At 44.1% G+C, this 285,907-nt stretch overlaps 6 protein-coding genes, 1 long non-coding RNA gene, 3 other non-coding genes and 1 pseudogene across 15 annotated transcripts; 5 read left to right on the top strand and 6 right to left on the bottom strand.

Annotated features, from left to right (window-relative positions):
- Positions 1-5,073: 5,073 nt before the first annotated feature.
- On the bottom strand, positions 5,074-53,581 carry Ctnnbip1 (catenin beta interacting protein 1). 2 transcript variants are annotated; one of them, XM_047540437.1, is made up of 5 exons: positions 53,329-53,581; positions 26,930-27,014; positions 21,245-21,365; positions 20,474-20,564; positions 5,074-5,699 (listed from the first exon to the last, which is right to left on the bottom strand). In XM_047540437.1, the coding sequence occupies exons 3-5, from the start codon at positions 21,338-21,340 to the stop codon at positions 5,641-5,643; spliced, it is 246 nt and encodes an 81-aa protein (XP_047396393.1). In that variant the 5' UTR covers positions 21,341-21,365; positions 26,930-27,014; positions 53,329-53,581; the 3' UTR covers positions 5,074-5,640. The 2 variants fall into 2 exon arrangements, with proteins under 2 accessions (XP_047396393.1, XP_047396401.1); XM_047540445.1 differs by lacking the exons at positions 26,930-27,014; positions 53,329-53,581 and adding an exon at positions 23,686-23,830.
- Trnav-cac (transfer RNA valine (anticodon CAC)) lies at positions 38,494-38,567 on the bottom strand. Its single transcript has one exon. It is a non-coding gene; the product is annotated as a tRNA-Val (tRNA).
- Positions 48,246-48,364, top strand: LOC124968794 (uncharacterized; annotated as a pseudogene).
- A 14,226-nt stretch (positions 53,582-67,807) lies between the features above and the next one.
- Lzic (leucine zipper and CTNNBIP1 domain containing) lies at positions 67,808-86,986 on the bottom strand. The gene is made up of 8 exons (XM_047540387.1): positions 86,949-86,986; positions 86,290-86,429; positions 82,944-83,052; positions 74,077-74,212; positions 73,452-73,550; positions 71,841-71,936; positions 71,592-71,673; positions 67,808-71,008 (listed from the first exon to the last, which is right to left on the bottom strand). Exons 3-8 carry the CDS (start codon positions 83,042-83,044, stop codon positions 70,950-70,952), a joined length of 573 nt encoding a protein of 190 aa, XP_047396343.1. The 5' UTR covers positions 83,045-83,052; positions 86,290-86,429; positions 86,949-86,986; the 3' UTR covers positions 67,808-70,949.
- Nmnat1 (nicotinamide nucleotide adenylyltransferase 1) lies at positions 86,596-117,068 on the top strand. Its single transcript, XM_047540378.1, has 5 exons — positions 86,596-87,116; positions 110,488-110,658; positions 113,759-113,942; positions 116,071-116,213; positions 116,521-117,068. Exons 1-5 carry the CDS (start codon positions 87,068-87,070, stop codon positions 116,919-116,921), a joined length of 948 nt encoding a protein of 315 aa, XP_047396334.1. The 5' UTR covers positions 86,596-87,067; the 3' UTR covers positions 116,922-117,068.
- Positions 94,982-101,555, bottom strand: LOC124977110 (uncharacterized). The gene is made up of 6 exons (XM_047540400.1): positions 101,482-101,555; positions 98,729-98,791; positions 97,511-97,590; positions 96,572-96,702; positions 95,464-95,530; positions 94,982-95,263 (listed from the first exon to the last, which is right to left on the bottom strand). Exons 1-6 carry the CDS (start codon positions 101,553-101,555, stop codon positions 95,061-95,063), a joined length of 618 nt encoding a protein of 205 aa, XP_047396356.1. The 3' UTR covers positions 94,982-95,060.
- Positions 117,069-123,669: 6,601 nt separating the features above from the next.
- On the top strand, positions 123,670-131,535 carry Rbp7 (retinol binding protein 7). 2 transcript variants are annotated; one of them, XM_047540424.1, is made up of 4 exons: positions 123,670-123,813; positions 129,557-129,735; positions 129,964-130,065; positions 131,302-131,535. In XM_047540424.1, the coding sequence occupies exons 1-4, from the start codon at positions 123,762-123,764 to the stop codon at positions 131,350-131,352; spliced, it is 384 nt and encodes a 127-aa protein (XP_047396380.1). In that variant the 5' UTR covers positions 123,670-123,761; the 3' UTR covers positions 131,353-131,535. The 2 variants fall into 2 exon arrangements, with proteins under 2 accessions (XP_047396380.1, XP_047396371.1); XM_047540415.1 differs by lacking the exon at positions 123,670-123,813 and adding an exon at positions 124,138-124,274.
- Positions 131,536-161,168: 29,633 nt separating this feature from the next.
- Positions 161,169-280,595, top strand: Ube4b (ubiquitination factor E4B). Of its 4 annotated transcripts, XM_047558020.1 has the most exons (29): positions 161,169-161,881; positions 190,759-190,945; positions 209,787-209,922; positions 217,694-217,781; positions 218,771-218,915; positions 220,546-220,774; positions 221,186-221,596; positions 222,327-222,467; positions 229,334-229,475; positions 230,188-230,288; positions 232,259-232,373; positions 241,782-241,865; positions 244,649-244,705; positions 245,275-245,391; positions 245,482-245,580; positions 246,339-246,452; positions 247,821-248,019; positions 250,109-250,247; positions 253,499-253,598; positions 254,982-255,109; positions 256,002-256,100; positions 257,752-257,987; positions 264,057-264,183; positions 266,396-266,540; positions 269,452-269,586; positions 271,502-271,693; positions 278,753-278,927; positions 279,693-279,839; positions 280,127-280,595. In XM_047558020.1, exons 1-29 carry the CDS (start codon positions 161,858-161,860, stop codon positions 280,186-280,188), a joined length of 4,074 nt encoding a protein of 1,357 aa, XP_047413976.1. In that variant the 5' UTR covers positions 161,169-161,857; the 3' UTR covers positions 280,189-280,595. The 4 variants fall into 4 exon arrangements, with proteins under 4 accessions (XP_047413976.1, XP_047413994.1, XP_047413985.1 ...); XM_047558038.1 differs by lacking the exon at positions 190,759-190,945 and having other exon boundaries at positions 161,170-161,881; positions 280,127-280,594; XM_047558029.1 differs by lacking the exon at positions 222,327-222,467 and having other exon boundaries at positions 161,170-161,881; positions 280,127-280,594.
- On the bottom strand, positions 176,451-179,125 carry LOC124988523 (uncharacterized). Its single transcript, XR_007109438.1, has 3 exons — positions 178,851-179,125; positions 177,096-177,180; positions 176,451-176,597 (listed from the first exon to the last, which is right to left on the bottom strand). It is a non-coding gene; the product is annotated as an uncharacterized LOC124988523 (long non-coding RNA).
- On the top strand, positions 231,409-231,494 carry Trnat-cgu (transfer RNA threonine (anticodon CGU)). Its single transcript has one exon. It is a non-coding gene; the product is annotated as a tRNA-Thr (tRNA).
- On the bottom strand, positions 262,760-262,833 carry Trnaa-ggc (transfer RNA alanine (anticodon GGC)). The gene has a single exon. It is a non-coding gene; the product is annotated as a tRNA-Ala (tRNA).
- Positions 280,596-285,907: the final 5,312 nt, after the last annotated feature.

Genomic DNA, 285,907 nt, shown 5'->3' with positions numbered 1-285,907 from the left:
GCCCAGTTCCCTGCCGGCCTGTCTAGCCAGGACAACATCTATGTGGGGGACCCCCTCAGCTCCATAGGGCTGGGGGCAGCCGGGGGGGACACTGCCCCAGTCAACACCCTTCCCCCATGGGAAGCCAAAGCTGCTTAGCAGAGGCTCCGTGGGGGTGGGGAGCTTGGCCTGGACTTCTGAAGGGATCATCTCGGCCCTGCCATCCTCATCGAAAAACGCTTAATAAGCACCTAATTGGGCCTGGGGCTGGGTTCCTTCCACTGAGTGCTGCAGACAAGTCCTCAAGTCCTCGATGAGTGACTTATGAGCAGGAGGGTGGGGGCGGAGGGACTCCCACAGTGATGACTTCAGGATGGCCACATGTCCTGACCACCCACTGTGCATAGGGCGCTGCTAAGCCTGTCGTGTTAGCTCATTATTCCCCATCAACAGCCTTATGGGGTGATGCTCTTATTCCCCCCACCCCTTTTTCTGAATGAGTTACATCATCTGCCCCAAGTCACACAGCTGCCAAAATGACAGATCCACGTCTCCATCCTGCTGGTCAGCCTCCAGGGCTCTCACTCTAAGCCATAATGTCTCCCCGCCCCACAGCTATGTGGACACAAAGCTTCATTCTGTGGGAGCAAACAGTAAAAATCTAGAAGATTTAAAGTGGTAGAGGAACTTGCAGCAAATCCAGCTCGGCTTAGAGGCGGACTGCCAGGTCCACGTGGTGGGTGTGGAAGGTGAGGAACAGGAGCCAGGACCAACACTCAGATTGCCACTGAGGACCGCCCAAGACATATTCACCTTGTGCAGTGACTGAAGATGGCATATGCCAAGTGCTCACACTTATACACAGGTAGCATTAGCTGCATTATTTAAGACCGGGACATGGGAGACATCTGTTGTCTTAGTCTGTTTTTTGTTGCTGTAACAAAACCCCTGAGATTGGATAATTTATAAAGAACAGAAGTTTATTTGGCTCACAATTCTGGAGGCTGTGAAGTTCAAGAGCGTGGTGCTGGCATCTGGCGAGGGCCTTCTTGCTGCATTTTAACATGGTGGAAGGCGTCACATGGTGAGACGGACCAAGTGTGTTAGCTCGTGTCTGTTTTCTTCTTTTTATAAAGCCACCGATGCTATCATAGGTGCTCACCCACAAGACTTCATCTAAGGCTAATGACCTTCCAAAGGCCCCTCTCCAATTACCAAGGACAGGAATTTGAGGATTAAGTTTGTAACACATGAATTGGGGATCAAATCCCAGGGTGCTTTACCATTGAGCTATATCCCAGCCCTTTTTAACTTTTTATTTTGAAGGCAGGGTCTTGCAAACTTGGTGAGACTGGCCCTGAACTTTTGATCCTCCTGCTTCAGCCTCCAAGTCACTGCCTGTAGAGTGCATCACCACACCCAGCAGGAGGTGGGAAGTCTGAAGTCAGCTCCTGGGGCTGTGCAGAGTGGGGTGGGGCTCCTACAGGTGCGCCACACCCCTCCTTCCCCAGGACCCAGGAAGAGGTGCAGGCAGGGTGGGGCTTGACTTTGCGTTGGCTCTTGGACCTCCCTGCACAGCAGGACTGACGCTGCAGCCTTCCGGAAGCATGGGGAGGGAGGGAGTGAAGGCAGGACAATGGCTGACATTCAAAAGGCATTTATTTCACTGCCCTTGTCCCCTGAGGAGGCCTAACCGCCACCTCCCCCAGCCAAACACTCTCTTCCAGAAGATCAAGTTCTTCCAATGGACAGTGCAGGGTGGTGTGGTTACTTTCTAGATGTGGCCCAGGGCCTAGCTCATGGACAGGTGGGAGGGAGGGGAACCGCCCCTGCAGGAGAGGCAAAGGTGTGGTGCTGAGGCCCCCTGGGGCTCAGAGCTGCCCCAGCAGGAAGTTGGCTCCTGTCCCCACCAACAGAACCAGGTGCCACAGAGGGATCAGTTTCCCTGAGACAAAGGCTCCCCTTCAAAGGCAGCCAGGAGCAGCCAGCTGCCATTCACCTGCAGGGACAGAGAGAAGGCTCCATTCATTCTCAGCCACCCTCCCTCCCAGGCTGGGGAACATCAACAAAAGACAGGTGGCTCTGCCCTTCTGCCCAGGGCCAGACCTCCCCGAGGCTCGGCCTGGCCACCCCGTCGCCCAACCCTGTCCTGCTCAGCAGCAGCAGTCCAGTCCCTTAGGGTCCTTACCAGCCACCTGCACCTGTGCCCAGGAGGGCAGACACAGAGGGTGCCTGCTGTGTGGGCTGAAAGACCCAGTGCTGTCCCCAGTGCTTATCCATCGCCTGTCAAAGTGTCCCCAACTCCTCTTCCAGGGCCTACTTCCCATTAAAGACCCCCTGGATTAGACAGCTCCAGGCCAGACTCTGCAGGGGGCAGGCAGGGCGGGGGCGCCAGTCCCTCTTCTGAGCAGATTAACTGCCAGGCTGGCAGTGTGGCCGAGGACACTGGGGAGGGGTGGAGTCCACATGTAAATTACCTAGCGGGCCCTGAATATACACCTCTGTGCAATTTTGAGTCAACATAATAGCTACCTTTCTTTGTCTTTCTTACAAGGATTATAAACTCCTTTCTGAGCAAGGCTGCTACAGAGAAAGGCAGACCAGCTCAGTATGAGGATGAATGCAAGTAACCTGGAGGTGAAACGGGCTCGCCTGTGAGGTAGCAAGTGTCCAGTCTGAGGGGGGATTCGGGCCCAGGCTAGACAAGCCCTTCTCGGAGGGGAGTCAAGTCCACTGTGGGCTGGGGGCTGCCACACTGTCTAACACAAGCACAAAGTTGGCCTTGAACTCCTGAGCTCAAGTGATCCTCCGCCTCCTGCCTCAGCCTCAGCCTCCTGAGGCCCAACTCAACACCAAGATTTAAAAATTATTTATATATATATTTTTAGTTGTTGATGGACCTTTATTTTATTCATTTATTTATATGAGGTGCTGAGAATCGAACCCAGTGCCTCGCACATGCTAGGCAAGCGCTCCGCCACTGAGCCACAACCCCAGCCCAACCCCAAGATTTAATGACGTGATTTGTGCTACCCATGTCCGTATTCTGAAAACCCGGCAGCATCTAGGACCCAGAAGTTTTTTGAAAAGGAAATAGAAGTGAGTTCATGTAAACGGGGAAAAAAATCTAAAATGGGATTATGAAGGGTGGAAATGCAAATATCTAGAAAATGCTTTCCAAGCAAAAACTCCTGTAGCAGAAATGATTTCAGCTTCCAAACTTGAACACACAGCTGAGCATCAATACATTTCCTGCTCTGCAGGATGACGGAAGGGATGGCTATTCTTTGGACTTCTGTCACAGCCTTCCAAGGCCAGTGCCATCGTGCCAGGACTCTGGGTGTCTAGATCTGCAGGGTCCCCACACCTAGATGGAGTGCTCCGAGTCGGTTCAAAGCATGAATGGCGAGGTGCCTCCAAAGATCCCTGACTTGGGTCTTACCAGAATGATACCCAGAAGCTCCAAGGTCAAAAGAGGCTCACCCTTCTTGAGGCTTGAGCTGGGCAGGGCTAACCTGGAAATCCCTGCACACCCTGAGCTCCCATCCAGGCCAGACTCATCCAACTGGGTGCTGCTGTCATCCTTCCCTGTGCCTCCCTGGAGGGCCCCAGTAAGACCCAGCAGAGCAAGGACTCAGAGGGAGAAACGGCAGCTCCTCCGCCAATATCTTTGCTGTTATTTTTTTCCTCAAATATACTTTTAGTTGAAATATGAAGCCACAGCAACACTTGGTCTTTTCTTCTTCAGAAGATGAACCAGGTCAGGGTTGTCACTTATGAGTGAGGACTGAGTCAGGTGCAGTGATGCACACCTGTAATCCCAGCCACTTGGGAGGCTGAGACAGGATTCCAAGCTTGAGGCCAACTTCAGCAACTTAGTGAAGCCCTAAGCAACTTAGCAATTTAGGAAGACCCTGTCTCAAAAAAGGACTGGAGATGAAATGAATGAGCCTGCAACTGTGACAAGGACACTCTGGGGAAGAAAGCTCTGGCCCTGGTTGGGAGCTGAGAGAGGGGCAGCTGGCAACACCTGATTCCACATGCTAAAACCCAGGACAGGGTGGGGGACAGCCAGAGCTCCAGGCCACTGAGGAGCTGGGAGCATGAGAACATGCATGTGTGTACATGTGTGCCCGTGCTCTCGCTTGCTGCTCCTCCTGACGGCAGACACTCTCAGGCCCCTGCTAGGGTTGCTGCAGTTACAGCTGTATTCTCCTCTGTCCTCATCCAGTGGGGTTCAGTGGCCTGGGCGGGAGGACAGGGGTCTTAACAGCAACACTCAAGTCCTCCCAGAACAAGTCTGATGGTGTGAACCACTGCAGACACAGCTACCCAGGGACAGTCCCAGGACCTGTTGGGGTTAGCATCCTACACACTCCATGACACACAGGAGTCCCAAGCCCTGGGGAGGGGAAAGATGTCACGAGAGTGTCCTCTGAGGCTTTGGGAACAAACCTGGGGCTGTCATCTGGGTACTGGGTTCCCAGGCAGAGACCCCAGCCAGATGACCTCCAGCATCTTGTGGAGTTTCCCAGTTGAGAACAGCTCCTTTCTTTTCCTTTCCAGGAGGAGGCCCAAGATACAGCCTCAAGAAGCGGGGTATGGAGAGATGGCAGAAGGCTGAGTTGCTCAGCCCAATGCTCCTCTGCTTGGTAGCACGGCTGGTTGGAAGGCTGGACAGAATTTCTGCTTTTTTCTTCCCTGATAGTACTGGAGACTACCAGGGAACCCAGGGTCTCACCCATCCCAGGCAAGTGCTCTGCCTCTGAGGCTGACTGGATTGTCCCCACCTCATGCCAGCAAAGTTCACGAATCCTGCCTCACAGCCATCCCAGGTTCCGGGTTGCTGGCCCAGAACACCAAGTTCCTTGGGGCCGTTTTCCAGCTGTGGATCCTGCTTGGGGTCCTGGAGAACCCTGTGCTGGTGGAGGCAGGTGTGCTCGTTAAAGTAAAGGTAATTTCCAGGTGGACCCCAGCCTTCTATGGCAACGGGAGTCATGGGCAAGCCAATCAAATGCCAATCAAATTCAAACACAAACCCAAAATGTGAGGGCAGCAGCAAGCTGTTTGTGTAATAAATATTGCAAAGCGCACTTGGTTTCTTTCTTTCTTTCTTTTTTTTTTTTCAAGTCAAATATAACCAACGTCCCAAACCCTGTTTTCTGCATTCAGAATAGAGAAGCTGTTGATACCAGCAGAACACCTGCAGCCAATCAAAGAAAAGACCAATTCCCACTGCCAGCCAATCATAATCCTTTTCCAGTTTAAGCAGCCAATTGGGCCTCTTCACATTCCTAAAAAATGACCTAAATAAAGCACCAGAGCTCGGAGAGCTTCCTGGGAAGCCAGATACCGAGGCGCAATTTTTTAAAAAAATAAGTCAGAAATAAAAATAAAAGGTTTCCATTGGTCAAGGTTTAAAAATAAAAAGGTTTCTTCCTGAAGCCAATCACGAGTCCATCCCTTTAAGCCGATCGTAAATGCATCACTGGTGTCTCCCTTGATGCCAGCCCTGCTGAGTGGCTGTGGCAATGCCTGTTGGGGGGATGAGGGGTAGGAGCAGGGGGAGGGAGGGAAGGTGGTCTGCTGCCACTCAGCCACGGAGGAGCCACACAGATCTCGGTCCTTGACAGCTTCCAGGGTGTTCCAAGGGGTTTGCAGCTACTGCCTCCGGTCCTCTGTCTCCGACCTGGAAAACGCCATCACCACATCCTCGGCACCTACAGACCAGGGGACAAGAACTGCTGATAGGCTTCTGGTGTTGGCTGCAACAGGACAAGGCAGAACGGCTGCAGGAACCCCCACCCCGTCCCCCTGCTCAGTACCGTGGTGCCTGCCGAGTACAGCGTGCTTCCCTCTGCTCTGTCCTGAGCCCAGCTGGCAGGGAGAGCCAGCAACCCACTGAAGGGATGCAGGAGCCAGCTCAGAGGCTCACTCAAGGCTTCACGGCTAAGGTGAGCCACGACAAGGATCCAGTCTCTCATCCCTTGCTCCAAGGTCACCAAAGTTGGGGGGCCCTTGGGAGTAAACCTCTTTATTCTCAAGACTCAGGTCTTGATCGCTTTGGAGGGTCTTGCCCATTGTGACCTGAATAGCCACCCTTCTTTGCCAGAGCTTATCCTTTGCCCAAACCCGACACCTGTTCAAAGGAGCTTGGCCAGCCTGGTTTTCAGCCTGCTGTCTGCCTGGTTGACAAGACAGATAATGCCCACAATCCTGGTTATTTTTCTTAATCCTGAATTTGAGATTCTGGTCCAGACACTCATGAAATCACTTCTTTTGTCTTGTTTTCCATAAGGCAGGCGCTGACAGGCAGCCAGAGGCAGGGAGGAGGGAAAGAGCTTGAAATGCCTACCTGCTCCCCTAGCCTGTCAAAAAAATAAAAGCTGCCTAGGAAGGAAGAAGGGGCTCTGACCACAGCAAGTGAGGTAACTGGTAGGTTCCACCCTGCCTCCCTGACCCAGGGCCCCCTGCTCTCTTCCTCTTTTATAAAGGGTGGTTCTGTTGTGCCTTGAACAATGACAGTCGGGTTGCCCAGAGCCTTTCTGAAGACATACTTTTTCGACTGTGCTACTGAAGGAATTCTCCCTGGAGGGGGCGGATTGGAAAGTCAGGGACAGGAAAGGCCACCCAAGGGTGAGTTGGTGTGGGCGGTACACAGCAAAGCCTCTGGCATAGGGACCGGAGTTGGCACTGCATTGGCCATGATGGTCCACTCCATGGGGGGGGTCCCTTCCTGTCGCCCCTGCCACAGGAGGGAGGAGGCAGCCAGCATTGGGGCAATGCTGCAGGAGGGCCTGATGCAAGAGTGTGACATCACAAAGACATGCCTTCATTTGCTCTAGGCGCCAAGGTGGCGCTAAGGGAAATAACCTGTCACCCGCCCACCTGCCTTCCTGGGGTGTGTCCTCAGCCAGCACAACCCCATTCCTGAAAATGAAAATAAGCTTCTAGAAAGAAGCTCAAGTCCTCAAGGACCTCTTCTGACGGGGCTCCTTTGCTTGAGAAGCCCTACAAATCCTTCCCCTCTTCTCGGGAACATTCTGTTCTCACCCAGTCCTTGGACCATGCTGCGTCACTGCGGGTAGAATCGTCCTAGCAACAGCGGACTCCGAGATTACGTCATACCTGCAGGGCCCAGAGCTGGTTACCTAACCAAGGCTTGCTTCTCAGTGCTGCCCCTTGTTGCTGAGCAGGAGGGGTTGCAGCAAGACAGTGACAGGGAGGTGTCAAAATGCCCTGGTGGCAACGAATGGCGGCAGCCCACTCGCATCCTGCCTTGCCTGCCCCGTGGGCTTTCTCACAGGGACCCTGGGTCTCTGCAGTGTGCTGTGGGCACAAAAATAGCACTGGCTGCCCCAGGAGGGAATGGTGTCAGCAAAGGGAATGGCCACCAGCTCCTTGGAGGAGCCCAGGCCCAGGGGCCAGGGTCTGGGCTCTGCAGTCTGTGGGGCGGGGGGGTGAACTTGCCCTGTGCCCCAAGAGTGGGAAGGAAGTAGCCTTCTCAAGATCACACGGGGACGCTGAACTATTTAAAAAGACACCTGAAGCAGAAGGGTTCGAGAGTCCCGCCTCCCACACTGCCAGCTGGTGCCCCTCCCTGGCTGGGAATCCAAGGCTCATCGTAGAGCCTCCCATGTGCTGCTGGGGCTGGGTGGAGGAGGGACAAGGAGATGCTGCCCAGCCATGCCTCTCCCAGTGCACTTGCTGTTTTCCAGGCCTCAGCACAAGGACCTGCCTTCCTTTTGGAGCTGAGGAGGGGCAGGCTCTTCTCCGACCTCTCCCCATGACTGGCTGGCCAGGCGCTTGTTATGAACTTGAGGGCCTCTGGTGGAGGATGCTGATTCTCCTCTCCTCTCCTCTCCTCTATGAAATTTAGGCCAATTACAGACAAACTAGTTATTGAGACTCAGCCCTTGGAGTTTCTGAGCCAGGAGGGATCTCAGAGGTTAGTCTCCTGGGTCTCTCCTCCTCAGAAGGTCAGCAAGTGGCAGTCCCCTTGGGCACTCTAATCACTATCCTGGAAGCACCACTGGCCAAGTGTGCCTCCGAGACAACAGCCTATTTTATTACTGGGGATTGGACCTAGGGCTCTCTCCTCCTGAGCCACATCACCAGCCCTTTTTATTTTGAGACAGGGTTTTGCTAGGTTGCTAAGGCTGGCCTTGAACATGCAATCTTTCTGCCACAGTCTCCCAAGTTGCTTGGATTATAGGATGTGCCACCAGGCCTGGCTCTGAAAGTTTTACTTCTTGTCTTTATTCTCCTAAAGATCTCTAGGGTGTAGTTCTGGGATAGTCTTCCCAGAATTTGTATCTTTTACTTTTTATTTTTTGGTGCTGGGAATTGAACCCAGGGTCCCTTTATCACTGAGATACATTACCAGTTCTTTTTTTATTTGAGACAGAGTCTCACTAAATTGTTGAGTCTGGCTTCAAACTTGCCATCACCCTGTCTCAGCCTCCCAAGTTGCTGGGACTATAGGTTACACACCCCACCCATCTTAGGCAAGAAAAAGAAAAGGCATCCAGAACAGAAAAGAATAAGTAAAAACATCTGTATGTATAGAAAATCTGAAGATATCTACTTAAAAAAAAAAGAGTTAGAACTAATAAACAGGTTGCAGGACACAAGATCAAAACACAATCAATGGTAGTAGGGCATGCTGGCCACACCTATAATCCCAGAAACTTGGGAGGCTGAGGTAGGAGGATCACAAGTTCAATGTCAGCCTCAGTAACTTAGGGAGGTCCTAAAAAACTTAGTGAAACCCTGTCTCAAAATAAAAAATGAAAAGGGCCAGGGAGGTGGCTCAGTGGGAGAACACACCTGGGTTCAATCCCCAGTACCAAAAGAGAAAAGAAAGAAAAAGAAAATTCAACATGGAACCCAGACAGCCAACCCTGTGGCTCATCACCTGAGTGCCTGAGGCACTGGCAGAGCACAGCTCTGTGAACCAGGGCAGGGCATCCAGAGGGCCCTCCTATCCCACGCCCAATGCCAGCTCTGCTCCAGTAATGGAACCAGCCAAGTGACTGGGGAGAGAAAAATGACAAATATGCAGAAGCTTAGAAAAGGGAAGCGCCCGCGTGGGGCAGGGACCAGACAATGGGGTCACTGGCCTGTGTGAGCGAGGGTGAGTTTGCCTCAGCAGCCCGGGGCCGGCACTCACATCCAGTCAGAGCAGCGCACCGTGGCAGGAGTTGGTCATCTGAGAAAGGGCCCCACGCGGGCTGAGAACCACCACTCAGCTATCTCAGGTTCCTGGCTGAAGTTTTTCGAGGGTCTTCTCAGGACTATGCCAGGAAGCTCAATGTGCTTCCTGAACTGAGAACTGTCCCTATGGGCCAGGGAGGGTGAGAGCTGGGTCAGTGAGAGGGGATGGAAAAGCAGGAAAGGGGCCCCAGAGTCAGGCAATGCATGGCAGCCTGTCCTTTCCCAGGAGCATCCAGCAAGCTCGGTGTACATCAGCCCTGAATCTGCACCCTGGGAGACAGGCTGGCCCAGGCCACGTGGGAATGTGGCCCCATGTTCAGCCCCACCCCCAGTGCCCCCCAGGCCTGTCTGCAGCAGCTCTCCTGCACCATGTTGCCCTCCCAAGGAGGGTCTGTCCCCTGACCTAACATGCTTGCTGCCTTCATTCGTCACACACGTGGGTACAGGAAGGACCAGCTGACTTGCTGTTTTGATCCCCGGCTTGGGGATCACACAAAGCCCTGCTTGGAATTGAGCACTCAGGTTGGCCGGGGAGGAAAAAAGCAGCCGTGAGGGCAAACCCTCCCTCAAACACTGATGAAGTGCAAAAGGCCTCACTTAGCTCCCAGGGGCTGCAGGCCCTAAGACCCCAAAGGCCAGGCAGGGCACAGTCCTATAAAGATGTCACTAGAGAAAAGGGGGACTCACAGGAGTGGCATCACAGCCATGGTGATGCCCACATTACCAGATTCAGAGCCAGGCACTCCTTCAAGCCCAACTGCATGTTCCCAAGCACCCTGGGGACAGGGTGCCTCTGCCTTCCCTCCCAAAAAAACCCTGGAATTGCAGCACCCCTTAGTGGCCCAGGCCTGTCAGGATAATTCTACTGTCAGACACTCCTGCACTTCCTAAGGGCCTTGCATCTATCTGCCTGTCAGGGTACAACTTAGAGACCTGCGAAGCTCAGAAATAAACCCTGCCATCTCGGGGACTCCACATTCCTGCGGCTGCTGGAGGAAACCCCTTTGTAAGTCACCGTCAGCGAGAGAGCTAACCTCAGCTACGTGCATCCAAATGATCCAGGAACGCACCTGCCAAGTCCAGGGCCTGTCCTCGGTGCACACAGGCCACACCGTTGAGAGTTGAGAGGAGACCTCCACAGGCTCCCCGTGGCAGGGGCGATTCCCGCGCCGGGTGCGAGGCCCTTCTCCGACACGTGTTTCAGTTGCAGCGCCTCCCCCCCATGAGCTCATTATCTTGCTCGGATGCCAACTAGCATCTGCTGCCTTGCTACCCAGCACGGTAGCGGCTTGACTGCTGGCTCTGGGGAAAAGCTGCCTAGAACGTGCCCTCCAAAGAGAGGAGCTTCGGGGCAGGGGCATGAGGCAGGGCACCACCCTGGACTGCCTGGACTGCCTCTCCCCAGGTGAGCCAATACTCACGGGGCGGCAGTGGTGTTTCTAGCAGCCCAGGACTACAGGCCTAGCGTCCTACCCATCTTGGCTCTGGTGTCTCAGGTTCCCAAGGGATGGCTTTTACCCAAAGCAGCATGGTACTTCAGTTGCTATGGGAACAGTGGCCACTGATTCACCAAGGTCTCAACAGCCAGAGCAGTGCCAGGCTCAGTGGCGCCTGCTGGGCTCCAGGATGACAACCACCACAGCAGACGGAGCCACAGGAGATGGGGCTGCAGCAGACAGTGCTGCCACACGTGGGCAGAGATGCCCCGCTGGCTCCAGCAGAAGCCTTGGGCCTCCTGGGCTGGCTAACAAGGCTCAGGAGGCAGCTCGGGAGGCACCAACACCCAACGGCTGGGCCTGGCTTGGGTCTGACCCTGAACATCCAGCCTCAGTTCACTCACCTGCAAAATGTGCTGAGCAGCATCCGCCCCACTCACCTGACTGGCCCCAGAATAACATCCAGCCTAGAGCATCACAAATAACATTGGGGGTTCTGCTCTACGTGCTACCTGTTCTAACTCCAGATGCAGCCCCCAAGTCCCTCACCTGTTCCCACCCTCCGGTCCCACCAAGACTCACACTCACACCCTCTGTACTCCCAGGGGAGGTCCTCGTTTTTCTCGTTTGAATTTTGTTTCCCTAAAACATAAGCTCTCCTAGACCAGAGAAATTAACTATGCCCAAAGGGACAGAACATGGGAGGAGGGGTTGGCCCAATCCTCCAAGGGTCAGGGACAACCAGGTCATCACCTAAAATCCTGCTGTGTCCTCAAATTTTAGATTCTAGGAATCAGAATGACCTTGGGGGCTTGCTTTGTTTTGTTTTTGTCTTGTTTTGAGATGAGGTATCGTTAGTCTGCCAACTCCCAAGCTCAAGCGATCCTACTGCCTCAGCCTCCTGAGTAGCTGGAGGACTGAGGACTTCAGGACTGAGCCACCACACCTGGTTCATTTAAACTGCAGATTCCCAGGCTCCCTGGCAGGCACTCGGATTCACAGGGAGGGGCGCCTGGGAGTCTGCATTTTTAACACACAGTCGGTGACTGATGCACTGGTCTGTGGACCTCACTGAAAACCTAAAACTGCAGGCTGCCCTTGACCTCCACTCCACCCTGAGTGGCTGCCATTCTCAGTCAGCAGTTCTGTCCATCAGCCTTGGGTATGTGAAGTCTCTGAGGCTTCCAAGCTCACTTCTGAGCTTTGCGGGTCTCTAGGTTGCACCCTCACTAGACAGGTGTCTTCTCTGAGGCATCAGCCTTCATTACTTCTGCCCAGGCTCTGCCAAAGGACCTCTGGAAAAGGTCTCCACTAGCAAGTGACCCTGCTGCCCCTCTCCTTCCCTCAGAGTTCCCCTCTGTCCTCCTCATAGGCACCCTGGTGTAGCATCCTCCCCATGCTCAGGCTACTTTCCATGGGGTACCTTGTCTGACTCCTCTCCTATACCTAAGCCATGGCCCACCCCTCCTGGTCACTCCCAGGCACCTCCACTCAGAACTCACCCCCACTCGCCTGCTTCCTGTCACGTCAGCTGCTCAGCCCTAAATGTTCCATCTCTGGAAAGTGTCCACATCATGTGGATATCCCTGTACCCTACCTGCTAGCCCAGGAACTTTCCCTGGTCCACTCTGGACCATGATCCGACGGGCCATTCTTTCCCTGGAGGCGGGTGGTGACCCCCTGCAGGCTTTGGAATAAACCCATCCAGAGCCATCTGCCACTCACAGTCCCCCCAGCAACCACACACCAGACTCACAGGGGGATGTGGAAACAGTCTCACACTGCCCATGGCTGGACCAGGCTCCAGGGGCTCCCTGGGCCCACAATGCCCTTCCCTCAGGTCATTGGCAGGTATTTCCATGCATCCTCAAGAATCAGTGCAGACAGCACCTTCCTCTCACTCAGAACCGGTCACACTCTATCTGCACAGGAAGCTCTTCCACATTTGTTCACATGCCTGCATGACCTGCTAGACCAGCAGCAAGAGGGCAGGGCTGTCCTGAGACCACGCAGAGCTCACAGCACCAGGGACTAATGCACGCAGAACCGTCCAACTGCAGGACTGGGCAGCCCCTCGCTGCCTCCTCTGTGAAAGGGATGTGAGAGTCTGGGGGTGCAGGCCTGCCAAGCGTCCTTCTCAGTTCTAAACAACAGAACCCTCAGGCTGGGTGACAAAGGTCAGAGCAGCCCTTTGTAGCCAGAACCAGAATGTAGATGGAGCAGCTGGGCCTGAGCCTCCCACATTCCCCGCCCTTTCTTGAGACTTTTTCCCTGCTTTTCAGTGACAGGTCACACAGCAAGTCCTGGCTGATTTCTGTTTGATTCAATGTGCATGTGACTTCTGGCTCCGTTTTAGTATTAGGTTACAGGTGATTCTCAGGTGGGTCTTGATCAAAGTTAAGAGATGAGCTTCCCATCCCATAGGCTGGAATTCTCCCTGGGCCTGACTCTGATTTCAGTGCCAAGTCTGCCATCACCTGGGGCCTCTGGGAGGCCTTGAGGCCATGAATGGGCAGAGAGGAGACTCCAAAACTCCAGCAGAGGGCTGTGTGGTGCAGGGTCCAGGGCAAGGGAGAAGCCCAGCTGGCTGCCCCCAGGGAGGAGTCACCAGAGCCACCAGAGCCTCCTCAAGGCAGGGCTGGCCAACCTCTGAATCCAACTAACACCTGCTCTGGGTCAGAAGCCGAACCACAGCTAAATGTGACCATGAACACAGACCCTGGCCCCAAGGGACTCCTGACACAGCGTGACCACAGCCCCACAGAAGGAAAGCTGGGCTCAGGCTCCAGGAGCCAGAGGGGAGGCACCTGATGATCCTGGGGGTTGGGAAAGGTTTCATGAAGGACCAGAAAGAACGGAGGCTGGAAAGTGCAGAAGATCATAGCACCATCCCCACCCGCAGGGTGCCGCAAGGGTTCAACGGGTAGGACAGAGTTGGGCCACTGGGGAAGTGCTATGGAGGGGGCCACGTCCTTGGAGCACTGGTTCCTGCTTGTTTGCTGTGACCGTAGTTATTTTAACAAGGTTCCCAGTATAATCCTGAGACTGAAGGACTTATTTTAGGCTCTGTAGCAGCATTAACTTGAACCAGCAGCCCCAGCCTCCGCAGGGAAAAAGCCGGCAGGACTTCCCTGGAAGTCTCCTGGAGAAAGTAAGACCACAGAGATGCTGTAGCAGCCCAGGGGGCCCTGTACCAGCACACAGTCCCAGGGGCAAAGAAAGAGGCAGAGACACATCAGGTTATTTCCCTGGAAGGCCCCCTGGCAAAGAGAGGACAGAGAGCTTCCTTAACAAGGCCACCCATGTCTAGGACAGGTCCCTCACAGTGCTGGGACATCAGACAAGGGCTCATGTGAGGCACTGCATGAGGACAACAATTCTGCAGGCAGCTGGTTACAGCTTTTGCAATGCAGTACCAAACCCTGGCGCTGGCACTCGGGAAGTGCCTGCCTTCAGTGCAGGGCAGAGGCAGGAAGCGCCTGGAGCTCTCAGAGAACCACACATTCAAAAGTGCCTGCAGGAGAAGGGCTCAGAACAAAGGGCAGTAGAAAGCTCTCCCCAGTGTGTTCTGCCCCCTTCTGAAATACCCCACAACAGCCTACATCACACCCGTCCTGCTTGAGAAAGTACAGGGATGTCTGCTACTCCTGATCTACCTTAAAACACACGAGGGGGATTACCTGCAGCAGTGGTGATGCTTGCCATGCCAGACCCCATGCTTGGCCACCTCTGGGGCCTTGAGCTATGAAACCTCTCAGCTGGTTTTCTCACCCTGCAGGTGGAGCCCTGGCAGCACCTACAGCATAGGCTACGGTGAGAATTCTTTGGGATCATCTTCTGTGCTGTTTGGCAAGGAACCTGGCACATCAGAGGAGTTCGATGAATGTTTGCCATTGTTGTGATAAATGGCAGAAATGAGAACCAAAGATCAAACAGGAAGGGACTGGTCGATAAATTCTGGCACAGGCATATGTCTGTATATCATGCAACCCCAAAAATATTTTCTTGGAAATTGTTTAGGACAATAGTAAAATTATCATAAGTACAACATGGGACACTAAAATGAGTATTTAGTGGGGTGTGATGGTGCATGCCTGTAATCCCAGGGGCAGGAGGCTAAGGCAGGAGGATCGCCAGTTTTAGCAACTTAGTGAGGCCCTAAGCAACTTAGAGAGAACCTGTCCCAAAATTTTAAAGAGTTGGGGATGTGACTCAATGGTTAAGCACCCCTGTGTTCAATCCCAGTACCAAAAAAAAAGAAATGAAACTGTATAGTCCCAACTTTTGACATGCATATTTTTAAAAGGCTGCCAGCAAATTGAAGAAAAGAGGGATAGTGGTTACAGCTGAGCAGTAGGATTCAATCCTTTGAACTTTTCTGCTGTTGCTGCCTCTCCCCAGTTTTCTGCAATGACCAAGCATATTTGATAATCAGGAGAATCAATCAATATGCATTCTCATGGGAGAGCATCGTGATGAGAAAGAAAAGCTCAGCACCTCCTGCCTGCTTTGCAAAGCTGCAGCCCTTCCCCGCTGCCGCAGCTGGCCCTTCTCAGCAAGACAACCTTTGGAGAGAGGTATTGATTTCCTTTGATTCAAACCAGAGTCCTCTTGGCTGACAGGTCTGCTCATCCAACTTCAGAGACAGATGGCACTCACAGAATTTGCTATCTTTCTGGTAGACCTAGAACCAGAACCTGGTCCATCCTGTCTATGTTCAAGAACCAAGGGTCTACCAGGTGCAGTGGCAAACACCTGTAATCACTGCAGCTCAGAAGGCTGACACAGGAGACTGCAAGTACAAAGCCAGTCTCGGCAATTTAGTGAGACCCCAAGCAACTTAGCAAGACCCTGTCTCAAAATAAAGAATAAAAAGGGGATGAGATGTGGTTCAGTAATTAAGTGTCCCTGGGTTTGATCCCTAGTACCAAAATAAATAAATAAATAAAAAAGAAAAAGGAACCAAGGTTCTAATGTGGCCCACCCAGGCCCAGGCCCAAGTTCAAGGAGTTCAGTATCTAACCAATAGAGGGACCAGGAGACAGCATGGGAGTAGCACAGCCAAGGCTTGGGTGTGATAGGCTTGGGCCAGGCTGTGAGAGGTAGGTGTTTCGGACTGGGCTTCCGGATGCCAGGGAAAACACAGATGCAGAAAGGGGTGAGCACATAGGCCTGAGTCAGGGGTCAAAGCCATTCACTGTGGCCATTTATGGTATGAGTGAGGGTGTGGGTTCAGGGTAGACTGGGGTCTTGTTCATTATGCTAAAAGGACCAGAGTCTCTTAAGGTAGTAGGGAGTCACTAAAAGATTTTAAGTGAAAGAGAAACCTGCTGATGTCCCTCTGAGCCTCTAAAAGTCACTCTGGCCACATAGAGAGTGGCATGGGGGAAAGACAAGCCAATATGCCAGTGAGGAGCTCTTTGCAACAACTGAGATGAGAATGAAGACCAGGACAAGGGTCCAAACAAGAGGGAGAGGACAAAGTAGATTTAGGAGCAATAAAGCAGGAGAGTCCAAAGGACTTGGTACCAACAGTGTTGCTGAGGAAGAGTCCAGGCTGAGCTCTGGTCTCTGGGCATCTGGTGGGAAAACAGGTGGAAGATTCTAGGCGGGAGAGGTTGCGAGCTGGATCTGCTGAGCATGGGGAGACTGCACCAAGACGTCTGGGCGACAGCCACACAAGAAGCTCTAGGTCAGGAAAGGAGTCTGGTTGAGAGAATATGTCTGGAAGGTACTGACCTGAGCTCTCTGTTGAAGTCACAGGGACATATATGATCACCCAGGGTGGATGTGTGAGGTGGAGAAAAGAGAGGACAAAGGGCAGAACCTGGAGCACAGCACAGAGGGAGATGAGGAGAAGGGGCAGAGAGAGGAAGAAAGGGGGCCATGGAGGAAAGGGAGGGGAGGAGGCTGTCATCAGTTCTCTTAGCCCAGCAGAGGTCAGGGGGGCTTATGACCTGAGGTCCACCATTCAGTTCTGGGAGGCCACTAGGCCCTCTGCTAGAACCATCTGGTCAGGCCTTAGGTATAGGCCTACATCCCAGGGTCTCCACAGCCATACATCCCCAGCAAACATGGCTGGACGTGCAGGGTGGAGGATGCTCAGGTATCAGATCCCTCTAACCCTGGAAGGCAAGTGTGCATGGCCTAAAGGTTGTGTCTGGACCCGCAGGGACAATACTGTGTGCTGTCCTGTGGGTATCGAGAGGAAACCTAGGAGAGGCGCAGGGAGGCTGCAGTCTCAGGCCCAGGGTGGAGCAGTTGGCCATCTGCTGAGAGACAGCTCCACCTAGTGGGCAGCAGGCGCTCAAGCCAGGCCTCTCACCCCAACACTCCAAGCCTTTGGGGCTCTGCCCACTTGATCCCTAGTCATACCCAGTGTCCTAGGGATACCCGTTAAGGCTTTGGCCACCAGGGTAGGGCCTAAGCCTCTGAAAGGAGGATACCCTAGTATCAGCTGAGGCCGGTTCTGCCAGTGGAGAAAGTGGCAGGTTAAAATTTTAATAGATTGATTTGGTCCCATAGCATAGGCACAAATGCAGACTGCTGACTTAGACCCGCACAGTGTGAGAGACTAGACTGAGATTTAGTTGCTGTGTATTTGTGGTATCTTCAGGTACACACACACAAAATAACAGGCTGTGAAACCTCTCTGGCACGGCTACCCCTCCCTCTAGCCCAGCCATGTAATTCTCGGGGCTTCCTGCAGCAGCATGTGGTTCAGGCCCCCACAGTCAGGTCAGAGGGGACATTTCCAGGCGCGGGGGCAAGCTTCAGGATACCCCAGCAGCAGAGAACCATGTCATCCATCCTCTTCCCAGTGATTCTGATTTTTCCTTGGCTCTAGGTTTGGCTCCTGGAGTCCCCTGCTCCAGAAAGGGAAGTGTATTTGGATGTCACAAACCCACCAGGGCCCAGATTCCAGTGCCCGCATAATTGGTCACCCAATGCCTATGATCAATCCTGGCTGCTCAGCAGTTTTGGAGCCAAGTCAACAGTGGGGTGAGGGCAATCCAACCTTCTTATACAACTCAGCAGAACTCCTCTTATTCTCAACTCTTGGTTCAGTTACATGACACAGAGTCCTCTTAAAAATATTTTTTTAAAACATATTTTTAAGGCCTGGGGGTATGGCTTAGTGGTAAAGCATTTGTCTAGTAGGCATGAGATACTAAGTTTGCCCCAGACCAGAAAAAATTGCTGGGCATGGTGGCACATGCTGTAATCCCAGCAACTCAAGAGGCTGAGGCAGGAGGATTACAACTTTGAGGCCAGACTCAGCAATTCAGCAAGGTCTTCAAAAACTTAGCAAGACCCTGTCTCAAAATAAAAAATAAAAAGAACTGATGATATAGCTCAGTGGTTAAGCACCCTGGGTTCAATCTCCAATACCTAAAAAAAAAAAAAATTTTTTTTTTTAAATGTATTTTTAAGGCTGAGGGCTATGGTATAGTGGTAAAGTGCATGCCTAGCATGCATAAGGTCCTGGGTTTGATCCCCAGTACCAGAAAAAATAAAATAAAATTTCTGGTCATGGTAGCACATGCCTAGAAATTCAGACACCCAAGAGGCTGAGGTAGGAGGATTATAAGTTCTAGGTCAGTCTCAGCAACTACCTAGACCCTATCTCAAAGATTAAAAAAAAGACTGAGCTAGGTGTAGTGGCACCAGCAACTAAGAAGGCTGAAGCAGGATTTCAAGTGTGAGGCCAGCAAGACCCTCAACAACTTAGTGAAACAGTCTCAAAATAATAAATAAAAAAACTGAGCCTTCTGCGGTGGCACATTTTTGTAATTCAGCAACTAGGAAGGTTGAGACATGAGAATTGCAAGGTTAAGGCCAGCCTGGGTGACTCAGAGACCCAAACTTAGCGAGACCCTGTCTCCTGTCTCAAAATAAAAAATAAAAAGGGCTGGTGATGAGGCTCAGTGGTAAGACGCCCCTGGGTTCAATCCCTAGCACCACATATAAGTAAATAAAATAAAGTCCATTGACAACAACAACAACAACAAAATAATAATAATAATATATTATTTATATATATATTATATATATATATTATTTTATATATATATATAATATATATATATATATAAAGAATGTATGACCAATGGCAAAAAATTAGTTTTACAAAACTAAGCCAGATATTGTGGTGCACGCTTGTAATACCAGTTACTAGGGAGGCTGAGTGAGGACGATGGCAAGTTCCAGGTCAGCCTGGGGACTCCACAGTAGGGCCGTGGTAGCAGCACAAGGCCCCCACTTGATCTCCAGCACCACACACGGAAATAACAGCCCAGGGAGCTGAAGTGGCGGGGACTCTGTGGTGCTGTCATCTATACTGACATACAATCCTACGACTAACCTTGATTTTCTCTTAAGAGCATTCCTCTAGGGCTGGGGCGTGGGTCCTGGGTTCCATCCCCAACACCGCAAAAGAAAAAAAAAAAGCTTTCCACTAAAGACACCCTTAGCATGTCAGCTCAAGTTCTGGTTAACTCAGTGACCCCAGACCAAGTTGGGAGGAAGGTGAGCCCACTACAAAGCCTGAGGTTTTCAGGTAGATCTGGCTCAGAGGTTGGTAGAGGCCCCCCTGGAAATCTAAACCAGCCCTGGAGGAGGGAGGTCTTTCCCAAGAGACCCTGGGAGGGTGGAACACCTGGCACACAGCCTGGGCTGTGGCAGTAGTTAGAGCACAGCATGCCAGGACAGGCACACCCAGGAGGCTGTGCATGGTGAGCAGAGTCTAGGGAGTTGCTGGAGCCACTGGAGTGCTGAGCTGGGTGCACAGTTTGGGTCATGCCTTGCGTCAATGCTTCAGAACCAGCTCCTGTGCCAAGACAGAGCCCAAGACATCCAGGAGAACCCGGGCGGCAGCTCTGTATGCCAGATCAGCTGTATTCACAGTGTCAGCGCTCTGCTCCTGGGAGCCTGCTCTCGTCTGGACATGCCACAGGCTAGAATACTTCACGGCCAGTAATCCCACAAAGCAGGAACAGAATACCAGGAAAGGACTATGTGGAGATGCTGGTCAGAATACTGGGGTACAGGGCTGGGGCTGGGGCTCAGTGGTACAGCACTTGCCTAGCATGTGTGAGGCCCTGGGTTCAATCTCCAGTACTGCCAGAAAAAGAATACTGGACTACAGTGTCAGGATAAGCCTTCCAGAGAGGGAGTACCCCAATAAGTGGCCATGGGATGCAGAGCTACCCAGCAGCCTTGCTGGTCACACGAGAGAGGACAGACAATAAAGAACTGCTCTGGAATCAGCTGTGAATTTGCATCCTGGGCACCCCCAGTAACTGGCTACGTGACCAAGGGCAATGACATTGCTTCCAAGTCTAGTTTCCCTGCTTGTTAACTGGAAGTAATACAAATGGGAGCAACACAATAAACACTCAAATGATATTCATGATTCTGAGAACTGCCTGAGGTCAACCCAAAAAGACAGAATTCCTTTGGGCACATGGAGGCATCCAGGGCTTTTGGTCATCCCTTCTGGTTATAGCCAGGATCATGATCATACCAGTCACAGCATGGCCTATGCACAGGTCAGTAGGGACAATGTTGTGCTGGCAGGGGTTGGGCCCAGGGTGAAGAAAAGACGAGCAGACCCTCTGTAATCACAAGGGCTCCCGGGCTCTTCCATTCCCTGCCTCCTCCAGGCCTAGAGAGGGAGCTCACAATTTGCCCTATTGGGTGCTCAGCTCCCACCAGGGGAGGATGATGGGACTAGTCAGGAGGATTTGTCTCAAGTCCATGGGTCACCCATCTGGCTTCTCAAAGAGCCACTGCCCGATGCCCTGGGAGGGACCTGGCTGGCCCCCTGACCCCTGACTCACCCTGGTCGATAGAGTGCTGTGGCAGCTGGCTGAGCTGGCTGCTGACCACCCCCGCGTAGGTGCGCAGGAACTCCTCCTCGCTGGCTGTCAGCTGCAGGGTGAGAGCACAGCCGTGAGGGCAGCAGGCACCTGCTCCCTGAAAGGTCCCTCCCAGGTCGCGTGATCACAGTGGAGGCGCCTCCTTGGCTCCCTGGGCCTCTAATACTGAGATCTGACCTCTCCAGTCAGAAGCAGCACAACCCCCTCCCACCCTGAAAACCTTGGTCCCTGCGGCCCACATGCTGTGGTATTTGGACTGAATCTGACTGCAGTACCCAGTCTGACAGAGCCAATGGGAAGACACAGGCCTGCAGGGAGAGTTGATGGCCAATGGGCAATTCTGAATCCCTCCTTCTTTCCAAAAGATGCCCCTGCACTTGCATGTCTGCTGTCCCCTGAGTGCCCATCCTACCCAGCTGCCCTTTGTATACCCCTGGGACAGAAGCTGAGCTGGGATCATCAGGGAAGAGAAACAGAAAGTCAGGGCCTTGAGACCCTCGTCCACCCAGCTCAAACAGCACAGGAGTAGAAGGATGCCCCAGCTGCATGCCTGGAACCAAACATGCTGGGTTCTGCGCCTGGGAGGCCTGTACTAGCCACAGAGCTGGATTGTAGGCCCAACCGCCTCCTCCTCCCCAGACCGCAGCGACCCAGAAAGGGGCTCAGTCTCCCCGATTCAGGGTAGCAGCACCCTCCATTGGGGAGTTGGTGCTCACCAATACAGGCACTCACGTTTGATCCCATCTTCCTCAGCATGAGCAGCACTCGAACCTTCTGCTGAATGTACATCTCCTCCGGACTCTTTCCGGGTGCTCCTTCGCGGTTCATCCCCCTGGCCCAGCTCTTGGGACTCCTGTCGAGTTGGGTAGGCATTGAAGGTCAGGGTCAGGGTGAGGCATGCTGATACTGTCACCTTGGGGTCTGGTTCCGATGCACAGGGGAGGTGGGGAGTTGCACAGCTTCTCCCTCCCCACTGGCTCCAGGCAGTCCATGAGCAGTTTATTCCAGGACAGATATTGCAGGGGCACTGGCCAGTAGGCCACTACTTCCACCGCCAGGGAGAGAGCTGACAGCACTACCTTCCAGCTCCCACACCACCTGCAGCAAGATCCGTGCAACAGGTTGCAGGGGATGTGGTACAAGAAGCCAAAGAGTCCCAGGCTTTCAAAGCAAGCAATCTGCACAAGGAGCAAAGTGGCGTCAATGAAGGTGGCTGGTTGGGGCCTTTGGCTTGAGAAACCATGAAATCAGTGCCCAGCCCCCAAACACAGAGACAGCTCCCTCTGCGAAAGCCCCTGCTGAGTTCAAGAGGCCAGCTTCTGGGCTGGGCTCCATGGAGTCCCTAGATGGCGAGAGGCTGGCTCAGGGTTGTGGGACATAGGCACCCGGTGGGCCTGACTGCCACCACGCTCACACACCCACCCCACCTGTTGAAAGTGGTTCCTGCAGGCAGTTGTGAAGGCCAGCAGCTGTGTCCAGGTATTGCAGGAACCTGACCTGCAGCAACGCCCCAGAAGAGAAGCCCAGAGCTGCCTCCCTCCAGGAGGAGCTGAAGGAGAGGAAGTAAGAGCCGAGGGGCTTGGGTTACACACTTGTAACTCCTGGATGAGTCAGAAATAACGCTGCAGCTGGTGGGGGTGGAGTCTTGTCAGCCCTGCTGCCAAGGAGCTTCGTTAGGAGAATGGGGAAACTGGGCTGGCAGAACAAGGACACTCCTCACACTACCCACCCTCTGGGGCCCGAAAGCCCTGGACCAGCAGGCTCTCCCAGACAGGCAGCACTCTGTGCCATGCAGAGGGCACACTGAGGAATGCGCCAGAGCCTGGCAGTGAGGCCATGCAGGTACTTGTCAACTGCTCCCTCCCCCACTAGTTAGTGGGCCTTCGCCCTAAAAGCCCGCAGAATAGGCTAAAAACCTCGTCAGTTGGGGCTGATGTCATAGCTGAACTCTTGCTGCAGCACGGCTTCTTCCAGAACCTTCCTTTCCATCCCTGAAGCCTCAGAGTCCAGGCTTTCTTCCTCTGCTGCCTACTGCCTTCCATGCCTTTCTGGGCTCAGAAAGGGCCCAAGTAACAACTGGGAAGTGGGAAAAGGAATGGCCCACCTCAAGAACAGTCTTCCAGGGTGCGTGCCAGCCTGCACAGTGGGCGGGGAGCTCAGCTCTGAGGTATCCCTTCTGTCAAACCCATCCTCACTTCCTCTGCTTTACCAACCATGTGGCACTGCTGCCTCTTGGGGGTAAGCCCTACCCTGGGCCTCAAGCATGGACAGTGTGGCTTCCATCTCCCCGCTGACCTCTGCTTCTTTCTGGGGCCGCTTCGCAGCTCTGGCCTCCTCATGACCACCCCACTTCCTTTCTTGCCCTTTTACCTGCACAGCATCCGCAATGATCTTCTAAGAAGACTAGAACAGATGACATCACTCCCTACCTAAACCTGCCTAAGGATACTTGTCACAGGACTGGCATAGTCAGCCCTGGCCTGCTCCAGCCTGTCTCTCCCATCCTCCTGGGCCAGCCTTTGCAGGGGGTGTCCCTTTGGCCTGGAACTGGCTTCTGATCACCCTTCATCTCAGTTTAGAGACATCTTTTCAGGGAAGCATCTGACAGTAAATGCAAGCTGGCTCTGTGCCACTACCCCAGTCCCTCCTGGTTGTATAGCCCTGTCCATCCCGATTTCCTCAGAGAGCCCTGTTAGAGTTCCTGCTTACTGTCTCTCCTTTGCCCTGCTGGAAGGCCAGGGCTGTGTCTACTTCACTCAACTGTAGTCACCGTACATGCTCCTGGTTGGATGAATAAGGAGACAGACAGCCTGTGGTGACTAAGCTTCCCTCTCCTGACAATACACACATTGATTTGGGGCCAAATGTCATTGTATTAAAAGTACCTAGGGTGGTTGGACATGATGGTGCACACTTATAATCCCAGTGGCTGGGGAGGCTGGGGCAGGAGGATTGCAAGTTCAAAGCTAGCCTCAGCAACTTAGTGAGGCCTTAAGCAACTTAGCGAGACCCTGAATGAAAATAAAACATAAAAAGGGCTGGAGATGTGACTCAGGGGTTAAGCGCTTCAGGGTTCAATCCCCAGTACTGGGGGAAAAAAAAGTACCCAAACCAGTCTTCATAAACAAATGTAGCTTTTCCAAAGACACTTGTTTCCAAAGGACTCTGTGTACCTGAGCTAGTGTGTTCTCCAGAAGACATCCGAAACGCTCCATTCAAAGCCTTCGACCTGGGAGTCAGAACTCCTAGGAGTAAAAACCTTCCAATTCTGTCCTGTGCTCAAGGGCTAGTTACTCTCCTTTGTAAAAAGACAATGGGTGTAAGGGACCAGCCACTAGGTGTCGCCATACAAAAGCACACCAGAGATGCTGCGCATCCTGGACACTAGCAGAGTGCTGCCCGCCGCGGACTTCTTCCACAGCCAAGCAGGTCGCCACTGTTGAAGCTGCCTTATTCCAAATCCACTTTCACAAACCACACTCCAGCCGCTGAGTGAGGCAGTAGGATCACAAGTGCCAGGTCAGTATCAGTAACTTAGCAAGACCCTGTATCAAAATAAGAAAGAAAAGGGGCTGGGGTGTAGCTCAGTGGTAGAGCACCCCTGGGTTGGGTCCTTTGGTACCCCGGTACCAAAAAATAAAACAAAAGAGTAAGTAAAAAGGGCTGGGGTGTAGCTCAGTGGTAGAGCACCCTTTAGTTCAATCCCTAGTACTACCAAAAAAAAAAAAAAAAAGGAAAAAAGGAAAGAAAGAATTAAAAAGAAAGGAAAAGAAAACACACACATACAAACAAAAACAGTCCTGGGTCCCTAGAGAAGACCTAGCACTCAGGAAGGCCTAGCCAGGAATGCTGGTTTGTGCTGCCACCTCCTCAGGACCCAAGTCCAGGCGCTTGGCCGGAGCTCACTAGAGGAATCTGATCTGCATCACAAGATCATTTCACCTGGGCCCACACCACAGACTCTGCTCGTCCTGACAACCCTACTCCACACTGGTTCAGACTGGTATCATCCTGCCTTCCCTGTGGTGGCAGACTTGCTGTCCCTGGGGACATCTTACACTGCTTGCCCATCCATGGGTCAAGGGTGTCACGGGTCTGCCTGGCTCTGTGCAGCCAGGTTACTCCTAATTCAAATGCTTCTCTGGCAGAGGCTCTATTTAAAATTTTTCACCTTCTTTATTGGTGTCTGTTTAAATTTATGTATGTATGTATGTATGTATGTATGTATGTATGTATGTATGTTGGCAGTACTGGGGACTGAAGCCACGCAAGGCAAATGTTCTACTTCTGACCTACATCTCAGCATTCCCTCTTTAAAAAAATTTTATTTTGAGACAGGGTCTCACTAAGTTGCTGAGGCTGACCTTGAACTTGTGATCCTCCTGCCTCAGCCTCCCAAGTTGCTGGGTTTAGAGGTGTGCTCTAAGACCATGCCATGCCTAGCTTGAGACAGTTTCTTAAACTGACTCTTCTTGCTTGAGGAAAACTCCTGAGCTGTCATTTCTACAAATTCTGGTAATCTAGTGTTTTTTCAAGCTCTGCTTTGAACTGATTCTGCCCTGCCACCTGACAGGGTGGAACGCCCAGGGCTGGATCTGGGGCAGGACCCGCCCTTCGTGCTCCAGTCCAAATGCTCTAGAACCATCATGACTGGCTGCCACGATTCTGTCCTAATTTGCAGTAGGCATCAAGGTGAGAAAATTAATAATTCAAGAGAACATACCCTAATTAACTCAAACAGACATGGCAGACGCTGGAGAGCTCACCACAGCACACTGCAATGTGTTTGGGTTTGTTCCCTATCCAAGTAAGTATGATATTAAATTTTCATCACAATTCTGACAAGTATTAGATTAAGTTCACTTGAGAATCCTTTTTTTCCCCTGTAGGGATCAAGAATTGGTCTCCATTAAAATGTGCTCCATTAAAATAAGCTCGAACTGCACCTAATTTAGATATACATTTTATCTGGTCCTCAGACCTAAGAACCAAAAGTAATGTTTCTCAGTTATGGTCTCAGCTATCCCTATAAACATTAAGCTGCCTAAAATTGGGCAGGCACTTCCCTTCCAAATTCTAAGAAAATGTCTTAGGATTGTGCACTGTTAGCTGCACACGTCAGAGACGAACCAATAAAGGAAAACTGAAAGAAGCAACAGGCAGCTGTCAATTATGCAAACGAATGGGGAAAGGAGAGACCTGTGGGTACCCACTGTGGGTTGTAACTGCACTTTATGCCAGAAGTGGGTGCCACTCCATGAAGTTACACAAGCACACAGGTGCATACACTCGCCTTAGACCCAGAGGCCACACGTGCACACACATGCAACCATCAGGGTGGTTCAGAGCCACCTCTCTTTGGAAGGAAGTTTGTTGGCTGGTCAGGAAAGGACAGGAAGGAAGTGGCTCCCAACCATGGTACAGTATCCATACAAATAGACATCTGTGGGGCTCCTGGCCTGAGGGGCCACACAGAAATCTCTGGGAGACACCTGAGGACATGATGCCACACTCCTGACCTGCCTCTGCATGGACCTGTATTGGCTACCATGTGAACTTCAGCTTTTAAGCTCTTGATTTCACTTTAGAAGAAAGAGGAGGTAGAGCAGGAAGCACCCAGAGAACAAGACAAGAATGTTAGGTGCAGCAGCTGGAGGCTTGAGGCTGGGAGGCTGGATAAGTGTGGGGCTCTATCTGGGAAATGTAACCAATTCTGATAAAGAGACTGGAAAGCTAGTCTCCCTTTGACAGGCACAAGTGTCCCTGAATGCAAACAGAGCCACGTGCACTCATTTTTATTTACAAACCTGAAATTAATGCTGTTTGAACGCCCACAGTTATGTAAATTAGAATATTCATTTATTCCCAGGGGTCCTGCATCTGCTAGGAAAATTTCAAGTAAACTCCGCCTGAACCAGACCACAGGGTGGGTCCTTTAGGTGCACATGGCACCTCTGACCTCTGGGTTGCAGCATTTGTCTTTCATTTCATCCATTTTAAAACACATCGCGATAGATTTTTAAAAAGCTTACGCTTTAAAATGTACACGCATTTTCACAAGGTTTATAGAAAAATACAGTATCATCTGTGTGATTCAGAGTTTATAGAAAATATTAATTCAGAGTTTGCACAAGGCTTGGCCTGAGAGAAATCGTCAGCACCACACACCACACCATTCACCCTAAGAGCCCACATGTTGGGGGCTGGGGTCAGCTTAGCGGCAGAGCACAAGCCCAGCACCACAGCACCCAAAATGAAAACGCAGCCCCACAGTTGAAGAAGTGAGCATTGTGGGGACAACGGGGGCGGGAAAGATGAGTTATCCCGGTCAGCCCCTGCTCCTGGTCTCTGAGGCCACCCAGCGCCTCCCAGTACCACCCCAGGGTCACACTGCACAGGCTTCCCCTGGGTCCTTACCTGCCTCTGGAAATTCACTTCAGGCCAACAGGTGCTCAACTGTTAGGGGAAGGCTCTGGCTGGGGAGAAATAGGGAGGTGCCGCCCTGTGGAAAGAGAGCACGGGTCAGGGAGGAGCCAGGGCCAGCGCTGCAGTGGAAGCTAACACACGCCCCAGCGGAGGGAACAGATTGTTGGCGGGAGGCTCACGGCCACGGGCTCTGCCACAGTCCAGAAATACCTGTGTGTCAGGCAAGCCCAGGGAACCTGCTCTAGCACCTCGAGACAGGGTGCTGGGCGGCCGGGCAGGCCTGTCACTTCCGGCCAAAGCAGGTCAGCCAGCTCCACACCACACACCTCCTCCCTGGGTTAGTCACCAATGCTAGAGTCATCAGGGACCAGAATGAATCACTGTGACAGCTGATGGGCAAGTCCTGCACCTGTATAAGGCGACATCCCACCCACCAGGCAGTACTAGTGGCAAGGCACAGATCCCTGCGCTCCAACTACTGTGTGCTCAGCGCACAGCCACAGCCACCTACGCAAACCTCAGCTAGCAGGGTCACGTGTCACACGCACACACGGAGCACGGTCGAGGCTTATGTACAAGACTAGCCTGGCCATGCGTCTACCTGTCCCAACACACCTCTTACAGGATGGAGAGCACCGCCTTCTCATGCCGCCCACACACCTCATCCTTCAGGTCCGCCTCCCAGCTGACCTGGCACAAGTGTGGCCACCAAGGGCCAGGAACAGGGAGCCTCGGCCCCTGCTCCAAGGCACACAGGCCCAGTGAGCCTCCGTACCCCCAGCGCTCAACACTGCTGTGAGAGGTCTGAGGACCAAGGAGAGACCGAGCCGCGCCCTCCAGTCCTCAGTGGCTTCTGCTCAGGCACCTGGGGGGCCGGGGAAGACGTGGTTCCAGAGAAAGTGGTATTTCAAAAGCCTCCCCCTAAAGTCAGGGTCACTCAAAGCCTGAATCTGTTGTGTGTCCCTTCAATGAGTGGATGGCCCTGGATGAAGAGCCATGGCCCATATTGCCACCCCCATCAGACCAGCCCTATGGGAACAGGCCATTTATAGCAATTAATTACTCTTTTATTCCTCCAGATATCAAAGCACTGAAATACCAAGGAACCCTGGGGAACTTTCCACTCAAGTCCCCACACTCCTTCAAAGAGATGAAAAGAGCCTTCTCCTCTCCTGAGGGCTGTAACTGCTCAGCTACCACAGCAGTCCTGAATCCCTCCAGTCTGCAGGGCTCAGGCCCTTCCGAGGAGTATGGAACCCGGCATCCACAACTTTAAGGGAAGGGGCCAAAAGGACAGAACTGTGCGGGGTCCTCAGCCAGATGTTCTATTTGTCATTTATAATCATTTTATAATTGTTTCCAGTTTACAGAGAAGGAAACTGAGGCTTTTGAGGTGCCCGAGGCTCCAGAGCAGGTGAGACAGTAAGCATGCTCTAGGGGCTGGGTCCTGCTTCAGTCCTGCTGTTGCTGAGCAGCTGAGCAGCCAAGTCTGGCTACCTATCACCTGGGCACATCACCATCTGTAAAAGGAGATAGTGATCTGGACCAAGGTCTCCCTGGGAGACAGGTGACGAAGGCTGGCTGCGTGGGCATGAAGCTTGGGTAGTGGAATGGGGCTCCACACTTGGTTTACTGCTATATTGTTACTGCCTCAAAATTCTTATTTATTTTTGAGCAAGGAGCCCTACCCTGGGTCCCAAAATTATATAGCTGGGCTAGAATGAAAAAGGAGGCCATGGTACCCCCAAACAGCCAAAGGCCTCGCAACCTTAAGTAGATGCTGCCTGGGGACTCAAGGGGATTTAGCAAACCACTAGGTACACACAGTCCCATGCCAGGCTCAGGGAGTGAAGACATGAAAGCGGGGCTATGCCGTGGAGCCCGCCTGTCAGGTTGAATGGTTGAAAAAACTGTACCACATAGGCAGAGGAAACAGCACAAATGAGACTCAATAATGCTACTGAGGAGGCTGAGGCAGGATTGCAAGTTCAAGGCCGACCTAAGCAACTTAGGCCCTGGCTCAAAATAAAAAAATTAAAAGGGCTGGGGATGAAGCTCAGTGGCAAAGTGCCCCTGGTTCAATCCCCAGTACCACACACACACACAAAGACACAATAATGAATCAAAATGATGTCAGGGTAAGGCAAACACTCCCAGGGCACAAAGTGCACATCACAGACTGTGTGCCCAGCACAGCAAGTGGCAGAGCAGGGGGTGACCAGCTCTGTGAGAATATGGGGGAGGGACTAGCCACCAGGGCTCAAGGGAGAACTCGCTGGAGCTGTCTTGACGGATGAGCTGGAGTCCTGGTAGAGAGGAAAAGGATGACTTGAGGCACCAAGATGCAACGGGCAACTACTGAGTACCTACCGTATGCCTGGTATCGAGAAGACTCAGGTAGATCCATTTGGGAGAACGACACTAGTCAAGTGGTACCCAGGGCAATGCATCTCAGACTGTGACAAATGACATGGTGGGAAGTGCGAGGTGCTAAGAGCCTGAGCTGCTAGACTGCAGCCACCACTGTGGGGAGGACTCTGCACACGCGGCCCCCAGATCCATGGCCAAACAACAGGCTGGACGGCCAGGACTAAGAAGCCCATGCAGGCTCAGAAGCAGAGCGACGCCAGTGGACTTGTCATTTAGGGAAAGTCGGCCCTACAGTGAGCTGCAAAGGGTCCTGGGGCCTGGATCTCAAGGGGTCGAACAACCAGATTTAGGAAGGGGCAGACTTCCTGGGCAGTACTGGGATGGAGTGAGGGTTTGGGAGAAGAGCCATGTGAGTCAAGGGGAGCCTGGTGAGGGGGCTCCCCAGCAGGAGGGCACCTTCTATAAACATGTGAACAGTGAGGACAGAGTGGCCTGAGCTGTATCAGCAGGATGCGCAAGAGGCCAGGTGAGTACGGAGTACAGAGCGTCTCCAGTGACATCAAGCCCACATCAGGAAGTATCTGAGCAAAGTGGTCTGGGGCGCTCGGTGTGATGCCTGAATGTAAGTGAAGGAGAGCAAGGTGAAGGGACCCCCATGAGAGCTCTCCCAGAGGGGAGAGGGTAGGCTTGCAAGAGGGGACACTGAGGGCAGGGAGGACAGCTGTGTTCCACTGCATACCACCCCCTCCTCAGTGGGGTCCACTGCTCCCAGGCTGTGTCCCCAGCACAGTGCATGATTGCTAATGAGCTCCCGCCCCCAGCCTCAACAGCCAGTGCTACCGAGGTGGCCAGGGAGTGGTGCTTTGACCCTGACCTCCTCTGGCTGATGTCCCTCTCTCTCCCCAGGCTTCTAGTTCTCAGGCCTCCTCACTTCTCAGTGTCCTCCCAGAACTCAGCACCCACCCAGCACTGCCACTGCCTGCCTCCTCTGTCTGTATCCCTAGGGGCAGGGCAGGGGCACAGTTTACCTGTCCTTGTGACTGCCTGGCTACTCTCCCGCATGGAGGTCACTCACTGTGATTAGCCTGAGCCTGGTCTGTAACGGCTCGTGGCAGTTCAGGCTGAGTAGAGGTCACGCCTCAGTTTTGCCTCCTCCAGATAGGGTCAGCAGACAGTGAGGGAGGGGCTTCTCAAGGTCATAACCTCGAAGAAAAGAAGGGAAGAGGGAAGGCTGAAGATGCTGGTGGAAGGGGATCACATCAGAAAGGAAGAGAAGGGCAGGGGCAGAAGAAAGGAGGGCAGGAAGAGGTAGAGGCAGTGTCCAGACAGAAGGGGGAGGACCAGCAAGAGACCTGAGTGGACCCAACAGCAAAGTGCTCATAACTGGGCCTGGAGTCTGGAAAGATCTAACTCAATCTCTCTCTCTCTCTCTTTCTCTCTCTCACATACACACACACCCTATACTGGTGGGGGCCACCTAAGACAAGAATGTCCTCTTCTAAGAACTGCTCCAGGCAAATCTCTCAGTCCATAAATGGCAAGGCATTGATCAGCCTGCCCAGGATCCAAGGAGGGGCCACAGTCACAGACTTCCTCCAGGTCAATGGTGGCCCCTGGGCAAGGGGGCTTGAGGAGGAAGAAGGCAGCACCGCAGAGCCCACTAGGGGGAGGACGACAGGTCCTACTCACTGCTGCCCACCTGCCACCAGTCTGCAGTCCTCCCCTCCAGCCATCCATCAGAAACCAAAAGGAAGATGGGCTGCCTAGAGCTCCTCTCTACAAGCAAATCCAGAACCAGGTGTGTGAGCCATGATCCCATATACTTCCTTCCATCTATAGTTGACCAGAAGGTCCAACTACAGTGTCCTTCCAGTTGCGTCAATCAAAACTTCAAGTGGGCTGGGGCTGGTGGTTAAGTGCTGCTCTAGCATGCAGGGAGCCCTGGGGTTGGCTTCTAGTACCAAAAAAAAGAAAAACCACAAAACAGTGCATAAACCAACACACACACAGGGAGGAATCCTACAAAGCGAGGAGTGAGACGGCTTTGTGCTGGCCTAGTGCGGGGCTCCACAACCAACCACCAGCCAACGGGAAAGGGGCCCTGGGGTTGGCCATTTTCTGCATATGAGACACCACCCTGGCCCCGACACCAGCTGTGTAGGCTTTGGGAAAAGTGTTAATCCATGTCATCAATTTACTAAGTACCTACTACAGACTTACGGGAATACAGAAGTGGAAAAAACTAGTCAAAACTAGTTCTACATACAGCCTAGTGAGAGGGGAGAACAGACAATAAACAAAGAAAAATAAGCAATGAGCAAGTAATAGACATCTAGGCGGGTGACCCAGCTGAGTTGGTGGCAGCGGGCAAGGCAGGTGGAAGGCGGACAAGGAACTCTGTGGTAGGGAAATATGGAGTGGCCGGAGAGAAGCAGCCAAAGCAGGAGAGGGGACGGGGAGTGGATCATCAGGGCTATGGAGGCCTTTGTGAGAACCTGATTTTGGCTTGTGTGAACAAGGCAGCCGCTGGGAGCCTAGAATGGCCTGGTCTGACCTGGGCTGGGAAGGCCACAGGGACAGGAATCCAGGCCAAGCTACCAGTGTCCCAGGATGTGTCCTCAGCAGCAGCAGAGGGTGCATAGCACCTGGGCTGGGGCATATGGCGCAGGCAGCCACGCTGTGGAGGTAGGAGTGAGCGCACGAGGAGCAACTCCAGTTTACTGAAGGTTGCCAATCTGTCAACCAAGACCGGGAATACCCAAGTGGCCTGGGCGTGGTGGGAGGATGAGGAGCTAGGTTTAGTTCCCTTAGAACTTTCCCTCCTCCAAACCTTCCCTTCCTTATCTCTGTGTGTGGGTGACAACGGCACCTGCCTCAAGGTAGGTTGCGGAAAGTAGATGAAATAACATAAAAAAGTACTTGGCACAGTGCCTGGTACACAGCAAGTGCTCAATAAATACCAGTTACTACGACTAATGATAAGAAGGCAACAGGAGATAGAAACAGTTAAGAGTTCAGCCAGATGCAGTGGTGTACACCTGTAATCCCAGCAACTCTGGAGGCTTAAGCAGGAGGATCGTGAGTTCAAAGGCAGCCTCAGCAAATCAGGGAGACCCTAAGCAACTTAGCAAAACCTTGTCTCAAAATAGAGTAAAATATAAAAAAGGGCCAGAGATGTGGCTCAGTGGTAAGTGCCCCTGAGTGCTTGCCCAGCACGTTCAAGGCCCTGGGTTCCATCCCAGCACTGTTGGGGGGTATGGAGAGTTAAAAGGCTTAAATCCCCTCTTCCCTCCAAGTTCACCATCGGTCCCCATCTGGCTCAAAGAACTGAAAGCACACATGCTGCTCCAGTCACAGAGGGATAGCCACATCAGGGTTCTTCAAACTTCAGCCCCATGGACATTTTATTTTATTTGGTTAGTTATTTGGGGGTACTGGGGATTTAACCCAGGGGCAATTTACCACTGAGCCACATACCCAGGCCTTTTTATTTTTTATTTTGAGACAGGGCCTCTCTAAGTTGCTTTTGGCCTTGCTAAATTTTAAATTCCTGAGGCTGGCCTTGAGCTTGCAATCCCCTGTCTCCGCCTTCTGAGCTGCTAGGATTATAGGCATGCACCACCCTGGCCAGCTCCGTGGACACTTTAGACTGAACTGTTCCTTGTTGCAGAGCTGTCCTGAGCATTGTGGAAGGATTAGTAACACCCCTGGGCTCTGCCCACCAGATACCAGGGGCACCTTCATCCAGCTGCAACAATCAGAATCTCCTTCTGACATTGCCACATGTCTCCTGGGAGGCAAAATCACCACCACTAGAGAAGCCTGCTGTAACAAAGCAGCTCACGTGTAAGCTTACCATCCATCATACACTCTTCCAACCCCTCAAATAAAGGAACCATTAGTCTTCACCAGAAATGTCCCCATTAGGTCTCACAGAGGACCTGAGCACAGAGAAGTGACATGATACCTGTGATCACCCAGCTTGTCCAGACTGAGCAGGACATGAACCCAGGTCATGTGGGCAGGCTCTTAACAGTCAGCTCCATTGTTCTCCAGGTAAAAATACACTCAGGGTCAGGGAGAGGGAGGCGGGGCTGAGGGCTGACTTGAAGACCCAGGTGGCACCTGAGGTTCTCCAGCGACATAAAGAAGGGGGACACCAGAGAGAATTTCCACCCTTTCATTCTCAGTAATTAAACTACAACAACCTCCCAGACACACTTCTCAGGCCTCAAGAGCAATGGTCTTAATTAACAAGTTCCACACTGCTGCCTCCTCAGAGCAGAGAAGGGCGCAGGTTCTGGAACGCTGCTCCACGGGCAAGGCAAGAGCAAAACAGCTCTCCTGATGACAAACCCGCTGAGTCGGGGAGACTGCAGGGCACACTGTTCCTGCGGGTGAGTTCGGGATTAGTAATCTGTCCTGAGGCTGCCACCCAAATGCCAATGATCCAAAGCTCCTTCCCACTGCGGGAAGCCAGACGATGTCGCAGAACATGATAATCATTGTTGCTGCACATTTTCCAAGTGCCAGGCATGCAGTCATCCCGTTCAGCACACTGCCTTGTTGTAGCCCTTCCAAGCTGCAAGGTAGGAATTATTCCCACTTTAGATGAGACAACTGAGGTTCAGAGAGGGTAAGTAACTTGTCCAAGGCTGCAGGGCCGATGGGTGGCTAGGCCATGAAAACCCACCCTACAGGAGAAGACAGGCAGGCAAGAAGACAAGCACACCAGCCAGACTCCAACCTGCTTCCAACCACAGGTCAATCAGAAAGTAAGACAAGGCAGCATGACAACCACACACAGCAGCAGGTTCTCATGGGATCCAGAGTGGTGGAGGGAAGCCTGAGAGCACATTATTGGCCAGTAGGGGAAATGTAGTAGGAAGTATCTGAGATGAGATAACTGAATCAATGTTATAAGTGTGAACATTACTTGTGGTTACTTGAAAAATATACTGGTTCTTACAAGACACAGGAGATATTCAAGGATTAAATGTCTCCATGCTTGCAACTTACTTTCAAATGATCTAGAAAAAAAGGTGTGTGTGTAGAGACAGAGGCCTCCCATGGGAGCAAACAGAGCAAACGCTAAACTTGGCAAAGGGAGCAATGGGTATGTGGGTGTCCACTGCACTATTACAATTTCTCCTTAGCCTTGAATGCCAAGTTAATGTTGAGAAAACATCAAGAGGTCACTTGGAAGTGGAAACCACACTAGGTGGCAGAGGGCCTGCCTCTCCTAAGGTCCCTAGCTTGACAGAGCCCTCCCCACAGCCAGGCCTCCTCCTTGGGAGCAGCCATGTACCCACACAGTGGGGCTCTTCTCTCTGGCCACAGGTCTCCGTCTCTAGCATGGGAGCAATTCTGGAACTGCTGACGTCTACCCTCTGCACACTTCCTCCCTCAGAGCCACCCTCCTGTCTCCTTCCCACCAAAACTGCTCATTCTGTTCCAGGTGCAGCACCCTGAAGAAAGTCCCTGGGTGATGTTCTGGCAACATCTGAATCAAATCCATCTGACCTCAAAACAGTCCCACAGGAGCCACGTGTGGTGGCGTATGCCTATAATTCCAGTGACTCGAGAGGCTGAGGCAGGAGGATTGCAAGTCTGAGGCCAGACTCAGCAATTTGGCAAGCAACTTGACCCGGTTTCAAATAAAAGGTGGGGGCGGGGTAGGGACGGCTGGAGATGTGGCTCAGTGGTTAAGCACCCCTGGGTTCAATCCAGGGTACCAATAGGAACAGAGTGCAGCAGCCATGCCCAGCTGTCCTCACTGCCCCAGGGCCCCAGGGCTGAGCATCCTCCTTTCCAAGGGAGCTAAGCAAGCCCTGAAGGACATCAGCAGGTGCTCTACCTCCAGGACAGGCAGGAACCTGCCTAGAAACAGCTTCCCTAGAACAGGAAGTGAGAAGGGCTCTTTCGTTTGGCCCACTGCAGTGGGGGCAGGCGGCGAGTTCTGAACTCACCACCATGGTCCCACCAGAGCTAAGGCTTTTTTTTTTTTGGTACCTGGAATTGAACCCAGTGGGGCATTTTACCACTGAGTTACATCCCCAGCCCTTTTTATTTTTTCTTTTGAGTCAGGGTCTCACTAAGTTGCTGAGGCCTCTAATTTGCAATTTTGCTATTTCAGCTTAGAGGTTCTTGGGATTATGGATATGTGCTACCATGCCCAGCCAAATGAGCAGATTTTTTTTCCCTTCCCCCAAACTCAGGGCCTTAAGCATGCCAGGAAAGTACTTAACCACTGAGCTACACCCCCAGGCCTAAATGAGCAGATTTAAGGAACCAAAGGAAACCCTCCCAGCCATGGGATGTCCTAACCTCTGCCAAAGGATTTAAAGGTCTTAAATGTTTTTTTCTTTTCTTCTTAAAAAAAAAAAAAAAAAAAAAAGTTATATCCCCAGTCCATTTTATTTTTATTTTTGAGACAGTGCCTTACCAAATTGTTTAGGGCCTTGAACTTGTTATCCTCTTGCTTTAATCTGGATTTTTTTTTTTTTTTTTTTTGATACCAGGGATTAAACCCAAGGGTGTTTAACCACTGAGCCACATTCCTAGCCCTTTTTATTTTTTATTTTGAGACGGGGTCTCTCCAGGTTGCTTAGGGCCTTGTTAAATTGTTGAAGCTGGCTTTAAACCTGTGATCCTCCTGCCTCAGCCTCCTGAGTCGCTGGGATTACAGGAGTGTGTGCCACCATGACCAGTCCATGCCTGTTTTATTTCTGAATCTAGAACTGGATGACACTTCATTTCACAAAACAGAATAAGCATTCTGATGGGTTGAGCAGAGTTGAAGGAAGCAATAACAAGACCAAAAAGCAGATTGGTCATTTCATATTTACTCTCCTTATAAGGCAGGGACAGGAGAGAACAATGGAAAATCAACTGATTGGTTAATAGCAGATTGCTTTAGGTTGCCCTTTTTGTATGAAAAGATTAAGGCAGAGAGAACTTCATGATCATGCCATTGAAGCTGGCCTGTTGGGGATCTGGCTGTTATCTCTCTAATCCTGATTTATCAGAAAGTCAGATTAACAGTTTAGTTTCAGGGCTGGGATCATGGCTCAGTGGTAAGAATGCTTGCCTAGTATGTGTGAGGCACTGGGTTTGATTCTCAGCACTGCATATAAATAAATAAATAAAGGTTCATCAACAACAAATAAAAATTTTAAAAACAGTTTAGTTTCAGTTTGGTTTATCATCAAATTTAGCATGAGTGATTCCATTTGTTCTTCCATTTTTATTTTTAATTTTTTTGTGGTACTAGACTCAACCCAGTACCTCACACCTGATAAGCTAGTGCTCTATCACTAAACTATATCCCCAGACCTTTTTTATATTTTATTTTGTGACAGGGTCTTGCTAAATTGCCTAGGATGGCCTTCAATTTATAATCCCCCTGCCTCAGCCTCCAGAGTAGCTAGGATTATAGGTGTATGTCACTCATCCAGCACTGTTTTTTATTTTTTAGCCTTGTCTATTAGGGTTTGGTGCATAAGTCTAGTCCAAAGCAATGACCTTCTGCAATTCTTATTTTTACAAAACCCAGGACCTCACACATGCTAGGCAAACGCTCTATCTCAGAACTGCATCCCCAACCGTTTGTGTATTTATTCATTTGGGAACTGGGGGATTGAACTCAGAAGTGCTTTATCACTGAACCACATCACATCCCCAGTCCTTTTTCTTTTTTCCTTTGAGACAGGGCCTTGCTAAATTGCTTAGGTCCTCACTAAATTACTAAGTCTAGTCTCAAACTTGCAATCCTCCTGACTCAGCATTCCAAATTGCTGGTATTACAGGTGTGTGCCACCAATCCCAATTTATTTACTTATTTTTGATTCCAGAATGGACTCAAATTCCTAAGCTCACAGCCTCCTACCTCAGTCTCCTATGTACCTGGGACTACAGGTGTGTGCCACTGTGCCTGGCTCCTCCTATCATTTACACTTGACACCTCAGATAATCCTAAAATACTGAGGAAACGGAGGAGCCTGTAGGTATATACATAATGTTCATATAACTGGACATGTAAAATACCTGTTTAATTCCTGAAAACATTCATCCTAGTGGGCTGGAGATTAGCTTAGAGGTAGAGTGCTTACCTAGCTAGTTTGCTCAAGGTCCTGAGTTTGATTCCCAGTACTGCAAACAAACAAACAAATAAAACATTTATCTGTGTGATTCTGATCCAATAGGTAGGAAAAATTCCCCAGAACTCTTCTCTCTTCTTGTCCTGAATTGGGTGAAATCCACCTTTTTATACCTAGGGGAGCACCTGGCTGACAGCGCCTCGCAGGTCAGCACAGAACAATGCCAACAGGAAGCAACCGCCGAGCTGAGGAAGTTTCCTGGACTGCACAGAACACTCAGGATCCTAGGTTATGACCCTGGGCTCCACAGCTCTGACCAAGAACAGCAGAGATTTCATCTCACAGTAGGGAAACAGGACAGAAGGAAAGAAAGGCATAGCTGGGCTTCATTTAAAAAGAGATTCTCTTTTCTTTCCAGGGAACAGCTGGAGCCCTGAATCCTGGCCAAGTCAGAGTCTGAGACCTGAAGTCAGGAACCAGCACGCCTACAGAATCCGGCGACGGATCTTCCTCTAATTCAGTCTAACTCAGGACAGTCAGCCTCTGGCAGGCTCCAGGGGGTGGGTAATGCAGAATCCTGAGCCCTGGTCTATTTATAAGTCAATGTAAGGACTGAGTCCTCAGCTTGTTTCTGCACAGGTCTCCCAAACCAAACCAACCATCTCCAGGGTTGTGACCCTGGCAGGAAGCTTCCTGACCAAGGGCATCAAAAGACCATCCTGTGAGCTGGAAAAAGGACTCCCTTTGGTGGGGGCAGAGGGGGGGACTGGGGATTGAACCCAGGGGCACCTTACCCCTGAGTAACAGCTCCAGTCGTTTTTTTTGGGGGGGCGGGGGGTACCAGGGATTGCACTCAGGGGTACTCAACCACTAAGCCACCCACCCAGCCCTATTCTGTAGTTTATTTAGAGACAGGGTCTTACTGAGTTGCTTAGCGCCTCACTGTTGCTGAGGCTGGCTTTGAACTCACGATCTTCCTGTCTCTGCCTCCCGAACCGCTGGGATTATAGGTGTGTACCACTGTGCTGGGTCCGTCTTTTATTTTTCTTTCTTTCCCTTTTTTTTTTTTTTTTTTTTTTTTTTTTTTTGCGGTACTGGGGATTGAACCCAGGGCCTTGTGCATGTGAGGCAAGCACTCTACCAACTGAGCTATATCCCCAGCCCTTATTTTTCATTTTGAGACAGGGTCTTGCTAAGTTGCCCAGGCTGGCCTTGAATTTACAAATCTGCCTCACTGGGATTACAGGTGTGCACCATCTCACCCAGAAAACAAACCCATTGATTTTTAACATTTTGGGTTTTGTTTTTGGCAGTGCTGGGGATCGAACCCAGGTCCTAATGCAAGCTAGGTAAGTGCTCTACTACTGAATTACATCCCCTGCCCTCAAAAGGACCCCTTTTCTCTCTTGTGAGCTATACCATACTATACCATACCAGAAATACTCCCAGTGTGCTGTGGAGCTTAAGTCCCCAAGAGAAAAATCTCAGTTGTGCTTCTGGTCAACTTTAGGCTTGAAGAACCAATTCTAGACCCAATAATCCCAGGACAGGAGCCTGGCCAGGAGTTTGGGTCACCTCCATAGAAGGGGACCAGAATGGAAACCTCATCCCTGGAAGCTCCATCAACCCCGCTATTCACAGCTACATCAACTCTTGCAGGGCCACAATTTAAAATTCTAATTAACCTGGGAAATTTAAAAGTTACAGTTTTGGGGGTTCTTTTCTTTCAAAGAGGAAGTGCAGAGACCAACACAGGAGGAGACTGTGCCAATCTCTCCATTAGCTGCTCTCAGCCCCATTCACTCTGAGCCACAGACATGCTCAGTCACTCTCACTGTCACAGGTAGGTCTGGGCAGGGCCAGTCCAGCTCTCCCAGGACCCCAGGTCGTCCCAGAACACCCCAGGACAGGCTGGCCAGCTCAAGAATCCCCACCCTTTCCAGCTCTTTCCGTTTCCACCCTACCTCCACTGCTTCCTTCTCCTTAATTTTCCTCCCTTAATTGGTTCAACCAGTGAAGCGGCCTGAACAGTTTTGCGGCATCACCTGTGCTTCCCATCTTAAATCAACTGGGTAGCCTACCGGTTGAGAGCTCAGTCACTTAGTCATACCCCAGGCCCCTAAGTGTCCAGCTCTGGGGATGGCTGTCCTCAGACTCAGTTCGGAGCCCCAGAGGTGGCTTCCTGGGTGGAACTCAATGAAGCCAAACTGAAGAAAATAAGTTGTAAGGTGTAAAGCCAAGCCCCTTTCCAATAGGTTCTAACTATACAGGAATGTGCTAATCTGCATAAAAATGCACGTGTGTCTGTTTATGTTGCAAACATACCCAAGTGTGCTACACACGGCAAGGTTTGTCACCACGCACGGTATATGTGCCACACTGATGGTGTGCCTGTAACTGCCCCTGCTCCACTACACAGGCAGCTTTGTGGCTACTCCAAACAAAACATAATCCAAGGAAGGAGGAAGCCTCTCCCTAGGGGTTACTGGGGGCTCAGTTTCCTTCCTCCCCAAGTATTTAACAAGCTGATAATCAAAATACAAAATGTTTTAAACAAAGACACCTTCAGAATCTCCCATGTGTTTATTCCATTAACTTGCTGGGGAAATGGTATCAAGAGGAACATTTCTAGCCAGGCACAGTGGTGCATGCCTGTAATCCTAGTGACTGTGGAGGTTCAGGCAGGAGGATCACAAGTTCAAGGACAGCCTGGGCAATTCAGCAAAACCCTGTCTCAAAATAAAAAATAAAAAGGGCTGGGGATGCAGCAGAGGTAAAGCACCTCCTGTTCAATCCCCAGTACTGGGGGAAATTGAGGAAAAATCTTAATGGGTCACAAGCATCATTCAGTCTGAGGTCATGGAGAGTGTAGGCTACAGTGAGGTGCAGAAGATCAATAGCACTCATTCCAAAAGAGATGAGGAGAGAGCATTTGATACAGCAGGAACGTACCCACATCTCCCAGGAGGGTTTGCTCAAGGTCAGGACCACCATGGGAAAGTTCAGAAGAGTGGACTTAGGAATGGGCTTAGAGGCCATGGGGGTTGGCATCAGGGCTCCGAGAAACTGCTCCATTGCCAATGGGTACAGGCATAAGCATCCAGAACTGGACACACCCTGGTAATCTAGCTCAGGAGCCAAACCCTCATCACCCATTTGTAATGACATCCCTCATTTCCAAAGCCACCAAACCACAGAAGGAGCTGAAGCTCCTGGCAAGCTGGCCCAAGAAGAGCTCCCCTGCCAAAAAGACTCCTGGGTTGAGACCAGGATTCGCACAAGACTGTCACATTTCACAAAATGAAAGCCAGAAGCCTGTGTTCCCAGAAGGCAAGGAGGACCTGCCCTCTTGCAAAACTTAGCTGAGAGTAAAGAGCTTACACCAAGGTTCACTGAGAGACGTTTACTGCCCTTTGCATAACTCTGATGGTATTTCTGAGATGCAAGACTTTGTTTAGGTCCCAGAGAACAAAGCTTCCTGGCAAATTTACTTGGGACACACGATGCAATGTGAAGAAGAACAGACAAACAAAAAAACCTGGCATGAGCACACAGGTAACAGCACACTAGTCCTTGCCTTCTTCTAGAAAGGTCATTTAAATTACTTTTGTTATAAAAACTTCCCTAATCCAAAATAAGATAACACAACGAAAGATATTCCTAAGAGAAAGATGACTGCTGCAAAAGGTGGAAGAAACCGAAATCCAGGCCAATCGCCAGGAGAGCCAGGTGAAAGGCAAAGGGCCTGAGTCAAAGTAAGCTCCAGATGGAGCAAAGTTGTGTTTTCTGTTTTTCCTTTTCCTTGTCTTTTTATTTTTAAAATTTCCAAAGCCTTAAGAAAGCGAAAAGAAGCCAGACACACTAGTGCATGCATGTAATCCCAGCTACTCAGGAGGCCAAGGCAGGAGGCTCTCAAGTTTGAGGCCAGCCTTGGCAACATAGCAAGGCCCTAAGCAATACAGTGAGACCCTGTTTCAAAATAAAAAATAAAAGGGCTGGCGATGTGGCTCAGTGGTATAGCAACCCTGGGTTCAATCCCTAGTACCACCAAAAAAGAAAAGAAAGAAAAGCCCAGAGAATAGTACAATGTACACCCAAATACCTGGCCTCCAGAGTCATTGATAACATTTTGCTATATTTGTCTGATGCCTCTCTGGGGTGGGCGTAAGTGGGTGTATCTGTCTTTCATTCTCTCCCTCCCTCCCTCCCTCCCTTCCTTCTTTAATGGTGCTAGCGGTTCAACCCAAGCCTTGCACTTGCTAAGGAAATGCTCTTCCATTAAGTTACACTCCCAGTCCCTCTTTTTTCCAGAACCATTTGAAGGTAAGTCACAGATATCACAGATATCACGACACTTCGCTAAACAACCTCTTTCAGGATCTCCTAATGCCACTCTCCTAGATACCCACAATCCACAATGCCATTCATTCTCACCCCCAAGGAATTCATTTTTAAATTTTATTTATTTATTTATTTACTTATTTCAGTACTGGGAATTGAAGCCAGGGGCACCCTACTACTAACCTATATTCCCAGTTCTTTTTATTTTTATTTTGAGATAGGGTCTCTCTAAGTTGCTGAATCTGGTCTCAAACTTGGGATCCTCCTGCTTCAGCCTCTCAAATCACTGGGATTACAGACATATACCACCATGCCAAGCTACCCCAAGGTATTTAATAGTGACCTGGTACCATGGTTTCTACACATACCATATCCAAATTTTCCCAATCCTCCCTCTTCAATTTAGCCTTAACTTTTTTTTTTCTCTTCTCCTTTTCTTCCTTTCTTTTTTTTGGGAGCGTGCTAGAGATTGAATGCAGGGGTGCTTAACCACTGAGACATATCCTCAGCCCTTTTTATTTTTTATTGTGAGACAGGGTCTTGCTAAGTTGCTCAGGGCCTTGCTAAATTGCTGAGGCTGGCTTTGAACTTGCAATCCTCCTGCCTCAGCCTCCTGAGTCACTGGGATTACAGGCATGCACCACCGTGCCCAGTTCCTTTACTGGTTTTTAGTGGAGCACCCAATGAAGGATCTCGACTGCGCTGAGTTCCGATGCTCTTTAATCTCCCTGGTCTGGAATGGTTTGTCATCTTTTCTTTGTTTATCACCACATTAACATTTTTGAGAGTTCAGGACCACTGACTTTAGGATTACCCATAATCTAGATTTGTACAGTTGTTACTTAGAATTAATTTAAAACATGTTAGCAAGAAACTACTGTAGCTGACATTATCAGTGTTCCCCTGGAGGTGCATAAGGCCAGCTTGCCCCAATTTTGGATCCAATCTTGGTTTTGGATCAGTTTTAAACTTATAAAGTGTGAATATGTGTTAAGAAAATACAGGAAAAGTGGGAGAAAATTGTATGAATTTAAACCTATAAGTCATAAAAGATTTACAAAATCTAGTTACATTAAAATCAAAACTCTGGGGGCCAGGGACACAGCTCAGTGGCACAGAATTTGCCTAGCACGCATGAAGTCCTGAGTTCGAGTCCCAGCACTGCAAAAATATGTGCAGCTTAGTGGTACACAGACCATGGGATTCCAGCAGCAGGAAACATGTGGGTTGTATTCTTGGGCTATACACGGGCCCTGGGTTTGATCCCCAGCATGATAAAAAACAAACAAAACAAAAGACATGGAAGACCTTTAAGAGTGGTCACGGGGGGGGAGAGGAACTATGTGGCTATGAATTCAGGGCGGGAGGAAGTTTTAGTTTTTACCATGTAACCCTCTCAATTCTGCACTATTAACTACTCAAAAAGAATGAACATTTCTTTAAAGGAAGTGGAATGGGGTCAGAAGATCAGAATAAAAGAACAGTTCCTGTGTGGTTCCGGCGGGACAGGGCCATGTCTGATGTAGAGAATTGTCTCCACCTTCACCACTTATGGGCTTGAGATTGGTGATGAAGAGCACGTAACCTCCATCCAAAGCAGAGGAAGGCAGAGGGGTGCCCATGATCTCTCCGGCGGCAGCAGCACCCACCACCCCAGGAGGGAGAAGGAGACGGAGATTCAGCCGTTTCCAGCTGACTGGCTTCACTGTGCCAGGCACATGCTCCGGAAGGCTGCTCCAGGCAGGAGGCTGCCTGAGGGTCTAGAGGGACACCTTACAGAGGGTTTGTTAGAACCCCACCATGCCCTCCGAAGAGTCAGAGGCACCCTATCTTCCTGCAACCCCAGCAACTGGCCAGAGGAAGGCCATGCGCTGCAGGGCTGTGCAAAGCGCCAGTGGTACTGACAGGGGAACGGGAGCCTTTTCCTCAGGTTTCGGAAGGCCAGGAGGGAACACAAGATCAGGAACCAGCTCCCCAGGCCTAGCCAGAGTTGACCCTGACCTTGGCAGTTACCGCCTTTTGCTCCCTTCTTCATAAATAAAAGAGGATCACTAAGGGGTTCAGAACTACCACTCTACCGTCTTAAAGTTCCTAAATTATCCAATAGCACTCACAGCGTTAGGTATGTAAATCAGTCCCGCCATACACACACACAAAAGAAACGGGAAATTACAAATATAAAATCATGAAAACGTCCTCTACCTGAAGAAACCTAGAGGGCCCCAAACAGATCTCATTTTACAATCCTGTAGCAGAAGAATGTTCAGGGAGGGTGACTAGCCCATCTCCTTGGAAACTGGTCCATGATTTACCCGGTAAATTAGTCAGGACATGGGTGGGGCCCATGTAGTGAATGATGTTTGATCCACAGGGACCCTGATCTCTGCAGGAAGCCCACTGGCAGAATCCAGGGTTGCTGAATGACAGGCAGTAACTTCATTCGCCCTGGGCTTGTTATTCAGATCAGGGACACAGACCATGGGATTCCAGCAGCAGGAAACATGTGGGTTGGATTCTTGGGCTATACATGGGCCTGAAAAAAAAGCTTAATTGGAGCTGGTCTCAAAGCCTCCCACCCTGCTCTCCACGTGGGAGAGGAGATGGAAGTGGGTCACATTCGCCTCGCTGCAACGGCACCACTGCGGGCTCCAGCCACACTGAGTGACCTGGTCTCACTGTGCCTGCCATTTCCTCCTGATCAAGATGCTGCATGATTCTGCCCTGGCCGCCAGACTGGGGGTAGCTGACTGGCACAGGCATAGTGCCCACCAGCGATAACATCACCCAGGGATATGTCATGCCACCTTGGCACCTTCCTCTCCCTCTAAACATGGCTAGCTGCCTCTGCCAGCCCTTTGCCCTCTTCACACCAGTGCTGGCTGGGGGGAGAGAGGAACACTGCGTGCTTCACATGAGCTGTGGGACCTCCCTGACCTTGGTCTTCCAAGAGACCTGGAGGCCTGCCTCCAGGCAGGCATGGGGAACAAGAAGCCCACCTCTGCCTTGCTTTGCATATACTGATCCTAAAGAGGGGCTTGAGACAGAGGTCTACATGCATCCATCCCTCCAGGAACTCTGGGCACACCAGAGAGCCCCGCAGTCCACTTGCTGCCATAGGCCTGTTTTCTGAAGTTGGCAGGGAAAGAACTATCTGGAAGGAAGGACTTTCTGGAGGTCAGATGACTGGTACGTACAAAAGACACCAAGTTGGTGGCAGAATTCCAAAACCCAATACCCCAAGCAAAAACTCTGGGGAGAGACCTTCCATGTAATCCCACCTCAAGTAACAGAGGTTAGGGCTGTAAGCCGAAGCAGAGTTCTTACTAACCAGGGCTGCTCAGGTGTTCTTGTGGCTAACGATGCCCATACCAGGTGCGGCTGTGGTCACCTGTCATATAATCTATAAATCTTCCTCTGCTCTTCAGGGAAGCCAGTGTAGCCCACCACCTTAATGCTCACCTAGAGCAGGTAACCACTAGGGCTGAGGTATATATCTGAAAACTCTATCTGATTCTTTTCCTGAGAGGTCAACACACTCTCACCAGCATATTCTTTCTTTCTTTTTTTTTTTAACAAAGATTTTTTTTTTAATGTTTTAAGTTGTCTTTATTTTTTATTTATTTATTTATATGTGGTGCTGAGAATTGAACCCAGTGTCTCACACATGCCAGGCAAGTGCTCTACCACTGAGCCACAACCCCAGCCCCTCATTCTTTCTTCATTCACATGACCCTCCTAGATAATAAGCCTCTTAGTTCTAGACTACAAACCATGAATGGAGAACTATTTTTACCCACCTGCCACAGTATTCCCAGTACCTACAACAGTGCCCAGGCCACTACAGAATATAATAAAACCTCACTAAATTAATTAATATCTTTCTCTCTCTTTCTCTCTTTCTCTCTCTCTCTCTCTCTCTCTCTCTCTCTCGACAGTGCTATGGATGAAACCAAGGCCTTGTGCAAGCTAGGTAAGCACTCCATCACTGATATATACAACCAGCTCTGAATCAATGAGTCATTCTGGTGGGGTGGGCGTGCAAGGAGAACAAAAGGAAGACAACCACCTCTTCTTGGCATCTCCATTCCTGGCTTACATGATAGGGAACCAACCCACCAGACCCTATGCAGCCTGCTCCCATAGTGCTCAAAACCCTGTTGATGTGCAGTACAGACACCTGCTTGCACAGAACAACAGTACCATGAAAATGGAGACATATTCATGATGCTTGATCTTTCAGAAACTTCGGAAGGGAGAAAACAATGTTTGGGTCCAGCTATGCCCACCTCAGAAGGATGCCCGTCTCTCTGGGGACTGCGGTCTTTTCCTTTTTAACAAGCTTCATGGAGGACCAGGGCACAATAGGTCTCTAACAACTGAGTAGAGCAGCAGTTGGTGCCCAGTTCTTTTTCATAAAAGAAGTCCAAAAGCACTTTGGCTCAAACATCACAATGCCCCTGGGAACTATGAAGGTACGAGTATCATTATCCCCATTTACAGTCAGAGAAAGTGAGGCAAAGGGAGGTTAATTAGCTTGCCCAAGGTCAAACAAGACAGGGGAGGGGCCTAGGATTCAAACCCTTTGCAGCAGTCAGTGAGTTAACTCTGGCTACCCTAAGTATGTCACCTGCACTGGGCTTAAGGGAGATTTTTTTTTCTTCTCTCTCTGTAATTTCTTTTGAGAAACAATATATAACATGGTACTCAGAGCTTTGCTTGGAAGACATGCTGCCAAGATTGTTCCTGATGAGCTGAACCTCAAACAAGTTTCTTAACCTTTCTAGGCCACAGTTCCTGAATATGTAAATGGTAACAACTGCACATATCTCAGAAACTACAGTGAGATTAAATGAGACAATGTACTTAAAATGCGTTACCACTCATTTTCTCATTTTCTAAATGAGCTCTTATCGTTCTCATAATAAGAAAACCAGTTACATGAGGAAAAGACAGTACCCACTGTTTAGTTTTTATGAGATCACAGATGACATGTGACTAGCAGGCATTTCAACTCTGCCAATGAAATGCCCCAGGACCCTGAACATGACTTGTAACACAAAAGTTCTACTTAATTTCTAGTAACTCCTGCTGGCCTCTCTTGGCAGAGCAGTTATCATGGACAATAACTGACAGTGGCATGCCTGTGGGAGGATTCGAAAAGTTGCACCAGGCAAGAGGCCAACTTGGGTTCCTGGAGAACTGAGCCCCTGGGTCTGAAAGTCCCTTTCTGAATGTGCTGCTGAGTTTTCAATTCCACCAGCCCAGACCAAAGAGAGTCAGTGCTTTCTAGATACCACATGTTTTTAACTAGTGATCAACAGGAGGTATTCAGGTGACAGGGTAGACTGACCCTTTACAGGGGCCTGGTGGTACTTGGTGGGAGGTTAGAAGAGAAGGTGGCTAGGAAAGCTGCCAGTTCTATCTTGATATTCCAGAAACTGATATCTGTGAGCAAGCACACCCATGAGGCACATGTGAACAACTTCAACAAAACTCCAAGGATGTCAAAGAGTCACTGCAAGGGTAAGGGACTTAGGCTAGAGGTAGAGCTCAGTGGTAGAGCATTGCCCAGCATATGTGAGGGCTAGGTTCCATCCCCAGCACTGCAAAAAAAAAAAAAAAAAAAAAAAAAAAGATAAGGTGTAACACACAGAACAGAGAACACAGAACATTCCACTGGAGATGAAAAGGTGCTAAGGGCTGGCCACACATTCATTGTACTCAAAAAACTCTTTGCTGCCAGGTATGCTGGCCCACACCTGTAATCTCAGCTACTTGGGAAGCTGAGATAGGAGGATCACAAGTTCAAAGCCAGCCTGGGCAACTCAGACCCTTATCTTAAAGTAAAAAATAAAAAGGGCTGAGGATATAGCCCAATGATAGAGCGCCCCTTGGACCAATCTCCAGTACTAAAAAAGAAAGAAAAGAAATATTTGTGAATGACTTACTCAGGGAAAAAAGAACACTTGATGGAATGTGCAGTCCCTTGGTCAACCAAGCTGAGGGTTCATAGGTCATCTGAGTACCTGGGTTAGAGAAATGAGGACCTGGATGGGAAAATTCAACACTGCTAGCCCGCTGGCCCACAAAGGCCTTCCCAGGACAAGGTCATGCCACTCCAACTGTTCTTCCTCGTGTCCTGCTTTCTGCTAGTATGAATTCAAATATTCTCTTAGAGCCCCAGGAAAAGTTCCCATGCAGCAACTTCCCACTCTTCAGAATTCAAGAGTAAAATCCAACTCTAACACGGTCACAGACCTATGCCCTACTGACTCCTTGCTTACCATACTCCAGCCCACTGGGATTTTTTGCTCTTGTTCTCTCTGCCCACAAAGCTAGCTGTCCCTTGGGACCATCATCCAGCTCTCCATTTAAAAGTCACCCCTCAGAACTAGCTAAAGTTATGACCCTCACTCGGGAGGCTGAGGCAGGAAGATCACAAGTTTGAAGCCAGGCCTGGGAGATTTAGCAAGGCCCTCTCTCAAAAACTAATTTTAGTATTGTATGAAAGGAGAGAAGGTTAGCACTCTCCTCCACGAGGATGGAGAGGCCCTTGGGCCTGACAACATGCATTCGGTTATGGTGTTGCCACCTAGGCATCTAACTGTGGGTTTTCCAACAGATGATTGGTTAAAGAAGATATCGTATACTGACACAATGAAGTTTTTACTTGGCCATAAAGAATGAAATTATGGCATTTGCTGGGAAATGGATGGAACTGGAGAACGTCCTGCTAAGAGAAAGAAGCAGACTCAGAAAGTCAAGGGTCATATGCAGAAGGTAGAGCAAAATAAGAAAGAAAAAATAAAAAAAGAGGGGAGTGAATCTCATGAAAACAGAAGGGAGAGCAATGATGTAGAGGAAGGGGACAGAAGAGGAAGAGGAACGAGAAAAGGGAGGAACCATGGAATAAAATTGACCAAGTTATGCAATGCACAATCATGAATATACCACAGTGGATTTCACCTTTGTGTACATCTACAAAGCACCAATTTTAAAAAAAAAATCAATAAATAGAAGACCAGTAGAGTAAAGTAAGGAAAATAGGGGGAGGAGGGGAGGAACAGAAAGTACGAGGGATTGAAATGGAGCAAATTATATTCCACACACATATGATGTCAGAATGAACCCCACTATTATGCATAACTACACAGCACTAATAAAAACATTTTTTAAAAAAAATAATTTTTAGAAAGGGGGGCCACACACAGTGGTGCAGGTCTGCAATCCCAGCCCTGTATTCTTTTGTTCGCTTGTTATTCATTTATGACTCTCTTACAGCAAAAGACAAACTTCAGGGCTGGGTGGGTAGCAAAGTAGTAAAGGGCATGCTTAGCACGCAGGAGGCCCTGGTTCCACCCCCAATAACACACACACGAAAAGAAGATAAACTTCACTGAGCCACCAATCTTAGCTATTTTATTCCTGGCTATATCCCTAGCACCTACAATAGCACAGTCAGTGTTTAATATGCCAATCAATTTAAAGATAAAATCATATCTAATACTAGCTGGGAACATTGGCACACATCTATAATCCCTGCAATTTGGGAGGCTGAGGCAGGAGGATTGCAAGTTCAAGGCCACCTGGGCAATTCAGAGAGGTCCTGTCTCAAAAAATCTTAAAAAGGACCACTGCTCAGTGGTAGAGCACACCTGGGTTTAAGCCCCAGTACCACAGATAGAAAAAAAATACTTCAACAAAGCCCATACTAAGTGCTAGATGCTGCTCTGAGCATCAAAGAGGTATTACTTAATTTAATCCCCCCAACAACTCTATGAGGGAGGTGCTAGTATTTTATAGATGGGAAAATTCAGACCTGGAGAGGTTAAATTATTTGCTGAAGATCACACAGTTCAAGATGGATGAATCAAGATCCAAACCCAGATAGTCCCAGCACAAAGTTCGTGCTCTAATTAAGAGCTACACTTCATATTTGCTGAGTGTCGAATAACTACTTGGTCAGCACGCTTGGCAGCTGTTCCCTGCAGGCAGGGCTAGAGAGAGAGCAGCCCTTTCATGGAAGGGTTGCCCATACAGTGAGCATGGTGAAGGACAGGTTGCTGGGCTTCCACCATGTTGTAACCAGAGAGGACTCTGCAAGGAAGCACAATTTGATGAAATGACAAGGACAGAGTCAGAATTCTTGGGTACTAGTTTTAGGTGCTATGAGACACCCAGGCCAGTCAGCTGACATCTGATGAGTTTACACTTTGTATAGGGCACCAATCTAGACACTGTGAGGGATGCAAGATGAATCAAATGGAGATCCTGACCACAGAGAGCTTGAAGTCACATGTAAACACATGGAGCTGAAATAAGGGGAGAAAGAGACAGGCACCATAAGGAAATGTACAAATTGCCATGGGACTTCAAAGGATTACCTAGCCCCTGGGGGCCATCACTACCCAACCATAAGAGGAGGCCAGCTTACATAACCTCCAAGTCTCTCTCATTCTGACAGTATGATTCAGGAGCAGCATGGAGATCCAGTTTTTTTCTGGTTAAAAGCTCAAGTTCATGGCCACTCAGGTATTCTCCAACCTACTGTGAGAACAATCCAAGTTTCTTTCTTTTTTTTTCTTTTTTTTTTTTTTGCAATGCTGGGTATTGAACCCAATGCCTCGTGCATGGGTGCACATGCTCTACCACATTCTCAGACCCAGAACATTGTTTTAAAACTTATATCAGATTTTTTCCCATATATTTTTATTGGTTTATCACAGTTGTTACATCAGATCTTAATACCTTTGCTCAAAATATCCAATGACTTCTAACTGTACTTGGAATAAAATCCAAGTTCTTTACTACCAACTACAAAATCTTTTTTTCTTTTTTGTCCTGTAACCTACAGATTCTTTTTTGGTCCTAGGGACAGCACACAGGGGCACTCTACCACTGAACCACATCACCTACATCCTCAGCCTCTCCAATTTCTTTGTGCAACATCTTACAACAGAATCAGGGCCATAATACTCCCATTTGAATACAGTCCGATGAAGGAACAAGCCACAGTCCCCTCACCTGTTTTTGTTTTTATAGTACCACGGATTGAATCCAGGGGTGTTTAACTATTGAGACCATCTCTAGTTCTTTTTATTTGTTATTTTGAGACAGGGCCTTGCTAAGTTGCTAAGGGCCTCAATAAGTAGCTGAGGTTGGCCTCAAACTTGCAATCCTCCTGCCTCAGCCTTCTGAGTTGCTGGGATCACAGGCATGTACCACATTACCTGGCTTTAACTGGTTTTTAAACCCACAAGCCCTCTTGAATCAGAAGGGCAGCTGCTCTGTGAGCATGCTGTTATAGCATGGAGACTGCTGAGTTGAACTATGAGGCCCACCAGACTCTAAGCTCAAGGATAGTCATTTTACCTTATTTGTGTCCAATTCCTAGAATCTAACTGACTCATAAAACTTAATAAGTTTTGCTGAACTAAACTTGAACATGGCCAGGTCTAGCAATTCTCTGCCAGACATAGAACTTTCAACTAGTGTTCCCCTAACTTCTGCTTTCCAGTTCTCAGCCCTTCCCATGGAGACATACTGCCACCACCCCAATTCCTCAAGCCACCATCATCTCTTGCTGGCCAGCTGCAATAGTCAGTCAACTGATACTCCTGCCTCCACAGCTTCTCACAATCCTGAACAAAGTTTTTCTTTTTTAATTTATCAATTTTATTTATTTATTATTTATTTATTTATTTATTTAAAGTACTGGGATTGAATCCAGGGCCACACACATGCTAAGCAAGTACTCTACCACATTCTCAGACCCAGAACATTGTTTTAAAACTTATATCAGATTTTTTCCCATATATTTTTATTGGTTTATCACAGTTGTTACATCAGATCTTAATACCTTTGCTCAAAATATCCAATGACTTCTAACTGTACTTGGAATAAATCCAAGTTCTTTACTACCAACTACAAAATCTTTTTTTCTTTTTTGTCCTGTAACCTACAGATTCTTTTTTGGTCCTAGGGACAGCACACAGGGGCACTCTACCACTGAACCACATCACCATCCCTTTTCTTTTCTTTTCTTTTCTTCTTTTGAGAAGGTCTAAGTTGTCTAGGCAGGCTTTGAATCTGTGATCCTCCTACCTCAGCCTCTTTGGATGCAGGTGTTACAAGAAGGCTCAGAACTTAATGTTCTGGCCCCTACCCATCTTCATAGCATTTACCACTACTGAAATGATCTTGTCCAATTATTTGTTTACTCAATTACTATCTGTCCCTCCTTAGAATGTCATTTCCAAGACAGTAGGGGCTGTGTCTGTCTTCACAGTTGAAGCTCTGGTGGAACTATGCCTGGCACATAGTAAATGCTCACTACTGGATCAATGAATCTACATCCCACAGAAGCATCTTATATTTACAAAGGACCACTAACTTAACCAGAAGCTATGAATGACACAATGACAATTGACAGCTGGTTCCTTTATTTATGATTCAAAGTCCTGTTTTAAATCCAAGGAAGCATTGGCATCCCTGAACACTTTTAATGACACAGAGATCAGTTATCACTTAGAGATCAGTTATCACTTAGAGTCTAGAGCCAGGAACTAGAGCCCAGTGGTTGTAGCAGGGAGCTAAGAGCCAAGATACTAGGGTAAAGAACCTCAAGACAAACTCTAACTTGCCTCCAGGTCCCTTACCAACACAACTTGTGCCTAAGTTTACCTAGTGGTAGGCCAGGCACATTTCTTTAAGATCTGTGACAGGAGACAAATCATTACAGATACAGCATAGTTAGAAAGAGCCTCAGATAGAAGGTGCTGCAAGCCACACGTCCCATTATTCATAAAGCTCTTGATTTGTGGCCAGTAGGGAGCCCTCTGGGCCTTCCCATGAGCTAATCTGACAGCAGGTACTGTCCAGACAAGTTCACCACACAACAGAATGGGAGACTATAGGGCCTAAGGATGTTGGATGTCCAGAGCTCAGGGTCTTGGTTGCCAGGTTCATGAAAAAAGAAAAGCGACTGGAGTGGAGGTGATGAAAAGGTGAGAAGTGTAGTTTTGGGTTCCAAGTGGTTAATTTTGCAGATTCACTTATACAAGTCCTCCACGCAGGTGAGACATGTGCCTCCAATGTGCACCTTCCAGGGAACGATGGAATAGGGGAGACAACAGCTCAAACTAGAGAGGAAGGGCGGCCCGGTAGCCGGACCTTGGCAGCATTAGTTGGGGAAACATGGAGAGTGAGGATGCTGGGAGTGGGGACGCAGGTGAAGAAAGAGAAGGGGGCACCGAGACCAGGAGGGCGAACAGGCGATGACAACCACGCGGGCGCGGAGGGGTGAGCAACAGGGTGGGCGGCTCGGACACCTGTGGAGGCGACCCCCGTGAGAAGGTGAGGAAGGCAGGAGGATGGTCTGCGGCGGGAGGCAGCGGCGCCAGGAGGGGCGAGGAGGCCCAGGCTAGGGAGCCACACAGTCGGGGGCCCGCCGGTGGGTGGGTCCGAGCCGGGTCGGGGGCGCCCTCTGCGGCCCCTCCCCGGGAGACAAAGGGCCAGCGCCCCCAAGCCCTGGCGCGGCGCGGGCCCGGCGCTGCGGGCATGGACCGGCCTCGCGCTTACCTGAGCCGCCCGACCCGGCCGGCCGGCGAGGGCTGCAGGTCCGGGGCGCGGCGCGCGGCGGCCTGTTCCGGGGCGCGCTCAGCCGGAGCAGCCGCGGCGGCGGCAACAGCAGCAGCGGGAGCGGCCGCCTCAGCCTCCGCCTCCCGCTCCGTGAGTCACCGCGGCGGGGAGGGAGGGAGGGAGGCGCCAGGCCGCCGGGGGAGGGACCGGCGGAGGGGGCGGCATCTGGCTCCGCGCGGGCGGCGGAGGCGCGGCGACGGCAACGCCCCGCAAGGAGGCAGGCCGCGGAGGGCCGGACGCCAGGGCGGGGCCTGCCGGGGGCGGGGCCTAGATCGCGCATTGGTTCACTCAGCCCGAAGGGCGGGGATTCCCCCGTTGGGGCGGGGCCTGAGTGGCGTGCGGGGACACTCATTGGACTTCTCTGGATTGTGGGCGTGACCATACGCCTGGAGGCGGGGCCACGAGGTGGACAGGCGGAGCAGTACCGCGGGTAATGGCCGAGTCCGCGCTGAGAGCAAAGGGGCGGAGCGACAGGAGGTGGGCAGGGAAGGCTGGGCGGGGGCTTTCCGAGGAGGCGGAGGCAGCTTGAGGGAGGAGCCCAGGCAAGGATGGACCCGGCGCTGCGGCAAAGCCACTCTGCCTGTCTCTGACTGTTCCATGAGCACGGTATCCCATAAAAGTAATGGCCTCTCCTACGCACCGGTCTATGTTTAAAACCCAGAGCGGCCAGACGGGGGGGAATCCTGGGTGACACCAATTTAGCCAGAACCCCGGAAAAATCTGAAATGGACTCTCAGGACGCTTAGGGGCGTGGTCTTCCGGCATCGCTGAGCTGGCCACCTTGCTACCTTTGAAGCAGTTAGGCCCACTCTTGAATTTGGGGTCTGTCTAACTTGGAGTCTATGAGGCCGGGAGAGCCCAGGGATGATCTCCCTTTTCGGGGGTCGGTGCAGGTGTCCGTGATTAAAGTGACTCTTCAGAAAGTCTGGCTCTATCTGGAGAGAGTACAGTGAGTACAGAGAGTACAGCCCATTTTAGGCAAAATGCGAATTGGTTTTAATACCTGCCTTCCTTTTAAAGGGGCACGTATCTCATTTTCAACAATTTCACTTACCAGTTACATGGTGTAGCACAAACCCCATTTCAGAAGCCATCCTATCTTCCCCACCTCTTTTCTTTTCACTTCTTTTTGCACTTTCTTCCTCTTTCCCCTAACTTTCTTGGCCTTTTCTATGCGAGAATACATAAACTTTTATCTCCATTGTTTATGGCCTGAAATGTCTGTATTCCTCCTTAGATTTCACTACTGTATTTTAGTCACAAATAAGGAATATTTTATTTTTATCAAAAGTCATGAGATTACAAACCCTTTAAGGCCAGATATATGTCTTATTAGTGTCTACATCTCCATCAATGTCCAGAATACTAACATGCCCATAGCAAGGGCTCAAAAAATATTAATCAACACAGTATACAAGTGGGTCCATCAGGTAAAGACATAGATTTGTCCAACTTCGGTCACATGTCTCCCTGATTTTTTTTTTTTTTTCCGGGGTGGGATAGACTACTGTAATTGACTGCCTCATCAGCACCCTGGGGTGAGGAGGAGCAGTTCCCTCAGGGGGAGAAATGGTGCTGGACTGCAAGAACCAGCAGCTGTTCCCTATCTCCTAAGCCTTCCATGTCTCACTTTTAAGACTGTACTGATGGGTGGAACCTAAATTAATCCTGAAGTAATAGTGCTACCTAGAATGCAGAATTGTCCAGCTGGGAGCTGAGGGTAACTGAGGAACTCTCTGTGTTGGTGAACTTACTGCAGTTTTGAAATATAAAAACAATAAGAGTGAAACTTTCAGGAAAAAAAAAAAAAAAACACAACTTTTCCACACTATTATCTTTCATTTTATGCATTCCTTTACCATCTTTATCCTTAATTAGAAATAAGGGGGTGATTTCTCCTCCTTCCCATTGCATCAAAAACTTAAAGAGTGGGATCTCAAGAGTCTTAGGAGTAGGCTGGGCAGTGGATCGGTGATAGAGCACATGCTTAGCATGCTTGAAACCCTGGGTTCAATCCCCAGCACACACACACACAAAGTTGGAATCTTTATCCACCTACCACATGGAAATTGTTACTAGAGAGAAATCAAGTCTAAGACTTGGAGGAAGAGAGGAAAATGGAAAAGAGACCCCAACGAAACATGTATTCTTCAGTTTGAGGAGACCTGATGCCAGCTCTGATCATAGCATTTCACATTTTATAGGTCCTCAAACTGATCTTCTTCCAATGTCCCCTTTCATTAACTGGCACTACTGTCTACCCAGGGGCTTAAACCAGAAACTTAAAGAGCGTCCTTGATACTACTCTTTCCTTAATCCCTCATTTCCAGTTCATGCTGTTCCTACCCCTAAAACATAGCATACATACGTACTGGGAATTGAACTCAGGGGTGCTCTACAACTGAACTAAATCTCCAGCCTTTTTATTTTTACTATTTTGGGGGTATGAGGGATTGAACTCAGGGACACTCAACCACTGAGTCACATTCCCAACCCTATTTTGTATTTTTATTTAGAGACAGGGACTCACTGAGTTGCTTAGTGCCTCGCGTTTGCTGAGGCTGGCTTTGAACTCATGATCATCCTGCCTCAGCCTCCCAAGCTGCTGGGATGACAGGCATGCATCACCGCGCCTGGCCTTTTTTATTTTTTGAGACAGAGTCTCACTAAGTTGAGCATACAGCTGTACCTGGCCTACAGAGCTCATTCTTTCTCAATCTCTCTCTTTTTTTTTTTCTTTTGGGGGGTCTGCAGATTGAACCCAGGGTCTCCCACATGCTAGGCAAGTGCTCTCCCATGAGCTTCACTCCCAGTCCCCTCTTCCTCAGTTGAACACAACACTGGCTCTCATGTTGACTGCAGCAGTGATGCTCGAAGTGGCCTTCCATTCAGGGTTTCCCAACTGCCTCCAGTTCACTGCCCCTCAGCACCTAGAGGGATCATCTTAAAATATACCCATCTTGTCAGACCTGCACTACTCAATGGCTTCTCTTCATTTTCATCATGAAGTTCAAAACTTCTGTCGGGCATGGTGGTGCATGCCTGTATTCCCAGCACTCAGGAGACTTGAGGTCAGAGGATCACAAGTTCAAGGCCAGCAACAGCAATTTAGCAAGGTCCTGAATACCTTAGTGAGACTCTGTCTCAAAATAAATTTAAAAAGGTGGCGATGTAGCTTAGTGGTAAAACACCCCTGGGTCCAATCTCCAGTGCTCCTCCCTAAAAAAATAGCACTGCTACAAGGCCTTACCATCTGCTCCTGCCTGATCATGAACCACCTGTGCCAACTGAGCTCCAGCCATAGACAGGGCTTCTCCCTGTTCTTTGACCACAGGAGCTTCTATGTGCTTCAGGACCTCTGAGTGCATAGTACCCTTGGCTTCAGTGGCTCTTTCTCTCACTTGCCTGAATATTTGTTTTTTGGTCTTCTTTAAGGAAACTTTTCTTAATTTACGATAGCCCCAGTCCCACAGCATGGCCACAGACTCCAAGGGGGCAAGGGCTGTTTGACTGTGGTTCACTCTCCTCCAGCATAGTACCTGGCTTAACAAATCTTATTGCATGAATACATAACTTTCCCTCCTATTCCTGCCCCCAACTCCAGTGCTATCCACCCTCTCTTCCTTAGTTTTCTTTCATTAAATGTATGATTCTATATTTTCTCCTTTATCTTTGGGGAAGGCCTCCCTGTAGTCACAGAACATATATGTATCTTTAAATAGTTGCTTTTTGGAGCAAGAAAAAAAAATCTGTGTCTTCTATATCAAAGGGATAACTATAGCAATAAAATTTCAGGCCAGATGGAAGTAAGTGGAGCCACAGCAGGTCTCAGGGAAGGAGCCGTGTCAGAGCAATTATGGCAGCAGTGCTTCTCAATTGTGCTCCTGAGAGGGCCTTCCTGCTTATGAGTCGAGCAGCTACCAGCTGAGAATGGGTAAGAAAGGAAGAGAGTTTGTACTGAACCAAGAGAAGAATTTCTTTTTTTTTTTTTTTTTTTTTTTTTCTTTTTTGGTAAAGGAAGAGGGGGTCTGGGGTTGTGGCTCAGTGGTAATGTGCTTGCCTAGCACACGTGAGGCCCTGGGTTCAATCCTCAACACCACATAAAAATAAAATAACAGTATTGTGTCCACCTACAACTAAAAAAAATAATAATAAAGAAAGAAAAGAAGAGGGCTTGGGGTGTAGCTCACCCCAAGCTTGGCATGCACAAGACACTGGATTAGATCCCCAGCACTGCAAATAATAATCATAATCATAATAATGAAACTTAGTCTTTTTTTATTTTTTTTTTATTTTTGGTACTGGGGATTGAACCCAGGTGTGCTTTACCATTGAGCTACATCCCCAGACCTTTTTTATTTTGAGACAAGTTCTCCCTAAGTTGCCAAGGGTCTTGCTAAATTGCTGAGGCTGACTTTGAACCTGCGATCCTCCTGTCTCAGTCTCCCAAGCCACTGTCCCAGCTTTTTTTGTTTCTTAAAAACTAAATTTTAGCCAGGTGTGGTGGCATATGCCATATTCCTAGCAACTCTCAGTTGAGGCAAAACAATTATAGGTTCAAGATCAGTTTAGGCAATTTAGCAAATCTTGACTCAAAAATTAAGAAGAGCTTGGGATGTAGCTCTGTGGTAGAGTACTCCTGGGTCTAATCTCTAGTACCGAAATAAATAAATAAAACTAAATTTTAAACTTAATAATCTTCAGTAATAGAGAAAGTAAAAAAAAAAAAAAAAACAAAAAAAAACCCTTTGCTTTGGTCCTTGTGCTTGTCTCCTGTTTATATTTGGTGTGGCTCTCACTTCTCAGAGGACAGACAGTGAATTGGAGGCCCTGCAAAGCAGAGCATGCCACAGTCATGTGCCATCCCCCTGGGTTGTGCCTTGGTAAATACTTGTCATCCAACTTTCCTTTGGAGATAATACGGAATTTTTAAACACAGTGATGAAAGCATTTTGTAGATCAGTGAACATACATATTTTGTATCATGAGTGGGGTATGTGCAGCTGTGAACATCTGGCTGTCTGCCAGCCTTCCCCCAGAGTGTTGGTCTCTGAAGCATCTGATGGGTAGACCTTCCCAACATCACAAAACCCTGCTGTATGTGCTTGGGAACAGTAGAAAGAAACAGTGACTCCTTTCTGTGGCTGAGTTTTGATAGACCCGCATGTCTTCTAAATGTATATTGTCTGTGCAGCCTCAGACATTCCCATCACGCAGTAAATACAAAGCAACATGGGACCTTAATTTAGATCCAAATACTCAGCCTATTAGCCTGTAAGCATAGAAGTCAGTTTATCAGCTTTATTTCCTGTTGGTTACTGTCCAATTAAGGGCAAAAAGTGACCATGCCTAAAAGGAAACAGCTTCTATTCTCTGGGAGTAAGTGCTAAAACAGTTGCCACCCTTTCCTCCTAGCAGATCATGGCATTCTATACCTGTAGATGCTGCAAAGGTCTCAGTGTACACTTTCGGAGGCTGAAATGACCCTTCCTGACAATTCCTTCCCCGCCCTGTTGAGGTGCAGACTGCTCAACCATTTGCTATTTTGAATAAGCCAAAGAGCCCGCCAACAGTAGACTTTGTGCCTACTCTCCACCTTATAATTTTCAAACCTCCTCAAGATGATGAACCCTCCGGTTTCACATTTGTTTTTTTGCTAGGGATTTTCTGAAACTCTGCTATTCCTGAAACTGAGGTTTAACTTGGCCACAAGGTGACTGGCAGATTTTGCATTTGGTCCAACAGCGTTTTCTCAGTCTAAATGAACCTTGTGGCTTCATTTCTCCACACACCACCCCCCATCTCACTTTCTTCATTACTATTCTTCCAGGAAATTACTTCCCAGCAGCAGTACTTGCCTCCAGCTGGTGAACCAGAGGGGCTCTTTTTTGTAGTTAACAAATACTCAAGGCCAAGGGCAGCAAATCTACACTGGGTGCCAGCTAATGAAGAGCCTCACATGAAAGCTTATACAGTGGGGATGGGCATGGGGCAAATGTGCTAGGATCCAAGATTACTCACCCTTCTCCCACACACTGCAGAACAGATAGCAGTGATTATTAATTATTTAAGTAATGAACATAAGAGCCAACACAGATGGCTAAAAAAAGGAAGTTACACTTTAGGATCCTCCGCTGATATCATTTTAATTGACACAAGCTATGGAGCCAAGGGAAATAGACCGAGATGCTTACTAGCAAAGACTGTTTTTTTCAATTTTTCTACCCTTTTTTTAACCTAAAAAAAAAAAAAAAAAAAAAAAGACAACTTAGGTTGTATTTGTATACACTGCTGATGAAATGGAATTTTAAAATGAAATGGTTTCCACAGGTTTCCTTTTGTGATAGCATATCAAAGAAAGGGGACGAAACCTTCAGAGATGATTTTTTTTTAAAGAAGAGGTCTCACTCTTTTGCCCAGACTGGCTCTGAACTCCTGGGATCAAGGGATCCTCCTGCCTCAACTCCCTGAGCAGCTGGGATTGTAGGTGCACACAGCTGTACCAGCATCATATTTTCAATTCAAAGCTCAACCTCATGTCACTCCTAGTACATTTTATTTGTCCTCTGTGTATATCATGATACATAGAATAGTTTCTTCCTTTCAGGTAACATCTAGCACTATTTAAAAGTTAAGACCCCTTTTTAGGCATGGTGGCGCACACCTGTAATTCCAGCAGTTTAGGAGGTTGAGGCGGGGGGATAGCATGTTGAGGCCGGTCTCAGCAAGGCCCTAGGCAACTTAGTAAGGCCCTGTCTCAAAATAAAAAATAAAAAGGGCTAGGGATGTGGATCAGTGGTTAATCACCTCTGGGTTCAATCCCCAGTACCAAATTAAACTAAATAAAAGAACCCCAAAAGGCAGCCAGCCATGCACGGTGGCACACACCTATTGTAATCCCAGGAACTTTAGAGGTGAGGAGGATTGCAAATTCAAAGCCGGCCTCAACAACTTAGTGAGGTCCTAAGCAACTTAGTGAGACCATGTCTCATGTCTTTTTATTTAAAAAATAAAAAGGGTTGGGGATGTGGCTCAATGTTTAAACACTCCTGGGTTCAATCCCCGGTACCAAAACAAACAAAAACCAAACCAGAAGCCCAAGAGGCATGGTTTTGATTTTAGTTTCAAATTCTAGGGCTCCTGGCCCTGGTCTGAACTCATCAGTAGTTCTATCACAGTCCAACCTTTCCACACTGCCAGCCTTCCCACAGCTAATGACATTTCCTCTTATTACCATAGTTTTCATGTCTAATTTAATAAATTAAATTTAGGTATCTCTCATTATTACTGGACCCGGCCTGGCTCTGTGACTAAGGAGACTGTGTTTCCTCTGCAGGTGTTCTCTTGACCTTGTTCCAACATTCGTTCTATCTTACGTTCAGTTCTCGTGGGACCTATCACTTGCACTGATCCACATCTCTGCTAGCATCACACATATATGTCTCAAGCACATCCAGTTTCTTTAGTCTGTAACTTATTCAAGGATAAGCACCGAATGCTCCCCAGGTGCGTGGCACTATGCTAGGCAGGGGATAAGGCAGCAAATCAGACGTGTTGTCCATGCCCTCCCTTTCCTCCTAGTGGGCATGACAGACATCAGTGAGTTACACTGTCAAATAATTCTAATTGTAGTTCCGTGCTAAAGGTTGATATACCAGGCACTGTGAGTCCATACAACCAGGAATCTAACTTTGTATTAGGGTCGAGAGCTTCCTTGGGAAAGAAACATTTAACCTTACACTTGAGGTATAAGCTGGAGTTAACTAGGCAGAGTAGGGAGAAGGGCACAGTAGTCAGTGGGACCAGTCGGTCCATAAGCGAGGGAATAAGGGGAGATCACACAGCTGCATGTGAAGGCAAGAGGGCTGCTGTACAGTGATGGAGGAAGAGACTTCAGGAAAAAGCCGCCACAAAGCCTAGGCCCAGAGCCTTAAGGACTTTTTTTTTAGTTGTTGATGGAACCTTAAGGACTTTGTAGGTCATGCTACATTCTTGGTCTTTACCCCAAGAGTAAAGAGATCTGTCAAAGAACATGACATGATTGGCTTTGTATTTAAATAGATGACTATGAGGAAGAGGAATGGATTTCAGTGGCAGTGTGTTTAGCATGTCCAAGGCTCTGGCTTCTGTTCCTAGCACCACACACACACATACACAAATGGCTAAGATGAAAGCATGAAAAATGGATTACAGTAGAAATGAACAGTGTATTAGTCAGTTATTGCTAGAGTAATGTTGTATAACAAACAACCTCAAAACTTAGTGGTTGCTTTTTGCTTGAGAATAGAGAATTGCCTAGCTTCAGGCTGCAGGTTGTCCAACGACTCTGTTGTGTTGGACTGGATCAGCAAGGTTTAGCTGCACATTGGAACTAAGTTTGCTCCCAAAGTCTCCTCTCCTTGGACTGGAGGCTGCCCAGGTCTGTTCTTTGCATGACTAATGGCAGAAGAGCAAGAACACCAAGCCCAACTGTGGAAGCACACTGAAGGTCCCTCCAGGAGTCATGCATGCAAACACTCCATTGGCCAAATCAGTCAAAACCCTGGACAAGAAAGCAAACTCCACCCCAGGGACAGAGGTGTGAAGAAATAAATTCTGAATAATAGCCCAATATATCAAACTAGCTATGATCAAGTCATTTACCATTCTAATGGAAACAAAGTAAATGGTAGACTGTTGTTGGTTTCCTCATCCTAAGATACTTTGGTTTAGCCCTAAAACAATCTGCTTAAGTTTCCTAAAGCCTTTAATGTTTTGATACAACACTGGTATATTATCAGTTTAGAATTAAACTGATAACTTCAAAAACCGCTGAAGAGGACTCTAATGCTCTAACAGCTGTCCAGTGTTGATGATTCCAGTGGACTGTATCTCTGTGAAAAAACACAATTTTGCCTTTTTGTAATTCTATTTGAGCAAGTTGGAAGTTTAATTAGCTCTCCAACCAACCAAATTTCTGCATTCGAGTCTTAACCATATTTAAGTGTTACTGTGGCTTCAAAGAAGCTATTGATTCTGAAATAGTGGGTTTTGATTGAGTTGACTGTTTTAAAAAACTGTTTGGATTTTAATTGTGATGTAGAAGTTATAGTAACAAACATTTGGTTTTGTACAGACATTATTTCCACTCTGGTGGATAAGTTCAATAAAGGTCATATCCCAAAAAAAAAAAAAAAAAAAAAAAAAAAAAAAAAAAAAAAAACCGCTGAAGATCCCTAAGCTCAGGTTTTTCATGGAGCCTCTGGATGATGCAGTATGCATATGCTTTCTAGATGGCTAGAAGCACTTGCTGTAACAATAATATTACAAGTTTTCAGAAACAAATCTTTCCCCTTTTGCACCTCCATGTAAACATTCCATGAGTATCTTTCTGTCAGGCTGGCTCTGTCTCCCCTGGAGTGCTCACTCTTCTGCCAGTTATGCCAAGACTCCCAATTCTAGAAGGGGGCTCCAAAAGCAAAGGAAAGAAAGGCACAGCACGTGGTCACTGGTGATGGATGTCTCTGGTTCGCTGCTATACACTCTCATTAATTTTTAGATGTAGTTGAAGGATAAAAGAAAAATGTCTGCCTTTCCCAAAAGTCCTGGTTTCTTATTTGTATTCTTGGCCTTGGTTTTACCTGGGTCCATCCTTTGCTTCCATTCTTGCAGTTCAACATGTATTCACAGTGAGAGTCCTGGTCTTTAATAAGAAGCTAGTCTTGCCAGGGACATCAATATTTTTAGTGGGGTAAGGCTGAGGGGGTGAGTTCATGTACCTTAGGAGCCTCCCTGGGGAGTGAAAGTGAATTATTTTTAGTTGAATTGAAGTGGAGGCAATTCACTTAGAGAATCCAAAGGCTTTGGCAATATCTTAAATTGACTTTAATGAGTAGTTAGACTGAAATAGCTACAGGCTCCAGGGGGTAGAGCAAACCTATTGAGGGCCTCTCCTGGGAGATAAAAAGGGCTCACAGAGCTTGCACATGAAGTGGAGGGCCTCCTCCGCCCCCAGCACAGCGCTCAGCATGGGGCACTTCTGCTCATCTGACTAATTGGTGCCTAAATACAGACAGAATAGAAAGGGACACTCATTTCACTAATAAGCAGAAAAGCTTTCTTAGGAAAGAGGACAGGCTCACAGAGGAGACAGGGAGTCCACAAGCAAGCATACAGGTGGCACTTGGGACTTTTAAAAACAACTTTGAGCAAGCAATTTCCATTTAATTTCTTTTCAGAATAGGAGACACATACAAGCAGCAAACTAAAGGGGTTGCAGGGTCTGGTAAAGATAAAAGGACTAGTTTTAATTTGCTTTCCATTTCTGTTGCCAGTGACACCCTGCTGAGACAGCCTAGTGTTAACACAGGAGTTCCCACACACCCAGTAACATTCTTTCCTCAGGAAGTCTTGGGCTATTATAAGATCTCTTTAGCCTAATTTATATCATTAAAAGGAAATATAACAGAAAAGTAATTCACCTCACCTCCAGGAAAGAAAAAGGCAGGAGCAACAGAATTGTAGGCTTTTAACCACATTAGGTGTTCCTCATTACTTTTACAATCGTCATTTCCCATTACTTTAAGTATCTAGACTGTGAACACATGCGCTTCCCTAAGTCAAACCAAACACGTTGCTTTCTCTTTTATTCCTTCATTTATTTAGTACCTTTTTTTTTTTTCTTTTGGTGACTATACTGGGGATTGAACCTAGGCACTCTCAACCACTGAGCTCATCCCCAGTCCTTTATATTTTTATGTGTATTTTATACACATTTAAATATTTTTTAAATATTTTAACAATAGTATTATTGGGCTGGGGAGTTAGCTCAGCTGGTAGAGTGCTTGCCTCGCAAGCACAAGGCCCTGAGTTCGATCCCCAGCACCGCAAAAAAAAAAAAAAAAAAAAAAGGATTATTTTGCTCCCTCACAGTTTTAAAGCAATTTATACATTTAATAACCATTCTTCACAAAATATCTACATGAATGTAGATATTTGGATGTTGACAAGGTGGGACAAAAACTAGGTATAAAAGAATAGTGGAATCAGGAATCAGGATTAGAAATGGACTCTTCTAGAGCTGAGGGTGTAGTTCAGTGGTAGAGCACTTGCCTAATGTGTGGGGCCCTGGGTTCAACCCCCAGCACCCAAACATGCCTATAATCTCAGTGATTTAGGAAGCAGAGGCAGGATTACAAGGCTGAGGCCAGCCTGAGCAATTTAATAAGACCCTGTCTCAAAATAAAAAAGATTAGAGATATAGCTCAGTGGTAAAGGGCCCCTGAGTTCAATCCTCAGGATGTGAAAAGTAAAAACAAAAATAATTAAAAGATTATTTAGATCAAATTGTATGAATCAGGATTACGATCAAGCATAGTATTCTTTACAATATTTGCTTATTTTACAATATTTAGGTAAACATTTTAAATGTTTCTAAGGATCCAGCTAACTAAAAAATACTTTTTTTTAGGTCTATATTCAACCTAACTTTTATCACTGTAAAACAAAACTTTATGGTGACATACCTGTACGTCTATGGATGTATTAATGAAACAAGTCTCTTTTTTGTTTAATTTTTTAGTTGTAGATGGACACAATACCTTTATTTTCTTTATTTTTATATGGTGCTGAGGATTGAATCCAGTACCTCACACGTGCTAGGCAAGCACTCTACCACTGAGTCACAACCCCAGTCCGATCCAAGTCTTAATTAGTGATACTGAGTCTGACTAGAAAAAAAAAAGGACCATGTCCAACATCCATTTTGAAAAAATTAACAAAAAAGAGCCAGGTAACCTGTGTGTCTGGCATACATATACCAGCATTCAGTAAATTCCTGATGAAGATCCAATGACATTACAATCAGAGAAAACTTCCTTCAATCCTACACAGTCGCAGCTATTAACAGTTTGGTAAAGTGAGCTGGGGATGTAGCTCAATGGTAGAGCATTTGCTTATCTTGCTCAAGGCCCTGGGTTCAATCCCCAGTATGGCAAAAAAATAAAAGATTTTCTCGAAGTGTATTTTCTTCTCTTCAATATCAATACCAAGACACTACCAGGGAGAAGCACAATTTGAGTTTTCAGACCTCAAGGGCCTAGAGTATATATACAGTTTATCCACTGCTTTTCTGTATGTATACTGGGGATTCAACCCAGGGCCTCAAATGTGTTAGGTAAGCACTTTACCAATGAGTTACATCCCTTGCCTTTTGATTGTAACAATATCAACCTGGCACAATACACCTCCCACTCTGGCACAAATAACATGGTAGTAGGTCAGAAACACCTGGCTGGAACGGAGGTTGCCACTGGCCTGATCAGATTCCCTAAAGTGAGTCCTACATAGACACAGTCCACATTTTCTCTGAGAATGATATATCTATCTGTACTTCTTTATATGCAATCTTGCTCCTGGTATTTTTTGGCCCAAGAATCAAGCACTAAAGCTTCTGGAACAGTTTGAATAGAAATGCTCCAAGAATGAAAAGCTAAGGGACTGAGAGTTGGTCCTGTGGAATCCAAAAGTACAAATGCTCTTTTCCTGAGTAAATATGAACAGAATATTATATAAATAAGTTCTAAGCTATATAAAACAAACTTTGGGTATAATTTGCCAAGACTTAGAATAAACCTGATGTAAAATTTGAGATAACAAAATTATTATTTTGTTGTTGTTTTTGGTACTGGGGATTGAATCCAGGGGCAATTCACACTAAGCTATATCCCCAGCCCTTTTTATTTTTTGAGACAGACCCTCATCAAATTGCTTAGGGTGGCCTCCAACTTGCAATCCTCCTGCTTCAACCTCCCAAGTTGTTGAAGATGGCCTGTTACTTATGATCATCCTGCCTGAGCCTCCCCAGCTCCTGGGATAACAGGTCTGCACCACTAGACCCCAGCTTTTTTAAAAACATGAACTAGAAAAGCACCAAGCACTGAGATCATGGCCCAACTATAGTTATAGCAATTAATTACAATCTAATCCAGGCCAACTATTTACTTCAATCTATATTTGCTCTCCAGTTATCACTGAAGGTAACTGTCCCAGTATTTACTGATGATGCTTGGATTTTATTTACTCCTTCATTCATGGTGCTGGGAGTTTAACCCAGGGGCACTCTACCACTGAGTTACCTCACAACCCTTTTTATTTTTTGAGACAGGATCTTGCCATATTGCCCAGGCTTGCCTTGAACTTGTGATCCTGCTGCCTGTTTCCTTACACATTTTAGAGGAAATAGACAAGAAAATGTGTGCTCTTAAACCATGTGTTGAAATTATGATTGCAGCACAGCTTCATCACAGGTTTTTTTTATGAAAATGCTCCAAGGGCTGGGGAGATAGCTCAGTGGGTAGAGTGTTTGCCTTGCAAGCCCAAAGCCCTGGGTTCGATCCCCAACACTGCAAAAAAAAAAAAAAAAAAAAGAAAGAAAGAAAGAAAATGCTCCAAAAATTCATGGTTGTAGGGGCAGAAGATTCCTAGTTGACACATTATCTTAGAAGTCATGTAACCTTGGCCATGCGTGGTGGCACATACCTGTAATCCCTGTGACTCAGGAGGCTGAGGCAGGAGGATCATGAGTGCAAAGCCAGCCTCAGCAAAAACGAGGCGCTAAGGAACTCTGAGACTGACACTAAAAAAAAAAAATACAAAAGAGGGCTGGGATGTGTTCAGTGGTTGAGTGCCCCTGGGTTCAAAGCCTGGTAGCAACATAAAAAAGAGAGAGAAGAAGCAATGTAACCTTGTTTTCCAGCATTACATTCACCCACCACCCCCAATAAAAAAGGTAGTACTTCTTGCCGCCTTTTAGAGTATTTTTTCTTTTCTTTCTTTCTTTTTCTTCCCCCATGCTGTGGACTGAACCCAAGGCCTTGCACGTGCTAGGCAAGTGCCATAGCACGGAGCCACATCCCCAGCCCTACTCATTTTTAGTTGTAGTCAAACAACTGAGACTATAAGCAGTTTTTTTCTCACAGGCAAACAACTAAGCATTCGGACACTTCCAGCTGAGAGCTTCAAACCTCTACTTTGCTGAATCTCTTGTGGACAGTAAGGCCTTTCCACCATGAATTTTGAAAACGTTACAGACCTCTTGTGTTCAAGGCCCTGGCTGCAATGGTCTTTCCATTGCTGTGTGAGAAGGGAGAAAAACTTCAAAAAAGGTGATGGTTTAGAATGTCAAAAGGCCACATTCCAGGGGGTTATCTATAAGAGACATTTTTTACTTGCCTTTTGTGACTTGAGGAAAAATCTTTTTACTTCCAGGGTCAGACAGAATGGAAAATTACATTTTGAGACTTGTTCACTGGGGTCTGTGGGAATACGGACAGTTTTAATTTACATACTAATGTTGGAAAACATTTTGAAAAGAAAAGAAGAGCATTCTTTGGTTTTTAGGAATGAATAGAATAACATGGACAGAAAAGTAGTTGAAAGGTTCTAGGCAAAATAGTCTGGGTTTATTTGTTCTGTAATAATTTCAAATTATTCATCATTCACTGTAGTAAGACACCATTTCAGTGGTGGAGATATACAGTCTTTCCTTTTGTTAAAGACGACCTCTTCTTGGCTGAATATCTTTAACAGAAGATCTAATAATCCATTTGTTCCAATTCCAACTCTTTCCTGGGAGTAACTCCTTCTATCCCTCAGTTTCTTCCTGAAAAACCATCCACCTAGAATATCTATTTACCACTCAGAGGATAAAATAAAACACTCATTTTGTGGCTTGCTCATTGGAACTTATCTCTGCGTCAGCCATAGTACTTTGAGAAATACAGGAATTTTTGCCAAAATATTAGCCCAACCAAAGAATGTTGAAAGATATAGCTGTCTTAGTGATACTACAACTTCCAAAGGGATCTAAAAAGTAGCAAAAGGTGAATAGGAAACATAGTTTACAAGTCATTTAATAATTGCAAATGCAGTTTTCATCTTAATATTTAATATTCTGAATATCAAATTTGTGAAACAAAATCTATCATATGGTTCTTACGAAGAGCTTTTAAATGGTAGATTAACTCCAACACAAAACTTTTTTTCTTATTAAGAGAGGGGAATGCACAATAATCCTATGAGGTAGGTCTTATCCCATTGAACAGAAAAGAAAAGTGAGGCTCAAAAAATGAAGTACCCAACAGAAGGTTATGCACCCATGATTATCAGTGTGGGGGGTCTTGCTGGCATTGCAAACTTGGCTTCCTATAAAGGAAGATAACTTTAAATTGAATTCACTAATGTGATTAATGACAAGATATTTCAGATGTTGGTAATAAAGGCTTAAGGAGAACCAAGGTTAAGGACTCCAGATTCATGTAAGTTCCCTTCAAATGTAAAATATTCATTATTTTCCTAGTTTACTAGGGGCAGATGCAGGGAAGAATCTTGCTACCATTTAAAAACAAAAGAATATACAGCAATTCCATTCCTAGGTCTATACCCAAAGGAACTGAAAATAGGTGTTCAAACAAGTAATTGTACACAGATATTCACAGCAGCACTATTCACAACAGCCAAAAGGTGAAAACAACCCAACTCAAGTATGCATCAATACATGAAAAAAACAAAGTGTGGTATTCAGCCATAAAAAGAAACAAAATGCATGTTATGATGTGGATTAACCTTGAACATACACTAAGTGAAAGAAGCCAGACATACAAAAAGGTCACTTAATATATGAGTCTATTTACATGGAATCTACAGGCTGGATAAATCCGTGGAGCAGAGAGCAGGCTAACGGTTGCCGCAGGGCTGGGAGGAGAGGGGATGGGGAATATCTGCTTGCGAGGTTCAAGGACTCCTTTGAGGGTGATGAAATTGCTTCAGAAATAGAGAATGGAGGTGGCTGTGTGACCCTGTGAACTGCCAACTGCCGTTGAACTGGACACTATAAAATGGTGGAGTCAGGCGCAGCGGTGCACTCCTGTAACCCCAGCAACTCAGGAGGCTGAGGCAGGAGGAACACAAGTTCAAGCCAGCCTCAGTAACTTAGCGAGGCACTAAGCAATGAAGCAAGACTCTGTCGTCTCAAATAAAAAAATAAAAAGGGCTGGGGATGTGACTCCATGATTAAGTGCCCTTGGGATCAATCCCCAGTACCAAAAAAAAAAAGGTGAATTTTTTGTTATACAAATCTACCTCCATTTAAAAAGCACAGAAAAATGAAATGATAATCAAAAAGTTCTAGATGAATAGCCAGTAACTTGCTTTTTCTTAGTTTGTCACAATTTCGGTAAGTTTTTGATGGTCATAAACCAGTATATAAAAAAATAACCCATTAGCCAGGCACCGTGATACATGCCTGTAGTCCCAGCTACTCAGGAGGCTAAGGCAGGATCACTGAAGCACAGGAGTTCAAGACTATAGAGACCCAGTCTCAAAAACAATAAAAATCATTAAAAGTTCCAAATAAGGCATCAATGTAGCCGAGGTCCCCTAATTTGTTCAGTTGACAAAGCACCTAGTAGAGTTTATAGTATACAAGAAGTGTTTAAAATGCTTTTAATTTGTATAAAGTGCAAAGAAAGAGAATACTGAGAAACACATGAAAAAATATAAAATGGCCAAAGCTGATGAACATGCATAGGGACACAATTATGTGTTTGCTATTGCCCAGACTCAGACACCCAGGAGAGAAGCTTACTTTTCCTCATAACTTATTTTGTGTCTCTCCGAAGACTGGAGAGTTGATAGTAGTTTACTGTTACCACCCTCTGAGTCTGGCAAGAGGTTACACACAAGGAGGGTTCATAGCTGCCATTTCCTATTGCTTCCCTAGTGACACAGCACAGGAGGTTAAGTTACTTCAGGAGACTCTCAACAGGGCTCCCATTGTTCTGAGCTTGAAATTCAGGGATACAATGGGCCCCATTCATGCCGAGCTGACAGGCTAGAGATCTACATCCCTAGTGTCCAGCTAACTTTGGGTTGGGACCTAGAGTTTTCACAGATACTGACTTGCACAAATACAAGTCAATTATTTAAAAAAAAAAAACAGGACAGAATAAAGAAATAAAACTCATGGGTGATTAACTGGAGTCAGGACACTGAAATCTTATCCCAAGTCTCTACTGTGACTTTCAGCAAATCATTTGGCTCTTTCTGTCTCAATTTCCTAGTTTGTAAAATGAAAATTATTTCTAAGATCACTTAGACTCTGAATTCTATGAACACATGTGAAGTCTAGTGATGTTGCAATGCTCACTCTAAAGAGTGGAGATTAGTTATGAACAGAAAAGGATCATTAGTTCACATCTTCCCACTCACTATAAGCAATTAAAAATATGAAGCCTAAAAAAAACAGGAAGTCCATTTTCTATTCTGTCTCTCACACAGACAAACCATAATGAATGAATTCAGTGAGTCCCACCATCCCAACAAGTCCAGGGTTACTCAAGCAGGGAGCCCTATACAAAGTAGAATGAGGAAGAGCATAAACAGAAGCCATAGTATGTTTTCATGTCACCATTCTTAGGATATTAATGCATTTTGAGACTCTTTCCAATGACCCAAAATCCTCAGGAGAAAAAAACACCATTTACAGTAAGAATGTGATCAATATCAGAAGCTTCCACACTGTGTCATTTTTTTGCTTTTTCAACCTCAAAACTTGCTAGGGCAAGAACTTTGTCTCCAGAGCCTAAAGACAAAGACACATAATGAAAAGATTATTTCAAATGCATTTACAATTTCAGGTAAAGAGTAAAAAATCTATCACAGAGATACTGAAAGAAAAACTAGAATTAGCCTCCATTATCAATTCATTAGCCCCCATTATCAATGCATTAGCCCCTATATTGCCATTTCTATTTCCTTCTCTACATAAACAATCTGGCCATAAAGAGTGGATTGTTGGTTATAAACCCTCACTCCATCTTCTGATATGAAACAGAATATGTAACATTTTAGTACACTTTTATAGTTGCATCCAGCTCATGAGTATTTTAAAACATTCTGCTGCAAAGCTGTGAGTGATGGGGCACCTATAGTCCCAGTTCCCCAGGAGGCTGAGATGGGAGGATTGCTTGAGCCCAGGAATTTGAGACCAGCCTGGGCAACACAGCAAGACTTCATCTCCGAAAAACAGTAAAACAAAAAACAAATCTTATTGAAATATGAGAATAAGGGCCTGGAGGTGTAGCTCAGTGGTAGAGTGTATGCTTAGCATGCACAAAGATCTAGGTTCAATCCTGGGAAGGGAACGGAAACATGAGTGCACTCACCAAGGTCAGTGGAGACTTTCTCAAACTGACTGAGTATGGCCCCAGCATTTGCTGATAAGAAGGCCTCATCATCTGCGGTCAGCTAAACGAAAGGAAACAAAGACCCATGGAATAGGTGCAAATGTTACAAGCTGGTTCTAGGCACCACAGTTAAGAACGCCTTAGGTCCACCAATCGCAGGCCAAGAATCTCTGTAAGAAATACTTCACACTTCCCTTTATGCATAATAAATAAATTGAATACCAGTACCTTCTCTCCAAGTTTCCTGAGAGCTGTTAGTATCTCTACTTTTTGTTGAGTGTACAGGTCTCTTTCCAGCTTTCCTACCATCAGATCTCTATCCATCTATAATGGATGAATGCAAGGCAAATATAAGTGAAAAACAGTCTGTGCATAAAATCCAGTTTTTCAGACCTACTTCTTTAAAAAAAAAAAAAAAAAAAAAAAAAAAACTCTTTAGTTGATTAATACTACAAAGAACTATAAAACAATCCAAGGCAAACATGATGAGATGCCTTTATGAAGTTTAAATAAACTTTAGTAACAATCATACTACTCTCTTAGTTATCAAGCCCACTGAAGGTTAGTAGTAAGTCAATAGCTTCCTTTGGAGAAGAGCTACCCTTTAAGAATGTATTTATGTTACATACAACCCCTACCACCAAATACACTAATAGCATGTAATATATAAATATATATATATATATATACACACACACACACACACACACACACATACACACACTGCTACTTTTTTCTAAGTGCTTTTACTTTTTTAATTTTTAATTTAATTTTATTTTCACAGTGCTGAGGATAGACCTAAGGGCCTCCCTTATTCTAGGCAAGAGCTCTTCTATTGAACTACTCGCCCGACCCCCTTTTTTTTTTTTTTTTTTTTGACACAGGGTCTCACTAAATTGCCCAGACTTGAGATCCTCCTGCCTCAGCCTCCCAAGTAGCTGGGATTATAGGCATGCATCACCACACTGGCTGTTCCCAGTCCTATTTTCAAAGTACTTATTTAGATACCAAGTATTGAACTCAGGGTCTCACCATGCTAGGCAAGCACTGTATCACAGAGCTACACTCTCAACTCTTGTTTATTTTATTGAAACAGAATCTCTTATGTTGTCCAGGCTGTTCTCAAACTCCTGAGCTCAAGTGATCCTCCTGCCTCAGCCTCCTAAACAGCTGGGACTACAAGCATAGGGCATTGTGCCAGGGTTCTAAGTGCTTTTACATATATTACTTCATTAAATCCATAATAACCACAAGAGGTAGGAACTATCATTATCACTTTTTTACAGACAGAGAAAATGAGGCACAAGCAATTAAATAAATAACCTGGCAAAGGTCACATACCCTATTATGTGAGGCAGGATTTAAAATCTAGCCAATTTGACCCAAATCCATGCTTTATCACTACTTAGGAATTATCCATACTTTCAAATAATTTGTTAGCCCTTAATTATATTCAACTCCATAAACAGACATCTGGATATTATGAGGTTTTTAAAGATGCTTGAAAGTCTTAGATAGCACAGCACTGCACACGCATGGAAGCAATGCTGTTAATGAAATCTCAGTGGGATTTCAAGTTAGGGAACCAGAAGCAAATGGTAAAACATTAAAGGAGAGGTCCAGGGATAAGCAGTTGGAGACAATTTCAATTGCCATAAATTGTTGAAAAATCTGCACCATCAACCACAATTGCTCAAGGTACTAATTTTGTCAGAAAATTGAGGATTATGGCTCTAAAATCAACAGACCAATTTTTAAACTGTAGACTATCACAATGAGCAAACTCTCAGGCTAGGAAGAAAAGCAAACAGCGACAGGATCAATTTAAAGAAACTTTACCTCTGCTAATCTTGTCCGAAGCTGACCTGGTTGTTTCTTTGCAAACAATCTGATGACCTCTGGGGTTTTAAAGGCCTGGCTAATAGCTGCCTGAATAGCCTAAAAAAAACATAGGAAGGCAAAAACTAAGGAAAACATTCCAATGAATCAGAGTTGCAATTACTGATCGATTTTTTTTTTTTTTTTTTTTTTGATACCGGGGATTGAACCCAGGGACACTTAGCCACTGAGTCATATCCCTACTCTTTTTATTTTTTATTTGAGACAGGGTCTCTCTAACTTACTTAGGGCCTGAGTTGCTGAAGTTGGCCTTGAACTTAGGATCCTCCTGCCTCAGCCTCTCAAGCCACTTGGAATACAGGAGGGAGCCACCACACCCAGCTTGACTGACAGATTTTTATTAATAGGTCTTTGTTCATCAATCACTATTACGAAGTCAGTTTTCATTTGCTATTTCTATGCATGTCAGTGGAGCCAGATACATAGCCAATTGAAGATCTGACAGGATATGCTATTTTATGCATTAAGTAGAAACTCATGGAGGAGTTATACCCAAAAAAGTGTACATTTTCTATCTGAAATATATTTACCAGGAAACAAACAAACAAGAGTAAGTTATGCTTACCAACTGCATTCCACTCAGTTCATCTACCAGAGTCATATTTCCAGACATGATTTTCTTCAGTGAATCATTAAATTCACTTAGCTGCTCCAGAGTTTCCTTTTTGGTTTCCTCATATTCATCTGTATCAAGTTCTTCTCTGAAGTATAGTGAAAATAGTAATGTAGAAAACTAACAAATTTCCAAGTGAAAAAAGCAATCTTAGTACTTGTATACTAGAGAAAGGCTGAAGGGAAATACCAAAATGTTAATGATTACTGATATGAATGTGTCTAGATAGTTGTAGTATGAGTATTTTCTTACAATCTGATTACTTTGATAATGATTTTTTTCCTTTTTCTTTTTCTTTTTTTTTTCTTTTTTTTTTTTTCTTTCTTTTTTTTTATTATAAAATTGTAAACAAATGGGATACATGTTGTTTCTCTGTCTGTACATGGCGTAAAGGCATACCATTTGTGTAATCATAAATCTACATAGGGTAATGTTGTTTGATTCATTCTGCCATTTTTTCCCCTTCCCCCCTCCCCTCCCACCCTTCCCCTCCATCTATACAGTCCTTCCTTCCTCCATTCCTGCCCCCCTCCCTAAACCCAACTCCAACCCCAACACAAACCCTTCCCACCCCCCATTATGTGTCATCATCCACTTATTAGCGATATCATTCTTCCTTTGGTTTTTTGAGATTGGCTTATCTCACTTAGCATGATATTCTCCAGTTTCATCCATTTGCCTGCAAATGCCATAATTTTATCGTTCTTTATGGCTGAGTAATATTCCATTGTATATATATACCACATTTTCTTTATCCATTCATCAATTGAAGGACATCTAGGTTGGTTCCACAATCTGGCTATTGTGAACTGAGCAGCTATGAACATTGATGTGACTGTATCTCTGTAATATGCTGATTTTAAGTCCTTTGGGTATAGGCCAAGGAGTGGGATAGCTGGGTCAAATGGTGTTTCCATTCCAAGTTTTCTAAGGAATCTCCACACTGCTTTCCAGAGTGGCTGCACTAATTTGCAGCCCCACCAGCAATGTAAGAGTGTACCTTTCTCCCCACATCCTCGCCAACACCTGTTGTTGGTTGTATTCTTGATAATTGCCATTCTAATTGGGGTGAGATGGAATCTTAGGGTGGTTTTGATTTGCATTTCTCTTATTACTAGAGATGTTGAACATTTTTCCATATGTTTGTTGATTGCTTGTATATCTTCTTCTGTGAAGTGTCTATTCATTTCGTTAGCCCATTTGTCGATTGGATTATTTACATTCTTGGTGTAGAGTTTTTTGAGTTCTTTATAGATTCTGGAGATTAGCGCTCTATCTGAAGTATGATTGGCAAAGATTTTCTCCCACTCTGTAGGCTCTTTCTTTGCATTGCTGATAGTTTCCTTTGCTGAGAGAAAGCTTTTTAGTTTGAATCTATCCCAGTTATTAATTCTTGCTTTTATTTCTTGTGCTATGGGAGTCCTGTTGAGGAAGTCTGGTCCTAAGCCGACATGTTGAAGCTCTGGACCTACTTTTTCTTCTATAAGATGCAAGGTCTCTGGTCTGATTCCGAGATCCTTAATCCATTTTGAGTTTAGTTTCGTGCATGGTGAGAGATATGGGTTTAGTTTCATTCTGTTGCATATGGATTTCCAATTCTCCCAGCACCATTTGTTGAAGAGGCTATCTTTTCTCCATTGCATATTTTTGGCCCCTTTGTCTAGTATGAGAAAATTGTATTTATTTGGGTTTGTGTCCGTGTCCTCTATTCTGTACCATTGATCCACCTTTCTATTTTGGTACCAATACCATGCCGTTTTTGTTACTATTGCTTTGTAGTAGAGTTGAAGATCTGGTATTGCGATACCCCCTGCTTCACTCTTTCTGCCAAGGATTGCTTTAGCTATTCTGGATTTTTTATTCTTCCAGATGAATTTCATAATTGCTTGCTCTATTTCTGTAAGGTACATCATTGGGATTTTAATTGGAATTGCATTGAATCTGTATAGCACTTTTGGTAGTATGGCCATTTTGACAATATTAATTCTTCCTATCCAAGAACATGGGAGATCTTTCCATCTTCTAAGGTTTTCTTGAATTTCTTTCTTTAGTGTTCTGTAGTTCTCATTGTAGAGGTCTTTCACCTCTTTTGTGAGATTGATTCCCAAATACTTTATTTTTTTCGAAGCTATTGTGAATGGGGTAGTTTTCCTAATTTCTCTTTCTGAAGATTCATCGCTTATATATAAAAATGCCTTCGATTTATGTGCATTGATCTTATATCCCGCTACTTTACTGAATTCACTTATGAGATCTAAAAGTTTTCTGGTGGAATTTCCTGGTTCCTCTAAGTATACCATCATATCATCAGCAAATAGGGATAGTTTGAGTTCTTCTTTTCCTATTCGTATCCCTTTAATTTCTTTGGTCTGTCTAATTGCTCTGGCTAGAGTTTCAAGGACGATATTGAAAAGAAGTGGTGAAAGAGGGCATCCCTGCCTTGCTCCAGTTTTTAGAGGGAATGCTTTCAGTTTTTCACCCTTTAGAATGATATTAGCAATGGGTTTAGCGTAGATGGCCTTTACAATGTTAAGGAATGTTCCCACTATCCCTATTTTTTCTAGTGTTTTGAGCATGAAGGGGTGCTGTATTTTATCAAATGCTTTTTCTGCATCTATCGAAATAATCATGTGATTCTTGACTTTAAGTCTATTGATATGGTGAATGACATTTATTGATTTTCTGATGTTGAACCAACCTTGCATCCCTGGGATGAAACCCACTTGATCATGGTGCACTATCTTTTTAATATGTTTTTGTATGCGATTTGCTAAAATTTTGTTTAGAATTTTTGCGTCGATGTTCATTAAGGATATTGGTCTGAAATTTTCTTTCCTCGATGTGTCTCTGTCTGGTTTAGGAATCAGGGTAATATTGGCTTCATAGAATGAGTTTGGGAGAGTTCCCTCCTCTTCTATTTTCTGGAATACTTTGAGAAGTATTGGAATGAGTTCTTCTTTAAAAGTTTTGTAGAACTCGGCTGAGAACCCATCTGGTCCTGGACTTTTCTTTGTTGGTAGGCTTTTGATGACTTCTTCTATTTCATTACTTGAAATTGGTCTATTTAAATTGTGTATGTCCTCCTCGTTCAGTTTAGGCAATTCATATGTCTCTAGAAACCTGTTGATGTCTTCGAAATTTTCTATTTTGTTGGAGTATAGGTTTTCAAAATAGCTTCTAATTATGTTTTGTATTTCGGTCGTGTCTGTTGTGATATTTCCTTGTTCATTCCGAATTTTAGTGATTTGGGTTTTCTCTCGTCTTCTCTTTGTTAGTGTGGCTAAAGGTTTATCAATTTTGTTTATTTTTTCGAAGAACCAACTATTTATTTTGTCAATTTTTTGTATTGTTTCTTTCGTTTCAATTTCGTTGATTTCAGCTCTCAGTTTGACTATTTCCTGTCTTCTACTACTTTTGGTATTGGTCTGTTCTTCTTTTTCTAGGGCTTTGAGCTGTAGTGTTAGGTCATTTATTTTTTGAGTTTTACTTCTTTTATTAAATGCGCTCCATGAAATAAATCTTCCTCTAAGTACCGCTTTCATAGTGTCCCAGAGATTTTGATATGTTGTTTCTTTGTTCTCGTTTACCTCTAAGAATTTTTTAATTTCCTTCCTAATATCTTCTGTTATCCATTCATCATATAGTAGCATATTGTTTAATCTCCAGGTGTTGGAGTAGTTTCTGTTTTTTACTCTTTCATTAATTTGTAACTTCAATCCATTATGATCTGATAGAATACAAGGTAGTGTCTCTATCTTCTTGTATTTGCTGACATTAGCTTTGTGGCATAATATATGGTCTATTTTAGAGAAGGATCCATGTGCTGCTGAGAAGAAAGTGTATTCGCTCTTGGTTGGATGGTATATTCTATAAATGTCTGTTAAGTCTAAATTATTGATTGTGTTATTGAGATCTATGGTTTCTTTGTTCAATTTTTGTTTGGAAGATCTGTCCAGTGGTGAAAGAGGCGTGTTAAAATCACCTAGTATTATTGTGTTATGGTCTATTTGGTTTCTAAAATTGAGAAGGATTTGTTTAACATACATGGATGAGCCACTGTTTGGGGCATAGATGTTTATGATTGTTATATCTTGCTGATTTATGCTTCCCTTAAGCAGTATGAAATGTCCTTCTTTATCCCTTCTAACTAACATTGGCTTGAAGTCCACATTATCTGAAATGAGGATGGATACTCCAGCTTTTTTGCTGAGCCCATGTGCATGGTATGTTTTTCCCCATCCTTTCACCTTTAGTCTATGGGTATCTCTTTCTATGAGGTGAGTCTCTTGCAGGCAACATATTGTTGGATCTTTCTTTTTAATCCAATCTGCCAGTCTATGTCTTTTGATTGATGATTTCAGGCCATTAACATTCAGGGTTATTATTGAGATATGATTTGTATTCCCAGTCATTTGGTTCATATTTAAAATTTTTGACACATCTTGGTTCCTCCTTTATTTGACAGTTCCTTTAGGATAATTCCTCCCTTTGCTGATTTGCTTCTTTGTTTTTTATCTCTTCCTCATGAAATATTTTGCTGAGAATGTTCTGTAATGCTGGCTTTCTTTTTGTAAATTCTTTTAGCTTTTGTTTATCGTGGAATGATCTTATTTCATCGTCAAATTTGAAGGTAAGTTTTGCTGGGTATAAGATTCTTGGTTGGCATCCATTTTCTTTCAGAGCTTGAAAAATGTTGTTCCAGGCCCTTCTAGCTTTTAGGGTCTGGATTGAAAAATCTGCTGATATCCGTATTGGCTTCCCCCTGAATGTAATTTGGTTCTTTTCTCTCACAGCCTTTAAAATTCTGTCTTTATTTTTTATGTTAGGTATTTTCATATAATGTGCCTTGGTGTGGGTCTGTTGTAATTTTGTGTATTTGGAGTCCTATAAGCCTCTTGGACTTGATTTTCCATTTCATTCTTCAGATTTGGGAAATTTTCTGATATTATTTCTTCAAATAGATTGTTCATTCCTTTGGTTTGTTTCTCTAAACCTTCCTCAATCCCAATAATTCTCAAATTTGGCCTTTTCATGATATCCCATAGTTCTTGGAGATTCTGTTCATGATTTCTCACCATCTTCTCTGTTTGTTCAACTTTGTTTTCGAGGTTAAATATTTTGTCTTCAATATCTGAAGTTCTGTCTTCCAGCTGTTCTATCCTATTGGTTATGCTTTCTATGGAGTTCTTAATTTGGTTTATTGTTTCCTTCATTTCAAGGATTTCTGTTTGGTTTTTTTTCAATATCTCTAACTCTTTATTGAAATGATCTTTTGCTTCCTGAATTTGCTCTGTTAACTATCGACTGGTGCGATCATTCAATGCCTGCATTTGCTCTTTCATCTCATCGTTTGCTTCCCTAATCATTTTAATTATGTACATTCTGAACTCCCTTTCTGTCATTTCTTCTGCCATGCTGTCGTTGGATTTTATTGATGTAACATCTAGATTTGTTTGGGGCATTTTCTTCCCTTGTTTTCTCATATTGTTCAGGGATCAGTGGGTCATTAAGATATTGCAGATTTCCTCTATCAACTTATAATGTCCCTGAAGATTGCTAGTATATCCCCTCTTATCCTTCAGTAGCCTGAAGTCTTGGAGGAGGTTGATAATGCAGAGCTCCACGAAGAAGCTGCCTCTCTAGGTGTGGTAACCCTCAGGTGGCGTATATTCCCTGCTAGTGGGCGGAGGTGCCTCCACTTGTTGACCAATGGTCATCCAATGGGGAAGTAGACTGTGGGCTGAGGCAAGGCCTGTTTGTGCCTATGTCTCTGGCTTTACCGTCCCTGTGGGAAAACCTCCCCCGGCCGGGAAGAGTCACTCGGTGGGGACGTCTCGCTAGTCAGTTGCCCTCCTAGAGGTTCCCCTCAATCTACAACTACCTCCTGGGCTGGGCTGTCTTCTTCTGCAACGATCCCAGGGGCCCGGACCTACGTCCTGGGCCTGGGAGCCTCACCCTTCGCAGGCGAGTCTCCTTAGGCTGCCTCTCCCAGAGAATCTGCCCGCAGCCCTGGAAACTTCGCTCCGCCCCTAGGCGTGTCTCTGTGCGGCTCTTCCAGCAAGAAGCCACCTAGCTCCTGGGACCCTGCTCTGCACCAATCGCCTGGCTATGCAGCCCCTCCCCTGAGCCACCACCTGGAGCCCCGTACAATAGCTCGGAGACACAGAGACCCGCCACACACCTCCTCCTCCGGACAGCCGCCCGGTTTCCGACGCAGTCACTAGGAATCCAAACAACTCACTTCGGGTCTCCTCCTCCCGCCAACCACCCGTAGCCCTAGGCAGTCACTCCAAGTCCAAGTGACCCGCCCTGTTCCTCCTCCTCCTCCTTGGGGTAGCCCCCCGGGTGTTCAGGAACGGTGGCTCCGAGACCAGGTGACTCACCACGCTCCTCCTCCAGGCAGGCCACCGGTGTTCAGGAGCGGTTGCTTTTAGTCCAATCAGCTCACCACTCGCCTCCTCCTCTGGCAACCGCCTGTGGTTCTGATGCAGTCACTCCCAGGCTAAGCGTCCCACCGCTCTCCTCCTCCAGGCAGGCCACCAATGTTCTGGAGCAGCTGCTCCGAGTTCAAACAGCTCGTCACGCAGCTCCTCCTTTGGCAACCGCCCGCAGCTCTGATGCAGCCACTCCCAGGTCAAGCAACACGCCGTGCTCCTCCTCCTCCTCCGGGCAACCTCCCGGCACTCAGGAGCGCTCGCTCTGGGTTCAAACAGTTTACCACACAGCTCCTCTTCTGGCAACCGCCTGTGGTTCTGATGCAGTCACTACCAGACCAAGCGTCCCGCCGCGCTCCTCCTCTTCCTCCGGGCAGTCCCCCGGCGCTCAGGAGCGCCCACTCTGAGTTCAAACAGCTCACCACGCAGCTCCTCCTCTGGCAACCGCCCGTGGCTCTGATGCAGTCACTCCTAGACCCAAGCGACCCGCCGGGCCTCTCCTCCTCCTCCGGGGAATCCCCCGGTGTTCGGAAGCGGTCACTCTGGGTCCAAACAGCTCGCCACGCAGCTCCTCCCCAGGCAGCCACCCGGAGCCCCAGCGGCTGCTCGAGTCCAAGCGCTGTGCTGAGCCGCCTCCTCTACGATGATCCCAGTTGTCCGTGTTTACCGCTCCAGCGGGGGGAGGGGCGTCTCGCCGAGCAACTCCACTTCACAAATTCCCTGCGTTCCGGGGCTACCGCCCCATCCGGGACGCCTCCCCAACAGGAGAGACTCACCCGGCAGCTTTGAGTTGGTCCCAAGTCTCTCACTATCTCCTCTTTTGAATCTTGCGTCCTGGAGCAGCGTGAAATGCAGCCGCCCTCTAGTCCGCCATCTTGGCCCGCCCTCCTTTTTCTTTATGGTGTTGGGGATTGGACTCAGGGCCAAGAGCATGCATTCTACCACTGAGCTACACCCCCAACCCCTAAACATTTTTGATGTACCAAAATAGGACACACGTAACAAACCACATTCTATAAGCAGTCAATGGAATAACCTTGGGCAAGATAATGAACACAGTCAAGTCTTAGTTTATCTATAATGCTTTGGGTAATTATAGTACCTACCTAACAGGGTTGCTATGATGTTTTAAGTGAGATAAGGAAAGTGCTGGCATATATAGTAACAGGTACTTGATAGTTTTGTTTTGTGGTACTGGGAATTAAACCCAGGGATACTCTGCCACTGAGCTATATTCCCTGCCTCAGTCCACCCTCACTGCTTTTTAAAAATTTTCATGCAGGGTCTCACTAAGTTGCTGACACTGGCCTAAAACTTGTGAACCACCTACCTCAGCCTCTGGGGTTGCTGGGATTATAGGCGTGTGCCATGGCACCCACCAAATAGCTGTTGTTAGCATCATCATTAATGGTAATAAACATTTTTTGTAAAATAATAGCAATGCAGTACTGGTCATCTTAGTAAGAAGTTATTTTTATTCACCAAGCAAGTAATTTATTACTTTTTTTTTTGTAAAAACAGGTCAAGTACAGATTTATTTCATTTTTTTTTCAGTTGTCGATGGACTTTTATTTTATTTGTATGTGGTAATAAGAGTTGAACCTAGTGTTTCACACACACTAGGCAAGCACTACCACTTAGCCATGACCCTAGACCAAAGTATAGATTTACTGAAGGTGAAGGTGAAGGTGAGAGTAGAGTGGAGTGGGTCGAGTGAGAAAGAGCCTCGAGGTCCCAGTGTCTGGAAATCAGTGTCATATTGCTGAGCTGCAAGGACTTCTTTCTCCTATATATATGGCTTATTAAATATTTACTGCAAGTAATAACAGCTCCCACTTATCCACCTTCCACATACTGAGCACCTACCTGCTCTGGGCTGAGCATTGTGCCCCCCTTCATTTGTAATACTTGTAACAACTTTGTAAGGCTCTTAAGAACTTCCTGTTTTTTTTTTTTGTTTGCTTTTGGTACTGGGGACTGAATCCAGGGTCTTGAGAATGCTAAGCAACCACCCTACCACAGAGCTATGCCCCCAGCCCAGTCTTGGTCCTTTGAGCAGTTAAGGCTGAAACCACCCACCAGGAGTTCATACCAGGCAGGGCTGTTTTAAATATTAAAGACAAGGTAGGTGTTATTATTTCCACTTCAAGGAGGTTAAATATTTTGCCCAAGTTCATATGCACTTAGTAATTACTTGAAAGACACCCACATCCCAGGCTTTATGACTCCAAAGCCAGCACTAAGTTTACTGCTCCAACAGACAAAGCACTGTGAAAAACACTACAAGGGAAACCAAAATCACACATGGGCCTGCATCCATGGAGCTTGTGATCTAACTGCAGAAAAGTCATTTTGTAAGATAACAACATACAATTATACTATTACCTGCATTCCTCCAGATCTTGTAATTGCTGCATTAGTCTATCCAACTGTTCTTCTAAATTCTGCTTTAATTTGCTTGTCTCTGTCTTTCCTCTGGAAGCCATTTTATTCTCTATGTAGAAAAGTAAGTCCACATAACAGTATATTTGGTTACTTAAAGATTTCAATGTACTAGTGTCATTTGCTTATTTATTTACTTCTGGCACTTGGGATTGAACCCAGGGTTGCTTTACTCAACTATACCCTCAGCCCTTTTTACTTTCTAAGACACAGTCTTGCTAAGTTGCCTAGGCTAGCCTTGAACTGGTGATCCTCCTATCTCCACTTCAGTCACTGGGATTACAGTCATGCAGCAGAGTCAGTGCAATTTAAAATTAATTAATGATACCCAAGGGATGGGGATGCAGCCCAGTGAGAATGCTTGCCTTAGTATTTGTGATGCCCTGGGTTTGATCCCTAGCACTCCCACCACCTTTGAATCCTATTGAAATTGACAGATTACATTAAAATAAGAAATGAATATGGGGAAAAAACCCTACATTCTTGAAATTTTTGGTTTCCTGGCTTGTTTGTTTGATGCTGGAAACTGAACTTAGCACCTTGTACATGTTAAGCAAGAACTCTATCACTAAATTATACCTCTGGCCCTTGGCTTTTTACCTTTGGGGGAGTGGGAGGAACTTGAGTTTTTCTATCCAGGAACATATTGCTCCATTTAACTAGTTTTTCTTTCTTTTTTTCTTTCTTTTTTTTTTTTTTTTTTGCAGTGCTGGGGATTGAACCCAGGGCCTTGTGCTTACGAGGCAAGCACTCTACCAACTGAGCTTTCTCCCCAGCCCTAGTTTTTCTTTTTTTGAATATAGTTTTTTAAAACAGTATTGTTTTATTAACATAGGCCTTGAACATTGGCTATTCTCTTAGGTATTCTGTATTTTTTGGTAACATTGGAAAGTTTTTTTTTAATTTTAATTATTTTTGTTGTTGCTGGTGATTCAACCCAGGGTCTCATATAGGCTAAGCATGCATTCTACCACTGAGTTATACCTCCAACTCCATATGACTTCTGATTGTTGATGATGTAGAGGAAAGTTATCAGTTTTGGTGTGTTGATATTGTATCCCTTGACCCTAATAGCTACAGCATTTACCTTTTCCATTTACAAAAATAAACTTCATTTCTTTCATGAACACATTTTGTTTAACATTAAGTATAAGCACTCATCAGACACTTAAATCCTAGCCGGGTTCAGTGGCACACCCCTATAATCCCAGTGGCTCAGAAGGCCGAGGCAGGAGGACTGTGAGTTCAAAGCCAGCCTCAGCATAAGTAAGGTGCTAAGCATCTCAGTAAGACCTTGTCTCTAAATAAAACACAAAATATGGCTGGGGATGTGGCTCACTGGTTGAGTGCCCCCGAGTTAAATCCTTAGTATCAAAAAACCAAACAAACAAAAAAATTTACATGCTAAATGGGGATGGTGGCACAAGCCTGTAATACCAAGGAGGCTGAGGCAAGAGGATCACAAGTTCAAGGCCAGCCTCAGCAATTTAGTGAGACCCTCAGCAACTTAGTAAGACCCTGTTTCAAAATAAAAAGGTCTGCCAGCCACAGTGGCAGCAAGCCTGTAATCCTAGCAATTTGGGAGCCTGAGGTAGGAGGATTGCAAGTTAGAGACCAGCCTCAGTGACTTAGGGAGGCCCTAAGCAACTTAGGAGATCCTGTCTCAAAATAACAAATTAACGAAAAGGTTTGGGGATGTTGCTCAGTGGTTAAGCACCCCTGAGTTCAATCCCAGGTACCAAAAATAAACAAACAAACAAATAAATAAATAAGGCTACTGTAGCTCAGTGGTAAAGCATCCTGGGTTCAATCAACAATACCAAAACAAAACAAACAAAAAACTTAAATCCTAAATTAATTTATTAAAGCATTTAAAATTTTCCTACACATAAAGATATTACCACCAGATAATTTGGCATGTGAATGAATATCCAGTGGAGATGATCCTGACATTATAATCAAAATAGAATGTAATCAATGACAATCCCATTTATTTAGTGGTTCACGCTGGGGACTGGACCTAGGGCCTCATGAATGCTAAGCACATGTCCTACCACTCAACTACACTCCCTGTCACTTCACCCTTCTCTTTTGAATCTCCACCTTTTTCTAAGTCCAGCTCATCAATTTTTCAAGGTCACCTACTACTCCATAAGCCCTTCTGGATTTCCTTCCAGTCAATAGGCTGTGGTTTTTTTTTGTTTTTTTTTGTTTTTTTTTTTTTGCAGTGCTGAGGATTAAACTCAGGGCCTTGTGCTTGACAGGCAAGCACTCTACCCAGCCCTAAGCTGTGAATTATTTGAGCAGTGGGACTATATCTTTCCTTTTCAGTGCAATCCTGAATAAACAGTAAACAAATAATGAGAAATGATTGCTTCTTCCTCTGTATTCATTTTATTGTCTACTAGCACTTATTTTTGCTACAAAATATGATTTTTTTTTTTAGTCATAGTCAATACCTTTATCTCATTTATTTGATTTTTATGAGGTGCTGAGTATGCCACACACATACTAGGCAGGTGCTCTACCACTGAGCTACAATCCTAGTCCAAAATATGATTTTATTTTAGCACAATGTTTATTTGTCTAGCTTCCTCTTCTGACTGAATTCCAGAGAGGAGAAAATGAATCAGATTTCTCTCTTAGTTAATACAGCACTTAGTACAGAACAGACATTTGATGACTGGGTCAAGTATAAAAAGATTCAACTTTTATTTTTACTTATGTATTTACTTATTGTGGTGCTGGGGATTGAACCCAGGGCCTGGCAAACACACTACCACTGAGCTACCCTCCCCCCAAGCCCTCAGCATTTTATTCACTCATTCATTCATTCATTCATTCTGGGGACTGCATACAGTGGCCTTCACATCCCCAGTCTTTATTTTCTTGGCAATGGATTGAACCCAGGTGTGCTTTACCACTGAGTTATATTCCCAGATCTTTTTGTTTATTTATTTATTTATTTTGAGACAGTATCTTGCTAAGTTGTTGAGGGTCTCACTAATTTGCTGAAGCTGGCCTTGACTTTGAGATCCTCCTACCTCAGCCTCCCGAGTCGCTTACAGGCACGTGCCAGCGCACCCAGCTCTCAACTTATTTTAATAAGGCAAAGCTAATCTTAATTAACTTCAGGTAAAATAGGGGCACTTTAAAAACCTTAACTTGTCGCTACAGAGATTTAACCCAGAAAGGTTTAACTCGCTGGCACCATCTAGTATTGAATGAAGGTGGTGCACTTTTACTGAAACTACAGAAAGGGCTCTCAAATACTGTAATTCATGCTCACCTGGCTGTTAGTACTCGGAGCGCGTCACCGTTCTGACAGTCTCAAATTGCATAAACCTCCAATTCTTCAAGTTCCAAATGTCATCAACTTGAAGAAATCGAAACTGTTCATCAGGACAATAGGTTCAAAGTTCAAACCACCTGGGGGTGGAGTTGGTTTTAAAAAAAAAGGTACGCTCTTAACAAGTAGTTTTATTTGCCACACACGAACTTGGCCTAAAGCAGTCCAGACCGCTTCCACCTGGGCAGCCCGTCCCAGGTTTTCCCACGGCGGCCGAGGCTCCGGGACACGCCCCGAGGGAAACTGTCAAACCCAGAAGCACCGACAGGGAGAGGGCGCTGAGCACTCCTCCTCGCGGCCAGGCGACAGCAGCACGTGGCGCGCCCCGACCCTGACCCGGCCAGGCCGTCGCTCCGACCCCCGCCGCGACCCCGGCTCCCCGCGTGCACTTGAAGCTCGGGTGTGTAAGTCCCGCCCGCCGGGCTTAACCAGGCCCCGGCGGCCACTAAAGGCGGCCACGAACCCGCCGTCCCCGAAACTTTCCTCGACCCTCCCGGATCAGAAGTGGACAGTGTCCTCAGCAACCCCTCCCCCCAGGTCCCGGGTCTGCCTCCGCCCGCCCGGCGATCCCGGAGTTTGGAACGGGAGGCCCCGCCTACCTGAGGGCCCAGCCCGGCGGACCGCAAGGGAGTTGCACTTCCGCCAGACGCACGCACTTCCGGCCTCCTGGAACCAATGAGAGTGCGGCCGCGGTGTCCCCCTGTCTGGGGTCCGGGCGATGGTCGTCTCCGGGAGGACTGGGTCCGTTGTGTCCGTGAGCGGTGTGGGTAAGTCCCCCACTCCGAGCCCCTGAGGTCCGCGGGGGAGGCAGCCCAGCACCACTTCTTGCCCAGCCATGGGCACTGCGGGGCGTGGGTGCTTTAGGGTCCAGTGTAACGCTCCCCTCGGCAGCCTTGACTAGTAGCTGGTTCCGTGGAACCCAAACTTGGTGAATTTGCCTGTGACCTTCACCTTGGGGCGGAAACCTCCCTTTCTAGACGCGAGTGGAGGGCAGGCGCCCTGGGCGCGGCGGGGAGCGGAGTCGGGGCGGAGGACGAGGTCCTCCACGGGCGAGATTGCCCCCTGCCCAGTCCTCCTTTCTTCCAGTCTCAGAAAAACGGGGTCCACTTTCTTGAAAGCAATTTGAGACCCAAGCAACTGGCTGTTGGGCCGCACTTTAAAAATCACCCAGAAGTTGGTGTCCAGGGAATTCCCAGGCTCCGGACCCCTGGGGTCCTGGACGTACCTGGAGGAGAAGTTTCGGCACCGGTCAGCGAAGGCACGGAGATTTATCTAGGAAAGTGAGGAGTAGAAATTCAGGGAAGAACGCGGGCCATCTGGAGAGTGGGACTCACTTGGGGGTTCTTAAAGGAACCGTGGTGAGGAATGGGTTTGGGGAGGTATGTAAAGATGACCTCAGTCCGATGATCTCAAGATGGTTTATGGCACTCTGGTCATTCTCGGGATTCTCTGACTGATGTGGTCTTTCTGGTATCTTAATTGATAGATAAAGGTTGGAAAATCCCCTAAATTATAGATTTCTTAAAAAGTCCTTAATCTGAAAATTTCTCTTAATATACTTATTAGTAGGCTAATTAAGCAGAGCACAAGATTATTTTCACAAGCTGGTGAACTTACGGTAACCTTAAGATTTACAGATTTCCCCGAAATTTGGGAGCGACAGACCTGGGAGGGAGACTGGCTAGGAAAAGTATGCAGTATTTACGAATTAAAATTTTATGTCCACGTTCTTAATATGTCTCCTTACTACCTATTTTTTTTTCTTCTTCTTCTGTGGTACTTCCATCATCCCATAGTCCACAGGACATTGGAGCAGAACTGCCTCAGAGGTTTAGTCATTCAACTTGTATTTCAGCCTGTTAGGGCAAACTTCCAACTTTGATTACCATAGAACTCTGAGAAATGAGTTTTCTCTGTAGGTTTTGTCTGATCAGAGAGTTCCTTATTACAGTTGACTTTTCTTCAGTTACAATTGGGATATGAAACCACTTTTCTAGCCCATCTTTTAGCCTACCTTGCAAAACACTTCAGATTCAAAGGAAGCACCTGTTAGATTAAAGCAATTATCTTTAATTTTTGGTACGTGAATGTATGTGGAAGCATCAATCGTTTGGATAAAATTCAACTCTCAGTGACAAATAGTGCCAAACAAAACAAAACTGGAAAATATGCTTCCTTCTCTACATGTTTGAAAAATTTGCTGAATAAACCCCTTGCTCACAGTGTACTTCTCTTAATTTTCTTTACTTGTTTATTTATTGTTTATATCATGAAGTATTGGGGTTTGAGCTCAGGGACTCTTTACCACTGAGCTAAGTTCCCAGCCCTTTTTGTTAAGACAGGGTCTTGCCTTGAACTTTGTGATCCTCCTGCCTCAGCCTCCAGAGTGGCAGAGATCATAGAACTTCACCGCAGTGCGGGCTACTTCCCTTAATTTCAATGATGATGATATAGTATTCTATTCAGGTATTCATGCTAGTTTGAGTATGTGCAATCTTGGAAGGTATGCAGGAACGGTCTTACTATATAGAGGATGTATTTGCTCTTTCTCAGTGACTTAATCTGACTTAGTATTTCTGTGCTGACAGTGTTCTTGCATGCCTTTGGGTTCTTGTTTAGAGTTAATGAATAATGAAAGTGTATTCCTAGTGCATGAGTAAGATAAATTGGTTTGGGTTCCAGTTATGAAACAAAAGTAGAATTCAGTCTTTAGATGGGGCAGAGAAAAAAAATTGAAGAAGGAGAATGATATGTTAGGTAGGCAGTCACAGAAGACAGGATGGAGGAAAGTAACCTCAACTGGGAATCATAACTGGGAAACCAGATAAATGCTATGTGGCAGCTGAAGAGATTTAGGACGCTCATCTTGGACTTGGGATGGGAGCCCAGAGAACAAGTACGGAAAATGCTGGGGCAAATAATATTCTAGTGAGTAACTAGAAGCACCAGGAATCAAGACTCTCAGACACCTGGACCTCTTTTAAATGTTTACCAGCAGACAGTTTATGCTATTGTCAGTTTTGCATAATAGGTGAGAACTTGAATTTTTGGAATCAAGCATGTTTGTTACTCTAGCTATGAGATAGCCTGAGAAAGTTAATTGCCTGTCTAGGCTTTGGTTTCCTCATCTGTTTAAAAAAAAAAAAAAAAAAAAAAAAGGCAATGGTGTGGGATGATAATAGTATTACCTCATGGGTTGTCCTAAGAATTCTGTGAGTGCATACATAGCCTGTGACTTGGCACATAGGAAGAACCCAGGGAATGTTGCTATTCTTATTACTGTCATCATCATCATATTATAGTGAAATAAGGAAATTGGATTTATATATTCAAGGAATATATAAGTAGATGAGTAGATGTCTTCCCATTCAGTGAGAAGCACAGAAGATAAAATGAGGGTTCCAGAAACAGGACCCCTGGCGCTTTCTTCTCTGTCGTCGATTTCCCATCCCCAGCTCATCCTAAGGAACCACTGATGTGCCTTCTCTCATAGATTAAATTGTCCTAGCATCTCATACAACTAGAATCTTACAATGTGTACTTTTTGGTGTCTGGCACTTTTTTCACTGAAAATGCAAAATGTGTCCATGTTATTTGTATCAAGTAGAATGTTTTATAACCCTGTTGTATTCTGTTAAATAGATGGCATTTGCTTACTCATTCATCTCTGATTGACATTTGAGTTTTTTACTGGTTCCCAGTTTTTTGTTATTACGTATGATGACAGTTCCATGGGATTCTAGTCAGTTCTCACAAGAGATGTTATTAAAGAGTAAAACTGGCCTGTCCACACTCTGGCTTCCTGTCACTGTCCAATATCTCTCTCTCACATGAGCTCCTGCTATGATACCAACTGCCAAAAAGCCCTCACCAGAGGATGAATCTTGGGCTATCAACCTCCAAAACTGTGAGCTTAAATAAGCCTCTTGTCCTTATATATTACCCAGCCTCAGGTATTTTGTAATAGCTTCAGAAAACAGACCAATTCAATCTATCTCTATGAACAGTAGTCAGTGTTTTTTTTTTCTTTTCTTTCTTTCTTTTTTTTTTTTTTTTTTTTTTTTTTTTTTTGGTACCAGGTGAAAGGAAAGCAAGACGCAGGGTGAACAATTCAAGAGACCAGGCAAAGAGATTCACATGTAGGAAGTTTATTTGTCAGTTAGGGTCTGACAAAGGCCATCACTCAAAAGGTTAAAGAAGAAAGGGAAAAATCTAACTCTGGGATTGTTTTATAGGGCTATTTGCATGGGCTTGCGTGAGCTTTCCATGCGAAGCTTTGTGATGGGCTTTTCCTGGTAAAGCCACGTTGGGTGGGCTATTCCTAGGAATTGCCTGTGTGAAGCCTTGTGGTTTAGCTATTCCTAGTAACTGCTTGTGTAAGGCCTTGTGGTGGGCATTTGGAAGGACAAAGAAATATTTTAGTTAGGTTGGTTAAAAGTGGTGAGGGGGATGGGAGCTACTTGCTAACTTTTGTTTCCTCTGCAAACATCTCTCTTAGGGCAGAGAAGTGAAACTTATTTTATAAAATGACAGTAAGGATTTAATATGGTTGCAGAGATTTAATCTAATACCAGGGATTGAACCCAAGGGCACCTCACCACGGCGCTACATCTCCAACTCTTTGTCATTTGCTGAGTTGCTGAGGGTCTTGCTAAATTGCTGAGGCTGGCCTCAAACTTGTGATCCCCCTGCCTCAGCCTCTTAAGTTGCTAGGATTATGGGCATGTACCACCCTCCCTGGCTATAGTAGTTGTTGTTTTTATCCCTTTTATCCTGTGTTTCTTCTCATACTCTCTGACTAGGGGCATGCAACTGATCAGTCATTCAAGTAAGAAGTCTTATTCTTTTCCTCCTCCTTCCTTCCTCCCTTCCTTCAGTCAGTCAGTTGGACTGGTCATAAACTTTTGACACCGTCCTGTTTTTGCATTACATTGTCTCTCATCTGGACCATTAGATGTTCCAGAGTAGTGTTTTTAAAACTTGAGGATGTGTACAATCAGCAAGGGACATTTTTTATTTATTTATTTTTTGTACCAGGGTTTGAACCCAGGAACTCATAAGCACTGAGCCATATCCCCAACCCCTTTTTATTTTTTATTTTTTTATTTTTTTATTTTTCTAATAGGATTTTATTTGTAGCTTAACTTTTTAGGCAAATTATTGACCATAATAGTTGATTAGCTCATTGTTCCCCCCCTTTTTTAATTTTGATTCATTGTACACAAATGAGGTACAACTTTCATTTCTCTGGTTGTACATGAATTAGAGTCACACCATTTGTGTCATACATGTACATAGGGTAATGATGTTTGTCTCATTCTATTACCTTTCCTTCCCCTCACCACCTCCCCACCCCTCATTTTCCTCTATATAATCCATCCTTCCTCCATTCTTGCCTTCCCCCACCCCCATTATGTATCATCATCCACTTATCAGAGAAATCATTCAGCCTTCAGTTTTTTGGGATTGGCTTATTTCACTTAGCATGATATTTTCCAACTTCATCCACTTACCAGAAAAAAATTTTGGTCTTCTATATGGCTGAATAATATTCCATTGTGTATATATACCACAGTTTCTTTATTCATTCATCTATTAAAGGACATCTAGGTGGCCCAGCTTTTTTTTAATATTTCATTTAGATGGGGTCTTGCTGAGTTGCTCAGGGCTTCGCTAATTTGCTGAGGCCATTTTTGAACTTATGATCCTCCTGCCTCAACCTCCCAAGTGGCTAGAATTACAGGCAACTCAGTTGGGATCTTAAGTAAATAAGTAAATAAATACAAATGCAGATTTGGGTTTAGTAAGTGGAAGTAAGAGCCTGAGATTCAGCCTTTTTTCTTTTCTTTAGGTTTGTGTGTGTGTGTGTGTGTGTGTGTGTGTGTGTGTGTGAGTGTGTGAGTGGGCACGTGAGAGTTAGGCGAGCTCTCTACAACTGATCTACAGGGCTGGGGACATAGCTCAGTTGGTAGAGTGCTTGCTTCGTAAGCACAAGGCCCTGGGTTCAATCCCCAGCACCGCAAAAAAAAAAACCAACTACAACTGATCTATACCCCCAGCCAGGGCCTGTGCACACTAAGCAAGCAATCTGCTACCAAGCTACACTCACAGCCCCAAACAGATCTTCTCCCCTAAATCTATCGGGGCCACCTTTTTCTTCTCAATTAAGGCAATGCTATTATTTTAGTTGCTTCAGCTGAAAGTTTTCAGAGTCACACTTGTTGCTTCTTCACGGTTCACATTCCATCCATTAGCAAATCACATTGGCCGCATATTTTCTTTTGAGCACTGTTAGAGATAGAACCCAGGGGTGCTCTACCACTGAGCTCCATCCCCAGTCCTTTTAAGAAGGATCTCACCAAATTGCTGAGGCTGACCTCAAACTTGCAATCCTCCTTCCATGGCCTCCTGAGTCCCTGGGAATCATTGGCCACCATGCCCAGCAAAGAATACTATCTTTTTAAAAAAAATATTTTTTAGTTATAGATGGACACAATATCTTTATTTATTTTCTTTATTTATTTTTATGTGGTACTGAGGATTGAATCCAGTGCCTTGCACATGCAAGGCAAGCATTCTACCACTGAGCTACAGCCCCAGCCCCAAGAATACTATCTTGAAATAAGTTGATGTGCCTTTTTTTTTTTTTTTTTTTTTTGCGGTGCTGGGGATCAAACCCAGGGCCTTGTGCTTGCAAGGCAAGCACTCTACCAACTGAGCTATCTCCCCAGCCCATGACGTGCCATATTTTAATGTTTTGGTTAGTGAGGTCTAGAGAATGTAAAAGCTGTTTTGTTTTTCAGTTGTTTCTGTTGGTGATAATATAATTATTTCAAAGGAATTTCATTGTTAATGTGTATTATTCAGGTTTCTAGTTCCTAATATTTAGCACTAAGTCTGGGTTGTGGAATGTGCTTAGAAGCTGTAATGTAGCCAAGGGCTTATATAATCCCAGAGGCTCGGGAGGCTGACATAGGAGGTCTGAATCCAGCCTGGACAACTTAGTGAGACCTATCTCAAAACAAAAAATAAAAAGGGCTGGACATGTGGCTCAGTGGCAGAGCACACCTGTGTTCCATCCCCAATACCATGAGGTGGGGGGATAAAAACTGCAGGGTAGATAGAGAGTGTGCTTCTGTTGGGTAACCTCCCCCTCTGTCTGATACCTGGACAGAGAAACAGATGAACAACTGTCTTTTCTACCTGTCAAGATGCTGTGCCTCTCATAATGTGTTGGGAGATGTTTGTACTGAATTTCTCCTGCCAGTAAATGTTGTTTTTTTCCTCAAGAAGTAGAGCTAGACAGGTGCAGTGGCCCATGCCTGTAACCCCAGCGAGTTGGGAGACTGAGGCAGAAGGATCACAAGTTCGAGGCTAGCCTCAGCAACTTAGCAAGTCCCTGTTTCAAATTAAAACATGAAAAGGGCTGGACCCCCTTAAATGCTCCTGGGTTCTAACGTGAGAGCATTTATGTAACTAGTGTCTGCTCAGAATCTGAATATGCACAGAAGTAAGTAGACAAGACATGATGTGGGTCAATTAGCTATTTTCTCTAGAAAACAACTGCCCATCAATGCAAAAGATTGTTGTAATCCATAAAGAAGAGATATTATTTTTACTCCAAAATTTCTCAGTGCATTTTTTGGGGGCCTACTAGGGATTGAATCCAGGCATGTTTTACTACTGCTCTGTATCTCCAACACTTTTTAAATTTTGAGACAGGCTCTCACTAAATTGCTCAAACTGGCCTCAAACTGCAATCCTCCTGCCTCAGCCTCCCTAGTCACTGAGATTACAGGCATGTGCTACCACAGCTGGTTTATGCTGCATTTTTAAAGAAGCAACAAGTTAGTCTCATTCAAATATGCAATCTGAACCATTGTGTTCTTTCAAAACTGAACCTTTGCAGGCACAGTGGCGCATGCCTGTAATTCCAGCAGCTCGGGAAGCTGAGGCACGAGGATCCCAAGTTCAGAGCCAGCCTCAGCAAAAGTAAGGCACTAAGCAACTCAGTAACACCCTGTCTCTAAATAAAATACAAAGTAGGGCTGGGGATGTGGCTCAGTGATTGAGTGTCCCTGAGTTCAATCCCCAGTACTAATAAAAAAACTAAACCTTTATTGATTAAGATTTATATTTTCCTTTCTTCTCAGCATTTATAGTATTCATCCAGCAGATTATACTAACTTTATTGGACAAAATAATAATAATAATAATAATAATGTTTAAAAAATCAAAATAATGATTTTTTTTTTAAATTTTTGTCAATGGGCTTTATTTATTTATATGTGGTGCTGAGAATTGAAACCAGTGCCTTACACATGCTAGGCAAGTGTTTTACCACTAAGCCATGACTCCAGCTCCTAATTTTTTTTTTTTTTTTTTTTTAGTTGTAGATGGACACAATATCTTTATTTATTCATTTATTTTTATGTGATGCTGAGGATCAAACCCAGTGCCTCACACATGCGAGGCAAGCGCTCTACCATTGAACCAAAACCCCAACCCCCAAAATCATGATCTTGAGAAGCATTTAATAGGAGATTCTCCTCTAGGGTGAATTTGGTAGTGACGGCAATCCTGTGATTTCAGTAGAACTATTTATTCCTTTTTATACTTGTAAGTGCTCATTAATACTTAAAAACAATTTCCTTCCAAATGACCGGTCTTGGCGTGCCTCCTGCTGTTGACAGTGGTGTTCAGCTGACCACTCAAGAGGCAGCAGAGCAGCAGATGGTCGCCGGCTTGCTGACATGTGGTAGTGCTGGTGGGACAGGCTTGGCCTGCCTGGGACGGGTGTCTGAGTTTGGAGACCAGCAGGACTCAAAGGCCAACTTCAGACAGTTGCTTTTAGCATCTGGCCTTGAACAGGTCACCCTGGACAGCTGGATGAGCCCCATGCCTGAGAAAAGAACTGGAGGGTAGAGAACGGGCTCTAGTTAAGTAGTGAACTCGGGGGACAGGATGGTTCTTATATCGTTTCCTGAGTCCCCTTTTTCTCTTCGAGGCCTGCTGTGAGAGGAGCGGGCTTCCCTTGCATGGAATGCTCCTCCTCAGTTGAGGACTGGCGAGCATCCCACGGGCACGGGCTACGTGGGCCTGGGTTTTGCTTACCTGTAGACACCAGGCTGCCCACCGACAGCAGCACCGACCAGTAGTAAAGTTCAGGGGTTGACTTTTCCTGTATTTGAGAGAAAAGAGCACTGTGAGCAATGCTTTGTCTTTCCATCAGAATACTATTAAAAATAAGACCCAGGGGTGTAGCTCAGTGGCACGGCATTTGCCTACTGTGCACAAAGCCCTGGTTTGAGCCCCACCCTTGAAAAAAAAGAAGTCTGTCATGAGGATTTAAGCAAAGTTGCCAATTTAACAAGAGATGAGAGACTTGCTGTGTAATGCACCAAACTCAACCTAATAGCTCCACAATCTCTTACCTGCTTTTTAAAATCCTAGAACAGGGGGCTGGGGAGATAGCTCAGTCGGTAGAGTGCTTGCCTTGTAAGCACAAGGCCCTGGGTTCAATCCCCAGCACCCAAAAAAAAAAAAAAAAAAAATCCTAGAACAGGGGTGGAGCTCAGTGGTAGAACACATACATAGCATGAGTGAGGCCCTGGGTTCTTTCCCCACATACAAAAAAATGTAAAAAGATAAACTTCTAATAAAGTGGAATTCACTCACAAAAAGAAAAATGTCAGCCAGGTGCAGTGGCACATGCCTGTAATCCCAGCTAGTCAGGAAACTGAGGCAGGAGGATCCCAAATTGGAACCCAGCCTGGGTAATTTAGTAAGACCCTGTCTCAAAATAAAAAGGGATAGGGATGTAGCTCAGTGGTAGAGTGCCCTGGGTTTGATCCCCAGTGCTGCCAAAAAGAAAAAAAGAAGGAACATTCCTTAAAAGTCGCTTGTAGAATTTTTCCTTTCTTTTTTTTTTTTCTTCTTTTTCTGGTGGTGGTACTGGAGTGCTGGGGATGGAACCAGGGCCTCGTGCATGCTAAGCATGCCCTGTACCACCCAGCTACACCCTCAGCCTCTTGTACAGTGTTTTTAACTTCCCCAGAGAAATGTTTTAACTGTGACATGTGTTTAATTAGGAATTCCATTTCTACATATCTCTATTTTTAGTGTAAGTAGAAAATAAATATTGAAGACTAATGGTATATTGTTTATAGCCAAACTTTCAGATTAAAATGAGCCTTTAGAAAGTCAATATTCAAAAACATACACAGTCTGATGCCAAAATTGTTAACACCACGGTGCAGACTCCTTCACTGAAGGATCCTGCACCAAATACAAAAAACATCCTCTTCAGTGCCTGTGGGACTGGTTCCATCTGCAGAAGCAGCACAGTAAAACCTAAAAGGGAGGGAACAGCATTGGCTTAATAGGTTAATCACCTCAGGTTCATATTCTTTTTTTTTTTTTTTTTTTTTTTTTGGCAGGCTGGCAGTTTACCAGGTATTGAACTCGGGGGCACTCAACCACTGAGCCACATCCCCAGCCCTATTTTGTATTTTATCTAGAGACAGGGTCTCACTGAGTTGCTTAGTGCCTTGCTTTTTTCTGAGGCTGACTTTGAACTTGGGATCCTCCTGCCTCATCTTCCCGAGCTGCTGGGATTACAGGCGTGTGCCACTGAGTCTGCAGAACTCAGGGTCTTACACATCCTGGCAAGCACTCTACCACTGAAGTACTTCCCTAGCCATATTTGTTTGTTTGTTTGTTTGTTTTTGAGACAGGATCTCTCTAAGTTGCCCAGACTAGCCTCAAACTCACCATCCTCCTGTCTCAGCCTCCTAGTCACTGGGATTACAGGTATGCACCACCACTCCCAGCCCCAGGATCATCTCTTGCTTAATAACTACTTATTTAGTGAATAACTAAATCTGGTACTTTAGTACTATAACCATAAAGAATTTTACAACACAAAGCATTTGTACTTAATTAGGTTTCATATTCAAAATTCTTGCACAGCTGCAAGAGATAAAAGGGAACTGTTAAAAAATTCTGTTCACCTGAACTTTCAGTGTGATTTTTATTTCCCCTTGAGCTCCAGTCTGTGAGCTCCTAAAGAGCAGAAAGCCCTATCTTAGCCACTTGTGTGCCAGCAGCATCTAGCAAATAGGAGAGATTAGTGTGTGGGGGCAGCTGACTGCATACTTACCAAGTGTGAAGAAAGTAAAGATGATGTTACCCACCAGGTTGGTCAGGAGAGGTTGACTGCAGTATCGAGATGATCTGGGCCTAGAATTCAGTACTCTGGTGACACAGAGTTCATGACTCATGACAGGAAATCCTCTAAGTGCTACATAGAGGCACCGGCCCTTGATTTCTAATCTTAATTGTGGCACTAAGGTTCTTCTTGGCTCTGGGCAACTCACTTCTCTTTTTAGAACTTGGTTAATAGGGACAGTTACCAGAAGTTTAATCAGTGAACAAGTGTTTGCCACTTTTCTAATTCATTCTAATTTGATATTTTGGTAAAAAATATTTTGTGGAAATTCCAACCTTCTGGAGTAAAGAAATATGCCTTCCTGCACACAAATCCTCTGTAATGGGACTTGTTAGACTAATTACAACCAGTGCTGGAGCTTTCCCTCTTCCCATCACTCAGTTTTCAGATTTTTTTAGAATTTTCACATTTTTAGGACTGCAGTTTTTTATTTTAAATGTATCAACTTGGGGTTGGGGATATAGCTCAGTTGGTAGAGTGCTTGCCTTGCATGTATAAGGTCCTTGGTTTACTCCCACAACACTACAAAAAAAAAAAAAAAAAGTATCAAGTTGTATTTGCTTTTTGGCTCAGTGACTGGGGATTGAGCCTGGGGTACTTTACCACTGAGCTACATCTTCAGCACTTTTTATTTTCTTTTGAGACAGGGTCTCATTAAGATTCTCAGGTGGGCCTCGAACTTGCAATCCTCCTGCTTCAGACTCCCAAATTGCTGGGATTACACCTAGCTGATTTGGCTATTTCTGCCAAGATTGATTTCCAACATACAATCTGCAATAATGTATCAAATCATAATCTGGTTGTGTGTGCCCACGTTGTCCTCAGCCCTGCAGACACTAGCTGATGCCGAGGTTGGGACTGGTCTCTAGGGAATCCATAAATCAACACTGGTATCCTCTTTGTCTCCTATTTAATGGCTTCTTATACTAGAAGAAGTAAGGGTTGATTAACTAGACTGCCCAAATCCCAGCTATCCTTGTTGTATGGAGATTTTTGACTTTTCAAAAAGGTGAACGGTGACTGTATATATAATAGAGGCAGACACAATGGGACAGGCTGCAGGTAAACATGTTTCAGGAATCAGAGACAACACCCAAACCACCTCCACAGGTAAGACCTGCGCGCTGAGCTGCAGATAGAAGAACTTACCTTAGCAGAACGTAGAACTGGAGAACCAGAGAGGTGATGCCAAACAAGAACACTGTCACCTGGCTGCATGGTACAGTGGGTAACATTTTTACCTTGTGATAAAATGACTTCAAGAAAGCAAATTCAGGTTCTGTTTCATGATAACTGAACCACAGAGATGAAGTTTGAAACATAGCAAGGATGAATTGAGGTCCATTCCATTAGCATAAAATTATATCTAATAATACTTCAATAATAATAATAGCTACTATAACCCATAAATAATATTGTTAATACAAAAGAAAATTTGTAATAGAAAAAATTAATATTCATAATTGGGGGATAAATGTGTCAAATATTTTATGCATCATTCTTTAAAAAAATTTGTATTTGCTCTAGTGATACATGATAATAGAATGCATTTATGCATTTTGATAAATCATACATAAATGGAGTATAATTTCTCATTTTTTCTGATTGTACATGTTGTAGGATCACATTGGTCATATGTACATGAGGTAATAATGTCTGTTTCACTCTACTGTCCTTATCCCCATACCCCTTCCCCTCCCTTCACTCCCCTCTACCTAATCTAAAGTAACTCTGCTCTTCCCTAGCAACCTCCCCTATTGTGAATTAGCATCTGCATATTGGAGAAGATATTCGACCTTTGGTTTTTTAGGTTTGACTTATTTTACTTAGCATGATATTCTCCAACTCCATCCATTTATCAGCTAATGCCATAATTTCATTCTTATACCACAGTTTCTTTATCCATTCATCTGTGAAGTACACCTAGGTTGGTTCCACAGTTTAGCTATTGTAAGTTGAGCTGCTATAAACATTGATGTGGCTGTGTCATTATAGTTTGCTGTAGTATGTAGTATGCATCATCATTTAATATGCACAAAATTCTATGAGTTAAGAACTACTGGTTTCCATTCTTTTCTTATTAGTGCCCAGGCTGATCTCTAACTCCTGGACTCACAAGTTCCTTCCAGTTCAGCTTCCCAGATAGCTGGGACTGCAATGTGCTACTGTACCCAGCTTGAGTCCGCATTTTATAAATGAGGAAAACAAGATGGAAAGTTTTAAGTGAACTGTCCAGTTACAGACAGCAAGTAGTAGTGATGCAAATAGAATCTGAACCCAGTTCTGGGACTTAGCCACACCTCTGCCAGCTCTGCCTCTGGCCAGATGATTTGCATGTGTGTGACTGATGAACCTAATCAGCACCTGCCGCAGCCTCACAGCCAAGTGGAGATCACTGCCTCTGCTCAAAACATTTCTGAAATTCTTTTCAGTTTACATGTATGGTTTCTGTGGCATAAAAGTGAATCTTCCTCATTAAGAAGTAGTTCATCTCTTTCCTTCACCATTAACTATATTCCTTTTGTTGTTTACTAATTGTCTTTAACACTGAATAACTTCAGGGTGTTTGTAGAAAGCAAATCTACCTTTCAAGTGAAGGTACTCACTTGAATATACAGTTTACCCAGAATATACAGTTTACCCAGCTCCTCAGGAGACTGAGGCAGGAGGAGGCCAGCTTGGACAACATAGCGAGACCCTCTCTCAAAATAGTGACTGAGGTGTAGCTCAGTGGTAGAGCTCTTGCCTAGCATGTGCACAGCCCCGAGTTAAATCCCCAGTACTATGAAGAAAAGAAAAAAAGAATATAAAACTTCAAAATATACCTCCACTATTATGCATAGTTATAATGCACCAATGACCTTATAAAAAACAAAATATACTTCCAAAAGTATTTAGAGCAACCACAGCATTGTGTTTTTGTTTGTTTGTTTTGTTTAGGTACCAGGGATTGAACTCAGGGGTACTTACCACTGAGCTGCCACATCCCCAGCTCTTTTATATTTTATTTAGACAGTGTCTCGCTGAGTTTCTTAGTTGCTGAGCTGGGCTTTGAATTTGCTATCCTCCTGCCTTAGCCTCCTGAACCACTGGGATTATAGGTGTGAGCCACCACGCCTGGCTAACCACAGCATGGTTGAAATAAGAATATAGGTATATGCTCAATTTACCATTTTGAAAGAAATAACATTCTTTTCTGATTGTAAATTTTGAGAGGTGGTCAAGTCAATCACATTATTTAACAATTGGCCAGTACAGGTGTACTTATACTGGAATTATATCCGGAAATGTGATACAGGAAAGTCACAGGGTTGCCATTCTTTTTATTTTTATTTTTTTATCTTGGTACTGGGCATTAAACCTGGGGCACTTTAACACTCAACCACATCCCCGCACAAACATGCCTGGCACTATTTTCTTTGAAAGAACTGATATTTTAAAAACTGGCTTAATGTTTATAGAATATTGTAATGTTTACACCTCAATGTTTCTGAAACTTGAAAAGATCAGTAATTAAATTTTTTTGAAATTTTAAAAAATTTGTTCTAATTTATTGTACATGACACTAGAATGCATTTCTACATCTTGATAGATCACACATAAGTGGAGTATCAGTTCTCATTTTTCTGATTGTACATGTTGCAGGATCACACATGTGCCTGCTTCACTCTCCTGCCATTCCTACCCCGTCCTCCCCTCCCTCACTCCCCTCCACCTAATCTAAAGTAACCCTGTTCTTCACTGTCTGCCCCCTTGTGAATTAGCATCCGCATATCAGAGAAAATATTCGGCCTTTGGTTTTTTTTTGGGGGGGGATTAAAAGTAAATTTTAGTTAAACTTCAGGATTGCCTCAGAAGAAATGAGCTCGGCTTTGTCCCAGTGGGTGGGGAGGGACACTTACAGTCTGAGGCGATGCGACCTGGGCAGCCAGCAGTGCAAGTGGTAGGCCGTGTGGGCCAAACAAAAGTGAATCATGTGACGCTGGACCTGGGGCACCTGGAGCAAGGCGAGGACGAGGACGAGGACCTGTGCTGTGCCGGCTTCTAAGCTGCTTCTACACCCACTTGTCACCTGCCATTGCAGCACTGTCGCTGCTACAGCAGGAACTCACGCTGGCCTAACTCTTCTGTGACTCTGCAGGTCTAGAGTCCAGTCTGAGCTCAGGCTGGCTGGGTTCACAATGAACGTGACAGCTGCCTTCAACTGAAGGATCATCTTCCCTCCGCTCCTCCGCGTCCCCCAGGCATGATCTGAAACCTGAACTCTCCCTAAGGACAGGGAGGGGCTCCGGGCTCTGCTGCTCTCCGGTTCTGAAGCCAGTTTCAGGACCACAGGCAGCTGCCCTGAGGCCCCACATCCTGCGCTCAGCCTGACCATCTGCCCGCTCACTGTCCCCTGGGAAACAGGTCTGAAACCTGACAGGGGCAGACCCAAGACTATCACCAGGTATCAGCTGACGCCCGGGGGCCCCTGCACCGCTGTCCTGGAGAGCAGGCGCAGTGGCTTCCCCGTGGGGCCCAGGGTACTGTGGGAAGGATGCCTTCACTACCATCCTATGAAACAGCAGGTGGTTTGCATGGGAATTGGATAGGTAGGATGGAGTGTTGGGTACAGCCCCACGTGAACCCTGGTATAATCCTTTGGTATGGTAACTGAAGGGGAACTTTTAAATCCTTACTTATTAACTTTTTTTTTTCTATACTGGGAATTGAACCCAGAGGTGCTCTACCATTGAGCTACACCCTCAGCCCTTTTTAAATTGGGTCTCAAAATTGCAGAGGCTGGCCTGGAACTTGCAATACTCCTTTCTCAGCCTCCCAAGTCCCTGGGGATACAGTCGTGTACACCACTGCACCCGGCTTCACTCATTCCTTTTGCCAAGCCGAACATTTTTGACTGCTCTTTCCTTTATTTCCTATGAACAGCATCATCCCCGCAATCCCTATCACTGTGCCTTTTTTTTTTTTTTGAGATGGTGGGTCTCATCATGTGACTCAGGCTGGCCTTTGGGGACAGCCTTGGATCTGTTTCTTACTTTTTTTTTTTTTAATTAAAATATTTTTTATTTTTACAGACATTTTAATTAATTGTACACAAATGGGGTACAACTTTTCATTTCTATGGTGGGACACAATGTAGATTCACACCATTCTTGTAATCATATACAGGATAATGTCTGTTTCATTCTACTGTTTTTCCATCCCCACCCCCACCCCTTTTTCCTCTACACCATCCAAAGTTCCTTCATTCTTCTCTTCCCCCCATTACCCCCCCTCGTTATATATTGTCATGCACTTATCAGAGAAAACATTCAGCCTTTGGTTTTTTGGGCTTGGCCTATTTCACTTAGCATGATATTTTCCAACTACATCCACTTACCAGAAAATGCCATAATTTTATTCTTCTTTATGGCTGAGTAATATTCCATTGTGTTTATATACCACAGTTTCTTTATCCATTAATCAATTGAAGGGCATCTAGGTTGGTTCCACAATCTAGCTATTGTGAATTGAGCTGCTATGAACATTGATGTGGCTGCGTCACTGTAATATGCTGATTTTAAGTCCTTTGGGTATAATCTGAGGAGTGGGATAGCTGGGTCAAACGGTGGGTCCATTCCAAGCTTTCTGAGGAATCTCCATACTGCTTTCCAGAGTGACTGTACCAGTTTGCAACTCCACCAGCAATGTATGAGTGTGCCTTTTTCCCCACATCCACGCCAACACTTATTATTGCTTGTATTCTTGATAATAGCCATTCTAATTGGAGTTAGATGAAATCTTAGGGTGGTTTTAATTTGCATTTCTCTAACTACCAGGGATGATGAGCACTTTTTCATATATTTGTTGATCACCTGTATATCTTTGGAGATGAGTGCTCTGTCTGAAGTGTGTGTGGAAAAGATTTTCTCCCACTCTGTAGGCTCTCTTTTCACATTTTTCATTGTTTCCTGTGCTGAGAAAAAACTTTTTAGTTTGAATCTATCCCATTTATTGATTCTAGCTTTTATATCTTGTGCAATGGGGTCTTGTTAAGGAAGTCTGGTCCTAAGCCAACGTGATAGAGATTCAGGCCTACTTTTTGTTCTTTTTGGTGAAGAGTTTCAGGTCTAATTCCTAGATCCTTGATCCATTTTGAGTTGAGTTTTGTACAGGGTGAGAGATAGTGGTTTAATTTCATTTTACTGCATATGGATTTCCAGTTTTCCTAGCACCATTTGTTGAACAGGCAATCTTTTCTCCATTGTAAGTTTTTGGCACCTTTGTCAAGTATGAGGTTACTGTACTTATGTGGGTATGTCTCCATGTCTTCTATCCTCACCATTGATCTACCTGTCTATTTTGGTGCTAGTACTATGCCGTTTTTGTTACTATTGCTCTACAGTAGAGTTTAAGGTCTGGTATAGTGATACCTCCTGCATCACCCTTCCTGCCCAGGATTGCTTTGGCTATTCTGGGTCTTTTGTTTTTTCACATGAATTTCATGATTGCCTTTTCTGTTTCTATGAGATATGTCACAGGAATTTTAATTGGAATTGTGTTAAACCTGTATAGCACCTTTGAAAGTATGGCCATTTTGATAATATTAATTCTGCCTATCCAAGAACATGGAAGATCTTTCCATCTTCTAAGGTCTTCCTCAATTTCTTTCTTCAGTGTTTTGTAGTTTTCATTGTAGAGATCTTTAACCTCTTTGGTTAGATTGATTCCCAAGTTTTTTGTTTTGTTTTTTTTGTTTTGTTTTTGTTTTTGTTTTTGAGGCTATTTTGAATGGAGTTGTTTTCCTCATTTCCCTTTCAGATGTTTTATCACTTATGTATAAAAATGCTTTAGATTTATGTGTGTTGATTTTATAACCTGCTATTTTGCTGAATTCATTTATGAGGTCTAGAAGTTTTCTGGAGGAGGTTTTTTGGATCCTCTAAATATAGAATCATGTCATCAGCAAATAGTGACAGCTTGAGTTCCTCTTTTCCTATTCATATCCCTTTAATTTCTTTAGTCTGTCTAATTGCTCTGGCTAGTATTTCAAGTACGATGTTGAATAGAAGTGGTGAAATAGGGCATCCCTGTCTTGTACCAGTTTTTAAAGGGAATGCTTTCAGTTTTTCTCCATTAAGAATGATGTTGACCATGGGCTTAGCATAAATAGCCTTTTCAATGTTCAGGTATGTTCCTACTATCCCTGTTTTTTCTAGTGTTTTGAGCATGAAGGGGTGTTGTATTTTGTTGAACGCTTTTTCTGCGTCAATTGAAATAACCACATGATTCTTATCCTTAAGTCTATTGACATGATGGATTACATTTATTGATTTACAGATGTTGAACCAACCTTGCATTCCTGGGATGAACTCCACTTTATCATGGTATACTATTCTTAATATATGTTTGGATACGGTTTGCCAGTATTTTGTTAAGAATCTTTGCGTCTGGGGCTGGGGAGATAGCTCAGTAGAGTGCTTGCCTTGCGTGCACAAGGCCCTGGGTTCGATCCCCAGCACTGCAAAAAAAAAAAAAAAAAAAGAATCTTTGCGTCTACATTCATCAAGGAGATTGGCCTAAAATTTTCTTTCCTTGATGCATCTTTGCCTGGTTTGGGTATGAGGGTGATATTAGCTTCATAGAATGAGTTTGGTAAGATTCCCTCCTTTTCTATTTCCTGGAATACTTTGAGAAGTATTGGAATGAGTTCTTCTTTGACGGTCCTGTAGAACTTGACTGAGAATCCGTCTGGTCCTGGCTTTTCTTTGTTGGTAGGCTTTTGATGGCTTCTTCTATTTCATTGCTTGATATTGATCTGTTTAAATTGTGTATGTCCTCCTGGTTCAGTTTTGGAAGGAGCATATGTCTCTAGAAATTTGTCGATGTCTTTGGTATTTTCTATTTTGTTGGAATATAGATTTTCAAAGTAGCTTCTCATTATGTTATGTATTTCAGTGGTTTCTGTCATGATATTTCCTTTTACATCACGAATTTCAGTAATTTGAGTTTTCTTTCTCCTTCTCTTTGTTAGTGTGGCTAAGGGTTTGTCTACTTTGTTTACTTTTTCAAAGAACCAACTTTTTTTTTTTTTTTTTTTCTTTTTGCGGTGCAGGGGATCGAACCCAGAGCCTTGTGCTTGCAAGACAAGCACTCTACCAACTGAGCTATCTCCCCAGCCCCAAGAACCAACTTTTTGTTTTGTCAATTTTTTGAATTGTTTCTTTTGTTTCAATTTCATTGATTTCAGCTCTGATTTTAATTATTTCCTGTCTTCTACTACTTTTGGTGTTGTTCTCTTCTTTTTCTAGGGCTTTGAGTTATAATGTTAGGTCATTTAGTTGTTGACTTTTTATTCTTTTTTGAATGCACTCCATGCAATGAATTTTCCTCTTAGTACTGCTTTCATAGTGTCCCAGAGATTTTGATATGTTGTATCATCATTCTCATTTATCTCTAAGAATTTTTTTTTATCTCCTTCCTGATGTTTTCTGTAATGCTTCATTCAATAGCATATTATTTAGCATTTGGTGTTTTGTAAGCCTCTTGTATTTGAATTTCCATTTCATTCTTCAGGTTTGGGAAATTTTATGATATTATTTCATTGAATAGGTTGTTCATTCATTTGGTTTGTATCTCTGTGCCTTCCTCAATTCCGATAATTCGGAAATTTGGTCTTTTTATGATGTCGCACGGTTCTTGGAGATTCTGTTCATGATTTCTTACCATCTTCTCTGTTTGGGCAACTTTATTTTCAAGATTAAATATTTTCTCTTCATTGTCTGAGGTTCTGTCTTCCTAGTGGTCTAGTCTGTTGGTGATGCTTTCCATTGAGTTTTTAATTTGGTTTATTGTTTCCTTCATTTCAAGGATTTCCATTTCATTTTTTTTGAGAATCTCTATCTCTTTGTTGAAATGATCTTTTGCTTCCTGCAGCTGCTCTTTCAACTGCTTATTGGTGTGATCATTCATTGCCTGCCTTTGCTCTCTTATCTCATCCTTTACTTCACGAATCATTTTAATTATGCATAATCTGACGTCCTTTTCTGACATTTCTTCTACCATACTGTCACTGGATTCTATTACTATAGAATCTAGGTTTGTTTGGATCATTTTTGTCCCTTGTTTTTTCATGTTGTTCATGTATCTTCCCCTCTAGCAGTACAGATCTGGGGTATTGCAGTTTCCCTCCTATAAGCTTTTAGTGACCCTCTTGGTTTCCAAAACCTTTTCTGACAATGAGCTTCAAGTCTCCAGCAGGCATCTCAGGATGAGATTTGTCCCACCTAAAGATGGGAGATGTGGCTTCCAGGATTATCCAAGATGGCCGCTCTGGCTTCCAAATGTGTTGGCCAATGGGGAGCTGCAGCTTAGGGTGTGGGTGTGGTCAGCTGGAGGTTCTGGAGGTGGGGTGTGGTTGGTCAGGCAGGGGTTCTGGAGGTGGTGTATTGTGGGTCTGGTTGCAGGATCCTGGAGGCGGGGTGCAGTCTGTCTGGGGGTCCTGGTGGTAGGGAGCAGTCAGTTGATGTGAGGACCCCGGAGGCAGGGAATTATCAGTCTGGCTGAGGGATCCTGGAGACAGGGATCAGTCAGTCTGGCCAAGGGTCCTAAAACTCCTGGCTATTGTCTCAAAATGGCGGCAGCCACGTGTAACCAAACCTGCAGGTACTGTGAACTTCCAGGCAACAGCAGGTAGCTGGTGCTCCACTGGTGGTCTGCAGTCAGTGTACTGACTGCTGTCAGACGATTGGGAGGTGAACCTCAGGCAGTGGGTGATGGGTAGGTGAAAGGCAGGGAATGGACAGGCAAAAGGCAGGCAAATGGCAGATGGTAGGCACCAGACAATGAGCAATCTGCACTCAAAAAGGCATCGATATGCTGGCTGACTGCAGGTGATCGCAGTAGACAAATGGGGTAAATGGCAGGAGATTGATAAGCTGCAAAAACTGCCTCATCAAGAAATGGATATCCTCTGCTTGAATCCGAGTTATGGAGCAACAACACAGCCTCCCTCTAGTCTGCCATCTTGGATCTCTTGTTTCTTACATCTTCCCCCACAGACTTGACTTAAAGGAAGCTCTGCTTGCTTTGTGGCTGACCTTCATCTCTTGTTTTGCTCTTCCAATCAGTCCTGCCTCATTACCATCATCAGTATTATTTTTTCCTTACAAACTACAGCTGGCATCCATTTTAACAAGGAACAGGCAATCTGCTGAGCACCCAGCCATGTACTCTCCTGAGAAGTAACCCTCGGGCCGAGGTGGACGGAACTTAGTGGGAGAGCTTAGCAAGGCTCGAGGCCCTGGTTCCATCCCTGGCACCACAAAATAAATTAAAAACTTAACTCAAAATAACTGAGATTGGTTCTGTCACTATCTTCATTTTACAGTTGAGAAAACTGAGTTAGGTGATTGAGCCAAGGTCACATAAATAAGGGGGTCTATTTTTTTTAGTGTTGAGGATTGAACTCAAGGACTCTTTACCATCGAGCTACATTCCCAGCCTTTGTATGTTTTATTTCAAGACAGGGTCTCAGTAAGTCTCTTAGGGTCTTGCTAAGATGCTGATGCTGACCCAAACTTGGTGATCCTCCTGCCTCAGGCTCCCGAGTCTCCACCACCGCAGGCTGCTTCTGGGTTCTTGAGCTGAAAGGCCACCCTCTCCCTGTGTCTGCTGCCTGCAGCAGCCATTGTGGGACTTCTCAGCTTCTGTGATCCTCTAAGAAAATCTGATAAACCCCCTCTTATAATTATATACGTTCTCCTTGTTCTGTTTTCTGGAGAATCCTAATATAGGAAGTTGGGAGAGGGTAGCAAGGGGTTATGAGAACTAATCCTTATAGATCTTAAGAGAATGTCATTATAGTTTGAATAACTTAAGAAATAGCATCATAAGCTCACAGGATAGACTTAAGGTAGAATCTAGCTGGAGAAATGACTGAAAGATTAGAAGTAGTTGCCTTCAGACAGCTGGGGAGGGGTGAAATGGTGGTTGGTTTTCTTATGGGCCTTTCCATGTTATATCTAAACCTATATACCTGAACACGTTTAGTAAAATTTGTACTACAATTTTTTTTCAGTGCTGGGAATCAAACTCAGGGCCTCATACATGCTAGGCAAGAACTCCACTGCTAAGCTACATCCCCACCCCCTGGATTTTTAGTTTAGTTTAGTACTGGAGATCAAAGCCAGGGTCTTACCTGTGCTAGGAAACTGCTCCACCAGTAATGACACCTCATCCCCAAATTTTGAAATCAAATATTTAACTTAACTTCATTAAGGTTACAGAAAGATGACTAGAATGATAAAACAAAGAGAGATAAATTATAAAACTGTTACTCAGTGCAAAGTGATAATGTTATGATCATGTTGATCAAGAGGCAAACACTGCTTTGAAAGGCAGGTGTTATGGATTTGTGTTTGTTAGATGACAAGGTCATATCAGTTAACTATGGCCAAAATAACACAATCCCAAAACTTGTGAGTCAGGACAGCTCGTGGTTACTGATCTGAGCGGGCTTGGCCGATCTCACTGGGCTTGCTCCTGTCTGCTCAGGTTGACTGGGGTCCGGCTGGCCTAGCACGGGCAGCCACACACTGCATGATTGGTTGTCCATCTGCCGAGACGTCGGCACTCTTCCACAAGTTCTGTCATCCCCTACGGGCTCGCTTGAGCTTGTTTCCACGGCAGAGGTGGCAGTGGAGACAGCGGAAGGGTACAAACCTCTGCTATGATTTGGATGTAGTATTAAGCCCCCCAAAAGCTCATGTGCTGGAAACTTGGTCCCCAGGGTGGCAGTGTTGAGGTGGTGGATCCTTTAAGGGTGGGGCCTGGATGGCAGTGTTGAGGTGGTGGAGCCTTTAGAAGGTGGGACCTAGGGACTGGGGATATAGCTCAGTTGGTAGAGTGCTTGCCTTGCAAGCACAAGGCCCTGGGTTCAATCCCCAGAACTGCAAAAACAAAACAACAACAACAAAAAGAAGGTGGGGCCTGGGTGGCAGTGTTGAGGTGGTGGAACCTTTAAGGTGGGACCTAATGAAGGTAATTAGGTCAGGTGGTGCTTGAGGGGACTCCTCCAGAAGATGGATTGTGATCGAGTGGGGCCAACACTCGTGCTTAGTTCCTCCTGCAGGTGTGGGCTTCTTTCTGCTTCCCTGCCACATTCTGATACAACCTGGATCTCACCAGGAAGCCAGCACCATGTTCTTGGACCTCCAGACTTTTCTGTACAAAGTACCCTGCTTCCTCTTCCATCATTGTGACAGGAAAGGACTAAGATGGCCCAGGAGGCCTAGGTTCAGAGCTGTCCCCTGTCACTTACCACATTCTTTGGGGCAAAACACGTCACAGGGTCTGGGGCTGGGACTCAGTGGTAGAGCGGTGAGGCACTGGGTTTGATTCTCAGCACCACATATAAATAAACAAAAATAAACAAGGTCCATCAACAGCTAAAAAAATACTTTAAAAATGTCACAAAGAATAGAGAAAGAGATTCTATCCCTTTATGGTAGGAGTGGTAGGAGTTACACATTTACATTAAAAAGGAGGGGTGGAGAAATAATGCCATTTGTGCAATTCATCTAGCATAATCATTGAAGCCAATTTTTTTCCCATCTATTTGAAATGAGAACATAGACGCATATCAAAAGATCCATAACTAGACTTCTTTTCTTTCTTTCTTTCTTTTTTTTTTTTTGGTACTAAGGATTGAACTCAGGGGCATTCAACCACTGAGCCACATCTCCAGTCCTGTTTTGTATTTTAAAGACAGGGTCTCACTGAGTTGCTTATTGCTTAGTGCCTTGTTTTTGCTGAGGCTGGCTTTGAGTTCGTGATCCTCCTGTTTCAGCCTCCAGAGCCTCTGGGATTACAGGCGTACACCACCATGCCCAGCTCATAACTGGACTTATTTTCTTTTTCCTTTTTAGACAACAGGGAAGATGTCAGAGTTTTCCATGTAGAGCAACAACTTCAAGTTCTTACCATGGACAAATCAGAGAAGACTGAAGTAGTTCTTCTTGCTTGTGGTTCATTTAATCCAATCACCAACATGCACCTCAGATTATTTGAGCTGGCCAAGGATTACCTGAATGGAACAGGTAGGAACAGTAACCAAAAGCAATGTAAGTCTGGGCTCAGTGTCCCATGCCTATAATCTTAGCAGTTTGGGAGGCCAAAGCAGGAGGATCAAAAGTTCAAGGTCAGCCTCAGCAACTCAGCAAGGCCCTAAGCAAATTAGGGAGACCTTGTCTCAAAATAAAAATAAAAAGGGCTGGGGATGTGACTCATTGGTTAAGTGCCCGTGGGCTTAATCCCTAGTACAAAAAAAAAAAAAAAAAAAAAGAAAGAAAGAAAGAAAGAAAGAAAGAAAAGAAAGTGCAACACAAGACTAGAGAACCACTTGATTGGGTCTGTGTCAGCATAGCAATTAATCAACTGGGCACAAACATGCTCCCTACTTACTTGCACAGAGACTTGCTAAAAGAGAGGGTAAGGAGCTGAATGTGCTGGTGTGTGCATATAGTCCCAGCGCTAGTTCACAGCCAGCCTGAGCATCACAGCAAGATGCCTCAACAAACAAACACAAAAGCAGGTAAGGTATGTCCAGGGAAAGTCTGTGCAACTGGCTACTGTCCTATGGAATAACAAATTTAGTTTTATATGTTTAGAGCTCAATAGAAGCAACAATGATTTTCCAGTCCTCGGAATGTGAGTTCTTTCCAGGTATGATGGTACCGACCTGTGGTCCCAGCTATTTAGGAGGTTGAGGCAGGAAGATCACTTGAGCCTGAGAATTAGAGACCAGCCTGGGCCACAAACAGCAAAACCTCATCTCAAAACAAATAATAACAAAAAACAAACAACAACAACAACAACTAAAAAAAAAAAAAAAAAAACCCTTGAGTTATTTTGTTCTGAAAAAAAGTTGTGTTTTGTTTCTGAAAAAAAGGAAACAAAAACCTTGCTTTCATTGCTGTTTAATTCCATTCCATCCAGAGATTCATCTTATAGCAGGTTTACATGGATGCACATAAGTACTGTATATTTTCCTCAGTCATCTTTGCATAGAGTGAAACCAGAAGGTTTGAGGAAGATAAGGAGGTGAGGACTAGGGGAGAATTTGCTGCCCAGAGGTGAAACCCCACCCAACTGGACTCTTAGCTCTGTTTTGTTTTGTGGTGCCGGGGATAGAAGCCAGAGCCTCTCACACACTGAGCAGGTGCTCTGTCGCTGAGCCACACCCCCAGCCATCTGGCTGGGATGTGGTTTCATTCTGCTGCTTCTCTCTCCACTAGCCTCACATCCACATTATTCCAAATGCTTTTTCTAAAATAGAAATTTAATTCTATCATCCCCACATTGAAACTCTTACTTTAACTTACATAAAGCCTTCAGGATCAGGTGCAGCCTACTTATTATTCATAAAAACACATGAAAAAAGGGTAGTCATCAAGTATGAATATTATTTTACATGTATGATAATGCAGTATGAAGAAATAATTTGTGCTGGGCATGGTGGCGCATGCCTGTAATCCCAGCGGCTTGGGAGGGTGACGCAGGAAGATCACAAGTTCAAAGCCAGCCTCAGCAAATTAGTGAGGCCCTAAGAAACTTAGGGAGAACCTGTCTCAGAGTGAAAAACAAAAAGGGCTGGTAATACAGCTCAGTGGAAAGGGCCCCTGGGTTCAATCCCTGGTACAAGAAAAAAAAAAAGAGAGAGAGAAATCATTTGTTATGATTATTCACTTGTTTCCATACTTTATGGTCACCATGTATATGCTCTTTCTAAGAGACTAAATGTGTTATAAAAGAGCTTATATATAAAATTAAATGCTCAGCCCTCATTTCTCACTGGAGACAACCACTGTTAATAGTTTAAAATGCATCCTTCCAGCTGAATGTGGTGGTGCATGCCTGTAATCCCTGTGACTCAGGAGGCTGTGGCAGGAGGATCACTAATTGGAGGCCAGCCTCAACAACTTAGCAAGGCCCTAAGCAGTCTAGCAAGACCTTGTCTCAAAATAAAAAATAAAAAGGGCTAGGGGTGTAGCTTCATGGTAAAGTGCCCCTGGATTCAGTCCCCAGTACTAAAAATAAAATAAAATAAAATTCACCCTTCAGTCATTTTTCTGGAGTTTTACATGCAAATATTTGTATATACACATATATTTTATTTTGTTACATAAATCGTCATGCAATTTGCTGTTAGATACACATGGATGGATGGGTCCTCAACCTCAATAATAATTCCAGTAATCACAGAACCAAAATTAAAAATATCTATTTTGCCCCTCAGACTGAAAACAGTTTTTAAACTCAGTAACGCCCAGTATCAGAGATTGGGGAGAAGTGAGCTTTGCATATACTCTAGGAGGAAAATGCAAATTGATTAAAGCTTTCTGTGAGCTTTGCATATACTCTAGGAGGAAAATGCAAATTGATTAAAGCTTTCTGCAAGGCAATTTGGCAATATCAATCAAAATGTAAACTGTGCAGGGTTAACTTGGGAAAGATGAAAAAGTTCAGGAGTGTCAGTTTCCAGGGATGGTTACCTAACAGTGAGCACGTGCTTAACACTATAGAACTGTGCTTTTAAAATCTTTAAATGGTAAGTTTTGTGTATGTATATTTTACCACAGTTTCAATCAATTAATAAATCTGGATCACTGTTTAAAAAAAAAAAAAGAAAGGGAATCTGTGATCTTAAAAACAATATCTGGGTGCAGTGGTGCAAGCCCACCTGCCAGCTACAGGTAACTGAGGCAAGAGAATTGTAAATTCGAGGCCAGCCTCAGCAATTTAGTGAACCCCTGCCTCAAAATAAGGGGTTGAGGAGGTGACTCAGTTGTAGAACACTCCTGGGTTCAATCCCCGGTACTAAAACCAAAATCAAAAAGGGAGCTGGGGGGCTGTGGTTGTGGCTCAGCTGTAGAGCGCTTGCCTAGCATGTGTGAGGCACTGTGTTCGATCCTCAGCACTGCATATAAATAAATTAAATAAAATAAAGGTCCATCAACAACTAAAAATATATATAAATATAATTTCTTTAAAAAGGGTGGGGACTGGGGATGTAGCTCAGTGGTAGAGTGCTTGGTAAGGTTCTGGATTCAATCAACCCAGGTCCACCAAAAAAAAAAAATCACAATTTCTGTGCATGAAATTGCTTATTCCTAATTTCAAATCTAACTTTTTATCCAGGAAAATATAGAGTTATCAAAGGTATAATTTCTCCTGTTGGTGACGCATATAAGAAGAAAGGGCTCATCCCTGCCCACCACCGAATCATCATGGCAGAACTTGCCACCAAGAGTTCCAATTGGGTGGAAGTGGACACATGGGAAAGTCTTCAGAAGGAGTGGACTGAGACTGTTAAGGTGCTGAGGTAGCTAATGGTGAAATTATCATCATTTCTGTGCAAGTGGGTGGTGCTTTCTTTTTGCCCTGTTTCAATACTGCCTTGCGTCTGAATGTACAGATATTTTTTTAAATTTTAAATATTTTTTTTTAGTTGTAGGTGGACACAATACCATTATTTATTTTTATGTGGTGCTGTGAATTGAACCCACACATTGCCTCACACATGCCAGGCAAGTGCTCTGCCACTGAGCCACAACCCCAGCCCCTGAATGCACAGATTTGCAAAGCTGTCACCAGGGCTGGAAAGACATAGGCTGCACCATTCCTGTGGAAGGTCATCACAGGCTGTAGAGCACAGCACCAGAGGATGGGTGTTCCTTAGCCTCTGTGTCTGTCGCTGTGGTTTGAGATGTTCACATGTTTGGTACCCTGTAGCATCTGTCAGAAAATTGAGGCAGTCTGCCTGGCCTGTCTGAGCCCCAGGTCAGAAAGGCAGAGTTTCAGAAGGATATTCCTGTAATCTGTCTTCAGTATGAGAAAGAAACAGGTGACTTCCAGATGAGGAGCTATACATGATGCCTGCTCAGGGACATGGGAGTACCAAGATCGCTGTACTTTTGAAACTTCCACTTAAGGCTTCAGAAGCCAGAGTAAGTAACACCTAACTATTTCTTAGATTATCTCGAGGGCAAAGTAAAAAGACTTTCTGGAAAAACTTCTTCGAGTTCTGAGCCTTCTAGTTACTGACAGTATCAGGGAGGGTTCAGAGTAGGAAACAGGCCACTCCAGGTACTGGAGGGGATTTAGGTGCGCAGGCACGAGTGTTTCCAAGAGCTGGAGGAGCAGGTGCCACGGTGCATTTCAAGGTCCTGCCTTCTTGGCTGCTGTGAGAGATCAGGAAACCAATTCTGCTCCTGCTGCCACTGCTTCTACTGTTAAACTGCCTCAGGTTCCAGATGCTGGGGACTGTACAGTGGAGTGTGGAGTCAGCAGCCATGCACACACCACGAGAGGTCACTTGTCAGGCTGCTCAGCCCCAGAGTGATGACAGCCCCTGCCTCCCAGAGCTCTCTCGAGAGTCTCTTTATCAGAATCTCAGTCACAACAGAAGCTCCTCTGAGGACCTCTGGGAAGTGTGTGTAGGGCAGGACTGGGCCCTGAGCCAGCAGTTAGTGTCCAGCAAGGACTTATCAGGAGGACTCACCTTTCAGGCTTGGCCAGGAAAAGTCTCCCCTGCTCATTGTCAAAAAAAAAATTCTCCATCAGAGACCAGGCTCTGGACCCAGTCCTACCCATCGCTCTCTGGCTCCATGGTAACCTTATTACATATCAATTCAGCTATTCAGGAGGAAAGGGATTTAAGGGCACCACAACCCTCAGTGAGTCCCACAATGTGGTTCTGGCACTGGAGTTATGGTGCAGTGTGGTAAGGTGGCGGCACCCTGCTGCCCACCCAGAATACAGCTGCACACACATCCTGTTTGTGCGTCTTCCTATCAGGACGCGGGCCCTTCACCATCCAGGTCCTTATCCTTGCCATTGTGGTTCTAGATCAGTCTTCGGTGGTCAGGAGTGCAGGTCTGAACCAGACTGCCGGGTCCAGGTGCTGACTCTGCTATAAACAAGCCCAAAGACTGTGGGCAAACTAGTGGGCTCCCCTCTCAGTGGGGATGATAAGCAATTCTGAAAGGTGACAGTTATTCCACTGCTTTGTGACAACCAAAACATTCATCCAAATTGCTATCAAATGCCTCCTGTGTTCCAGGGGTTCTGCCACAGAAAGAATTGCATCGTGGCCTCCATCTTCCCATCCATTGTGGGGATAATAATATTTATGATTTGGGAGTTGAGAAGATTTCATGAGACAGTTCACACAAAGGATCTGTGTGGTGCATGGCACAAAAAATAGTTAACACTCACTCTTGCTGTAGTGGCACAGACACAGAAAATGGTGGTAGCCACCGTTTGTGTTTTCCTAGGGGTTTCCTTGTACGGTCATCTTAACTGGTGAGGCACTAGGGGTACCACTGGGGAAACACTCTGAATATCACCCCATTTAGCACCGGATCAGCGACCTAAGCCTCTCCAGAAGGACGGTATTCCAGGGGAGCAACGTGAGAAAGAGGAACATACTATTTTTTGTTATTTCATAGGCACCATCAAGAGAAGCTGGAGGCTGGCAGCTGTGATCACAAGCAGAACTCACCTGTGCCTGAAAGACCTGGACGGAAGAGGAAGTGGGTGGAACAAAGACAGGATTCCAGTCAGAAGAAATCCCTAGATCCCAAAGCAAAAGGTTCGGAAGTCTCTCAGACTGGAATAGTTGAGATTCCGGAGCTGAGCAGCCCCACTTGGGATTTCACTTTGTGTCCCATACTCGTCGGATGCCTGGAAGAGGCCCCTGTTGGCTTTATGAAGGAAGGAAAGTGAAAGGCACCTGAGCTTACTTTTCCTGCAGTGTGCTTTGGCTTTTGGGGTGTCCTGGGTCATTTTGGGGAATCCAAATCTTATAAAAACTAAACCCTTTTCCCTGAAAAACACATACACACAGTCATTTTAATGCAGAAGCAAACTCTGAAGCTCTGTGGTCTTCTTCCTCCCAGGTGTGCCACAGGTGAAGTTGCTGTGTGGGGCAGATTTTTTGGAGTCCTTCGGTGTGCCCAATTTGTGGAAGAGTGAGGACATCACCCGCATCGTGGCAGACTATGGACTCATATGTGTCACTCGGGATGGAAGTGATGCTCAGAGATTCATCTATGAGTCTGATGTGCTGTGGAGACACCAGAGCAACATTCACCTGGTGAACGAGTGGATCAACAACGACATCTCGTCCACAAAGATCCGGAGAGCCCTAAGAAGGGGCCAGAGCATTCGATACTTGGTACCAGACCTGGTCCAGGAGTACATCGAGAAGCATGATTTGTACAGCTCCGAGAGTGAGGACAGGAACGCTGGGGTTGTCCTGGCTCCTCTGCAGAGAAATGCTGCCCAAGCTAAGTCATAGAAAAGTGTGGACCACTCTTTTGGAGATTTGAAACAGACTGGTGTTAGTAACTCAGGAAAGGAATTGTTACCCTGTTTCATAAATTAAATTTTAAAAATATGATAAAAGTGAGTTGGAAATTAAAATTAGATTTGTTTTTTCTTTTTATCAGAGTGACTAAGATTAATTTTTTTTTTTTTTTTTTTTTTTTTTTTTTTTTTTTTTTTGGTGCTGGGGATCAAACCCAGGGCCTTGTGCTTGCAAGGGAAGCACTCTACCGACCGAGCTATCTCCCCAGCCCTGATTAATAAGATCTTTTTTAAAAAAATGTATAACCAGAAGAATGAGAAATTATACTCCACTAGATATGATGTATCAAAGTGCATTCTACTGTCATGTATAACTAATTAAAACAAATTTTTAAAAATTAAAAAAATATATGTAACATCATAAAAAAATGTACAAATCCCTTTATCAGAGATTAAAATTTCTTCAGGTTTTAGTGAATTACTAAAGAAACTAACTTCAAATACGAATCACACGAGAGAAATAGTGTGAAAAGCGAAAGGTCACTCAAAATTCTGATCTTAGCCGGGTGCTACTTAAGAGGCTGAGGCAGCAGGATAATTTGAGCCAAGTTCAAGACCAACCTGGGCAACATAGCCAGATCTCAAAACAAAACAAAATCAACCCCCCCAAATCCTAACTTTAGTTATGAAAGGAACTGACATTTTATGTATGCCTGTTGCTGGGCTGTCCACCAGGATGGACAAGGGAAAGAATTCCTCGTTGTATTTTAAATTTTGGGGGTTTTTGTTTTTGTATTTTCTGGTACTGGGAATTTAACCCAGGAGCTCTCTAATACTGAGCTACATTCCCAGTCCTTTTAATTAAATTAAATTGATTAATTATTTTAAAATATTTTTAGTCATAGATGGACTCAATATCTTCATTTTATTTATTTATTTTTATGTGGTGCTGAGGATTGAACCCAGTGCCTCACATATATAAGGCAAGCGCTCCACCACTGAGCCATAACCCCAGTCCCTTTATTTTATTTTTGAGACAGGGTTTCTCTAGGTTGCTGAAACTGGCCTTGAATTTGTGATCCTCCTTCCTCAGCTCTTGAGTCACTGAGACTATAGGCATGTGCCTCTACACCCGGCTCCAGAGAGAGCTTTTTATAGTTTGTGAAAATCATTGCACAATAGAAACAGGATCACAGTTAAATTCCCAATGAAAACAGAATAATTGACTTTTTTTTGTAATTTGTTTCTTACCTATACTACTCCAGATGAAGGTTTTTAATTCTTTAGAAGAAAAAAGAATACTTGGAATTGTGCAATTGTATAGTCAAGATACGAAGCTACAGATGGAAAAAGGAAAACGTTAACGAATGTTGACAAATGTACATTCTACCATGCCCAACTTCCTCTTACAGCCATCCCGCCAAAGCCTGGCACCGTGGGTTTCAGTGGGTGCCTGCTGAGTGAGTAAAGGGCCAGAATCTCAGATCATAGAGATGAGGGTCATTTCCTCCTGGCCCCCTTAACTTTTTGGAGCTTAAGGTTTGAAGCAGGCCTGAAAAATAATCATCTACAGGCAGATGAAGCCATCAAACTTGAACTTTGAGTTCTGGAAAAGCACACCTCATTCATCAAAAGCTTCTTCCCACTTCAAGTGCCCACCCTTCCGAGTGCTCATCCACGTTGACCTTAGGACCACTTGGGAAGGCAAGCAGGGGACATTCCCAGGACAACTATTGTCTAGGAAAGAATCTTACTGTTACACTATTTATGGAACAGCTACTTTGTACACAGATCCTGCCGCCAGACTTTTGTTGCAGTTCTAAGCAGCAGCAGAAAAAATAGTTAGTTTTGGGTGTCCTCCAGGACAGAACATTCTCTTTGGATAATGGAGATTAGAACAATTAATTTCACAGGGCAACAGGTAGTCTCCACTATTGGGACTTGCTTTAATCGAGAGAAAAATATACCATTGTTTATCCCCTATGAACATCTTTTCCATAATTTGCTTTTGTAAGGTGAATTTAGAGTTTAGGAAATGGGTAATGTTAGTGATTTATTTGTTTGATGTTGGTGGTTTTTATGGGTCAAATTCTGCTCCTTACATAATATAATTTGAGTGCAGCAAATAAAATTAGCAGTAAAAGTCCTTTACCGGCATCTTTGTTCAAAAAAACAGGGCACATGGGGAACATTTTTGTTGTTGACTTGTGTGTACAGCAAACCTCCTCAGTAGGAGTGGTTCTCTTTGGTGATGCAGGTGTAGGGATTGAGCCAGAGACTCCACCAGGTTTATCCCCTTATACCAAAGGATGCTTTCTTTCCTTGCCATCCTGACGATCTGACCAGAGTAAAGAGGAGCATCCCCTTCAGAGGGCTGCTGTCTCACCCCAACCTCCCGGATTCATTTCTTTAGGAACCCAGCAGTTGCTGTATTATGAAATGAGCTCCTTCAACATTTATTTCATGGTGCTGTGGAAGTTCATTCTTATGCTACTCAAGATTATTTCCACAGACCTCTATGTAAATCACCTACCATGATATCGACTCAACTGTGAGAAGGCACAAACGGTGCCCATCTCTGAAATCTGTACCTTGTTTGCCAGCCTTGCTGTTTGAACTTCATAATGCCAACACTTATTGAGTACTGTGTGTTGGGCATGTGCTACTGAGTGCCTTATATCATAAAGAAACTGAGCTTAAAAAAAAAAAAAAAAAGAGAAAAAGAATCTGAGCTAGAGGCTCACACCCGTAATCCCCATGACTCGGGAGGCTGAGGCAGGAGGATCACAAATTCAAAGCCAGCCTCAGCAAATTAGTGAAACCCTAAGCAACTTAGCAAGACCCTGTCCTGAAGTTAAAAAAAATAAAATAATAGAAAGGGCTGGAGATGTTTCTCAGTAGTTCAGCACTGCTGGGTTTAATCCCTAGTACCAAAAAATTAAAAAAATAGAACCACATCTTGGCCAAAAGTTCATGTTTTAAGTCACTAGCATCAAACAAAGGGAAAGAAAGGGCTCAGTTTTGGCCAAATAAGTTTCTTCCCTCTTTCCATGGGCTGGGGTTGTGGCTCAGTGGTAGAGCACTTGCCTAGCACATGTGAAGCACTAGGCTCCATCTCAGAACCACATAAAAATAAAGATATTGTGTCCATCTATAACTAAAAAGAAATTTTTTAAATTTCTTCCCTGTTTCCAGAGATAACTTTTGGTCCTGTCTAGAAGGAAGATCTTGGAAATGTAGAGGAAAAAAATTGCTCCCTATCCTATAGGCAAGTCCAATCTCTGACCACATCAACTGAAATTCAGTCGGCCCTACTGGATGACCCTTGCTCAGACTGGCCCAAAGCCATACCAACTAGCACAAAGGCTGCAATTATTATTAGTATTTCTATGGCTTTCATTTTTGAGTCAAGTTTTTAGAACAATAAGATTTTAAGGATAGGAAGTATGATTTTTCCATGTCCTGTTCCCATGCTCTGGAAAGCTGGTCAGAGTTCATGGTTTCATCTCCTTTAAATGGCCAGGTATATCTAAGCCTGTCAGATTCCACCAAGCGAATCAGAGTCTGCAGCTCATTCTGGGCAAGGTACTGGTACCCTGGCTTCCCAATAAAAATGGCATTTCTCCTTTGGAAAAGGTCAAAGTCACTCATTCAGTCAGTCTGAAACATTTATTAGGCTCTTGCCAGGCACTGTTGTGGGACTGGGGCTACTGTAGGAGCATAGTCTCCACCTTGCATGGAAAAGGCATCAAGTTTGTGGGTTATGATAGCTATGAAGGACGCCAGCAGGGCTGTGACGTGGAGCTGTGGATGTCAGCAGTATACTGAAGGTCATTCGGAGAAGAGGTCTCAGGTTTTATTTTGTTTTAAGGTGCCAGGGGTGGAACCCAGGGCCTCACACATGCCTGGCAAGTGCTCAGCCACTGAGCTACTTAGTGTCTCCAGCTTTTACAGGTTTTTGAAGAGATCCAAGTGCTTTTTAAAGTTCTAAACCAATGGAGAAATAAGATTTTTTTAAAAAAGCATCAAGTAAAGAACTTTATTACTAATAGTCTGGGTTAGAAGTTGTAGCTTGTGTGAGGGCCATCGTTGGTGTGGTGTCCAAGATGGCCGTAACAGTCTCTCCCATCCCAAATGCTCTCCTCACAACCTGACCTCCACCCTCCTCCCATGGAGGGATGAGTTGTCTGTTCCCTCTTTCTGTTTCCTCAGTCTGGGAATGCAGAGCCTCACGCGTTCTGGGGTTCTGGGCCAGCACTGTACCACTAGGCTATACCCCCAGCACAGCTCCCTCCCTTTGAATTCCAGGAAGGCCGGGACTCTGGTAGAAATGATGTGTGGCTTCTGAGACCAGCTCGCAGAAGGCAGTACAGTAGCTTCTTGGTTCTCCTGGACTCTTTTCTCCGGTGCTGTGAAGGAGCCCAAGCAGCCCTTAGAAAGGCCCACACAAAGCAGGACCTGGTCCTACCTCCCAGGCCCGAATGGGCTCCCTGCTAACACGCAGCCATCAGTTTGCTGGTCACGAGCCTAAGCCATTTTGGAAGAGCCTTCTCCAGCTCCCTCTCAAGTCAACTTACTCCAGCTAATGCCACATTGAATTAAGACGAACTGTCCCCAGGGAGTCTTGTCCAAATTGCACATTAGTAAATAAAGTAAATTAATGATTTTTTTGTTGTTGTTACAGGGATTGAGCCCAGAGCTTCATACATGCTAAGCCCAGGGACACTATCACTGAGCTACACCCCTGCCAATTTCTATTATTTTTAGGCAATTTTTTTTGGGGGGGTGGGGAGTGAAGGGGGCAATAACTTAAACACTAATTCCAGTCTGGACTTTGGAGTAGCCTACCTAAGGGAAAATTTGAATCTGTTAAACAAACACACTCCCAGGTTCACTTTGGGTTTAGAACTTTTGATAGATTAACTCTACCTAGTGGATTAAAGTGGTCCAGTGGTTACACAGCCCCTGGGACAAGCACTCATACCAGTTTGCAAGGGACTTAGGTAGTTTCAGCAGGAAAAGTTCCGTGTCCCAGGCACTCCTTTAGTTTCAGAGAAACCAGGACAGGTCATCAACCTAACTGCCCCTAAGCAAGCAGCTCATTCTACCTTCATGAGGAGGAAGCAGATTGTGGACAGAAGCTGCAGGTGTCTGGAGACAATTCTTCTGGTTGGAGAGTGTAATTGGAAAAGACCATTCCCCTAACAGTGACTCTGGAACTACAAGCCAAAGGAGCTAACTATGCACAAATCAAGCAAGACCATCCTGGAAGAAGGAAAGGGTTAGATTCCCACAAGAACAGCCACAACAAAACTGCAATGACCGGAGCTACCGAGTTTTGAGAGATACAAGGTAATGCCGTTGGAGAAATAGCCACAGGCTGATCAGGGAGGGCTTTGTGAACCCAACCCTGGGAGAGAGTACACATTTCCCTCTAAGGCCTAGGGATGTGGTTCAAAGGTAGGCCCCTGTATAGTGTATGCAGGGTCCTAGGTTCATCCCCAGCATGGCAGAAAAAATAAAAGAAAATGAGGACCACACTCCTGAAGAATGGAAGCAGGGAGTGAAAACGTCTGAATTGCATTTCTCTTTTTCTGGTACTAGGGATGGAACCCTGGAGCATGCTAAACAAGTGCTCTGCCACCAAGTTACGCACCCCTGCCCGAACTACTTTCCTTAAAAGTTCACCCTGGCTGCAGTATGGAGAATGGTTGGAAGGACTCCCAGAGGAAACAACAAATCAGACATTCTAGAACACCTCTGTAGTGGTCTAGGCAGCTCAGGTTGAGATGGCAGAACCAACAGGACTTGACAGATTCGATTTGGGTGCGTAGGGAGGGGAGAATTCCTGGTTCTTGGCTTGAGCAACCAGGTGACTAATGGCAGAGTTTATGGAGATGAGAGGAGTTGGAGACATTTTTGTTCTTAAAATTTCTGTCTTGTATGTATCAATTTCCAGATGTCTTTAAGATATTTATTCAAGGGGCTGGAGTTGTGGCTGAGTGGTAGAGCCCTGGGTTCGATACTCAGCACCAAATATAAATAAATAAATAAATAAAATAAAAAATGCATTGGCAGGTAAAAAAAAAAAAAAAAAAAAAAGATATTTATTCAAGTGGAAACAGTAGGAGGGGCCAGGTGGCCCATGAGCTCAGGAGTCCATCTACCTGGGTTTGAATCATTCTTTTCCACCAACTGTATGACCTTCAGCAAATTACTTAACTTCTCTCAGTTTTGTCTCTGTCAACTCGCGATAATAAAGCGACTATTGGAGAAGTAGAATTTTGTGACAAATACACAAAGTAAGCTGTCAATAGGGACTGGAGCTCACCGGGAAGGTCAGAAATGCACGTATAAGGGCTGGGGTTGGAGATCCGTGGTAGAGCACTTGCGTAGCACATGTAAGGAAGGCGCTATCAGCACCACAGAAAAGTAAATAAATTTTAAAAAATAAAGGTATTGTGTCCATCTACAACTAAAAAGTATTTTTTAAAAAAGAAATGTGCATATTGATCTTGGCACCAACATGTATGGTGGTGTCTGGGGCGAATGAGGTTAGCCCATATTGCCACCCCTTCTCCCTTCTCTGCTGCAGTGGCTAAATACGGGAGGCTGATTCCCCCAGGCTCCCTTGAGGTTAGAAGTGGCATGTGACAGTTTTGGCTCATAAGATGTAAACATGACTCTGCTGGGGAGGTTTCTGCCACAGGGACAATGGCCAGCGGTGCTTCGGGTCTTCCCACCTTAGTATGGCTGTCCTGGCTAGAAACCCAACAGCCAACTCCTGACAGTGAGGTGACAAGCAGGTATTAAGGGCCTCCCAATCACAAAGATGCTGCTTCCTTGTTATGGAGATGCGAGATCACCTCAGGCTGGACTGGTTGGTAAGAAAAATAAGTCCCTGTTTACTGAGATTACCATTTATGGAGCTGGTTTATAGATACATAGGTATTTGCAGTTGACACCGTATTTAGTGTCATGAGTTTGAAGACCATCCTTGGTCATTAACATGTAGGCAGAGAAGAAAAGGGCGGCGGGGAACACGGTCTGGTTTCGCCTGTGTTTAGAGGAAAGGGAGAGGAGGGAGCCCCCAAAAAACCGAGTTGCCAAGGGCGGTGGGCAGTGGCTAGCGCGCGGGCGAAGGAGGCGGGAAACCGCAGGGTGCAGCCCGGCGGTCCCGCCCCTCCCCCGCCCCGCCCCGGCCCCGCCCCTTTTAGAGGGTAAGATGGGCGCAGCCGGCCGCCTGCAGGTGTCGGCCGCGGACCCCCGACCATGCCAGCCGACCTGAGTGGCACCTGGAACCTGCTCAGCAGCGACAACTTCGAGGGCTACATGCTGGCCCTAGGTAGGACGGGAGGGACCCGCGCCACGAAGGGGACGCTGGAGGGGGCTCTGGCCACTGGTCTTGAGGTCAGGGCGAAGGTGGCCGGGCCTGTCCTGTCTGTCGCCCGATCTCCGTCCATCCCCGCGCCTTTCTGTCCATCCATCGCCTGTTCCCCTGTCCCCCTTTCCCCCCGTCCGGCTACCCGTCCTTTGGTCTTCCCGCCTGTCTCTCGAGGACCCTCGTCCGCCGGCCCCAGGGTCCCTCCGAGCCCCGTGTGTGTGTCTCCCCGCCCCGCGGACGCCTCTTGGAACACTCGGGGGCTGGACGAGGGTCCGGCGGGAAAGGCGAGGCCCTGGGCACGAAGCCCCCGCCCGGTCACCAGGCCCACAGCCGCGTTCAGCACGGGACTGGGGTCTGCGGGCCGCACGGAGGACGAGCGGTCGGCAGGTGCTAGGGGCCCGCAGGGTCCGAGGGCCGCGGGAAACTCGGACCGCTTCTGACGCCGCTCCCTTGCGGGCTCCAGCGGGAAAAGGACCCCGGAGCGCTTGGAGGCCACTTGCCGCCCGCCACGTGGTCAGTGGACGCAATTCCCGGCCCGAGGACGAGCCGCGGTGTCTGCAGGGCCGTTTCCGCGGTGGCAATTGCAGACTAGCACCAAGGGGACAACTGGTTTGCAGGTGCGGCAAGAGGGCTGAGCCGATGGTCCCCGGCCAGGGGTGTGAGAGGCCCGGCGGGGCGTCGATCGGTGTCCTCGCTTCCCGAAGGACCGTGTGCGTTTGTTTCCAAGCTGGTAGAGCGCCGCCCTTGGGCACTGATTGTCCTGTCCTTAGTGTCATTCTTCAGATTTGGCGGTTTCAGCACCTACTGTGTGCCTAGCGCTTTCACCTACATGACCCCGTTCCGTGTCATCTACCCCCCCTCACCCCGGACTGGGGTTGAACCCAGGGCCTCCAGCATGGTAAGCAAGCGCTCTTCCACCGAGTTACATCCCCAGCTATCTGTGGCACTTTTTTATTTTTTTAAGATTTTTTTTTGTGGGAGGAGTGTGCACTGGGGATTGAATTTAGTGGCACTTTTTATTTATTTTTATTTTTAGACAGGGTCTCGCTTCGTTGCTGAGGCTGGCTTTAAACTTGTGATCCTCCTGCCTCAGCCTTCTGAGTCACTGGGATTACAGATATGCGCCACCATATCTGCTGTCTGTGGCACTTTTAAGAATGACCCAGAGCTGTGGCGAGAGCCAGGCAGGGAGTATGTGGGTCTGGGGACTGCTCTGGCTCCACCTCCTGCTCAATTGACACCAGGCCTCAGTTCCCCCAACTGTAAATGAGAGGGAGCATCTAGCATAGTTTTTTCCTTAAAAAAAAAAAAAAAAAAAAAGCGGGGCACACTGACTCCGGTGGCTGAGGCAGGAGAATCTCCAGTTCAAAGCCAGCCTCAGCAAAAGCAAGGCACTAAGCAACTCAGTAAGACCCTGTCTCTAAATAAAATAAAAATAGGGCTGGGGATGTGGCTCAGTGGCCAAGTGCCCCTGAGTTCAATTTCTGGTAGCTTAGTGGTAGAGCACTTGCATAGCATGCTAGAGGCCCTGGGTTCAACCTCCAGTAGCCAGGGGGCTGGTAGGTGGGGTGTACTGGGAATTGAACCAGGAGGACTATCACTGAGCTACAGTCCCAACCTTTTTTTTTTTTTTTTTTTTTTTTTCCATTTTGAAACAGGGTCTCACTAAATTGCCAAAGCTCGTTTTGAACTTTCACTCCTTCTACTTCAGCCACTTGAGTATTTGGGATTAGAGGTATATGCTACCAAACCCAGCCAGATCTGATAGTCTAAGTATATCCAAAGTACAAACAAGAGTCTCTTAGCATTTTACACAATAGATGAAACCTATTGCCAATTCCCAACAACCTGGAGATGGAAATGATTAGGCAGACCTTGTTATTTGTTTGGCAAACACTCACCTCTGCCTTCCATGTACACAGAATGGATTCTACAGTTCATCTCTTTTCCCTGGGGTGAATAAGGGACTTGAGACCAGATGAGTCTGTGGTCTTTTTATGTAAAGACCATCAGGGGCTGCTTTTCAGGTGATTTAGGATAAAAATTAAAATTTTAAAAATAAGTTCATTATATTTTTTTAGATATTTTTAGTTGTTGATGGATCTTTTTATTTTGTTTATAGTTTTTTTTGTCAATGGATCTTTTATTTATTTATAGTTTTTTTTTTTGTTTTTTTTTTTTTTTTGTACTGTGTATTGAACTCAGTGGCACTCAACCACTGAGCCACATCCCCAGCCCTATTTTGTAATTTATTTAGAGACCGGGTCTCACAGAGTTGCTTAGCACCTCACTTTTGTTGAGGCTGGCTTTGAACTCATGATCCTCCTACCTCATCCTCCCAAGTAGCTGGGATTACAGGCACCTGACTATTTTACTTATTTATATGTGGTGCTGAGTATTGAACCCAGGGCCTCACACATGCCAGGCAAGCAATCTGCCACTGATCCACAACTCCAGCCCACAAATTAACATTTAAGAAGCACACTGCTCTTATTTATCGAGTTGTCAATGGGACAGCTGGTAGAATGGAAGTACCTAATGTCCTTACTTATGTATATTCTAATGCCAACATAAGCAGAAGTAGTCAAACTTTTCATGAGAACATCTGCTTCTGAAGATGGCAAACAAATGTACTTGTACTAACCCTCCCACTGAAGACAGCTGAATTAAGCTCGATCAGATATGGAACACACACTTCTTAGGGACCATAGGAGAGAGACCAAAATAATAATCACCAGGCTGAGGTCTGGGAGAGAATTAGACTCCAGCAGGTGAACCCAGCACTTAGTGTGGCTCTCACCTGCAGGGTGTTTGCAAGACTAAGCCAGAATTTGGGGAGCATCATGGGATCAGGGACAAAAGCTGGAGTCCTGAGTCAGCCAAGGGTAGAGTCCCTGTAATTGCCCCACTTTGGGCTGTGACTTGGGAAAGCTGCACCTGAGGAGTCAAAGAGGACCTGGAATAAATAGTTCTTGAACAGACTGGAGCTTGGCTTTGGTTATCTTGGTCATCCAGAAAAGTCTCAAGCTCTGAGTTAAGGTGCTTCCAGGTAGGGTTCTCAGATAGCTAATAAAATAAGAAAAACAAACAGGAAACTGCTCTTTAAAGGAGTTAAAAACTCTCCAAGACCTTAAATTGTTTCCACAAATAACTTCTCAAATACAGTGTTCATTAAACAAAGTTAATCAAATACATTGGGAGATAAGATCTAGGAGTAAGACCCAATAGAAAAAACAAACAGGTCAGGCACTGAGGCATGCACCTGTAATCCCAGCTACTTGAGAGGCTGGAGTAGGAGGATTACAAATTCAAGGCCAGTCTCAGCAACTTAGTGAGACCCTGTCTCAAAATAAAAAACAAAAAGGGACTGGGGATGTGGCTCAGTGGTATAGCATCCTGGGTTCTATTCCCAGTACCACAAAGATAAACAAATCAAAAATGTAATGGCATTTGCAGGGAAATGGATGAAATTGGAGAATATCATGCTAAGTGAGATAAGCCAATCTCAAAAAACCAAAGGACGAATGATATCGCTAATAAGTGGATGGTGACACATAATGGGGGGTGGGAGGGGTTAGTGTTAGGGTTAGAGTTAGGGTTAGGGAGGGGGGCAAGAATGGAGGAAGGAAGGACTGTATAGAGGGAAAAGAGGGGTGGGGGGGGAAATAACAGAATGAATCAAACAACATTACCCTATGTAAATTCATGATTACACAAATGGTATGCCTTTATGCCATGTACAAACAGAGAAACAACATGTATCCCATTTGTTTACAATAAAAAAAAAAATAAGACCCTCCCATCTCAAAAATTCAAAAATAATAGAATTGTTTTGCGTTTCACTTACATAGTAGTATTGAATGAAAGTCAGCAATAGATATTTTTAATTTGGCTTGATTGTATTAGTAATAGGATAAATATTTTAAGGGTTCACTCTCAATGCCTAAACATGATTGAAACAAATAAATCTGGATCATTTGCATCTCAAGCTAAAAGCTGGAGTTCTAGGGAAAAAAATATAAGCAAAAAACCCAAGAAAAACAAAAAGTATTTTTCAAGGACATTTATTTATACTCATCATGCACAGAAATGAATGAGGTTAATAAGTTGCCAAAGAAGCCTCGCTTAAAGGGCTGGGGAGATAGCTCAGTTGGTAGAGTGCTAGATAGAAACACATGGAAGTGGGATCCACCCTCAGATCAAACTACCTACAACAGGGCACTTGTCTCTGAAATGATTCTTGGGACTTTCTTTTACATTATAGGGTAATTCCCACGGGAGAGAACCATGTGACTTTGGCTCATGGCAATGTCCAAGATAGGACTAGGCATCTGAGTTGTGGTTGCCAGCCACTTAGATCATGTCAACTACTCTAAACAATCCATGGCTCCCATCTCACTGGGTCGAACTCTGGGTCAAAGTCTCACTAAGTTGCAGAGGTTGACCTTGAATTTGCATTCCTCCTGCCTCAGCCTCCTGAGTCACTGGTATTACAGGCATGTGACACTGTGCACTACATACATGAGTGCAGCAGGTTTGTATTTGTTTTGTTTCTTCATCTGTTTGGCGTGAAGATTGAACCTTGGCCCTTGCGCATGTGCTCTGCCACTGAATCCCTCCAACACCTTCCGTGCTGGGGCCTGAACCCAGAGTCTCAAATATGCTAGGCAAGGGACCAACCACGGAGTGATATCCCGACTCTAGTGCTGTCTTAATTTGAAGTATTAAATACACAGAGCAGGGGCTGGGGCTGGGGCTCAGTGGTAGAGCACTTGCCTGGCATGTGTGAGGCGCTGGGTTCGATCCCCAGCACCACATATACACAAATAAATAAATAAAGGTCCATTGACAACTAAAAAAATATTTAAAATAAATAAATACATGGAGCAGAGGACACAATTGTTGGGATTGAGGCTAGTTGGGGGCCTGAGCCCTATACCCTTGGTTTCCTTGTCCCCTTGAGAGCTCCTGGTGAGATTCACAGAACTGCTTCTGCCACATCCAACCTCAGATTACCTAAGACACAGCCTGACTAATGACCCTCCTGAAAGTCCTTCAAACTTTTCTCCTGAGTCTGTGGTCGCTTTCCCTATAGATCATTTTTGGCAGAAGAAGACATTGAAGTTGTAAAAGACACTCTAACAATTATAGGCAACAATTTGGGAGACTGCTACCAAATTCTTATTTTTTGCATCTCACGCAAATGTTCAGACTTTAAAAAAACAAACAAACATATTTTTCAGGTATTGACTTTGCCACTCGTAAGATAGCCAAATTGCTAAAGCCACAGAAAGTGATTGAACAAAATGGGGACTCCTTTACCATCCATACATTCAGTAGCCTAAGGAACTACCTTGTCAAATTCAGAGTCGGAGAAGAATTTGATGAAGATAACAAAGGACTGGATAACAGAAGATGCAAGGTAAGTAGCTGTGGGTGCAGCTCAGTTGTAGAGGGCCTGCTTAGCATGGCTGAGGCCCTGGGTTTGACCTCTAGCAGCCCTCCTCAAAAAAAAAAAAAAAACAAGGTCAAAGTTAAAGTAATAATATAGACTCTTGATTTTGCAAGGTTAATGTGGCGCACAGTCTACTTAGTAATATTTGAGGATCCTGCCAGAACAAACCAACATTTTCTTTCCTCTCTCACACAGAGCTTGGTTACCTGGGATAATGACAAACTCACTTGTGTGCAGAAGGGGGAGAAGAAGAACCGAGGTTGGACCCATTGGATCGAAGGAGACAAGCTTCACCTGGTATCTCCCATATTTTGCCCATAGTTTTAATGAAATGATGCAATATTAAAGGAAATGTTAAACAGGAAGCCTTGACTGGTAATCCTACTCTCCCAACTAAACTGTTTTTTTTTTTTTTTTTTTTTTTTTTTGGGGTGCTGGGGATACGAACCCAGGGCCTTGTGCTTGCAAGGCAAGCACTCTACCGACTGAGCTATCTCCCCAGCCCAACTAAACTGTTTTTGAATTTACAAATTACCTTCCTTCTCTACCAGAATATTCTGCCTTTTTATTTAATAGAAACCTTTTCCAGGTCTCTACATTGTTACATTGAATTAACCATATACTTATGGAACATATTTAGTGGTCATAACCAAGATCATTTTGTCCTTTTAAATCAAAAACACTCCAGAGAATATGAATTCAAAATGTTAAGCTTACTCAGTTTAATTCAAAATATTAAGCTTACTAAGTTTCACACTCCACATTGATCACTTTTGTTAACTTTACTGTTATTAACATTTATATAGACCTTCTAGGCAAGTTTCAAGGGACTCTCAAATAGCTTTATAAATGTTAATTAGGCTTTCTAAGGTCTCAAAAAGTTAATCTCCCTAACCAATAGGCAGGGAGATTTAGACAGATTAAAGTGATTTGTCCAAAGTCTCTCAACAAGTGGGGTAACAGTAGAACCCACACACCCTGTATTGTTGTCACAAATAACCAAACTGACAGCCACATGTGCTATTTAAAGACCACCTCCAGGTACCCCTGAAGAGGGGAAGGAAGCTCTGGCCCCTCACCCATGCATGTTTTATGCATCTCTTCCACCTGGCTGTTCCTGAGTTGCATCCTTTATCACAAACACATAATCACAAGTAAAGCACTCTTCTGAGTTCTGTGAGCCATTTTACCCAAGTATTGAACCAGAGGAGGGGATCATGGGAATCCCCAGCTCAGAGCTGGTCAGCTAGAAGCACAGGTGGCCCTGAACTCAGGTCTGAAGTGGGGGCAGTCCTGCCAGACTGAGCCCTTAACTTGTGGGGTCTGTGCTGACTGTGGGAGTTAGCATCAGAACTGAACTGGATTGTTGAACATGTAGGTGGTGTCCAAGAGTGAAGAAGTAGGGTTGGAAAGACGCCACACATTTGGTGTCAGGAGGAAAGAACCCTGCTTATTTGGTGTCAGAAGTGTTGAGAGTCAAAACAGACTGTATGCCAACTACTTCTCTTCTTCTTCCCTTCTTCCCTGTCTCAGGAAATGTTCTGTGAAGGTCAAGTGTGCAAACAGACTTTCCAGAGAGCCTGACTGTACTCAGCAGCAGAGCCCTCCTACAGCTGCAGCTCAATGCTGCAGTGACACTGCAGAGTGAATGGAGGTTCATCTGGCCTAGGAAGGGACCTTGTGGCTGCTGGAGAGACAGCACACAGCCTGTACACCAGAAGTGATTTGGATCATGGGAAAGCTGTTCGGCTTCAATAAACCTCTCAAAGTGACTCTGATATTGTTCTTTTAAAGTTGGCAAGGCCTATTATTTTAAGAAGTACTTGAAAGCTGTCTTGGTGCACAAGGCACCCGCCAGTGGTGCGCGCTGGATGTTACGGCTTCGATCTATGGGTTTAGGGGCACAAAATTCAGTTCACAACACTAAAGATATGGAGGAATGAGTCAGCCATAGAACCAAGTAAAGATTTAGGGTCACAATGGGCAGAACAGGGCAATAGGGTGCAAGTCCCTGAAGCCTAAGCTTCAAAATATTGTTTATTTCAGGTACTGGGTATTGAACCCTGGAGCGCTCTACCACTGAGCTAGATCCCCAGCCCTTTTTATTCAAGACAGGGTCTCCCCAAGTTGGTGGGGGACTGATCTCAAACTTCTGATCCTCCTGCTTCAGACTCCTAAGAGGCTGAGATCACAGGTGTGCACCACTGTGCCCAGCCTAAACCTTGCACCCTATCCCTGGAAATAACCAAATAGGAATTTTTTTCTTTTTGTACCAAGGACTGAACCCAGCTGTGCTTAACCACTGAACCACATCCCCAGCCCTTTTTATTTTTCATTTTGAGACAGGATCTCTTTAAGTTGCTTAAGCCCTCGCTAAATTGCTGAGACTGACCTTGGACTTGTGGTCTTCCTGCTTCAGCCTCCAAAGCCACTGGGATCACTGGGATTACAGGCATGCGCCTGACCAAACCGTTTCTTTATTTAAAAAAAAAAAAAAAAAAAAAAAAAAAAGGCCCGCATCCCAGCAGCCCACACCACAAAGGAGAGGCTTGTTATGATTTCAGCCTTCATCCTTCCCTGCACACAGCTCTTGCTTTCAGGCATTTTAAATTTATTTTTGTTCTTTAATTAAATTAAATTTCCTTTTTGTTTTTGCGATGTTGGAGGTCGAATTAGGCATTTTTTTTTAAAGGTTTATGAGTGCTGGAAATGAAGCAGAAAAACGTGGCTTTGTAACTGCAGCAGCCTCTCCCTCCACTCCAAGGTCAAGGCGGGCGCGCAGCTTCCGGGACGCCTGAGCTCGGGTTCTGCAGGGCGGAGGGAGCACTCGCGGCTGCGCGGGATCTGGGCGGGGGGCGGCGGGCGCCGCGTTCTGCGCAGCAGGGACCCCGGGGCTACTTCGGTCCCTAAGTTAGGGCTGGGCCAGCTGCGCGCCCTCGCGTCCTGGAGAGACGCAATGACTGGGGGCGGCGGGGAAAAGTATGAAATAAGACGCCGGCTCTGCCTGCCTGGGGACAGAGGAGGGCGTCTGGAAGGGACCCCGGGAGAAGTCCGTGCCCCAGACCCGGGGAGGGGCTGCCGAGCCAGCCGAGGCCAGGGGCCTCCCAGAGCCATCGCTGCTAGCAGAGGGTGACCAGGGACCCTGTGTGGGAACGAACCCCCGGGGCAGGAGGGAGCGTTCTTTTTTTTTTTTTTTTTTGTTTTTGTTTTTGTTTTTGTTTTTGCTTTTTGTACTGGGGATTGAACCCTGGGGTCCTCTGCCACTGGTTGCATCCCCAGCCCTTTTTACTTTCTATTTTGAGACAGGATCTTGCTAAGTTCCCCGGGCTGGCCTCTGACTTGCGATGCTCCTGCCTCAGCCTCCTGCATGCACCGCCACACCTGGCTATTTTTAGTTTTTGTACTTTTGAAATTGTGGTAAAAATACATATACTACGGTCCGGGGCTGCGGTTCTGTGGTGGAGCTCTTGCCTACACGCATGAGGACTTGGGATGGAGCCCCAGCACCACCGAACAAATCCTAAATTCACCACCTTAATCATCCTAAAGAAGACAGGCCTGTCCTGGCAAGTACAGTCACATGCTGCGCAGTCGCCATCATCTCAGAAGGGTTTCATCTTTCCAGACAGAAATTCTGACTCTATTAAACATGATTTCCGGGGTTCCTTTCCCCCAGGTCCCAGAATCACCATTCTACTGGTTGCTTCTATTAATGCGGCCACTCTAGGTGTCTCGGCTAAGTGAAATCACACAGTATTCGTCCTTTTGTGTCTGGCTTACTTCACTTAGCAGAAATCTCTAAAGTTCAGCCGTGTTGATCCTCATGCTTTAGCTTCCAGAGTCTCTGGGATTAAGGGTGTGTACCTCTGCACGCGGCGCGGCCCACCTTAGCTTTTTAAAATTAAGAGCAGTCAAGATGGTTGTCTCTTTCTACCCCTGTTGTGTGGAGTAATCAAGGGCATTTGGGGGAAGCTGAGCTAGGAATATGGTGCTCTGAGGATCTTTCTGACACCACAAGTGCAGCTTTTTCCACACTAACTACCGATTCTCCGATCTTCAGACACCAACTGTGCGTCCAGCAACTTAATTCAATTACTACAGTTTATCCTGAGTGAGCATCACATCCCTCAAGTTAAAGGACTCAGGGTAGAAGAAACAAAGATAGTCAAAAAAGAGACACGGGGAGGGAAAAGAGACTGTAGCTTTAAATCTAAAAGCTTCAAGGTTAGGACTTCCTCCTCAGACCTGTTTTTCCTCCAGGCCTGTGACTCCCACTTTTTGGAGAAATCTACAAACCTTAGAGTTATTGTTAATTCACTCATCTATGAAAATCGCCTTCTTTTGATTAAAATTGTGTACACTATTAATGTGCAAATCTGTCAAATAAAGGAGACAATATCAACCTGAAGATCCTGGGGAAGACCAAGTGACCATGAACATCCTGTGAGCCAGGATCACAGAGCCAAGTTCACCAGGCTCCTCATGCCAACGCCTCACAAAGTTTCCCTTATTATTGTTATTTATTTATTTTCGTGTGATGCTAGGGACCAACCCAAGGCTTCATGCATGTCAGGCAAGTACTCTACCATTAACCACATCCCCAATCCAAAAAGTTTCCTGTGGAAGGAGACCTCAGGGGCTGGAGTTGTGGCTCAGTGATAGAGCATTCACCTAGCACGTGTGAGGTACTGGGTTCAATCCTCAGCACCACATATAAATAAAATTTAAATAAAGGTATTTGTCCATCTACAACTAAAAAGATCTTTTTTTAAAAAAGCATGTCTTAGAAGTGGGCGAATAGCTCACCCTGTAGAGCGCTCACCAAGTGTGTGCACGGGACCAGATTTGAATCCCCAGCACCTCAGAAGAAAGCAAAGAGTGAAAAAAAAAAAAAAAAAAATCATGTCTCACTCTGGAGATAGCACACTTCTGCTCTGAGAATGTACATCTTCACCTGTCAGTATTATTATTATTATTATTATTGTTATTTTGTACTGGGAATTGAATCCAGTGCTTAACCACTGAGCCACATCCCCAGCCCCTTTTAAAATATTTTATTTAGTGATAGGGTCTCACTGAGTTGCTTAGGGCCTTGCTAAGTTGCTGAGGCTGGCTTTGAACTCACAATCCTCCGGCCTCAGCCTCTCTAGTTGCTGGGATTACAGGTGTGTGTCACTGTATCCACCTTCACCTGTGATTTTTCTATTAAAATTCTTCCTCTTTGCTAAAACCTGACATATCCTTAAATTCTTTTGTGCAATGTGTTAAGAGCCTTGAAGTTCCAAGTACAGGTCTTTTCTGCCTCTGGAGAGACCTCCTCAGTACCCCTTAAGGTGACAGTCCCTCAAGTCTACTCTCCCTTCAGATTCCAACTGCAAACTGGGTGTGTAGCTGTGATTCGCTTCATACTTTCAATATGGGCTTTGCTACTAAAACTGACCTGTTTTTTTCACCTCTCTGATCCTCTCCTCCCTGATCTTCTTCTCCCTGATCCCCTCTTTCCTAATCTCCCCTCTCTAATTTCAGGAAACAGATTCCTTTGGATCACCTCTTTAAAACCCCCCTGCTGGGCTGTGGCTGTGGCTCAGTAGTAGAGCGCTTTCCTAGCATGTGTGAGGCACTGGGTTTGATCCTCGGCCCCACATGAAAATAAATAAAATAAAGGTCTCATGTCCATCTACAACAGCAAAAAATTAAAAATAAAATAAAATAAAATAATAAAAATAAAACCCCCTGCCCCCATTGATGGGGAGAATCACAGCCTCTGGGACAGGAGTCCCCTGTGTTTCTCCTTTGCTAACAAAGCAATAAAAACTTTTTCCTTTTTCTCAAAACCTTGTCTTCATTATTGGATTGGCAACAGGGACAGGAACTTAGCTTTTGGTAAGAGGTTCCAGACTACCTACAGTTCTGTCCAGTCAACTATAAGTTCAGGGGTTCTCCCCCTTAGGTTCAGTATTTGGTAGAATAACTTGCAGAACTCGGGAAAACACTTTGCTTAAGTTTGATGGTTAATGACCAAAGATAGAGCTCAGGCACTGTCAAATGACATGCACAGAACAAGGTTTGGGTCGGGGCGCTGAGTTTCCCTGCCCTCTCCAGCTGGCATCGTCCCCCTACACTTAGATGTGCTCACTGATCTAGAAACTCTCTAAACCCCATGTTCAAGAATGTTTATAAAACGGGCTGGGGAGATAGCTCAGCTGGTAGAGTGCTTGCCTTGCAAGCACAAGACCCTGAGTTCCCCTGAGTTCCCCTGAGTTCCCCTGAGTAAGATCCCCAGTACCGCAAAAAAAAAAAAAAAAAAAAAAAAAAAGAATATTTATAAAGCTCAATCTCCAGCCCCCCTTTCCTCCAGAAGGTCAGGGTGAGGCTGAGTTTCCATCCTCTAATTGAATGTTGGTCTTTCTCATGAGCAGCTTCCATCCTGAATCATCTCAGTAACATTGACACTGGTATGTTCTAAAGGGGCTTAGTATGAATAATGAAAGACACTTCAATGGCTCAGGAAATTCCAAGAGCTCGGTGCCAAAATCAGGGACAAAAACCAATTACATTCATTTTTATTTATCGTATTTATTTGAGAAGGTGTTGAACCCCTGGGCTCAAGTGATGGTCCCACCTGAATCCCCTTGTCCTGGTGGCTAATCCTTTATGAATTGACCTTTGCAGAGATTTTTCCCTTCCTTTTGCTCAGCATTCTAGATTTAAAAAAAGAAAAAAGAAAAAAAAAAAAGTCACACTTAAATGATCAAGATGTTAACTGTCAAATAGTCTTTGTTTTGATTTACAAAACCCAGAACACTTGCTGACCTTTGGATTATATCAGAATACGTTAGATGATGCTTAGTTTGCAGAAAATTAATGTCTAAAGAGTTACACGAACCAGGGGCTGGGGTTGTGGCTCAGTGGCAGAGTGCTTGCCTAGCACATGCGAGGCACTGGGTTGGATCCTCTGCACCACAGAAAAATAAATATATTTTAAAAAGTTATTGTGTCCATCTACAACTAAAAAACAAAAAACAAAAACTTTCCTGTACCTGGGTTTCCCAAGATGACCCTCTCCCATCTTCTCAGGTCACTTAAGCTTGAATAAATCTGAATTCCTTCCTACCAACTCTCATCTCCTGTATATTGGTTTTGAGTGGTGAGCAGACAGGCTTGGGTTTGGTAACATCCTGAGTAGCCAGTGACAGGAATTGTGCTCCCAAGTCCAGCTTCTATTGTTAATTAATTAATTAATTTGCAGTGCTGGGGGTCAATCAGAGGGCCTTGCACATGCTAGGCAAGAGCTCTCCCACTGAACTATACCCCCAGCCCAAATAGATATATTTTTTGTTATACTTGTGGCAGTAACTGATGTCCAAATGGAGTCACTAATGTCAAACTGTAACACAATGGAGCCAGAAGGTCATGAAGAAGGAGCCTGCCAAATGCACACAGGGCGGTAAGAAGACCTATCACAAGGAATCCCTGCATGGAGGCCCATGATGAGAACCACCCAAGGAATTCCCTAAAAATGCAGTATTCTAGGAGTTTAGGATACAGCTCAGTGGTGCAGCCCTGGCCTAATACATGAGGCCCTGTGTTTGATTCCCACTATTTGAAAGACAGAAAAAAAAAAAAGTCTCCTGCAACAATGTTCTTTATTTCCAAACAACTTATGCTGGGCTGGGGCTGTGGCTCAGTGGTAGAGCACTTGCCTGGCATGTATGAGGCCCTGGGCTTGATCCTCAGCACTGCATATAAATAAGTGAATAAAATAAAAGTCCACTGAAAACTAAAAGCAAACAAACAAACAACAAAAAATAAACCCCAGCTTATGCAGACATCCCCCTTTTATCTTTAGAAGCTTCCCCATGCTTCAACCTCCTCAGATGCACCTATGGTTCACCAAGGAATGCCTGTCCCAGGTCACAATCCCTTGCTCTTCCTGAATAATTCTTTGGAGTATCTGGCTCTCTCTGTTACTATCTTAGGTTGACAAACTTTGCAACTTTACCTAATGTTTGGAAAGACATGTCAAAATTATTCAGTAGAATAATTGAGAAAACAATGAGCTGTGGTTGTGGCTCAGTGGTAGAGCGCTTGCCTCGCATGTGTGAGGCACTGGGTTTGATCCTCAGCACCACATATAAATAAATAAAATAAATAAATAAAGTTCACTGACAACTAAAAAATACTTTTAAAAAAGAATAATTGAGAAAATAAAATATGTGAAGAGTTGTTTTGTCATTTGAAAATGTAAGATGGTACTGGTGGTGCACACCTGTAACCCCAGCAACTCGGGAGGCTGAGGCAGGAAGATTGCAAGTTCAAGGCCAGTCTTGGCAACTTAGTAAGACCCTGTCTGAAAATAAAAAGGGCTTGGGATGTAACTCAGTGGTACAGTGCACCTGGGTTCAATTCCTGGTACCCGCCCCCCCCCCCCAAAAAAAAGTATAGGTAACATTTAGAAAAATTTCTATCAAAATTGTTTAGGTTAAATTCAATTCAGCACAGATTTGCAGAGGTTCACCATAAACTGTTACTGAATTCTGAGAATACAAAACAAAACTAGGGCCGGGCTTGGTAGTGCATATCTGTAATCCTAACAACTCAGGAGACTGAGACCAGAGGTTTGCAAGTTCAAAGCCAGCCTCAGCAATTTAGCAAAGTCCTAAGCAACTCAGTGAGACCCTGTCTTAAAATAAAACATTAAAAAAAAGAGAGGGGGTTGAAGATGTGGCACAGTGGTTGGGCACCAGTAGATTTAATCCCTGTTACCAACAAAAGAACAAAAAAAATTTAAAATAAATAATTTTTAAAATGGTGATTTAAAAATATATTATTCTACAAGCAACAATAGGTGTTGGAGAGGATGTGGGGAAAAAGGGACACTCATACATTGCTGGTGGGGCTGCAAATTAGTGCAGCCACTCTGGAAAACAGTATGGAGATTACTTAGAAAACTTGGAATGGACCCACCATTTGACCCAGCTATCCCACTCCTCGGCCTATACCCAAAGGACTTAAAATCAGTATACTACAGAGATACAGCCACATCAATGTTCATAGCTGCTCAATTCACAATAGCCCGACTGTGGAACCAACCTAGATGTCCTTCGATTGATGAATGGATAAAGAAACTGTGGTATATATATATATATACAATGGAATATTACTCAGCTAAAAAGAATAATAAAATTTTGGCATTTGCAGGCAAATGGATGAAATTGGAGAATATCATGCTAAGTGAGATAAGCCAATCTCAAAAATCTGAAAGACGAATGATCTCACTGATAAGTGGATGATGACACATAATGGGGGGTGAGAGGGGGGCAAGAATGGAGGAAGGAGGGACTGTATAGAGGGAAAAGAGGGGTGGGGGGGTGGGGGGGAAGGAAAAAATAACAAAATGAATCAAACATCATTACCCTATGTAAATGTATGATTACATAAATGGTATGCTGTTACTCCATGTACAAACAGAAACAACATGTATCCCATTTGTTTACAATAAAAATAAATTTAAAAATATATATATATATATATTATTCTGACATTGAGAAGTGAATTTTAACCAAGGAAACTTCTTTAGGTCAGATCAAAAACAATGATTTATAATGAATAGTTGTAGTGAATAAGTTTTTGAATTGTTTGATAATTCAAGTAACAAAAGGGAGTGAAGCAAAAGATTTAAATTTATGGTTAACTTACATAAAATACAGACATTGGTGGAATTAAAATAAGTAATAATATTTATAATATTATAAATCATATAATACCATGGTGACAGCAAATCCAAATCGGCTAATGCATGTCATTGATTCCGAGCATTACCATTCATCAGAGCCTTAGAAAACTTGAAGAAGTGCCCTGAAATCTTACAGGTCATCTCTGAAAATTTTTAGAATATTCATAAATTTTGAAAACAGTCCCTCAAATATACAGGTACTAACTTAAAGAAAACATTTTTCAATGACACTTGTTAAAGAATGATAAGGGGCTGAGGTTGTGGCTCAGTGGTAGAGCACTTCCCTTGCACTTGTGAGGCAGCGGGTTCGATTCTTAGCGCCACATATAAAAAAATGAATAAAACAAAGGTCCATCAACAACTTAAAAGAAAAAAAAAAAAAGAATGATAAGAAAGGCGTTTGAGGATTCTGGCAGGTAGAGGGCCCCCCTGTGGTAGGATTTTGCGGTGGAGGAGAGAGATGGGGCTCCCCTCCAAGCACAGCGTGGGCAAGCAAGCCAAGGAGCAGGTGGGCTCTGTGGATGGACAATCCTTTAGAGGGAACATCAGGGGTGAAGGGCTTCTGGATAAGCTGACCTCCCAGGATTCTTGCTGAAGACAGGCCAAGGTAATTAGGAACCCCCAGGAGAAGGGTGGTGGACGAGGAACCCCATCAGATATCAAGGGAGAGGTCTTGCTAAATAGACCTAATAGGATTCTCTGCCAAGACTGGTTTTTATAAGAAGGTGTCCAGATGTGCCTAGGAGAAATTTCAGAAGCATAAATTATATGGGAAGAAAAGAATCATTTCAGTCCAATAAATGGAACTGTGAAGCTGGGAGAGGCTTTCTTAATCTATCAATAATTAAAACTAAAGTTTAGTCAACCATGCAAGAGAAAAGATTAGCTCAGTGGAGCTGGGGTTAGCTCAGCAGTAGAGCACTTGCCTAGCCACAGTCCAGGACCTGGGTTCCATCCCTAGCACTACAAAAAAAATTTTTTTTCTAATATATTTTAGTTGTTGAGGGAACTTTCTTTTTATTTGTTTATATGGGGTGCTGAGAATCAAACCCAGTGCCTCACTCACACATGCTAGGTGAATGCTCTACCACTGAGCACAATCCCAGTCCCCCCAATTTTATTTTTTTAAATATTTTTAGTTGTAGATGAACACAGTAACTTTATTTTATTTATTTATTTTTATGTGGTGCTGAGGATGGAACCTAGTGCCTCACACGTACCAGGCAAGTTCTCTAACACTGAGCCACAGCCTGAGCCCCCCCAAAATTTTTAAAAATTCTTTTTTTGTTGTTCTAAATATTGACATTTGATGCTAATTTTGTGCATTCTTTTTCCTGAAGTGTACCTCCTCCTCCCCACCAAATTGTTTACGCTTCATGTACTTCAAAACCTATATCCATTCCTTAGCCAGGTACTATCTAAAATGCAACCTGGAGCTACTCATGGGAGACATGCCTGAAATCCCAGCAATTTAGGAGGCTGAGGCAGGAGGATTGCAAATTCAAGACCAACCTCTGCAACTTGGAGAGTCCAAAAGAAAAAATAAAAAAGGGCTGGGGATGCAGCTCAGAGGTAGAGCACTGCTGGGTTCAATGCCCAAACCATACACATAAATAAAAAATAAAATAAAATGCAACCTAGTCATACTATTTATTCAGTCACTTAGTTCTCAGAAAAAGCTCCCTTTGTTACTATGGGTGATGAAGCTTTTTCTGGTAAGTCAATTCGTGGATTTTCTATTTTTTATTTTTTGTTACATATGGCTCAACATGGTCTACTCTGAATGGATTTCAGGATTTTAACTGGGAATGAAGGGAAAAGACATAACTACATTAATGACTCCCACCTTAAAGGGGGTTCCTCTCCGCCGGAGAAGAATGCAGAGGGAGAACCATAAAGGAGCTTGGGCCCATGGCCGAGCCTCAAGAACAGGCCTGACCTGTAAGTCTATTCCTGGACTTCGTCATTAAATAAATCAATAAATTCCCTTTATGGCGGAAGCCAGCGTGAGTTGTGCTTTCCTTTCGTTCGCACAGAAGCTGTCCTAAATAATGAACGTCCTGTAGTCAGAGCAACCGTGGGGATTCCTGTACACTGTTGTAGATTTTGAAAGATAGGCCAGAATTGGTGACCTTTGCTCTGCACTCTTTGATTCTAGGTTCCATTATTTACCCAGATACTGATGATAAAAATACGAATGTGCTCCAATACAGGAACACGGTGAGCCAGGAAGAGGTGACAAATGAATGCAACCTGTCAGGCCAGGGCTTCCGCCTGCATCCTGCTTTGTTTCTTAGGCCAGGAGTACTTGCGTGTTGCTATATTATTCTTTATACCTCTTTGTTTGTCTAAAATATTTCATAAGTAAACAAAAACACGTGGAGCTGGTTGTGGTGATGCACACCTGGAATCCCAGTGGCCTGGGAGTCTGAGGCAGGAGGATCAAATATTCAAAGTCAGCCTCATCCACTTAGTGAGGCTGTAAGCAACCTAGTGAGATCCTGTCTTGAAATAAAAAATTAAAAGGCCTGGGGCGGGGCACAGTGACCTGTGTTCCCAGCAGTTTGGGAGGCTGAGGCAGGAGGATCTGGAGAGTTCAAAGTCTCTCAACAAAGGCAAGGTACTAAGCAACTCAGTGAGACTCTGTCTCTAAATAAAATACAAAAGAGGGCTGGGGATGTGGCTCAGTGGTTGCGTGCCCCTGAGTTCAATCCCTGGTTCCCCCACCAATAACAGCAAAAAAAAGGACTGGGGATGTGGCTCAGTGGTTAAATGGCCTTGAGTTCAATCCCTGGTACCAAAATAAATAAATAAATAAAAAACCACCCTGAGTCTAAGAAAACATGCTGTGCAGAAGGGAAGAGACTCAAAGCCCAGTGAAGGTTCCTTATCTGTGATATCTTCACAGATAAGGAACTGAAGTATTAAGGGACTTCTCTGAAGTTGGTTAGTGACAGAGCCAAGTCTGCAGCCACAGGCTCTAACCTCTGCACAGTCAGTGCTCCACGTCTGTGGGTTCCATAACCACGGTTTCCACACCAACCACGGATCAAAAATATTCAGAAAAAGAACAGCAGCTGGGGATGGAGCTCACTGGTAGGACGCGTGCCCAGCTTGGCAAGGCCGGGGTTCAGCCTCCAGCACCAAACATGCACACAAAAATCGCATCAGTACTGAATACATACGGGCTTTGTCCCCTTGTCATCATTCCCTAAACAACACAGTGGAACGACCACTCGCACAGCGTTTACATGGGGCTAAGTAGTGTAAGTGATCAGGAGGGGCAGGCGACCACACAGGAGCTTGAGCTGGTTCTGTGCAGATACTGCAGTTTTATATAAGGGACTTGAGCATCTGTGGATTCGGGTCCTCGGGGATCCTGGAACCAGTCTCTCACAATACAGAGGTGGCTCTACTGTGCATGTCCTGAACTGCTCTAGTGTCCTCACCAGGGTGGCGGGTGTCAGTGTTCTCCAACGCTGATCTTCAGAACTTTCCATGGCAGGCGCGAGACTGGGAATGAGACTATTCACCCCCAAAGGTGTGCCGCCAGCTAAGTTCCCACGGCGTTGGTGGCACAGTGTGGTTGGAAAGGTATGGTATGGTGAGAAAGAAGGAAAATGCTACTTCAACAACAGGGAAGTTGAAAAAATAGGTGGTGGTGGTGGTGACGATGATGATGATGGAGCACTCACACAATGCCAGCTATGGGCGAAATGCTGTTGTGTGTGCTTTATTTAATACATTAACTCAGTTTTCATAGCCAATGAAACAGCTGCTTTTTTTTTTTTTTTTTTTTTTTTTTTTGGTACTGAAGATTGAACTCAGGGGCACTTAACCACTGAGCCACATCCCAGCCCTTTTTTGTAATTTTTTTTTTTTTTTTTTTTTTTAATTTAGAGAAGGGTCTCACGGAGTTGCTTAGAGTCTCACTAAATTGTCAAGGCTGGCTTTGAACTCGCGATCCTCCTGCCTCAGCCTCCCGAGCTGCTGGAATTACAGGTGGTACCATGATGCCCAGAGCAGCTACTATCTTTTTATTTTTTTTTTCTCAAGAACTCCAAGATGTTTTTATTTCAAATTCCAATAGAATGAATATGTTTTATCTAAATATTTTTATCACACAACTGAAACACTGTTACTTTTTCAAAAACAGAGTTCAATACATCAATGTAGTTACAAATTCTAATATAAAGAGTACGAAATATGTTGTAAGTTGTATTCCAAAAAAAAAGAAAAAGAAAGAAATACAAATTCTATGGTCTTTTGCATTTTACTGTCTCCAAGGACAGTCAGGAAGTTGATGAAAAATGATCGGTTCCCTTGGCAGGTGGCCCAGGGTGAGTCCATCCACAGAGGCGAGTTGGGGCTCTGGAGTGGGTGAACCCCGGCAGGCAAGGACCTGGTCACTGCCAGAAGTCCTCACCTGTGATTTCTGTTTTCTTGCAGTTGATGGGCGAGTGGGGCTTGTTCCAGGTCAAAGGCAGGATGTGCAGTCCTCAGCCTGCCTGGAGGAGAGGACCCTGCACTTACAGCCAGAGGCTTCATCAACACCTGCCAGAAGGGAGCCCCAGGCCAGCTGAGAGGCTCCCCAGACAGAGGAGGGCTGCTCTTGGGCGCTTCCTCCTTCCTACCTGGACAGTGTCTGAAGGAACATTTGTTTTACTGCTTTTAGCTTTGGGGACTTATAATTGCAGAATATTTTATTCACTAAGCAAGAAGCAGCTACTATTCTTATCCCCATCTTATAGATCAGGCAGTTTAGACCCAAAGACACAAAGTAACCTGCCCAAGGTCAAAGAGTTATAAAAATTCAGGGGACAGACAGTCTTTGAAACCGGGCGATCTGGCTGCAGAGCTTGTACTTTTACTGTTTCCTGCTGGGGAACACAGTTGATCCATGCAACAAAATTATTTTATCATAGGTCCATCTTGCTGCTTCCCAAAATGTTGCACCTTTGTTCCTTATGTATGTTCCTCCACTTCTATTTTGGCCACTAGAACATCCAGAAACTATTTCCTTGAAGAACACTTTCCCTGTTGGGGGTGTAGTTCAGTGCCTCACACCCACAAGTTCAAATGCCAGCATTGCAAAATAAACGAGAGAGCAAGCGAGTAAGCTCTCGATTTTTCACCTACTCATTCCTTCAAATCACACTTGGTGTTTACTTCATGCTTGGCGTTGGAACCTTGCTTGCCTGGAACCCAGGTTCTGGACACACAGCTGTTTTATTACCAGCTCCAAGTTTGCTCCCAGAGCAGATGTGTTAGCACCTGACTGCAGAAGCAAGAAAAACTTGACAACAAACAAGGCGAAATGGATACTCCAAGTTATATTTTCATGACCTTCTAGGTCAGTGCACAACTGCAAGGTCAGAAGGGACAGACTCTGGCTTTGACCTGTCAGCCTGGTAGGTCAGGTTAATAACATGATGATATGAAATTTACAAGCTTAGTGTTTCTGTTTTCATGAAGAATCTTTGCAGACTTTGCCTGAATCTCTCAAGTTTTGGTTCTAAGGAGAGTGATCAAAACTCTCACCCAGTAGCGGTGGCCACACTGTTAACCCAGAAACTAGGAAGGCTGAGGCAGGAGGATCACAAGTTTGAGGCCAACCTCAACAATTTAGTGAGATCCTGTTTCAAAATAGAAAATAAAAAAGGACTAAAGGTGCAGTTCAGTGGTAAAGTGTGCCTGGGATCAAACAAAAACCTCCCCACAAACCCCATTCATTTTCCCTGAAATCTCCATGAGATGGTTGTCCTGCAGCATAACCAACTGGAAAGGTTCATCCTTAGCAAAAAAATTCCTTCTATTCTTTCTATTATACACACATACTGGATGCACTTTAAATAAAAAGAAAGGAAGAGGAAGGGGAGAGGCAGGAGGACGAAGAGAAACAGCATTTCAATTTTGCTTTTAATAAAGGTAGAGTTTCTTGGACTATGATGCTTGTATTTTATTTTCAATCTAACAACTCTATGGAGGTATAATTTATGTATCACAAATCCACACATTATAAGTGTAGAGTATAATAATTTTGTTTGTTTTTTGGTACCTGGGATTGAATCCATGGGTGCTTTGCCACTGAACCACATCCACGACCCTTTTTATTTTTTATTTTGAGACAGGGTCTCACTAAGTTGCTTAGGGCCTTGCTAAATTCCTGAGGCTGGAATGGAACTTGCAATCCTCCTGCCTCAGCCTTCTGAGCTGCTAGGATTACAGGTGTGCACCACCATGCCCAGCTCAGTTGAATAAGTTTTGGTAAATCTATTTGTTAATTTATTTAGAGACGGGGTCTCGCTATGTTGCCTAGATTAGTCTGGAATTCCTGGGCTCAAGTGATCATATCGCCCTTGTCCTCTGAACATGGGGATCACAGGACTGAACTACAGAGCCGGGCTCAGGTCCGATTTTATACATGTATACAATTACGCAACCACCCGCCAATCCATTTCAGAGCATGTCCATTGCCCCAGAAAGTTCAGAGTCAATGCTATAGTTATTTTAAAGCCTCTTCATTTGGAGCCTCAGATACTTTTCATATTCTCTTTGTTTCTGCCTAAGGCAAGAATCCCTATTTCCTGAGACCTTCTGTAGAATACTGTTTTCTCTCATCTTGCTGTGAAAGGTTTTTCAGTTCTCCATAGGTAAGAGATTTGCTGTTAGTATTTTGTGCACACTAGTTATTTAAATATAACTTCTGGGTGCAATATTTTGGGCTTCTTTTTTGGTGATACTGGAGACCGAACTCACTTGTATTGTACCATGGAGCTACAACCCCAGCCTTTTCTTAGACTTGTTTTTGTAATTTTGAAACAAGGTCTCACGAAGTTACCCAGATCGGCTTCGAACTTGTGGTCCTCTTGCCTTTCTTGAGTAACTGGAATTAGGAGCATGAGCCACCAACCCAAGCAAAAAGTGGAGTTTTCTCATCAGTAACAATCAACAAGCTCTTGGTTTAGGTTGCAAGTAGCAGGTGCGTTCCCAAGCCTATTCCTTCCTTGAAAATGTTTTCCATCAGTCATAAAATTATAGGGAAACCTTTTTTTTTTTTTTTTTTTTTCTGGGAGGAAATGCAGATCTCTCTCATCACTTGGGAAAGTGCTTATTTTGGCACGGTGATTGGCAGGGAGACTGCGATGCTGGCAGCCCGAAGACATGAGCACCAACCAGGGGGCTCAGTACCCTGAGGCCTGCACGCTTGTGCATGGGTGTGGTGGAGGGACAAGGTCACCTCGAAGAACCCACCTTGCCTCAGTCATGGGATTGCAGTGGGGCTGGCCACGCCCTTGTGCTGTGGGTGGGCCCTGATTGGTGTGGTTGGCATTTCCGACGTCTTTAACTGATTGGCTCAGGGGGAAGTAATGTGAACCCAATTGGTCCAATTATGAAACCGGGGGAAACCTGAATAAAACCTCTGGCTCCACCTGCTTTTCAATTATTTGCTTTTAGTTGGCTTTAAAAGTCACTTACTTTGGAGGTCATGCAGCTGAGCAATGTATTAATAATCTCCCACTAGCTTTGCTACAGACGGCCTCTCTGATGGATGGGTCAGGATGATGATGATTGCCTGTTACTTCCCAGGGACTGGAAGGGGATTTCCTCCCTCCCTTCCCTCCCTCCCTTCCTTCCTTCACTCTTTCCTCCTTTTTGTGGTATTGGGGGTTGAACCCAGGGACACTCTACTACTGAATTGCATCCCAGTTCTTTTTACTTTTTTTTTTTTTTTTTTTTTTTAATTTTGAGAGAGGGTCTCACTAAGTTGCCGAGGCTGGCCTCAAACTTGCAATCCTCCTCCCTCAGTCTTCCTAGTCATAGGCCTGCACCACCATGCCTGGCTTAAAGGCGGACTATTGCTCGGGCCTATGCAGGTGTCTGATGGGTGGCCTCTCACTGTCAAGAACACTGCTCTCAGACCCTGCCGATGCTTTCATTTATTTCCTGAATACAAGTCCTATGAAGAGATATGACGATGGATACACCTCGCAGACCACGGATTACCTCGCCTCCAGTCACCTTTCCCTACTCCTTAAATCACTGTCCTTTGTCCTATAAACATCTCTGGACCCTCTCCTGGGGAGGCAGATTGGACTTACTCCCCATGTCTGCACTTGGCTGCCTGACACTCTCTTGCAGGACTCCGCCTTTCAGAAATTGACATATCGTGCAGCTGGCAAAATGGACCTGGTTCGTGACGGTCAGGGGAAGTGTGCTTTCTTCTCCTTTTCTTTTTTTTCTGAAGGTAGGAAGAAGTTTCACTCTTCCTAGTCCCCTCTTCCCACCTCCTACCCCCTACTTTTCTTTCTTCCTTTTTTTGGTAGCAGGGACTGAACCCAGGGGGCGCTTTACCACAGAGCCACATCCTAGCCCTTTTGGTTTTTTATTTAGAGACACGGTCTCACTAAGTTGCTTAAGGCCTTGCTAATTTGCTGAGGCTGACCTTGAACTTGAGATCCTCCTGTCTCAGCCTCCTAAGCTGCTGGGACCACAGTCTATCACCACCCTGGCTCACCCCCTTCTTTTCTTCAAATCAGGTGGATCAATAAGGTCCTTCTGTAGCTAAGCTGGTGCTGTTACTTGCTTCCTAAAGAGTCCTTACAGACATGCTTTATGATAGCACTGCAAGATACTTGTTATCTAAATTGCAGAAAAAATCAGAGCTGAAGAAATGGCTCCTTTTGGAGAGTGCTCGCCTTTCATGCCTAAGGACCCCGGTTCAAATCCCCTGCCGGGAAAATGAGAGGAAAGAATAAATTGCAGAAAAAATCAAATAAATTGTAGAAAAACAAAGTGAAGACTGGAGATGCTCAGTCACTCACTTGCACTCTGACTCATTTTTTTTTTTTTTTTTTTGAGGTGCTGTGTATTGAACCCAGGGCCTTGTGCTTACGAGGCAAGCACTCTGCCAAGAGCTATACCCCCAGCCCCCAACACTCTGACTCTTGAGCTCACCATGGTGACTGCTGTGCTCTCTGTTCCCATTCTCCTGTCCTGTGTAAGTGTCCCCTCATCCTGCCCACTGAACGACAATGGATAGCATCACAGGATTAAGGAAACAACACATATTCCAAATACTAAATGCACAACATGAGCTCCATATTCAAACACACAAATGTAAATAAGCCAAGAAAAACACTGGAGCACCGCAGAGTGACTTATAGGTAAGAGTAATGTATTGTGCGTTTCAAAAAGTTAAAAGAGGATTTTGAAAGTTTTCACCATAAAGAAATGATCAATGTTTGAGGAGATAAATATATTTAACCTTATTTACACACTACCTAAGAGGGCCAGGCATGGTGGTGCACACCTGTAATCCCAGTGACTCTAGAGGCTGAGGCAAGAGGATTGAAAATTTGAGGGCAGCCTCAGCAAATTTTGAGACCCTGTCTCAAAAGAAACCATGAAAAGTGCTGAGGGTGTGGCTCAAGGAGAGTCCCCTGGGTTCAATCCCTAGTATTGCCACCCCCCAAAATAATCATTATATAATATATAAACATCAAACATTACATGGCACCCCATTAATATGTACAACTTTTTGTTTTCATGTATCAGTTTAAAAACACATGAAAAGGGAGAAGAAGGAGTAGAGGGAGGGGAAAATACAAATACATGAAGAAGAAAAACACTGGAAGTGGTTATGTGGTAAATCCATCAAATAAAGAGACTTCGTTATTGTCTTTATTTTTGGTGGTGTCCTCCCCAACACATGCTAAGTGCACACTCCACCACTGAGTTACACCTCAGCCCAAGACAATGTTATTTTCAAGAAGAAGACAAAGGAGAAACACATGCCTAATTATACCAGGGTATGAAAATGAAAATATGCGCAACAAGCCAGGTACAGTTGAGCACACCTGTGACCCTAACCGCTTAGAAGACTGAGGCAGGAGGGTCTCGAGTTCAAGAGCAGCCTGGCCAACTTGACAAGACCCTGTCTCAAAACAAAAAATGAAAAGGGGCTGAGGGTGTAATTCAGAGGTAGAGTACTCCTGGGTTCAATCCTCTGTATGGTCATAAAAAATATATATATTTTATATATGTAATATTTATTTATTATGTAAATATATATGCATAAAAGCATTATTTATCATTGCTAAAACCTAGAAAGATATGTTCAAGAGAACAATGAATAAAAGGTTATGGTATCTTCATACAATGGAATACCTACAGAGATGAACATGAGTCAACTATGCAAGCTAACTAGAGCAACATAGGTGAAACTTACAAGGTTGAACAACAAAAATAAGTTAGAGGGGCTGGGGAGATAGCTCAGTTGGTAGAGTGCTTGCCTTGCAAGTGGTTCAATCCCCAGCACCACAAAAAAAAAAAAATTGAAAAAAAAAATTGAAAAAAAATAAGTTAGAAGCAAAAAATACAATAGTATAATATCATTCCTACATAATTCAAAGATAGGCAAAAACTACACTACATTCTTTGGGGGTAAATATATAAATAATAAAATTATGAAGAAAAACAAGGAAATAATCACCATGAAAGTTAGGATAATCACCCCTCTAGATGCAAGGGACAGGCTGTGATCAGGACGAGAGTTGCGTCTGGCAATGCTGGATTCCTTGGCTAGTTGGGCAATGATACAGGCTTCACTTTGTCAGCATTTGTATGCACTTTTCTGTGTGAATATAATTGTACAGTGAAATTTTTTTTAAAGGACTAGGGTTGTAACTCAGTGGCAGCGTGCTTGCCTAACGTGATGCACTGGGTTTGATCCTCTGTACCACATAAATAAATAAAGGCACTGTGCCCATCTACAAGTAAAATTATTTTTTAAGATGAAAATAAAGGAGAGAAAAAGATATCCTTGAGCAAACAGGCAAGAGTTAAATATCTTTCTTCAATTCTTTGTTCTACTATTTAACTGTGGGTGCAATTTTTGAAAACTCTGGCACCACCTCATTAAAGTCCAGGTGCACAGAAATGTACTAGAACTTCATTTAGAAACCTGCTTGCTTCTCAGAATTATGCAAAGCAGACTGCTTTCTGGAACCTCATTTTAAACATATATCAGTACTGAGATAAAAAAAAGTTACTATAAATACCAAAGGAAACAAGTGTTCAAATAAAGTAGGTTTATTTATAAGTGTTTGTGTATCTCGTAATACAAAGATATGACATTGATGAAAACTTGTGGATTTTATGTGGTTGTATAAAAATGGAAACATACCTTCTGTTTTACAATTTATGTGGCTTGTTTACCTTCTTTATAATAGTTCCTTTACGTCTTCAGTCTTCAGGTGTTCTTACACACACACACATACCCACACACACACACACACACACACACACACACACGCTGCTGGGTGATGGGGGAGGTGGGAATATGTTCTACTTATCTTTCTCTCACATAAAAGTTATAACCTTATACAATACAATAAAATTATATATACACACTGTTTTATTTTCCTTTGATTTTTTTCCTTTGCTGTGCTGGGGATCGAACCCAGGGCCTCAGGCATGCAAAGCATGCACTCTACCCTGCATCATATATTTTTGGATGGTTTTCTAAATTGAATGCATAATTCATTCCCACCTCTCTTGGGTCTGCTGTAACACCAGTCATATCATATTTGGAGTTATTGGAAATTCTAACAGAAAGGAAGGAGGAGGAAAACAGCAGAGAGTATTTTTCAGTTGGTGATACTATGTATGCTGCCTTGAACTCAAACCCCTTGATCTGACGGGAAGGGTTTCATCTCATGTGAGCAGTTATCTTTCACCTTGTTCATCCCTTTCTTTCTCTTTTTTTTTTTTTTTTTTTTTTTGGTGGTATTGGGGATTGAACCCTGGACACTTTAACACTGTGTGAACCCAGGACACTTTAACACCGTGCTCCATCCCCATCCCTTTTAATGTTTTATTTTGAGACAGGATCTTGCTAAATTGCTGAGGTTGGCCTCCAATTTGTGATCCCCTCAGTTTCTCTAGTTGCTGGTATTACAGGCATGTCCCACCATGCTTGATGAATTTTTGTGTTTTAAAGTATGGGGGAAAATATGCATGTGTACACACACACACACACACACACACACAATTTAGTGACGCCGGGGATCAAACCCAGGGTTTTGAACATGCTATGCATGCGTTCTACCACTGAGCTACACTCCTACCACCCAAATGTGGGCAGTATTGATATCAGATGAGATCATTGAAGGAGGGTTATTGGGTAGATTTCCTTTAAAATACCTTCCTGCTTTTAGTCAGTTTGAAGCTTTGTCCTCCAAACCAAAAGTAATCATCTTTTCCTCTGGACTCTTTTGGTACTCTCTTTGAACTTTTATGACACTTCAGAGTTTCTACCACGTATTGTAGTTGAGTGTGTTTTGTGTCTCCTTGACAATGTCCCTTACACGCAGGGTCATACCGGACGTGTCTTGATTCACTAACTCATCTTCGCATCTCGCACAGGGCTCTGTCCATTATGGTGTTCGATAAGTGGTTGGCAAACACAAGAATAGCCGGGAGACCGAGTCAGCAGCACTGCTTCATTTCTTGGCTTTGGCAACCACATTTGCTGAGAGCAGCACACCACCTATAATTAGGTGTAGCTGTGCAATCCTAGGAAATAGTCACGCCCCAAGCACGAAGAATTCTGAATCTAAGCCCAAGTAAGGATCAGCATAGGTGCATTTCAAACAATGCCATTCAGAGGCTTTAACTCAACCATAGATACTACCTCTGGTTACAGCCAGATGCCATGTGTGGTTGTCACACATGCTTGTCATGCGAGGCCTCTGGCTATAACCAGGCTGGATGCCTCCTACTGCAGCAGCAATTTCTTTTGAGCACACTGCCTTGTTACATGCAATAAGGATAAAAACCGACAAAATTGCTAGCACCAAATCCACAGCAACGGCAAACCAGATCTAGTCCACAATAACCTTAAGAACATTTTTTTTTAAAAGAGGAAATACCCTTTATCCAATTTTTAAGATAAAAGATACAGCTTTTAGGAAGCAGAGCATTCAGATAATGTATAGAATCCAGCCAATAATGTATAGAATCCAACAGTAATGCTCTCATTAATTCTACTTTCCCCCTAAATCTTCAATTTTCACCTCTCTTTTATGAAATTTCAAACATACAAAATGTGCTATTGTTTCTCCCACACATTTATTCTTTTTTTTTTTTTTTTTTTTTTTTCGGTGCTGGGGATTGAACCCAGGGCCTTGTGCTTAGGAAGCAAGCACTCTACCAACTGAGCTATATCCCCAGCCCCCATACATTTATTTATGATGCTGAGGATTGAATCCAGGGCTTTGCACCTGCCAGGCAAGCACTCCATCACTGAACGCCATCCCCAGACATTTATTTATTTAATTTTAAGACAAGATCTTGCTAAATTGCCCAGCTTGGACTCAAACTTGGCAATCCTCCTGCCTCAGTCTTCTGAATCACTGTGATTAGAGGTGTGCACCACCACACCCAGCTATTTCTCCCAATCTCTCTTTTCTGGGGGTGGGTATTGGGGATTGAACCCAGGGGCACTTTATCACTAAGCAATATCTCCAGACCTTTTTTTTTTTTAGAATTTTAAAAAATGTTTTATTAGTGAATTAAAGTTATGCATATACATAGTGTGGTTCATTTAACATAACCATACATTCATGGAATGTAGTTTGCTCCATTTCAATACCCAGTACTTCCTTTTTCCCTCACTTTCTCCCTCCCCCATTCCCTTTCCTCTACTTTACTTATCTCCTTTCTATTTTCCCCCTCATTTTGCTATAGCTTCTGTATATGAGAGAAAACATCCAACCTTTGATTTTGTGAGTTTGTTTTATTTCACTCAGCATGATGTTATCCAGTTCCATCCATTTGCCAGAAAATTCCATAATTTCATTCTTTTTTTTTCTTCCCCCACCCCTCCCACCCCTCTTTTCCCTCTATACAGTTCCTCCTTCCTCCATTCTTGCCTCCCCTACCCCCATTATGTGTCATCATCCACTTATCAGCGAGATCATTCGTTCTTTGGTTTTTTGAGATTGGCTTATCTCACTTAGCATGATATTCTCCAATTTCATCCATTTGCCTGCAAATGCCATAATTTTATTATTCTTTTTTTTTTTTTTTTTTTTTTTTGCCATGCTGGGAATCGAACCCAGGGCTTTGTGCTTGCAAGGCAAGCACTCTACCGCCTGAGCTATCTCCCCAGCCCCAATTTTATTATTCTTTTTGGCTGAGTAATATTCCATTGTATATATATACCACAGTTTCTTTATCCATTCATCAATTGAAGGACATCTAGGTTGGTTCCACAGTCTGGCTATTGTAAATTGAGCAGCTATGAACATTGATGTGGCTGTATCTCTGTAGTATACTGATTTTAAGTCCTTTGGGTATAGGCCAAGGAGTGGGATAGCTAGGTCAAATGGTGGTTCCATTCCAAGTTTTCTAAGGAATCTCCACACTGCTTTCCAGAGTGGCTGCACTAATTTGCAGCCCCACCAGCAATGTATGAGTGTACCTTTTTCCCCACATCCTCTCCAACACCTATTGTTGCTTGTATTCTTGATAATCACCATTCTAATTGGGGTGAGATGGAATCTTAGGGTAGTTTTGATTTGCATTTCTCTTATTACTAAAGATGTTGAACATTTTTTCATATGTTTGTTGATTGCTTGTAGATCTGTGAAGTGTCTTCTTATCCTTAGCCCATTTGTTGATTGGATTATTTGTATTCTTCATGTAGAGTTTTTTTGAGTTCATATATTCTGGAAACTAGTCCTCTGTCTGAAGTATGAGCGGCAAAGATATTCTCCCACTCTGTAGGCTCTCTCTTCACATTGCTGATAGTTTCCTTTGCTGAGAGAAAGCTATTTAGTTTGAATCTATCCCAGTTGTTGATTCTTGCTTTTATTTTTTGTGCTATGGGAGTCCTGTTAAGGAAGTCTGATCCTAAGCCAACAAAGTGAAGATTTGGACCTACTTTTTCTTCTAACAGATGCAGGGTCTCTGGTCTGATTTCAAGGTCCTTGATCCATTGTGAGTTGATTTTTGTGCAGGGTGAGAGATAGGGGTTTAGTTTCATTCTGTTGCATATGGATTTCCAGTTTTCCCAGCACCATTTGTTGAAGAGGCTATCTTTTCTCCATTGCATTTTTTTGGCACCTTTGTCTAGTATGAGAAAATTGTATTTATTTGGGTTTGTGTCCGTGTCCTCTATTCTGTACCATTGATCTACCTGTCTATTTTGGTGCCAATACCATGCCATTTTTGTTACTATTGCTTTGTAGTATAGTTGAAGATCTGGTATTGCGATACCCCCTGCTTCATTCTTCCTGCTAAGGATTGCTTTAGCTATTCTGGGTTTCTTATTCTTCCAGATGAATTTCATGATTGCTTGCTCTATTTCTCTAAGGTACATCATTGGGATTTTAATTGGAATTGCATTGAATCTGTATAGCACTTTTGGTAGTATTGCCATTTTGACAATATTAATTCTGCCTATCCAAGAACATGGGAGATCTTTCCATCTTCTAAGGTCTTCCTCAATTTCTTTCTTCAATGTTTCGTAGTTTTCATTGTAGAGATCTTTTACCTCTTTGGTTAGATTGATTCCCAAGTATTTTATTTTTTTTTGAGGCTATTGCAAATGGAGTGGTTTTCCTCATTTCCCTTTCAGCTATTTTGTTGCTTGCGTGTAAAAATGCTTTAGATTTATGCGTGTTGATTTTATAACCTGCTATTTTGCTGAATTCGTTGATGAGGTCTAGAAGTTTCCTGGAGGAGTTTTTTGGATCCTCTAAATATAGAATCATGTCATCAGCAAATAGTGACAGCTTAAGTTCCTCTTTTCCTATTCGTATCCCTTTAATTTCTTTAGTCTGTCTAATTGCTCTGGCTAGAGTTTCAAGGACAATGTTGAATAGAAGTGGTGAAAGAGGATATCCCTGTGTTATTCTGGTTTTTAAAGGGAATGGTTTCAGTTTTTCTCCATGAATGATGATGTTAGCCATGGGCTTAGGATAAATAGCCTTTACAATGTTCAGGTATGTTCCTACTATCCCTTCCAGACCTTTTAATTTTTCCTTTTGAGACAGGGTCTTGCTAAATTGCTGAGGCTGGCCTCAAACTTGCAATCCTCCTGCCTCAGCCTCCTGAGTCACTGGGATTGCAGGTGTGTACCACCACACCTGGCTCTTTTTTGGGGGTGGATGGGTACAGGGGCACTTTACCACGGAGCTACATCTCCAGTCTTTTTTATTTTTTATTTTGAGACAGTCTCACTAAGCTGCTTAGGGTTCCGAGTCGCCGGAATTACAGGGGTGTGTGACAGTGCCTGGCTATTTCTCCCAATCTTAAAAATGAAAGACTTCAATTCCATTTCTTCCTCCACTATTGATCCCATTTCTCTGCCACATTTGCCACAACACTTCTTGACAGAGCTGCCGATATGTGCATTCTTCTTCAACGCATTCTTATCAGGTTCTGGCCTTTATCACCCCATCAGAACTGTTCCCAAGGTAACCAAAGGAGAACTTGGTGCTGAGTTCCGTGAACAATCTCAGGCTTCATCTGACATGACCTGGCGGCAGTACAGGAGGCAGCTGACCATCCCCCTTCCAGCACTTTGTTCACCTGACACATGCCACCATCTTGTTTTTCCTGAGCTCTACTGCCAGTCCTCCATCTCCTGCTGGTAGCTTCTCAGTTTCTAGCTTCTTGCACTGGAGGCCCCACGGATCAGTCCAGAGACCTGGCTGTGATCACTCCTTCGGCGATGTCATCTGTCTCATGACTGTAGACTTATCCACACACCAAAGATGCCTAATTGTTGTCTCTTTTCCAGACTTCACTTCTAAATTCTGGACCCAAACTTCCAACTGTCTGCTTGACATCTTTTTTTCAAGGTCTTATGGACATTTGAGACTTCTACGTCCAGAGTTGTCCTCCTTAGCTTTCTGCTGTCTGTTCTCCATACTGCAGAGTCCTCTCCTTCCCAGTGAATGGAGACTCCCTCTCCCTACTAATGGTGACTGTCTTTCTGAGTCTCTCTATTCCTCTTTTTATTCTCATACTTACTCTACCCTTAAATTTTGTGGTTCTTCCTTCAAATCATGTCCAGACTCCAACCATGTCTACCTCACTGTTGCCATTGCCCCCCACCCAAGGCTCACTCTCGATCGTTGTATTTCTCACCTGGAAACAGATCTCTGAGCTGCTTTTCTTCTACTTTTGCTTCCTGTTTTCATCCATCCTGGCTGATAATTTTTTTTTTGAGCAATAAAATTGGGCAATTTTTTTTTTTTTTTTTTTTTTTTTGGTACCAGGGATTGAACACAGGGGCGCTTAACCACTGAGCCACATCCCGAGCCACGCCCCATTTTTAAAAATGTATTTTTTTAGTTGGATACAATGGCTTCACTTTATTTTTATGTGGTGCCAAGGACTGAACCTAGGGCCTCACATGTACTAAGCAAGCACTCTACCACTGAGCTACAGCCCCAGCCCTTGGTGAAGATCTTGATTCTTGGTTGTTGCTAAGTGAGGCAAAGACATGGTTTCACATGTTCCAAAGGGGTAATATATTCATGTGGAGGAAATTAAGCAAAACAATGTACGAGCTGTGTATCACAAACAGCTCTGAGGCAGCTATTCATGAGGTTGTGGGAAAGCTTCCCCTAAGGAAAATCGTGAAATGATCACATAGGTTGAAACACAGCTGTAGAGGCAATAAAAAAAAAATGTATTAGAGGGATTCATCTCGTAAAAGAACCTTGAGAAGTAAATTATACTGCCAAAGAAATCTCATGTCTAATTTTTGTGACTCTACAAAATTATAGTTTTAGAAAGAGTAATTTAGAATTGAGGAAAAATAGAGGAAATATAATACACACATAAGTAGGAAAATCATCCATACATTTCTCAGCTTTAAAATTGAGACATCAATTGGGCGTGTTGTACACCTATAATCCTAGTGATTTGGAAGGATGGGGCAGGAGGATTGCAAGTTTAATGTCAGCCTCAGCAAGGTCCTAAGCAAGTTAGAAAAATCCCGTCTCAAAATAAAAAAATTTAAAAAGGGTTAATGAGGGCTGGGGAGATAGCTCAGTTGGTAGAGTTCTTGCCTTGCAAGCACAAGGCCCTGGGTTCGTTCCCCAGCATCACAAAAAAAAAAAAAAAAAAAAAAAAAAAAGGGTTAATGATAGGCTCAGTGGTTAAGCACCTCTGCGTTTAATCCCTGATCCCACTCGCCCAAATATTTTTTGAGACACCTTTTAAAACGCACTCTAGCTGGGCATGGTGGTGCTGGTGGTAATTCCAGCTACTTGGGAGGCTCAGGCAGGAGAATCCCAAGATCAAGGCCAGCCTGGGTAATTTAGCAGGATCCTGATTCCAAATAAATAAACTGTAAAGGGTTGGAGATGCAGTTCACTGGGAGAGCACTTGCCTAGAATGCATGAGGCCTAGGTTCAATCCCCAGTATTACAAGAAAAAAAATTCAACTCAGAAAATTCAAATGTCAGAAACCATAGATTACACCACCTATAAACCAGATAGGACATGGAATTAACAGTGAGCAGAATAATGTGGCAAAATAACAACAGTATAACTACTCAGCAAACAAATAAGCAATCAATGCTTTTTTCTTTCATTTTTTGAATATCCACTATCTAGTAGATATTGTATATTTGTAATACACAGAGTTATTTTTATCCTGGGGTAAGAATTCAGGGAAAGCAAGATTCCTAATAATTTCCTATTTGATTTGAGGCAGAACATCTACCTTTCTCCAACCACAAGTGGGAAGGATACATTATTATGATATTAGAATATTAAATGATTAAATTTGCCTTGTAAAAGTGAATCTATTGCACCAAAAGCACAAATGACAAAAAAAAAAAATCGATAAGATGGATGGCATCAAATTAAATTTTTTTTACCATCAAAGAAGTGAAAGAAATCCTCAGAATGGGAGAAAATGTATGCAAATCTTATATCTGATAAGGGATGGGTCTCTGGAATATAAAAAAGAGCTCTCACAACTCAAGAATAAGACAAATAAACCAATTAAAAAATGAACACAGGATTCAAATATATTCCCAAAGAAGGGAAACCCAAGAAAAGATGCTCAACATCCTTAACCCTTGGGGAAATAGAAACAAAACCATAATGAAAGCCGGGTGTGGTGACCACGCCTGTGATCCTAGGGGTTCTGGAGGCTGAGACAGGAAGATCAGGAGTTCAAAGCCAGCCTCAGCAAAAGTGAGACCCTGTCTCTAAATGAAATACAAAAATAGGGCTGGAGATGTGGCTAAGTGGTTGAGTGTCCCTGAGTTCAATCCCGGCATCCTACCCCAAGCAAAAGGCCACAATGAGGTATCATTTCAATCTTCTAATATGGCTGTACTTTTAAAAAGACAAAAATTGGTAAAGTGTGGATAAGGTGGAATGCTCACATTGCCGGGCAGGAACGTAAGAGGATACACTGGGTTGGAAAAGTCTGAAAGTTCCTCAGAAAGTTTACAATCCAGTAATTCCTCTTCTATGTGTATGCCCGAGAGAGACCAAGACACACAAACACTCGTATGGGTAATTTTATAGCGACAGCATGATTCAGAATAGCCCAAAGGTAGAAGTGACCTCAGAGTCCATTAACGAAGAAAATGTGTTTTAGCCATACACACAATGGGACATTGTCTGGCATTGAAGGACTGAAATACTGGTCAGCAACCAGAAACTGTACTGCCTGCAACTGACAGTTGAGGCAGGAGGATTGCAAACTTGAGGCCAACCTGTGTAATTTAGCAACTCTGTTTAAAAATAAAAGGGGCTGGGGATGTGGCTCAGTGGTAGAGCACCCCTGGGCTCAATCCATAGTAAGGAGGGAAAAAAAAAAAACAACAAAAAAACACTCACTACATGGTACTGGGAACTGAATCCAGGGCACTTAACCACTGAGCCATATCCCCTGCCCTTTTTTACATTTTATTTAGAGGCAGGGTCTTGCTGATTTGCTTAGGGCCTCAGTTGCTGAGCCGCTGGGTTTAAGGCCTTCCACTGCGCCTGCTCTGTTACCACATGGGTGAGCCTTAAAAACAGACCAGACACAAAAAATCACATAGTCTGATTTTCCTGATGTGAAACGTCCAGAATAGGAAACTCCACAGAAACAGAAGGGAGATTAGTGGTTGGAGATGAGGGGGAAATGAAGAGGGGCTGTTAATGTGTTAGGGGAAGGGTTTCTCTTGGGGTGATGAAATGTTCTGGAATTAGAGAGCAAGGACGGTTGAGCAACTCTGTGAATCCTAAAACGACCGTACTTATTTTTCTTTAATTTGAGACAGGTTCTTGCTAAATTGCTGAGGCTGGCCAGTACTTTGCTCCTCCTGCCTCTGCCTCTGTACACTTTAAAAGGGGGCATGAGATTATAGGGCAATAATGACGTTTTAAAAGAGAAGTGAATGCATTAAAGACTATATCAACAGGGGCTCAAGTTCGGCTACACAGATTCCTTTCCTGGAAAGCAGGTAACACGCAGAACCAGTGGTTATTTAACTTTACTCATAAGTTCCTTACAGATCTAATAGGTTCCTATTTTAAGCCTGTAACAAGTAAACTGTAACTCTTTTAATTCTGAAATGGAACCTTTGAGATTATGGTTTAGTGAACCTTCTAATACAATATATTCTTTGTGGCAAATCTGGGTTTCACGGTACTGTTACTTTGACGGCTCAATTTAGATTTGTATGTTACATACTATTTATGTCCTTAGGCGGGTGAGGCTGTTTAAAAAGAATTAATTATTCATGTGTTGGTACTGGGGTTGAGCCCCGGGCGTTTAAGCACTGAGCCACATCCCCCGCCCCCGCTTTTTTTTTTTTTTTTTTTTTTTTGAGACCGGATCTAAATTGCTTAGGGCCTCGCTAAATAGCTGAGGCTGGCCTCGAATCTGTGATCCCTCTGCCTCTGAGTGGCCACCGCGCCCTGAGGCTATTTTTTAAACGTCTTTCTTGCCGAGGTTGTTCACACTTCGCAGTTCTTCGGGTCTCTCATTTATTTCAAATTTAGCAAACCTTTAACACTTAAAAAAAAAGTGTCTCCAAAAGGCCGAAGCAAAACAACAGTAATGAAGTTCTTGCGACTTTTCCTCCGCTGTGCTTGCCTGGGGAGGGGGGAGTGCAGCCAGTGGCTCTGCAGCACCGGAGCTCTCCACGGGAAGGCGTCGTCTTCCGTTCTCCTTCTCCGCTGCGCGGCCCGCGCCAGCGTCCCGGCGGCGGTGGGTTTCCGCGCTCCACGTCACTAAGCCTCAGGCGCCTGGGAACAGCCCAGGAGCCGCGGGAACCCGCGCCGCGGGCGGGCGAGCGCCCCCTGCAGGCGCATCTCCGTGGCGCGCTCGCGGGCACCGGGCCTTTTCAGCCTACCTGCGTCGACCGCGCCCACCGCCCCTGCGCGGTCGCCACGGCAACGCCCCGCCCCGCCCCGGCCTGGCCCCGCCCGGCCCGCCCCCCTCCCGCCCGCAGCCTCTCTCGCCCCTTCCCCCGCCGGGTGCTGCTGCGGGGGAGGGGCGGGGAGAGGACGCAGGCGAGAGGAAATCGGCGGCGCGACGCCCGCGGCCTATTGGCTGCCGCGTCCTGGAGTCACAAGCCCCGCCTCCCTGGCGGGGTCACGTGATCCCTTTCAAAGATGGCCGCCCTGTTGTTTTGATGAATAATACTTGGTGGGGCGAGGGGGTAAGAGTAGGGGTGGAGGGGTAGGAGGATTTACACTTCCAGCGAGAGCACCGCCAGTCCCATCCTCCCCCTCCCCCCTGCCCAGGCTCCAGCGTGGAGGAGGGGCGTGTCTGGCCTGCTTTTAGAGAGGAGGGGCTTCCCTGTACAGTGCTGGGCTCTGCCAGGGCGGCTGTGGGGTCGCCTTACCTCGGGGCGTCCACCCTACAGGCGAGCAGTTCCCGCCAGGGGCAAAGGGATAGGAAGGAGGGCAGGAGCTGCTGGAGAAAACGCAGTGGCCGCGCCGCCACAGCAAGACACATCACGCTGGGGGCACGAGACGAGCCGGAGACCGCGCTGCCTGCTCTGGGTAACCTGGGAAGCAGAGGGTAGTGAGTAGCGACTTAAGATAACCCCATAACAGCAGCCCCGGCGGCCGGCGGAGGTTGCTCTGGGCACGAGCAGCTGTAGGAGTCTGGGGCGACCGAAGCGACCGAAGCCAAGGCAGACCAGTGCCTCGTGTTCTTATTTTTTTAACCTCTGACTATGCAATTCTGAAACCTCCCCCATTCGGGGGACCAGACAGCCTGCTAGACACCTTCTACCCTCCTTCCTCTCGCCCTGGTCTCGAGAACAGAAGGATCTCTCCCTAACGCCTTTCACCATTAAGAGGAAAGCGATGGAGGAGCTGAGCGCTGATGAGGTGAGGAGGTTGGGGGACACCTTGAGGGATTAGTTGGCAACTCTTTGGCGCTTTGGACTGGGATGATATTGCGCCAGCACTGCCGGGCTTTTGGGCTTGGGGAAAGAAAGGGAGATGACATGTTCCAAGAATAAAATTTCTCCTGGAGAGGGTCTCAGGTTTTATTCTCTTGTCTTTCTTCATTCGGAACTCCGCTTGCTTCTCGAGCGTTCTTTTTAGGGTCTGAAGAAGAGAGCATCTTGGGGTGTTCATTCTTATGGGTTTTCTAAAAAGAAGAACTAGATTTAAATCATGATAAATTGTGTGTGCCTTCAGGGATTTAAATAATAGTTTGGATGGCATCAGAGTGTTTGGTGGGTGTATGTATTTAAAAGCAATATTTGAAATTCCAAATATGTGTGGCCATGTCATTGTATGAGTTGAGTAAACATACCTTATGTTTGGAAGGTGGCTTACAGACAGATTCCATGCTATTTGGTAAAATATGTATCTTCTCAGTAGTTTAGAGGATTCCAGTTAAATTCTAGTAATTTTACGGACCACTAATGAGTTCTGGAAATTTTCTCGTTCATTGTACCTTTTCCTAGTTTTTTTCCTTTTCAAAGTTGTGTTTGGCTGTAGCAGAGACTGAACAAGAAGCAAATGACTTTATAAACTCTCCCGTTTTCATTTTGAAAGGAATCATACAGATTCCTTTCTTAATGTTGTAAGGATTGTTTAGAAAGAGTGTTGTAAAAATAGTGGCAGTTGGGGGTACAAGGAATTTCCTGTGATTCTACTGCCTTTTCACAAATTGGGAGCTTCCTTTTCCGTACTCCTGCTGGCTGGGCCCTCAGCCTACCTCCCCATTTCTTCCTCTGGTTCATATAAACTAACCAGCATTATTAAGAAAGTAGTCATCTATCAGGTAGGTTCTTTCTGTAAGACTCCCATCCTCCACTTTATTATTTTTATATTTTTTGCAGTGCTGGGGATTGAACCCAGGGCCTTGTGCTCGCAAGGCAAGCACTCTACCAACTGAGCTATATCCCCAGCCCACCCCATGCTCCACTTTTAGCTGCAGAGTAGTCAGTGTGTTTTTGTAGTCACTAAAATTCTCCAGAGATAAAGCATGCAAGAGGTGGGTTTTAAGAAGGGTCAGGTAGGGAAGGAAGCAAATAATTTCATTGATTGTAATACTTGGTTGTTTGGAAGTCAGGATTGTTCATTCTGTTCCTGAATTTGTTTTCCCCAATAAACATCAGGAAGGTAATCTTAAGATAGAAGAATATTGAGCAGTTTCTTTCACTCAGGAATTATGAAGAGACCTGCTTAGAGGCACGTTGTTTTATGTAGTTTTGAAAAATGTCACTCCCCCCTTTTTTTCTTTCATATTAATTCTGATGGGCAGTTTCTCTTCAGGCAGAGTCTGTTATTCAGTAGTCCTTTATTTCCCAAAATTACTTTTTTTGCTTTATGATCTCTAAATAACCCCTTGTTGAGAGACTTTTACATATTTGAGTTTTCACTAGGAATTTTCAAACCAGTAAAGCATACAGACCAATAAAGGATACTGTATAATCTGAAATGTGTCTCTTCACTTTACCCAGCCCTTGAGGAAGGTGTAACTTTTTTTGTGACCATATGAGGAACACATGTAACATTTGGAAGAAATAGAAGAAACTTTTCAAGGTCAATAGAATATTTAAATGAATGTGAAAAATTAAATTATCTTCTACAAATTAGTTGACCTGAACACAAAGGGACAGTTCAATAAATGGTCATTTTACTCTTAATAGAATCTAGAACAGAGAACTTTTTTGGAACTATTTCATTGAAGTTTTTATTTATTTATTTATTTTTTAATTCAGTTTCTTGAAGCTTTTGCATTTGCTTTGTTCTATTGGTGGAAACTTTGTTGTGTTGCAGATATGATAGGTGACAATTTGTTTAAAAAATAATATATTTATGTTATTGAAAGTTCAAGTGTAAAAAAAAAAGTTCAAGTGTACATTTCAGGATTTAAACAGGCATGACAGTGATTTCTCACTTTAAATGAGGAAATTAGGTAAGGCAGAGTTTCATATTGTAATAAAATGAAATTTTGTACACTCCATGTAAAATAAGGACTGGTAAAACCAGACTAGTCGCTTGAGAAGTTTTGACATGGGCCCTTTTTGGTCCCATTCTCAGATCACTTTGAATTTTTCTGCCTTTTTTTTTTTTTTTTGCCTCTCTTGCCTTATAGTAGAGTTCTTTAACTTCATTGCTACTTGTTATTTATGTATTTCCTTAGTGAGTTTATTGCGCCATAGAGCAGATCTATGACTAAGTTCATTCTCTTGGAACCTGCATTCCAAGGCATCATTATTTATATTAGATTCATTCTATATCCTCCTAGTTTTCATATATCAAGATGCTGCTGTGAGTTGGGCAGGTATTTGAAACTGCCTTTCAGCAGTGGTAAGGAGCTTGCATTAAAATTAAAATCATTTTTTCTTTCTTTCTTTCTTTTTTTTTTTGCTAAATGTTCTTTTATGATCTACTTCATCTGCAAGATGGCTGGCTGGGATTCAGGGTGTGGTCAAGGTTTTGGAAGAGTGGTAAATGTTCCCAAATGCAGAATATGTGACCTTGGACTTCTTGGCAGTGTTGTGTAAGTGGAAAAGGTTTGACATTTATTAGCAGCCACAGAAGCCTGCTCTGTGCCTGGCATACTACAGCCGTGTCTCACCTGATAGCACAGTTGCGAGGTCCTATTTTGCTTATTTTACAGGCGAGGAAACTGCGATTTAGGTTATTAAACTTACCCATAGTGACCCTAGTGGCTTAGAAGGGACAGGGTTAGATTTCAAGCCTAGGGCTCTTGGTTCTCCCTCTTACTACATTTTACTGCTTAACAGCTGGCCATAAATTCACCACAGCCTCTATATCAATATCCTGCTACCACTGACCCACTCTGTGTGGCACGGATAGCTCTTCTGTTAGGTAGTGTTTTGCATGAAGGCGTTACTGATTCAAGCAGATCTTTTTGGAATTGGCTCCCCTCCTCCGCCCCCTGCCTTAGATGCTTCACTCCACAAGCATTTAAGGAAATTATAGTTTAATTGGGCTGGAGGAGATAGGTAGGGATCTAAAAATTACAATATAATGCCAAGTGCTATTATGGGAGGTATGCATAAGACACTAAGAAGAGTAAGGGACCCCTTGGTGGGGCAGTGTCTTAGTGAAGACTTTGGAGGGAAAAGTGGTATGTATACTTATCCCCGAAAGGGTCCTGGGAACTGACTGTGGCCCTGGAGGTGGGGCAAGCAGCCAGGGAGTTTACAGGAGTGGCAGGCTCCCTAAGGCTGTAAGAAGCCTTTGCAGGATTTTAAGGGATGAGGAAAATGACTGCTAAGGGTGAAAGAGGATTGTGGGACAGTGGCTGCGGACTAGAGTGGAGTTAGGAGGCTCTTGTTGCTCCCCAGGAGAAAGAGGGTGGGGTCCCCTGAACTGAGGCACTGGTGGTGGGAATGGAGACTCCAGGAGTATGGAGGATCTGCGAATCCAGTTTCAGTGTTGAGAAGAGGAGAGAAAAGGAGAAGGGTGAATTGGGATTGGATAAGGAGTTCCAGACCTGGAGCAGATTAGGGAGGAAGCAGATGAGTTTTGTTTTGGATCATTAAAAAGAGGAGTGAGTCTCATTTTAGCCATTCTATTCTGAAGTCCCCACTCCTTAAATCTCTTCTGTCCTGTGACAGGCCTGAGGACCTAAACTCACTTTCCCCCAATATAGTAGACCAGGTTACCTGCATTTTACAGGTTTTACAACCAGGGTTTGTCTTCTTCGACAGTGTAGGAGCTGGGTGTAGCCTCCAGGGCCCCTTTCCTACTCCTTTTTTTTTTAATATTGGGGATTGAACCAGGGGCTCTTTACCACTGAGCTACATTCCCAACCCTTTTTATTTTTTTGTTTTGAGACAGGGCCTTGCTGAGTTGCTGAGGCTGGTCCCAAACCTGAATTCTGCTGCCTCTGTCTCCCAGATTGATGGGATTACAAGCATGGGCCATGGAACTGACTCCTTTGTTCATTTTAGGTGACAGGAAATGATAATACAGATGTTAGCTGACACATAGTGAGCTCTTGCCATGTACTAAGCACTTAATGTGCTTAGCAGAATGGGTGTTACTATCCCCATTTTACAGATAAGAAAGCCGAGGCTAATGAAATTAAGTGGCTTGCTGGAAGGCGCTGGTCTGCTAAGTGGTGGAACCTGGGTTGTAATCCAGAGTCTGGCTGTGAAGTTTCCAAGTTCCTCACTAAACCTTTTCCTAAACAGCAGTAACCTGAGCAGGGTGGATGGGAGGCGAAGCCCGGTGTGTGTTTACTCTCCAGTTAGGACTCAGTGGAGCACATGGCAGAGCCCTGAGGTCTGAAGCGGAGGGCGGATGGCAGAAAGGCTCCTGGACCCTGCAGAGCACATCTTCTCAGAGGCACTTTTATGCAGCTTAGCAGGGACACTGTCTGCAAGCAGTGCCCTCAAGGATACTTTCCTTTTTCGGGGTGGGGGAGTGGCTGGGAATTGAAACCCGGGGTACTTTACCACTGAGTCACATTCCCAGTCATTTAAAATCTGTTTGAGCCTGGGTCCCTGGGACCACAGGCCTGTGCCCCCAGCTTGACACCCTCACAGATGTTTGCAGGTTGCTCGCCGCTGTCTGTTGGACACGTGGGCACCACTGGTGGCGCTGCTTCCCATTGGGAGGAGGCAGACCATAAACACACAGCAGATGTCGTTGGTGATGAGCGCTGTGAGGGAATAAAGTTGCCCTGAAGGGATGGAGGAAGATGGGGTGTGTGGTGTGTGTAGTGACTGGTTTTTGCTGTTTTTGAAATGGGGTTTCATGTTGCCAGACTAGTCTTGATTCCTGAGCCCAAGCAACCTCCAGCCTCAGCCTCCCCAGCAGCTGGAATTCTGGGCACCCATCACTACACCCAGTTTAGGAGGTGGCTGCTGCTTCTTTTTTTTTTTTTTTACTTGGGATGGAATCTGGGGCCCTGCAAGGGCTAGACAAGTGCTGTGCTGCTGAGCTCCATGCTCAGGAAGTAGCTTTGGAAAAGAATTCAAGGGATGGTAGGGAACTGTCTGGAGGAAGAATGTTTCTAGGTACAGGGAAGAGCCGGTAGCAGAGGCCTTGAGGTGGACGCATTCTGAACCTGCTCCAAGACCAGGAGGAGGCCAGGAGTGCTTGGGGTCTGCTGTCAGGTGCACAGTGGCAGGAGATGAAGTCATCTGTGCGGTCAGCCAGAAGTCACTGAGTTCTCCCTGTTTCAGTCGATTCCAAGGTCTCTCTCCTGCCCTTTTCTTCACATTCAGTACCTTTGAAAGTGGGTTACTTCTTATGGCTGGTGTAATTACTGTAGGTCAGGTGAGTGTTGTGACATAGTTGACACATTTCCTGATCACGTACAAACGTGGTTAGACCTGTCCATATCGTCACCCCTTGGTTGAGTGTGTACCTGTTAAATTTAGTTTCCATTTTAAGTGTCTTAAAAAAATTACACTTTGATTTAACAACGAAAGCAAATGTTATTTTATATGTAGAGAGGGATGGCGATGGCTGTGGGCTGTCAATGAAGAACATGTTTGGTGGAGAACTGACCATGATTCCGCATTTCATTGTAAGGCAACACCAAGTGTGTCAGGGGCTCCAGAAAGGCAGGTCTGTAGTTTTGGGAAGCCGTGTCACACTGTGGACCTGAATACATACTGCGGAGAATTGCCCTTCACACCCAGCTGAAGGTCAGAGGCATTCCACAGTGCTCAGAAAGAAATTTCAAAGCAAAAGAGCCTGGTGTGACTGATTACGACTCTGTTCTGGTCTGTTTAGGCATTTTGTTGTGGATTTTTTTTCTTGATGGTATAAAAAATAAAGGCGCAGTGTATAATCTGTGACATTTTATATTTGAAATAGAGAATCTGACTGGGTGTGGAGATTCTTGCCTGTAATCCCAGCAGGTCAGGAGGCTGAGGCAGGAGGATTGCAAGTTGGAGGCCAGCCTTGGCAACTTGCAGAAACCCTGTCTCAAAATAAAAAAGGGTAGGAGAATTAGCTCAGTGGGATAGTACCTCTGGGTTCAGTCCCCAGTACCAGCACCCCAACCCCCTGCAAAAAAAGAAAGAAAAGAAATACAGTATACGCTTAGCATTGTTGTAGACCACAAGGATATATCAGTGAACAAAGCAGACAGAAATCTCTGTCCTTGCAAAGTTTGTATTCTGATATGTTTTAAAATAATTGTTTTGGCCACTATGAAGAGACTAGATAAGAGAGTGCACAGAGAAAGGGCTAGGAGGTCCTTGCAGAGGTCCTGGTGAAAGGCGATACGGGGGCACCAACCAGGGTTAGTGGTGGGTAAGGTGAGAGAGTCAGATGCTGGATAGACAGATGTTTTGTGGGTAGAGTCAGCAGGATTGGGTGATGCGAGGGACCGGCTGTGCGGAGTGAGGGAGTGGAGTCGAGGTGGCCGATGAGTCAGGTTGTATCCGGTTGATCCTTGAACAGAGACCTGAAATAGCTGCTTCAGCCAGACAGATGCTCATTTGCCCCTCAGTAGGAGTCTGGGTGGGAGGCTCGGCTGGAATGGCACTCTGCTCCCTAGGGACCAGCCGCCGCCTTCTCAAACCAGCTTCCCTAACGGGGCGTCCAGCTTTTGGTCCATGTGTGTCTGCGTTTAGCCAGAGGAGGCGGGAAGCTGCGGTCTGGCTCCACTCTGATGGTGCAGCCGGAAAGTTGCGTGGACTGCCTCTGCTCACCTCTCACTGGCCAGAACCTGTCACCTGGCCGCAGCCACTAGGAAGGCTGAGAAATAGAAGCTGTGTGTTCACCTGACGTTGGCAAGGGAAGCAGTGTGCCTTCCTTTCCAGACCCTTCCTCCCAAACCTACAATACTGCCCTTCCTGAGAAGGGCAGCCCATGTGCTCTGCAGAGTGCAGACGCTGAAGTACAGTCCAGGAACCTGTGGATTAAAATGGCAGCCGTCTCCACGTGCTGTGGTGCCATGGATAGGACAGTGGAAAGGAGCACTCCCATGTGGAAGAGGGGGACGCAGGGAGTGCCCACCGCCCTGGTCTGTGGCAGTGGTGTGGCTTCCTGACGGAGCCCAGCTCCAGCCTTGGGTCTGACCTCTTAGAGGCCCTCCCTCGCCTTGGCCCTCTGTGGCTCTGCCTCTACCCTCTGACTAGGGCGGGGTCTCTCTTTTCCTCTGGACTGGCTCTGGAGTGGGCGTTTTCCCCTTCCTGAGGCTGTGTGGCTTCTCCACAGTTCCGCCTGCTGAGGGAGTTGGCTTTTCTTCTCTGCTCAGCCCTGAAGGACCAGAAGCTGCCTAGGTTTACCAGACCTGGGTATCGATTAGGCAGCCCTGTGCTCCTTCTCATCTCTGCGTGCAGGTTGGCAAGCAGTCCCTTGAGTCTACCTCATGCTTGGGGGACTTCTTCCTTAATGTGCCGTGAAGCCAGTAAGCACCCAATTCCTGAGGCGTTCAGCCCGCACCCCTAGAATTACAGGCCATGTTGGCATGTGGGCTGTTTTTTAACATGTCTTAGACCTAATAAGGGTCACCAACCTTCCATCCTGCAGTATCTGTGCCCATGTTGACCTCCTGTGTTAGTTAGTTTTGTGTCTCAGTGACCAAAATACCTGAAAAGAGCAACTCAGAGGAGGCAAAATTTGTTTGGGGCTCACAGTTTCAGAAGTTCAGTGCATGGTCATTTGACTCTGTTGTGCCGAACCTGAGGTGAGGCAGAACATCATGGTGGAAGGACATGGGGGAGGAAAGCTGCTCAGCTCTTGGCAGCTCGGAAGGAGAGAGAGGGTCAGGGACAGATACAATTCAAGGCCATATCCCTAGTGACCTACTTCCTCCAATCACACTCTTCCTACCTGTAGTTATCAACCAATAATAGTCCATTCAGATTATTATTGTTATTCCTTTTTTTGGGTGCTGGGGATCGAACCCAGGGCCTTGTGCTTACAAGGCAAGCACTCTACTGACTGAGCTATCTCCCCAGCCCCCCATTCAGATTATTAATCCATCAAATGAATTAATCCACTCATGAGGTTATAGATCTCATAATGTAGTCTTTTCACCTCTGAACACTGCTACTTTACCAAACATAGCTTTCCAAGGGACATTTTTAGATCCAAACAAGAACAATGCCTAAGCCAGTGTCACATATTTATATTTTATTAAGGTTGGTAACTACCAGGTCCCAAATTCTATATATTAGAGAGTTTGATTTGGCTGCTGCAACAGAGATACAACACAGTCATGGCTTCAACAAGATAGAAGCTTATTTTCCTTTGAGTAAAAATCTGGGTAGGAGGTTGGGAGCTGATTTAGTGACTCCATAATCACTTGGAGCCAGACTTGTGCTGTGTTGTGCACTGGCCTTCGTAGTCTAGGATGGGTGCTCCAGCTCCTGTGCGGAAATGTGCATTTCAGTCCTCAGGAAGGGGCTAAAGCAGAAGGGCATGATTAGAAAATATCCTGTAGCAGTGCATGTGTCTCTTTGGTGAGAACTTAGTGACATGACCAAATCCAGGTGGGTGGCCTGCTACATTAGGATGCACGTAGCTGTCTCTGCCATAGTCTAACCATGAGTTTTAGTCTAAGAAGCTTGAAAAAGATTTGTCAAAGACTGAGATGGGAGTAATTAAAAGAAAATTTGGAGGGAGAAATTATCTATTTTGAAAATATTGTGATTATGTTGTCCATTATCCACATGGAAATGTTAACTAGGTTATTGTATGGAGATTTGTAGCCCTGGTGGGAGGTTGGGTTTGGGTATACAAATCCGGAAGTTGTCATTGTATTTAAAATCTCAAGCACGAACAGATTGTCTTGGGAGTGAGCATGAGCAGAAGAGCAGAGGACTTAGCTGTGACCCACTCCAGCTTTTCGGGGTCCAGAGGTAAAGAGGACCCAGAAAATGATACTGATAAGGAGCAGCCACTGGGAGAGGAAGAAAGAGGAGGGCACACAACAGCCTGGCATCTGAGGAGGAAAGTGTTGTGAAGGGGGAGCATTCAGCTCTTCGGAATGGCAGTACAGCAAGCTAGATGAGGACCGAGACCTGACCCTGCGATTTGGCAGTGTGAGTTTTGACGATGTGAATTGGTCTTGACAAAACCGATGGCGAGGTCAAGAGAGGACGGGAGGAGAGAGAGCTCAGGAGTGAGGCGTCAGCTCTGGTATATTCTGGGAGCCATCAGAAGATGGTGGAAGCCATGAGTTTAAGAAGAAAGAAGAAAATCCTTGGTGAGCTCATCCTTTTATTCATTTACTTTTTGGTACTGAAGATTGAACCCAGGGTGCTCTTACCCTTGAGTTCTAGTCACCGCCCCCCCCTTTTTTTTTTTTTGAGACAGGGTCTCACTAAGTCGCCCAGGCTGGCCTCGAATTTGCTGTTCTCCTGCCTCAGCCTCCTGAGTTGCTGGGAGCATATCCTTTAAAATTTTATGTTTCCCTATTACAACCACTAATTCCTTTGTTTACTTAGTAAGTATTTATTAAATGTTTACTGTGTTTCTCTCCCTTTTCCCAAGGTAGAAAATAGATGAAGAGACGGATTTATAGATTATTCTTGGTAGGGTTTGGGTCTCATACAAATTTTGAGTCATAACTTGAGGAACACTGGGTTTTAATACAGGTAATTTTTACCAGGAATTGAACCCAGTGGTGCTTAAGCACTGGGGCACATTCCCAGCCCTTTTTGTTTTTCATTTTGAGACAGCATCTCACTGAGTGACTGAGGCTTGCCTTGAACGTGGGATCCTTCTACCTCAGTCTCCTTAGTTGCTAGAATTTCGGGTGTGCACACTGTGATTTTTTTTTTTTTTTTTTTTGCGGTGCTGGGGTACAGTTGATTTTTAAGCTTTAACAAAACCTGAATGACAAATACATAAGTGGTAAAGAATCTAAGTATTATTATTTGATTTCAACAAATAGATGTTGGATGTTTCCTAGGTACTGAGAGGTAACATGTGGAGATACCATCTCAAATATGACTGAGTCCTGGTCCTTACCCTCAGTGAGATTGCCCCGAAGTTCTCTACTAAGCAGACCTTTCAGTAAAGGGAGTACTGTTGATGGAGCAGTTGGTCCAAAGGCAAATGTCGGGGAAGGGGCTGAGGGGATTTAAGTTAGCTCTTAAAGATGATCAGGGTTTTGGCATGTAGAAAAGCCTGCGGTGAGGACAGATATTTCATTCACTTCTTCCTCTGGGCAGACTCCAGGTTCATTCTTTTGAAACTTACTATAGGAATAGGAAAACCATCGAGGAGAAACTGAAGACGGTGTCAGATCCAATATTGGTGAGTGCTTGCTGCTCAAGGGTTCTGAGGTGTGACAAGTGTTTGACTCCAGATTATCCCATACAGCTAAGCAGCAGCAGCAGCTGGAGGAGGAGGAGGGACAGGAGAAATGTTCCATTAACATTGCATTTTCTGTCCTAACACCGATTACAGTGCATTAATTGCTGTTCACTTTGTATATCCCCTACTTGAACAGAGGGTCTTGGCTTTTCTTGTTCCCTGATTTTCACCTAACTCCTAGCACAGGGCTTGGCACAGAATGACCCAGGACATTATTTGTTGAATGCGCGATTGAATAGGACAGACAGTATGTCTTTGTGATTCCAAGTTCTTGTCTTGCAATCGTTTTGTTGCTAAGTTAAGTGACTTTAGTTATTTTCAGGTAGACACTTGATAAAAGAAACATGAGAATTGTAATTCAGAGTTAGAAATACGAGGTTTTATTTGGACCAGTCAGTTGGGTGACACTGGACAAAGTACCTAACTTTTCTGAGCCTCAGTTTCCTCATTTGTGAAATGGAGGTGTGAGTGCTGTCTTGGCATTGCTGCTCGGTTTACTGCACTACTGCATCAGATGCCTGTTGGAATGCCTGGCAGAGAGGACTCCTGGGGTATCTTAATTCTCTTTTCCCAAGTAAGGTTGAATTGTATGTAACTGTAGTGTTAGTTGGGGCCTCACAAACCCTTCACATGCAATAATGCCTGCAGCATGATCTGTGGTGTCTTTCCATCTAGAAGCAAATAAATTCAGGTTTACTGTGAAAGCATGGGTTCAGGTTCTCTCCAGGGACCCATGGAACTTCCTAAAATCTCTTCTCATCTTGTAGTCCTCTTATGTACTGATTCCACCGTTGTCCCTTGATGGGCTTCCTCCTCCCTTTCTCTAAAACCTTGAGTGATGGGTGGCCTGAAGGTACAAAAGGGGTGAAGGAAGAGTGAGGAGATTGGAAATATTTATTTATTTATTTATTTTTAACCTTGGGTGCCCAACCCAGGGCCTCACACATGCTAGGCAAGCACTACACCACTGGGTGCATCCCCATCCCTGAGTGAACTTGAGGCAACTCTCTTTACTCAAATCAGATGATTTATTTTCTTTTTGAAGATACTTTCTCTCTTCTGGCAAGGGAATGTCAATGTATACGCTGCTTACCAGCTGCTGTGTCTTCGCTATCCTGTCCAGTTTTTAGGGACAGTGTTGAGGTTAGGAAAAGGCTGGGTCTGGTATTGACATGTTCTCCCCCTTGACTTCGTTAGCTTTCTAACTAAATATCCCGAAGTGTGTTCCGTGCACATTGTCTCTTTGTGCCCTGTCAGGGCTTGGTATAGATTCTAGGTGTCTAATAGTGTCATGGTGATTTAATTAGATTTTGGACTAGATGGGGATACAGCTTTGTGGAGGTGCCACCTGAAGTCAAAAGTGTGCTCCATGCCTGATTTACTGCTGTGCTCTTGCCATCTGGAAATTCTTCATAAATGTGAACATGGGGTCCTGCCTTTTCATTTGGCACAGAGTCCTACAAGTTCTGTACCTGGTTCTGATTGTCACCGACTTGCACTGTGCAGTTGGATATATGCCTGGATGGATGACTTAGTTCATTTGGACAGTTGCAGCAAAATGCCATGAAGTTGGGGAGGCTGCTGCTACTTCTTCTTCTTTTTTTTTTCTGTGTGTCTGTACAGGGGATGGGGCCCAGGAGGGCTCTTCCATTGAGCTACATCCCCATTCCTTTTTATGTTTTATATTAAGGCAGTCTCTGTGTTGCCCAGGCTGGCCTCCAACTTTTTTTTTTTTTTTTTAAACAAGTTTTTTTTTTTTCTAGTTGTTTATTTAATTTATTTACATGTGGTGCTGAGAATCGAACCCAGTGCCTCACACATACTAGGCAAGTGCTCTACCACTGAGCTACAAACCTAGCCCCTGGCCTCCAACTTTTGATCCTCCTGCCTCAGCCTCCAGAGTCTCTGGGATCACAGACGTGTCCCACTATACCTGGCGGTCTTTTAGTTTTTTGTTAGTTTTTTAGCGTAAACTTTTTTTTAGTTGTCAATGGATTTTTCTTTATTTTATTTATTAATTTATATGCAGTGCTGAGGATCGAACCCAGGGCCTCGCACATGCCATGCAAGTGCTCTACCACTGAGCCACAACTCCAGCCCCATGCCTGACTTTTTTTAAAAAATAATTTTTGAGTAAACACATTTGGAGTCCAATGAGTAATCTGGAAAGTGAAGTAGAAAGTGATTGGAAAACAGGTGGCAGGGTAACGCACAGTCTGCCCTCGTCTCTTTCCACTCTGTCCTGTTGTCCTATAACATTCCCAGCTGCCTGGTGGGCTGTCTCCTCTACTTGTTATTGTGGGCCACCGACTCTGGGCTTGTTGAACTGTTGTGTTTGTATGTGTTCAAACCTGTGTTGGAGAAAGTGTGTGGAGCTGGACAGTGGGGTGTAGGGAGCTAGTTAGTGGACTCCAGGTGCTAGGGTATCAGGAGCTGAGCAGTAGGGTGCCAGGCACTGGGTGGTGAGGTGCCAGGAACTGCTTCTGTGGGCACAGGAGTGGGATGGTAACTGGCTGGGTGGGGGGAGCTGGGTGAGGGACGGAGCTGGTGGACGGGGTTCTGGCAGTGGAGATTCAGATGTCAGTGCTGCATCCTTCACCTTCCAGGGGGCAACCTGGAAGCTGGCACTGATCTGGCACCTGGAGAACCACTTCAGCTGGTATGCCTTGCTGAGCTGAGTCCTACGGGAGGAGGTTAGCCATAGGCAGACTCTGTGAGATGCTTGCCTTGAGTTTTTATCTCCTAAAACTCGGGGCGAAGACAGCGATCCACCCCCTGGTCTGTGTTGGAGGGACTAATTGATCACATGTGGCTACTACTAGTGAGGATTTGGTGCTTCAGTGAGCAGCACTTTGAGGGTCTGATTGGCCTCAGGAGGACCCAGGTAAAGATCTGGAGGCCTCCAGTGGAGCTGACTGCCCTTCTGTAGCAACACGGGTAAGGGTTCCAAGGATGTAGATGTCGCATGGCAGTGTGTCTATAGTCCTGTGAGTCTGAAGGGTGCTGTTGCCAGAGCTCTCTGCATTTCTCGAATGAAGAAAAGATTTTCCAGAGCCAGAGGGGAAATGGGTACTGATCATGGCCCCAGGGCACATCTTCCTAGAGAGTGTCTCTGAAGAGGCTGTCAGGAGCTGAACCTGCCCAGGGTTTTCCTGTTGTCTAGGACTTGGTCAAGAATGTGCAACCCATCAGTCTTGGGCAGTTCCTGGGAGATGAAGAGATGGTGCATGTCCATCTATGGAGACGTGGCAGCCCAGGGCAAGGCCAGAAGTAAAGACCAGCAGGCTGGACTCCCCTGCCAAGAAGCATCCCTTCCTGCCTGTCTTGTCCCCCCTCACCTCTCCCCTGCACAAGTGACACTGACCACTCTAGGTGTCTTGAGTTGTAGACGAGGGCTGGTGGGTTCCCCTTTCCTTCTAGCCTCTTTGCCTCCACTTCCTTCACACAGTCCAGTTGGAATGCAGCTCGGGGCAGGGTCCTTGGGACAGGCCCAGGAAAGGCACCTCTGACCCCAGAGAGTGAGAGGTGGGAACCTGGGGGCTTCACTGGTGGCTTGTCTGCCAAGGACCTGCTTGAGTATGGAGTGGAAGAGCCATGCCAAGGCCTGACACAGGAGAAGTGTGTCCCGGTGCCAGTTTAGTACCACTTGCTAGTCAGGTCTCCAGTGGAAGACAAGTGTCACCTGCACAGAGATTTATAAGACAGAGCGACAAATAATTTCTTTGCTTTCCACAAAGAAGTTGGCTCCAGAAGGTTAGGAATCAATCCTAAGTATTTAGGTGTTGCATTTTATTTTACAATAAGCAACTAATCCATTAGCCAATCAGTCAGACCGCCCCTTGGGGTTCTGGTGATTGATGAAATAGTCAAAAGTGGCCATCAGAAAATAAGCCATTTTGCACACCAATGTCAAATTAGCACCTTGACTTCTAAGGGGTTCGGGTCCATGCCCTTGGGCATTTTAGAATTCTCCAAGAGACTCTGGGCAAATCTTTTGTTTCTATCGTGTTTCCTGTTTTATATTGATATATTTTGGGGATTGAACCCAGGGTTGTCCTGTATGCTAGGTAACTGCTCTACCACAGAGCTATACCATACCCAGACCTTTTTAGAGTTAATTAATTTATTTTGTGGTATTGGGAGTGAACTCAGGGACACTTCACAACTGCGCTACATTCCCAGTTCATTTTATTTTTTATTTTGAGACAGGGTTTCTATTAATTGTTGAGGCTGGCCTTGAACTTGCATCCTCCTGCTTCAGCCTCTTGAGTTGCTGGGATTACAGGTATGAGCTGCTGTGCCTGGCTTTGAATCCTTCCTTTAGTAGCAAGATATAAAGGGAGAGATTAGAGGAGAGGAAAAGACATTTACATTTCTGTACATTACATTTCTGTAATTGTGTAGAACACATCTTGTTTTGTTTTTAATTGCCTAACACTCTTAATACTGATCTGGAAAAAATATTTAGTACACTTGTACTTAAAATAAATATTGGGCTCTAATGTCAGGGCCAGTCAACAGCAATGTGACTTAGAAATCAGACACGGTGACACGATTGCACACACTTGGACGTGATCCAGGGACATTTCACTGCCATAAAATAGGAAGGTAGAGTGATCAAGATGCATTTGGTGACTGACTGAATGAGTGCCCTGTTCTTGGGCATTCACGTTTTCTCCTGATGCTTGACCTCCAGTGGTCCAGCTCAGTCCTGGAGTGATCAGGATATGGATGTGAACTGGATTTTTATTTGAGCTGGGGTCCTGCCCTCTCCATATGTAGAGTTACTGACGTGTACATGCTGATGGCGGCTCACCCTGCTCTTCCTGTCCAGAGCTCTGCGTGTGGGTTTCTCTTGCAGGGCCACTCAACTCGCTGCAGCTTGGTGCCCATCAGGACTTCTGTTGAGAGCAAGTTTGTATGGAGGATCAAGTGAAGGATGTGCACCAACTCCCTGAGAGTGATTTTTAATCTTTTTTCAGTTAGGAACCTCCTTGAAAATCTTAAGAAAACTGAAGCCCTTGTGGTACCTGTCTCAGGTACTCTAAGATCTGTTGTTAGATCCAACACCACCTGTTGAGCTGATGCTGGCTCTCCTCATTGGTCCACTTCTCTGAACTGTATTCTGTCTTGGGATTCTGCTGGTATTCGTGGGCGATGGCAGTCTCCTGCAGTGCTGCTGGTCTCGTGTAATGTGTACTGATCTCACTACTGCCTTTACTTTTTCTGCTGTCATTTTCCTTTTGTCCTAATTTATTCAATTTTAACTTAAATGTGCATTAAATTTTTTTTTTTTGGTAAATCACTTTAAATCTATCCTAGAACAAGAACATAGTAAATAAAACAAATGGTAGGTGCCTGTAGTACGTATTTACTTGTGTTTTTTTTTTAAATAATATTTTTGTCATCAATGGACCTTTATTGTGTTTATTTATATGCAGTGCTGCGATTCGAACCCAGTGCCTCACATGTGCTAGTCAAGCACTCACCACTGAGCCACAAACCCAGCCCTTACTTGTGTATTTTTACAGGTGTGTCACAGTAGTCTAAATATAACCCATCTCGTTTTTTTTTTTTTTTTTTCTTTCTTTTGCGGTACTGGGGATCGAACTTGGGGCCTTGTGCTTGCAAGGCAAGCACTCTACCAGCTGAGCTATCTCCCCAGCCCAATTCATCTCTTTTTATTTGAAATGGGATCTTGCTCTGTTGCCCAGACTGGCCTCAAACTCCTGGACTCAAGCAATCCTCCTGCCTCAGCCTCCTGAGTAGCTGGGATTACAGGTGTGCACACTGTGCTCAGCTATTTTCTCTACTTAAAATCTCTTGCCAGACTCGATGGCACACACCTGTAATCCCAGCAACTCAGGAGGCTGAGGCAGGAGGATTTAGAGTTCACAGCCTGCCTCAGCAACTTAGCAAGGCCTTAAGCAACTCAGTGGGATCCTGTCTTTAAGTAAAGAATAAAAAATAGGGCTGGGGATGTGACTCAGTGGTTGAGTGCCCCCGAGTTCAATCCCCAGTACCCTCCCCTCCAAAAAAAAAAAAAACAAAAAAACAAAAACAAAACAAAACAAAAAAGAAAATCTCCTGTGTTCTTCATTGTAGGAAATTTTACCACTCACTCTTCCTCGCATCTCACTTTTAGTTCTGTTGATCACACACATAAAATGTCTCTGGAATAGTCCCTTCTACATCCCCATCACCGGGCTGGCTTTTGTCCTGCCTCAGTCCCTTCTCTGCATAAGAGCTGGAGTGATTTGTTTTTTAAAAAATCATTCTGAGTACTGGGGTGTGGCTCAGTGGTAGAGCACTTGTCTGGCATGTGTGACGACTTGGGTTCAGTCCTCAGCACTGCATATAAATGAATAAATAAAATAAAGGTTCATTGACAAGTCAAAAAATGTTTTTAAAAAAAATCAATCTGACCACGTAGCCCTGCTTAAATCCTTCAAAGTCTCTTCCTTGCCTTCTGAAGAAGTTCAGTGCCTCGGGCTGGTATTCCGAGCTCCCCCGGAACTTGTCGCAGCCTGTCTTTCATGCCTGGTGTCTCACCACATCCAGAACCACTCACCTTTCTCCGGGAAGCAGTGCAACTTCTCCATCCCTCCCCTCGCTGGCTGTTGCCTGCTCCGAAAAAGAAACTCCCATCAGGTCCTGGGTACCGTGTAAGTGCTTTGCTTGATTTTCAGAATTACTCGCAGGGATGATGCAGCCATGACACTAATAGGCAGCTAGCATAAGTGGATTTGAATTCCAAAAACTAAGAGTGAAAAAAAAAAAGCTGATCCTCTGCAGAAATCGCCAGTCAGTCTCTGGAACATTGCAGTATTCATGACACACGCACAGGACATCATAGGACAGTGCACTAAGCCCAAGCAAGAAACGGGATTTATTGTAGGAATCGGAGTCCTCTCTCGGACCCCAGGGACGGAAAGATAGCTGGGACTGAGAACACAAGTGCTGCCAGGCTTCCTTGGCGTCGGCATAACCACCAACGTACGCACTCTGTGACCTCACCGCTTGCTGTCCTCCTCCCACTCCTGAACCCTGGCCGAGTCTGCCAAGCTCACCATGGGCAGCCAGACGTCACCAGAGGGTAAACACGCGGCTGGGTCTCAGTGTTCTCTCTCTCTTATTCTGAAAATGATCTAATCTGCAGAAAGTTTGAATGAATTGCCTGGATTCATCAGCTCATTGTTTTTGCTGCATTGGCGCTCTCAGCATCTGCGCGTGTGTGTTGTGTGTGTAAGTGTACAGATGCACGCACACGCGTAAGGTTGGTGTGGGGACCCACCAGGCTGAGGTGGGCACGGGGCAGTGGCGCAGGAGAGCCTGGATGAGAAGAGAGGCAGCGAGCACACCCTGGCAGATGGCGCTGCTCCGGGCAGGTAGGGGCAGCAGCGTGTCCCAGGAGAAAGGCAGCGCTGCCAAGGTGTCTTCCAAAGGAGCAGACAGCTGCAGAGGCTCCTTTCCTTCCCGGGGAGAGACTTCTTCCCCGCTTGCTGCACAGGTGGTGGTTTGGTCAAGTGACTTGTCCAGTGAACTGTGAGCAGAAATGAATGAGTCACTTCTGGGCCAGCCAGAGTGTGCCTTGCCTGTTTCCCTATGCCTGGTGATTTCTTCCTGGCAGAAGCCCTGGTCGTGCTGGGTCTTGGAAGATGGGGAGCAGAGCTGCACCTGAATGTAGGTTTTGTAGACATGGTGCCATCAGGACTTTTGTGAAAGGAGATGAGGGAAAAAAGGAAATTCATTGTGTGTCATTGCCATCTGCACTTCTGTATCAATCGCAGTTATAATGTCCATAGTAAAGTAAATATACATTCTTTATTTGTGGTACTGGGAATTGAACCCCGGGCCTTGTGCAAGCTAGGCAAGCTCTTTACCACTGAGATATATTGCCAGCTCCATCTTTTAAAAGTAAAGGGAATCCCAGTGTGTGCCTGTAAAACATGCTTTTTAGATAGTTTTTAATAAATTGTAGCAAATGCACACAACATGAAAATATACCTCAGTTTTGCTGGTTGCAGTGGGTCAAGAGTCTGCAGAGACTCAAGAGGCTGAGGCAGGAGGATTGCAAGTTCAAATCCAGCCTCAGCAACTTAGCAGAGAGCTGGGGACGTGTCTCTGTGATAAATCGCTGCTGGGCTAAATCCCTAGTATGAGAGAGAGAGAGAGAGAGAGAGAGAGAGAATGTACCTCATTTTATTTTAGCAGCAGGAGGCACTAAGTGGAATAACATATTTTTCTTTTAAAGACACCATGTTGCTGAGCTCCCTAGGCAGGTGCTTGGGGATCCCCTCCCTGCCAAGCCGCGAGTGCTGCAGACTGAGCCTCGCCCCTTCCCGTGTTCTCTGCCCTCAGTTCCGGGGCTCTGTATCCTGCTGGCTCCTCATCACTTTCCTTCTCTTTCCAGTGGATCCGGAGGTCCTGGAGGGGCTTATGACGTGGCTGCTATTTTACCTTGGGTGTCTGCTGCAGACCTGGGCACAGTGGGCAGTTAGTAACTGTCCTGACAGATGCCTGGGTTCTCTTGTCCATACCGTGTCATTCTTTTCCTGTTTTATTTACTGGCATGTTGTATACTTTGAACTAGAAAATGGAGAGGTTCTTTACTTCACTATACACACTCCTTTCCTCAGAGAAGGTATTTCTAGCACTCCATGTGGTTAGAGGGTGAGCTCGTCATCTGGATTGAGGCTGCCTCCATCTGCAAGTCCCTGCCGCCGTGGAGGGGGATTTCTGCCGAAAGGATGGTGCTGTGTGCAGAGTGTGCGTGAGCAGTCACACGGTTGAGGTTCAGATCCACTCTTGGACTTTCTAGCTTTGCCACCTTGGGTAGGACACTTACTCTGACTTCACTTTCCTAACCTGTTAAGTGGGAAGATAACCATGCTGGTCACGGTTGTTAACTGAGCTCTCTGAGGAGCACACTGGCACCTGGGACAGTAGGTGTTGGTCTTACTATAAATAGCTCTTTTGTCTTCAAGGTTCCAGCAGCCTCCAGCAGTTATTGTCAGTGACAGCATAACCTAGAAGACTTTATTATCCAAGTACTGAATCGGCTTCTTTGTGGAGGGGAGGAGATGACTATTTAAAAAAATAAAATAAAACCGGGCTCAGCGGTACATGCCTCCACTCCAGCAACTCTGGAGACCGAGGCAGGAGGATAGCAAGTTTGAGGTCAGCCTAAGCAAATTAGTGAGCCTGTCTCAAAAAATTAAAAGGGCCAGGGAATGTGTCTCAGTGGAAGAAAACCAACACTAAAGTAGGTGGGCTCTTTAGAAGGAGACCGCCCTGAAGGGTATTGGCAAGTGTTTTTCTTGATGTTGGAATTTACTTTCTTTTAGTAGAAGTGTGAGGTACTCTCAGAATGACTACTTACTAAATTTAAACACTGTCTTATGGATTTTCCCCCACTCAGACTGCTAAAAATAGAGGACAAGTTTGATCCATTCTGTCTTAGCTTGGTCTGATACCACAAGGGCCCTTACTGTTTTTAGGTAATCAGGAATATACGGGTAAGAGGGCCACATCAGATAGGGACAGTTTAGGGGAAAACCCTATTTTAATGACATTTGTAAAATCGGAACTGAAAGAGACAGGATGAGAAACACTCTAGGAATGAGAGTGTTTCCCAGTTGGTGTTTTTGGGTTTGAATTGTGGTTTGGGACGTAAGTCAAGGAATTAGAAGTTCCTTTTTTGTGCTTTTGGTTTTTTCTCTGTGACATGGGAAAACAACATTCTTTTATAAAGGACTTTTGTTGAATTTGAAGGAGGTCATACCACTCCTTTATGTGTAGAGTGAAGACTAGAGCAAGCAAAGGAAGACTGCTTGATCATATTTTATGTTTTGAGACTCCTTTTAGCATGTATTTCATATGTTCTCTGTGTGATAAAACTGAGGTGACGGGCTTTTTTCCACTCCACCCCCGTGCTGGAGAGGGAACCCAGGGCCTTGCACACGCCGGGCCGACGCTTAACTGAGCTGCATCCCAGCTCCGTCCTCTGTCAGCACGCAGGTCAGCGAGGTAGTCTCTATGCCTGCAGTGGCGAAGCCGGGCTTCCTGTCCGTCTGTTCCCTGGGGATCCTCAGGTTGCTAAACAAGTGTCAGGCTGCCACCACTGTGGAGATGGGTCGTCCACCGAAGAGCATTCCTGTTTCTTCTCTTGCCAGTGGAGCTTTAAGAAGGGCTGGGGAGGACAGTTCTCCCAGCCTCTCCTACCTGTGCAAGTCCTCCGGACCACCTCTGTCTCTTGCCTCCGTAGTCCATAGTCTATATCACATGGTCTTGATTCTTCTTTCCTTTTCTTCCTCCCTTTGCTTTTCCTTCTCTCCCTCCCTCCCTCCCTCCCTTCTTTCCTTCTCTTTCTTTCAAACTGGGTTTGTGGAGTGGTGGGGAATCCCAGCACAGTGAAGATCTTTCCTGGAAAACTTTGAAGCCGGCATTGCAGTGAGTAGGGACGTATCGTCTGGTGCATCACTGAGTAGAGCTTCTGCATTTTACATCTCAGGCTGAACGTGGCATCCGCGCTTAAGGTGATTCATTATTATTTTTTTTTTTCAAGAATACTGAATGTGCTCTTTTTAAAAATTTGTTCTTTTTAAGTATACATGACAGTAGAGTGTATTTTGACATGGAGTATACCTTCCCATTCTTGTGGTTGTACATGATGTGGTGTTACACTGGTCATGGTTCATATATGAACGTAGAAAAGTTTTGTCCAAGTCATTCTACTGTCTTTCCTATTCCCATCCCTTTTTTCCCCTTCGTCCAATTCAGTGCACTTCTATCCCCTGCCCTTATTGTGTGTTAGCATCTAGATATCAGAGAGAACATTAGGCCTTTGCTTTTTTGGGGATTTGCTTGGCTTATTTCACTTAGCATGATAGTCTCCAGTTCCATGAATGTGCTCTTTTAAAGCTAGTGATGAACTGGGCATGGTGGTGCATCCTGCAGTCCCAGCTACTTGGGAGGCTAAGGCAGGAGGATCACTTGAGTCTTAAAGTTTGAAATTAGCCGGCAACATAGCAACATCCCATCTTATAAAAAGATAGCATTAACTGGAAAATTGTTGATTTTATGTGCAGTACATATTTTCTAGTATTTTTCATTTATTCTTTAATTCATTCAGCAGATATTGAAGAGAGCCAGGCACCATCCTAGGTACTGGGGATACATCAGAGGAAAAAACAATGAGAATCCCTGCTCTTAAGAAATGTAGTAGAACTAGGCATGGTAGAGAACACTTTTAATCCCAGCAACTCAAGAGGCTGAGGCAGAAGGATCTCAAGTTCAAGGCTAGCCTAAGCAATTTAGTGAGACCCTGTCTCAAAAAATCAAAAGGGCTGGGGATGTGGCTCGTGATTAAGCACTCCTTGGTTAATTCCTGGTACCAAAAAAATAAAAAAAATAAAAAACAAAGAAGAAAGAAATTTAGGGGCCTGGGGGCAAAGCACAGTGGTAGAGAAAACCTGCCTTGCATTGGAGGTAGGGGGGGGATATGGTCAGCTAGCACAGCAGAAGAAACAAGCCATGGCAAAGAGAAAAGAAACTTGGAGTATGAGTGCAGTGACTAAGCAGTATTCCAATAAGTTTATGTCGCAGAGGAAACAAGCCAAGGAGAAAAGTAAACTAGGGAAGGGACAAGGGTGGTGGCTTGCTCACAACTCTATGAGGTTTTCTCACTGCTTCGTCTTTGATCCCATTGTAAAGGTGTGGAGACTGAAGTTCAGAGGTTAAGTGATATCTCTTGAGCCTGCGTAGGCAGAGAGTAGTACAGGTTGGATTTGGATTTGAAATCAAGCACGAACCCCTAAGTCCAGCTGCCTTTAAGGTAAACTGAACTGTGAAGCAAATCCCAACATGGTTTCCCGTGAGAACTTAAATGGTTTCCTCATAGGCTTTCTGTATTGAAGTATACACCAAACAGTTTTTAAAAGTTAAAATACTATCTTTTTGATTTCAGTATTAGGTCATAAGTGCAGTGTTTACATATGATATTTTTATTTAATTCTCAGTAAATCTGAAAGATCATAGAATTCTCCAAGAATGGTATTTTCAGTGGGTTTCGAAGGATAAGTAGGATTAATTCTTTAAAGTTATATTCTATTTGAAACATACAAAAGCCTTTTTTTTTTTTTATTTTGGTGTTGGGAATTGAACCCAGGGTCTTGTGCAACAAAAGCCTATTTTTAATATAACTTACAAAGAACAGGATAAATATTCATGAAGTTATTACCTGCACCCAGTACATTTTCTCAGCCTGGATGTACCTGTGAAATTAGCATCTAGATTTTTTTTTTTTAAAGCCCCACGGGTCCTCTCTTGTGCCTTTCCAAGTCTTCTTCCTATGTACCCCACCTCTTCCCCCCAAGGATTACCATCATTCTAAGTAATGTTATGGTTTTATTGTTTTTGAACTTTATATACATAGAAGCAGTAATCTATACTTCTTTATATCTAACTTTTGCTCCAGGTTGCTTGTGAGAATCTTCCACATTGTTGTGTAGACCACCGCTTACTCCATTTGATTATTCTGTAGATTCCAGTGTAGCAGTGTACCACAATTAATTTATCTTCACCCATAATTATTGTTGTTATTATTGAAGTACTGGGGATCCAACCCAGGGGAGGCTTACCACTGAGCTATATATCCAGCCCTCTTTATTTATTATTTTGAGTCAATGTCTTGCTAAATTGCTGAGACTGACCTTGAACTTGGAATCATTGTGCCTCAGCCTCCTGGGTTGCTGGGTTTATAGCCAGCACCACCATGCCTGGCAGCTTCACCCATAGTTGTTTGTTTGTTTGTTTTTTAAATATATAAATGTTTAGTTGTCAATGGGTCTTTCATTTTATTTATTTATATGTGGTGCTGAGTATTGAACCCAGGGCCTCACACATGCCAGGCAAGTGCTCTACCACTGAGCCACAACTCCAGCCCCTTCACCCAGTGCCTCACACATGCTAGCAAAGTACCACTGAGCCCCAGCCCCAAGCCCGAAGTTTTATTTTTCAGTCAATACAAAATGATCTAGTTCACACTATTAACTGCCCAGAAACTGTTTAAATAACTAAATATTCTTTGTTAAAGAGTGTCACCCATAGTTCTTAAAGTACTTTTACTTACTGATTCAGCCCTCTGTGTCCACAGATCAGCGGTACAGCGAACCATGGATTAAATTATTGGGGTAGATCTCCTCTGTACTTCACACATATAGATTTTTTTCTTTGTCAATCCCTAAACAGGGTACTACAACAACTTTTTACATGGTCTTTACATTGTGTTAGATATTATAAGTAATCTGGAAATGATTTGAAGAATATGAGAGGATGTGTGTAGGTTTTATGCCAGTACTACATCACTTTATGTAAGGGACTTGAGTGTCCATGGATTTTGTTGTGTGGTGCTGCCCTGGGTTTGATCTGCAGCACCACACAACAAACTAGCAAAACCTCTTACTCCCTGCTTTCCTCACCTGCTCCCCCCAGTCCTGTTTATCTACTCCTTTTTTGTGGCAAAGGATCCTCAGATGTCTGTACTACCTGCTCCACTTTTTTCCTTCCCATTCTTAGACCCTCTCCATTCAAACCTCATCCACCTCATTCCATCAGAGTAGTTCTTGCCCAGGTTCTTGCCGATGCCGAGTTGCCTGACCCAGCGTCAGCTCTCAGTCTTCATGTTACCAGACCTATCAGCAGAATCAGTGACTCGCTCTTTTTTTGCAATGCTGGCCTCAGTTCTCCTGGAGGACTAGCCTAGAGGTCTCTTGACACCACGTCCTTGGTCTTATTGGTTTCCCATCCACCTCCAACTGGAGGCGTCCCCAGTGGGTGTCGTCCTCAGAATCTTCATCTCTACCCACACACACTCTCTGCTTATGTGGTCTCCTGGATCTCATGGTTTAAATGCCTTCTTGGGTTGGCAGGTCTCCAGGTGTCCCTCTGACCTGCACATCCTGCATCTACTTGGCCCTCCATCTGCGTGTTTAATAAAAGCATTTTGGTTCCCCCCCATTCTCATTGTCTTCTCCTCAGAAAGCGGATCTGCTTAGTTGCTTGGGCCCGAGACGTGGTGTTCACTTTTATCCCTCTCCTTCCCCATCTGTCCAGCAGCAGCAGCAGACGGAGAGCTTGAGCTCTCATGTGGCAGCAGACCCCAGATGGACCACTTACCAGCCCTCGTGCTCCCGCCCAGGCCCGCTGCGGTCCAGCTTCCTTTCCCCACTCTGCTCCCTAGGAGGTACTCTTGTCCACGGTCTTGGTTCTCTACAGTTGGTTCTGCCGAGAGGCCAGAATAGTAATTTAAAAATGTAAGTCAGGTAACAACATTTTTCTGATCGAACTCGGTGGGGGGGTCCCAGAGCCAGTGCTCTCACCCGCCTCCATGTGGTCTGACCCCTTCTCGCCTCTGGCCTCCTCCGTTGCTGCCCTCTTGCACATTCTGACACAGACCCCCCTCTTGCTAGCCCTGAGCCTGCCGAGCACACGTCCAGCACGCCTCCTGCTCAGCTGCACGGTGCTTCCTCCTCCTTCAGGGACTTTCAGGTGCCCCAGAAAGTTCTTCCATCCACTTTATGTGAGAGTGTGGCGCAGGCTCCTCTGTCCTTCTGTGCTTTACTTTTCCCAGTGGCCCTTGTGACCACCTAGCACCGTGTGTGTGTGTGTGTGTGTGTGTGTGTGTGTATGTGTGTACATTTCACTGTTATTGTCCTCTTGACCCCAGCTGAACAGGACCTCATTGTTATGGGTTTGATACTAGACTTTGTATGTTTTCACTCACAGACAGTGATATAGGACACCATCAGTCATAAATCAGATATATGTCAATTTCAGAGGTATTTCAGATATTGAAAAAATTATTTTGCCTTTGGCCAGAGAGAAAAGAAACAGATTGTGAGCACCTTCTGCCTGAGAAATAGGCAGTTTGTGTGTTAGAAGATAAGACCCTCATTTTGAATATACTTATCCATATCAGCCAATTAAGATGTAATCTCTGGAGTTTAAAATTACATTTCAGGCCACTTGTGGAGGCACACACCTATAACCGCAGTGACTCAGGAGACTGAGGCAGGAGAATTGCAAGTTCAAAGCCAGCCTCAGCAAAAGCAAGGTACTAAGCAACTCAGTGAGACGCTGTCTCTAAATAAAATACAGGATAAGGCTAGAGTGGCTCAGTGGTGGAGTGTCCCTGAGTTCAATCCTTTTTCAGAAAAGTGTTTCCTTAGAGTCTAGAGTGTTCCCAAGAGTCTTCTTAGACAACTTTGCGTTGGATACTAAGTGCAAAGCAGAAAGTTACATGTTTCAGATTTCACATAAAAAGGTACCTGCCTGTTGATGTTCAGACAAGCAGATAGGGTAAGATGTAATGCTTATGTTTCAGCCTCAATTCCATTCAAGTTTCCTCTAAGTGGCTTTGCTGTTTACATTGTAGTTTTTTTGAGCCTTCTCCTTGCTAACCTCTCCAGTTCCTTTGGTTGGTGCCTGCTAAGGAGGATGATTTTGCAATGGACAGCATTGTAACTGAGTCCAATCTCAAACTTTTTGCATTTTTAAAAATTGTGAAATGAAGATTAACATAAAATCTACTACGTTAACCACTTCTAAGTGTACATGTCAGCCACATTGAGGATGCTCACCCTGTTAACACAGTGGTCCCCACCATCCATCTCCTGGACTTTTCATCTTGTGCAACTGAAGCTTGTTCTCAGCAAACAGTAACTCTCTGTTCCTCCCTCACTTCCTTCCCTGGCAGCTAACATTCTACATTGTGATTTTGACTACTCCAGAAACTTTACAAACGGGGAATTAATCGGTCTTTTATTGACTGTCCTCAAGGATTTGTGTTATAGGACGTGTTAGTTTCCTTTCTTTTTAAGGCTAAATAACATATATCCTGGTAGGGCTGGGGATGTCAGTCAGTGGTAGAACACCTGCCAAGCATGTCTCAGACCCTGATTTCAATCCGGGTACCTAAAAACAATGAAAAAACCTAACTCTGTGTGTATATGCACTAACACACACACACACACACACACACACACACTCTCTCTCTCTCTCTCTCTCAATTCTGTATGACATTTACTTATTTGTTCAATTGTTGATGCAATACAGTGCAGAATTTTTTCTTTGAGTCTTTGCTCTCAGTTCTTTTGGGTATCTACTAAGATGGAATTGCTGAATCCCATGGTGATTTTAGTATTTATTTATTTATGGGGGTACTGGGGATTGGACTCAGGGGCACTCAACCACTGAGCCACATCCCCAGCCCTCATTCGTATTTTATTTAGAGACAGGGTCTCACTGAATTGCTTAGTGCGTCGCCATTGCTGAGGCTGGCTCCCCCCCACCCCCCCAGGTCACAGTGGATGTGGACAGATTTGTTGCAAAGCTTTTGCAGAGGCCCTGATGGGAGAGGATGGTGACTTGGGTAGGGTGAGACCGAGAGGCTGGGAGAAGTGGATTCATGAAAGAGTGACAGGACTTGGTGATAAATTGGCAGTGTTTGAGGAGATGAGGGGTAGGGGGAGGGCGCAGGTGGGTCTCTGGCTGGAGTAATGGGCTGGAAAAGGTGGATCCCTGCTCTCTATACCTGTTCTTTCATGAGAGATATACTTCTAGTATTTTTCAGTAATTTTTTTCATCCCAGTATCAGTTCTCCTTTGGTGATTTGTGATGACCTCTGCTTTCTCCCTGCTCTGTTCAGTTCAGGTCAGCAGTCATCAAGTACCTGTTAGGGACCAGGTGCTGTGCTGGACTCCGAGGAGGTGAAGATGAATGAAACAGGTGGTCTGGTGGGCTCCTTTATACGCAAATTAATGAGGATCCCAAATAGCTTTCGTGTGGGTGGGTCATGTCATGCCAGAAAGGAAAACTAAGAGGTTTAAGAAATATTTATTAATTCTTAAAAAATCATGTTAGCATAATGTTTTCAATGAAAATGCATTTTGTATAACAAATTTGTTGAGTGTTGTGACGTTTTTACTTTTGCAAGTCTTTAATGTCAGTCAATAGAAGACAGCTGGATTCTCATATAAACTTCAGTATTGAATCTGTTACAAAATCACATCTGGAAAACTCCACTGGACACTTGTTAAGAGAATGGGAGTGGTATTTTTATAAAAATAGTTTTGGCCTCAGAGACCTTCTGGAAGAGTTGGGGACCCGTGGAGACCCTAAACTGTTGGTGTAGATGAGATCACAGACTAGAGTCAGATTGCATGAGAACAAGTGCTAGCTCTGCCACTTGGTAGTCAGCAGTGTAGCCAGTGCACACAGGGTTTCTGTGCCTCAGTTTGCTCCTAGATAAAGTGGGCGCAATACAAGCACCTGTCTCAATAGGTTTTGAGAATTAAGTAGATAAAAATTCATAAGTGCTGAGAACCACACTAGAAGGTAGTGAGTGCCACAGAAGTGTTCATTAAATAAGACCTACTCTTTTCTTCCAGGGATTTATATAATCTAAGTATACACAGCAACCAACCAAACAACTTCAGGGGGTTCACACAAGTTCCTTGAGGTGTGTTTGCAGCAGAGGCACGGGGAGGGACTGCTGAATGTTCAGTGTTCTTGTCTGAAAATGATAGGAGGAGCAGATTTTCTGCAGTGTTAGATTGACTGCTGGGCTCCTAGCTCAGACGAGGCTCCTTCCCTGTGAGCGTTTGCCGTAGTGAACTTTCATTCTTCCGTATTCCTAGTGGAGGAGCTGTCAAGCCTGGCCGCTTTCCTTCTTTCTGATGCCTTCTTACACCGAGCTGCCTCTGGTCACTTTGTATCCTTATGCCCATAGCAGCAGGTAGTAAGTGAGCTGTTTGAGTGGTTAGGAATTAATGATTATGAAAATGCGATGAAAACATTTTCGTGATATGTGATTTTTGTGGTACATATTTGTAATCACTTGATAACTCTGGAGTATTGAGAGGCAGAAGTGGCAGATTATATTTTCATTGCAATCAAGTAAAAACAATGATCATTTACTCCTGAAACTTGTTAAAATTTGTCTTAGTGTAACATATCTTTCTCTCATTGAATTAAATTGACTGTTTTAAATCTTATTTTAAGTGATCAAGTGTTAGTATTTACTTAAAATGGCTTGCTGGGAGTGTAACTAAGTGGTAGAGAGCTTGCCTAGCATGCATGAGGCTGGGGGTTCAATCCCCATCATGGCAAAAAAAAAAAATTAGTAAATTAAAATAACAGGCTTTGGTGTGTAGAAGGGTAATTTGCTTATTGTAAATTTAGTCAGGGTGGTACAATAAACAGATGGTAAGGTGATTAAGGTGGTTTTCAAAAAGTGAGATGGTGGTTTTTAAGAAAGCTGGTTTGCTGAGTTGCTCTCTCAGATGAGTGCTTCGTTTCAAGGCCCACGTGGCTCTGCTGTGGTCCTTGATGTCGTCAGCAGCGGGGATGCAGTTATGCTCAGGTGCAGTGTTTCTGCTGTTGAGTCATGCAATGCCCTCTCTCCCCTCCTGTTGTAGATCCGACGGCGGCGCCTGGCACGACTTGCTGGTGGACAGACCTCCCAGCCGAGCACCCCGCTTACCTCTCCCCAGAGGGAGAACCCTCCAGGGCCCCCGATAGCAGCGTCAGCCCCAGGCCCCTCCCAGAGTCTTGGTCTCAATGTCCACAACATGACCCCAGCTACCTCCCCAATAGGTGCAGCAGGTAAGCCGCAGCTTCCTACCCGGGAAGCCTGTACTTCTGATCTAGCTTTCTGCTAAGCCAATGGTCAGGAGGTTTCCACCACAATGACAGCAAGCAGTAGTGGATAAAGATCTTTGCAGTGTGTTTTGTTACTACCTGCTCATTTTGGTGATGATCTGTCGAAATGGTGGATTTCCTTTGCCATACCTCTTATCTTCCTTTTATCAAACAGGCTCAGGTTTCTTCTCTGCCGGCAAGGTGATTTAAGACTGAATTGATTCTGCTGATTTTATGAATTTGTTGATGCTTTCCTTTTTCCCTCTCTCCTATCTTCCCTCCCTTCCTCTCTTCCCAGGGTCTTGGGTATGATAAGCACAGCCTCTACCACAGAGCTACACCCCCATCTATTAAGAGAAAATAATCCAAAAATGCAAAATTGACTTAATGGTCAAATGACAAATTTCCTTCATGCTGCATTGGCACAGAAATTTTTCTCTAAATTTTCAAGGGTATAAAGTTTCTCCTGGGACGGGAGGTAAAGCTCAGTGATAGAGCATTTACTTAGCATGTGCAGGTTCCTGGATTCCATTCTTAGTACTGCAAGCAAAACAAAACAAAAAACGTCACCTGATGTGATATTGGATAACTACCTCATTGACAAGTATTTATATTCAAGATTTATTTCTTTAAAATAAACAAGGTGATAGTTGATATCTGGGACTCTTGGAAAAATAATGATATTGACTTATACTGTGTATTTCAAAAATATTTTTTCCATGTGACCTTTTCTTTCTTTCTTTTTTTTTTTTTTTTTTTTTTTTTTTTTTTTTGTACTGGGGATTGAACCCAGGGGTGTTCTACCACGAGCCATATCCCAGCCCTTTTAATTTTTTTAGCTGGAGATAGGGTCTTGCTACGTTGCTGAGGGACTTGATAAATTACTGAGGATCTCTCATAAGTTGCTCAGACTGACTTTGAACTTGTGATCCTCCTGCCTCAGCCTGCTAAGTCACTGGGATTATAGGTGTGTATCACCAGGCTCAGCTCTGTGAACTTTTCTATCAAACAAAATGTGTCATTATAATAATTATTATGATTGCTGATTTATTATTAATTAAACTGTTAGAAAGTAGGTCCTAAGAGAATTGTATGGATCATTATATCTAATAATTTGATCTATGACTATTAGTTCCACGAATACTTCATGTACTCTGCCTTTGCCAGCCTTCCAGATAATCTGTCTTCTTGATCTAGGATTATTTGTCAATTAAAAGTGTTTCAGGGGGCTGGAGTTGTGGCTCAGTAGTAGTGTGCTTGCCTGGATGTGTGAGGCCTTCGTTCGATACTCAGCACCACATATAAATAAATAAAATAAAAGATCCATTGACAAATAAAAAATATATTTTAAAAAAGTATTTTGGTTGCTATAATTCATTAGATATCAGTGTATTTCCTCTCCATTTTTTCAGAAAAATTCTTATCCTTAATTCTATTAATTATAGAAGAGGGACATTCAGGGCTGAGTGCGTGGTGCACACCTATAATCCTAGTGACTTAGGAGGCTAAGGCAGGAGGATCTTGAGTTTAAAGCCGGTCTCAGAAACTTAGTGAGGTACTTAGCAACTCAGCGAGACCCTGTCTCTAAATAAAATATAGAAAAGGGCTGGTGGATGTGGCTCAGTGGTTAAGTACCCCTGGGTTCAATCCCTGGTACCAAAAAAAAAAAAAAAAAAAAGAGGGACATTCAGGCCAAAACATCAAAATTAGTAATGAATACCTTTGTCTAAAATGTTTCATCTTTATAACTTTGCAAAGCTGTGATGGTCTTTCAGTAGGGCTGAAGATTTCAGGGTTCCAGTGGTGACTTTATCTTTTCTTTGGAAAAAGTGCTAACAATTGTTCTATTTGTCTCACTATAATCAGGCCATTCCTGCTGTTCTACAATTTGTACAGGAGAGTGCCTTTCTCTTACTTTACCTTTCCTTTCTTTCTTTGGTGATACTGAGATTGAACCCAGGACCTCAAGCATGTTAGGCAATCTCTCTTCCACTGAGCTACATCCCAGTCCTTTATTAAAGATTCTATTTTGAGACGAAGCCTGACTAGGTTGCCTAGGCTGCCCTTGAACTTGTGATCCATCTTCCTTGGCCTCCCAAATAGCTGGGATTATAGGAGTGCGCCAGCACACCTGGCTCACTTTATCTTTCTTGCTTTGTTAAATCGCAGTTCTGATTAAGTTCATTCCTGTCCTGTCCTCTGTCTCGTGCATTGGAACAAGACAAATTCATGATCACAAACTCATAATACTGTCAGGCAGTTATAGCATATTTCCGAGTTCACTTCCCATTCTGCTCATGGATGTTATACCTTATCCTTCAATTGTAACACAGTATTCTGCATGCACACTCTCTCAGGCATCCTGTTTCATTGAGAAAGTGGATGCAGTCAGGAGAGAACCTGCATCACCATTTCATCCAGCTGCCTACATCTGTGTGTGCCTAGTTTTTCTTAGGATGAACTCACTGCCTCTGTGCCATCGAAGCTGGGTCCTGTATCATATCCCCTCTCACCTACTCAGTCCATGGTTCTAGTTGTTCCCTTCTCCATCCTGCCTCATCACTTCTTCCATCTTCAGGGGATTTTTGTAGTAGTCTGTGTGTATGCTGTTACTTCTCTTGTGGGCATTTTAGAAAGGAACTCTCTTATTCTCATTTTCCCTGCCAGCTTCCACCTCGTATCTTCATTCAGCTCTGCACCCAGAAAGTTTTGAAATGAGTCTCCAATCCTCTGAGTCTCCTCCTTCTGTCCTTGCAGCCTTTGCAGAATCAACCCCAGGTGGGGAGGCCTCTCGTGGTTTGCTCTGAGTCACTGTCTAGTCTGATCTTTCAGCCTCTTTTGACACAGCTATTACCATCTCTGCTTTGAAATGCTTTTTTCTTCTGGTTTTCAGAATTACCACACTTTCTCCTGGTATTCATCCTGTCTCTTATCTGCTCCTCTTAGTTTTTTGTATGGTTCTTTTTCATTTCCCTGAGTCTAAATGAGACGATGCCAGAGCTCAATATTTAAAATCTTGTTCTTTTTATCTGTGTTTTTCTTATTGATTTCAATTGGTTTCCTGGCTTTAATTACTACCTCTAATTTGATGATTCCTAAGTTTGTATCTCCAGCTCAGACGTGATTCTTGCATCTAACATTTATAATCCAATGACCTGTTTGACTTCTTGTATGTCTTGATAAGCACCTCCTAGTTGACACCTCCAAAATGAAGTTTCGATAGTTCCTCATATCTTCTTCCAGGATCCCCTATCAAGGGATAACTCATTTTTTTCCAGTTGCTAAAGCCAGAAACATCATCACTTCTGATTTTATCTTATATGCTAGATTAGAGATTGGCATGCCTTCTGTACAGGGCCAGACAGTCAATATTTTTTGTTTTGCAGACTACAAGGTAAGAGCTATTCATCTGTGTCCCCTTAGCACAAAAGCAGTCATAGCCAGGAAGTACATACACAAGCGTGACTGTGTTACAATAAAAAACTCACAGAGGCAGGCAGTGAGTGGACTTGGCCTGTGGGGTACAGCTTCTTTACCCCCTACTCCCAGCCTGTCCGCACACTAGAGCTAGACCAGATTCTCAGCCTCTGCTCTTGCCCCCTGCGCCTCCAAGGTCCGAGGCACCAGCATCTCTGGCCTGCTGCTGGCGCTGCCTCCTGTGTGCTTTCTCCAGGCCCATGCTGGCCTGCTGGCTGCACTCTCACTGCAGAGCCACCGGGGCCACCGTTGCACAGTGCAGTGTTGCGTAACAGCAGTGCTGTTTCTTACAGCAGGTTTATTATGTTGTCACAAACTAGCAAACACTTGACCATCCTCTCAGCGGTTGGCTCTCGGCAGTACATCTCAGTGCTGTGAAGTCCTGATTATGTTTCTCACGTTATCACCATCATTCATAATTACAAACAGGTAGCTATTATTAGCTACGCTTTGGCAGGATGGATAAACAAATTTTCATGATTTATTAAATAAACAAGTAAAAAAAAAGAAACCCAACACAAGGCAGGTTATGTCATCTGTCTTCAGAACCCTCCATTTGCTCCCTCCCTCAGACAAAAGTCAGAGCCCCCAACAGACAGTATTACTCTCTATATATGTATGATTACATGAATGGCGTGAATATACATTGTGTACAACAATAGAAATGAAAAGCTGCACCCCATTTGTGTACAATGAATCAAAATGTATCTGTAAAAATAAAAAATATTTTAATTAAAAAAAAAAAAAAAAAAAGTCAGAGCCCCCAACATGCCCCAGGGCTGTGTGTGACCAGCCCTGAGGTGTGACCCCTTTTCCATTGCTCCCCCATTTCCTCTGCTCAGGCATGCCGACTTTCTTCAGTCCTGGAACATTCCAGGCAGGACCCATCTGGGGCCTTTGCATTCACTGTTTCTTTGCTTAGAGTGCACATGCTCTAGAAACGCAGCACTTAAGGTGTTACTCAAGTGTCACTTCCTCAGTGAGATGTCCTTGGTCCTTGGCCACTGACTGCACTTGCCACCTCTGACATGGATCCTCTTCAACTCTCACTGCCAGCGGACATTGCAGGTGTGTGACTGTGTGTTCTGTTTCATCTGCGTCACCCATTGGAGAGTAAGCTCCATGGGGCAGGGACTTGTTCCCATTCTGTTCACTGTTGTGTCACCAGTGCCTGGCATGCAGTTTATTAAATCATAATGCATTGGGTTGAATTAAGAAATGACTCATAACAGAAAATAGCAAAACAGCATGGGCATGTATATCTTAAAGAAATTTTAAGAAAATCTGATAGCTGTCCATTAAAAACTGCAAGGTTATGTACCATGAGGAAGATGATTGCTTATGCTTGTTTTCTGTTGTTAGAAGTTAAAGGACCCATGACAAGATTTATCATCCACTGAATGTGAAGGAGAGGCTTGTGCTGTATAGGGTCAAGAAGTGCTTCTTCCCTCCTGCTTTTAGCTTGGGCGATCAGAAGAGATCTGGCTCAGGATTGTGAGTGTCTCAGTGTTAGAGCCCTTGCCTCGAATGAAGAGATCAGGTGCCATTAGGGTGGTAATATTGTAGATAAGTGATTGTTTTTTCTTTTTTCTTATTTTAGAAGTGCTTTCTAGCAGAAACATGGTAAGGAGTCCCTTATCCGAAAGCCTTAGTCAGGGTCCTTTCAGTTGCAAGTAACAAGGATTGGGCAGTTGTAGGGGGTCACACAAGGTGGTTCTCCCCTGTGCAGACCTAGCATCTTGGCGTGCTCTTGGCTTCTGTGTCATTTCCCAGGGCTGCCCTACAGGGACCACGAACCCGATGTCTTTCTTTCATGTTTTGGTACTGGGGGTAAAACTAAGAGGTGCTTAAACATTGAGCCATATCCCCAGCCCTTTTCATTTTTTAATTTTGAGACAGGGTCTTGCTAGGTTACTTAGGGCCTAAGTTTCTGAGAATCACCTCAAACTTGGAATCCTTACCCCCTGAGCTGTTGGGATTACAGACATGCACCACCACAACTGGCTTAATCCTGATGTTTTAATACAGCAGAAATTCATTTTCTCACAGTTCTGGAGGCCAGAAGTCTGAAGTCAGGGTGCTGGCAGGGTCATGATCCTTTCAAAGACTCTAAGAAAGAATCCTTGGCTCTTCTGGCTTCTGGTGACTGCTGGTATGCCTTAACTTATGGCCAGAAAACTCTTTATCTTGTATCGCCTTCACATTGCTGTCTTCCCTCTGTGTGAATCTGTCCAAAATTCCCTTTTCTTATAAAGATGCCATTCTGTGGATTAAGGATCACCCTCATCCAGTGTTATCTCGTTGACTTGCTTATACCTGCAAAGACCCAACTTCCAAATAGAAGTATTATTTATTTACTTTTCTTTTTGTGGTGCTGGGGCTGAAACCCATAGTCTCATGTATGCTAGGCAAGTACCTACTGCTGAGCTACATCTCCAGTTCTTTTAAAAAAAAATATTTTGAGACAGTCTCACTGAGTTGCCTAGGCTGACCTTGAACTTGGGATCCTTTTGCCTCAGCCTCCCTCTTACCTCTTGTGCCTGACAAGAACTGAGTTTTATTGAAGAAACATTTACTAACATTATGCTTATTCATTTTTTTTCCCTAAAATTAAAAAAAACAGTGCAAAGTATTTCAGACATACAGGATAACATAAATGTTGCCTGTGACCCCCAATGGAATCCCTGGTGCCCCCACCCCTCCCCTTAACAATAGAGCATTGGTGTTCCCTATCTTAATTCTTCATTCTCAGACATTGCTTAATTTTTTTGCTGAATTGTTATTTCAACTTAAAATAACAAGAGAGACTTTGTAAAGAAACAGTGAGTTTATTCAGGAATAAGAAGGGGATTATTACCCAGAATGTGCATACTTGGACAGTCCTATCTAGTGGTGCAAAGGAAGATGGGGTTTTTAAACATTAAATGAGGAAGGCTGTATAAGTTGTTTGGAAACAGTTGTTATTGGCAAGAATCAATAACAATGGTGGCATCAAGATTGAGTAGGCAGTTACTGGCCAGATGTTCTCATGGAAGTATTTTTTTGTGTACGGCTGCAGTGGCTTTTGTGCAAAGTAACCATGATAGTTGTTCCTAGAGGTGTGAGTGTCGGGAAGCTCCTCCTTCTACCTCCTGGCTTCATTTTGTTTTGGGTTTGACAAAAGTGGCTCCGTTTTGATTCTGACAACTTTCAGTTACATGACTTTGCTTTTGCATCTCTTAAATCTTTACGTATATGGGTCAGATTTTCCCTATAGATGATTGCTGCTTTAAAAAGCCATTCTTGGTTACTCCACTTTGACATTTAAGCTATAGGGCTTACAGCAAGTTGAGTTCAGCGCTAGTTCCTGGGAGTGTAGAGACAGTAAGACGCAGTGTCCTTCCTTGAAGAGCTTACAGTCCAGTGGGACAGAAGTGTTCTCTCAACTTCTGTTGACTATCCGTTGGGCTTGGCGTATAGTTCACGTGTGGAGTACATGCTTAGCAGGTGTGAGTCCCTGCATTCAATCCCCATGGATTAACTTATGTCCAGAAAACTCTTTATCTTGTATCACCTTCACATTGCTGTCTTCCCTCTGTGTGAATCTGTCCAAAATTCCCTTTTCTTATAAAGATGCCATTCTGTGGATTAAGGATCACCCTCATCCAGTGTTATCTCGTTGACTTGCTTATATCTGCAAAGACCCAACTTCCGAATAGAAGTATTATTTATTTACTTTTCTTTTTGTGGTGCTGGGCTTCACAAAAGAATCAAAAGTGGCTCCGTTTTAATTCTGACAACTTTCAGTTACATGACTTTGCTTTTGCATCTCTTAAAATAAATCAAATCAAATCAAATCTGGTTATTAAATTCCTGGGAGGGATTTTCTTAATTTCTTCCCCACCTTTAGGTTGTTTTGTGAATGCTTCCTTAGCCCTCTTGGATAATTTTATTTTATTTATTTAAAAAAATTTGTTTTTAGTTATAGATGGATACCATGCCTTCGTTTTATTTATTTATTTTTATGTGATGGTGAGGATCGAACCCAGTGCCTAACACATGCTATGCAAGCACTCTGCCACTGAGCTGCAACTTCAGCCCTGGATGATTTTATTTTAAAGTTTCGTTTTGGAATAATGCTACCTTCCCTCTGCTCCCTTTGATGTTTACCTGTCAGACATCTTGTATGTCCAGCTCAGGCCTTGCCCTGCCTGGCTGTTTTGCTTTTAAGAGGTAGGCATGCTTGCCCAGGACTCCCACGATGAGCACTTTATCAACTGGTTTCATCTTGTCAGGATTCTTAGGTCTCATGGAAAGTGTCCTTTGGTTGTCTCTAGAACTCAGCTGTTGTCATTCCATAGTTGCATTGGCAAAGTTGGCAAAATCTTTAATTGACATGTCACAAAATATTTTAAAATACATTTACGAACATACACAGGATTATAAAACAAACTAGTATATAGAAAGTTTTCAAATTATTTTTAAATATGATGATATAATTATTAATGTTCCTTTATTAATGTTCCAAATCATAAAGACTAGCAGCTGATCTATCTACTAAGTGCTGTTACCTCAAGTTCTGTTTTCCATCTGTGGACCCCAGTTAAGGTTTTCAGCTTTTAAATGGGAAATGAATAGCAGGGCCTGTTTGGGACTAGTAAAAAGCCAAATGAATTGGGCATGGTGGCACAGACCTGTGATCACAGATATTTGGGAGACTGAGGCAGGCAGAAGCAAGTTTGAGGCTGGGTTAGGCAACTTAGCAAGTCTGTCTCAAAATTTACAAAAAGGGCTGGGGATGTGGCTTGGTGGTAAAGTGCCTCTGGGTTCAATCCCCAGTACAAATAAGTAAATTAATAAATAAAATAAAAGAATTCATAGCAGCAGGCATATGGATCAGAATTCATTTCTTCTGATTGCTAGTCTTTAATACATGTAATCATAGGTTAAGTAAAAATTCTCTTAACATTATGTTTGCACAATTGGTCATTCATACATTTGAATATGTGTCAAATGGCTTGTTTGCTGGGCACTGTGTTAGAAACCAGGGGTGCAGAGATGCATGTTTCAGTGAGTGGCCTCGAGGGTTTCACTGGCAGCACAAGGGGACTAACCTGTGATGTGTCCAGGTGCGGATGCTGGCTGTCTGACAGCACAGTTGCAGGCAGAACCTCTCAGGCTCATGGCTGTGGCTGTGTGTGCTGTGGATTTTTTTTATTTTCCTCTTGGATCTATTCCACATAGGTACTTGTCTCATGGAAAATCTTCCTTGGTCAGAATATAAATTAATACAGCCTTTATGGACAATAATAATTTTTATGGAGGTTCCTCAGAAAACTGAAAATTGAATTGCCATATGATTCCGCAGTCCCCCTGCTGGGTTGCTCTCCGGAGGAACTGAAACGCACACTCTGAAGAGAGCTGCCCCCGTGCTCGCTGCAGCGCGCTCTCAGTAGCTGAGGCGAGTAGGGACATCGAAGTGTCCAGTCGCAGGAGTGAACAAAGAAGGCGGCAAGTGCACGTGTGGTGGAATAAGCCTTAAGAAGGGAAGTCTGTCACCTGTGACAGCACACATGGATCTGGCTGGAAGACGTGATGCGAAGTGAAATTAGCCAGCCAGAAAGATAAATGCGTGATTTCAGTTATATGTGGAATCTAGAAAACTTGAAGTCATGGAAGTAGAGAGTATGAATGTGATTACCAGAGGAAAGGGGAGGGGGAGGGACGAGAGGGAAGACAGTTGTTCAAAGGGTACAGAATTTTAACTAAATAAGGGAGTAAGCTGTAGTGACTGATTGCACAGAATGGTGACTAAAAATTAATATTGCATTGTATGTTTTTTAAAAGGATGCCTTTTTTTTTAGTTGTCGATGGACCTTTATTTTATTTATTTATATGCAGTGCTGAGACTTGAACCCAGGGCGTCACACATGCTAGCAAGTGCTCCCCCGCTGTGCCACAACTCCACCTAAGATGCCTTTTTAATGAAAGAAGATGGTTACTTTTGAACATCTTTCCATATCCCATTACAGTTGTGGTTCTTATTTCTCTAAATTTGCTTGATAAAGTTTGATCTTTTACATTTTAGTTTATTTTGGTTGTTACCAGTGGTTTACTGAAATCATACATTCATATTGCCTTGATTTAATATTTATTTGTGTCCTTCTGTGTGTTAGGATCTGTTTTAGGCCATGTTGCTTGTTGTTTAGTGAGAGAAAATGAACAATTAAAACCCTTTAAAGTCCATCAGATGGTACTGATCATGGGGAGAACCCAAGCGGTGTGTTGTCATGAGTTTTGCAGGGAGAACCCTAAGAAGGGAGGGAGCAAACCAGACAGGATCTGTGGGGTGATCTTTTTTTTTTTTTTAATTTATTTTTATTGTAAACAAATGGGATACGTGTTGTTTCTGTTTGTACAGGGAGTAACAGCATACCATTTGCGTAATCATACATTTACATCGGGTAATGGTGTTGGATTCGTTCTGTTATTCCCCACCCCCTCACCCCTCTTTTCCCTCTATACAGTCCCTCCTTCCTCCATTCTTGCCTCCCTCCCACCCGTCCTTTGTTTTTTTTGAGATTGGCTTATCTCACTTAGCATGATATTCTCCAATTTCATCCATTTGCCTGCAAATGCCATAATTTTATTATTCTTTATAGCTGAGTAATATTCCATTGTATATATATACCACAGTTTCTTTATCCATTCATCAATTGAAGGACATCTAGGTGGTTCCACATCTAGGCTGGTTCACAGCTCTATCGTGAATTGAGCAGCTGTGAACATTGATGTGGCTGTATCTCTGTAGTATGCTGATTTTAAGTCCTTTGGGTATAGGCCGAGGAGTGGGATAGCTGGGTCAGATAATGGGTCCATTCCAAGTTTTCAAAGGAATCTCCACACTACTTTCCAGAGTGGCTGCACTAATTTGCAGCCTGTGGAGTGATCCTTTCAGACTGAAGGAAAGGAGATGCAGAAATCCGGTGGCAAAAATGGGCTGGTGGTGCCTGCTGTTGCAGGGGACAGGCGTCTTCTTGCTTTTTCAATTTCAAGTCTAATGGGCATTGTTACTGTTCAGTAGTGTGTGTGGTGTGTGTAGGAATTTTAGCTAAATCAAAGCCGTTTTTAAAGTAAGTTGTCTTTGGCTCTGAACCTACCGGGACTGATACGGTGTTGGAGTGCCCCCACCTTCTGCTTGGCCTGCAGTGTGGTTCGGAAGGTACCTGGGGCTGGTTGTGCAGCTCGCCAGTAGAGCAGGTGCTTAGCCCCTGAGACCCCGGGTTCCATCCCTAGGACCAAAACAAACAAGACACAGCTGCTCCAGAAAGGCCCCAAGGCCAGAGGGCTGCAGTGGCCCCTGAAAGGCTACTGGGCTCTGGAGGCTGCTACTCTTGGTTCTATCACATACATTTTGTCCGTTTCTGCCCATCCTTTCCTTTAGCTGAGGAGGTCCTCTGTTCCCATCTGCCTCTCCTTTTATCATACACTTTTTTTTTTTTTTTGGTGCTGGGGATTGAACCCAAGGCCTTGTGCATGCTAGGCAAACACTCTGCCAACTGAGCTATGTTCCTAACCCCTGTCATACACCTTTGATCTTGTACATTTTAGTTCTCCAAACATCCTGTGCAGCCTGGTTCCTTCTCTCTGAAGTGGCCTTTGGGCTGCTAAAGGGTGTATTAGTTGTGAGCTGGGTCATACTAATGACTCTGTGGTTCTGGATCAGGTGCTGATGTCCTCCCAGGGAGAGGCATGTGGTGTTGGGGGCTGGCTTCCTATTGTGTGTGGGGGGGTGTTGACCCTCTTCCGCTCTCCCTGGACCCTAGTCCTGCACCCTCCCCACTGCTCACCGGCTCTCCCTGGACCCTAGTCCTGCACCCTCCCCACTGCTCACCGGCTCTCCCTGGACCCTAGTCCTGCACCCTCCCCACTGCTCACCGGCTGCCAGCGGCTGACTCCAGGAGCCCATAGGCATCCTGCCTATGCGGGGGACACAGACTGCCACAGCACTGCTTTCGTTCCTTGGTCGTCCTTCCCAGGGTGTTGCAGGCACAGGGATGACCCGGTGAATGAACGGTTTCCATAAAATCTCATCCCTCTTCCTTAGGGAGCAAATGACTTAGGAGAGGGAAGCCATGTCCTTCTCCTGCTCCCAGCCCTGCTTGTTTTTTTCCTGTGGGAATCCAATCCAGAGCCTTCGGAAGGTCTTCCGCAACTGGGTTCCTCCCTCTGGATGTGACTGCTGTCCTGCTTTTCAGAGCGCATCCTCCTTCCATCCTGGTCACCCCACTTACCCTGTAGCTCTGTGACCAGCAGATACTGTGCCACAATATAGCCATTCTTAGTTTTCCTACCTAGATTGAAAATTCTGGGGGAAAAAACTGTCTTACATTTCTCTCTCTCTCTTTTTTTATTTTTGCGGGGTGGGGGTGGGGAGTACCAGGGATTGAACTCAGGGGCACTCGACCACTGAGCCACATCCCCAGCCCTATTTTGTTTTTTATTTAGAGACAGAGTCTCACTGAGTTGCTTAGTGCCTTGTTTTTTCTGAGGCTGGCTTTGAACCTGCCTTCCTCCTGCCTCAGCCTCTCCAGCTGCTGGGATTACAGGCTAGTGCCACCGCACCCAGCTTCCTTACATTTCTCTTTGATCTCTTGAGCTCATGGTTCTGGCTGGGTTGATTTGGAGTAACTGGGAGCTTTTCTGCCTATCTCTCCCCAGTCTCCCAGTTGGTGTCTAAGGGAAGTGAGTTTAAGAAAACAGGTTTCCGAGTCTTTGAATCACAATGGTTTGTCATCTTTAATGCCTGGGATTAAATGTTGATACTTGCAAAACCTTACTGTTGAGCGCCAGGCAGCCTCCAACAAGCAGGGATCTGTCACATCCAGTAGGATTCATCCCCTCAAGTAGAGTCTTGTCGCCCTTCCCTGTTTCTTCTCTGTCCCCTTTGCTTTAGCTCGGCTTCTCCCACTGACATGGTATTTTATGATCCTGAGGAAACTCCAAAATTAAATTTTTGCCTCTTCTTAGTTCAGATAATTGACTTTCTTAAGGTTCTCTGAACGTGGTACATGAAAGAGTAGGTCATCATTGACCCAAGAAAGTCTTTGCAAAGTGTCAGAAAGCATCAATTAGGAACTGTTCTTCGATTCAGAATCTTTTGTTTCTGATATAAATATGTATGTTTAATAGGATGCATAATACATTATTTAGATTTGTTATTGTCAACACAGCATGGTTTGAAAAAATAACCGTAATGCCTAACTTTAAACTTTAATAGAACCAGGAGGGACTGGAGATTTTTATACTTCAGTCCCATCATTGTGCAGATAGAGAAAGTAAGGCACTGAGATGGGAAAGACTGAAGTTACAGAGTTCACTAATATTACCCACTTGCTCCTGTAAACATAAATTTAAAAAGTGTCCCCAAAAGTCCTGTTGCATTCCGTAAGCAGTTATTACGTACTCACTGTGAAATGCACTGTTGATTTTTGAGGTGGGTGACTCTGGGTATAGAGAATCAGAGTGTGGCGGTTGTTACCAGATAACTCAGTCCAGTTAGATGCACATATTCTTTTTTGTCTCCCGGAGTTAAGGAACCTGTACTTTACACTTGCTTGTTAATTGTGAATGTTTTAAACAAATTACTGTAGTATCAGTGGATCAACAGGAATTTTATTTTGTTCATCTGAACCCATGGGTTGGTGGAGGAAGTCTCTAGATAGTGATGAGATGCATTTACTGTCTTGACTGGTGCTCAACTATACTGAAAAGTATTGAAGTGGTAGGGGCTCATCTTTTTTTTTTTTTTTTTTTAATACCTATATGTGTATTAGATTTTTATTCTTGAATTGGCTGCAAAATTCCTGATTGCTTTTGCTTCCTTCAGATTCACAATCATCAACATTGACAAGAAACTTTGCTCAAGTAGACATTGCAAATGGCAGCAATATCTATCATATTCCTCCAGTAGTCGCTCATCTGCTTTGACCCTGAGGAGTTTGACTTCAGTTCTCCCCTTGTTCTCTGATGCCTGCAGTTGGGTCTGCAGTTTATAAACACGTTCACATTCCATTGGATCTTCACAGCAGCACTGTGAGGAATGCTCACCAGTACACAGGGAAAACTCAAGTAACCTGACTTGCTTAATCAAGGTCATGACACTTGACATCATAGAAGTAGGGCTCCAGGTCTCGTGTTTTTGTAAAATAAATGTTTATGTTTCTGCCACGAGAGTTGTGAAGATAATACAGAGAATTTCCACGTGTGTACCCCCTGTTTTCCCTAATGTTAATATGTGGTACTTTTGTCAGCAGTAAGAAATAAGCCTTGGGTTGGGGTCGTGGCTCAGTGGTAGAGCGCTTGCCTCACACATGTGAGGTACTGGATTCGATCCTCAGCACCACATAAAATGAATAAGTAAAATAAAGGTATCATGTCCATCTGCAACCAAAAAAGAAAGAAGGAAAGAAAAAAGAAATGAGGCTTGGTGTACGATACTAACCGTGAGTCTGCTTAGGTCTGTGACAGCTTCTCAATCCTTTGTTTTTTATATCATGGCAGTTTTGAAGAGTACTGGCCAGTACTTTGTAGAGTGTCACTTGGTTTAGTATTTTCCCCATAGGCCAGTCTCATGGTTTTGGAGAAGTCTCTCCCAGAGAAAGTACCCCTGATCATGTCACGGCAGTGTGTGAGAGCCACTGACATCTGGTGGTGGTACCGGCACTGTGCGCTCAGGTCGTGTTTGCCAGGTGTGCTCATCATGAAATGACGATTTTTCTCTTAACACGGACACTTCTTGGGTGTTGTTCCTGAGAACAGCCGTATTCAAGGAGTGGATTCAGCTTCACTCTCTAGAGTGGGGGTATCTGTAGTATTTGAAATTCTTCTGTAAGGAAGATTTGTCCCTTCTCCCTTGTGTATTTATTTAATCTCTTGCTTATATCAATATGAATTCATGTACATTCACTTTATGCTTTCAGCTGTATTATTTATTTATAAAAAAATGTTCTGGCTTTGGCTCTGATAGCTCTTGCAGTTTGGACCCTCTATCCATTTGCCATCTCCCACCCTTTAGTTTAGTTTTTTTTTTTTTTTTTTTTTTTTTTTTAGATGTTGATAGACCTTTATTTTATTCATTTATTTATATGTGGTGCTGAGAATCATATCCAGGGCCTCACACATGCCAGGCAGGCGCTCTACCACTGAGCCCCAGCCCCAGCCCAGCCCCCCTTTAGTTGTTTTTTTCTTTTCAAGAACATTTATATATCTTTTAATTAGTTTAGCTTTACAAGCAACTCAAGCACTCTTTCATAATAAAACACTGCTTTCAGATTACATGATTTTATAGTCTATCCTGAAATTCTTGGCCTGTTATTGCTAAAGGTCTGTGTGTTACAGTTGGTTTATATGTTGAATAGAAACAGCTTTATGAAGCTTTATTTTTTTTTAAACAGAATTAACACATATTTTAAACAGAATTAACCCATATAGGCCACAAAGAGTTTTAAATAGAGTCGTGCTTGGTGACAAGTTAACTGTCCCAATAACATGAAATGAAAAGATTTTAAATGGATATTAAAGAAATGACTACCCTGATACCTTGATCTTTTCACAGTGTATCTCCACGAAAGTACATAAACATCTCCAAAAAAATAGCATCATCTTCCTGCATACCCCAGGCTCACTTGCCTTGACTCTAGAATTATCCATTTCCCCAGGGAACAGTTCTGATCTTTGGACTCCAGATGTATGATTCTTTGCCTGATTCTTCCTTTGGGCATTGAGGAAGGGACAGTCTGTTTTGTTATAGCACTTTTCTAGTTTGGGTTGTTAGTTTTCTTGTCCCAGTATTTTCGATATCATTGTCTTCTTTACAGGTTTGAAATTTTATTTTATTTGTGTTTATTCAGAAGAACGAAATGTTTTCACCAGGAAATTTGGTGTGGAAAAAATATGTCAATCTGCTCTATGGAATACAATATGTTCATTATAAATATTGTTGCAGGGTAAGAGTTGATACTGACCAAATAAAGTCAGTATATTTTGTGTTTTCCACAAATATTAACTCTTTAGCTTGGTTCGTTGTCAAGATCTATTTAAATAAGCTTTAGAATTCTTACGATGAAAGGAACGGTTCCTCTTATAACACTAAATTTTCTTAACTTTTCATAATCTTAGAATTTGTAAAGTGTATCTTTGGTTTATTTGTGTATTTTTTTGGTGTAGAGGCTTTGGTTTGAAGTAGCTAATTGAAAGCCTGCAGCAGCGTGCAACAGAGGCAGTAGCGGCTTTATGTCAGGAATCTAGAGATCTTAGTTTTAACCTTCTCTGTTTCCAACTCGTCAGAGGTCCTAGGAAAAGGGACTTTTCAATTTCCTGGATGTCAGTATTCTTATCTGTGAAAGAAGAGGGTTGGACCAGAACCTTTTAAGGTAACCACCCTTACCCCTCTTAAACTTACTGAGGTTTTAAGGTCTCTTTTGACAACTTTGTGCTTCTTTTTTTATATTTAAAATTTAGAAAGGCTATGCAGTTGGGCATGTGTGTGTGTGTGCATGTGTACATGTGGGTGTGTGGGGGGGAGACGAAGGAGTAGGGTAAGAGAGACTTAGAGGTTAAAAACAGAAAATAGACATTTGTTTTGGTTTGTACCTGGACAGAAATGCCGTTTAGGAGGTACAATTCAGGAGGAGAGTCTTACAGAAGTAAAATCCTTAGTTTCTTTAAAGTTCTGGCCCTTCCATGCAGAATACATAATTTATCATCCGCAAACTCTGGCCACCATGGAAGTTTGGGAACCCTGGAAAGATTAAGTTCACGATCCATCACACAGACACGGCTCTTTCTGGTCCTGGTTACGTACACCCTTACTTTTAAGAAGATAAGTTTTTAAATTGATGTGGGGGATTTTCCTCCTCATCTAAAAGACATCAGAGGAGGATAGGCCTGTGTTTTTAATTCTTTAATAAGCAACTCTTTGAAGATAAAGGGGAAAAGAGGAAAACCTTGTTCCTTGATGCTTGGGTTCCAGATGTGACTTCTCAGGTGAGGGTTGGGAGAGGGTGTGGACGACAGAGAGTGTGTGTAGTTTCAGAAGAGAGGAATAATTTGTATTATTGCTTTGATATGTTTTAGTCATGATATTTTAATTTACATTTTAAATGAAATGGCAGAAACCATCAGTTTTGTTAAGTTTAAAAAAATGAGATGATTGCTTGGCATGTCGGAGACTCTGAGTTCATTTTCCAGCACCACACACAAAACGGAAAAAAGAAATGGTGGAGTCCTGTGGTGTTAAGGTTGGGAAGCAGGTCATATGTGATAAGCCACAGGGAGCATCGCCTCATGTGACCTGGATGTTGAATTCAGGGAAAGTCTGAATTCAGATGATACCTGCTAATCCTTGTAAAAATATTACAGGGCTGGGGTAGAGCTCAGTGGCAGAGTGCTTGCCCAGAGGGTGCGTGGCCCTGGGATCCATCCCCAGCACTGGAAAAAGGTGTCTGTGTCTGTGTGTATTCAAATTAATGTATTGTACTGCATGGGATACTGTGGTACTATATCACTATACTATCATTGTGTACATAGAATACCATAGTATACTACTACAAATAGAGTTTTTTAAGATAATGCATTGCAATGATGTAATTTGCATAATTTTACAACTAGTTTTATAGATAGACTTTTAAAAAGTTTTTGGTTCCTGGATATAACGCAGGACCTTGTGTATGCTAAGCTCTGCTCTACCTCTGAGCCATGGCTCCAGCCTATGGCAGAAATTTTAAACCCTGCTTAATTATATCCAATGAAAATCACTTACCTTTATTATTAGTTAACTTTAATTTTAAAATTGTCTGACCTTTCTTTGTGGTAAATAAAATAATATTCTCCTAAGGATTGTTTGGATGCTTTTTTTATTCCCTTAATATATATTTGCTGAGAACTTATGTTGGGGGTGTAATTGTTGATTTAATGAATTTCAAGTTTTACCGTCATCTGCAAGCTTACTTCAGAATTCTGATCACATCAGATGCTATCTTTATGTTACTAGCATCTTTTTAGGAATAGTACAAATTAGATTCTCATTTTCTTTGTAAATCCTGTAGAAATTTTAACAAACTCTTGTATGTCAAAAACTGTAGTCAGAAGTAGATAAATAGATGTTTTAAGATATTCTGTAAAGAGGAGAGACATTGAAGGGGGCAAGTTTACTTCTGTAGATTGCTGGGAGGGATGACATTTCATTCATTTGTTTGTTGTTTTGGCTACAAATGATAATTTAAGATTCTTTTTATTTTTTTAAACATGCCTGTCTCATTTTCCTTTTCAGCAACACAAGCACATATATTTTAAAGTGTTTGCAAATGCTTAGCTATACATAGCTTTCTCCCTGTTCGATCTTCCTGTCCCTTGGTAAAATAATTGTCATAAAGTAACTTCTAAAAATTGTTTGAAAAACATAATTTTTAAGACATTGATGAGGAAATTGCTTTGAGAAATAATGTGTTATTCTCACATGTAGTCTATGTTCCTGACTACAGGGTCACTGTACCGTAAGCTCCATGAGGGTAAAGCATCCAGGTTCTTTATTTTCACCAAGAGATTTAGTTAAGCTCACATGGTGGTGCACATCTTTAATTCCAGCTAATCAGGGCTGCAGCAGGAGGATCACACGTTCAATGCCAGCCTCAGTGAATTAGGGAGACTTTATCTCAAAAAATAAAAAGGCTGGGAATGTAGCTCAGTGGTAGAACACCCCTGGATTCGATCCCAGTACTACATGCAAAAAATATTAAGTTTATTAATGGATGGATCTTTATTGAAGTGGGTTGCTTGGTTGAGTCTGTGTACATTTTTTTCAACATTTTATTATGAAAATTTTAAACATACAGCAAGGGTGGAAGAATTTTGTAACAAACCTTGATAAACACATCATCTAGATTCTGCCATTAACATTTTATTATACTTGTCTTACTACACTTCTCTCTATTCATTGATGCAACCCATTTTGGTGCCTTTCAAGGAATTTTCTGGACTACCACTGAATCTAATTTGTTTTCAGAGAACAGAGTTTGAGTTGGGGAAAGAGAAGTGGTGAGGAGCTTGTTTTAGGGATCAGACGTCACTCTGTCACTGACTTCATACAGTCTTATCGATAGGATAAACAAGTTTCTTCCTAATGTTCGTATGATTTTAATATCGTGCTCAACATTTCATACAGTGTAATGGACACCGGTCAGTTGCTAAGGTGATGGTGCAACTGCAGACCGTGTGTCTCTGCCGTCACCATGACAGGCCCCGTCGCAGCATTTTGCAGGACCTCATGTCTTGTGCGCTCTCTGTCTAGGAGTCGCCCATCGGAGCCAGAGCAGCGAAGGGGTCAGCTCTCTCAGCAGCTCGCCTTCCAACAGCCTCGAGACGCAGTCTCAGTCCCTCTCCCGCTCCCAGAGCATGGACATCGATGGCGTTCCCTGTGAGAAAAGGTAAAGTGGGGGCTCAGTGGTGGAGCACTTGCCTTGCAAGTGTGAGGCCCTGGGTTCGAGCCTCAGCACCGCCTAAAAATAAATTTAAAGAAATAAAGGTATTGTGTCCATTTACAACTAAAATATTTATTTTTTATTTATTGTAGAGAAACGTAAAGTGGAGCTAGCTCTTTAATGTGCCCTTTTATTTAAGGAAAGGGCAAGATTCATTTTGTTGGACCTCTGTGATCCAGTAGTCTAAAATGCCAGCCAGGAGACCCATGCCAATCCTTAGCAAATTAGAGCCAGATTTCTTAAATTGAAGGATCTGTTACTCTGAAATGTTCTCCATATGTTTTTGCTGTTATAATATTTTTTATGAAATAATGGTATGGGTGGTTAAAAGTTTTTTTCAATGTCTTTATTTAGTAAACACAAAGCTAACAAGCATATGTCAGTCCCTAAAAGATTCTTCAAAGTTTTCAGTGAAAGTTTAAAATTTGGAAGATTTCAGAAAAAGGTAAACCGAATACCTAAATGTCTGATTTGAATCAGGGTACCCCAGAACAGAGCTGGCTTGTGCTACAGTGTGCTGTGAATGGGTGACAGTGGTTGAGGTACCAATTCCTTTAATTCCTGGCAGATCAGGCCTCTAGCCTCCATTTCTTCTGCCCTAGGCAGCACCCTCTGTTTACCTAGCAGGCCAGATGAATATCATCTTGTACATAGGTCATGATACGAAAAATGTTGCAAAGCACTGATATACAGCCTTAGCTCTTGTTGGAATTGGGATGAAGAGCCAGATCAGAGATCATCACATAGGGCAAAAATTCTCTCAATGAAAAAAAAAAAAAATCAAATAGAAAATAACCTACTCTACAGACGAAAAATAATCATGTTCTTATCACCTTTGCTCTGGGTTTAGGGATTTTTTTTTTTTTTTTTTTTTTAAATCAAGTCAACTCATTTCAAGGCCACTAGGTAACTATCATATGGGTTAAGGACCTACATTTACACCATTTTGTAGCTTAGAAAACCTGAAGCCAAGAATATTTATACAAGTAGACCCATACCTGTACTACCATTAGGCATCTAGCAGAATCAAATACAAGTCATCCAAGAATTCAGAGAATTACCTTAGAAAAAGTTCGAAGAAGTTAAGTGCAGTGATATATGCCTGTAATTCCAACTACTCGGGAGGCTGAAGTAGGAGGGTCTCAAGTTTGAGCCAGCATGGGCACCTTGAGTAAGACCGTGTCTCAAAATTTCAGAAAATGAAATGTGAGACCATAGTTGAAAATCACAGTACATATTAGGAAACAAGTCACTGTAAAAGCTACCCAATGGAAAATTTGATACAAGAGCTAAACTGTTGAGTAGACATAGCTAAAGAGAGAGTTGCCAAGTTGAAAGATACAGCTAATGAAGTTACCTAGAATGCACTATAGAGAAGAAGAGTGAAAAATATGAAACATATTTAGAGATACAAAAGATGGAGATCTAATATAATTCCAAAAGATCCAAAGGAGAACTTAGAGAAATAGATTCCTACACCCAACTTCTGTATATTTTTCTCCCTGGTTTGGAAGCAATTATCAAAAAGCTAGGACTAAGCTGGCAAAGTAGTCCTCACCTGTAATCCTAACAGCTTAGAAGTCTGAGGCAGGAGGGCAGGAGGATCACAGGTTTGAAGCCAGCCTCAACAACTTCACGAAGCCCTACACAACTTAGTGAGACCCTGTCTCAAAATAAAATAAAACGGGTTGGTATGCAGTTCAGTGGTTAAGCATCTCTGGGTTCAATTCCTGGTACCAAAAAAAAAAAAAAAAAACAGACCCAAGAATTTTTAGAGTTGGTAAATAATATGGATCCTCAGATTTGGAAGCCCAGTGAATCCTGAGCAGGATAAACAAAGTTAAATTGTAACTATGCTATTTACAGTAAAATTGCAGAATGCCAGTGACAGAGACCTTTAAAGCAACCAGAGAGAAAACAGAAACGAGTGTTAGGTGTCTCAATGATGGAAGCCAAAAGATGGTAAAGAATAGTGTTAAATGTGAAAAAAGTAACCACCCACTGGAAACTACATACCCTGTAGAAGGGTCTTTTAAGAGCAAGTTTAAAATAGAGATATTTGCAGAGTTTAGGAAACAAACAATAACAACAACAACAAAAAAACCCCACCTACTGGTCTGCCCCACTCCTGACTTCTAACCTTGTTAAAAGATCCCAGTGTGGTTTTTGTTTGTTTGTTTATACTGGGGATTGAACCCAGGGGCGCTTTACCACTGAGTTATACCCCCAGCTCTTTTTATTTTTTTATTTTAAGACAGGGTCTCATTAAGTTGATCAGGGCCTTGATAAATTGCCGAGGCTGGCCTGGAACTTGTGATTCTCCTGCCTCAGACTCCAAGCCACTGGGATTACAAGTGTGTACCACTGTCCCTGGCTGGACCCCAACTTTTAACAAATGTAGTTTATTAAAATAGAGACCAGGGTGTGGCTCAGTAATAGACTGCAGGGCCCTGGGTTCAATCCCCAGCACCACCCGAAAAAATTTTCTTTTTCAGGGATCTAGGGACTAATGTCTGAGATGCAAAGAAAGAAAGAATGGAGACTGAATAAATAATAAACGTGGTACATATGAACAAACCCCGATGTATAAAATGCTCATTACAGTTTGTAAAACAGCAATGGGAGAGGAGAGTGAAAATAGTCAGATAGATTTAAAATATTGAACAGGAGCAGTTAAGCCAGAAGCGGGATGGTTAGGGCACCCTCAGATTCTGTATTACTTGGAAAAAGGTAAATATACTTGCCAACTTTTAGGCTCTGAATTAAAAATATTTGATAAAAGTTCAAGAATAATCATTAAAAGAATAGAAACTCAGTGTAGTTGTGCCCCATCCACAGTGCATACATTCCAAGACCCCCAGTGGATGCCTAAAACCACAGATCATATTGAACCTTATACTGAGCTGTCTTCTCATATGTTCTGCAACATTGCCACCTAGTACCAAAGTGTCTCCTTCCTTCCATGTTGTGTGCCCTGGTACCTCCTAGGCTTCATTATTCTTTGATTTGGGGGCCATTATTAAATAAAATAAGAGTTACTCAAAGACAATTACTGCAATACCTCGACCATCATCTGATAAACAAGCTACCAAGTGAACAAAGGGTGGGTCGCCTGTCACGTGTGGACGAGCCAGACAAAGGGATGATTCATGTCTTTGGCGGAATGAAGCAGGTTGGTACAAGTCAGCATACAACAAGGGCAATTTAAAACTAAAAACTATAAATTATTTCTGGGACTTTCCATTTTCTGAACTGGGACCACAGTTGATTGAAACTGAGGAAAGTAAAGCCATGGATTAGAGGGGACCACTGTTCATCTCTCAAATCAGTAAGGGAGTAACATGGAACAAGGCAGTGGGGGTTAGGGTGGAGGAAACTTAAGTTTGTGGGGAAAAAAAAAGTACAAATTTTATAAAGAGAAAAACAGCACAAAATCGGATAGTTTAACAAATCAAAATATGTCACTAATCATAGTAAGTCAGTTAAAGTTATAGGTTGGGCAAAAACAAAATAAAGTTCAGCTTCGTATCTGTTTATATAAGGCATACCTGGAACATAGAAAGGTTGAAAGTAAAAAAAATAGATGCCACATAGAAAAAAATTGGGGTAAACCTAAGGATGATTCAGACGTTAAACAATAAAGAATTATAAGAAATAAGCATTTTCTTTCTTTTTTTTTTATTGTAAACAAATGGGATACATGTTGTTTCTCTGTTTGTACACGGCATAAAGGCATACCATTTGTGTAATCATAAATTTACATAGGGTAATGTTGTTTGATTCATTCTGTTATTTTTTTCTCTTCCCCCCCACTCCTCCCACCCTGAAATAAGCATTTTCTAATGATAGATATCCAGTTTCCCAGCAGGATATAACAGTTTCAAATGTGTATTCACTTAGTAATATAATTGCAACATCTAATAAAGCAGATATTGAGAATACAAGAAGAAATTAACACATAATGGTAATGGAAGAATTTTTTTAATTTTTAAATTTTTTTATTTAATTTTTTTTATTTTTTGTTTTTACAGACTGCATTTTGATTTATTGTACACAAAAGGGGTACAACTTTTGGAAGAATTTTAGCAGGCCGTTTTTAGCCAGTAATAGATCAAGGACAGTAAATGTCTGTAAGCATATAGACCAACAGCAGCTCAGCCAGCAGTTGAAGGATGCTGCACCTCGGGCCTTCCAGTGTGAGAGTACACCTTGTTCACTAATACTCCTGTCAAAAATTTTCAGGAAAAAAAAGTTTCAGGAGTCAGAACCATACGGCTCATGTTTTCTGACTCATACATTGTTAGAAAATTAATAGAGCAATTTTTAAAATCCACATACATTTAGACATTTTAAGTACCTGTCAAAGAACACATCATAATGAATGGAAATTTGAAAGTATACAGAATTGAAAAATAATAAATATGTATCAAAATTTGTGTATTGCAGCTAAAGTAATTCATAGAGGAAGGACTTTGAAACTTTAAATATATTAAAAGCAAATAAAGGAAAAAGAGAAAAGTACTAAATATTGGAAGTAAAATCTCTTTCTGTAATGATCCACTGGGTATGTGCATGTCAGCCTCCTCCTTACCCTTTGTTCCTGGATCATTTCTAAGTGAGATCCTTTTTAAATGTGTTTTTTAATCATTTAAAAACAACACCTGGAGAATCTTCTTTTGATTTCTTTCTTTTTTAAGTGAGCCCTAGGAAATGACAACTTGAAAAAAATGTTTAAATTCCCACTTTTAATGGGAAGCACTCCTACTCTTAGTAGTTTTTTCCTGACTCATTCACTTTCATTCTTCCATAGCATTTATTATTAATATACTCTATGCTTTGCTTGTTTAAAGAAATTATGCTTATAGTTTATTTTCTTCCTCCCTCTAACAAGGCTGTACACTTTGTGAGGTAGGGGTTTTTTAGTCTCTTGATCAGCAGTATCTCAAACGACTTAGCAGAATGGGCATTCAATATTATGTGTCACTGAAGAGATTTCCATGAAAAAAATATAAACTTACAAGGTACATATGAATTTGAGATCTTGGAGGAAAACCAGTTTTTTAGAAAAACAATTCTCCCCAAACATGACTCAGCAAGAGAGAATCCAAAGAAACACCAGGAAGTGAGGTGAATGGGTATTTTTTTGCTGGTTTTGCAGGTATTCTTACCATTTCAGTTTTACACAAAATTTTCCAGATAATTTAAAACTCAATTTGTGAGGCTAACGTAAACTTGATATCAAAACCAGATGAGAAATATAAAAGAATATTAATAACAGGGTAATCATATCCATAAACAAATTTGCAGGACTCTTAAGATTAGTAGATCAAATACCACAGCACAGAAATGGCAGGCTAAGCTAATCCCTGGACTTGGGGGTGAGCATAGTGGTTGCTGTCAGTCAACGTACTCCTTGATTTGAAGGATTCAAGGTTTTTTGGAAGTACCGGTGATGTTCTCTTTCCTAATCTGGATATTTTACTTTGTGGAAAGTTCATTCAACCGAACATCTATGTGTGACTCTGCACGTGTATTTCAAGTAAAAGCTTACTTTAAAAAATAATACAATATGACAGCTATATCATAATCAACGTGAGTTTACCTTGAGAGTACAAGAGGGCATTAACATTAGAAAATCTGTAAATATCGCCCACCATATTATATATTATGGGTAAAATTCTTATTATGCTGTTAGCTGCAAAATTTGATATAATTCCACATTGACTCATTATTAAAATCTTAGCAAATGAGGAACAGGAAGAAGTGTCCTTAAAGTGACAGTGTGGGTATAGCTCAGTGGTAGAGTCTATGCTTAGTGTGTGTAAGATCCTGGGTTCCATCCTTAGCACCAAAAAGAAAAAAGCAGAAAAGAAACTGACAGTGTTTTGGCAGAGATAGAGTTCATCAAATATCTCACAAGATCCCTGATATTTCCTAGTCTCCTTTGCTGTTAGATTGGGGCCCAGTGAGTAGTTCTGGCTAGTAGATTGTGAATGAGTGACATGTGTCACTTGTAGGTAAAGGTAGTTGAGGCAGTATTCCTCCTCCGTTCCTCTTTTCCCTTCCTCCAGTGACCTGGGAGGGTGTGTATTAACAGATGGCGTAGATTGAAGATGGAGTAAGGGTATTTCACTCTCTTTAGACTTCTCATAAGCAAGAAGTTAACCATTATAGTGTTAAACCTCAGATTCCAGAGTGTGTGGGTGTCTGACAACACAGGTTATCCTACTGTGACTAAGTGAACATGTACAAAAAAAGTACAGCAACTCCCATAGTCGGTGGTTAGAACTACTCTTTGTAAAATCAAGAATTAGAACCAGGATGACTGCTGTTTCTACCACTGTTCAACATGTGGGTCCTACTCAGTGCAGTAAGACACATGGTTAGAGTAGAAAAACCTAAACGGTTACTTCTTGGAGATAGGTTGCCCATCTGCATAGTAATCCTGCGAACAAGAGAACACGATGCTACAGGAGCTGCATATTCAAGACCAGTCATGCTATCATGTGCCAATGACAAAAACTTAGAACCTCTGTTTTTAAAAACATACCATTCACAGTTTCATTAAAAACTATATGCTTTGTAGTAATAAGTTTAGCAAAAGCACTATAAAAAAAATTCTTTTTCGGTGCTGAGGATTGAACCCGGGGCCTTGTGCTTGTGAGGCAAGCACTGTACCAACTGAGCTATATCTCCAGCCCGCCCTATAAGATTTTTATGGAGCAAATTATAAGTTTATTGAAAGACAACTTAAAGAGGTTTTAATACTTGGGGAGAGGGACTCAAGAACATAGTGATGACATTTCTTCCCCCATTTGATCTCCAAGGTCATTGAAATTCTAGTCAAAATCCTGACAGGATTTTTAAGGAGCTAGCAGACTGATTTTTAAGTTTGTGTAGAGCAGGAAAGGGCCAGGAATACCAAGATGATTTGGAGTGAGACTTGACCTTGTAGAATTGGAGACGAGTTGTGAGGTTTCCTTCAGTGAGACAGGGTGATGTGAGCTCCTGCACAGCTTGCCTCCTGGATCATAAGTGAGTAGCCAGGAAGAAACCCCAAATGTATGAACATCAGTGACACAAGAGATTCCATGTTAATATAAAAAGGATGGTCTTTACCAGGGCTCAGGGCACACGCAGGTAATCCCAGCAACTCTGAAGGCAGAAGCAGGAGGATCGAAAGTTCAAGGCCAGCTTCAGCAATTTGTCCCTGTGCAACATAGTGAGACTCTGTCTCAAAATAAAAAATAAAAAGAATGGGGGATGTGGCTCAGTGGTTAATGCCCCTGGGTTCAATCCCTGGTACCAAAAAAGAAAAGAAAAAGGTCTTTTCAATAAATGATCTTGGATAACTATTTAATGCAGGAGAAAAAGAACATGTATTTAAACAGATTTTGTAATCAAGCTCTGGTTGCATTTTATATCGTTTGAAAATTAAATGACTGGAGAATCTGCTCCACTGATTTGTTTTTGTCTTTGTTGGAGAGGGAGCCTGAGGAAATGATAACCTTGGGGGAAACGTTTCCAGTGTGTGAAAGACCAAATGTTTATAACCCAGTATGTGAAGAGCTTTTAAAAATTAATTTTAAAAAAGATAGATATTTGTCATTGTACTTTCCTGACTGATTTTGACTGATAATTAAAAACTGTTCCCTAACCAGCAGCTGTGACATTGGGATTTTATAAACGCTAAAAGACTTGTCTTTTATGCTTAAAGCATGTCCCAGGTGGATGTGGATTCAGGAATTGAAAATATGGAGGTTGATGAAAACGACCGAAGAGAAAAGAGGAGCCTCAGTGACAAGGTTGGTAAGAAGTGAAGCCCTCCTTTCAGTGTCTAGTGTCCCATCTAGTAGGTAGAGAGGCCATGAGTGGGTTGCCCTGATCAGCCAATCTACGTGGGTGGGGTTTTCCTTTCAAAGAAGAATGTGTAACCTCGGTTGTCCTTATCAATGGAAGTAACACTCAATACTTTTATCTTGTAAAATTCCTCACTTATTTTTGGTTTAGGTTTAGGTTTTTATCAGTAAATTTAGTTTGTAATAGGAAATAATGTGGAGCCCATTACAAATTTTTCTGTTGGTCTTGCATGAACAAGTAGATCATCATCTCTTTGAATATATTCCGAGAGAAATGGCTGGGAATTTAAGTCAGAACACGTACAATACAGTAGCAGGGGAAAACTTTGAAACCGTCAGGCCTGTGTATCTGATTGTCAACTGGGATTAGTCTCTGTGCTCAGGGTTCTTGGGGTTTGGCTTTCCGTGTCACAGTATAGGCAGTCACGCCGCTTTCTCTTCTGCTGGGCAGTGCGTGTCGGTGATTACTGACAGTGACCTAGAGCTTCTAGTGATGCAGAGCTTTAGTTTGTATAGTTCTTTAGAATTTGAGTTCTTGCATATGTGATGTTTTATCTGTGGAGGAATATGATGAGAGGTGTTAAATTGGGGGGAAATTCTTGAGGGAACGTTGGTTCTGTGCCTAGAATGTTAACCTGATCCATTGAAATTCAGAACAAAAAAGTAGGATACATACACAGCCTGTATCACATTTCTGAGTTGTTCCTAATGACATCCTTGCTTTTTTATGATTTTCCATAAAATGTATCAGAAGTTCCTGAGACCTAGATGTTGCAACCTTGAAGCAAAAGTAACAGGTTCTATTTTCTCTTAATCAGTGCTGAATACATTATAAAAATCTCATTAATAAATGAATTAAATCCAAATAAAGTATTACTGTTGAAGTGTCTAGCTCAGGCCTCCTGGAGATTAACCCAGATCTTCTTCCTTACCAGGAGCCGTCCTCAGGCCCAGAGGTGTCCGAAGAGCAGGCCTTACAGCTGGTCTGTAAGATCTTCCGAGTCTCTTGGAAGGATCGGGACAGAGATGTCATCTTCCTTCCTTCTCTTTCTGCACAGTTTAAGCAGAACCCAAAAGAAGGTAGGACTTAGGCTCTGCAGGCAGTCTTTTTGGAGCGCCGTGAGGAGGCGTGCCTGAGCGCTCCGTTGTCCATTCTTACCGTCTTGCTGTGGGGCTGTGCTTTTGATAACAGGACACTTCTTGTTGAGAACACTGCTGTTTGACACCTTTCTTTTCTTCCACTGACCTCACTGATAAATTATTTTGTACTTTGATGACTTCTACACAAGAAAACTGTGTAAGTTAATGGTCTCAAAGGTTCAATTTTTTTGTTTTGTTTTGTTTTTTGTTTTCCCCTTTTTAGTAGAAGGTATTTAAAGAAGGCATTAGCTTCTTTATAAGGGTCCCCAGGGACCCTCGGAGAGGTGTTTACTCAGACCTGCTTCAAGTGCCTTCCAGGCCAAGGGTAGACCCTGGAGCAAATATGTCAGGCTAAATTGCTTAGTAAAGATAGCATTCTTGGATGCTAGGTAATTAGTTGTGCTGAACCACCATGATTATAACAAAATATAAAACCTCCCGCCTAGGTGCAGCACTGTGGCACTGCATTGTTTCTCCAGCTGTCAGTTGCATGCAGAAGGGGTCTTGCTGGAGTCTTGCACACAGCGAAACCCCCTGACGTGGGGATTTCTGTCTCTTTCACTCACTGATGCATTCCCAATGCCAGAGGGTGTCTTGTACCAAATCGTCCCTCAATAGATGCATTTTAAATGAATGAGTGACTATTAAGGTGGCCACCTTTCCCTTCATATATGTCCTATCTTCTAGGAAGAGAGTCACGCTCTCTGTTTCTGGAGGATGGATAGGCTGTTTCTGATTTTATTGGTGTCTTCTTATTACCTCTGGTTACGGACATGAGCATAGCAACCATGTGCTTTAAAACCTTACCACATGCTCTTCTTGGTATAAGTCTTGAGATTCTCAAAATCTATCTTAACACATGTAAGTGATCATTTTTAATGACCAAAATCAGGTGAGATGTACATGGTTAGGACTTTCATTTGATTAGTGATATTTAGAATAAATCTGAAGACCAACAGCAAATCAGCTGGAAGCCACAAAGAGTGAGAAGGCTGTTGGACTGTGTAGTCTGCTGCAGGAAGCCAGATGGTGACTCAGCATTGGACATTCTGTAAAATTGTTTGAACTTTGGACTTCATAATTGTACTGTATGTCCATCTCTGTGTACTGTGGGTACTGGTTAAGAGATATGAACCCTGTTGGCGTTTGTAGTGGGATGACCTAACCTCTGAGGGTGGGCGTTGCTTCTGCGTACAGTTAGTACATATAACAGCAGTAACTCCATAGACACATTCCCTTTTCTTTTTAAGTGAAATCTTACTTTGAGAACAATTCTAGATTTATAGACAAATTTTAAAGATAGTGTGGGGAGCTCCTGTATGCCCTCACCCAGGTTCCCCCGATGCTAACATCTTGATGTAGCTGTAGTACATTTGCTGAAAACAAATGACTATTGATAAAACACCAGACCTGATTTGGATATCAACAGGTTGTCCACTAACGTCCATTTACTATTCCAGAATCCAGGTTAGGATGCCACAGTGACAACTCTGGTTCTGTTTGACTTATTTGAGGATGGTGTAGAAAAAGAACCATGTGTAACCTGTTGTTTATTCTGCCTTCCCAACAGTGTTCTCTGATTTTAAGGACTTGATTGGCCAGATTTTGATGGAAGTGCTAATGATGTCCACTCAGACTAGAGATGAAAACCCATTTGCCAGTCTGACAGCCACGTCACAGCCCATTGCCGCGGCAGCTCGGTCACCAGACAGAAATCTCATGCTGAATACTGGCTCCAATCCAGGAACAAGCCCCATGTTCTGCAACTTGGGTTCCTTCAGTGCCAGCTCTTTGTCTAGGTTAGTGTGGTTCACCTTGCACGTCTAATTGCTAATAAAATAGCCATGGAGGATGTGGAAGGGAATGTGCATTCACAGTGTTGAACTATGTCATGGACATTATGATATGTATCATATTTGGGCAGATGGATTTAGTTGTTGGAAGTGGTATTATCTTTTCTAACTAGGATTTTCTTTTGACTTTCCATGTATAGGTTATTGGTAGTTCGAATTTTAGAAGCAAATTGCTATATCTACTACCTTAGATCAATACAGCAATTAGATTATTACTTAAATGATTATCTGACTGTATCCTGCAACTCTTAGAGATATGAAATGTAATTTTCATTTAAAAACCTGAAAGTTTATTTCAGTTATCTCAAGTTTTTCTTTGATTTTTCTCTTCTTTCCTCCCTTTCTCAACTAATTTAGCCTCTATGAAACTAGTCCAGCTCCCACGACCAGCTTCTGGAACTCGGTGCCAGTGCTGAGTCCGTCTTTTGCCTCACCTTCCCATGTAGCCAACCAGACAGCTGTGCCTTCTGCTTCCCTCAGCCCGCACAGTGCTGCTTCTGGAACTGCGGCAGGAAGCCAGCCCTCATCCCCACGGTATCGGCCCTACACGGTCATTCATCCGTGGGGGCCGTCACCTTGTGCCATCCCACGGTCTGCAGGCATCTCCGTCCCATCTAGCTCCCCAAGGCTCCCTGCCCTTGCAAGTAGCCCTCAGGCAGTACCTGCCAGCACTTCCAGACCGAGACCCTCCAGCATGGGCTCAGCTGTCCCACCCGCTTCACCCAGTGACGCCAGCAGACGCCCCTCCTCCCTGCGGATCTCTCCTAGGTATTTTCTTAGCAGGAGATCTGCGTGTGTGTTTGCAGTGTAGGGAGGGAGATTAACATGGTTTGAAAGAACTGCTGTGTGATGCTGACCTCAGTTAAATTTTGGGAGTTGTTTTGGGTCATTATCCTGTGCCACTAACTAGTTTGGTGGGCATGTGCCCTGAGTCCATGCTCCTCCCAGGCTTTGATCACATCAGTAAGCAAGGGCTGCTCTAATGTGCCTCCTGTTCCTCTCCTTTCCCTCCTTCCTGTACTGAAAAAAGAAACAGCTTTATTTTAAGACTCTAGTCATGTGTCATTCTTCATTACAAGTGAGTTTCAAAGACTGTGGTCAGTGTTCTATTTGAGAGTGGGGGATCACTGAGCCACATTTTGACTTTTTGGACTACTGCCAAGGGTGGTGAAACGCAGTCAGACCCACAGACTACAGTGTGTCTGGGCCTGGTGTCCCTTCCTTCCAGTGAGTGAAGCTGGCTCTGTTCACACCTTGAAGTTTTGATTTTTTTGGTTACACATAATTTCAGCCTCTTAGAAATAAGCGGTATTAGAATTCCATGAATCCAGTGGCTCCTTCTCTCAAAAGTATCCACTTAGTTCTGTAATGTAGGTGGAATTATTTTTTGCATGTAAGCAGATAAAACTTAAAAGATTTTAAAAGACAGCAGATGCACAACCTTCCCCCTTTTTTGCCCTGTGTTCCCTGACGACCTTTTTTGCTTTTGTTGTGGTAGTATGTACGACAGTCCTTTCTCCTTCCTCTTCCTCGCACTCTCTGGAGACAGTAGTGATGAAGAAGATGAAGAAGATGATGATGATGGTGATGAAGGTGGTGGTGGTGGTGATGATTTTTCTTGTGTCCAGTTTGGGTCCAGGTATCTGAGGAATGGAGTCTTACCTTGCATGTGCTTAGGTGCTTAGGAACTAACTCGTATGAGCCCTTCTTAGGGTTGTGCTTTGAATCCAGACAGAATAGGATCAAAGGAGGCGGGTACACAAGTGCGTTGACATGTGAGGAGCTTTTAACTGGATAAAGTGACACACAGGACACTTCATGTTGTTGCCAGGTAATTTCAGAGGAAAGCTCACCTATGATCATTTATCAAAAACCTGAAAACAAATCAGTGAACAAATTCATGCACCCTTAGATCTAAAATGAGGGACCCTTCATTTGTCTATTGCAAAGTGTTCCTTGTGGACGATATGCATTCTGAGGCATGTTTTCATCATGACAGTTGCATGGGTTGCTGGTGTTTAGCAGCGGCATAGGGGTGGGACCTTGTGTGTTTGTGTTCCCTCCTGTCCCCATTCCACCGAGCACAGTCTAGACAATCTATTGAAGAACATATGGGGTCATATGTCTGACATATGGCGCTTCTGCTTCACTTCTAACCTTATATTGCCCTGAGTCCCTCCTTAACCTTAGCAAAGCCAGAACCCATTTGTTTAAAGAGCCCAGGGGTGACTTCAGAAGCTCAAACAAGGTTCAGGATGTTCTTGCATGTTCACCCCCAAAACCAAGTGAAAACCACTACTTGTGTTTTCTAGGTCACTCAGAGCAAGAAAATGTAATGGTCCTTTCTTTCTAACCCTCTGACTCGTCTTAACAGTTTTGCTCTTAATTGAAGTTTCCTCTGGACCGAGTTGGTATTTGTGCCCAGCACTGTTCAAAAATAACTCCAGGCTATAAATAGAGATTGCAGTAAGGTTAGGTCATTTCATTAAATCTGACAGTGTTCAGAAGAATCATTAGAGAGCACAGAGGAGTGTTGACACAGGCTGGGTATGGACTTGGGAAGGTTGGTATTTGTATTACAGTGAACATTGTATCACTGCTTCTCAAATGAATTTCCCCAAAGTGTGTCTTTTTAATGTACATAAAATCCTCTGCATGATTATAGTCATATAGCAGGCATCCTCCTTAGGAATCACATTCCATCGTGGTAAAAGTGCTTTGTTGTCTGTTTTGCTGTAAATTATCTGTGGGAGAAACGCTCTTCTCTCCCTGGCCTACTTAATTCTGACTTTCTCTAACAGATGTATCTGGTCATGCTGCTTTTACTAACACCTCTCTCTCCAGATCTCTAACATCCCAGCCTCGCCTCAGATCTTGATTCTATACCTCCTAGGAAAAACGCCTATTGTGTAATTGTCGCAGCACACACTTATTGAGGGTGATGTGCCAGATACTGCGTCAGCTCTGCCCAAGTGATCTCGTTTAATCCCCACGTAGCATTCTGCAAGGAAACTGAGAAACTTGGAGGTTAAAGTCTCAAACTAGCTAGTGGCAGTGGGAATCCAGAGCTCACGTTCTTCTTCGCCACAGGGCGCTCCTCTGGCCTTGCCTTCTGTGGGCAGCAGCACTAGTGGTTTCACTGCCAAGAGTCTAGGCATCTACTGGGTTCTGTGGCCCGGGGGTGCCAGCTTCTCATTTTCTTTTCTTTTTTGGGGGGTCGGGGGGACGACAATGCCGGGGATTGTATGGGGAGGCCTATTGCATGCTGGGCAAGTGCGCTCTACCACTGAGCTACACCCCAACCATTTTACCCCTTAATCATGAAATGCCATTCTGGTCCTTTGGCATGCCCCTCATGTGTTGTTGCAATGAAATCAGATAATCCAGTTGTAGATTAGATATTCCAGTTGTATGTTACTTGTGGATATCAAGAGTGGCACCACAGGGCTGGGGTTGTGGCTCGGTGGTAGAACACTTGCCCGGCATGTGTGAGGCCCTGGGTTCGATCCTCAGCATCACATAAAAATAAATAAAGAAAATAATGGTATTATATCCATCTACAACTAAAAAAGAAATTTTAAACTATTCTAAAAAATGGCACAGCAGTGGTTAAATATCTAATGTAACTGTTTAAAGGAATGGAAGAGCCCGAGGATACACACAGGGCCCAAACCAGGGTGAGGTGACAGATACTTGGTCGGCCAGCACATATGGTTTTCCCACCCCTTTCTATGTGATCTTCCCAGAATTTCGTTTATTTTGAAATAAGCAGTTTTAACACCTACTTCTTGCCTGGCCCAGCGGAGTTGGTATCTGCAGATCCTTTTGGAAGTAGTTGTGACCCACAGGATATGTGGATCCTCTGCAGTTGTAAGGATCGGGACTGACTCGGGAAAGGGCAGATGTTCTCTGTAGTGTTTTCGTCTTTTGTGAAACGAACTGTAGGAATTAGGAGGAACTGCTCTTGCAGGAAAGTGAGTGAAGGGAAAATTGCCTTGTGGTTCTCAGCCGAGCAGTCTTCCTCAGGAGGGTGGTGTCTGGAGAGAAGTGGGGTTGTTACCCTCTTCTTCCACCTTTGTTTGCTCCTCCCAGCCGCCCCTCCCTGGTTCTCCCGATGGCTCAGTGGGTAAGCGCAGGCTTCCCTGGCCTCCAGTGAGGCTCAGGGTTCTGTCATGTAGCCTTCCCCATGTCCTCACGAAGGAAAAGAAACTTCAACGTTATTACTTTTTCCATGGCGTCCCTGTGACTGAAAAGGACAGAAGACTCCAGCTGGCTCAATAAATAAGAGGCAGGCAGCTCCACAGTTAATCTGGTAACTCAGTGACATCATCAGGGACCCTCTAGTTTGTGAACTGCTTAGATACCTCAGTGGAGAAGGTCAAACCTTGAGTGCCAGGAGCCTGCATGAGTTGAGAAAGGGCAAGTTAGTGGATTGTTCAAAGATAGTGCCCCCCCCCATCTTGGTCATCATGCTGGAGGAAGCACCGTGAAAACGGCGGGAACAGGCATTTCCATCCACCTCCGTCCTCTGGCTCGTGCTCTTGGCACTTAATGTTCTCTCCTGCCTTAGGCCTGTGGACTCGGCTCTCTTTGGGCCACTCTTCCCCCGGAGAACTGTCTGCCTGCTCTCAGCCTTCCCCAAGGACTTCGTGTGTGTGCAGGCCCATGAGAGGCTGGTTGCTGGCCCCCTGGGTTACACACCACTCGCACACCTGCTTCCTCGTGCCGTCTCTTGTACTCCACTTTTCTTTCCACTTATACCACCTACATATTAATTTGTCTTCTCTGGTCCCCACCTCCAGAATACATTAGAACTACCACATCAGCAAGGTCACCGGTGTGGTTCAGTGTAGGACTCCAGGACCTGCAACAGCCCTGGACCCCAGGAGGCCCACGGTGCACGGTCATTGAATGGATTCATGCTGCTTAAGCCTGCACAACTCTTAAGTTTGCCTTGGATTGAGAAAATATAAAATTCCCAAGTTTGCATTTAAAAAGTTGGTAAATAGGAGGGTGATTATTCCTATTATGGAAGAAAATGCAGTGGAGTCCTTTTAGAAGCAAGGCGCAGTGGCACAGCCTGTAATCCCAGCAACTCAGGTAGGTAAGGCAGGAGGATCACAAGTTCAAAGCCAGTCTCAGTAAATTTGTGAGACCCTGTCTCAAAATAAAATATAAAAAGGACTGGAGATGTAACTCAGTGGTTAAGTGCCCCTGGATTCAATCCGTGGTACGCCCCCACCCCCCAAAAAGCAAGCTTTCTCTGTGCATTCACAATGGAATTTAGTGGTCTGCACCTGCACAGATCTGAGGTGTGTAAATCCCCAGGAACGAATATTTTTGTTGTTTTCAGAAGGATTCAACTACATTTCTGTTAGTGAAGTAATTAGTGGTTAAATTGGACCATTAATTTTAGGTAGCAGAAAAATGGCTCACATATTCTCCCAGGGGAAGGTATAATTTTATATATATCCTTAGAACTTAAATACAACGTATTTTCAAGATTTTAGAATGGCACAGTGGTAAAAGTATCATGAATTTTATAACAGCTTTTTGACAATAAAAAAGAAAATCAAGGACTGGGGTTGTAGCTCATTGAAAGAGTGCTTGCCTAGCATGTGGGAGGTACTGGATTTGATCCTTAGCACCACATAAAAATATATAAAAAAACAAAGATATTGTATCCATATACAACTAAAAATCTTTTTTAAAAAAGAAATTCAAAGGGTTAGGGAGATAGCTCAATTGGTAGAGTGCTTGCCTTGCAAGCATAAGGCCCTGGTTCGATCCCCAGTACCAAAAAAGAAAATAAGAATGAAATACTAGTGAAAATAAATTTGGGGAGCAGAAGAGGTAAGGATGAAGGTCTCAGCAATGTTTCTCAAACCTGGCTTGAATACTGCGTCTAGTGATTCTTCTGCCTCAGCCTGGTGAATCCCAGGACTGCAGGAGCATAACCTATTTTAAATATTTAAAGATGTTTATTAATAACCTAACTTTATGTATAGAAACTGCATACTATGTTCTCCTTCAGTATTACATTCATAATTTTAGCCCAACGCTTTCACTGTGAATCTAAAAATTCTTGTTAATCTATTTGGGCCATTGACTCTTAACACTTAGCATTAATGAAATTGACCATTTTAAATACTGGTGATCATGACTTCCTTTGGCATCTCTAGGATTGGTCGGTCTTACTGAAACATTGATAGATCCTGGACTTCACATTTCCTTTTGTGTTGAAGGATTTCCGCCCCCATCTTCTAAAAGCCGGTTGGTTGTTTGGTATCTGATTGTTAATCACCAAAACACACCATCCTCCTCATTTAGCTTGAAAATTGTCTGAGATCTTCTGAGTGCCTGGTACAAGATAAGCAAACTTCTGCATAGGTCACTTTTCATGTCTTGGTGAAATACTGGTGAAAATATTTCAAGGGAGAGTGAGGAGTTAAATTGAAGTTAAAATTAAATGAATGTGTTGCTAAGAGTGGAACTTAATTTCATTGGCAATAGCACAAGCCCCACCATCTAAGCATGCTGTGTTCACATGGGCACACAAGTTCGTCTGCTAGCAAGGAATGCCACTTAAGACTGACTCCTTGCAGCTGGTAATGACCTGTTGCCATCATATATAAGATGCTTTTCATTTCACAAATGTTAAAAGTGTGAGAAATATGGGTCTTATTATCAGGAAGGTGAATAGTTTAAATTTTTCATTGGAAACATGAATTTTTTTTTTTTTTTTTTTTATAACATCTATGAGAGGTGTTTCCAGGAAAACTACCCACAGTTCATCTTTGGGACATATAGTGAATATAGTCACTGAGTCACTAATGTCAAGCACAAGAGGGAAGAATCACAAACTGATTGAAACAGAGCTTGCCTCCAGCAGAGAGAAATCTTAGCCCTTTCTATTCATGAAGATTCTCCGTACTTCTAGATTATGGTGGTGGGTTTGGGGTTTTTCCTTTGCTTTTTCACACTACTCATCTTGCTGTTGTTGGGCCATTCAGCAGAAACCAGATTGCACCATTAATTAATAAAATGTACCAAAACATTAATTGCCATAAAGGCATAAGCATGGATATGTTTTTCAGGTTCCTGTGCTGGCCCACCCCAGCCAGGTCTCTCGGTGGCCTCCTGGTCTGTGCAGTGGGCAGGGAAGAGTTGTGTCTTCCTTGAACATCCTCTCAGCCTGTCTCCTGTCTCCTCCCTTCCCACTGTCGACCATATTGTAGGTTGCAGGAATTCAAAATTTGCTGGACTCTGGGCTTAGAACATTGGATTTAAAGCTGGCATTATTTTTACCTTCTATAATGAAATGCTTTAGTATCATGGTTTCACTTTAAGGTTAATTGTTTTTTCCCCAAAATTCTAAGATCAGTTATGTTCTAATTCTAAGATCAGCGTATATGTTCCAAATTTTTGGTTATGCATATCTGTTAAGCTGCATTACATACTGTTCCTCTCTGAATTCTTCCTGGTTCTTATAGTTTATCGCCTTCAATTTTCTGCCCCAGGTTGAAATAGGGACTCTCATTCTGATGCTTTTCCCATCATTTATCATCTTCTAAATGTATTATTTTTGCTAAGTTTATTTCTCTCTTCCTCTTCATGCCCTCTATGCTTTGACTAATGTCTTTGTATATTATATGTATATCAGATAACCTGAGTTAAATACCCAGTTCGTATGAGACATGTGATAGTGGATCTTAACTTTGTTAAATTTCCTCAGACCTAACCCTTGCTACTACATTTGGCTTTTGTCTCAGAGAATAGTTAATGCCAATAATAAGTGTGCTTCCCATTGTCTGCTGCTGATGTTTTCCAAAGTCCTTCCACATTATTTCACTGAAGCATCACTGCAGATGGAGTGGAGGTTCTGGGCTCAGGTAACACATAAGCACTAAGGCTGGGGCTGGAGCCAGGGCTGTGCACACATAAGACTTGTTTGTTTTGATTTTATTGTGCTACCTCAATTTGTTCAATGACAGTTTTGAAAAATTTGTGTTAGTAGCAAATATGTTCATGTCTCCCTTTAACTGGATGCTCCATGAGCTCTGGTCCTATTGCCAAATGCTGGATAAAGTTTTTTCAGTTCTAAACTAGAAGTCATTAAGATATTTTCTTACTTCCTTAAACCTTCCCTCTTAGAGAGTTGGATTAGAGCAATAGTGTAGTCTGACTTTAACCTTCAGGTCTGTCCAAGTGCTGCTGGTCATTTTGATGTAAGTACCTATCTTAGTCCCTCTGGTTAGGTAAGTTGCCATCCTCAATAAGATGAGGTCCCCTTAGTAGGCTCATAAAATGTTCACCAGAAGCCAGTGTTATCGGGGTAGGAGCAGTAAGCCAAGCAGTCAGCCATGGTCTGTGCTGCATGGGTGTCTGTGCTTTGTCAAGGTTGCAGGCTTTCTGCTGCAGAAACACACACTGTCAAGAAGAAATAATCAAGAGGAGGTAAACATCATCTTTTTTTTTTTTTTTTTTTTTTTCTCTTCTCCAAAGTTTGGGAGCCTCTGGTGGAGCAAGTACTTGGGATTCCTACAGTGACCATTTTACCATTGAAACCTGCAAGGAGACAGATATGCTGAACTACCTCATTGAGTGTTTTGACCGAGTTGGAATAGAGGAAAAAAAAGCACCAAAGGTAATATGAAATAGATTATTAAGGGGGGAAAAAAGCCCCGGTATTTCTTTGATAACCCCCACAAATGGAGAAGTCATTCATTTATTCAGGCAGTCAGTCAGGTAGACCAGGCACTATACTAGCAGCGTGAGATGCATCAGTGAACAAAACAGAGATTGCTGCCTGCAGAAATCACATCCTAGTGAAGGAAAGAAGTGACAGAGCCGAGACGGGAACCCAGGTAGCCTGGCTTCAGCGTCCTCCCTTGACCACCCTGTAGCTGGCTGCTTAGTGACTTACATGGTCCTGATGATTGCTGGTAGTCGGTGATGGTCAAGTAACCAGTGTTAAGGAGCACTGTGGGCCACCAAGGGCTGTTCTGACTTTGTGTTCGTTTGAATTCTGACAGTTTCCAATCCAGACTAGCCACATACAAGACAGGTGTTCTTTCCATTATATGAATAAACAGAGACTAAGGGCATAATTGTCTGTAGTTACATAACAGAGGCAGAGAGAGCAGGTACATCGCTGAGGTTGTGCTTATCCCCTCTCTTCTGAGCGTGGATTTCAGCAGAGGCCATGTAGCGGGCTGGATGACATGTTTACTGCCCCTCGTTGATGGTGAATAATGACAGAGAAGAGCAAGCCCTGTCTGGCCCTCACACTATCTTCTGGCCCCTGGCAGTTTCCAGCAGCTTGGGATGAAGTGTCGTTGGTTTCTTGTCCATTTCAGATGTGCAGCCAGCCAGCAGTCAGCCAGCTTCTGAGCAACGTCCGCTCCCAGTGCATATCCCACACCGCGCTCGTCCTGCAGGGCTCCCTGACACAGCCAAGGTATGCAGAGCCTCGCGGGGCGTGTGCTTGAGGTCAGCAGGCGGAGGATCCTGCACTCGGGCCACATGCAGACAACTCCCTTGACCTGCAAGTTGAAGGTGTTTGAATGGTCTGAGAGCTTTGTCCTTCTCTAAGTTACTTGGGAAATAGAGGACTGTTTCTACTTTATCTCCTAAAGCAGTGCACAGTAGATTTTTAAAGAAATTTTTTATGTTCTAAGAGGCCCGTGTCCTTTTTAAAATAGCTCATTTTTTAAATAGATGGACATGAATTACAGAAAATTATAATTTAGTTTAAAACCAACTGCTTGGAGTCAGTGAAGATACTTGATAAAATGTGTAGACCATCAGTTTCCTGGTGGCACAGAATCATTTTCTGTTCCTAAGTAATAAAGCAGAGTGGTAGAATGAGTAATTTGGAAATCATCCTAAGAACTACTTTGTGTTTGCTTCTGAGAATTCCATGAAGAGGTCAGGTTTAAAAAAGAGTATATAGGGCTGGGGTTGTGGCTCAGTGGTAGAGTACTTGCCTGGCATGTGCGAGGCCCTGGGTTCGATTCTCAGTGCCACATATAAATAAATAAATAAAAGATCCATTGACAACTAAGAAAATATTTTCTTAAAAACAGTATACATTCAATTTCTCTTATACAAGAATATCTAAAGGAAAAATGATAGTTACATTTATTTATTCTGTGTGTTCTGTATTATTTTCTGTACCATAACCATCTGTTTTTGAAATTCTTCAAAAGAAAAAAAATTGTATACTTGTACCAAAATTTCCCTTTATAAATATTGGGGGTGTTATTGGGGATTTTACAGTGGGGCAATTTACCACTGAGCCATATCCCTAGCTGTTTTTAATTTTTATTTTGAGACATGGTCTCACCAAGTTGCCAAGACTGACCTTGAACTTGCAATCCTTCTTTCTCAGAATCCACTGTGCACAGCATACAGGTAGCAAAATTTTAAATGTTCCATGGTTCAGGGCTGGGATCATGGCTCAGTGGTAGAGTATTTGCCTAGCAGGTGTGAGACACTGAGTTTGATTCAGGACCATATAAAAATAAATAAATAAAATGAAGGTCCATCAACAACTAAAAATTATTTTTTAAATATATTTTGTGGGGCTGGGGATATAGCTCAGTTGGTAGAGTGCTTGCTTCGTAAGCACAAGGCCCTGGGTTCAATCCCCAGCACCGCAAAAAAAAAAAAAAAAAAAAAAAAAAAAAAAAAAAAAAAATATATTTTGTTTCAGTTGTAAGTGGACACAATGCCTTCATTTTATTGTCATGTGGTATTGAGGATCAACCCCAGGGCCTCACACATGCTAGGCTAGTGATCTACCACTGAACCACAGCCCCAGCCCTAAAAATCTATTTAAAAAAAAAAAAAAAAAAAAAAAAAAAAATATATATATATATATATATATGTTCCATGGTTAAAATTAAGATATTTGAAAAGACTACTGCTCATCTTAATTTTTTTTTTTTTTCTATTTGGATGAGACAGGAACAAATAAGTAAAAGAAACATATAATGCTTATTTGTTCTTAATGTTTCTTTTTTTTTTTTTTTCTTGTTTTCTTTTTAGTTGTAGATGGACACAGTACTTTTATTTTATTTATTTTCTTTTCTGTGGTGATGAGCATCCAACCCAGGGCCTCACACATGCTAGGCAAGTGCTCTACCACTGAGCCCCAGCCGCAGCTCCTAATATCTCTTTTTTGAAGGACTCTATGGAGAAAGAGATGGGTCTTTGAAATTTCCTACTGTCTCATTTAAAAGACCAAGAAACTATTGCCCTTCATGAGAAAGTTTTATCTTTTGCATTGAACTATCAGGCAGAGTACTTGTAAGATTTGGAGTTGGCGCTTTGCCTGGGTGGTTGGTGCTGCTGTGACATCTCACGTGCCGTGTTGGCTTGTAATGCACTGACTTCATCACAGCCGTGATTCTCTTGGGTCCACAGGTCCATGCAGCAGCCGTCCTTCCTCGTGCCGTACATGCTATGTAGGAATCTCCCATATGGCTTCATTCAAGAACTGGTGCGAACCACTCACCAGGATGAGGAAGTGTTCAAGCAGGTAGGGATGTGTGAACTTGCTACTAACTTTAGCCTCACTGCTTCTGTGCTGAGGCTGACTTCCAAATATGCCATATATTGGAAATTCTGTTCCCAGATTTGAACATGCATGTGTTATTTGTTCAGAGAGGAGACCCACGTAAGATGCTTTTCTTGAGGTTTGACAGCAGCACTATTGAAATCATGTGCCCATTTCAACTAATCAGTCAAGCATTGAGTCTTTTATTTATTTATTTATCTTTTATTCTTAGTACACATCAGTTTCATTTGGGAACAGGAAAAGCGTACATTTCAGAGTGAGCTTAGTAAAGTACTATGTGGTATTGAAAATTTTTTTCATTATCTTTTTTTTATTTTGACAGTGATAAAATTTAAAAATTTTTTTTCATTCATGTATATAGAACTATAATATCTGTCTCATTCTACTGTCCTTCCCATTCCCATCACCCTGCCCCTCTCCTCACTCCCTCTTCACAAAGTTCCTTCATTCTTCCCTGTCCACCCCCCACTATGGATCAGCATTCGCTTATCAGAGAAAACATTCAACCTTTCAGTTTTTGGGATTGGCTTCTTTCACTTAGCATGATATTCTCCAACTCCATCCATTTACCTGCAAATTCCATAATTTCATTTTTCTTTAAAGCTGAGTAGTATTCCATTGTTAATATGTACCACATTTTCTTTATACATTCATTTGTTGATGGGCATCTAGGTTGGTTTCATTATTTAGCTATTATGAATTGAGCTGCTGTAAACATTGATGTGACTGCATCACCATATTATGCTGATTTTAAGTCCTTTAGGTATCAACCAAGGAGTGGGATAGCTGAGTCAAATGGTGATTCCAAGTTTTCTTAGGAATCTCCATATTGCTTTCCAAAGTGGTTGCACCAATCTGCAGACCCACCAACAATGTATGAGTGTACCTTTTACCCTACATCTTCACCAACACTTATTATTGCTTGTATTCTTGATAATTGCCATTCTGACTAGAGTGAGATGAAATCTTGGAGTTGTTTTGATTTGAATTTCTCTAATTGCAAGAGATGATGAGGAGTTTTCATGTTTGTTGATTGATTGTATTTCTTCTTCTGTGAAGTGTCTGTTCAGTTCCTTAGCCCATTTATCAATTGGGTTATTTGGTTTTTTTGGTGTTAAGTTTTTTGAGTTCTTTATCTTGGAGATTAGTGCTCTATCTGAAATGCATGTGGTAAGGATTTTTTCCCATACTGTACGCTCTCTCTTCAAATTATTGTTTCCTTTGCTGAGAAGAAGCTTTTTAGTTTGAATCCATCCCATTTGTTGATTAATTTTACTTCTTGTGCTTTAGGAGTCTTATTAAGGAAGTCAGGTCCTAAGCCGACATGATGAAGATTTGGGCCTATGTTTTCTTCTGTTTTCTCTGTTCTAGTGCCTAAGTCTTTGATCCACTTTGAGTTGATCTTTGTGTAGGGTGAGAGATAGAGGTTTAATTTCATTTTGTTACATATGGATTTCCAGTTTTCCCAGCACCATTTGTTGAATAGGCTATCTTTTCTCCAATGTATATTTTTGGCACCTTTGTCTAGTATGAAATAACAGTATTTATTTGGTTTGGCTCTGTGTCCCCTATTTTGTACCATTGGTCTACATGTCTATTTTGGTGCCACTACCATCCCGTTTTTGTTACTATTGTTCTGTAGTATCATTTAAGGTCTAGTATTTTGATGTCTTCTGCTTCACTTTTCTTGCTAAGGACTGCTTTGGCTATTCTGTGTCTCATTTTTCCAAATGAATTTCATTATTGATTTTTCTATTTCTATGAAGAATGTCATTGGGATTTTAATAGGAATTGCTTAGAATCTGTATAACACTTTTGGTAGTATGGCCGTTTTTACAATATTAATTCTGCATGTCCAAGAGCATGGGAGATCTTTCCATCTTCTAAGGTCTTCTTCAATTTCTTTCTTTAGTGTTCTGTGGTTTTCTTTATAGAGGTCTTTCACCTCTTTTGTTAGATTGATTCCCAAGTATATTATTTTTGTTGAGGCTATTGTGAATGGAGTAGTTTTCCTAATTTCTCTTGCAGTGGATTTGTTGCTTATGTATAGAAATGCATTTGATTTATGGGTATTGACTTTATATCCTGCTAACTTGCTGAATTCATTTATGAGTTCTAGAATTGTTCTGGTGGAATATTTTGGATCTTGTATATGTAGAATCATATCTTCAGCAAATAGTGATAGTTTGAGTTCTTTTCCTATTCATATCCCTTTAATTTCTTTCATCTGATTGCTCTGGCTAGAGTTTCAAGGACAGAGTTGAATAGAAGTGGTGAAAGAGGGCATCCCTTTCTTGTTCCATTTTTTAGAGGGAATGCTTTTCTCCATTTAGGATGATGTTGGCCATGGGCTTAGCTTAGATAGCTTTGTAAAAGTATTGAGTTATGTTCCTACCATCCCTACTTTTTCTGGTGTTTTGAATATGAAGAGGTGCTGTGTTTTGTCAAATGTTTTTTCCATGTCTATTGAGATAATCATATGCTTCTTGTCTTTAAGTTTATTGATGGGTGGTGTTTTGAGTTTATTGATTTTCGTATGTTAAACCAACATTGCATCCCTGGGATGAACCCCACTTGATCATGGTGCACTATCTTTTTAAATGTTTTTCTGTGTGATTTGCCAGAATTTTGAGAATTTTTGCACCTGTTCATCAGGGATATTGGTCTGAAGTTTTCTTTCCTTGATGTGTCTTTGTCTGGCTTTGGTATAAAGGTGAGACTAGCCTCATAGAATGAGTTTGGATGGTTTCCCTCCTTTTCTATTTCATGGAATAATTTGATGAGTATTGGTGTTAGTTCTTCTTTGAAGGTCGTGTAGAACTCGACTGAGAATCCGTCTGGTCCTGGGCTTTTCTTGGTTGGTAGGCTTTTAATGGCATCTTCTATTTCATTGCTTGAAATTGATCTTGTTTAAATTGTGTATGTCTTCCAGATTCAGTTTGGGTGGATCATATGTCTCTAGACACTTGTCTGTGTCTTCAAGTTTTTCTATTTTATTTGAGTATAAATTTTCAAAATAATTTCTAATTATCTTCTTTATTTCAGTAGTATCCATCATGATAATTTGTTTTCTCTCTCTTTCTCTTTGTTAGCATAGCTAAGGATTTATCAATTCTGTTTTGTCAAAGAACCAATTTTTTGTTTTGTCAATTGTTCCTTTTGTTTCATTTTCATTGATTATAGCTCTGATTTTAATTATTTCCTGTCTTATGCAGCTTTTGGTGTTCATTTGTTGTTCTTCTAGGGTTTCAAGATGTAATGTCACGTCATTTATTTGTTGACTTTTTATTCTTTTAATGTAGGAACTTAATGCAGTGAACTTTCCTCTTAACTCTGCCATCAGTGTCCCCAAGATTTTGATATGTTATATCAATGTTCTCATTTACCTCTTAGTATTTTTAAATTTTCTCCTTGATTTCTTTTATCCATTCATCATTCAATAGCATGTTGTTTAGTCTCTAGGTGTTGGAGTAGCTTCTATTTTTTATTTTATTGTTGATTTCTAGTTTTATTCCATTATGATCTTATAGAATGCAGGGTAGTATTTCCATTTTTTGGTGTTGCTGAGAAATGCTTTGCGGCATAACAGATAGGTCTACTTTAGAGAAATCCATGTGCTGCTGAGGAGAAAGTGTATTTGCTCAATGATGAATGAAATACTCTATAAATGTTCGCTAAGTCTAAGTCATTGATTGTATTATTTAATTTTATAGTTTCTTTTTTTTAGTTTTTTTTTTTTGTTTTTTGTTTTTTTTTGTTGGAAGATTTATCCAGTAGTGGAAGAGGTGTGTTAAATTCACCTCATAGGACTGGGGAGATAGCTCAGTCGGTAGAGTGCTTGCCTTGTAAGCACAAGGCCCTGGGTTCGATCCCCAGCACCCAAAAAAAAAAAAAAAAAAATTCACCCCATATTATTGTGTTGTGGTCTATTTGATTCTTGAAATTAAGAAGGGTTTGTTTGATGTACATAGATGCTCCATTGTTTGGAGCATATATATATTTACAATTGTTATGTCTTGTTGATGTATGATTCCCTTAAGCAGTATGAAATGTCCTTCTTTATCCCTTCTTACTAACTTTGGTTTAAAGTCCACTTCGTCTAATATGAGGATGGAAACCACTGCTTGTTTACGCAGTTACTGTGAGTGACATGTTTTTTCCCAACCTTTCTCCTGCAGTCTGTGGATGTCTTTTCCTAGGAGGTGAGTCTCTTGAAGATAGCATATTGTAGAGTCTTTTTCAAAAACCCAATCTGCCAGTTTTTTTTTTTTTTTTTAATGCGGTGCTGGGGAGTGAACCCAGGGCCTTGTGCTTGCAAGGCAAACACTCTACCAACTGATCTATATCCCCAGCCCCAGTCTATGTCCTTTGATTGATGATTAGGTCATTAACATTCAGGGTTATTATTGAGATATGATTCGTATTCCCATTTTGGTTTATTTTGGTTTTTAACTTATTTTCTCCTTTGATTGACCTTTCCTTTAGTGTAGTTCCTCCCTTTGCTGGTTTTCATTGTTGTTGTTGATGTTGTTTTCATTTCCTCATGGAATGTTTTCTTGAGAATGTTCTGTAGTGCAGGCTTTATGGTTGTGAATTCTTTTAACTTTTATCACAAGAGGTTTTTCTTTTATCTTCAAATCTGAAGCTTAATTTTGGTGGACATAAAATTCTCGGTTGGCATCCATTTTCTTTCACACCTTGATATATGTTATTCCAGGACCTCCTGGCGTTGAAGATTTGGGTTTAGAAATCAGCTGAGATCTGAATTGGTTTCCCTGTATATGTAATTTGATTTTTTTTTTCTTTCTTAGCCTTTAAAATTCTATCCTTATTCTGTATGTTAGTCATCCTCATGCTATAATTTTGTACATTTGAGGTCCTGTAAGAATTTTCTGATATTATATCATTGAAAAGATCATGCATTCCTTTGGTTTGTAACTCCACACCTTTGTCTATTCTGATAAATCTTAAATTTGGTCTTTTCATGATGTCCCATATTTCTTGGAAGTTCTGTTCATAGTTCCTTACCATCTTCTCTGTGTGGTCAACTTCATTTTCAAGAGTATGTATTTTGTCTTCATTGTCTGAGGTTCTGTCTTCCAAGACATGTTTCACTTCCTGAATTTTGCCATCCTTTATTTGGAATATCAACCTAACTATGTATTTTCTAAACTCCTCTGACATTTCTTCTACTGTGTTGTCTATGGATTCTGTTGTTGGAACATCTTGGTTTGTTTGAGGCGCTTTTTTCCCTTGTTTTTTCGTGCTGTTTGTGTGTCTTCTCATCTAGCAGTATGGAGCAGAGGCAGTACAGAGTCTACCCTGTATTTTTATAGAGTCCTTGAAGGCTTCCAGTACCTCACCTTTAAGGGGGAGACCAGTATTAACAGCACTCAATGCAAATGATATACCACTTTAAACCCAATGACTGTTATTAAGGCGTTTATAGTTTTGTCACAATAGCAATGAAGTATTCAATTATTATCTACAATATTAACCATAAGTTTGCTTAAGGGGTTTATCATTTTAAATGATGGGAAGTGAGGGAACAGAAGCAGATTAAGATGTCTTTATGAGGGAGAGGGAGAGAAGATAGAGGTAAAATTTTATAGTAAGAGCGAGGAAGGAATTAATAGAGGTTGGCTGTTAGTGTGAGAGAAGTGAGGAAGAGGATCCAGGGAGACAGGAGGTGAGAGAAAAAATATGTACATGTTTTTTAAAAAGTAAAAATATAAGCATAAACAACACAACTGTCATACACTATTCAGACATCCCATTCCTCAATAAATTGATACATGAAAAATATTTGGATTCAAAGATGATAGAGGTGTGAGAGAGAAGACGAAAGAAGAAAATAAAAAGGAGGAAAGTCTCAATGGAAAATTGATTGCTTCCGTTGGCTTTCAAATGTTTCCTCAGCTTCCCTTCTCCACCAGCAGGTGGGGTTGTCTGAAGTTTGATGTTAGCTGCAGTCCCGTGGGTGCCGGGTCAGTTGGGTAGGTGAGCCGACAGCAAGGTGCCCTCACACCCTCTTCCAGTCTTCCCACCTGTTGTAGCTGGCACCTTCTGTCCCCGTGCACTTCAGGTCTCACTGAGCTCGAAGGACCCAGTTTTCTCCAGTTTCTTCAACCTCTCCTCCCCCTGGGAACTGCCCCTAGTCTCCGGCTTTCCACAGGCTTGCCAGACCCAGACTGGCCCACGCAAACCCAGCTGTAATCTGACGGACCTGGGCTTCATCTTCCCCAGGTCCTGTCTTGCTGCAATCCCAAGATCTCAGTGCCCTTGGAACTTGCAAAGAGCCCAGCAGGGATGTGCTCACACAAAGGAGTGACCCTGCACAGAGGCAGCCAGAGGGCAGCCACTACCACACTGAGCAGAAAGACCTCAGGTGCCGCCACAGCTGCAGGTACCCCACATGTCTCCAGGCCCTGGCCTGAGTGCCCAGACCGAGGTGGCCACACCCGGAGACGGCTGCATTAAACCTGCAGGCCCTGGCTGTTGTCCCAAGATGGTAGCAGCCACATGAAACCAGACTTGCATATGTGACAATGGACTTCCAGGCAACAGCGGGCAGCAGGCAATCCAATGGCAGTCTGGAAAGAAATACAAAACTTTGTCCCTTCTTTCAAGGAGCTTGTTAACCTGGGAATGCCAGGAGGTGGCATAAGGCACAGTGAGCTTTTTTCCAGATGACTACTGCTGACGAGTACTTCTCTGAGTCTGTAAGATTCATAAATAGTGACCCAGTTAGCTAAAGGCTGACTGCACGCCACACAGGGGCTGTCTCCTTACCATCAAACTAAGAAAGATGCCTGCTTTCTTGTTTTATGTCATTGGGTATTTCTACACTGTTTAAGTGTCCCAGTGGTCATAACCAAGTGCAAATGCAGATGTGTCATATGCAGTGATGAAGCTGTTCATGTTGTCTTGAACGTTTCCTGTCAGGTGAAACCGGTGGCACATTCTGTTTGCTGTTTTGTGCTGCATGTTGTGAAGATTGCTTTGCCTGAGCTGTGTTCGCAGCTCACACACCATTTTCCCTGATGAAAGCATTTTTATGTTTTTTTGTTTGTTTGTTTTTGTTTTTTTTTACAATTTACTGCATTTCTTTTTCGTGTGTGACTAGAAAGAACAGTTGCAGTCTCTGCATTGACATGATTCCTTTTACTCTTGTTTTATACCTATTTTGTACATATCTATGAAATTGATTTTAAGACCTTTGAGTTCATGGGAATTGTATTTTTAGCAGTCTTCAAAGTATTTGTAAGATATAGTTCCAGGGCCTGTTGTGTAGTCTGCCTGGAGTTCCTTGGCTGCTTATCTTCCGTGTCATCTTGTGACTCACACGCATAGTGAAGGTGGTAGAGTGGGCTTTCCTTCTGTAGAAAGACGGTTGAACTTAGGCATACAAGGAACTGCCCAGGCAGGCTGAACGACACAGCCATGGTGGTCCCTGGACGCACCGCAGCATGCTTTTCCTATTCAGAAAGCGCTTATGGAGGAGCCCCGTAGTTGTAACTAAAAAATCAGCCCCAAAATCAGCGGAAAGGGACAGGTTACACCATTTTACTTTTAACAAACTTATGCAGAGGTTAGAGAATTACGTCTTTGGTTTTTGTAATTGAGGCTAAGTTCACATAACATCAAATTTACCATTTGCATGGCATTTAACCCATTCACAGTGTTGTGTGTTCATCACAGACCTGTTTATTTTAACCCACAGAATTCTAAAGCCTTGGGACTGGACTATGGCTCTGTGTTGGGGCACTTGCCTGGGCTCCATCCTCCCATCACAGAGAAAAAGAAGGAACTCTGATGCCTTTTCAGCCACACAGGGTTGGACACTGTTGTCTTATGTTAACAGAAGTTTTATCCGGAGAGAAAGGAATGAAATGCAGCTGCTGAACTGAAAGAAAAAAAAAAATTCTTTTTACCTTTCTGCCTCAAAGGCATAAGAAAGGTGAATTATTGAATTTTTGGAATTTTAATGAGGTTTTCATGTTTGAGAAATGTTCACAGATATAAACAAATAGCCTCTGAAATTTAGAGTTGGGAATGTATAGCTGTAGAATTCTTCCATTAGTGCTGGGAGGTATTTGAAAATAAGAGAATTATTTAAAATATGTAGGTTACATAAGTAGTTTAATGTTTTACTGAAAAATGTTATTCTTAGTCATATTTTGTCTGTTGACTTGCAGACAAAGTCAACAGAAAGCCTTACTCTACTAGAAAGAGGAAAGATACTTCATTTCTAGTATTCCTGAGAAAATGTTCGGAGGCTTTTCTCAATGACCGGTTGTGAGACTAAGTTTTGGATTCTGGAGCTTCTGCTGGCCATTCCTTCTTGATTGCAGACTGGTGTTCCTCAGCCCCTGCCTGAGAGTTTCTTGTCCCTTTTTCCCGTCTTATGAGAACACATTACTTCTACCCTGATTGTTCAAGTTGCACAGATACAGCACTCTCTTTTAGAGCTGCATTGATATCTCAGAACACTCCACAGACACTTATAACTTAGGGCACCTTTTTTAGTCCTGTGCTTTTCAAATGACAGAGGTTCTCAGACAGATGGGAGGAAGTTGGGTGGGAGTTTTCTAGGTTTTCCAGAGGCTTCCTTGTGTACTCCCTTTATACCTGTTGGTGATCAGATTGCTGCTGCTGCTCATGCTTTCTACTTGATGTTAACTGGTCTTGAATCCCAACCACCTCCCTAGACATGTGGATTGGTGGGTGCCTTGAAAAATTTAAAGATGAGCTGTGTTGACTGGCAAATCTTGCATAGTGTTACCCAGCGTCAGTGGCGAACTTGTAAAAGTAAATCTGAGAGTCCTTAAACTTCCCTGTCAGGTTATTGTGGTTGCCATGTGTATGGAGGCAAGGCGATCTTACTAATGTTTTCTTTTTCAATATGAACATTAATCAGCTATATCTCTTTGTTCTCAATTATGTTTAACAGTAACATCCATCATTGGTCTGTTTTTCTTGTTTACCTCAAAATATTAAAGGATTTCTTAAAGTATTGCTAGAATTGAGAAAGTATTGGAGCATTTAGTCTGACTTCCTCACAGCCTGTAGAAGCTTGGTAATCAAGAACATCATTTCTGAGGTGTGCACAACTTGGTTAACTGGAGCAAGGGCCTTGAGTCCTTCCGTGGCTGCACACTTGTGGGAGAATTAGCAGCATCACTTCATAGTTAACCAACAGGGAAATCAACACTCTGGCTTAGTTGTAGACTCCTGTATATGCAAGAGGGATCTCCTTGAGGAAGGCAGGGAGACACCTGGACACCTTAGACCCAGCACCTTCTTAGACATTTACCATTCTTAGTTTTTGGTAATCTTGTATTTGTGTTTTTCTTTCTTTTCTTACAGATCTTTATCCCCATTTTACAAGGCCTGGCTCTTGCTGCCAAAGAATGCTCCCTCGATAGTGACTACTTTAAGTACCCTCTCATGGTAAAACTTTGTCTTTCTTTAACATATTCAGTAGGTGTTTTTCTGTTAGATAATTTTAACATATACTTTCTTTTCAGGTCTAAGATCAACCTTGTTTACAAATTCAAAATGTGTAGTCCTTGTGTTGGCCACTCAGAGTGCTTGCTGTGCGGTGCAGTACATCAGCAAGGACAAGCCTCGGCCAGTGCACGCTACCGACCCCACCCTGCACAGCACTGGCCTGCCTGATTAAAATGAACTACACATGTAGTGTAGCCAATGAAAAAGATGATCATTGTTGATATTTCTCCATACAATGAGCATACCATATCTGGGATGAAATTTAGTTATAGAAATATTCATAATATTTATAAGTTAAAGCAGAGTTACACTAAGAAAAGTAATACAATTTTCCTTTATGTGTTGACTTTGCACAGAACAATTTCAGAGTGACTCTCTTGTTGCTAAGACTGCAGGTTTTCCTGAGAACACAGGTCTGATTAGCCCCTGGAGCACAGAGCAGGCTCCAGTTATGAACAGAACCTGGATTCCTATGGGGCAATTGGATTGCTGTGAAACCACTGGAATTGAGATAAAAATAAGAAGCTCTTTTCTATTCTAAATTTGCTTCTTTGACAGTTTGCCCAAAAAATGTCTTCAAGTGTTCCTGAGGATTTTTCATTCTAGAAGTATAAAGGAATAAAAGATCAAAACATGAAATTTCTGTATATATTACATAGTATATGCAGACAGCCTTTGTGAATTGAGTCTGTGGTTAAATTTTTTTTTTTTTTTTTTTCCGTATTTGGGCATTTTACTTATTCTGCTGATGAGTTTCCACTACGCCATGAGCTCATTGCTTACTGAGGATTTGTCCTGTGCTTGGCAGTGGGACAAGGAGCTCATGAGACAGGTTCCCCCATCCTCTTTAACATGTTCAAAAGCCATTGTGAAAGTCAAGCCACAGCAAAACAGTTTGATAATTACACTGGTACATGCTGACACAGAGGTGTACACGAAGGGTACATTTGTGTGTTTAAAAAATTAAACTGGGCTCAGCACCACACACCTGTAATCTCGGCAACTCAGAAGACTGAGGCAGGAGCATCCCAACTTTGGAAACAGCCTGGGCAATTAATGAGACCCTGTCTCAGAAATAAAAAAAATTATAAGGGCTGGAGATATAGCTCAGTAATAGAGCACCCCTAGGTTCAGTCCCCAGTACAGCAAAAATAAATAAATAAAACTGTCACCATAATACCCACAGGCTAAAAGTAAAGGTAATGTTTAAAAATTAGAACGTGAAACAGATTTCTTACTTTTAAAGGTAATTTTGAATGCATTTACGCCAGGGCTGTCTGCATTGCACATATTTTTCACGTTCCTAATTAAAATACGTTAATGCTTACTCATTGTTCTGTCTGTGGCACTCAGAACTGGAAATGGAATGATCTCACTGTTGGAGTTCAGTCACGCAATATTTTAGTTGATGCTAATTAGCACTGTATCATGTAGACATTCCTTCTGGAATTGTTGGCTTTTTGGTTGTGGTTTGAATTAGCCTGATCTTTCAATGAGGAGCTTTCACTGTCAGATCAACAAGTGTCCTTGGTCAAAAAACAAAAGCCTCTTTTGATGTGGACACTAATTTTATTTGGGGCCTTTATTGATATTTGTATAAGAATGAGGGTGCAGTGAGAAAGAGTTCAGTCAGGACAGGAAGAGAGAGGATGCTAAAATCAGAAACAGCAGGGATTCTGTCGGTCAGGGGATCCTGCTCTGTCATATGTGAAAATCACCTCAGGATTCGTAAAAAGTGCTGACGCCTGGCTCCCCGCCGCAGGCATTGTGAACATGATCATGGGGAGCTCCATGGCATGGGGTTCGCTAAGGCTTCCCCTGTGATCCTGATGAGCCACGGAGGCAGTGGGAGCTCCGCTTCGGAGGCTTCTCAGAGTCGCATTAGTGCTTAAAAGTATCAACTGAAAAACTTCCTTTGGTGGCTCAGTATCTTCTATAGCTGCATCCAAATCACAGAAAATTAAGTGAGTGTTCAGGATTGTTTGATTGAATTACCATGGCCATATTAAACTGTTTGCAGGTATAGAAACTGTTCATCCCATTTCTCCAGCATGAAAATGCTGGGGTGCTGGAGGGAAGTTGGTGTTCTCATCAGTACTACGAGGCTTGAAACCAAGTCAGGCTTCTCATTCTGTTCTGAACTTGATAACTTACTGAATTGTTAGAATAGCCATGGTTAACACTGGTAAGACCAATCATCTAAAGTTGAGGAAACAAATCTTTTTCACATGGAAAGATGTCAAGTTGGGACTGGGGCTATGGTTCAGTGGTGGAGCGCTTGCCTAGCATGTGTGAGGCACTGGGTTCTATTCTCAGCACCAGATAAATCAATGAATAAAATAAAGGTCTATCAACATCTAAATATATACGTATTAAAAAAAGAAAGATGTCAAGTTAAAGCAGGCTTTTTGAACAAACATACCCCTTTCTGTGTAGAGATGCACACAATTAAGTCTGGCAAGCTGTTGATGACAGTATCTGCAGGGTTATATCTGAGAGTAAAACTTGCAGTCATAATTTTGCTTTATATTTTTGTGTCATTTGCAGTTTTTTTAAATAATGCATATGTATTAGTTTATTAAGTAGAAAAAGTCAGAAACCTCTTACCGTCCTAGAGAAAGTGCACATTTTTATAGCAATGGTTGAAGCTGTCCCTTGCTGTTACTTGTGGCTGCAGTCTGAGATGTGATACCTTTAACTGATTCTTTCTATCTGCTTTCTAGGCATTAGGTGAGCTCTGTGAAACTAAGTTTGGGAAGACCCACCCTGTGTGCAATTTGGTAAGTTCCTGCCTGATGCACTTGGCACATTTACAGCGAATTTATCACAAGGCAGAAACTGTCCCAAAATAAAATAAAATAAATAAAATCGGCTCAAAGACCTCTCTTGAAGGACATTTGGTTGCAGATGGAAGTAGCCCATCTGGAGGGCTCTCAACTGCTCAACTTCCTGCAATGAGGCGATTTGCTTCAGTGACTTGGGGACGGGGGTGCGGAGGGCACGGAGGATGAGTGTTGTATAACTAGAAAAACACATCCTGCGGGGCCAAGTCCTTTGGGTAGTATAAGAGTGGTACATTTGAACTCCCCAGAGAATATCTTGAAACATAGGAGTTCAAGGGCATCTTGTGAAAAGGTAGAGCAGTTGAAGGGTTTTCTTATATGAGGTGAGAAAATACCACCAGGGATCCTAACAGGTTTGTGCCTTGTGTTCTGGGGTGGTTGGTGTCAGTTATCTGGTGCTGGTGGCCAGGCTACCTGAGCAGGCTGCCCACTGAGAACTCTACTTGTGATGTCCTTCTCACTAGACTAACCAGCAGTGTGACTGGCCTCTTCCATGTTTTGTCTAGGTCGCCTCTTTGCCCTTATGGTTGCCGAAATCCTTAAGCCCTGGCTCCGGGCGGGAGCTGCAGAGACTCTCGTACTTGGGGGCCTTCTTCAGCTTCTCCGTCTTTGCAGAAGATGATGTAAGTGTGGTGACCATTTGCACTTGCTGCTCGCTTGTTAAGACTTCTTCCCAGATGCTCATTATATGCTATTTTTCCTTCTCTTTTCAGGTTAAAGTGGTTGAAAAATACTTCTCAGGGCCTGCCATTACCCTGGAAAACACTCGTGTCGTTAGCCAATCACTACAGCATTACCTGGAGCTGGGAAGGGTAGGTGTTCAGAAGATGAATCCAAAGGATGAATGAAAGATGAGCTGTGTACCTAGGGAACCCCTTCTCTAGATGGTCTGCTGCCCAACTCATGAATGTTAATGAAAGTCAATTAGATCGTTAAAAAAAGATGTGGTACACATCAGTAACACATGTCTTTTTGAAACCGTTTTGTTTCATCTTCTGCAGTGCTGGGGCCTGTATGCTAGGCAAGTACTGAACCATTGGCTGTATTCCCAGCCCCCACTTTTCTTGAATAATAATTGCAACTGTTCTTTGCTGCCTCTCTTATTTAGCAAAACTAGGAACTAATCCTGCATTTGGGGGCCGTGCTCTCTCTCCCGCTTACCATAGCCTTCTAAATTGTAAGGTTGTGTGAGAGCGATTTGCACACTCACCTTTCTGGCCTACTTATCCCAGATGTACATAAACGTGTCTTCAGGTCTGAATGTAGAAGCATAGAAATTACAGGATTGGATAATTAGAATACTTTTGATTTAACGGAAGGTAAAAAGACTTTGTTATTAAAACTGTAACTGCTTACTCCTCCACTCCTGATGCCGCTTTTCTGCGGATTACCTCAGCCCAGTCAGTCGCGTGCACACACTTCTTCCTTCCCTCTGATGTCAGACTCTCCTGACACGAGCGGCGGCGGGAGAGGGGCGAGTGGGAAGTGGGCCAGCTCTTCTTGAAGTCAAAAAGGAATCGTCTTCAAAATGAAGTTGATTTTTCTTCCTTCTTTTTAAAAATAATTCCAGCAAGAGCTTTTCAAGATTCTGCATAGCATTTTGTTAAATGGCGAAACCCGCGAGGCAGCTCTCGGTTACATGGCGGCTGTGGTCAATGCCAACATGAAGAAGGCACAGATGCAGGTATGGTCCCGGAGACGGCTTTCAAGTAATTCCTTCAGTTCGCTCCTCTAACCCAGGTTTGCCCAGCGCCCAGCAGACGTCGTTCTGGGAAGTGGGAACAGTGTCCAGTGAGGCAGGCGACGTCCTGCTCTCGTGGAGCCTACCTGGGTTCCTCAGGGTCAGTGACTAGACCATGAATGCAGCATTTCAAACCACCGCAGGACCTACGAAGGCAGTGCAGCCAAGTGCGTGAGAGCCAAGTGGAATGGCGGAACCACGGCATGGGGTGATGAAGGCCTCTGGGGAGGGAGTATTTGATCAGAGCCTCGACTGGTGCGAAGGCCAGCGTTGCAAGGCTGACAAAAGAACTTTGCACACATGGTGGAAATGGGCCAGCTGTTATGCCCAACACCCAGGCCTCTGTGGCTGGGAAGAGTGAACTGGAAATGAGAGGACAGTCATAGGTTAGGGGTGTGCAGGGCTCACCTGAGTTCGCATGATGAGAACTGTGCTGGGCACCTCCTGGAAGGTTTCCAACAAGGGATCCTCAAAAGCTGCTGTATGGCAAGGGATCAGGCCAGACCAAAGAGGCCAGCTGCACATCACAAGGTACAGTGGCCTTAGGAAGAGAGGCTGTGAAGGAACGGAGCTGGTTGGTTTAAAGGGCCTCATTCCTAGGTTGTTAATAGCTGGTTGTTGTCAGGACACTTTGCTCAGAAGCCAAAGAAAGGTTGCAAATGAGCCCAGACCTGGTGATTTGGGGTTGTGGTTCTACTATTTACTAAAGGAGAGACCCTGGTTAGTTTTCTTTGCCTCAGTTTTCCATCTGCTAATGGGAGTGATCATAGTGGATTTGGTATATGGAGTCTGTGAGAACAGTGCTAGCGATACTCAGCGACAGCTCAGCTGGTGTTAGCCGCCATTGTTACAATGCTTAAGATTTTTAGCACAGAACCACACTGTGCTGTCAGCTGGGGAAAGTATGACACATGCTCAGGGGTAGAACTAGCTGCTCTGCTGTTTTTGAGGGGAAATAAAGAAAAAGGAAACAACATCTGTATTTCTCCTTACTCATTTTGAGGCTTTAGGGCAAATCACTTAATTGTCCAGACCTTCATTTCTTCTTGTATAAAATGTGAATATTGACCTCTACATGTATATTGCTGACCTCTTGGGGTTATTAGGAAGATTCAGTGATATAATGTACAAAACTTCACGGTTGAAGACTCTCACCTGTTAGCACCTGCCAATAGAGTGACAGTGGTGGTGATGTCTGTCCTGTCATTGACTCGAGGTCTGATTCTGTGGGAATGTTCAGTCTGCTTTCATAAGAAACTGTGCCAGAATTTCTACTCAGATCATAATTTAAATGGTTTTCATTCTTCACAGACAGATGATAGGTTGGTATCTACGGATGGATTTATGCTGAATTTCCTTTGGGTGCTGCAGCAGCTAAGTACAAAAATCAAGTTGGAAACAGTTGACCCCACGTACATATTCCACCCAAGATGTCGCATCACTCTCCCAAATGACGAGACCCGAGTGAACGCGACGATGGAGGATGTGAACGACTGGCTGGCTGACCTCTGTGAGTACCGTGCTCACCGCGAGGCCACAAGGCACAGCCCTTCCCTCTGTCACCTCTCCGCAGGATGAGATGCGGCGCACAGTAACAACTCAGGCAGTAAAAACTTCTTCTTTGGATTATCCAAAGAAAATAGAAGCATAGAAGAAATGGATGGACACACTGAAGAAGAAATAAAGTATTAAAAATGATAGCAGCAACTTAGTTATATGGAGAGTTTATGTATACTGTACGAATTAAAATGTTAATGGGCTATTTCACAGACACCGAATGATTTGAAAGTATCAGTATTTTCAAGATGTGATGATTGTTATCTTTTCTCTTGGTAATGTAAAACATTATTTAATGACAGAACTCAGTGTCATGTGAATAGTAAGCTCAGCATCTGACTCTCATTTGAGTGAGTGGCTATTGGTATCATCTTGGAATCACATCTGTAGACCAATAAATTCCAAGGACCAAAGGGCTAGTTAATCTAATAAAACATTAGAAACCAAATGTAGAAATTGGCCCAACCGTGAAGAAGAAATTTATGATTTTAGTAAATGAAACTATTATCAGAGGTAATATGTATGCCTTACTGTGTATGCACATGCAGTATATACATCTTGGGAAATAAAATACATTTGGGGGAAGAAAGACTTGAAGGAATGGTACAAATTGAAAGAAATTCGAGTTGTCATTTTTTTATGTATCTATAAATTAGCCAAAACCAAAATGATCTATAAGATCACTATAGAATGTAACTTTGTGAAGAAATAGTATTTAATCAAAATAACCTATCTAATATAAATTGTGGGACTTTATAATAAAACATAATACTATTAAGGGGGAAAGAGTTGAAGAAAAAAATGATTAATGGGTACAAGGGTGTGGTTGGTTGTTTTTGCTGTAGTTTTTTAGTGCTGGCCTTGAACTCATCACCTCTGGCATGCTAAGCAAGAGCTCTACCACTGAGCTACACCCCTAACCTGATTTTGTTTTGGTTTGGTTTGGGGTTTTAGTTGCTTTTTTTTCTTTTAAATTAGCGCCACTAGTTCCCAGGCTGGCCTCACATTCCTGAACTCAAGTGATCCTCCTGCCCTACCCTCCCACGTGGTGGGTGTCTCACACATCACTGTGCCCATCTGGGGCTCAGCTGGGTAGGAGGAACAACTCTAATGTTCTTTAGCACAGTAGGGTAGTTGTGGTTGACAACAGTTAATTGATCATTTCAAGACAGCTAGTAGAGAGGCTTTTGAATGTTCCAGTACAAAGAAATGATAAATGTTTGAGGTGATGCATATACCAGTTACCCTAATTTGATCATTACATGTTGTATACATGTGCCGAAATGTCACTCTGTGCCTCACAAATACGTGCTCTTTATTATTTGCCAGTTAAAAACAAATATATACAGTAGTATTCTTCCCTTTGTCTAGTTTTCAGAGTACATTCCCAGGGCCAGGGTGAGGGAGTCATTTTTGTGCATTGTTCTTCCCAGCAGTATATTGTTATAATAAAGAAAAGTCAGAAACAACAAACGGGGGGACATGGTTATGGAATCATAGCTCATTAATATGACCTAATGCCATTTGGAGATTTAAATTATGTATGTATATTTGGAAATGGTTGTATAAAATATGTCAGGAAGACATGTGGTAAAAGATTGTTGCTAGGCACAGTGGTGTAGACCTATAATCCCTGAGACTCAGGAGGCTAAGGCAGGAGGATGGCAAGCTCCAGGTCAGCCTCAGTGACTTAGCAAGACCCTCAGTAACATAGCAAGACTCTCTCAAAGTAAAGAGGGCTGGGGATACAGCTCACATAAAGTGCCCCTGGGTTCAGTCTCCAGTACTGCTTCCTCCACCAAAAAAACAAAAAAATGGTGAATGGACATCTATTTAGACATTTTATCAGATGGGACACCTGGACCTTAAATGCAACTCACAGGAATGCAGTTCTTCTTGTAACTTCACTTAAATTTATAATTTTAAAAAGTACTCTTAAACTTCTGGAAAATTCAAGTGACGTGTCCCCTTCTGAAGCAAGCTTTTCCCCTGGTTTAGACTTGTGATAAATTTTACTTAGAGAATCATGTTGTTCTTCCTAGATGGAGATCAGCCTCCATTTTCTGAGCCGAAATTCCCCACGGAATGCTTCTTCCTCACCCTGCACGCGCACCACCTCTCTATTCTGCCTAGTTGTCGTCGCTATATTCGCAGACTGCGGGCCATCCGGGAGCTCAATAGGTATGTGCCACCCACCCTGTCCTGGGATTGCTTCCGTGACAGTAGACTCGATCGCAGCAGTGTCTGTGACGGCCTGCCATCTGCCTCCTCACCCCCTATGTTCCTCAGTTGCCCCGAGCTCTTCACCAGGTGAAGTGCCTGTGAGTGTTCTGAACCCTGGGTGTTCGTTCCTCTGTGTGGATACATGGCTTCCATGACTTCCCCCTGGAAAACAACACAGAGGTACTTTTAAGGATCCCCTGGCTTCTAGACATACCCTCTCTCCCTGGATCATAAGGTAGTCACCATGTTTCCCTGATCATCCAGGTAGTTTATTACCCCCAGCTTGTAATTCCCCTTTGCAAAGCCTGTTGTTCCAGACAGCAGCCTCGGTTTCCAGTTCGTTAGTCCCCAGGTGCCAGCACCTCCAGACGGAAGCCAAAGCAGTGTGGAAGCAAACATTTTTTAAAGCAGATATTGGCAGTAATAATAGAGAACCCCCTGGAATTTTTTGGTCTAGCGTGGCTCTGCGAGAGACTGTGGCAAGCCTGTAACTATATACCTAGCCGCTCTATTCTCTTCTCACTTCTAATGTTTACTTTTAGATGATTTAAGATTTTTCTTTCCACGCATCATGCTGTCTTTAAATTGTGACAGTTTTCTTTTTTCTTTTCTCATGCTTTTATGCCTTAATACACTGGCTGTAATTTCCAGTACAGTATTGAATAGAAATACAGTAGTCCCCCTTCTCCCTAAGGAATATTTCCAAGACGCCCAGTGGACGTCTACAACTGTGGGTGCTCCCAGACCTTAGTCTGCGGTGTGTTTCCCTGTGCGTGCATGCCTGAGGTGAAGTTCGGTGTGTAAATACAGGTACAGTACCAGAGTAGCAACAATAAGCAGAATAACTTGCACGGATGTGATCTGTCTCTGAGAGTGCCTTTGATGTGCCGTACCGACTGTGCTTGACCACGAGTAACTGAGACCCTGGAGCACACCTGCAGATGTGGGGAGCTTGTAATCTTGAAATTTGTCATGTCCACTTAATGGGGAGGGAGGACTTTCTATATCCTCTGTTATTGGATTCAGGAAATTCTTATCTGTTGAGGGGGCTTTAGATGTTTTTTCCTTTATTTTCTCAGTGTAATTGAATTTCATCAGTTGGTTTTCTCATATTTTTCATTCCTGGAATAAAATTAGCTTTTATAATGCTGGTTTAGATACTCAGTTTGCTTCTGTTCTGTTTAGGATTTTTGTATCTGTTCATCAGAAAGACCTATGATTTTCATTTCTTGTTAAGTGCTGCTCATTTGCTATGAAAGTTATGTTGCTTTGTGGAACAAACTGGAGCGTGTTGTTCCCTTTTGGAATATTCTTTCCAGGTATTTAGTGGATAATAACTTATTTTTTTCCTTAACTGGAACAATTCAGTTTTGACTGTATCAGGGCTTAGAGTTTCCAATGTGAAAAGATTTTTAGTTACGGATTTTATTCAATTAATGGATATAAGACTATTTGGATTTTCATGTTTTTTATGTCAGTGTCTCTATACTATATAAAGTTTTAAAATTTTCAGACATAAAGTTGTTCATGATATCCTCTACTTATTTTTTCATTTTATTTAGTTATTTTTTTGGTACTGGGATTGTACCCAGTGCCTCATGCATTCAAGACAAGCGTTCTACCACTGAGCTATACATCCCCTGCTCTTTTGAAATTTTTTGAGGCCTGCTGTATAGCCTAACATTTACATTAGCAAATGTTCCTTATTGACCTGAAAAGAATGTGCTTTCTGTGTTTATTACAGTATCCATATGTCATTTACGCAAAGGTCTTTGATACTTTTTTTAGTTTTTCCTAATCTCTGCTAATGTTATCAGCTTATAGTGTTAGTTCTTGAGAGGCTTATACAGATTTCAAACAGTGATTGTGAATTTGTCACAAGCTCAGGACAACAGGTAATCTTGGAAGTGGAAAAGGCCAGGAAACATGCCCCCTAAACCTCCAGTCTGCCAACTTGTTTTAGACTTTGGACTTCTAGAACTTCAAGATAAGAATTGTGTTGTTTCTTGTGATGATTTGTTGCAGCATCAGTTAAAGCTAGTGTAAAATGGTAGCACATCTCACCATGTTTTCTTCTATCAAATATCTGCTTATTCTTGTTTTGTAATTCATCCTCAGGGCGGTGCTTGATGGGACTCTGTTGTGGGTCTGAGGCAGTGAAGGGTGAGGGTAGACCTTGCAAGGCCAGCTCCTCAGTCAGGAGTGATCCTTACAGGAGCTGCCTCCACAGAGTGTGAGGCTCAGGGGACTTAAGACATTTGGGTACTTGCAGTTACCAGATTCTCCAAGACTCTTCTTCCGTTTGAAGTCTGGGGTCCCAGTCTTTGCCCTCACTTTGAGTTAGGAGACCCAGTAAGGTAATAGATTTAGCTTGTGTTGTAATTTGGTAACTTGTGGGACTCTGCTTCTTCATAGTAGTCTTAGAAACTCCTGACTCTTGACTTTTCCATAAGGTGAGAAATGCAAACCTCAAGACTGTCGTTTTCTTTCTGTAAGCTACCCAGTGTGATTATAAGCAGTCATTCTGGCTCTCTCTTCCAGGAGATTCCGTTCAGAGACTTGAACTGCCATTGTTTCATCCACAAGCAGTCACTAGATCTCCACCACTCCAAGACCAGCCTAACTAAACAAACTCGAGACCTGTGTCCCTGTCACCTTGTCTGGCACTGATAACTATATAGGTCATTATATTCGTTCCTTATGGCTGCTGCAACAAATAACCACAACTTTAATGACTTAAAAAAACAAAAATGATTATCTTACAGTTCTGGAGGTCCAGAGTCCTAAACTCAAGGTTGTCTTTTCCAACTTCGGGAAGCCACCTGCTCTTCTTGGCTCATGACCCCCTTGCTCCATTTTCAAAATCAGTAGTGGCTGGGTGTGATGATGCAAGCCTGTAATCCCAGGGGCTTGGGAGACTGAGGCAGGAGGATCGCAGGTTCAAAGCCAACCTCAGCAAAAACAAGGCACTAAACAACTCAATGAGACCCTGTCTCTAAATAAAAAACAAAATAAGACTGGGGATGTGACTCAGTGGTAGAGTGCCTCTGGGTTCAACCCCCACTACCAAAAAAATGATACTCTGATTTTAAGTATACTTAAATGTAAAAAAAAAAAATTATGTCTGAGAGTCAATGAAGGGGTAAAAACGAATAGATAAAATTAATATGTGTATTTTCTTTCATTTGACTATTAATTTTTTATTTCAGAACTGTAGAAGATTTGAAAAATAATGAAAGCCAGTGGAAAGATTCCCCACTGGCAACTAGACACCGCGAAATGCTGAAGCGCTGTAAAACTCAGCTTAAGGTTTGTATAGTTAATTGGAATAATTATAGACCAGCCTCATAGTAGTCATTTTCCTACCAGAACATGTGTTTTCAGTAACTAGTTTAGTGTCCTTATTTTTTTTTTTTTCATTATTCTCTTTCCTCAAGATAAAATAGGACATTTTAAAACATGTTGATAGTTTTCACGTATCTATACGTCATCGCTTAAGTCTCAGTACAGAGCATGCCTGTGCTTATGCAGCGGTGGCCTGAGTCCGGCTCCCTTCAGCCTCACCACCCTCCCCTACCTCTCACGGCGTCCCGGGCACGCTGCCTCCACACATCTTCCAGCATGGGCAGCACCTGTGGGAACGGAAGATTGCTTCCCCTTGCCCCTCACTCTTCATTTTCAATGGAAAAACCATCAGTTGTGTGGAATAAAGGTAGATGGGAATATTCCTGCTCATGAGCCTCAGCTAAAAACATATGCTGGCCAGGCGAGTGGCACATGCCCATAATACCAGCTGCAAGGGGGCCTGAGGCAGGAAGGTCGCCAGTTCCAGGCCAGCCTCCGCAAATTAGTGAGACCTTATCTCAAAATAAAAGGGGCTGGGGAGGTCGCCCGGTGGTGGGGCACTTGCCTAGCATGTGCACAGCCCTGGGTTCAATTCCCATTACTGAAGAAGGAAAAAGAATCCTGGCAGGCTTGGACAGGGAAAGCTAGATAGCAGATTTATGCAGTTTTGTATGTTCATGTTTAAATTACAAATCTGAACGTTAGCCGGTCACGCTTCCTGTTGATAAGTAGGATGATACTCGGAAACGACCTGTCTTTGGTTTCTGGTACATGTTAAGATTGCAGTGTTTCACTTGCTAATAGACTGGACGACTTCAAGAAGCAGCACAAGCCAGGGCCTCTCTGGGTTCTGACGCAGTCCACAGAAGTGTTTCAGGGATTACTGAAGTGTTTAAATCTGTGTGTCAGTGTGCGCGTGCATGTGTGTTATCTCAGACAGCCCTGGAGGTGGCATTGGATCCTTGGACAGGCATTTGGCCTGAGGGCAGCTCACAAGTGGTGGTGCTGGAATTCAGATGCAGATTTGTCTGGCTTTTTTCCACTAACTGTCCTGACACCTGGAGCGCCTCCCTTTAACCATGTCATTCCAACTCAGTGATAACTAATCTCGAGCACTAACTGTCAGCTGGACTTCGTGCTCCGTGGTTTGCATGGCCTACCTTGTGTTTTTTCTCTGGAAAAAGAAAGATTTTGCAGCACAACCAGCAACCTGTAGCTAGGTAGAAAGGCAGTTCTAGAAGCTCTAGGACCTAGATTTCCCACGTCCTGGCCCCATTCCCTGCCCAGTCACACTGCAGGGCCTCAGCTCCTGACTAATCTATGGCTGGGGCACACCTACTTCCACAGAAACTGGTACGGTGCAAGGCCTGTGCTGACGCTGGCTTACTTGACGAGAGCTTCCTGAGAAGATGTCTGAGTTTTTATGGCCTTCTTATTCAGCTGCTGCTCCGCATCCTGGACCCTGCATATCCCGAGTGAGTGTGCTCTTTCCTCTTTGCCTGTCTCTACTTGTCTGGGCTGTGTCGTCTTCACTGTTCTGAGGTGGTTACTGAAGCCAAAACCTGACTCTACCAAGAATCACTTCCCAGTTCACAGACTGTCTTTATATAGACTGTGACATTAGTCAATATTAATCGGTATTTTGCCTGTAATTAGTTACAGCCATAGGTGAATGTTAGCACCTGTTTTTTTTTTTTTCCAACTTTGACATAATTTTTTTTAAAGTTTGCTATAGAATCTCTGATTAATGGGGAAAGAAATCTATAAACAGGAATGAAAATGCTGGTGATTACAGAATGTGTTACGCGCTCCTAAGTGCCGGGTCCAGGAAAATGTCCAGCTAGTCAGAGAGTGAGCTAAGTGGCATCAGTCATTTTGTCATAAACTGGAATCTCTAGATAGCCATTTTTACTTCATTTATTATTATTTTATGATTATTATGAAGTCTCTGGGTCACCATTGTGGTGAGACTGGCCCAGCCCCTCTGCAGGAGTGAAAACGTTATGTAAAGTACATTTGCGCCTCTGTTGGCTCAAAGTTTGAGTTACACAAACGTGACCAAACGTGACCTTGTTATTTCCTTCCCATCTTATTTACTGCTTTAGTTTTAACAAGAGATCAAGACCAGAGAAACATTTCACATGCCCTGGTGCATAGCCAGTGTCTTCATTATTCCCTGTTCATTTTGATTGTGGTCTTTGCCTAAGTACTTTCACATATTTCTATTATAGAATTAGGGGGTTTTACCGAAAATAAAACGTTTACTTAACGGTAATGTAACATTCCTTAATCAATGCCAACGTGTGTTCCTAGTTTGGTGTGCTGTGATTTCATTCTGCCAATTATGCTTTTCTTTCTCTTTGACAGCATAACACTGCCTTTAAATTCAGATGTCCCCAAGGTATTTGCAGCATTGCCTGAGTTTTATGTAGAAGATGTTGCTGAATTTTTATTTTTTATTGTACAGTAAGTGACTTTGACATGTTATATATTTCTAATTTTTTATACATACATAATTTGTAAATTTGTATGTGATGTTATGAACTGCATTGCAGACCTCCAGTGTAAACCTGAAGTTTTATGGAACTGTTTTTAGTGGAATGCTGCCTAGAGACTAGAAAAATAAATCCATCTGTGGCCTCAGGCCCATACAAGTAGCAAACGTCTCAAGCGCAGCAGCAGCATTGCCAAAGCAGATGAGAAAGTGTTCTCTGAAGGCCGAGGTGGATTTCTAGTAGTTGAGCGTGTGTTCCTGAGAGACAACAGGAGTCGTGGTCAAATATCCGAGTGAACATCCAAAAGCCAGAAATGTCCACATCTATATTTTGCATCAAAATTTGTCTCTACTACTAAGTCAGAGAAATCTTATAAAGAAATAGTCATGGGGGCTGGGACTCAGTGGTAGAGCACTTGTCTCGCACATGTGGAGACACTGGGTTTCCTCCTCAGCACCACATAAAAAGAAAGACAAAAGGAAAGAAAGAGTGAATGATATTGTGTCCATCTACACTTAAAAAATATTAAATAAAAAATGAAATGGTCTGAACTGACAACTAATACTTGCTTTTTTCCCCTTCAGATTCTTATTTGACTTATTAAATTCCCATTTTAAGGACTGGTGGTGTAGCTCAGTGGTAGAGCACTTGCCTTGCATGTCTGAGATCCCGAATTCAATCCCGAGCATCACCCCACAAAAAACACAAAATATTCATATTTCACTTTTAAAACATCACAGGTTGGAAGTTTTGTAACTGTGATTCCTTTTCACCATGATGACATCTTTATAGTAGGGACAGGGAGAGAATGGTATTTGAAATCCGTTTTCAAAAAAGTAAATGTAGCTGGGTACTGTGGTGCACACCTGTAATTCCAGTGGCTCTGGAGGCTGAGAAATGAGGATCACGAGTTCAAACCCAGCTTCAGCAACAGTGAGGCACTAAGCAACTCTGTGAGACCCTGTCTCTAAATAAAGTACAAAACAGGCCTAAGGATGTGGCTCAGTGTTTGAGTGCCCCTGAGTTCAATTCCCAGTACCCAGAAAAACCAAAAAGTAAATGTAGTGGACTGGGGTTGTGGCTCAGTGGTAGAGCGCCTGTCTAGCACATGTGAGGCACTGGACTTGATCCTCAGCACCACATAAAAACAAATAAAATAAAGGTTAAAAAACAGTAACTATAGTATACCCAGTATGAGGGCAGGGAGTGGGTAAAAGTAGTACATAAGTAAAAAGTCACAAAATAAAAATCGTGAAAGATTTCTAACAGAAGAATTCAGCTTAGTGTGATAGGACACTGCTGAGGCTGAGGTAGGAGGATCACAAGTTTGAGGCCATCCTCAGCAACCTAGACGCTGTCTCAAAAGTTAAAAGGGCTGGGATGTTCAGTGGAAGAATGCCCCTGGGTTCAACCCCAGGAAGCAAAAATAAAATAAATAGAAAAATTCAAAATTAGTATAAATGAATTTTATATTATACTCTAAAAAAAGTAACAATTTAAACTCAGCAAACTAAAGGGAACGGAGTGTCTTTACTCCTGTTTATCCTCCACTCCCAGTGACACCAGCTTCCATCCAAGTTGATTCCGTAGACTCATTTCTTGCCCTTCTTGCCTCTGTTCAGATACTCTCCTCAGGTGCTTTATGAGCCCTGCACTCAGGATATTGTGATGTTCCTTGTTGTGATGTTGTGCAACCAGAACTACATCCGAAATCCATACCTAGTGGCCAAACTGGTAGAAGTCATGTTTATGACCAACCCTGCTGTTCAGCCACGAACCCAGAAGTTTTTTGAAATGATTGAGAACCATCCTCTCTCCACCAAGTTGCTGGTACCTTCCCTGATGAAATTCTACACAGGTAGGTTCCTGGGTGTGTGGTAGCACATGAGAGTCAGCCTTAGGCCACCTAAGTCAGTGTGTGGTAGCACATGAGAGTCAGCCTTAGGCCACCTAAGCCAGTGGGTGAAATTACTCTACATTGGTCGCCTCAGACCCTGACATGGATTTAGAGATCAAATCTGCCAACCCACTACTTGTGGAACATGTTTTGTTGGTTCTTTTTCCTCCAGAGCATTCAAAATACTACACTAACCATCCTGCATGCTGGTCTCTGATAATTTAGCAGGCTTAGTTTGGTATCTTTTGTCCTATTCGGTTGTTTTTAATCTGAGTGAAATTTCCTGGTTCATTTTAGCTGTGAACTTAACAGCATCGATTTTATAACACTATCCAGTAACTTAGACTTTCTATAGTGTGAGAAAAACAGGGATGTTAAGAATGCCTGTTCTTAGGAATGGGGTGCATCTCCGTTGTAGCACACTTGCCTACCACAGAGTGGACCAGTTTCCTGCCAGTTTGTGTATTTCTTGGGGAAGCAAGTGTTCTTGTCTGCCTTATCCTCTGCTACCTTTTAAAATAGGACTGTGTGTGATGCCTTTCACACAGCTGGCTTGAGGAATTGAATAAGTAAGCTCTTCTTAAATAACAATGACCTACCACCTTTTACCTACCAAATTTATGTTTTAAGCTAGAAATACCCAATGGTAATATGCTTATAGAGAAATAAACTAATCTGCAAAAACCTATTTAATCTACCCGGTAGCCAGGGTGTAAAATGGGTGCTGTGAAACTCATGAGAATGTAAATTGGAAACCTACAATTTGAGCTGGGAAAGGTGGTGCAGGCCTGTAATCCCAGCAGCTGAGCCTGAGGCAGATGAATGGCAAGTTCCAGGTCACCCTGGGCAACATTGGAAGACCCTGTCTCAAAAATATTTTAAAAAATAGAAAATAAAGGTCCTGGGACTTAGCTTAGGGATATAGTGTCTCTGGACTCAGTCCCCAACCCTACCAAAAAAGAAAATGACTTTCTGGAAGCCTCTTTGGTTGTCCATACACCAAGAGCCTTAAAAAAAATTTTTTTATGGAAGTTGGAGACTAGCCAGGAAAATAGAATCATACCAGTGACTTTAAGAGAGAAAACTTAACATCAGGGATTGATCTAGGTGTTGGAGGACTGACTCGGCAAAACAGTACAGGTGCAGGAAGCAGCCATCATCTCTCCTAGGCTGGGGAGCCCAGGGAAGTCTGGGATTATTAGAATTCACCTATGAGAATGAGGGTTTCCACAGTGCTAGGTTCTCTGAGGGCCTTTAGGGTTTCTAATAGCTGGGAAGGAGAGCCATTGTTGTCAAAAACAGCCAGGTCTTGTCTCTCCTTCCATTTTCCAGTTCTCCTGCAGCGCCCCCTAATGGCGACCCTATCAGGGTTCAGTGGCAAAGGAAAACTGCAGTCTCAGCCCTGGAATCCCAAAGTGAAGCTGAAAGGAGGACTTGGAGCTGAGGGACAATAGCGAGATAACCAGCATATCCTCCTACTTACCAATTTAGTTTCTAGTAGTTTATTCTAGGGAATTGTTTATAAATGTATGTTCGCATTAATCTATGATAGTGTGCAACCACATTATTTATAATGCAATGAAATGAAAAATAATGTGCTACTCACATCAAGGAATTAACAAAAAGTAAAGAAAATGCCAATAATGAACCAGAATGCCCACATTTTTGCTATAAATACATGTAACACAAAAAAAGCAGGAAGGAACATATATCAAAGTAGTAATGGTGAATTGGTTGTTTTTGAATGAGAGAATTATGAACAGTTTTCTATTTTAAAAAATTAATTTAAAAAATAATGATGAGGGCTGGGGTTGTGGCTCAGTGGTGGAGCACTGGCCTAGCATGCGTGAAGCACTGGGTTTGATCCTCAGCACCACATATAAATAAATGAATAAAAGATCATCAACTAAAAAATACTTATTAAAAATAAAAATTATGAATAGTTTTATTACCTTTTTTGTTATCTGAACTTCTTAGTTCTAGAGTAAACATATATTGTTAATAATAAATACAAAAAAATTTAGTTAAAGGCATTTAGTGCTTGCTTAGTATCCTGGTCCTGTCACCATGGTGCCAGGATAGAGTGTGTGTGTGTGTTTGAGTGTGTGCGTATGCACTCGAGCCCCAGGCCTGGGTCTCTGGCCTGTGACTGGTGCTGGGCTTGGTGAGCCCATGTCAATCTTCCAGGAGCCAGTGGGTGGGTATTTTTTGTTCTCTTTCCCCTTTGTGGTGGGGCAGTGTGCCCTCTGGCCCAGGCCACCTCCGTGCTCACGAATAGATGATACCTGACCTAATAATAGCTGCCACGCACCCAGTGTGCACTAATCCTCTCATTTAATCCGAGTAGCAGTCCTAAAGATAGGTACTATAAATATCTCCACTTAGCAAATGAGGAAACTGAAGCTTAGGAAGGTCACGAAGCTTGCTGAAGGTCAATAACTAGCAGTGTCAACAACCTCAGCAGCTGGACTGAGCACAGGTGTGCTTGCCACTCTTCTGTTCTCCCAGCCACCAGGGACCCCGAGAGCCCTGTAGGTGGCCCTTGCAGACCCCCTCCCAGTCTCTTGGACTCCCTGTTAAGAGCTGAGGTCTGAGCCCTAAAGGCCAGTAATTCTCAGGGGTGAGTTACTATTGCTATGCTAGGTCCAGCCTTGGAATAAGCTCCTCGATGTCACAGAGACAGTCTTCTAGTTTGGAAAATGATTATTCTCTTGATTTTCATTTCAAAATAAAATTGGTTTTAAAATAAGAGTATTTTATTGTATCACAATAGTCTGAACTTAAAGAACTCTGGGAACTGGAAAGAACATTGATAAAGAAAGACCATTTCCAGACTCTTCCCTTCTCCAAGCAGAGCCGAATGGTAAATCCAGCACTGTCAGATTGGACTCCATCACCAGATCAGCAATGCTTACCAAATCCCTGCCACCTCAGGGCATGTCACTGGGAATTAGATGCTGGGCAGAGAAGTAAGAGGCCTGGAGACACAGCGTGGGAGGAGGTGTGCTGCTGTGGGGAGGGTGGGCAGGGAAGGTCTCTGAGAAGATGACTTTGGAGGGACGTTGAAAACGAGTCAAGCCTGAGCCATAGGTTCTCAGCCACAGTGTGGCAGACAAAGGGGACAGCAGATGTGAAGGACTTGAGGCCTCGGAAGCAAGGCCATCAAGAAAGAACTCAACGAGGAGACCTACTAGGAGGCTCAGGATGGAGAGCATGAGGTCAGCAGGGGTCAAGGTCACTTAAGGACTTCTAGAACTTGGGAATTAGAACTTTGGCTGATATGATTGTAAGAGAAGTTTAGGAACGAATAAAAAAAACCGTTGGGAGAGGTATGTTGATGGGCAATAATTAAACAATAGTTGCCCAGCCTCTGCTTCCTTTGAAATACATTCCAGACATCGTGGGCAGTTCGAGATGGTAGGAGGCCCTGGGCCAGCCCCAGCATGTCTCTTTCGGGCTCCACTTAAATCACTTCTCCATACTTAAGGCCACACTTTTCCACAGTAAAACGGCACTAGCGAAGACCAGTGTGTAGACGTTTGTTTTTTAGCAATATTTTTAATATTCCACTTCAATACCAAGAAATAAGTCTTTTGGTAACACACTGATCAGTAGTAGGCAAGGCGTGTGTGTTGCACATAAGAATCTACTCATCTCTGCCCTGAGACTCTGCAAACATTTTACTATGTATCTTTCCAGTCACTTTTTTTTTTTTTTAACACATAAGATAGGGCTTAAATATGATTGAGCTCAAACCATTAGTCTTCAGTTTTCACTTAATATATCTCAAGTAGTTTTTCATACCCTTTGACATTTTCTATTTTGACATTTTTCTATTTTTTCTGTAATAAAAATGGTACTTGGCCCCGGGACTGGGTTGTAGCTTGGTGGTGGAACACTTGCCCAGCAAACTCGAGGCCTGTTCCCCAGGTGGAGGTGCCTCCTCACACAGCCTTAGAAGTCAGTCTTTGAACTGCTGTGTGCATTTTCTTTAAGTAGAATTGGTGGGTCAGCAGGATGTTGATGGCTTGTGCTTTTTTGCCAAATGGCCTTTAGAGTAATTTTGTCACCGTTCATTCAACAGCACGGACACTGTACCTTTTTCCCCAAACCCTCACCTCTGCTCAGTCTTATCAGTTTTTTTTTTTTTTTTTTTAATTGTAAACAAATGGGATACATGTTGTTTCTGTTTGTACATGGAGTAACAGCATACCATTTGCATAATCATACATTTACATAGGGTAATGAAGTTTGATCCATTCTGTTATTTTTTCATTCCCCCAACCCCTCCCACCTCTCTTTTCCCTCTCTACAGTCCCTCCTTCCTCCATCTTGCCTCCCTCCCACCGCCCATTATGTGTCATCATCCACTTATCAGTGAGATCATTCATCTTTTGGATTTTTGAGATTGGCTTATCTCACTTAGCATGATGTTCTCCAAGTTCATCCATTTGCCTGCAAATGCCATAATTTTATTATTCTTTATAGCCAAGTAATATTCCATTGTGTGTATATATATATATATATATATATATATATATATATATATATATACACACCACAGTTTCTTTATCCATTCATCAATTGAAGGACATCTAGGTTGGTTCCACAGTCTGGCTATTAGTCTTATCAGTTTTGTAATGTCTACCAATATGATAAAAAATGGCAACTTACTTTAATCTACTTTTTAAAATGTCTTCATTGAGCCTTAATTTCTTTTTTTTTTTTTGGGGGGGGGGTGCTGGGGGATTTGAACCCAGGGCCTCATGCATGCCAGGCAAGCACTTTACCACTGAGCCACATCCCCAGTCCCGAGCCTTAATTTCTTTACCTGACACATTTCCCTTTTTATAATTTGTCATGAATTCTGGAATTTCTCATGCTTAAGCTATTTGCCATTGACATAACCAAGTTTGATTTTTGTTCCATTTTAATAAGTACAGGGATGTTGATAATTGGTAAATGAATAATGAGTACATAAAGGATTAACTGTACTCTTCTCTACTTTTAGTACCTACTTGAAAATGTTCATAGCCAGGAGAGGTGGTGCGTGCCTATAATCCCAGCAACTTGGGAGGCTGAGGCAGGAGCATCCCAAGTTCCAGGCCAGATTCAGCAACTTAGCAAGACCCCCTCTGTCTCAAAATAAAAAATTTAGCTGGGCATGGTGGCTCACACCTGTAATCCCAGCACCTCGGGAGGCTGAGGCAGTAGGCTCTCAGTTCAAAGCCAACCTCAGCAACAGTGGGATGCTAAGCAACTCATTGAAGCCCTGTCTCTAAATAAAATATAAAAAACTGGTCTGGGAATGTGGCTCAGTGGTAAAGTGCCCCTGGGTTCAATCCTCAGTCCCTCTCCCACACCCCCCCGCCCCCCAAAAAAGTAAAAGAAACCAGGTGCTGTAGCATACACCTGTAATCCCAGTGACTCGGGAGCTGAGTGATAGGAGAATCGAGAGTTCAAAGCCAGCCTCAGCAAGAAGAAAGCCCTAAGCAACTCAGCGAGACCCTGTCTCTAAATAAAATACAAAAATAGAACTGGGGATGTGGCTCAGTGGTCAAGTGCCCCTGAGTTCAATCCCTAGTACCCTCCCCACCAAAAAAAAAAAGTAAAAGAAAATGTGCATAATACAAAAGTATATAAAATGATGCATGTTGAATAGGTGCATGTCTAATAAAATTTATCCCAATTTTCCACTTCGGGTGTGCATTTCAATAAATAACAAAATTTATTTTAACTGTGGAATTTCTATAAATAACAAAATTGGGGATATGATAATTCAGTTTTTGGTCGTTGGTGATGCCTGTTTCCCAGCCCATTCCTTAGATATTCTCTTACTGCCAGACCTTTATGGTGAAACTTTTGTCTTTGAGATCAGCTCATAATTTCTTTCCTGCTTACATGCAAAATATAGGCAAGATTTTACCACATCTCTGATTCTGCAGATTTATAGTCCCTTAGCATTATTGTTTTGCATTTGGAAAGATGAAAAAGGACATGTTCTTTAATCTTTTTGTCTTTCTTCTTCAGATGTTGAGCATACTGGAGCCACCAGTGAGTTCTATGACAAGTTCACGATTCGCTACCACATTAGCACCATTTTTAAAAGCCTTTGGCAAAACATAGCTCACCATGGCACCTTTATGGAGGAGTTCAAGTGAGTATTGGGCCCCCAATGTCACAGCTTGCTCTCTTGCTAATCACAGGACTGCAGCTTAAAAGCTTCCACAGCTGGGTCACTGTCGGCTGCTGGTCTCAGCCTCCCGCCAGTTTCACCACAAGGTTCTGCTTAGTGTGTGCGGTATTATCTAACTGTCTGCACTTGCAAGGTAATGCTGAGTTTGGGGTCTGTCAACATCTTTTGAGAGTAGTATATGTGAAGATCCTATAAATATGTATGTGTTCAGTGTTTTGTTTTGTTTTTTTCTTTTTTTTTTTATTTCCTCCGGTTACACTGTTAAATGAAGGTAGAATGACTGAAGTAAGGTCTTACTGTGTTCTTGAATATGATATCAGGCTTTGGAATTAAAAATGTTAGGAAGGGACTGGGGATATAGCTCGGTTGGTAGACGGCTTGCCTAACATGCACAAGGCCCTGGGTTCAATCCCCAGCACCACCAATTAAAAAAAAAAAAGAAAAAGAAAAGAAATGTTAGGACGGCTTTAGATGTAGAAGCAGGTTGGGGTTGTCATTAGAGGTGTCATTCTCAGTAGTAAGGCCCTAAACCTTTGTTAAGGACTTTTCACCAGGTGTGGTGGTGCACACATGATCTCAGTGACACGGAAGGATTGCAAGTTTGAGGCCAGCCTCCGCCAAGTAAGACCCTGTGCAACTTAGCTAGGCCCTGTCTCACAATGAAATAAAATGGACTCGGGGGGATATGGCTCAGTGGTAAAGTGCTCTTGGGTTCAATCTCTGGGGAAAAAAAAAAAAAAAGGGTAGGGTGGATTTTTCATGAACCTACCTGAAATTTCAGTGATTGCTTAAATCCAGACAGTAGTAATTCCATCTGTTATCTGTCAGTGCTTAAGAAAGATAGGTGAAGGGTGCTGCGGTTGTGGCTCAGTGGCAGAGCACCTGCCTTCTAGCACGTGAGAGGCACTGGGTTTGATCCTCAGCACCACATTAAAATAAATAAAGGTGTTGTGTCACCTCCAACTTAAAAAAAAAAATAAGGTGAAAATGTTGATTTTTTTTTTTTTTTTTTTTTTTTTTTTTTTTTTTTTTTTTTTTTTTTGCAGTGCAGGGATTTGAACCCAGGGACTTATACTTGCGAGGCAGGTACTCTACCAACTGAGTTATATCCCCAGCCCTGAACTCTTGAATTATTCTTCAAAAGAAAATTTATCCCATCTATTTGGATCTTCTATAATCCATGTTTTAAATCTTTTATCAAGTCTAGATATCCCTTGTTACCTGAGTGACTAGTCAGTAATGTATTACCAGCTGATAACCATTAGCTGGATAACTTTCTAGAGTAGACAAAGGTAATGCACTATTTCCATGAGCTGCTCTTGTAGTCAGAGTTTCGGTCCAACAAAAGCCTGGTGTGAGCTTAAAAAGGAGGTGCCCCCTGGCTTAATCAGCATGGTGCTTACTGGGAGGGCATGTCTTACCACAGTCATGGGGCCTCCAGTCCTTGTTCACACGGCCCTCACACCCAGGGACTGACAGTCTTTGGCCCTAGTATGAAGCTTCCCTTTTCTTCGGTAATCTGGCAGTTTTAACAGTTTTAACAGGTAGGCCAGCTGTTTGAGTTGACCAGCTAGTCCCTCCCTTCAGTAGAACATGGTCTGCAGAACAATCCTTTGCCTGAAAGCTTCAGGTTCTGTAAAGCGAATCTGTGTCTTGCCATAACAGTATTACTGATAAGGGTATTATAGGGCTCCACTTTTCTTTGGTATGTCTGTCTTTGTGATAAGGAATGACTTTATTGGTTTCTTGTCTGCTCTGTAGGTGATTATTTGTGCTTTCTTTATACTTCGGTGTGAGCATATTTTTTTTTTCTAGTCTGAAGGAGTGTCTTCTCTGCTTAAAGACCCCGAGCACATGAGCTGGGTCGTGGGTGGACCTGCTCTCTGGAGGGGGATGGCAGCATTTGCTGGTGTGAATGTGTCCTCTGTTGCCGAATTCAAGATGCCAAGGGAAGCGGCAGTTAGCTCTCATGAGCCATGCCCAGTGGCTCCCGCATGCCACTAAAATGAGCTTATCACGATTAATTAAGAAATTTAACAGAATCTAAAGAGAGACTGGGTAGTGCTTGGACTCACGGCCCCTGAACTTGCCCGGGCTAGTGGTCTCACACCACCGAGGCAGGCTTTCTCAGGCCCGGACGGACTTGTGAGCATGCCTCTCGTTGCCTTTTCAGTTCTGGGAAGCAGTTTGTGCGCTATATAAACATGCTGATAAACGACACGACGTTCTTGCTGGACGAAAGCCTGGAGTCCCTGAAGCGGATCCATGAAGTGCAAGAAGAGATGAAGAACAAAGAGCAGTGGGCCCAGTTGCCGCGGGTGAGGACACAGCCCTGGCCTGCAGAGTCTGCGGAGAGTCCTCCTTGGACACGATGGTGCTCTGCTTGGCAGGGGACCCTAGGTCTCACTCACTGCCAGGATTTTCCTACCTGTGGGGTTCCATGGAATTGTACCCGAGCAGAAGACTGAAATGAGTTGAGAAACCTTTCATAGTGCATCCTGCAAACCTTCTCTGCCTTTTTAATTTTAAAGAGCTTCTTAGAAATCAGCTTTTATTGTCTGAATTTATTAAGACTTGTGAAAGTAACTAGGAATTGAATCTCTAGACTTCTGTCTCTGGACAAGAATTCAGTTGTTCATATGGTCTTCTCCAGACAACTGAATCACTCAGTAGTCTTGGGGTTTTCTTTGAATTGATCTTAGTTTTTCTATTTAGTTATTAATAGAGTACTAGTTTGCCAAGTTTTCTGCTATGCTGGTAACAGTACACTGCCCCTTCCTGATACGATTGCAGCCATTTCAGAGGTTCCTGGGTCCGTTACTGGACCCCTGACAGCTGCTGGTGACTTCAGACATGGGTTGGTTCCAAATAACTACTTCCCAAGGGGTCCTTCTGCACGTGGTGGGTACTGCTTCCTGTGTGTGTAAGATGACAGATACTATTGATTTTTCTGTTTAATGAATGAAAAAGGGCACAAATAGTCCCTAACAATTGCTATTTCAGAGATATTCTCTTTGACTTTGAAGTTAGGTGCTGGATGTTCTGCTCATCTCTGCAGCTCTGAGTGACGGCAGACTCCCGCGCGCAGCCTCAGGCTCCTCTGTCTCCACTCTTGCTGCCTGGGTTAGCATTTCTCAGTGAGGGTTTTAGTTGGAATTTTAAGCATAGCAGAGTTTTGGTATAATAGTGAATTTTTGTGGTGAGAGACTATCCTCTGCACTAAAGAACACTTAACCATCTCTGCCCGTTTAGCATCAGTGAAGTCCACTCCTACTACCGTCACAGCCAGAAACACTCCCACATACAACTCGATGCCCCAATTGAAAAATCACTGCTAGTTGATCTCATCTAATGCAAGGTATTGAATAAAGACTCCAAAATATATCTCCTAAGCTCAGATCTCTCCTCACTCTAGGGCTGAGCAACCAGTGCTGGCCGCCTCTGCTAGCAGATGGTCTCATATGTCTCTCAAACCTATTCTCCCTGGTCGAACTTCAGTGTCTTCCTATAAATCTCGAGTCCGCCCAACTCAACAACTGGGACTTTCCTTCTGCTTGTTGCTCAGGCTCAACACTTTGGCATTGTCTTTGATTCTTCTACCCCTCTCTTAGAAGATTCTTCTAGGCACTATCTTAAAATATCTCCATGGACTGGCAATGTAGGTCAGTGGAAGAGCCCGTGCCCACAAGTGGGAGGCAAGAGTTCCATACCTCACACCATGAAACACACGCGCACACACACACACTCACATGTATACGTGTGTGTGTGTGTGTGTGTGTACGCCCCCATTTTCTGCCCACTTCCACCACCTCCAGACCACCATCATGTCTTGCCTGTGTTATTGCAGGAGACTGCTCTTGGTCGCCCAGCCTCCACCCTTGCCCATGTCCATACCAGAGGGAGGCTACTAAAATCTGCACAGTACCACTTCTCAGCTATGAATTGCCTGCAGGGCCTGACACACCTCTGCCCTCTTCTCCCGACACTGCCCCTCCACTCCCTCCACCCAGCCACCCACACTGGCCTCTCTGCCCTGGCACTGGCGGCTCCTCCACCCATGAGGCCGTTTCACCAGACTTGTCCTCACTCACTCCCTTCTGGGAGTCCTGCGGTTAAGTCACTCTCCCCCACATGAGCCACTTTTTGCCATCGCTGTCAGACTTGAGTTTCTTGAGGGGTGTTGGTTTACTAAGCAAAGTCTCCCGAAGCTCCTGTGGGGTGGGGAGCCTCTCTCAGGGCACAGGAGGCCCAGCCTCTAGAGGCATCCATCCACATGGTACTCGGGTGAATGGTTGAGACACCCGGAGCCACACAGTCCGTTCACACCTAGCTTTTCTTCATCGTCTTCATCCTTTTCTGAATAGGCTCATCGGTGACCAGGGAGCAGCAGCGTGTAGCCCTTGCCTCGCTGCAGGAACTCCACCAGGAGTGACACAGTCTGACCCCAGAGAGTGCTCACTGGGCAGCCTTAGCTATTCCAGCTGTTTTCCCTTCCCACTATGAGAAAAGGCCTCTAGGCAGATGTAAAACTTTAAGTCTCCCTAACCTGGCTGCGCATGAGTTCAGTACCCCTTACTATCTCATTTCCTGGCCATGGCAGAACCAAAGGGAAAAGACGGTGCCAGAGGCACGCGTGCCGACAGCTGTAAGAGGTGACAGCCTGACAGTGGAAAGAAAATTCCAAGGCTCGGCCATCCACAGGCACCTGCCTATCACAGGGGCAGAATGATAGGCCTCTGCTGTCCTCTGCACACAGCAGAGTACGTCGCCCATTTTTAAAATAGCAACGACTAAATAAAAGTTTTTATTAGGAGAAATGAACTACCCTTCCGTAACCCCAGTTGCTATCAGGTGCCATGTTACGGTCACTTAACTCATCCTCCACGGAAATCGATTGAGATTCCTTTTATCATTGAGAAAACAGGAAGCTCATGAGAGTTCAGGAGGGTGCCAGGGCTGGGGAGGCGCTCTGTGGTAGAACCTGTGCTTGGCACACACACGGCCCTGGGTTGATCCCCAGGCCACCTGACCAAATCCTAAAGGTTCTGATGCTGAAAGGAACACACGTCAGCTCTGCAGGGTGCTGGGGTGGGTTGTTATCTCACTCCCTGAGCATGTTGGCTCTCAGCCACTTGTCTAGTTAGGAGCTGACTGTTTTTCCTTTGCACCGCGTGTTAGTGAGCTGGTGACTGGTTCTGAGATTTCTTGGCCCTGCTTGATGTTTCCTAGGATCAGCAGCAGGCCCGGCAGTCTCAGCTTGCTCAGGACGAGCGTGTTTCACGCTCTTATCTGGCCCTGGCGACAGAAACCGTGGACATGTTCCATATCCTCACGAAGCAGGTCCAGAAGCCATTCCTCAGACCGGTGAGTAAATCTGTGGGGCGTTTGTTTTATCTGTTGGCCCCCACGTCCTACACTTACAACCTGATACAGTTGTTGAAATTCTGGAAATGTTAGCATCACAGTGGCCAATACATGAAGTTCTGTTGCTGATTTTGTTCCCAGTTACGCTAATTGATACACACAGTATACCTTGATGATAGGCTGCAGTGAAGATCTCTGATGTCACTACGTAGTCTACAAATGGTTCTAAGGTGACTTTGTTCAGTTTCTGCTTAGACACTACATTGTAGTGTTGATATTGAAGTTGTGGCATTTTTATCGTTATTGATTCCACTATGTGTAGGAAAATATCAGGTAACATAAAATGGAAATTGCGGGGGCTGGGGAGATAGCTCAGTTGGTAGAGTGCTTGCCTTGCAAGCACAAGGCCCTGGGTTCTTGGAGTACATTAAGTAGAGTCATTGATAATATGTAAGTTCTTTGGTTCTTGTAGATGTAGCTTTGCCACGTCCAAGAAGCCAAAGAGCTATATGCAGTGGTGCCAGTGACTCAGGACACTGAGGCAGTAGGACTTCAAGTTTGAGGCTAGCCTTGGCAATTTAGCGAAACGTCTCAAAATTTCAAAAGTGCGGGCTGGAGTTCTGGCTTGGTGGTAGTGCGCTCACCTAGTATGCATGAGGCTCTGGGTTCAGTCCTCAGCACCACATAAAAATAAAACACCTACAACTAAAATAAATAAATAAATAAATAAATAAATAAATAAATAAATAAATAAAAATATAAATAAATAAATTTTATATATATATATAAATTTTCAAAAGTGCTGAGGTGTAACTCAATGGTGGAGCACCCCTGGGTTCAGTCCCCAGTGGCACAAAAATAAATTAATTCTTAAAAATAAAAAGAGGCCAAAAACTCACTGGAATACAGCTGACTAGTGGAGAATACGCTTAGCATACATTAGGCCCTGAGTTCCATCCCTCTTTAGTCAGCTGTTTTGCTGCTGTGACTAAATGATCTGACCAGCCCTATAGAGGAGGAATGGTTTATTTGAGGGCTCATAGTTTCAGAGACCCCAGTCCATAGAAGGCCTGTCCATTCTCCGGGGCTCAAGGTGAGACAGAATATCATGGCGGAAGAGCCTGGCAGAGGGCAGCAGCTTGCATCATCAGGAAGCAGAGAAGAGTCTCCACTCACCAGATACAAAATATAGACCTCAAAGCCACACCCCAATTCCAGTCTCCTCCAGCCACACCAACCACTTCAATTAATCCCACCAGGGATTAATTCACTAATTGGGTTAGGACTCTTACAGCCCAATTATTTCTCCTCTGAACCTTCCTGCATTGTCTCACGTGAACTTCAGGGGGACACCTCACATCCAAACTGTAACAATCCCCAACCTCAAAAAAGAAAGGAGAAGCAGCAACAGTAGCCAAAGACTAATTAGAACCACAGTTAGGTTGGTTTGTTTTGTTTGTTTTCTTTCTTATTTTTATTATTTATTTATTATTATTCTTTTAGATACAGGGTTTTGCTAAACTTAGGGCCTCACTGAATTGCCCAGTCTGGCTTCGAACCTGTGATCCTCCTGTTTCGGCCTCCCGGTTTCTGGGATTACAGGCATACACCACCACTCCAGGCTCTCGTTGAATTTGGAGTGATTCTTGTTTTCATAATTAAAAGCATGAATTTAAAAAGAGGCTTTTTGTTGGTGTTTGTCAGTAGCCCACAACATTCCATTAATTACTAGAATTTTCATATAAGAAATGGTAAGTAAAGACATCTGAACGTCAAGCCAAATGTCTTCAGTGTGTGCCACACGGCACGCTGAAGGGAGTCTTTGAAGGCTAAACTGGCCACTGGAGTAGGAGCGTTGGGTCCTTCTCACTTCTCTAAGCAGCATGAATTGTCCTATTATCCTGTGATTTCCTAGGAACTTGGACCCCGATTGGCTGCAATGCTGAACTTTAATCTTCAGCAACTCTGTGGCCCGAAGTGCCGTGACCTGAAAGTTGAAAACCCAGAGAAATACGGCTTTGAACCAAAGAAGCTGTTGGACCAGCTGACGGATATTTACTTGCAGCTGGACTGTGCTCGGTTTGCTAAAGCCATTGCCGATGACCAGGTCAGTGCCAAGGGAGCAAGGCCCTTCACAGGTGCAAGTGGAGAGGAAGTGCTTGTTTTCCTCAGGGAGTAAAGAGCAGATCTGCTCCCCGTCCTCTCCCAGTGGAGTGGTTTTCTCACCGATCCCCATCTTCCCCGTCTCCTGCTATGGTGATGCCCTGCGTCCATGGTCTCCTAGTTCTGGAACTGCTCCTGGTCGTCTCTTTTCCTCCCTGCCCTTCATCCTTGTGCCCCTGGAGTCAGGTCTGGTCGTGTGTCTTGACGGTCCTGGGCTTGCGTGCTAGGTAAGCCCTGTGCCTCAAGTTGTCCCCCAGCCCTTTCACTTTCTGCTGTGAGACAGGGTCTCACTAACTTGCCCAGGCCGGCCTTCAGCTTGTCATCCTCCTGCCTGAGCTGCCTGAGGAGCTGAGATTCTGAGTGTGTGCCACCGTGTCTGGTTCCAGTATGTTCTGTTCCTCCACAGCCACCAGTTTAGTCTAAGCCCTTGCTCTGGAGCCTGTGATGCTCTGGCGCCTCAGAGGGGCGCCTCTCCCTGTGAGTTCTCCACTCCATCTGTGGCCTAGTAAAGGCCCACGCTCCCTCGCCCTGGTGTTCACTCACTCGGTCCTCACAGAACTCCCATGTGAGGGCTGCTGGGGGAGGAAGGGAGGCAGCGTGTGTGGGCCAAGTTTACATCCTGGCATTGACCCTGAGCCTGTGTCGCCCTCTCAGCTTCCTACCTTCAGGGCCCAGAGAGGGCCAGGCTTGCTTCTGTGCCTCCACTACTTACCCAAAATTACTCACATCACTGGCAGCCCATCAGGAGGCATTCCAGAAGGCTCTTTACCATCTCTCACCCATGGTGGATGCTTTTTTTTTTTTTTTAAATAACAAACTTTTGAGCTATAATTCACATATGTGGATGCTTTTTATTAAAAGCAAGGGAAGTAGTTTTGATAAAGTACCTGTAATGGGGGAAAAGGTGTGTCTAAAGCAGTTTTCAGCCTGTGGCTCAGTGGTAGAGCACTTGCCTACATGTGTGAGGCACTGGGTTCGATTCTCAGGACCACATACAAATAAATGAAATAAAGGTCCATTGACAACTAAAAATAATAATAAAATAAAGCAGTTTTTATAAAAAGTGGTGGTAAGTGAAAGGGTTAGGAAATTGTAGTTACTTGGGGAAATGTTAAAATATGTACTGTTTTTCTAGCCTGTGACTATATAATGGCACACATTCAGGAATGGAAGATAAGGTAGTCTGTAGCGAGGGCAGGGAAATGGAAATACCAGTGAGGCCTCGGGCTGCTCGCTAACCCTGCTCTCTGCAGGCCTTGCTGGGGCTGCAGTTTAGGTAACAGGGAAGCTCTCAGTGCAGATGAGCAGGCACGCCCAGCAAGGCTGAAAACAAGGGGTGCCACAAGAGAGCCTCGCACTGCCTTTCCTGGCGACAGCAGCAGCTCCACACTGCCTGCCAATGCCCGAGGACTGTGGGGGTGGCCCTGCTGGCACACCATCCTCCCCCGCCCCCATCTACAGAGCCCTGACCTTCCAGACACGTGAAGGAGCCCAGCAGCTCAGGAGGCGGAGGCAGGAGGATCACAGGTTCAAAGCCAACCTCAGCAACTTAGCGAGACCCTAACTCATAATTTTTAAAATGAACTGTGGATGTGACTCAGTGGTTAAGAACCCCTTGCATTGAATCCCCAGTACCAAAAAAAAAAAAACAGAAACAACCAGACCTGTGAAAGAGACTGTCCCTACCAGTGACAAAGGGGAAAAAAAGACTTTTTTTTTTTAAACTCCTGGGAATTGAATCCAGGGGTGTTTTACCACTAAACTACATCCCAGCCCATTTTAGTATTATTATTAACATCCTAGCCCATTTTATTATTATTATTATTATTATTGTTATTATTCTGGAAACTGAACCCAGAGGTGCTTTGCCACTGAGTTATGTCCCCAACCATTTTTAAAATTTTTTCTTATTTTGAAACAGGATCTCACTAAATTGCCCAGGCTGGACTTAAAGTCAGTTCCTCCCAAGTTGCTGGGATTAGGTGGGAGTCACTATGCCCAGATGAAAAAAGCACATTTTAAATAGCATCTTTCCCCCCACTTTTTTTTCAATTTTTATTTTACAGACTGCATTTTGATTCATTGTACACAAATGGGGTACAACTTTTCATTTCTGTAGTACACAACCTAGATTCACACCATTTGTGTAATCATACGTGTACACAGGATAATAATATCTGTCTCAGTCCACTATCTTTCCTTCCCCCATCCCCTCCAGTCCCATTTCCCTCTACACAATCCAAAGTTCCTCTCTTCATCTCTTGCCCCCGCTGCCACCACCCCCTCATTATGTATCATCATCCTCTTCGACCTTTGGTTTTTTGGGCTTGGCTTATTTCACTCAGCATGATAGTCTCCTACTTCATTTATCAGCAAATGCCATAATTTTATTCTTCCTTATGGCTGAGTTATATTCCTTTGTGTATATATACCACAGTTTCTTTACCCATTCATCAGTTGAAGGGCATCTCGGTTGGTTCCACAATCTAGCTATTGTGAACTGAGTGGCTGTGAACATTAATGTGGCTGCCTCACTGTAGTATGCTGATTTTAAGTCCTTTGGGTATAAACCGGGGAGTAGGATAACTGGGTCAAATGGTAGTTAAATAGCATCTTTGCTATCTTTTGCAGGGCATTGTTTGTGCTGCCTGTTGGGCATTTTCTGTTTATGGTGGCCTTAAGGTGATTAGGGACCTGCCTGCTTGGTTATTTTATTTTGTTTATTCATTTATTTGATGCTGGGGCTTAAACCCGGGGTGCTGTATAACTGAGCCACATCCCCAGCCCTTTTTATTTTGAGACAGGGTCTCACTTAATTTTTTGGCTGAGACTGGTCTGGAACTTGCGATCCTCCTGACTTAGCCCACCAGTTGCAGGGATTACAGGTATGCACCCCAGTACCCAGTTACCTGCTGGTTTTATCCGAGGATTTTGAGCACTGGGGTGGAAGTATTGGTTGCTCAACGAATCACAGGAGAGGTAGTAGAATTTCATTTTCTCCTTCAGATGGAGTAGTCTTGGTTGGCTTTGCTTTGGTTTGGTTTGGTATGTCTTCTTTTCCTGGGAAAACAAAAGAAGAAAAAAATGACATGTTGGCAAGCAAAGGTTTTTTGTTTTGTTTTGTTTTGTTTTTTTGCGGTGCTGGGGATTGAGCCCAGGGCCTTGTGCTTGCGAGGCGAGCACTTTACCAACTGAGCTATCTCCCCAGCCCCGCAAGCAAAGAATTAAGAGACTTCCTTTCCAGTATATCAAGAACGAGCTAAAGACCAGGGGCCAGAGGTTGCTGATGATGCAGAGATGAAGAGCCACCGGGCTCTGCACGACTGAGAAGTGCAACTTTGCAGTTGGTCCCTGGAACCGAGAACCCAGGACAGAGATGTCAGAGGAACTCAGGTGGCACTGACCACACCTGACCGTTTTCACAGGCGGATCCGATTCCATGAGCAGATTGCTTTCCCGCATTCATGAAGCGTTAGTGGTTTGTTAGTGCTGCTTCCCACTGAAAAGTACAGTAACCGTCCAGTTGTGCATCTCCCAGGCAGGCTTTCTACGTTGATGGCACCTTCTCTGACCTCCCAGAATATTGAGTCTTACTGTAAATTTAGTGCCTCGTTTTCTTGTTCAACTTTTCCTTTTCCTTTTTTTCCTTCAAGGTAAAAGTTCCATAATATAAAATTAACTGTGTTAAAGTGTACATTTAGGTGGTGTATAATGCATTCATAATGGCATGCAACTGTCATCTCTGCTTAGTTCCAGAACATTATTATCACCCCACAAGGATCACCTGTACCCATTAAGGAGTCACTGTCCATTCCCCCCGGCAACCATAAATCTGGTTTGTGTCTCTATTTTACCTGTGTTTGAATTTACCTATTTATTCTGGGTATTTCTTATAAACAGAATCATGCGACATGTAACTTTTTGTGTATTTGTTCTTCCATTTAATGTTTTTGAGTGTTTAGGGGTATAGCTCAGCAATAGAATGCACCTAGCATACATGAGGTCCTGGGTTCCATCCCCAGCACCACAAAAAATAAAAATAAATGGATCAAATAGATAATGTTTCTGAGGTTCATCCATGTTGTAGAATGTGTCAGCACTTCATTCCTTTCTATTGCTGAATATTTCATCTGTTGGTGAACATTTGGTTCATTTCCCCCTTTGGCCGTTGTGAATAGTGCTGCTGTAAACATTCATGTAGGTATTTATTTGGATGCCTGTTTTCAGTTCTTCTGGATATGTAGATAGTGAGGCATGGAGTTGCTGGCCATAGGCAATTCCATGGCTGGCTTTTGAAGGCCCACCCCAACGTGCACTCTTAACCTCCCCCAGGGTGCAAGTCTTCAGATTTCTCCTCATCCTCACCGACACTTGTTAATGTAGCCATCCTGATGGGAGCAAAGTGGTATTTCATTGTGGTTTTGATTTGCATTTCCCTAATGAGAAGCACTGTGGAACACCTTTTTATGTCCTTTCTGGACATTCATTTTCCTGGAAGAAATGTCTGTTCAAGTCCTTTGCTCATTTTTAATTGGATACTTTGTATTTTCCTGTTGAGCTGAAAGAATTCTTTGTATACTCACAGTGCTCGGCCCTGTCCGATCTGTGACTTGTAGATATTGTGATAAGGTTCTTAAAGGTAAGAACAGCGTCTTCTGCTTCTCTGACACCCGCCCCCAAACCCGAGGCTGCAGCCGAATGAGCTGCTTGGCTGATTGCTGGTGCCCTTGCTCCCGAGGCTGAGTGGCCCGTCCCTTGGCATCTGGGCCTTCAGTGTCTCAGCCGCTCACCGCCATGCTGGGCCTTAGACTCTGGCCTACCAGCACACACAGTCAGTGGGTGACATCTTACCATCTTTGGGAAACAGAGGCAGTTGTAGGAAGACGGCAAGTGAACTAGGCACGGCTTGCTGCAAGGATGCGCTCGTGGTGCAGCAGGGTCCACGGCAGCCCTGCAGATCTTGATGGCGACCTTGCCATTACCTCCTTACAGTAAGCAGGCACTCAGTAAAGGATGTGTTGCATTAACGTAGTAATTTGACTTTGGGAAACTTGAACGGGGCATTCTGAATGCCTTGCGCTCCAGAAGATGACCTTTTAAGGTCACTGCCAGGGCCAGCACCCTGCTGCCACTTCCCTCTCCTACCTTTTCTTGTTTCCTTCTTTCCCCCTGTCTTTTGTTTTCCCCTCCCTCCCTCCTGTGTGTGTGTGTTGCTAGGTGAACCCAGGGCCTCACACCTGAGTGCCAGGCCAGCATGGCAGCCCTGAGCTCACCCTCCAGTCCCTCTCCTCCCTTTTTCCCAGTGGCATGGTTAGGAGGGCGTGGGTGTGTGGGGAGGGAAAGCAAGCTCCTGCACTTATTTAGAAACTGAAGTTAAAAAAAGAAGAAGAGTTGGGGGATTCTGATCCAGTGCTCTAAAAGAAAACAAGCGCGAGGTGAATTCATGCTGAAGACACTGGCGTGAATCCAGAGAGAAACAGCAGGTCCCACTGCTCAGAAGGTGAGCAGCGGTGTCAACAGGGGCACTCTGCAGAGGCAGTTCCTACAATCAGGGAAGTCCCCCAGCTGGAGCCCAGGGGCCAGTGCTCTTGTGCTGGGGAAGGGGAGAATACCGTGCCCTGCACCCGGCTGCTTGCCTGGACGGGGGGGGGGGGGGGGGGGGGGGGGGGGGGGGGGGGGGGGACACAGATGGACACAGTCCTCCTCTCTGTTTGGAGTGGAGCCCAGGACACCAACACTTGTCCGTTGGACAGTGGGCCTTAGCTGGCATGATAGGAGACTGCAGTCCTACCCCAGGGTCTCAGATTTAGTTATTCCCCTTCTGTTTGTATCATTGTCACTAAATCAGCCAGTGGCCACGGCTTATGTGGTTAAGTGCAAGGCATGATGTCCTTTGATATTGTATGATGGCAGTGATTTATGTAAGTTAGGTAAGTCCCCATCCCCACTTCACTCAAGAAATGGGCTTGGGAGAGTTAGGGTCTTGTCTGTGGCCACACAGCTGGTGGGTGATAGGGCCAGAATTGATGTCCAGATTGTCCGGGTCCCTGGTGGGCACCTCTGGTTGGCCACTCCTCTGTGGGACACAGGTTGTGTCTGCCCCCAGGCCATTCACTGCTATTATTGGGATAGTCAAATGTCAGCAGAGCACCTGATGTGTCTAACTAGGGGATCTGAAGGGATTGATCGCAGATAGGAGAGTTTGAACTATATTAGGTTCTTACCATGTTTACTGTTAAGGAAGAAGGCTGAATTGCCACCTCCTTTCTGCCGTTAGAGCACCGTGCTCCGCAGGGACTGAAATGGACAAAATTTGTGTCTCCAATATTTAAACTTTAAAAGGAACGCACGCTGACTTCAAAAGTCAAAAACCCCTGTTCCCCTCAGTCTCGCAGCCCTCTTCATCAGGGACAGCCTCGTCCAGTTGGGCAGGTCTTGTTCCAGTCTTCTCTATGCATTTGTGGGTATAAAAAGTATATCCTTGGGGGCTGGGGTTGTGGCTCAGGGGTAGAGCGCTTGCCCAGCATGTGCGAGGCACCAGGTTCCATTCTCAGCACCACATATACATAAATAAAATAAAGGTCCGTTGACAATTAAAAAAATATTTTTTAAAAAGTATATCCTTTAATGTTTTATCTAGCTACAAATGCACAAAGAAAACTAAAATATATATGACATAGAATTATGTGTGATTTCAGGGGTTTGGGTTTCTGTTGTTTTTTGATATTGGGGACGGAACCCAGAAGTGCTCTAACCCTGTGTCTGTCCCAAGCCCTTTTTAATCTTTTGAGACAGAGTCTCTCCCAGTTGCTGAGGCTGGACTCAAACTTGTCCTCCTGCCTCAGCCTCCTAATGTGCTGGGATTACAGTCATGCACCCTGTGCCTGGTGATTTTTCCAGATTTTTCGGTGGGGGGAGCTACCACAGACCGATTATATTTGGGACTTGTTTTTTTTCCATTGAAAGTGAATTCATGTCTTACATTGTCTTTCCTCATGTGCAGAGATCCTACAGCAAGGAACTGTTTGAAGAAGTCATTTCAAAGATGCGGAAGGCAGGGATCAAATCCACAATAGCGATAGAGAAGTTTAAACTTCTCGCCGAGAAAGTAGAGGAGATAGTGGCTAAGAATGCACGAGCAGAAATCGACTACAGTGACGCTCCGGATGAGTTCAGAGGCAAGTGGCCTGACTTTTCCCGCTGATTTGAGGCTACTTGAAGTGCGCACTGACAGGGCACCACCTGTGCTCCCAGGTTCTCTGATGATGTTCTGCAGGTGCTGCACCACCACCACCACCACCACCCCACCCCACCCTGCTCCGTGGACTGGGATTTAACCCAGGGGTGCCCTACCCCTGAGTCACATCCCCAGTCCTTTTTTATTTTGAGACAGGGTCTCACTGAGTTGGTTAGGATCCTGCTAAGTTTCTGAGGCTGGCTTTGAACTTGAAATCCTTCTGCCTCAGCCTCCCAAGTAGCTGGGATCATAGGCAGGCGCCACCACACCTGGCTTACAGTAGCTTCTTGAGAGGCTCTGTCTGAAATTACATTTGCCTATTTTTAGATCACAGTGTAAATTGAAAAATGTCCTTAGCCTGATTTCAAATCACATAACAACCCTGAAGATTTTAAGGGCAGCTTTGCCCTCTGTAGGTGAGGATTCAGACTTTCAAAGAATCCTGAGAAGCCCTGATCAGGTCCAGCCCTGTGGGGCCTGCTGCATACCTGTCCCAGGGTCTTGGTTCTCCTCCTGGCATGGGACACCAGGCTACTTTTCCCTCTACACAAGGTCTTAATCTCCTGCAGATTTCCTCCCAGTGTGGGGATCTCTAGAGAAGCCATTTGCTGTTCCTTTGTATATATTTTTTGATGGTAAGAGGGCTTGGTTTTGTTTTTTTCGATTGAACCCCATCATCAGAGCTTGCTTTGCTTTGTCTCTGCAGACCCTCTGATGGACACCCTGATGACTGACCCTGTGCGGCTGCCCTCTGGCACCATCATGGACCGCTCCATCATCCTGCGGCACTTGCTGAACTCCCCCACCGACCCCTTCAACCGGCAGACGCTGACCGAGAGCATGCTGGAACCAGGTAGGTCACCGCAGCTTGTTGCAGCATGCCCTCGGTGCCAGGAGCTCAGCCAGAACAGGGAGAGGAGCCAAGTCCAGTCTCCGCCCAGCTTGTGGCACTTTGTACAGAAAAGACATAGGGCGCGCTGTTCTTTTTCACTGGCCATCTGGCCCTTCCGTTCGGCCCTGTGTCTTTTGCAGGCTTCAGCCTAATGAGGCCACGAGTGGTCTCTTCTTTCCGCGGAGGCCTCTGTCTCAGGAAGAGTTCTCCACCTGGGACACTGATGGCCTTTCCTTTTCTTCCCTCAGTGCCAGAACTGAAAGAACAGATTCAGGCGTGGATGAGAGAGAAACAGAACAGCGATCACTAACCGCCCTCCGCCCACCTCTGCTGGGAGCAGCCAAGGCCAGCGAGGCAGCAGGGCAGCTGCCACAGTGTGACTGCTGCTGACCGTCGAGGCCAGATGCGGCCAGTTCCCGAGAGCCCACCCAGAGCGACCAAACACAGAGACCTGAAGGGACGTGAATGAGAAGAGGAGCCCAATCCTGTACATATATTTAAGTGACAGACACAGTCAAAAGCTTGAGGGACGGGTTTTATGGTTGCTTGCGTAATAAAGCACGTCCTTCCGTGTCACGATGGGGCTTTTGCAGTGGAAGTCTTTTAGTGATGGTGACTGGGCCTGGGCAGCGTCCCCTCATCCTTCGTCGTTGGGTTTTTGTTTTTTTTGTTTTTTTTTTTGTTTTGGTTTTTTTTTGTTTTGGTTTTTTTTTTTTTTTTTTTTTTTTTTTTTTTTTCTGTTTTTTTGTTTTGTTTTGTTTTTGTTTTTTGTTTTGTGGGTTTTTTTTTTTTTTTTTTTTAATCCAATATCCGTTGATTTGATTGTGATTGGAGAACTTGGACATTTTGCTGCTAAAGAATCTCCCCCCCTTCCTGCCCCTACTTGCACTGCTGTGGATTTTTTTTTAAGAGAAGCAAAAACAAAAACAACTCCTTTCCCCGCCCCCAAGCATATATTCTGTGAGATAACTGTGCCTGCGACAAAGTGTTAATCCTGGGATCGTATTTTTATATCATATTCACATATTTGTTTTTTTAATTGGTGTTAGATGACATGATTAATAAAAAAGGCAAGATATTTTCAGAATTTGAATTTCAGTTTTTTTTTTCTTTTGAAATGTCCCTTTTAAATTTTTTTATTATAATCAAAATGAAGAGAATCCTGTTGCTCTGGTCCTTATAACAAGCCCTCTCTTAGGAACTGAAGGAGCAGTTGCAGCAGATGGGGGTGCCGAAGGCTATCAGGACTTAGGTGGCTGATGGTTTCGGGGGGCGAGGGTTGGTCTTTTTAATGCTGTGTGACAGTTCAAAACCTTTACCGTTATCCTGTGAGGGTAAATAAATTGCTCTACCCTCGAGTCTGCGTGGGAGGCAGGGTTCGTTCCTACGATGTGTCCTTTGGGGTTTGGCCTTACCAAAGCAAAAAAGGGTGCGAGAAGCGTGGAGGTGGGTGTGCTGTTGGAACACAGCCACACGCACACGGCGCGAGGCATTTTGTATTACTGCTCCCGAGTAACATACTTGAATTCTTAAATTTCCTTTGGGGTGAAAAAGGATTTGAAACCATAAAGTGTTTTGAAGAAATTACGTCTACAAAAACATACTTTTCTTTTTTCTTTTCCTTATTCCCCTCCACAGACCATGTCCTCTGTTCAGTTCCTAACGCAAACTACAATAAACGGTGATACACACACACGCGAGGAATTCCGAGTCTCTTCTTTTTGTGGGAAAAAAAAAAATCTGGGTGGGTGAACAGCCCGCTGAGTGCGTGCGGTGATTCTCTCTTCTGGAGCCGACTAGGAGTTGCCGTTTTTACAATAAATCTCCCATGCGCATCAGCCTGGGGACCGCATTTGGTTCTCTTTTCAGTTTGCTGGCTTGAGGAGGCGCTTGGCTCTCCTGCCTGTGTGCAGAGGTCACCCCATCTTGGAGACATTTTCCCTGACCTCCCGCATTCTTCCTCCAGTCCTGCCCGTTTCGTGAGCGTCTCGGGTTTGCAGAGTCTGCTGCTGGTGGAGCAATAGCAACGGGTGCTCCACAGCTTCCCACGCAGGGCCGTGGGAAGGGGCAGGGCAAAGACCATGCAAAGGCCTGTTTTAATCAGGCCAGGCGTGGTGGGGGAGAGGTTGGGGAACTTGCTGAGCGTCACCTGTCTCGTTAGGAGAGGAACAGGTGTGCCGCGCCAGCGCCTTTAGCCTTTGTGTCTACTGCTCTTGATCGATTTTTTGACCTTTAAAAAAATACAATGTATCCATTATAATAAAAGACAATATAAATGAAAATGCCCCATCATCCTACCATACAGATAATTGTGTTAATTTACTTTCTACTAGGCTTACCTATGTTTAATAGCGCTTGACCTGTTTTTTTTCTTTGGTTTATTTGTCCCCATCCCCAGTGCTGGGATTTGAACACAGGGCCTTACGCATTCCAGGCAAGTCCTCTACCATTGAGCCATATCCCAGCTCCTAATTTTTGTTCTTTCTCTTCCAAATGTGTGTTTGTCTCCTCTCCACCCGATTTTAAACTCTTAGGAGTCACAGACTCTGTTGTGTGATTTGAGTTCCCCAGTCATGCCCCATGAATATAATAAGATGCTGCCTTATACCTCCATATTAATTTGGGTTTTTTTGAATATTCACAATTTAGAGGTTTCAGGGACCTTCTGTCAGGTGGGCTGGGACAGGGTGTGGATGAAGTCATTTTCTTGCCAGTACTCTCAAGAATGAAAATGCTTTGGATTTCTGTTTTTAGAGTCTCAGGGTGAACATATTACAGAAACTCAGACTTGCCTTTGATTTGTTAGAGATATTAAAATAAATTCCAAAATATTTCAAAAGAAGGTCTTGGCAAAAAGGAAAATTGTCAGGGAGAAAGGAGAATCTGCAAATCATCAGCAGAAGAGAAATGATCCTTGAGGGAAAGAAGATTAAAATAACTTCTTACTCGTGTTGTGACTCACTTGTGTGTGGGTTCTGAAAAGGACTTGGTAGAATGTCTTGAAAAATTAACTAAGCACATGCATTGTTCCCTTTAAGTAAACTCTGGGGTTGGTACATAAAACACTGAACTGCATGCTGTTAGGTGACTAAAGTGACCTAAATAGGTGCCACCTGACCAGGTGAGTTTTTGATTGAAGGAAACATCTCTAGTAGCTTTTGTGTGGTGTTGGTATCAGCCAGTGGTGGGCTGCAGGAAGTCAGTCGGGTTGGCTGGTAGTTTGTGATTCAGGAGCATATTCTGTGTGATCTACTCCCACCTGTATTAACTCACATAATCCTCACCAACCATGTGAAGGAGAAACTGGCATATGAACCTAGGCTGGCTGACTGCAGACCCCGGATCTGTATGGCAGTACTCCAGAAATGGTTCAGAATGCCCAAGGAGAAACTGCAGAGCATTCTGGAAGGGGCTTTGGTCTCTAGTCCTAACCTTAATTTAAATGGTTAGATTATTTCAATTTCATGGCTTCAATTCATTACCAACCACTCATGGTGGACCCCACATTTACATCTCCAGTCCAGGCCCCCTCTGGACTACAGACACTGGACATCTCAGATATTTAACAGGCCTTCAACACCTGCAACCTGAAATCCTTACATGTCAACCCCAGCTTACTCCCCTTGATCTCCCCATCTCTGGAAATGTCAGCTCCATCCTTCCTAGTCCCTCAGGCCAAAACCCTTGGAGTCATCCTTGACTCCTGTTATGCTCCATAGTCCTCTCAGCTATCCTGACAAAATGTATTCCAGCAGCCCAGGAGGTTGAGGCAGGAGGATCACAAGTTCAAAGCCAGCCTCAGCAATTTAGGTGAGGTCCTAACCAATTTAGACCCTGTCTCTAAATAAAATATTAAAAAGGGCTGGGGATGTGGCTCAGTGGTTCAGTGCCCCTGGGTCCAATCCCTGGTCCTGAATTCAGCCACTTGTCACCAGGTCCACCGCTGTTACTTGGTCTCTTGGTCTGAGTCTCTGTGGGCTCTCCTGGACTTTTCAAGATCCAAACAACTGATCTAACCACTTATCACCTTGTCTTTTCTCAAAACAGCAGCTGACTGCTGAGGGCATAGCAGCTCAGGGGTGGAGCCCTTGCCTCGCGTGTGCCAGGCCCTGGGTTTGGATTCCAGATTCTCCAACCCCACAAAAAAAATTTTTCATGGTAAAGACTGGTTTATTGATAGTAACTGTACAATCAAACTAGTTGCACTAGTCAAGTAAATATTTACCCCCAAAGAAGAGCTCAGATATTTATCAGATTACTGGTCCATGGAGAACTGAATGAAACTGGACCAGATGATTACTGAGATGACCATCGCCAGTCCTGCTTCTTGGGAAATGAAGCCATAGTCAATTGATACATGGTGTATGCTCTTCCACCAACTGAAACAATCCTGGGGGCTGGGGAGATAGCTCAGCTGGTAGAGTGCTTGCCTCGCAAAAAGAATCATGGCGGCTCCAGGAGGGCAAAAGCCACCCACCCTGTAGACGCACTGCAGTTTCACTGTCCTCCTGAATTAACTTTTGTTTCTCTGAACTTTATTTTCAAAATGCCTGCATGAAACAGGGTTGATGGTTCTTTGGGCAATCCGATGAAAACCCAGCAGGTTCCACAGCATGTTGGGTCAGTTACTGCCCACCAACGTGACAACTGCATGCCAGGCAAAATACTAATTTTTTTTTTTTTAAAGCATATTTATTTCAGGATAGTGAAAGAAGAATTAGAGTATTAGCTATTAAAAAAAAAATGTTGGCTGGATGTGGTGGCACACACCTTTCAGCCCAGTGACTCCAGAGGTGGAGGCAAGAGGATCCAAAGTTCAAGGCCTGGGAATGTGTCTCAGTGGTAGAAGGCCCCTGGGTTCAAACCCCCATACCCAAAACTAGAGAACGTGTTGAACCTAACAGGGTCCAGGTAATGTGTTAAAGCAGAACTTGGAAGGAGTCCCTGGTTTTGTCATCCCCAAACCTGGCCCACAGTATGCACCCTCTTTTCCCCCCGGAAGAAATAAACCATTTCTTAATTTTGGAACCCTTCGTTAGCTCTGCTTGCATTTATCCATAGACGATGAAAGTCAAGTACTAGGCTTGAAGTTCCCCCGAGTTCACTTGGTGAAGCTCGTTCCCTGGAGTAGCAGTACTGAAGGGAGCCCGGCGGAGCTCGGCAGGAGGCCCTCCTCTCGCTTTCTCCTTTTCTTCCTGCCCTGGGTTGCAGTGTTGCCCCACCATGCACTCCGGCCATCAGGTGCTACCTCGACATCGGCCCAAAGCAACTAGGACAACTGGTCATGGACTGAAGTCTCTAAAACCCAACATGAACCTTTTCTCTTCATCAGGTGATTACCTCAGGCTAGTACCTTTGCTATTCTGCTTTGAAATCTCTAACCCAGGCCACTGAGCTCCCGCTTTTCCACATCACAGGCAGCAGTGGTGACAGAATCTCCGCCACCACGGCACCGGGGGGCCCCATTCCTCCAGATTTCATTCACATTAACTCACCTTCCTTTAAGGTCTCTTGAGGCCCTTTGGTCTCCCTGCCAGTCTCCTGACTGCCCTTCTCTCTTCTGCCTGCCACTTGGTCCCAAGGCCAGTGCCACACACATGCTTTGTCACGTTGGCACTCAATTCTAAGGACCTGAATCTTGGGGCTGAACAGATTCCACGAATTTATTGGCCTAAAAGAGAAACGAAGTTTATCATCATCTGTGGCTCCGGCTGACGGAGCTCAGCGAGGCAATTCTGGGTCAGGGGACCGAGGAGTTTGCGTCCTGGTGGTAGCTGAGGCTGGAGACATCTTGAAGGCTTCCTGGTCACATCTGGCTGTTGGTTGGCACACCTACACGTGACCCTCCAGGGCCACCTGGTTTCCACATGCAAGCAGCACAGTGACCAGGTTCAAGAGCTGGCACCCTACAAAGACCAGCTAGAGGCTGTTCTGCTATATTGGCAGCCCCGAATCAAGACATCATTCTGCTGCAGTCACGGGCAGGCTGGGATTCGAGGAGGGAACAGAGATCCCACCCCTGATGGGAG

This window comes from Sciurus carolinensis, chromosome 1, assembly GCF_902686445.1.
Source record: "Sciurus carolinensis chromosome 1, mSciCar1.2, whole genome shotgun sequence".
Lineage (NCBI taxonomy): Eukaryota > Metazoa > Chordata > Mammalia > Rodentia > Sciuridae > Sciurus > Sciurus carolinensis.
The sequence above is the reverse complement of the archived record's forward strand: the minus strand, read 5'-3'. Positions and strand labels throughout refer to the sequence as shown.

Excerpts from the sequence above, each read along its gene's own strand:
- Ctnnbip1 (XM_047540437.1), bottom strand. The coding sequence starts at position 21,340 with ATGAACCGCGAAGGAGCACCCGGAAAGAGTCCGGAGGAGATGTACATT. Across the intron at positions 20,565-21,244 it reads TGAGGAAGATGGGATCAAAC|CTGACAGCCAGCGAGGAGGA; the intron begins GTGAGTGCCTGT and ends CTCACCCTGCAG. Across the intron at positions 5,700-20,473 it reads ACAGCACTCTATCGACCAGG|GTGCCGAGGATGTGGTGATG; the intron begins GTGAGTCAGGGG and ends CCTGGTCTGTAG.
- Rbp7 (XM_047540415.1), top strand. The coding sequence starts at position 124,202 with ATGCCAGCCGACCTGAGTGGCACCTGGAACCTGCTCAGCAGCGACAAC. Across the intron at positions 129,736-129,963 it reads TGGATAACAGAAGATGCAAG|AGCTTGGTTACCTGGGATAA; the intron begins GTAAGTAGCTGT and ends TCTCTCACACAG. Across the intron at positions 130,066-131,301 it reads AAGGAGACAAGCTTCACCTG|GAAATGTTCTGTGAAGGTCA; the intron begins GTATCTCCCATA and ends TCCCTGTCTCAG.
- LOC124977110 (XM_047540400.1), bottom strand. The coding sequence starts at position 101,555 with ATGATTCACTTTTGTTTGGCCCACACGGCCTACCACTTGCACTGCTGG. Across the intron at positions 95,531-96,571 it reads CAATTTTGGCATCAGACTGT|GAAAAGTCAACCCCTGAACT; the intron begins GTATGTTTTTGA and ends TCTCAAATACAG. Across the intron at positions 95,264-95,463 it reads GGGCAGCCTGGTGTCTACAG|TTCTTTTCTCAGGCATGGGG; the intron begins GTAAGCAAAACC and ends TCTACCCTCCAG.
- Ube4b (XM_047558020.1), top strand. The coding sequence starts at position 161,858 with ATGGAGGAGCTGAGCGCTGATGAG. Across the intron at positions 255,110-256,001 it reads CTGGACCCTGCATATCCCGA|CATAACACTGCCTTTAAATT; the intron begins GTGAGTGTGCTC and ends TCTCTTTGACAG. Across the intron at positions 264,184-266,395 it reads ACCTTTATGGAGGAGTTCAA|TTCTGGGAAGCAGTTTGTGC; the intron begins GTGAGTATTGGG and ends TTGCCTTTTCAG.
- Nmnat1 (XM_047540378.1), top strand. The coding sequence starts at position 87,068 with ATGGTCGTCTCCGGGAGGACTGGGTCCGTTGTGTCCGTGAGCGGTGTG. Across the intron at positions 113,943-116,070 it reads GAGACTGTTAAGGTGCTGAG|GCACCATCAAGAGAAGCTGG; the intron begins GTAGCTAATGGT and ends GTTATTTCATAG. Across the intron at positions 116,214-116,520 it reads CCTAGATCCCAAAGCAAAAG|GTGTGCCACAGGTGAAGTTG; the intron begins GTTCGGAAGTCT and ends TCTTCCTCCCAG.
- Lzic (XM_047540387.1), bottom strand. The coding sequence starts at position 83,044 with ATGGCTTCCAGAGGAAAGACAGAGACAAGCAAATTAAAGCAGAATTTA. Across the intron at positions 74,213-82,943 it reads CAAGATCTGGAGGAATGCAG|AGAAGAACTTGATACAGATG; the intron begins GTAATAGTATAA and ends ACTATACTTCAG. Across the intron at positions 71,009-71,591 it reads GAAAGTCTCCACTGACCTTG|GCTCTGGAGACAAAGTTCTT; the intron begins GTGAGTGCACTC and ends CTTTGTCTTTAG.